The sequence below is a fragment of the Notechis scutatus genome, chromosome 1 (assembly GCF_049901735.1).
Source record: "Notechis scutatus isolate UNSWTSFEM ecotype Mainland chromosome 1, rNotScu1.2, whole genome shotgun sequence".
Classification (NCBI taxonomy): domain Eukaryota; kingdom Metazoa; phylum Chordata; class Lepidosauria; order Squamata; family Elapidae; genus Notechis; species Notechis scutatus.
In genome coordinates, this window is record NC_142009.1 from 63,608,756 (window position 1) to 63,825,998 (window position 217,243).

Sequence of the window (217,243 nt, forward strand, 5' to 3'; positions counted from 1 at the left end):
GTGCCAGGATTACCACTTCCGAGCCCTGAAAATTTGGGGGAAGGGGGTGCCTCCCGCTCCCTCCCTCCCTCTCTGAATCCGTTTCAGTCGCCGTCCACCTTCTTGCGCAGGTTGAGGAGGCAGAGCAGGCAGGTGAGGATGGCCTCGCGGGACTGCTGAGAAGTCAGGCGGGCCCTCAGGCGCCGGAGCAGCGGCAGGAGACGCTTGCGAGCCAGCAGCAACAGGCGAGTCAGAAGGGTGCGCAGAAGCAGGAGGGCGAGCAGCGGGGCGGGCATGCTGCGCTCAGGGCGCGGGCCTGGGATCTGTGGGTGTGGAGGGAGAGAGGTACAGATAGATGCGCCGAGGTCAGAAAGGAGCGGAGGTAAAAGGGGCGCATCCTGAATCAGCCCAGCATTGCGGGGGGGGGGGGGTGCGGGGGGTGCGGAGGGAGAGGAGGAGCGCTCCCCTCGCTGAAAAGTCCTCCCTTCCCTCCTTGCCCAAGCCTTAACTCTCTCTTCCACTCGCTATATTTAGCCCGGCTCTTCAGACCGGGAGTTCTTTAGCATGAGGTAATGTGGCTTGGACTCAGGGGAGAAGACGGCTTCCAAAAAACCTACAGGCTACTTCCACCATCTCCCGGGAAGATGGGGAACTTGGCTGGTCCGCTCGCTCCGGGACTGCTACCACCTACCGGAGTTCGGAGTTGTTGGAAGAGGAAAAAGAAAACGAAGCACGCAGACGACTCTGGAAGTTTTTAAGAAGAGATCGTACAAGCCTTTGGTCTGCAACGGTGTAGTAGGGGTTGGGCTAGAAGACCTCTAAGGTCCCTTCCAACTCTGTTATTCTGAAGGAAGGCCAAGGCGGGAAAGGGGTGAACAAAAGCATTTGGCACCGCGGGCGAGAGAAATGCCGGCGGCAGCAACAGCAGATGGCATTAACAGCTGCGCGGAATTCAACAGGTGAAGCGCTTCTCCACATTTGTCCCTTGCCGAAAAGCGCTTCCCCTGCAAGCATTCTCAGCTGTCCGAGAGGCCGGGAGCCAAAACGCCGGAGGCCCCCGTAGCGGGCGCAGTTTTGCATTCCAGGCGGGGGCTTCGTTAAAAAAGTACCCGAGGGAGGCACCTGCAGCCCCAGGGGAGGAAGCAAACTTTTGCAAACTCGCGAGTAGGGGGTTCAAAACCGGGGAAAGGCAGGCGGGAATTAAGGCTGTAACCCTCGCTGCAGCTCGTTGCCGGAGGACGCAAGGGCCGAGAGCAAGGCTGCATTCAAGGGGCTTTTGGAGCGGAGGCGGCTTCGCTTGCAAGCTCGCTCCTACCGCTAAGCGTGCGGGCCGTTTTATTTCTGGGAAGGGAAATTGCGGGTGGGAGGAGGGCAGGGTGGAACCTTCTGCTTAGGGCTCGGAGTTGTCCTAGCAACAGAGCGCGTCGGAGGCGATGATGCAATTGAATTCCACAAGGATTGGCTCAAAGCGCGGGGACTCGGAGAGGAAAGTTCTCTGGGCGCTATGGCAACGGACAATACGGACTTTTCATCTCTGGAAGGCACAGGAGAAACCCCAGCACTGCACGGCCAAGGGTTACAAATCCCAGTTGAGCCTCTACTGTGTATAGGATAGCGCTGCCCCAAACCCTCGTGATTCAAGAAGTGCATGGTGCGATCTCCGTTTTTCTCCCTCTTTTGGCCCTCTTGCGCTACGGAAGCCCAGAAGGCCCAGTTCTGAATGAGCTCGCCGGAGTGCTGCGTGATTAGGAAATACTTAGGGCCGAGTCTCTCAACCGGAGACTTTTAGAGGGACGCCGCACGTTTGAAACTCTTGAAGGAAACACGTAGGGTGCCTTGGAGAGGGAACGCGCTCGCGGGAGACGAAAATAAGAGATGCGCTCTTGCGCTGTTCTTCCACGCTCTGCCCTTAACGTTAAATTGTATGCGTGATTGCCCGCAAGTGTCAAACATGTATGCCCCACTGGTTTCCTAACATTAAGCCAATGAGGGAGAGAATCAGAAAAGAGCTGGAAGGGACCTTGGAGGTCTTCTAGTCCAGCCCCCTGCTCAAGCAGGGGATCCTATAGTATTTCAGACAAGGGACTGTCCAGTCTCTTCTTAAAAACCTCCAGACATGTAGGGAGCTAATCAAGTTTGTACTTATGCATTGTTTCAAAGACTGAACACAGAAACTAACAAGATCCAACTTCCTCCATACTTCTCTATGCACATTCCCGGTAATGCCCAAATTGATAGTGGAATGAAAGGGGCAAGTGGTAGCAATTACATACCTGAGTAGTAAACAGCATTGGGCTGCAACATGTGTGTGCTCCTAGCAAAACAAACAAACAAGATATCTTAGTCACATATTACACTATAAGTTCATTCAGGCATGCGGGATCTGCATTTTGCATCTGCCATCCTGTTTTGTCGCAGAATACACTACGCATGTATAAAAAAAATAAACAGATTTTTAGACTGCGTGGTAGCAGTGGGAATTATTTAAACATTCACAGGTACAAACTGTTATGTCAAACTCAGGCTGTTTCCCACACTATGGCCAATGAGCTGGATATACAGAAGAAGAGACATTTGATAACATTCCTGCTTCCCCTTGCATATCCCATGCAATATATGATGTCATATCTGTAGGCAAGCTGCCTGCCCGCACCAAGGCTTAAGCTGCCTGCAGATAGGTTCTGCTGCATTAACAACACAGAAGAATAAAATACACCAGTATTATTTTGTGCTAAGGGTGGGTTTGATTGCAGCTGTCATTTGATCTGCAGCAATTTTACTCCAGTTGCCCATAGAAGATGAGATTAGATGGACATCAATTACCAGCTCCTTAAAAGATGCTTTTCTGACATTTTTCACCCCCTTTGAAGAACAGCATTTGAATTTGGAACAGCCAGTGAAACAGTGTTGAGAAGAAAATCAAGCATACGAATGTCTTTTTATTCACTATCCAGTACTAGAATGGACCTAGGCTTATACACATATTTTCTCATAGCATGCTTCTGTTCAGAGGCAAACACCAGGCATGCCCTTTGGCATCAGGATCATAGATGTAATTATGTTGAACAAGAGTGCTCTCTTTTGGGGTCAAATTCTGCAATTTAGGTTCTGTATTTGTTTGCGTAATGAGTGACCTCGAGGGACTTGTTCACACGAAACAATAAGTCTTTTGCTCTGTCTTACTTGATTAATTAACTGTAATAATGGTGGGGGGGAATCTGTGGGACAGGATATTCCATGCAGTCTTGCTGCCAGCACAGCCACACTGTTTCACTTAGAGTGGAAGGGTTACCCTTTTTATTTGCAATCATAAAAAATCTAGAATACAAGATGAACATTTTCATAAAATATCGGCCAGTGCAGATGAATGAACTGGCCTGTTTTAGTGATGTTTTATTAATGGAATTCATTATAATTGGTGAGGTCCTTGATGCTCCCTGAGCTTGGATATTTATTTGTAGACATTTAATTACTTGTCTAGGTAATGAAGGGCACCGACTGGATGCACTGATGATATTACGTAGTTGGGTAATAAAATGTCTATAACTAAGCTCAGATAGCACCGAGGACTTCACAATTCAACTTAAAGTTACATATATTTATCACTGGAATTATAACTTGATGTGCTTGAGGGTGTGTGTGTGTGTGTACACGTGCATTGTTTTTGTGCACACACACACACAGAGAGACAATTTCTGCTAACTTGTTGGGATTATTCATTGCCAGCAGAGGCAAAAGTTTCACAAACCTTTTTCATCCATCACCAATCCAAAAACAGTCATTTTAGCTATAGGATTCAAGGTTTAAAAGTCATATTCAAGGATAAACCTTTAAAAAAACTACAACAATCTCTCAGGTTATCTCCATGTAATGTTTTGTGAACATTTTTAATGACTGTTTTCTTTAAATTAATAACTTTAATATAGACACTCTGGAATTAGAAGATATTTTTCAATAATTTAGAGTCAATAATTTAGACATCAGCATCAGTTATCTTTTTGTTTATAAAGCACATTTTTAAATTAAACATGATTAATACTATCTTTGTAATCTATAAGTGCAGTTTAAGAAGTGACTGATTATTTTATTAACCATTTAAACTCTGCAATTTGCATAGAACAATATTTCTTTAAATCATTTCATACTAGTTGCCATGTTAAGTATGTTTTCATTATTTCCTTTATATCAAAAATATTCTTTAACACAGCAGAAACAATTTTAGATGCATATTACATTAGAAATATAAAGTTAAGAGAAGGCAAATAAATGATATATCTTCACTTACCTTTCACTCAAAATCTCATTCCCTAAGGACCCGCGTATTCATATTATTTTTTTTTATCATATATGTATGTCTGGAATCACATATAAGCCTAAAATTTGTTTAAAAATTAATTGTTACAATTGGTCACAATTCTTTCTTCATGCATAGCTCTGTCTCATGACATCTCAGTAAAAAAAACCAGGCACTTAAAAAAGTCCACTGCAACCAATAGGAAATTAGTACTAAGCAAGTTAAATCCCATTGAGTTGCATGGTTTACCCTAAGTTTACCCTTCACTTAACTCTTTATACACAAGCTGACCTTAGAAACCATAGTAAAAAGCCACTTCAGTTTTCAATTAGAGCAGCCAATAAACACTACAGAGGGATGTGATTAATCTCCCCCCCCCCCATTGCTATATTCTTCATAGTTGCTTATAATAGGAAATTCAGATCCTTTGGGAGATGTCTACAAGAAATCCTTCCATAGTACTAGTCTATGACTAGTTCTCAGAAAAGTGTGTGCACCAGAGTAAATCTTACTGTCCTTCTTTAGGTTCCTCCCTTGCTCTCCTCTTCCAAAGGTGCAGAAGCGTCCTTCTCTGAACCACCATTGACAAAATCACTTGCCTGCACCATCAACAGCTACCATATGCCTTGATACTAAGGAACAATTTCTCTCCCACCAAAAAAAAAAAAAAAATCACTTCTTATCAGCTGTCCTTTTAGAACTATGCTCGCACCTGGCTTTCCCTCGCCCATAGAAAGGGGTGGGAAACAAACACATGCTTGGTGTCAATGATAGTTGACAGCCTTGACATTGTCTGTTGGGAGGGTAGTCCTAGCTCTTGGAAAGTTCAGAGGGTGTGAGGAAGATAAGGAATCCTTGCATCCATACTGCACAGTTTACATCATCTGATATGGGCAACATCTGTTGAAAAGACATATGGAAGTCCTGCTCAGGCACCCTTCTTAATAATATTCTATTACTTCTACTAATGACCATCATTTGTTTGCCCAAGAAAACAAGTACTGTGAATATATGTTGCTTTTATAAGTATAGTTGTTATTAATATAGCAAATAGTTTTGTAAAAATTACGGATCTCATAAGATAAAAGGGGAATTTCTAAAATAGAGTATACTGCAGATACCAACCACACCTAGAATACTGCATCCAGTTTGGTTACCGCACTATAAAAAAGATGTTGAGATTCTAGAAAGAATCCAGAGAAGAGCAACAAAGATGATTAGGGGGCTGGAGGCTAAAACCTGAAGAACCGTTACAGGAACTGGGCATGGCTAGTCTAGTGAAGAGAAGGACCAGGGGAGACATGATAGCAGTGTTTCAATATCTGAGGGGCTGCCACAGAGAGGAAGGGGTCAAGCTATTTTCCAAAGCACCTGAAGCCCAGTCAAGGAATAATGGATGGAAACTGATCAAGAAGAGATTCAACCTAGAAATAAGGAGAAATATTCTGACAGCGAGAACAATCAACCAATGGAACAACTTGCCTTCAAAAATTTGTGGGAGCTTCATCACTGGAAGCTTTCAAAAAGAGACTGGACTGTCATCTGTCAGAAATTGTTTAGGGCATCCTGCTTGGGCAGCAGTGCGGGGAGGTTGGACTACATCGGGGGTCGCCAACCTTTTGGACCTCAGGGACCACCAAACTCATAATTTTAGATCCCAGGGACCACTAACTGGTTCTGTGGGCATGGCCTAATTTGTGGGTGTGGCTTGATGGTCATGTGACTGGCGGTATGGCTTGTATGTAAATATTATAAATAGTTATATAAATATTGAATTTTTTATTAAAAAAAGAGCAACTTTTACCCAAAATCAGGCAAAGCAGGCAGATTGAGTTGCTCACAGAATCATTCAGTGATCTATCTATCTGCCATCGGCTAGCTCAGTCTCTCAAATTTGCTTGCCGTGAGTCTGCACTGAATTAGGACCTTCAGTCCTAAGGGAGGTTCGGCTGTGCTGAGCCGAAAATCTAAAGACTAGCTAGAAAGCAAGAAATCCAACCATTTCCTGCTTTCTAGCTAATCTAAATCTCCTGGCACAGCAGAACAGATGGTGGTTGGAAAAAGGAAAAATAGCAATTTAGCAGGCAAGCTTACCGGGTCCGGAGTGAGTGGGCGGGGAGGGTTCCCGCGGGCTATGTGGGCGGTGCAGCCTTGTGTTTCTGTGCAGCCTGGATTAATTGCTTTGTGGGGGTGCTCTGGGGGTGAGATTTCTCTGCAGCCCACAAAAATTTTCTCACGGCCCACCGGTTGGTGACCGCTGTTCTAGTCCAACCCCTTGCTACACCACTTCAGACAAATGGCTGTCTAATTTCTTCTTAAAAACTTCCAGTGTTGGAGCATTTACAACTTCTGGTGGCAAGCTGTTCCACTGATTAATTGTTCTGTCAGGAAATTTCTCCTTAGTTCTAGTTTGCTTCTCTCCTTGATTAGTTTCCATTCTCTCTCTCTGCCTTGAAGAATCATAATAAAAGACCCAGTGAACTTATGGAATAAGTCCCAAAGTGTAGAGTGGGATTTGTAGATATGGATGGATAGGAATAAATATGCCTTTGCAAATGTGTCCAATTTAAATCATAGAATAAATACCATGATGTTCTTTTCTATTTTTTAACTTTTTCATCTAGCTGGTTCACAATGCTTTAATATTTAGTATCCACTGAAACATTTTCAGGATAAAAGTCTGCAACTGTTGCTGTAGAAGAGCCCTGTAGTACAACCTTTGCTGAAGATCGGATTTATGGATAAGAAGGTTTAGAATCTAGGCAGTTTTCTTGCATCTAAATCTAAACGGTCTAGTATATAATATTGTCTGTCTGTAATCCCAGTGTCTTTCAGTGATACTTGATTCAAACAGATTTAACTTTCTTGAAGAAGAGCCCAGAATTTTGCTTTCACTGCATTGCAGATAATGAGATTAAATGAACAATATATTGCCTACAGTCGGACATTATTATGTCAGACTGTCAAGGGGATGTTTTGGTTCCCAGAACTGGGAAATAGGTCCTCTGGATGATGATTTGCAGCTTACTCACACAGGATTTCACTGGAGAATAATGAAAGAAATGGGAAAGGGTAGCAGAAGAAGATTGGAAACTCTATAGAGTTCAGTTTGTTTGGTTCTATGAGGAGAAATTTGTGCCTGAGATCAAAGATGACCCTTTCTCCATTCCTCCCTCCCCTCCCCTTTTTTTCTTTCCAGCTTCCAGACAAATCTTCAAGACATGACCTATTCTTTGCCCTTTGAAGGCTGTGGCAATGAGCTCAGCCAGAATGACCTTTCCCAGCCTCCGAAACTTTCTCACAGGGAAGCAGAAATCAGCCCAAGGGACCATCTTAGCCCCATCGTAGCAACTTTCATGCGCCAAAATCAGAAACAATCACTCAACAGCTCACTTATTAGAAGGAAAGCATGAGGGGTCAACAATGATGTAAGACTCCTGGGGCTTCCTTCCTCCTCCTCACACTCCTCCTCCCCCTTTTGCCTCATTCTTTTAAGCTGCTCAAGAACTCGCAGTTCTGTTATTTACTTTCCACATACTTACTTATATATGCTCAGGGACAGGCAGGATCCTTAGTAAAATGGTGTGACCTAAATGGGGATTCATGGCTTCTGGAACTGCAACAATACTGTAGGGATCAAGGAAGCTTCAAAAAACTGTAGAAGGGAACTCACTCCATGCAACAGCTGTGTTATTCAGCAACAGGAACATATCAGGAGCAAAAATGGCGGCGGTAATAGTCCAAATTGTTCATAGCATATCATTGACTGCTCATTCCTCCAACTTCTTCATAAATGAGATGCTGCAAAGTACTTATAGAACAGCTGGTCTTGCTGTGTGCAGGCACAATGGAGGCAGAGAAAATAAGGGATTTGGAGTTCAGATAGCCTTTCAAAAAGGCCTCACTCCATATATGACCTGAACAAGAACCACAAAGGGCAAAATTTAGGGGGGAAAAAAGGAAAAGTTAAAGGTAGAGGTGTGTTTAGCCCTAGGACAAAGACATTAAGATATTTATTGTATAGTCCTAAGAAATTCGAATAACAAGACCTTTAGTATTGAGTGTTATTTGGTTTATTTCAGCTGCTTCATTCATTGCATTTCATACCTGAAGATATTAACCCGGTCTTTAGATACAGAAATTAAGATATATTGTAAATAAATACCTTTTGTTCTCTATGTAAATATCTTTTGAACTTTTAATATAACATACACATAATTTGCATACAGTTTACTTACATGTCATTTGCACACTGTGTGCAAATTAAGGTAGTTTGAGAACGTCAATTGCTTTGCTGGCTGAGGAATTCTGGGAGTTGAAGTCCACAAGTCCCAGAATTCCTCAGCCAGCAAAGCAATTGACGTTCTCAAACTACCTTAATTTGCACACTGTGTGCAAATGACATGTAAGTAAACTGTATGCAAATTATGCAAAGTTGCCAAGGTTGGGGACCCCTGCCATAAACTGCTTTAATTATTTTAACTTGTTTCCAGCCATAACTCGTATCCTATTTTATGTCTCAGAGAGGACTTAATCTTAACACACTGACACCGCCCCCCAACCTTTTGGGCACTAGGGGCAGGTTTCATGGAGGGAGGTTTTTCTGCAGACTGGAAGAGGTGGGGTTTCGTGTGCTGCCTACATCCTGCAATGGAGCTTCACTTGTTTGTGTGGACCAGTTGCAGATATGCCATGGCCAGTCCATAGACTAGAGTTTGGGGACCCTTGTCTTAATAGATATAAATATGCTGTGTGCAAATATATACAGAATTTAAGATATACCGTAAAGTGTCTAATTGTTAAAGTTTCTGGGGACTCAGACTAAACAAATGGACCAGCTCTTTTCTCCTTGCCTACAATTTGATAATTAGTGATGATTTCAGATCAGTTTTTTAAAATTTGGAAATAGTCAATAGATTGTATTGCATGGTAAAGCATTTTTAGGAGCCGTAGATTGAATTCAAGACATGGAAAATTAAAGGATTGCACAACATTGAAAGGAATGATATTACAAAGTTTCTCCCAAGCTGACTGGAAATTGCAGAAGGTTTCCTTCTAATTTATATGGTTGGAAAGGCTTGTCACTGTGATCCATCATGTCAACCTTGACTCATGGTTATTATTAGCCAATAAACCATATTGGGATTTTTGAGAGCACATTTTTTGTTCCACAGCAGTGATGAGGAGAATTTCTTTTTTTGTGGCAAAGCTCAACAGGATCAGAAGCCTCCCACATGCGGAAATATCCTTTTTCCCACCAAGGGATTTAGCTGGATCCAATCCCAAAAGATTAGCTACTCAACAGCCAGTTATGGAAATGGCTCACATACGATACTAAGATGGAATTGTTTAATCCTTATGGTGAATTAGAATGGCTGGGTTGACAAAATATATAAGGCTACAAACTAGCTTACAGATGACAGTGGTCTTCTTCTGTACAGCTGGGTTCTGGAAAGGTGTGACAGTACTATCAGTGGCATAGAAATTGTTTTGAGAAAAGAAATAAATAGTTGTTTTCTCTCAGCACTGCCTCCGTTTCAAGCAGACCCACTTAAGAGCAACTGGTTGATTAGAGTCGCCACTAGAAGAAGTGCAGCAGGGGAGAAAGAAATGGAGAGAAGCCTATGGAATTTAGGCCGCTGCCAATACTGCACTTTCAGGCAGACCTACACGTCTTGTTCTTACCGTAAAATCTTGCTGAAGCAGCAGAAAGGGAATGCAATGAAAGTAATGAGATCAATGATTTAACTTCATGAAGCCTTGGTTAGAATCACTCAAGCAGTTTGACACAATGCAGGCAGGCCACTTCAGGTCAGGAAAATGCAGATGAAAGGCAGTTGGGAAAATCTGACCATTTCAAGGTAAACAGAATGGCCATTGTCTTTTTTCAAGCAGCTAGTCTCATCATTCCATCACTTACTACAGTACTTACTTAATAGTAAACATGGTTCTATTTAACAATCTGTACCTATTTTCATATATTTGAACAAGTGCCGAGAACTCTGCAGATCAGGTGAATTTTCAAGCAAAACATTGTGTTGTTTTTCTCTGGGAGAAGAAAGCTGCAGCAACAAGTGTGTGGCTTTTCAAGCACAAGGCCTCAAGTTTCTTAAGATAGGCTTAATTTAGGTTATTCTCAAAATTACTGATCAAGACATGGAACTTCTTTAATTATGAATGGAGAGCATATGTCAAACAAGGAGAAGGTAAGCTTAACAGAGAACACTACTCTTTGTGATTAAAGCAATGACTCTTCCTACGGTCACGTATATCTGTTTTACAACTTCTGAGGTAAACCTTTGGGAAACAGCTGAAAAACACTGGATTCAGGAAGAAACCATATTTCACCATCTGAAAGAAGGAACAGTTTGACCAGGCCTGCTGAGAGCAGCTGCACCCCAAACACCAACAATTCTGTGGTCAGGGTAGGACAGCATGGTGGCAGGCATATGACAACTGAAATCCCCTTCCTACTGAATCTGAGATAGGAGAGTTGATCTGCTGGCCATTCTTTGGGGACTATAAATAAGCCTGATTCTTGGGTCACTCTGCCAGTTCTGAGACATCAGTTGTTCAAAGCAGGTGGCACGGAACATATGCTTTCCATTTTTGCCTTTCCAAATTTCTAAAGGCTGGTTTAAGAATCTGATGTTACAGAGTAGACCAATATTTCTCAACCTGAGCCATTTTAAGATGGGTAGACTTCAACTATCTGAATTCCCCAGCCAGAATGGCTAGCTAGGGAATTCTGAGAGTTGAAGTCCACCCATCTTAAAATGGCAAAGGTTGAGAAACACTAGAATACATTTATTCTGTCCTCTATAATTACTGACTGAATGTATAAAGGCAGATAGATAACTCCATAAAGCATCCATACAAAGTCTTTTTATTGGTTCATCAGGCATCCTCAAGATAACTCATGGTTACATCGAGATTCATCTCTACGTCCAACTCTTTGCATAGCTGACTTTCTGGTGTAAAAGGATGGTAATCTTTCATCCCCAAAATGAAGGAGCAAGGGGGTGAGGCTTGCTGGGTTCCAGGCAAGAGTGCAGAAACCTCCCCCAACCCACCAAGGGTCAATTCAGTGACCAATCAGGATTACAAATGTGGCCACATGACATGGACTACATTTCCCAGGATACCTTAACTACATTTACCATGATGCATTCCCTTAAGTGGACAGCTCCCAATTCCTAATTAACTATTTCAATTCCCATTACTATATACTGGCTGGACAACACAACACTGTTCTTTTTCTTTTCTCATCTTCTCTTAATATTATTGATTCTAGTCCAGCCTTTTGCTAAGTAGCTAGTTCTCACCTATCCACTATACACAGTGCTCTATGTTATCTACTTATATTCCAAGAATCAGAGCTAATACATTACTTTGTCTACAATTACATGTCATCTGTGCCCTGAAATGGTTACAAAAATGATTCATTTAAATATATTTTGCTTTATTGATTAATTCCAGATTGAAGGGCTAGGTAACTTTATATTGTGATTCACGGAAATCTAAACTTGCTACCAAGTTAAATATTCCAGACACTAGTCAGATAACAGATATGAGTTTCTTCTGATATTCCTCTGCAAGGGATGATTTTGACTGAGTAATGGAATCAAATGAAGTAGTTCATTTGAGGAATGTAATTTTTAAAATACCCTCTTAGTCATATTGCTTATGGCCACTAATAATATTTTCAAAATGTATTATAAATAAAGTCTCTCCAAAACGTAATAACCATCAGAGAGTGTATCTACAGCCTTAATGGAAAAATAAATGGATTTATTCACCGGTATTGTTGTAAAATAAGTGTGCATTCAGTGGTTTGCTTGGGTTTTGGGGTTTTTTTTTTTTTTTGTATAATATAGTTATATCACCACCAGATTCATGTTTGTTGGGTAACATTAAAATAACACACTTTTTACAGTATCCTTCCCCTGCCATGTGCCCACCAAGCCACATCCACAGAACCAGTAGTAAAAAAAAAAAATGAATTCCACCACTGGTCTGTATCATAAGTTCTTTAACCATTGCATTACAGAAATATAATCTCTCAGGTTTCAAATGTTTCTGGTCCTAGAATAATTAATTAATTCTACCTTGCTCCAACAGCTAAATTTCCACTAGCTTTTCAGCTCTAAGGTTCTGCAATTTTCATTCTTTCTTCTCTGAGCAATCTGATTCTTACCCCTTTTTGTGGATGGTTGGAGAAAGATGTAGATTGCGACTGAACACGAGTAAGACCCATACATGGGATTACATTGTGGTGATAAGGACAAGTAAAACATTATTTGTCTACCATTAGTGCAGCATCCAGTAGCAATAGCAATAGCACTTGAGACGTACATACCAATTCACAATGCTTTCCAGCACTCTTTAAAGCCAGCATATTGTCCCCAACAATCTGGATCCTCATTTTACCAACCTCAGAAGGATGGAAGGTTGAGGCAACCTTGAGCCTGGTGAGATTTGAACTGCCAAATTGCAGTCAGCCAGCAGTCAGCAGAAGTACTGCAGTACTGCATTCTAACCACTGAGCCACCACAGCTCAATAACTGCTTAGTGTCCTGCTTAAAGTGACTCATTATCTTCTGCCATCATGGATAATATTCTTTCTGTTTGGTAAATAAAGTTACTCAGATTCACTCAGAATTGTATTTCAGTTGGATAGTTCCGCTAAAAGTCCCTAAAACAGAGTCTTATAGATTTAACTGGAATGTCTGTAACTCCTAAGTAAGTGGACAGGATCCTGCATACTGTGAGTTTAGCCTCTTGTGTGCTAGATCTAAGCCCCACATGTTTAGTCAAGGCTGCCCAGGAAGTGACCTGTTGTTGTGTTCCACTACAGTGATATGCTTTCTTCTCAAGAAGCCATCACTGAATCCAAATATTCTGGAAGTCTTCAGCCAATCCCTTGGGGAAAGTTGTCAAAAAAGTGGTTTAGCTTCAACTCCAGAGGAACTTGGAGGAGGTGGATTATCTGTATCTATTTAAATCAAGTTTTAGGCGTGTATGCAGTATGAAGATAGTCAGACTAGATAATGACCTGTGGTGGAACCAGAATGGAGTTAATACATCCACATATTTGTGTTCCTCCATTGCTCAGTGGCTTTCAATACTGTCAATTACAATGTTCTCCTCAATTCTGCAAGGTCTGGAACAGCACTTTCCTTGTGGCCAGTCTTAGAGTTAACAGGCGTGGGGTGGGTGGGATTCATGTCCTCTCACTTGTGGGGTGCTACAGGGCTTAATGCTCTTGCTCCTCTTATAGATGAGAACATCAGTTTGGGGTCAGGTATCATCAGTACACAGATGATATCCAATTGTATAATTTGAGCACAGACCTTCAGGTAATGTTGTCAATATCCCAAGCCAAAGTCTAGAAATGGTGTCAATATCTGGAGGATTTTTGATCTCTGACCTTGGAGGGGAGTTGTATTTCCTCATTCAAAACTAGTGCACAGACTCATCCCTGCTTTTGCACACATGCAACTAATGAACCAAATGTGCTCTTTTTTTGGACTAGGAAGCCCTCGGACAGCCACTTGCACCTTAATCACCTCACAAATGGAGTCTACTCAGAGGCTACAGCTGGTCTGGAATGCTCCAGCACAGTGATGGGTATGCCTCATTACATTCTACTATTCCATGAACTGCACTGGTTACTACTCAGTTGTTGGGGTTCTTTTTGGTGCAATTCAAAATTCTGTTATCACCTATGCAGCTCATCATGTTACAGGGCCTAGCCAATTGAAGGAAAGTCTCTTTCTGTTTTTTCCCCAGAGGTAAAATCAGTCAAAATGAGCATGTTCTAGATCTCATCAATTAAGTAATCCCACCTAATGGGACCCAGGAAATATTCCTTCTCTGTCATAGTGCTGTCTCCTGCAACGATATTCCCCCTTGAAATCCAGATGGCTCTACCCCATTGACATCCTGGAAACTGATTATTCTCCCAGGTTTGGGATTGGATTTTTTATTTTTTTATTTTTGTTTCTCTCCAGGTCACCTACGTTCTCTATGCTTGCTTGGTTTTTTTGTTTTTTTTTTGTGGTAAACCATCTAGAATTGTTGGAAATCAAGCCTCTGAATATGTGTTGGTGAATTAATGGACAATCAATCAATCAATCAATCAATCATTAAGCCAGCTTTTTGCATTTCACATTTTTATTTGTAAGGTATCCAATGGGCTGTAGGAAGGACAAATCATCCTAGAGGTACCCAGATGGTATCTTGAAATAGCAGAATTGCAGAATTAGATTGGACCTGCTCCATTTGTCTTGCAGTATCCCAAGTCATGGGTGACAATGCTCAAGGGGGACAACAGTGAAGTTAAGAGTGGGAAACGGAATAGTCTTGCCTTTATCATTATTGGCCAACCTCCAGGACTGGACATGTTTCAGCAGAGAGTTGCAAGAGGAAGGGATCAGCAAAATGGAAAGCCAATTTTATGATGACAGTTTTGAGAGCTGTGGATAACACTTGAAATCAATAGTGGAAAATGACCCGAGAATCTGAAGGGAGTCAGTGAAGTAGGATTTGAGGTCTCTAAACCTGAAGTGGCTCTGCATACTTTTGCCAACCTCACTTCCAGTGTTGACGTTAGTGAGCGTGAAAGTTCTTGTGGACTTTTCAAGAGGGCCACTAACATTCCTTGTTCAGTTATTTTATTCTTTCCTGCTCAAATAATTTGAGTGATGCTTGACATAAGATGGACCTGACCTATGCTAATTCAAGTTTGTGAGATGAAGAGATTGGAATGTAGGAGAAGGAGGAGCAGGTGGTGAATAGGTAAATGTACTGATGTGGACTGTGTGGCTCAATTTCCCCTTTTTTCTAAGGGAAGTTTAAAAAAACTTAAGATAGCCTGGCTCGCTACAAACTCAGGCTGCCCTTGCCATGATTTCTCACTTGGATCCACCCAGTGCAAGCTACCTACGTTCTCCCAAAGCATATGTTAGGGCTTCAGGAAATGAGGCATTCCTATGATAAAATAACAGCAGCTGGAGCATCCATGGAGATTTGCCTTGTCTGCGCTCAACCTTATCTCCTACAAAAGGCCTTTTGAGCAAGTCTGGAATTCTGGTAGGACTTGATTTGTGATAGGAGGAAAATCTTCCATCTGATGGGTGAAATGAGGGGTCCTGAGCTTTGCATGCAGTAGGCAACAGCAGCTGGCACAAGCAGGTGAGCACAGGCTGGGTGGATTCCCCTCCACCCTGTGTTTGCTCAACTGCTGACTGATTTAGAAGAATTATGCAAGCAGTTGCTTGTTGGAAGAAAAAGCAAGTGGTGGGGATGGAGCCAGGCAGCTGAACGTTTAAAGTGCTAAGGGTTCTTTGTGATTGAAGTGCCTGGGGAGCCGGCCAATGGCCAAGAGGAATGGTATGTCAAGGAGAATGTGCTTAGTGGCATTAAATGACATGGCTCTGGAATTCTGAAGCATTATTTTTATACATATATACAAAGGCCCAAATGATAAAGTATGTCTGCATATGTTGTAATTAGACTGCCTTCTCCATTAGTCATACATTTTTCTCTATTAAATGAATATACACAATATTGCATACAGTATAACCCCATTTTGTAGGTGAAACATGAATGCACGCTTTTCATTTGGCCACATTTTTAACTAAAAAGCAATTTTGAATCCCAGCAGATATGGTGGGTGCAATTAAAATGTGAGCGCTCATACTGAATTGCATCATTATTAGTTAGGATATCTCATATGGATGAATTCATTTTCCTAATTTGGGTTTCTTCAAATGCAGTATTGTTCCACAAAAACAACGTAAAAGGCCCCACCACCCACCACCATATGTCTTCAACAACTGAAAGAAGCCAGTTTTTAATGAGAAGGGATTAACCAGTCAATTCAATTCAGCACAGAAATAAACCTTGCTATATCTTCCGAGGCTCGAAACTTTTACTGAATATGCGTAGGTTTAAAGAATTGCAGGAGGAAATGACTTCAGCAACAGAGTGGTCAACGTCTGGAATACTCTGACTCTGTGGTTTCTTCCCCAAACCCCAAAAACTTTAACTGTCTACTATTGACCTCACCCCTTTCCTAAGAGGTCTGTAGGGGGTGTGCATAAGCGCACCAACGTGCCTACCGTCCCTGTCCTATTGTTTCTTTTATTTTTCTTATATGTGACCATTGCATGTATTCATAACTATGTATATACTTATACCTATTATCTTGTAAGCAATTGACAAAAATAAATAAATAAAATAAAAAATAAATAAATTTAGAAGCTTCCATACATTGTCCAGAATCCTACCAAGGCCAAAGGGTTTCCATGGCTTGAAGGTCCCTGAGATATTTTACTCTATATATAGTAAGGGCAGTACAAGGTGCACCAATAGTGGAGAACTCCAGAACTCATGTCATGGCAGTCATACAGGTCAGGCTTACATGTTCCACTAAACAATTATGGACTTGACTTTTAATGTGTGTATGAAAAACTCAGACATGATTTGTAGCCTGTGGCTCGGTCTGATGTTTTGTGACCCTAGCAAATTGTGGATTTGCTCAACAAGCCAGATAAACCAATTCCTGCTTATAACAGTGCATTGGCATGGATCCTGTTTAGGATAGCTAGGTCCAACAGAAAGCCCCAAAGGTATTTTCCAAAAGACAACTGGTCTTTTTTTTTTCTTCCCTTCCCTTCCATTTTCTTTCCTTCCTTCCTCCCTTTTTGTGTGTGTGTGAAAATGTTTTACTTCTCATCCAAGAAGCTTCTTCAGTTCTGAGAAGCAAAATGAAGAATTAAAGAAGCTTCTTGGATGAAAAGCTAAATGTTCTCAAAGAAAGTCGTCACCCCCCACCCCCAAGAAAGTCCAGTTGCTTTTTGGAAAAGCATCTTCAGGACAACCATGACCTGGATGATTGAGAATCTCCATAGATCTCAAACAGAAAGGCTATTTTTCAATTTTTAAAAATGTTCTGGAAACCTTTTTATTATTGTATCTGGTCAACCTAATCCACCTCAGCGGATTAGGTATTTCAGGCATGCTAGTTTGAATTTTATTGTAAGCAGACTTTAATTATGAATTGCTTTGTTTTTCTTGTAGATTGTCCTGGGAATTATTACAAAATAGCACGCTATTAATAAACAGCATATAGGTATGTGACAAAAATGAAATGCCAAGCAAGATACTTCCAGTAGTTTGTTCTTTAGACAGTCCCAAGGGGTTCTTTGAAATGCAGCTCTGTTTGGCAAGTTCTGAATAAGAAGTCACTTGCCAGAGTGTCACAACTCCTTTCAGCACACCATTCTTTATTGGAATATGCCTAGAATAAGTTTTACAAGTGGAGGAGAAAAAAAACTCTGTCCTCTGTCTCCTCTCCCCAACACACTAGTCCAATTTGAGATTCTGGAACTGTTGATGGCAGCCCGCCAACCCTGGCTAACTGGTGCCACAGCCTCCAGATGGCTTTGTTGACACCTCAAAAGCCCATGCATTGGGGCTGTTCAGAGACCCATACACGAGAAAAGAGGAATGGAAAAAAGATGTTGCCAAACACTGAATTACATTCGGTGAGCCACAGAAAGCTCCACCTTCTCCATTCATACAAGTTTCCTGGAAGTTTTTCATATCCAGCTGTGAGGTGCAGCTTAATCCCAAAACACAGGAAAAGCATACTGGCCTCCTACAAACCCCTACCAGGGTAATGCTTTGTGTGGTGCTAAATATACTGTCTCTAAAGACTGAACGTCAGGATCCTTTCTTACTCCCAGGGTTCTGGACTGTTGAACCGAAACAGAAGCAATATCCAGGAAAGAACAAACTGCGCTTGTTGGAGGCTTGGCACACGGTTTTTCAGTTGTAGCCACCTAGCATGATGAATGCTCATGCTAAACGAGCACAGGAAGTCCCTGAAAGCTTATTACTATTCCAAGCTGAAGGATATTAAGAGTTAGATTTTTTTCTCTATTTAAATAAATACTTGGGATAAACATTAAGAGCTGGTTTCCTGCAACAGCTGACTTTTGGACCAAATTTTAATTTCTGGATGACTCAAACTGCTGCATATATATATATATATATTTAATATTTATTTAATATTTAATATTTAATATTTAATATTTATTTATATATATATATATTTAATGCCACATAGGAGAAGCTTTTCTTTTCTCTAGATCGCTCTGGGAATTCCCCCCCCCAAAAAAAAAACACTTTCAAATTGGGAATAACCTGGATTCCAGTTGAATTGTTTAGAGAAAATCATACTGTAAACTGGCAGCTGATTTAAAATTATCAGTCAGGAGCAGTGCCATGGCAAAGCTAAAGAAGAAAAGTATTTCTAATGTTTTACAGAAATAATCCCTATGTCATTTCCACTTTCCAAAAAAGGATAATTCTAAAAAAAAAACCACGATTGGAGTAGAGCTAAAATAACACACAAAAATCAGAAAGCTCAAGGCACATCAATTTTGTATTAAATTCTTTCAGCCTTTCCATGTGATATGAATCCAAACTAAGAAGAAAAAAAGGGACTACTTGCTTGGAATACTATTTTACGTACTGCTTTATATTAGTCCAGCATAAATTTAAGATAGCTATTTGTAAATTCTTTGAGGATCTATAAATCCTCATTCTGAATTATATATTACAGCAATGACTGAGTATAATTTCCCTTAAGCCAATCCAACAAACTCTTCCCTATATTCTTAAACCAAGCCACAGTAATCTTCCAGGCATTTTAGGAACCGCAATGTTAAGAGGCAGGATTGCAATCTGTGTTAAAAGAGATACTATGCCACCTGCTGGTTTCTGGATAATATATAGAATTGGATTGGATTTTATATTTTCATCCGCTTTTGTGTTTGTGTAGTGCTATTTCAGAGCAATCAATTAAGACTACCACCTATTGCTACAGTACACTTTGACATGAGGATCAGTGTAAATTCTATAGCTTTAATAGCTCTACCTTTTCTACTCTTTCAACTTAATTACTTTGATGACATTTATGAGCTTACTTTGACATGTATTGATTAGTTCTGTTACACTTGTTGAAAGACTACAATTTCTGGTCTAAAATAAAAAAATGAAAGCAACCATGCTGATTATGGCAGGTAAAACAATTCATATCTACATTAAGGCAGAAATATTGTAATCAGTCCAATAGAAACTTATGAAATAATATTCAACCCTTGGAGTTTCCAAGAATCTTTCATCAGAACCAGGTTTTACTATCTGCAGACAATTCCCACTATTTTTAAGATTGTAAAATAACACAGCTATTGTTTGGAAACAGATGGCTTGGTAATTCCATTTACTTCCCCCCCTTTTCTGAATTTTAACCATCTTACCACATACAGCAAATACATGGTAAATACAACCTTGGAACAGCACCCTTCCATTATGTTATTTTTTTCAGTTTAACAAAAACATAAATGGTATTTTTATCCCTGGATTTTTCATAATTAGTTGTTGGAAATGTACAGTACATTTCAACATTTTTCATGGAACTGATCGGTAGATTTTTTTCCCTAAAGTAGTCTGTAAATTTTTATAGAAATATTTATGAAATCTGCTTTAACAAATGGTTCCTAATAAAACCCATTTGCTTCCAATAATTTTAACCACTATTAATAAAATTGCACGCATACATGCACAAACACAAACACCAAACTTGAACAGAATTTGATAAATTTCTATAATTTTACATATGTTGCAGTTTGGACTAAGGCAGCAAGAGAGTATATACATCCTTGCAAGAAAGCAGTAAGGTCATTGCCAGCCTCTGGACACAATCAAGGGCGTGAATGAGTTTGGACCAATATTGCACAGGGGAATATTCTATTATTACAAGAGTGATGGTGGAGGCTGTGGATGATTACAATGTCAAATGAAACAGATGAACAAAATGATGCCATTTTGCACTTCTAAAGCCCAAATCTGGTAGTCCTAGTTCTCCTGCAACAGTAAAGATTTCTGAAAACCTAACTCTTCACAAAAGAATTTACTGTTTACTGTGTGCACTTTGCAAACCTGCACTTTCTTAGTGTATATGACTTGAATACAGAAAACAGCCCCCCCTTTTTCTGGGGAACAGATTACAGAGTGGTGACCTCATCCTTTTAATCAAATGAATAATCTTCCTAGGAAAGCCCAGAAGACATAAATACTTCCCTTATTTGGTTAGTAAAGCATAAGACTTTCAATCTTCCTTTAATGTCAATAACATAGTATCCCCTCTGCAACATTTCTAAATTAAAGCATTAGGCTTTAGTAGATATTCTTATAAATAGTTGTTTTGCACTTGTTAATCAAAAATGAGGCCACAATTTTGAGATCGTATCTGTATAGTACAAACTCCCCTTTTGCACAAATTACTTAGTGATGCAAGTTGGACATTTGGAGAAAGATGAAACTGCAGGTTAAATGGGAACATTTAGCCTGACCCTATTCAATCAATGTAGGATGGACAGCATTACTTGAAAGGATATTCTATTCAATATTACTGCAGCAACTTAGTAGTAAAGAAGTGATCTACAAGTCATGTATTTCCTGTGAAGACATTTTATTCCACTCTGATACCTTCAGAATATTAAAGCTACTAGCAGAAAAAAAAGATATATTTTTAGCCAAGGACAAGTCAGAGGCATGACAGGAAACAACACTCAGAAATAACATTTTCCTTCAATTAAACCACATTGTTTGTTGTACATAGATATTGCTCTTAAAGCTTGGAGTATAAGGCATGTAGTGACCTGATCTATGTTGACAACTTCAACATTAGCCTAGCCCATTCACCAAGCTCCGTCAAAACAACATCCTTAGTTGCATATGAACAGAAAATATTCTGAAATCGAAGGCTATGTTTGCAATATGTTTATGTTCTCAATTACTATGTATAAAACATAAAATTCAAGAGACACTTTAGTTTTGCTTTAAAAATAAGTATTTTCGTTGTTAAAAATCTCCAAGTCTAGTGGAGATAAATAAAAAAAATACAGGAAAGCATACCCTTAAGCACACTTCACTATTTCTATGTTAGTTTTTAAAACTTTAAATTAATAAACCCAGAAAGACTGTTCTTACATTAGATGCAGGGGAAGGGGGGTCACTGTCTCCAGTGTGGTCATTGGTAAAGATGTTTTCCAACCATTTTCTACCTAGGATTTTGTATAAATCTAGCAGGACAGACTGCTTAGCTGAGTCTGTTCTAATGACTTGGATGAGTAGCTTTTCTAATTTAATAATGAAAGAAAACCAGAAACCTCAATATGGAGCACTTCTGTTTCTGATAATTTATGAACTGCAGGGACTCTCAATGCAGCCCTATCTCTTGGAAGAAACAGAACTTGTAAATTGAGCATTATGCCTCTGCCTCTGTTGAGTTCCTTCATGGAGTGAAAATAGTGGCTCTTCGTGACAGCGGAGTTTCTTAGTCACCTTGGCAAATGCCTGATTTCACCAACCTTTGGCACCACTTCAGAGTGTCACTGCATTACTTTAGAAAGCATTGTGTTGAAAGTTGAATCAGGGATACAATTCCCTTTGTAACTTTCCCACAGAAAAAAAGCAAAGCAGTAGATTCAAAACTGCCCAGTAAAGAGAAAGCAAGTGAGGCTTTCTTGCAAGATCAAAATCAGCCATAGCCAGTGAAGAGGGAAAGACTAACTGATCAGGAGATATAACTGAACTGCAGTCCTGCCTCTTGCTAACTTCGAAGGCTTGATAAGCTCAATAAAATCACTAAAACATGCATGCAGTGAATCAACAAACATGCATCTCAGCCCCCTCAGTCATTTTTTCCCCAGTTCCTAAAATGCTGCTGTCAAGACTTATGCTAACAGCAGGAAAAAGCCTGCTTCCTGAAGAAGCTCTGACATGTAAATCTGAGAGAACATAAATCACAGGATATTGTTGGGTCTATTGCCAAGAGGAAGAAAAAAGCAGGTTCTGGACTGGATGCGGTGGCAAAGAATGGATAGGGTTGATGGGCCATCGGATGTCTGCAGATCTGACATATGGAAGGCACTCAGGATAGTCCAGTCCCATCTGGTCGTCTTCATGAATTTCCATCACTGCATTAGCCGCACATCGTGAATGTCAGCCACTGTGGAGAAAACAAAACAACAAAGAAACTCAGAATGATACACTAGGCCATAATCTGCCCTATTTTTCAGAATTATGTAGGAATTAAGTGTCAAAGCTACTTTAATTTTCATAAGTTGTCAGAATTATTTTTTTATAGACCTCCAAATGTTTTTCCTTTTTGGATATAGAAATATCTCCTTGGATATTTCACAACTATCTTAAGAATAAAGTACTCAAAGCAAAACTTAGCTTTCTCTCAAGTCTTTCTCTCCTACAATTCAATAACAACACTGTTATCTATCAAAGCAGATCTGAACCTTGTTTTTCCCTTCCGTCTCTTTTAATTTGCTCATTTTTTCTGCCATATCCAGTTGATGTCCAAGAGACTCTAAAAATAAAAAAAAACAGTCTTAACTTCCTTACCTCACCAAGATTCATCACAGCACTCCCAGAACCTTCTGGATCCAAACTACGGAAGAATCCTGAAAAATTTGTAAAAAAAATAAATAAAGAGAAAAGCCATTTAGCTAAAGAATTTTTATTCCAGCATTATCATCAACTACTCCCCAAAGAAGCTCACACATCAAACCTTGAATAGTCAAAGGAACAGATAACTACCGTATTTATCGGCGTATAACACGCACAGGCGTATAACACGCATCTTCATTTTAAGGGGGAAATTTCAGGAAAAAAATTTAAAAAATTCTGCCTGCCTGCCTTAGTTTCTGGTTGTTTGGGAGCAGCTTCGGCTGAGAATAATAACTATTCGCCTCTTTTACTCAGCCGAAGCTGTTCCGATTCAACCATTAACGAAGGCAGGCAGGCAGGCAGAACGGAGCACTGCGGGCGGGCGGGCGGGCGGACGGGGTGGGGGTGGGGAGAGGCGACAGGAAAAGCCCCCCCCGCTTCTTTGAAGCAGTTTCTTCCTGTGCTGGTGGAGGAGCGAGAGAGCGACTGAGAGAGCTGACCCAGAGAGAAGGACAGGCTTCGGTTGCTTCCTCCCTCCCCTTCTTTCATTTGTGTCCTTGATCCCCGATCCCAGCAGCATTCACCGAAGGCTTCTTAACATTATATCGGCGTATAACACGCATACATCATTTGCCCCCTATTTTCAGGGGGAAAAAGTGCGTGTTATACGCCGATAAATACGGTATTTAAAAAATGAGATGATTTTGGTAATGACCCAATTTACCTCAGTAGCTTAATAGAGCCTCATCTGGGGAGTTAAAATGGCTGTGCTACATCAATACCTATGGAGGTTTAAATGAATTGTATAATCAGCTGATTTTAGAATTCATTTATACCTCAGTAGGAGTTTCCTTCCTTCCCTCCCTCCCTTCCATTTCACAGTTTAAGGATTTGGTGTAGCAAGGCTGTTTTTTTTTAACTGTCAAATTGTTTTTGCTTCACTGCAAACATAAAGCAGAAATTCACATATTGTGATTAGAGATGAACCTACATGAAATGAGGGTTATTAATTGCCTCTGGGGGTGGCTGCTTTATCAGCCCCTTCACTGTAAGCACTTACTGAACATAGTTTCCAGCTTGATTAGACAGCAGACAAAGTTATCAAAGTCCACACCCATTGATTCATCAGCATAGCGTGCCACTATCACTTGATGCAACTTGTTGTCCAGTTTAAAACCTAAAGATTTAGAAATGGAACATTAATCTTGACAGAGTGAAAGTCATGAGGTGTACTAAAAGAGATTCAGGAAATGATTTAAAAACTCAGGAAAGTTGAAAAACACTAGGTATAACCTCATTAGATGACATATCTTTAAAAGGAGCCTAGAATCACTCAGTTGCTGGAATTATCTATATTTATAATGCACAAGCAGGTGCTGCGAGTGAATTCCTGCTAGAGGCTTGAAGCAAATCCTACAATGTTTGGAAAAAATGTAGTGGAAATACTAACTTATTGATCTGCATGTATTTGCAGTAAGAAATCACATTACAGTTTGTTTTGTTTTACCACAAAAGCAAATAATCCTTGGAGTGAGCAAAGAGAAACTCTAGGATAAGATGTTTTCCCTAAGAATCTTTCTTAGGGAAATCATATCTTAAATGCACAATGGAGGGGAAAGGATGCGTCTATCTTGCTCCTCCAGGGAAAAGCTCTCTAATAGTGCATCATGAGTTATATTATTAAGTGAGATTTTCCTTGGAGGAACAAGATTGAGATGTAGAAAGGAGTCCCTTTCATTTAATTGAACAAGCAATTATTAAATTAGCTATAAGATGATGGGAACTTGAACTCTCAAGGCAATGTCCTCAGAATTAGAGGAGCTAAAAATTCTCTTCTAGATCAGGGGTCCCCAACCACCAGTCCGTGGACCGGTACCGTCCGCGGAACAAGTCCTACCGGGCCGCTGGTTGTTGGCGCCGCCATCTTTTTTGATGAAAAAGTGCTTCCGGTGAGCTTTTCGGTAGAAAGCTCACCGGAAGCACTTTTTCATCAAAGATGGCGGCGCTAGCGCTTGGTGAGCTTTCCGGGTAGAAAGCCATTTCTACCCGGAAAAGCTCACCGAAGCGCTGGCGCCGCCATCATTTTTGATGAAAAAGTGCTTCTGGTGAGGTCACCGGAAGCACTTTTTCATAAAAAAATGGTGGCGCCCAGCTGATGCCGGGCACGGGCGGCGCCCAGCTGATGCCGGTGCCGGGCCACGGCATAAAAAAGGTTGGGGATCACTGTTCTAGATCATGTCTAGTAAAAATTGAACTTGGAGGATCAAGCCTACAACTTTCTATTGAATCATAAGGACAACTAAGTCTGGATTTCTCTTAGCACTTCCTGAAGATAAAGAGAGGAAAGGCAAAGCCACACCCCATACTTGGAGGTATCTGAATACTCAAGGCTTTTTCATTAAAAAGTTGTACAATCAAGGACAGGAGAAGCTCCACAATGCTTATTTTATTTCTTTTGTTTCCAAACAAACTATGTAAAAAAAAAAGGGAGATTCTGGCAGGAGCAGAAATGATTGCACTATCTGGAGCTTTGCACAGTTAAGTTCAACAACATGAATAACATATTTTCATTTGTCACAGAACTGCAATTCCCATTAATGTTCTCAAATGCAAAGATGTCCAAATCAGAATGTGAAAGTAGCATTAGCATCAGTGGCCAAGCACTTTCCAAAGTTCTCATAGCCAATCTGGGAGGCTGGAAACCAACCCATATTTATGATTAGTTTTATTTTCCATGCCTGAGAAAGGGATTTCACTCTCCTTTCACCCTTCATTGATTGTATTTGCAGGAAATAATAGAACAGTTCAATAAATCCATTATTCAGCATAAATGAAATAAATGAAAATTCAAACTAAAGATTCCTACACCTACCAACTTAGCGTTTTCTAACCATCCCTTCCAGACTTACCAGTTGATTCCAAGGCCAGACGCATCTCATAAGAGCTCATAGTTCCTGATTTATCCAGGTCATGCTGGCGAAATACATTCTGCCCCACACATAAACAAAAAACCAAAAAAAGTGCTTAAGATTACTTTTCCCATACCCTCTTGTCATCTTTAAACACCATCTTCAACCAAAAGCTGTGTTGACCACACACATATGCAACGTATCTCTCTTACCAGCCAGTTCCTGATTTTGTTCCACAAAATCTGAAATTCTACAAGACCCAGACGAGCACTGCCATCTTTCTGAAGAGCAAAATAGTCAAGGAGAGAACTTCAAAAGGTAAAAAGAATGGCTTATAATCTGAAAGTCTGGGGAAATATTGGTAAATTGATGGGAAAATAGTACTCTACCTCTTTATGATGTCCAGAACATGCATACAGAACCCATAAATAATGTTGGCAGGATTCTGGGCTTTCTATGTTCATCCAATAAAACCTGCTCTTTCATACTATTTCTAAAATTGTTTATTGGTACCTTAGCATGAATTTGACTATATGTCTATAACATATGACCCAGACAACTAAGTCTAGAGTTATTTCAATAGGCTCTTCTCAAACCAAGGGAAAAATAAAACAGCAGCAAGTAGTTACAGATAATCAGAATTGGAAGGGACCTTGTAGGTCATCTAGTCCAACCTCCCGCCCAAGCGGGAAACCCCACACCATTTCTGACAAATGGCAGTCCAATCTCTTCTTGAAGGTCTCAAGTGATGGCGCTCCCACAACTTCCGAGGGCAAGCTGTTCCGTTGGTTGACTGTTCTCACTGTCAGAAAGTTTCTCCTTATTTCCAGATTAAATCTCTCCTTGTTCAGTTTCCATCCATTATTCCTTGTCTGGCCTACAGGCGCTTTAGAAAATAGCTTGACCCCTTCCTCTCTGTGGCACCTGCTCAAATATTGGAAGATTGTTATCATGTCTCCCATGGTCCTTCTCTTTACTAGAGTAGCCATGCCCAGTTCCTGTATTATTATACTTCCGTGATGGTGAACCTATGGCACGCACGCCACAGGTGGCATGCAGAGCCATTTGTGCCGGCACATGAGCTGCAGGCAAACTTACCACATTGTGCACATGCACGCCTCACAGCTGATTTTCGGCCGGTTTGAGACCTTTTTCGGGAAAACAGGGAAAACAGGAAGTGATGAAATGGGGCTAGATTTCGGCCTACAAAGCTTGTGGAAGCCTTCCTCAAGCCTTTGGGAGGACGAAAAAGGCCTCAAACCCACTGAAAATCAGCCTTGAGGTGCAGTGTAGGTAAGAGGGCGGCAGGGGTGGGGATTGCGTGCACATGTGTAGGGGACGTGGGGTGGCGCACGCATTGCGAGTGCGAGCATGCAAGCGCACGCACAATTTTTGGCACAGGAGCCCCAAAAGGTTAGCCACCATTGTTATAATTATTGGTAAGAAAAATGTGTTGCCTTGCTAAAGCTTGTTTACAAAGCTACTTGCCAATCACTGTTGTTCCTGAAGGGTCTTGAATCAACATAATGAGAAGTAGTTTCATCTCATAGCTTAATTCCATTTATTTGTTCAGAATTTTTCCCCCAGTGATCAACTCTAGGTTCCTTATGCTACATCAGTGCTCCTATGGAAGAAAAAAATCTGAACAAGATAACAGAAGTAAAGATAAGGTTATTTTCCCCCCCCCAAATAAGATCTGTAATTAATTTCCAACTAACTCTCCACCCATAACATTTGTAAAGCCTTACTACTAGTGCTAGAATGAATACTTCTGTCAAGACAATATACAAAACATGAATAAACTCTAGTACAGTATCATAAACCACCTTAACACATTTCTGGACCACTTATCAGCCAGGACAAACTCCACAGAGAGACAAAATAAGCTATACACTAGCTTAAATGGTGGCGCAGGGGTTAGAGTGCAGTACTGCAGGCTACTTCTGTTTACTGCTGGCTGCCTGCAATTTGGAAGTTCAAATCTCACCAGGCTCAAGGTTGATTCAGCCTTCCATCTTTCCAAGGTAGGTAAAATGAGGACCCAAATTGTTGGGGGAAATATGCTGACTCTGTAAAACTGCTTTGAGAGGGCTGTAAAGCACTGTAAAGCAGTATATAAGTCTAAGAGCTATTGCTATTAAATGGGTTTGGATAATTTGCAATTTAGAACAATGTAGAAGCCCAGGGGCTTAACATGGGATAAGCTATATAGAATATATTTTGCTTGTCTGTTTTATTATGACCAGAAAATCCCTCTCATTTATAGCAGAGAGGATACATCCATCAGATTGACCATGTTGCGACAAGAGTCCATGCTGAATCCATCAGTCTTCAGATCTTTGTCTAAACAAAGTAAGAAAAAGAGCCATAGTTATAAAGGAAGTTATTTCTAAGGTAGAACTTGGAATACATATATGAAAAAGAAGATGTAACAATATCACTCCCTATAATCCTGAATTGACTAAGCAGTACTTACGTCTAGCAATGACTCTATTCAAAATAGTTCTGAGTTCAAAAACACTGATTTCCATGTCCTGGAATAATGGAGAAAAGAGAATTAATTGCTTATAAAACATCAAAAGTATTAAAAGTCTCATTTTCTTCTGAAAGTAGATTACTGATAATTTCTCACACGTTGACACTACCTAGGGTAGTCTACAAAAGTATGTCAAGGGATGGCTGCAACATCACCGAAGAAGGTCATAACATTGGATACAGTCATGGGAATTCTGAGTGTGGAACTCTGCAGTCCATATAGTTTATTCCAATAACAACCGCTTTTTTAAAAAATTATATCATGATATATGAAGTTTTAATTAAATGTTTGTTTCACTTTCCCAAGCTTCTGATGATATAGACGTGCTTTCAAGTCTCATTTTATCCCCAAAATATCCTATGAGCCAAATTAGGTTCAGAGATTACTTTGAAGGTAGTTATATCAAAGAGATCTTTGATTCAAGTGTACAGATAGTCCTTGACTTACAATCACAAACTAACTCCAAAATTTTGGTTTAGACATGTTAATTGAGTTTTGCTCCATTTTATGATCTTTCTTGCCACAGATGTTAAGTGAATCATTACACATAATAAATTAAGTAATCCGGGTGTTAAGTGAATCATTGGAGGTAATAAATTAGTAATCTGGCTGTTAAGTGAATTTCTCCCTATTGATTTTGCTTGTCAGAAGGCCGCAAAAAGTGATCACATGACCTTGGGACACAGCAATGGTCATAAATACGAGTCAGTTGCCAAGAACCTGAATTTGGATCACGTGACCATGGGGATGCTGCGAAGGTTGTAACTATGAAAAACGGTCATAAGTCACTTTTTTCAGTGTCATTATAACTTTTAACGGTCACTAAAGAGGCTGTTGCAAGTTGAGGACTACCTGTATTGCTTCTTCTACTAAATTGGTTTAAATGGCAATGGCCTTAAAGCCTCCTCAATATTATGTTAGTCACAGCAACTAGCTGCTATTTTCTATACTCCTCACTCTACGCAACAACTGAAGAAGAAAGAATCCACAGGAAAGCTAAGGCACAATACTTACTTCTCCTGCAAGCTGCTGGAACATATTCCTGAAATTTTCATCTACATCATCCTCAGATATTTCTTCCTGAGGAAACAAAAAATAGGAGGGCCTGATTAAGCCATTGACATGCTACTTCTGGGCAAGGGCACATTAAATGTAATGGAGGAGGCACAAAGAATAACTTGCCTCATCTATATGCTCCTTACTTCCCAAATGCTGGCTATGGTCCCATGATTAATTCAAGTCCCTCAAATGTGAGTTTGATTAGAGAGCCAGTTTGATCTAGTGGTTAAGGTTCCAGGCTAGAAACCAGGTGCCAGTGAGTTCTAGACAGCTGGGTGGTTTGAGGCCAGTTCACATATTCAGACTCAGGTGACAAGTCAATTGGTTAATCCCTATTGAAACCACTGGAGCAACACTCAGTTATTCTAAGACAGGGATCAGGATTCCAGCAGTCACCCCCATTTAAATCATGAGTCTCGAGCCAAACTTCCAAAACTTCAAAAGGATTTATTGGGAGTTTAAAACATCCGGCACTGCCGACTCTGGGTGTAGCTGACTCTGGGACACATAATTCATTGTCACCCTTGACCCTGGTTTTCCCCCACCCTCTGGGTGAATCGTAATTCATATTCTCCAATGGGACACACCCGTAGCCAAGAGTCATCAATCATGCTCTCCAGTTAGAATTTTGCGTGGCAGAAACTTCAGTCACCTAGTTACTGTCTTTTACTATCTTTGAAAACTATGGAAAGTACTTTCGGTTTGCAAGCTGTCACACTGCTCCCCCTTTCTGTTGGCAACTCTAAAAACAGCATAGAAATATTTTATAAGTTGACAACAGGGGTGTCAAACTCACAGCCCGTGGGCCAGATGTGTCACATACTGGCCACGCCTACTCGTTTTACCAAAAGGGGAAAAAGTTGTGATACGTCACGTGACGACAATGTGTTGTCGCAAGTTTATCACCCCTGATGTAAGAAAAGCAGACCCTGACTTATGGAAAAATGTTAGGAAGAAAATAATATATCAGGAAATCCAGACAGCCAAGGGGAGGGAAGCTCCACTGACAGCAGAGCTACAGCAATTCTGAATTCCCTTTGATGCAAGGGAAATTCTGGGCTTGGATGAGACAGTGAGATCCAATCAAGCTCAATCCTTTCTTTGCTTACACCTAATGCAGAAAATCTTGCCAAACTAAAGCTATAAGTTTCTAAGCTACTAGATATAGCTCGAGAGATTCTAGGTTGTAGTTACTCTGAACCTCTCCTTCTCCCCCCTCCCTCTGTCCTTTGGGACTGTGCAGTCTCTTAATCCAGGTGTGGATTAAGGTCTGGGAAAGCTCTGCATTGCCAAAATGCTCTCTCTCTGCTCCTGCAGGTGTACATCACAGAAATTGATACTTTTAAGCTTCTTTTCCCCTCTTAGTTAAAAGGAATGAAATTAGGATAAAGGGCTTATTTGGTCAAGGTTGGGTCCACACGAGTGCCAGGGGGATTATATGGGTGCTGCAGGGGATTAAGCAAAACTTGATTACTTCTATGTTAAACAATACTTGGTTAAAACAATGTTTAGACTAAACTATTCTTGGAATCTTCTAGAAATGTATAAACTTAAACTGAGGATATGTTCTATCCTCCCAACATTAAAATCAACTTAGAACCTTCTTACGCCCATTGCCTGGATCACCTTGTTTCTGTTCTTTCTTATTTTTCCTTCTACCCAAGCCTATTTTAATTAGTAAGAGAACCTTCGGGTTTTCAGAAAGGTAAACCAAGTATGGAAACATGTGAATTGGAAGCAAGCATTACCAAGTTTTTAAAGAAACATCTGCCAATCTTACAGCTTTTAAAAACCCTCTATAGAACAGCTCTTTCTCAACCTCTGCCTGTAAAGTGGGTTGAATTTCAATGCCATGATGCAAGAAGATTACGAGAACTCAAGTCCAAGCCATTTGGCAGATAATGCACTGAAGAAGAACAATGAAAGAAAATAACGCCCCCTGGTAGTTCAACTTCACCTCATCTGGTAGATCTGCGGAGATCTCATCATCAAGCACCCTAAAAAAGAAAGAATACTTAGAGACTCCAATGCTCTTGTAAAAATGAGAAGACATGGCAAACATTCTCTTTCTACTGCCTTCTATTTAGAGATGGATGCAACTGAAGTCTGTTTATTACTTTGTGCCCAATGCCTTCTTTTTCCTCCAAGAAAACTCTTAACACCCCAGGAGATTTTTGGACCGAAGGTGCAAAGCCTAAAGGTTACTTATAGGTCTCTGGAAAAAAAACCACCCCAATATTAGAGGAAGGTCACAAAGCGTGGACTCACTCTGTGTCTGACTGTTTCTCTGTGAAGACACGCAGGATGAAGTCTGCTTCTTTGTTAGGCTCAAAGGTAGAGGGAACTATGATGTATTCACCAGGTGGCAGGCGAATGTGATTGCTCACTTCTCGCAAGTTGATAAAGGTCTCTGAACGTGCTTGAGATTGGTTCCTCAGAAAAAAGTCCTTCTTCAGATGAACGCTTTGACAGCCCTGGGCCTGGGAGAGAAGCAGTTCAGGAGTTCTATACAGCTGGTTCAACCATCAAGGTACCAACCAATGTATGCATGTGTGTATAGCCACACTCACACACAATTCAAAAGCATAAAGGAGAAGATACAAGTCAAAACAGTTTTCTTGAAATAAAAAATACACACCCAATTATTATTATTTTTACAATAGGCAGGTTTCTGTGCCCCCTTAATAACAACTGACTCTTTTAAGTTTCAGAAGATACACAGCATTGAGTATCTTAATACACTGTAACCATCAAAGTAGTTGTGGCAACTTATGATGGTTTCAAGTAAGAGGAAAGCAACCTCTTATGAGACTGAAATAGTGAGCCATTGTCCATCTTCACAAAAAGATCAAATAATGGATTGGTAGAGCTCAGGGTATACCTCTTCAGGAACCTATGGGGTGGGGGGGAGAGAGGGGAGAGAGAGAGAGGGAGAAAGATTAGGAACAAATTTCTGTAAGCTTTGCTGCAGAATAGGAAAACCAGAAAGCCATCTGGTGTTACCTCATAGACAGCAAAGCCAATGGTATGCATGTCTCCTCCAGCGTGGCGTTCTTTTCTTCGATGTTTTTGCATCAGAGCCACTAAGAAGCTGCATGCCAGTTCATTGTCGTCTGGGTCATCATCTTCTTCTAAAAGCTTGATTTTGAATTGTGGATTAATCCAGAACGTAGCTGCAAGACAAAGGGATAAGTGTAGTGAATCTCAGTACCAAACCTAGATAGCATCACTTGAAATGAGTAAGATCCAGGAAGAAGCCAAGTCAAGGAATAAAAATCAATGGAGGAAAAGAGAACTGACTTTCAGATTTCTACCCTCTCAATAGGGTCAAAATGGTCCCCCCTTTTAATCTAATTGCATGTGATGTAGGTAGGTAATCCTCAAATTATGAATATATTGGAGGCTGCCTCTCTGTCGCGGTTTCTTTGCCTTCTTGTAGTCTCAACGTGAAAAGCGTTTGCAACCTGAAGAGACTTTGGGGCAGTGATATCGCATTGCTTCAAACCTCCCATCGGCTTGCAAATGCTTTTCACACCAAGACTGGAAGCTTCTGGGGGCCATGATCTTATCCCCAAGAAGCTTCCAATCTCAGTGCGAAAAGTATTTGCAAGCCCACAAAACCTGAAGCAATGAAATTCTACTGTCCCAAAGTCTCGTCAGGTTGCAAATGCTTTTTGGGTGGATTTGGTACAGGTCTTAGTTCATCAAAAATAGAGGCCTAAAGATCTCGCATGATCTCCCACTATTTTAGGCCTCTGTTCTGCACAAATCCACTAAAGCAGACAAAGGAACCGGTGGCTCGTTAGATCATCACAAGGTAAGTGAGCCTCCACAGGACCAGTTCCTGTGGAGACCTGGTGGGTTGGGGTTGAGGAATAGGCAGGGTGAATGTTGCAGTGACTCTGCCATCATTCATAAGTGTGAATGACTACTGCGGCACTGCAACATTCATAACTTCAAGATTGTGTCGTAAGTACTTGGGGAGTTATGTTGTAACCTCAAACAGTTGCAAAGTGAACTGTCGTAACTCAAGGATGATATGTAGTCTATAGCAGGGGTCTCCAACCTTGGCAACTTTAAGCCTGGTGGACTTCAACTCCCAGATTCTGGGAGCTGAAGTCCTCCAGGTTTAAAGTTGACAAGGTAGGAGACCACTGGTCTATAGTAATCCATCAAGCATGAGGCAGAAAAGACAGGAGTAAGTAGAGAAAATCTCTATTACCTGGATGGTTTCTGCAGCCTCCAGCTGTACTGCCCCGTCGCCAGCTCCCCTCAAATAATGTAGTGTGCCATTTTTTTGTTTCCTCCACTGTCAGAGCATCTGGGGTGAGATTACAGATCTCAAGTCTATTAAACTCACGCATAAAGTCTCGAAAAGGCATCCTGAAGGAGCAGAAGACATAGTAAGAACAATATCAAAAGCAGGTATGATGGTCTCAGTGCTACTTTACAGCAGAAGAAAATAATCAGTACAACTACTCTAAAACGGTAATAATAGTCCTGCCAGATCAGGTTAAAGCCCGTCTTAGTCCCTCATTTGCTTTTTTCACACTATCCAACCAGGTGCCTCCTGGGTGCTTGCAAGCAGGAAGTAGAAACATAACTTATTTCAAAATGCAATAGGTTTTGGGAAACTTACTACAGGAAACTTGCATGCAGTGTGAAGCAGCGTTTCTTTTATCTATATATATATATAAACGGATATGTGTTTGTGTATGTGTGTGTGTGTGTGTGTGTGTGTGTGTGTATGTTCCAGCATAACTCTGGAACACCTTGAGCAATTTCAACCAAACTTGGTACACAGATGACTTACTCTCTGGAAACAAATACTGTGGGGGTAAGACACCCTTAACACCCCTCGGGGGGGGTGGTGGTGCATGTTAGATCATCACAAGGTAAGTGAGCCTCCACAGGACCAGTTCCTGTGGAGACCTGGTGTGTTGGGGTTGAGGAATAGGCAGGGTGAATGTTGCAGTGACTCTGCCATCATTTATAAGTGTGAATGACTACTGCGGCATTGCAACATGGTAACGGCCTCACAGTACTCCACAAGGGGGCTCCCTCTCAGCCCTTCAAAGAAACATCAGGCGATTGGCTAAGTGTAATAAAAAAAATGAAACACCAGTATAGACAACAAACTCCTGAGCAGAGGAATAGAAGCCTTGCGACACTGTGTGAGTCCTGAATACACGATTTTACCCAGGCAATGCCGGTTTATCAGCTAGTCTGTTTTAAATTTCCTTCCATGCAGACACCTAGTTTCACTGAAAACGATTCCTTGCTTATATTTTCCAAGCCACATGTGATTTTATACAGTTTTATCAAGTTGCCTTTATTCCAAACTAAAGAATTTCAAGCATTCTAGTCTGTCTTTGTAAAATATCCAAGTCTCCTTATTGCTTTAGCTGCTCTTACATACGTCTTCCAGCTCTATTATATCTTTTTTAAATACAGTGATCAGAATGTATTCCAAATCAGATAGAGCATTGATTTGTATACTGTTGACTGTTTCATTTTTAATTGCTTTTCTAATATACTTAGCATGGAATTCACTTTTCACAGCTGCTGCTTACTCATTCTGATCTTGGGATACTTTCCCTGCAGACAGCTCTGTTCCCATCAGTGTTTTTTTTATTTCTCCAACATGTACTTTACTTACCCTGAACTGCATTTATTATATGATTGATCATTCAACCTATTTTAAAAAGATGGTCCTGGATTTGATATTTATCACTCTGAACAGTTTAGTATCACCCACAAATTGGACCAATACATGTACAACAAGATCAGGAGCGCCTCCATCCATATGCCTGGAGATGCTCTCAACATTAAAAAGCTGATGAGGCAGGTTTACTTTTGCGTTCTGATTTTCCTTCACAAAACTCATTTGTTGTTCATTATGGTTGGTTGCAGAGTCAGCCCGATGTTTAGACTGAATCCGGCATTTTTATCTATTTCTATTTACAAATATTTGCATTTCATAATTTCCTCCAGTCTTTTTTCTTATCTTCTTTTCCTATCTTTCTTCACGTATTGCCACATCCGCTATCCAGACGTGTTTTATCTTTTTTATCAACAGTTGCAAATCTGGTATGTTAGATGCAGATGCTTGTCTGTGTGACTGCTAAAGCCTCAGAGCACTTTAATTTCTTCATTTTCTATTACTACTCACTCCTATTATTTTTTGGCACAATTATCCAATCATGAGGCAGGGAGATGAATGCCTTATTGTACTGTATATTTAAGTTGGTCTTCTTTCTCTTGCAGTTTTCTAAAATCTTCTTGTCAACTAGATCTTTTGTTCCTCTGCCTTTTGGGCAGTTTCCTTTCTGCTCAGGGGGAAAGAGCTTGTTTTCAATAATACTGTTGCTACCACATCAGTTTGAAAGCAATTTGAAAGTTATCAGTACCTAAGTAATTGGCTTGTAATTACCTAGTGCTGTCCCTTTTGTTGAATCTTACATTGTTAGGTAGGTTTCAGAGGTGGTATTCAGTAGGTTCTGACCAATTCTGGAGAACCAGTAGCGGAAATTTTGAGTGGTTCGGAGAACTGGCAAATACCACCGCTGACTGGCCCTGCCCCATATATTCTCTACCTCCTGAGTCCCAGCTGATCGGCTGGGTTTTCTTTTGCTGCCCTGCACAGGAGAATGGAGCTGGAAAGCAGGTTAGTGGGATGGGGAGGAAATGGGATTTTGCAGTAACCTCCCCCTGGAGTGGGGTGGGAAGGGAGATTTTACAGTATCCTTCCCCTGCCACACTCACCAAGCCACACCACACCCAAGCCATGCCCACAGAACCAGTAGTAAAAATTTTTAAATCCCACCACTGGTAGGTTTGCCAGATGTTAATTAAACAGAGGTTTCAACCTAAAATCATTCAGTTTTGGTTCACCTGGAGCTAACCAATTCTACATCTTCCCTGTCGTTTTCTCTACCATATCTAGTATTATTACAAGTTATTTCCTTTTAGCTTTACTGGAGCAGTCTCTTTACGGACAGATTGGTAAAAATTTCTGATTCAACTGAAATTGGAGGTTCTGCTGATAATGTGTGTTTTCAAATTTGTATCTACTGATCTTCTTGGTTATAGCTGTTATTTGCTATTTTACTGTTTCTGACACTTCCTTGTTTCTTGATCAGGTGTTCTTTGAGAGTCTTATTCTTCAACTTCTTTTCTTTCATCCATTTTGGTTTGCTTGCATCTGATCTTGGCATGTTGATTTCATTTTCCAGTCTGATCTTCCATTTTGGAGGTGTATTGATTGGTATTTTTGTCTTCTTTAATGATTTTGCATCCTAGGGGCTCAGTTGTAACTGCAGGTGTGCTGTATATCAGCTGCTTTGATTCTTGAAGTCAGTTGGTGCTTATGTTTGATATTGCACTATTGACATATTAAATATTTGTGTTATGTGCTTCTTTGGCACAAGCTTCAATGCAGGCAACCTTATTCTGTTGCTTTTATGCTGTTCTCTGTGCTCAGTTATTCTTTATTTCAAGTCTTCTTTTTTAGTTAGAGAACTTTGTTCTTTTGGAGAAGGCAGAAAACAGTTCAATAGCTATACTGGCCTGCATTAGTGGGTCTAACAAGGATATTTTAAGAAGCAATTATTTAGTCTTGACTTCTGCTGTACATGATGCCAAAGTTTTAGGAATGATTAAGATACATGCTGAGTGTACAGCACACAGATTTGGCCCCCAGATTTTGGAACTTACCAGAATTCACCATCTTCCATCTTCAGTTGTAATTCATCCTTCTCATCAGGATCTACTTCATTCCATTCAGAAGAGCTAAAATGGCAGCAAAAAGGCAATTATGCTATTTTCCCTGTACTGCTGCTCTACTTCCAATTTTAGCTGGGAACATTACTACTAAAGAACAGCAAAGGGCTAGTTTAAAGAGTTGCAAGCTCCATGATATGTTGTAGAATATATTTTGTAAGAAAAAAAAAGTCACAGTCAATTCTGGGCATTTTCATATAGAATTGGAAAAGATTCTTCCCAAAGAGTCAATGTAGTTCAAGAATCTCCTTTCTAAAAAGGTCTTTAAAATTTTCAGCCACGCATACAAATTGCTTATATCAGAGACTGAAAATAACATAATAGGACCAAGTCATTCTCATGACTTGTATGGCTGCATTAAGAGGACATTTACAAAATTTGCAGATGACACAAACCAGGCAAGCTGATTAATGCTCTAGATGGAGAAGATCTCAAAGCATCCAGGCAAGCTGAAGCAGTGAGTGAAATTAATACAATTATATTTAACTGGGGGGAAAAAAAGTAAAGTTCTACTTCTAGGTTGGAAAAATATTCATCAAGAATGAAGTTCTGGTTTGGCAATAGTACATGTGAACGGGATTTTGCTGTACTTATTGTATGTAAATTAAATGTAAGCAAGCAGTGTAGTGCAGTAAGAAAAAGGAAAGTAAAAAGGGGAGTGTGGCATTAACAGAAGCCAGATCATAGCAAGTAATTGTTCCAGTCTACATAAATCAGATCCCATTTGGGATACAGTGTCCAATTCTGGGCACCACTCTTCAAAAAGGACAGTTGGAGGGTTACCAGGAGGGTGAATGGTCTGAGAAACAAGTCCTATATGAAAACAGTTAAAGGAAATGGGTAGGTTCAGCCAACATAAACTGAAGGGAAGTATGACAGAGGTCTTCATATATGTGTGGGGTTATCACCCAGAAGAAAGAGACTCACTCATCCCAAAGGGCGGGACCATCACCAAAAGTTAAAATTTCAAGGAGTAAGACTAGCGATCAGAAAGCATTTCTTGACTACACAAGCTGTCGATCATAGTTATCAGCTGCCAAATGAAGTGGTGTGTTCTTTACTATGAACTTTCAAACATGGTCATTTGTCAAAGATGCTCTGGTCTGGTGAACCCTGCACAGAGCAGGAGTTGGACTTGATGTGTCTAAAGTACATTCTAACTCTACAGTTCTATGATTCACCTATCACTCCATGCGCCAGTCCACTCGACCTGACCCCAGGGATTCCTTATGCGAATGAGCTCTTCTTGACGGCCACGATACTCCACCTGCCAAATTTGAGACATTAGGCTATGTACATAAGTAATTAAATCCTTGAATTGATATTTGTAAATATCACAGAGAGAAACTTACCCCTTTAAATCCTGTGACCGAGTAGGCGTGACCCTTCACTAGTTTCTTAAAAGTAACTGCTTCCATGTCAAATGCACTTGTAATCTGAGAAAAAGGATATACCACATTGTGTAATAATTTAGGTGTCCTGACCCCTCCATCTAGAATCAGATGGCATGAGATTAAAGACACAGAACCAGCAGGAGTGATAAAACTTCTCAATCAGAGAGACAACAGTCTGTACAAGAAAAATATACCCCCAAGAGGAACCAAGATTCCAAAGCGATGCATTTACTTAAGTAATGGCTAACTTTAGAATAGACTTTTATAGCAGGGCATAGGGAATGGCCTTGAAGGGTGAGGAAGAATTGCTACTAGATAAGTGGGGTTTGAGCTCAGACCAAGAAAACAACTTAATGCAAAGTCTCAGACATGCTCCTCCCTAGTTCACAAAAAGATAAAATGAAGCAGGGGGTAGCAGATCCAATTATGGTCTCATTTCTTGTATATTATATTTATGTATTATCTTGTTTTTTCATGTTCGAAGTGATATTCTTTTCTTAAAGAAACAAAAGCTGAAAGCTTGGAATGAGCAATGAACAATGACTTTCAGAAAACTCTTATTTGACATTCCCAACCAAAGTTTCATGGAAAAGGAGCTTTGTAATCTAACATTTGTTCTGCCCCATTACACACAACATAGGCTCATTCAATTGTTCAACTCCGATAAATCTACACTTACTAAATCCGATATTCTGCTTACTTCTGGCCTCCTAATGGGTGTCTAAAAATCAGAAGCAAATAAAGGAAGAACTCCAAGACTTTTAAAATTCTCAAACTCAAGCATTTCATAAACCCTCTCGGAAGCCTATCTTACATCAATAGAACAGCCAAGCAGAGATCCTCTCTCAAGGGCCTTGGAAATGATTTTGGATAAATTGCGTGGTGGTTTTTTGAGATCATACATTTCTGCCACACCACCTGTGAAATCTTCAAAGCCTTCGGTTGTGCTGCCCCCTGACAGGGCTTCATAAGAGCCATTCAACCTGTGTAGCAAACAAAACTCAGAATTAGAAGGATACCTACAAACCTTGCCAGCGGTCTCCACTTATATAGAAGGTGGGAACTATAATAACAGAGAAACAAATCCAAAGTAGAGTTTGCTTGAGAAAGCAGGCATCCACCCCTACGTTAGCCATCTAATGACCTAAACACCAGCAACACTTACTTGGCATAAGCTTTTTCCAGCAGAGCACTCCAAAATTCTTGACACTCAGCTGAGTGCACAAACACAAGTTCTTCATCCTTGGTTGGTAATCTGTCATCTATTACCACATCTACCCATTCGCCAAATTGCCATATCTGAGGAATAAAAAAAAGGAAGGAATAATGAATTTATAGCCAGGCTTGGTTTGAGCAAAGTAAGAATAGTTAGGTTGGAATATAACATGCCACTTTTACTGAACTGCATTTCTTTCGTTCTGTAACACACATGTCCTGTAGCAAAATGCATGCCTTACCTGGAAGTGGAAAATACCCGCATAGTCCTCCTGGAAACTCTGTCCGTGGGGTACAACCCGATGTAAGAGTTCCTCATTGAGAGTCAGGGAACCAATGGCAGCCAATAACCAACAGTCACCTTAAGAGTAAGGAAACAGAAGTTACTTCTGTCTGAAATGTCTGGTCACTATTTCGCTTCTCTAGATTTTAAAACTCAGTATCTTCACCTTTGCAATTATAGATACTACTTAGAATATAATATTTTTCTTACTTATGATATATATAGATCATTAAACATGAGTAGATTTGTTACTGAAAACTTTAATCATCAATTTTAGTAAAATCTGTAAAAACAAACTGGAAAGACAGCTCCTATAGTCTGCTGTGATTATAAATGTGAGCTATAACCTCTTGGTTAGAAATGTGAGCATAATAAGATAAGAAAAACTAGAGGAGGACGTTGGGTGGATAATCCAATATACTGCTTTGGATCTTGTGGTATGGCCATTTGGTATATGGTGTTAAATCAGCTTTCTCTAACCCACTGCTTTCCAGATGTACTCCAGTAATAAAGTTATAGTTGATTATTCAGCATTAATTGGGTAGAAAAAGAAAGTACTGTAGGAACAAACAGTGAAAATACAGTAAGCATTATTAAAACTTGGTGAAACTCAACAAGTGGAATGCAAGAACTGATGGATGAAGCAGGGAGAATTCCTGGATGCTGCCATCCTGGAACAGATTGCATCATTTTTAGGAAAGGGTCATAAGGGAAAAATTCAACTACCTGGATAATTAATTGGAAGCCATGACTATAAGGTTTTCCAAATTCCTCACTTCCTTGCTGTTTCATTTTCCAAAAGGTTAAAGAACAAAATAAAGGAACTGGCTAAATCTGATTCCATAAGGAATAAGTGACTGAAGAGATGAAAACTTTGGGAAGAGAAAGAGAAATTGAAACATATGCAAAGTAGATTTCAAGGGAGCCAAATCCAACAGGTGTAAACGTAGCAGATGAGATCTTATGGATAGAAATATTCAGGTTGAATGGAGCAAAGAAGAATTGGAAATATCTCAAAACTAAGACACTAGAACTACAATAATACCCTGTTCCAAAAAATGGGGGAAACAGAAAATCATAGGTACCCTTTGGCTCAGCTAAGAATTAAAAGGAACATGTATTGGACATGAAAAATGAAACCTTTTGCTGATTGTGATGGAGTAATGAAACTTTACAGATTTATAGAAAATGGAGTAGGATATGGAATGAAAAGATGATTTATTATATTTTAAGAGATGTGATAATTTATTAAAGTTATCTATAGTATATTTGCTTGGAGAAAGGGGGAGGTTACCTTTCTTCTTTTCTTTTTTCTTCTTTTTCTGCACTTATTTTTTAAATCTCTTGTATTTTGAATTTTTATCTGTATAATGTAAAGTTTAATATAAATATTTTGAAAAAGGATCTGAAAGATGGATGCAGTTTCCAAGAAGACATACTAGCAAGTAGCTGGTATGTGCAGAAAGTAACCCAGAAAGGATAAAACACAGAGAGAATTCAGACTTGCAAAAAGATAAAAGAGGTAAAAAGGATTTTTGTTGCTGTGTTAGTGATAAAAATAAAGGAAGAGAAGGGCCCACGGCTTGGATAAGATAAGATAGGTGATGCTCTTCAACTCTTATTGTGCTTGAACTGTTGCCCCAAAGGGAATTATATTAAAATAGATCTCAGCAAAATAACTGACATAAGAGGGGGTAAGGATGAGGCAAGCTAAGATAAATTAAGATATGTTTCTTAGTATATGTTTGATGCAAATGGATAACTTACCACCAAAGTACAGCAATGCTATGTATTATTGAAATAAAAGAATTTTGTTTTATGCCTAATAGACTTTTTGCATAAAATGGAAAAATGCACTTATGATTTGTGGTTTTGATGATTAGAAAAAAAACTGGATAACAGAAAAGAGTGAGCTTTCTTTTGTAATCATAGAGTGAAACAATTCTTTTAACTGTACTTATAATTGCTACAAAGAAAATGGGAAGCTTCTTTTATTTTTTTCTTAATACTTCTGCACTTTTTTCTTTCAACCATCAACAGGACGGGAACAAGAAACCAACAGACTAGAACTTGGCAGTGCAAACCATAAAGGCCTTGGAAAATATATTCAGATAGTTATGTTTCTACACCTGCAAAGATCAGAATAGCTATGGTATTCCCTGTGACATTTTATGGAAGTGAAAATGAAACAGGGACTTTGAAAAGCAGGACAGGAAGAGCATTGATGCTTTTGAAATTTGGTTTTGGAGAAGACTCCTGAGAATACCTGGACAGTCAAGAAAACAAACAAATGGATTCATGGAGATTCTCAGTCATCCAGGTCATGGTTGTCCCAAAGGTGCTTTTTTCTAAGAGTCAACTGGACTCCAAGAAGCTTCTTGGATGAGAAGTGAAACGTCTTCAAAGAAAAACCAAAAAGTCCAGCTGCCTCTTGGAAAAAAGCTCCTTTGGGAAAAACAAATGGATCATCAAACAATCAGTCCACTTGAGATACAAATGGCCAGGTTCAAATTGCTTTACTTCACACACATTATGTGAAGATCTAACTCTCTGGAGAAGGCTCTAATGCTGGGAAAGGAAAGAGAAGAATAATATAATTAGCAGAAAGGTAGAAGAACAGTTACAGTACAGTTGGGGCATTGATGAAAGGCCTGAAAGATTAGTGACCAAAGATTATTATGGAGAAAATCTAGCAATGCAATCACTAAGAGTCAACACTGACTTGATGGCACATAATCAGTTTTCTTTCTCTGATCTCTGTTGTTGTGGTATCCTAGTTTATGTACTGTAATTTGAGGAATTTTCTGTTTCTGTTTTGGCAACTTTATGAATGTGTCCATCTGTCAGCCTTCAAGATCTCTTCTACATTTTTCTTCTACATCTTTTCTACTGCTACGCATCTCTCTCACTATTCTCCATCTTTCGGCTGTCATTAGTAAGGGGGGGGGGGGGAGGGGGAATTGGAGGGGAAGAAAGCTGGAGGTGTTACATTCCTATGCTGTAAATGGGAAGGAGGAGGGGAAGTATAAATTCCTGTTCTTAAGTTTCTATTTCCTTGCCTAGCTTTTTCTTTCCTTTCCGCAGCTGCGAAATTTTATCAAAATATGTCAAGGTCAATGGACAGAGGCCTCATCACCACCTGAAGATGCCCACATAATCATATTCAGAACTTTTAATTGGAAGCGTCTTTTGGACTTTGGGGGTGGGAACAATTCCATCCTTTTGTATATGTGATCTGCGCGCCAAATTCTTTAGATTCAGAATTCAACCTGTAGCTTCCACTTTGATTTTCAGTAAAAGAAAAAACTTTGCTCTAACCTATGGAGTCTGAGTATTTCTTTCTTGGATTTTGAATGGAGCACAGACTGACACCATCTAGATTTCTTGGTAATAGTATGTAAGTGCTTTGCTATTGCCTTCTTCCTGTTTGTTTTTTCAGTCCAGTAACACAATGCAGGAAAACAGTGCTAAGGCAATATTTCACTTGGCTGATATTTAAACATACAGGACGTTCTAAAACTAGAGTTCTTTTCTTTTAAATGGGCTTTTGTATGGTGATGCTTAATGAACATTTTAAAACCACAATTTCTGTTCAATTAATTTTTATCTCGCCTGAAAGAAGCACATTCACTTAGTGAAGATTTTGCAGACCTGTCCTGCTGGGCCAGGAGCTTTATCTCACAATAAACTGCAAGTAAATTGCCATTAAGGTGGGAAGAGCCTTTTTAGGATGTCTGAGAGAAATGAGAAGAGGAGTACGTGCTGGTTCCTTCTAGGCTGCAGATCAGACTACGATGTTACTGGTTGCTTGAAGGACATACCTCCTTTCTCTGTTTCTATCATAAAATGGCATGCTGAGGAGATGAAATGTTACAGCTACTGATTAGCAAATGGAAATATAAAAGCTATCAGAAGCTGCTACTTGGCCAGGAATTCCATTCCATTAAGAACTTAAGAGGAGCTATATCTCCATTCACAATTGTCAGGTTGATAGGCTGCAGTGAGTAGCAGTTGTTTTAATCAGCTCTTCTTCATTGTTCACTAATGCAAAAGTTATCTTACAGGAGCGGTTTTTCTCTATCCACATTTATAAATTACCACCGTTGTTTTAATTACTTCTTGTCATAATTTAGTGATGTAGAAGTCATCTGTTGTTCGATGGCACAAATGTTTTAGAAAAGGCAGTTACTATGAAAGGGACTGAAGAAAAGAATGTCAGGGAATAAGTTCAAAATGTATATAAGAGATTTCAGACAGACAGACTCTATTTCAGGGATCCTGTAGATCCCCCACCTGTCAACTGAACAGGACCAAAACTTTTCCATGTTGGAAGAACAATAAGAAAAAAACCACACTGAGCTAAATAATTGTAATCAAGTCAATATTGACTCTTAGTGACCACATAGTTATTCTCCAGGAAAAGTAAATAAGGAGAATATAAATTGCAATTGGGGGAGGGGGGTACAATTAAAATGAATTAAAGCTGATGTGTATCCCGCCCCTCTAAACTCACAATAACCCTGTGAGAAAGTGGCAACCTGAATGACAATAAATGTCATGGCCAAGTCAGAATTTGAAGCTTGACTTTTCCAGAGAACTGCTGCAACACCCTTAATCACCACACCATATAAACACTCAATTTTCCTATATGAAAAGGAAGGTATAAATATATCCCAACACAGCACAGTGCTATTCAGCTCATTCCACTCCCCACATTGCAATTTATATATTAAATATTACTGCAACTACACATTAAAGTAGCTAGTGGCGCCAAGAGGAAAAAGCACATGTAGGCTGTGTGTCTGAGAGGGAGAATCACCTGGGAACTCCTCATTTTTTGAAAAATTTCCCATATTGTATATGGATCTATACTCTGAAAAGTTATTCAGAAGGTTCAATCCCTGAAGCTTTTTTTCAGAGTGGCAATAATGGGGAGAACACATTTCCTTTCCCAGCTATCAAAGGAACAAAGACCTTGTCTTTTCTAGCAGAGAAAAAAAGGGTGGTATCACTGATTGAGAAGAAGGTAAACATAGCCCTGTATTGTGCCATGGTTGCCACAGTAACGCCAATGCCACGGGTCACCTTGTTGACTTACTTCCTTGACATTCTTGGGGAAAAAATATATCTGTTGAGGTAAAGGCCCTTCCAATTAGGTGACAGAACTGTAACCAGCCTATTCTGGTAGAACAGTTAGGTAATGGCTACCCTCAGGGCCATGCATTTGTTAACCCTACACCAGGGATCCCCAACCTTTTCGACGCCGCGGCCCGGTTCCGGCGTCAGCTGGCGCCGCCATCTTTTTGACGAAAAATCACTTCCGGTGGCGTCACGAAGTGATTTTCGTCAAAAAATGGCGGCGCCAGCGCTTCTGGTGAGCTTTTGGGTAGAAATGGCTTTCTACCGGAAAAGCTCACCAGCGCTGCGCCGCCATCTTTTTGACGAAAAATTGCTTTTTACCAAAAAAGATGGCGGCGCCAGCAACCAGCGGCCCGGTAAGGCTTGTTCCGCGGCCCGGTACCGGTCCGCGGACCGGCGGTTGGGGACCCCTGCCCTACACAGTAAAAAGGATGGGTGTAGGCAACAGCTCTAGGAGGTTGGGCTGGAAACATATATTAAGTGTTTGCTAATTCCCAAATTTCTATCTTTTACTCTATTATAATATATTGGTTCTTGTCACGCATATAAATATATATTTAATCATGCACAATCTCCTTCATTTTGATCCTTCTCTCCTTGCAATTATTTGCATAGAATATTATTTATTTTATTATTTATTTATCTACATAATATTGGTAACTTGCTCTGTCTCCAAACTGATGGGAGTCTGGGTGAGGCAAACCAGTATCAAAAATATGCATTAAAAACATATGTAAGTGACAAAAATTAAGATTTAGCGCATCAAATATGTCATTTGTTGGTTAATTTTTATTGGCTAGTTTCTGTGTCGAAAGGATCAAAATCCATCTTGGGAAGCAAGTATTCTATTTCCTAACTTCTAAAGCGATCCTTTCTCTATCATCCAGAATTATTTCAGGGCATGCTAGCAAGAAGAGAAGGCAGATTCCTTGGATCCAACAAGAACTTGCTGGGTTTAGATCCTTCAGCATCAGTTTTGTGAGCAATACATTTCAATTGCAGCTTAAGTTATCATGAAAGAGAGACTGAAATTTTTTCCTAACCCCCGGATGTAGTTACTCTATACTTGAATATGGAAAAACTTATTATTCTTAACTATTGCTTAGGGAAAGATAACACCAAGCTGCGGTTTATAATTCTATATCATTTTTCTAATTGTTTTTCCTACTTTTAGACATACCAGGAACCTAAATTATTTACAAGTAGCAGGAGAAGAATGGGAACCTGCAAACTCCAGGCTCATATATATCATTATGAACATTGCTTACCATAATGTCTGGAACAGATCTGATATTCTTTCTATAGTCAGCTATTCTTTTCTTAGCAAAGTATCCCTTTAAGCTGTCTTGTTTCGGAAGAGGGGAAAAGTTAACATTTTCTATCACACCTTATAAGGCAGCTTGTACAAGGGAGTGAGCTCACCAAGTGAATGAACAAGGAGAGCTAGTTTGCCTTAAAGAGTGTAAGAGGAATCTCTGTTTGTTCTTCTAAATCAACAGTTTTTACTTGTCTAATCTAAAAGCCTGAGAGATGGGAAGGAAAAGGCCTTTTCCTCTAAGGAAAAAATGAAGATGGATTTACAGGAGCCTGCAATGTTTGCAATAAATTTGTCCTTCTGCCTGAAACTAATCTTGGATATTTTTGCAACAAATGCAAAAACTGGAGCAGAGAATGGGTACAGTTCAGTTGATGAGAAAAGACAAGGAAAATCTATTAAAAAATCTATGATTGGCACACAGTTTGTCTTCGTTTGCCATGGGGTTTCTATCTTGCTATGCTCCCGGAAAGGGCATTTTGAACCTATGAGATACTTCAGAAATACATTTTTGGAAATCACATGTCACAACTCCTTCCCATCCTCTTCAATTTATCAAAAAATGACTATACTGATTCCCATTCATCCAACATGATTGGTGTGTCAAGAAATATTGACAAATGCACACAAAAAATGCTCTGGCAGATGGCATTTTTACTGTGAGGCGCTTCCAATCCCTGCTTATAATTTAATGCTGACCTAAACTGAACATTTGTTTTGGAAAAAAATATTTACAATATCGAATTTCTTTTTTCATAGACACAGAACTTTCAGATCTAATGAATCTACAAAGAGTTTAAGCAGCAAAGTGATATTGATCTACCTTGAAAAATAATATAATGTACAGAGACTCCTCATGGCACTCTCACTGTCAGAAATGAGTATTCTGATATCTCCAGTTTAATACAACTAATCCTCTTAATTTTGAACTTTACAGCTCTAAGGGCTGCTGTATTTTTAAATAAAGTATATTTGATTCAGAAGTCAGAGAAGGGTTAAGCTTCTTAATTTTTCTGCCTGGTTTGCTCTGCAGCCTACACAACTATATCCTTTTTTTTTTTTTTTTTTTTGCATAATTCCAGTCCTAATTTGTAAGGTGAAATTGGTTATTTGAAATACTAAGCTTTAAAAGCTTCCTTGGCATCTTTTGGGTTTTTAAATAGTGCAAAGTATAGAATATGCATTGCATTAAAAATGTATCGCTCTGCTTGCTAATATAATAAAGAACAGGTCTTTATTGTCCAAATCAATGCTTTCGAGATGCTTGAGAGTTTTGAATGGTTCTCCTACAGCTATAACATACATGCAAAGACTATTACTTTTATCTGAATAAATATTCTGTGACTAACCCATTTTATATCAATGTCAGATTTCTGTTATCTTTACCATTTTTTTACAGAAATTATGTTGAAAACAGAAAGAACACTGTGAAGGACCCTCCCTTTCTTAAGATGTATGAGAAGACCCTCCCCTTTCTACAGAAATAATTGGGATCAATATGATCAAAATACACATCCTTCTCCATGTTTATATCCTATGTAAATGGAGGACATTGTATTTGCTCCCAATTTTCTCAAATGATTGCTCCCTTTCTCCTTCTCCATATTACTGAAGATTCAGTACACAAGAGAAAAGGCTCTTAATTATTCCATGGAAAGATGGAAGTCACACTGTGTCTGTGAACAACCAAAAAGCCCTACCACTAAATCCATCAAATGGACTAAATCCATCAAAGATTTAGCAGCAATGAAAACAGGAAAGTTCAATTTACTGGTCTAAATTTATTTTTAAAAAGCCAAAACCTAATGACCACACAAGGTTTTAATGTGATGATAATTAATGAAACTAGTAAATCACCCCAGCATCTCTAATGCTTATGTAGCCTCTTTTTATGTAATTAACTATACAATACTCACCCAAAGCCCCCTGGCAGATATCTGTCCTTGTTGCTCCTCCAACAATAAACTGTGGGTCATCTACAATTTCCTGTCAAAATATATGTTATGAAGGAGGTTTCCTCATTTTTTTTTTCATACAAATACAAGGGAAAACATGAAGTACAATATGCATGCAATGTGGCTAAAGAAAAATTAGGTAAATGGATTTCTGAGCAAGGCTAAAGTTACACTCTATCCATTCTTCTCTAGGTTCTTTTATTGTGTTTGCTAGCCAATAATAAGTCCAATCTTCTAAGATCCACTAATTCTTTTGTACGTTTACGTTGCATGTTCTCCTTTTCTTCTATTATGATTCAGCATAATGCTTTATTTAATCAAATAGGTCTATTGTCTTTTATAACCAGTAGAACTCACGCCCACTGAGATTATGTAACCGCCTCCCTTACATGGCATTGTGGGACTTTGTGAGCTTTTTCTAAAGCTCTATAAACACTCGCTGCTTTACAGGGAGTGGTGGTGATTCTATATAAATTGATGGTTCTGTGGTCCCATAGTTGATGGACATCATCCACAGTAGATAGACACTATTAGGAGTTGCGCTGAAGTTTCTCTAAGGAGATCACTTCAAACATAACCATGTTTTCAGGTAGGTTCTCTCTTTCCCAGTTTTCTTCCCAATTTGTTTATATCAATCAGGTTATCTGGAGAGGCCTATTTTTTAGGACTCTTTATTATAACTTTATTTTTGCAACCAAACTGTTTTATAGCATGAATCCTGACTGTATTTCTCCATTCTGTATTCGTAACCAAAAACTAGAAGCCTGAAAAAACTGATGTCAGTGATAATGAGCCCAACAGATTCCCCATATATTGAAACTGATGCAATTTCATGTTTAAATATTTACAGTATTTGATTGCCGTGCAACATGCAATTTTCTATGCATATTTAAATAAAAATGAATGTGTTATGAGTTGTGTGAATGAATCTTTGCCCCACATATTTACCCTAAACTGTATTATAAGATCATTTTCATATCTTGTAATTCTTTAAGAGAATAAAATAAGCCATTTTAAGAAAAACTTCACCATGCTCCATATTTAACATTTGCTTTTGTATCTGCTCAGACAATTATATTACTCCAGTAATGCTTAAATAATCTGCATGACAAACAGGAGTGGAAAGGGGAAAGAAAGTCACAACAGAACTGAGATTTGAAATAATGAGCTTGCATCTCATAGTTTAGTCACGCTATATATGAAGTTTACAAAATAAATGTCTGTTAAATTATAGACCTGGGATATATCAATCTACAAATATGTAACAATGAAGTTTTATGGCTTAACACAATACAGTATACTAACCAGGCCATCTGTGGAATACTTAACATTGCATAGTTGTTTGAGTCAAGACTTAATACAATACATTAATCCAGTTATTGAATAGTGTTGCAATCAGTCTTGGAGTTGGCTCCTGTCCATACTTCATAAACTGCACAGATGTTTTGAAATTAGGAACAGGAAATATTAGTAATAAGGACACAGATAGACACCATAAAAATAACTAAAGTAAAGCCTTGACTTAAGAGATTTGTTAAATTTGTAACTCCTAAATGTCCTTTAAATCCAAACATATATTATTTAGTGCAGTGTATCTTTAATGCTTAATCCAAATTACTTTGCATGTAATGAATTTGTCAGTTAGTTCAAGATGATGTCCAGACAAAAATGTTGTCTATTGCATCTGAAGTCTACTCAAATGGGTCTGTTAAAATAAGGTTTTGCCAAATATATGAGAATTGGTTCAGTAAGCCTCAATGAAATCTACTATAATTGAATGCAGACCATAATATCAAATCACCCCCCTACTAAAGCTTTCTTTAGCACACAGATACTCACTGATGGACGCTTCCAGCGCACCCCTCGGGTCTTGCCAGAATTAGGGCCCAGTTCCTTGAAGCCAAGGACTGAGGGAACAGCAGGAAACAGGGGGTCTTCAAATAATGTTCCACTCTCCAAACATTGTTGCTTCAGGGTATTATAATCTTGACCAAGGTACTTCATAGAATTCTGGTGATCACCCACACCCTCAGCTCGCAGGCGGTCTCTTTCCAGCTTGGCAGCAATTCCTCCAAAAGAAAACATGGTACACTCTGCTTGACAGGGACAACTGGTGCCTCAGCAGTTCTCCTAGAACCCAAAATAAGGACATGTGATTTAGACCATAGATCAAAAATCAAACCTGCAGTTATGGGAAAGGGTATTCCTGGAGAACTGGGAAATATTAGCCTAGCTTCACTTAAGAAATCTATACAGGTCGTATGCTGCCATAAATTTAGGGTCCAAATTATCATGAACTCATTTCAGATTTTGATTTGTAACCAACAGCCCCTGCAAGGTCATCACCATTTTCTTTTCATCTAAGAATAACATCAAACCAGGGCAATTACAGTGGAAGAATGCTGTTGCTTAAGATTAAGCCATGATAAAGGCCAGAAAAGGTTTCTTCAAAATTACACATTCAATTCTGAGTAGCTTCACCTTAACCATAAAGCAGGGGTGTCAAACTCAAGGCCCAGGGGGCCAGATCCGGCCCACGGGGTGCTTAGACCTGGCCCACAGGGCTGCTCTGGAAACAGCAAAGGCCCATGGTGCATCTGCCAGTGAAAATGGAGCTTGGTTCAGAGGTGGTTCTCCCAAGCTCTGTTTTTGCTGGCAGAGGGTTGCAGGAGGCCATTGCAGCTGAAAATGGAGTTGCAAGGGCCACAGGTAGCCCTGGCAGATCGTTACAGCCGAAAACAGCTCAGGAGACCGTTTTCGCTGGCTGAGTGCTTGGGCCCCCACAGGCGCCTCTGACATGAGTGACATTGAGTAGCCACAACCACCCCGGCCCCCCAAGGTCAGACACAACCCTGAAGCGGCCCTCAGTGAAATGAGTTTGACACCCCTGTTCTAGAATAAGAGCTGTAGAGATTGTGGTTAGCTCTTGGTTTGCAATGGAAAAAAGTCTTAAAATCTTCAAGAGCAAATTGTTAGAAGATCCTTTGCTTACATTTGTTTCTGAGGAAGCTATAAACCTAAAAGGTCTCTATGTATAAATTTAAATAGTTGCAATTCCTCCTAATTATGGTTCCTCCTAATTATGGTTTATGGTTTTTAGAGGTTAAGAAGCCTGGGTTTTTTTCATCTAAAGTAATTTGTACATCCCAGCTGTCTTTCCAGATACTGCTAATTCTCAGGACCTGTCATACTAAGCCAGTGTGTTCAGGACTAATGAATGATAGGCATTGCAATCCATATCTGTTACTCATCCTGCTCTAGGGAGCAATATGTTCAAATTCTGCAAAAAGAAAACAAAAAACCCATCACATATGGTGATGATGATTTATTAAACATGTAGGCCACCTAACTTTTAATGACTTGGGATGACTCACAATAACCAAAGAAATTATAATGACAATAAAACAAAAAAAAAGATAGCAAATTCTCTCTTTCAAATATTATTTCTTCTAACACTGAAAATAATTCCCTGAAGTCTACTTATTTCAAAATAGTATCTTAAAGCTTCAGATTTTTCTGTAAAAAGTGCAACATGGTTGTTCATACTCTGCCAAAAAGTTAATATCCTGTGTTAAAAATTGTTTAATTCTGCCTGAGGTTCCTACCAGAGGTATGGCTTCTCTTCTTTCTCTAACTTTAGGCTGCACAGAAATAGAGCAATGTTCTTTTTAATATTTAAACAATATGAATTTGGCTAGGATGTCTCTAAACTGAGCTTATGGAATATTGCCACAAATGTGATTTGTGCAACAGTGTTTTGTTTTGTTTTTTTAATGAAGTCATAATTGCCTGGATTCACACAACATACTTGGCCAAACCAAGCACTGTACTCACAATACAATTTAGCCTGATATATGTAAACTCCATAAATGGTAATTACCTGTTGTATTACTGTAAGACAACAGTCCAATAGAGAGCAGTTAGCTTACTTGAAAAATCCAGATTTGAATCCTTAGAACCTTGAAATAGGAAGCCAAAGGCAATAAAGACATGCCTTTGCAATAAAGACATACAAGGGAGAGAAGTAATTATAGTCAAACAGTGTATACTAACACTACTTACTGTAGTGTTTAGTAATTTTCTACCCTTGGATCACCCTAACTTCTACCCCACCAATTCACTATATCAGACATTACATTATAATTATAACACATTAATAACATATATAATATATATTCTATGTAATATACTCAAAGTTGGTAGGGCCACCAGAAACCAGATTTTAGAGACACCAGTTGACTATTACAAATGTATTAATCTTGAATATCGTGTTTCATGTTTTGGATTGCCACTTCCATTGAACCAGAACAGTTTGCAGGTAACCTTCTGATAGAATCTTTTCATTCAATATCAGTGCTGCTCCAAAGAATAGATGCTAAATTGCTAACAAGAATATCTTGCAGGTCACAAAAAGGACAGGTGGCACGGTGGCTCAGCGGTTAAGATGTTGGGTTTGTTGGCTGGAAAGCTGGCAGCCCACGTTCGAACTCCACACAACAGGGTGAGCTCCTGTCTTCATCCCAGCTTCCAACTCAGCAGTTTGAAAGTTTGAAAGCAGTTTGAAAGCATACAAAATGTCAGTAGATAAATAGGTACCATGTTGGTGTGTAGCAGACCTGTCAAACTGACGGCCCATAGATGAATCACACGCAGGGCATGCCTACCCTGGCTCTGCAAAGGCAAAAAGCATTGCGATGCATCACGATACATCATGTGACGTGATTGAGTTTGACACCTGTGTGAAGGTAACAGAATTCTGTGATGTCATGCTGGCCATATGACTGCAGAAATGTCTTCAGACAGCACTGGCTCAATGGCCTTGAAATGGACATGAACACACTGTCCCCTATAGTCTGCAACAATTAGCAGAGCAAAATCCACAGGGACTCCAAAAAATAACCCACGCACATACAAAGTCAGATCTAATATACATATAGTTACTTTACGGCAGGGGAGTCAAACTGGATTTCTGATCAGCATTGTAGTTGTCCTCCGCAGGCCAGCCGGGGGTGGTAGGAGAGAAGACGGGACAAACAGCAGATGGGACAGACTCCCCCTGCAGCATTTTGCTGGCCAAAAGGGGACACCGGGGTGTGGGTGTGTGCATAGCCACCCCATGCCCCATTTTGGGCTTGGATGGCCTCCTGCAGCATTCTGCTGGCCAAAACGGGGCATGGGGAGGCTGAAAACAGGGCATGGCCACGCCCCATTTTCACTAGCGGAGGCACCATGGGTCGGTCCTTTGCTATTTCCAGATGTGGTTCCCACATCCCAGATCTAAGCACCCCATGGGTCATATCTGGCCCTTGAGTTTGACACCCCTGGTCTATGCTGTTGTGGAACAGCTCTGATCATCAGGATTTTTCTTCTGACATCCAAATGAAATCTACTTCCTTGTGATTTCTTGTCCAGTCTTTTGCCTTTATCTTCTACAAGACAGATCTTAAGATTAGGGAAGACAATTTCAGATTTATATTTTAAATTCTCTATAGAATCTGTACGCCTGCCCAAATCATTCTGAATGGACAATATGTGCATAAAATAAAAATGAATTAAAGCTTTATAGGGTGACATGTAATTAAAATAACACACATGAAACTATCTTCCAACATAGAACCACACATCAGTTTGTTTCTACTAATATCTTGAATTAAGGGTTAAAGGGAAAACCCAGGCTCTTAAGGCCTTCCAGAAAACCAACAAGCTCAGGATCATCTGGATCTTAGATGGGGAAGATGAAGGTCTAGGTCTAGGGAAGAATACAATTATATTTAGTTTGGAGGTTGAATCTTGTTTGGTTTTGCTCAATGTTGCAGCAACTATTTCCAACTAACTCAGACTTTCTTCTACCTATGACTCATTAGTAGGGTGGGGTAAAATGGAATCTCCTCCATTCATCAGCACTCAGGCAAGTACTTCCTGCTTTATACAGTTTCATTGTTCTATATATAAGTTGACTGCAAACAGAACGCAAAGTAGAATAATTCTGATATAAACTATATTATTCACACTTGTATTTCTTTCAAAAAAGAAAGGTCTTGCTTTAGCTACAAAATGATAGCACGGCGGATACCCACTAGATGACACTAGTTTGTCTCCTTTAATTGCAGTGTAATGATTGCTTGCTTTGTGCAGCCCTGAGGCAGCAACTGCATAAAAAAAGGTTATGATGGGTAGGATGCTTTTGCACATATCTACCTGATTTTTCCTAACTTTTTACTGAGTTATTGACTAGTAAGTGGCAGAAGTTAGACTCATCTTTCTTGGCTATCATCCAGTAATGTAGTAGTTTAGATTTGTGCAAACAACATACAGCCTCTGGATAAATGTTGAAGAACTGGAGTTTGTCAAATTGCAGAACACAGCTCTGATCATTCAAATTGACAGGAGAGGGAAAAAACAACTGCATGTTGATGGTCTATTTTTGCCAAGATATGTTCCACAAGGGAGTGGATTTTTTAAAAGGACATTTCCGTGAGGACGGGAAGTGACCAGGCCAGGTTTCTCAACACTTCCTACATTATTGGGAAGGAATTCTCTGTTGTCCAGGCCAGGGAGTAGATAGAAAGGCCAAAGGTGATAGAAAAGAATGATTCCTTTCTATCACCTTTTCAATTAATAATAATAATAACCTTTATTGTCATTGTACATATATACAACGAAATTGATTTTGCTCCTGCTGGTGCTATCCATAACAAAAATGCAATACAACATAAATAATATAGAAAATGGTCCTCATACAAGTAATTAGGGAGGAACCTGTCATATGTTTCCATGTATGCATGGAGTGATTGTAGTTGTATTTAGGAGTCTGACAGCCCATGGATAAAAGCTGTTTTTAAGCCTGTTTGTCAGGCTGGCTATACTTCTGTGCCTTCTGACCAATGGTAAAAGTGAGAAAAGACACTGACCAGGATGTGAATCGTCCCTAAGTATCTTCCTTGCTCTGCTGAAACCAATGAGACCTGCCGATGTCATCCAGTGGTGTTAGGGGGAAACCAATGGTTTCTTGTGCCGAATTTATCACCCTCTGTAATGCCTTCCTGTTTGCAGCTGTTGAACCAGTGTACCATACTGTTATACAGTATGTAAGGATACTTTCTATCATAAAGGTTGTTCCACCTGATTTTTCTGCAGGACTCTAAGGAAACAAAGTCTCTGCTGAGCCTTCCTAACCACCATGGACATGTTGTATTTCCGGATGAGGCTTTAAAAAAGGAAAGCCTCTCCACACAGGCCCCCCCCCCCCTTGATATACAGTGGGGCAAGTTCCTCTCTGTGCATTAAATTGGGGATAGGCTTGTCTATTTGTATGACCAGCCCACAAATGCAGGTACTCCTTCCTTACTGACCACTCATTCAGTGACCAAACTCACAATGGTACTGAAAATACAGAGCTACAAATAGTCCTTAAAAGTTGTGGCCATCACAACATTTCCAGTGTCTTGTGATCATGATTTAGGCACTAGGCAACCGAGATGCTTTTCCAATGATGCTTTTATATTCTGCAGTCAGGCAATTGCTATCTGTGATCTTCACAGTCAGTTTCCAATGAAGTCAGTGGGAAAGCTGGCAGGAAGTTGCAAGTTGTGGTACTACTATGTTATCACATTTAGCAAACCATGGTGATTCACTTAACAACTGCAGAAGAACTGACATCAGTCATATGATGTTTCAATGAATGACTGCATCACTTAGCAATGAATGTCTCCAGTTCTAAGTGTGATAAGTGAAGATTACCTGCAACTAACTTAAGAAGTGGCTGCAGAAGCCAGATTTCAGTCTTCCTTGCAGCTCAAATAACTGCACAACCAACACAGAGCCAAGGAGTGGATACTAAGAGATATTTCAAGAGACCTGCCAGACTAGCTCCTCTTTCACGTACCACAGGCTGGAAAGAACCTCTTCTTCCATTTTCCCAGGTAAAACACTCATGCCAGAACACCTTGGAGCAAACTCAGCCTGCCTCACAATGGATGGTCATGAAATAGATGCTCCATTGTGAGGACGTGTTTTCAGCAAACAGTGGGGGCATCTTTCTGCCATGATAATAAGCCTCTGTGGGTGAGCCCTTATTTAGTAATAATGTCTAAACAGAAAAACTGATCGTTTTTCAGAAACACCTAAAAAAAAGCAACTGTGCAGTGTGAGCAATGAGTTAGATTAACAGTTTGCACCCCCATGATATTTCCATGATCAAAATGAAAAGCCCACCTGATCCTCTAGTTCAGGGGTGTTAAACTTGCGGCCTGCGGGCTGGATGTATCACATGCTGGTTCCACCCCCACCCGGTTTAGCAAGGGGGAAGAAGTCCCGATACGTCACGTGACGCCGCCATGATGATGTGAGTTTGATACCCCTGTTCTAGTCCCACTAGACCAACAAACAAAAGTACAACTACAATTTCATACCGATGCAGAAGAAAAATGATACTTTTGTTCTTTTCATTGTCTTGTTTCTCATTTTTAAAAATAATTTGTAAACTACCCAGAGTTGCTGGAAGTCAGGTGCTGTAAAATTATTAATTGTAATAGCACCTTGTGAGGCAATACCATGACATACTTGCATGGCTTATGTGCTCCTCCGAAAAAGATGAGAGCTATGCCAGAAGTTCAACTATACTGAACAGGTCTCCTCAGAGGAACCAGACAAAGACTGCCTCTCCCATAACCAATATGGTGGGATGTAATTTGCAGAAACCTGTACCACGTATTGATATCCATATCAAGCTGACAACCTTAAGCATGCTGAAGTCAAGAAGAAGGTTAGTAGTGAACATATCATGAGAGTGAAGAAGTTCAAATTCAATGAAAAAAATACAATCAAACCAATTAACCCCATGATAATTCCAGTACAGATGTTTAAATTAAACACCTCAAAGCAAAAATGCAGAAAACCTGGTGGTAGTGTGTATACTTACATATGCCCATCTTCACACATGTAATCTTAAGGGAGAAATAAAAATATTGTAATTATCCCTAGTTAATCTTTTTACTGAAGAAGGTGTGTATGTGTGTGTGTGTGTGTGTGTGTGTGTGTGTATGTATGTATGTATATATATATATAAACAAAACTATCTGTTAGGAAAAACATTGTAATTGTGCTTAAGACACAATGACTAGCTTTGACTAAACTTTTCTTTAAATGTACCATTTTTCAAAACTTTATGCACTTCTAAGAAACAAACCTCTTTATTTCTACAATTCAAACTACAGTTAGGGGAACTTAGTCCATTGTAACTTGGCCACTTTACATAATTTATTTTCTACCTCTTTTCCAAACTAATTACTGTATATTGACTTTAAAAAATAGGATTTATAATGGCAGAATGCTGAAAAATAGACACACCAGGTTATATTGCCAACAGTAAATATAAGCATTTGATAACATATCAATCACAGATAGCTGACAAGCTTATTCTGGATCTCACAATTCAAATGTTTGTAACTCCAATGGCAAAGCAATAACTCCTTGTAATATACCAATATAATATATTGTGTAATATAATATATTATGTAATAATATAATATATTGTGTAAGATAATGTGCTAACATGGCTAGTAGCTTTCGTTATTGTCCATATCAAGAGAAGTCCTATGTGCTCCGCTAAGTGAAAGTGATGGCAAGCAGTAGGACTTGTAAGTCAGTAGTCATACAAGAGTTCATGTATAGAAAGATTTTGGGCACAGTTAGGTGGGAGAGAGCTCGATGGCTCCCATAACTCTGAAAGAAAACTGACAAGAACAAAAGGTTCCTAGAAAAGGTTGGCTGACTACCAAAATTGAGCCCAATTATGTTGCTAAGTGAGACATTTGTTAAGTGAATTTTGCCCCATTTTACGACATTTCTTGCCCTGGTTGTTAAGTGAATCTCCAGAGTTGTTAAGGTAGTATCATTGTTAAGTGAATCTGGCTTCCCCATTGACTTTGCTTGTTAGAAAGTCACAAAATGTGATCACATGGCCCCAGAACAGTGCAACCGTCATAAATATGAGTCATTTGCTAAGCATCTGAATTTTGATCACGTGACCATGGGGATGCTGCAACAGTTGTAAGTATGCAAAATGGCCATAAGTCACTTTTTGTCAGTGCTGTTGTAATTTTGAACTAGTCACTAGGCCACTAGGTCACTTGACAGCTTTAAGACTTGTGGACTTTAACTCCCAGAATTTCTCCTCCAGTCATGTTAGCTCAGGAATTCTGGGAGTTGAAGTCCACAAGTCTTAAACTTGCCAAGTTTGAAGACCCTTGCACTAGACGAACTGTTGTAAGTTGAGGACTAACTCTAGCATCACCTTTGTGAGTAAGTTTGAAAGTAAAGCAAAGATATACTTTACTGTTATGTTTACCTTTTGTTCTGTCATTCATTAGTTTTATAGGTTAACTATTGTGTGACCAGTCTGTTGGTTGGGTGTGAGCATTACATAAATATGTTGTTACAGTGAGAACACCATCCCCCCACTCCACACACGCAGAGCAAGCAGAAGGCAATCCTTTAGTTACTGGGAAAACACAGGCCTTCTATTAAGAGATATGCTTATGTTTACCAAATGTACAGATGGAAGTGAAGAAGTAACCATGATGGTTAATTCTGTTTTCTTTGGCTCAAGAAAGATACAGACGGAGAAGATGTCAGAGAAGTATAAACATTAAGCTTAGGAAGGTAATGACAAACTTAGAAAAGATGATGAAAAATAAGGAGAATTTCTATGACCACAAACAACCTGAGAAACAGTGGGGGAATTGGGATGTCCATCTTCAAACTACATATTTAGATATGTCAAGGGCATCAGGACTCTTATAACCCAACATTCATTCCTAGGTCAAATATAAGAGTGATTGCTCCTTTGAGGTGATAAACAGCAAGAAGACACATAAAGACACATTGGACCAGGAGCCTATGGACTAGAATAAAGGATTATGATAAACAGGATTATGGGATGACAGAGATTAATAGACTGTCCTTTGAAGAACTAAGAGATGTTACTAAGGATAGGAGAGCTGGCAAGTTATTCATCCATGCAGTTACAAGGAACCCAACTCAATGTTTCCTAACAAGAAGTAAGAGATGAAAAAGATTAACTGTTTTGCCTATTTTAATAGTGAGATATTATAATGGAATTTTGCCCTTGAAATTTGGGTTTTCATAAAGATTTGCATTTTTTTCCCAATGGCTTTGTCTCTGACAGAACTGCAAACTTTCTGCATCATCGTGTAATTGTTGATAAACAAGAACACCGTTTTCTTTCTCCAGGTTGGCTAAATCTTTGTGCAAATAGGTCACGGAGACATGAAACAGTCATTGCACTCTATATATCCCTATGATGGTTAACACTTGAAACTTTCTGAGCCAGCTCCAAAGTGAGCAAGAAGCTATGACATTAATGGGTGAATTTTCAATTCAATGGCACTACTGCACTATTTACATGTAAGTCCCACCAAACTCCCTCTCTTCAAATCTTTGAAATTCAAGATCCAATTCTCAAAATATCAGCATAACAGAGATTTCCTTAACCAAAATCTAAGACTGGAGACTGCTGGTCTAATAGGATAATATAATGAGAAACGCCAATTAGATTGATACAGAGAAGATGCAGATATGGACAGTATACTGTGTCCCAGATTCTCACTATTTCTCAAGTCTAGCATCCACAGACTGCCAGTTAAATCCAGAATAATAATTGCGCTTCCCTAACTGTAAAATCTGGAGCTAGCCTTTCAGCAAGTTTCATACAAATAGCTCTCCCACTAGCTTTATCCCCTTTATCACAACACTATCCCTTGAACTTGACACCATGCCAACTAGAGTCAGCTCTCTAAACATTTGCAAATGATGTGCAAACCAGACAACCATTTCCCTTTTTCCAGCAAAGTCTGGGCCATGCATTTTTGTAAAAGATTATTGCTCACAAGTCGTAGGGTCCTTTGCTTTCCTCTCATTTCTATTTCCAACTACTTTCACTTAAGAAGGAAATGGTACTTCTGAATGGCCAGCAGGGAGAAAAGATATTTTTGCAAGGTCTATTCTGCAATGTTGGGACTACAGAGAAAGGGAAACAGGGAAGATAGGCCTCTATGGATGACTTTGTAATTTGAGGACAGAAATAGTTAATTTGCTAAATAAAAGATAAGCATTTTATTATACTCAAACTTAGTATATAAGTGTTGTTTTTCACATATGTGTACATGCACAATAGTTTTTATAAATCAACTCATACAAGGTTCTTTATTTAACTCCCAGGTTCAAGGGATTTTGATAGACATTCTTCTGAGCATGTTTTGAACTTTAAAATCTATTTAAGATAAAGAGATAAATCTATTTATCAATAGAGTTCATTGGGAAGTTATATATTTTTTTATTTAAATCATGATATAAAATGAAAATAAAGGTAGTAGGGAAATAGGGAGGGGAAAAAGAAGTGCAGGATAAAGGAGAAAAAGAAAGAAAAGCAATAACTTCTAACTTTTTTTCAATGGAGTAGCATAAAAAATAAAGTTGCGGCTTCTCCATGGTCACGTGAACAAAATTTTGGCACATGGCAACAGGCATTTATGATGGTTGCACTGTTCTGGGATCATGTGATTGCTATTTGTAACTTGCTTAGCTGGCTTCTCACACGGAAAATCAACCGGGGGAAGCCAGAGTATGATTTAACGACTGCAATGATTTGCTTAACGACTATGGCAGAAAGGTCATAAAATGGGGTGCAACTCACTTAGCAACTGCCTTGGTTAGCAATGGAAATTTTAGGCTCAATTGTAGTCGCAAGCTGAGGATTACCTGTGTACTGATTATTACTTGCGTTATAGCCCTGCAATATTAACTTATCTTTATTACTTATGATAGAGATTCTATAATTCATCAGCAAACAACCGCTCAGCAAGGCAATAAACCAAACAAACTGTTTAGATAGGCAACCTACATTACCTACAACTTAAAAGTCACATTTGCGCCGAAGAGTACTGATTATTTGATTACTTAGTGTTAACATCAATGGATAAGCTGAAGTAAAACCTGGCTAGGCAGGGGTGGGATAGGGCAGGGTTAACTACTGGTTCGGGATTGACCAGCTTCCCTGCAGGCTGTGAGCCGAGTGCCTGTAAACCATCAGCAGCAGCTGCCTGCAGAGAAGCAGCCTTTGAAACAGCCCTCTTTTCTTGCTTTTCTGCCTCGTTCGGCAGCTGAAGTTGAAAAAATCAGGAAATAAAGATCAGGTAAGAGCCCAGGTGGGCAAAAACATCAGCAGACATAGAACTGGTTTTATGTTTGCTGCTCTTCAGAGCTACCGGTTCTACAGAGGTGGACAGAACCAGTAGAAACCCACCCCTGTGGCTAGGTAAAATTCATCTTCCTGAGAAATATCTATTATAGCTCATGTTCTTTGGAATCTCTTACCACTTGGGATGAGGTTGGCCCTGACCTAGTAGCCCTTTGGAAGCCTTTTAAAGACCTGGCTATTTTCGAAGAATGGCATCAGAGTTAGTTGAGCCTGCCAGCGTTTGTTAACTTACTGCTGATGAGCTTGACCTGTGGTATTCTTTTATGTCTTTTTATTATATGCCTTCCTTTTTTTGTTATTTGCATCTGGTATTTTAACTGGTGATAGCTGCCCAAAGTCACTATTGCAAGAGGAGTGGTCCTACAAATGAAATAAAATCAATTAATCAGTCAGTCAATCAATCAAATTCTTGGCCTTTCCCATCCCATTCATTTCTCCTCTAACTGAATGTCTTGGGCGCTTCTGCTCCATTCTGAGATCTTGCCATGGTCTTGGATCCCTGCCAACCTTCAGGATTAATAGCAGGTATCTTCTATAGTGCAACACAAGTTATAGCTTTCTTTACAGCCAAAATGGCCTGGTTGAGGACTCTATCTACACTAGCTAGGCATTCTGGCAATGGGTAATGCCGGCATATCTGGGAGGAATACGAATAGAGCAAGATAGCATCTTAGAAGCCTGTGGTTAATCTCAAATTCTCTTCTATTATTACCATTCTTATTGTTCCTGAGAACTAAAATACACCTGAGTATAAATTTATTGATTGCTTATTTAGCATCCTACTACTATCACTTGAATGTTGTATCTTATGCTTTATGACGATTCTACTTTATGATTATGATCATGATTTATATTACTTTGCTGTTGCGTGTACACTGAGTGCTGATGCACCGGAGAAAAATTCCTTGTGTATCCAATCACACTTGGCCAATAAAGATTTCTATATGGGGCACAGGGTAGGAAAAAAAGCAATATTATAAATGCAACAATGCAACTGCATAGCTTACTTTGAATATAGTGCTTCTGGTTTTTTGGTGTGTGTTTTTTTGACAAAGAACTTGGACTGGGAGGTAGACATTACACTATAGATTTCTGTCTGTACATAAGCCTCCATCTCATTGTCATTAATGTTATTGCTTCACTTTAAATCTGGCAGTCATCCAGAATCAAAACAGCAATTTAAATCAGGATTCACTTTGATCAGCAAACAAATGTCATTAAAGTAACCATCCAACTCTACCATCACACAGACAGACACAGGTATGGTGTGGCTCCTTTACCTTCCATTTTACACCAATCTGTTAGTTTCTTTCCAAGCTCCAGCTCAGTCTTTTCAGCAATGAAATGGGCAAGTTACACACAGCAATTTTTGGCTAATAGGGGTTTCTAAGCTAGAGTTCAGATTGATTTTGGGGGATCTAGGAACTTAAAGGGGGAAAAATTACTAGCTTTTAGCTGAAATTCAGTTTTTCCTTAAATAATATATTTAAGCAACAAGATGATCTATAGCCTAAAATGTTTATTAACTTTGATATATCTCATTATCTAATATCACTTTATCCTAGAAAAGGTTATATGGTGTTATTATTGATTTAATGAGTAAAGAAGCACACATTACTATATTATGTATTTATTTCAAAATATTTTGATAACTATATTAGAGCATAATTGGATTTTTAAAAGTACAGTCTATCACTATATATTTATTTTATGGACTTAAGTGCAGTTTTCTCAGAAGGGCTCCATTGACCATCTCATCAGAGTCTCAAAAGGATCCATGGCATTGAAGGTAAAGAACCACAGCTCTAGAAATCTTTTTAATAAATTTAAAAGAATTTCCAAAATAAGCATTTGAATAAAAACCCACCTTAAACAAACCAGGGCGAGGAGATAATACTGATAACTAAGTTAATGATACATACCATGTTTCTTCAAAAATAAGACTGGGTCTTATTTTCTTTTGGGTCCCAAAATAAGCACTAGGGCTTATTTTCAGGCGAGTGTCTTTTTTCCCTCCATGTATGGGAGGCCCATTTCTTCTGCTTGCTCACAGTGGGGTGGGAAGCCTTGCGATGTGTCAGTGCTGTCACTGCGAGGCAGGGGGGATGGAGCTGCCCCATGTGCCCTGCACTGACTTACCTCAGGGCCCCCACAGCCAGGCCACCCACACCCCAACACCTGCCTCACCTTGAGGCCATGGCACCAGCAGCCCCATCCAGCAGGACGCCATGTGGCTGCTGGCCATTTCTGCTTGCTCACGGCTACAACGGAGGAGGCCGAGCAGCACACTGGTGCTGGTGCTGCAGCCACAAGGCGAAGCAGGTGGAGCTGCCCCATGTGCCCCACACTGGCTTATCTCAGGGCCCCCACAGCCAGGCCATCCACGCCCCGACACCTGCCTTGCCTCGCGGCTGCAGCTGTAACTTTCTTCTATTGTTGCACAGCTTACAATTCAACCCCGCACAATTTCTTTCTTAGACTTTTTTAAAAGAAAAGGCCAAAATTCAGCAAAACATACTTGTGAATTGCATCCAACCATCCCACCTTATGTACTAAGAGAAGAATGAATGTTCACAGGACCAAAGGCATCTACCGATGAAAGAAATATAGCTGCAAGCAAGCAACAGACTGTACCCATCAGGAAGATTTATAGTACGCTTGTTGGGAAGTGAAGATCTGCAATCCAGACCACAATGTAACACCTGTATTGTGGGCACTTGCATACAAGCACTCTGTGCCAACTCAGAAACTGCTCTACACCATTGAGATCATACAGAGTTAGCTATTTCTGGGAGTTGAGCAGATTTATTTCTGACTCAGTTCCAGACTGTTTCAAATGAATGTTGGAAATGTAAATGTAAAGAAGGGACTTTTTATCATTTATGGTGGACGTATGATAAAGCAAAGAAATATTGGAGTGGGATTCATACCTTAATACAGAAAATGCTTAAAGTGAATATAAAGAGAAAATCAAAGACTTTTCTTTTGGTTTTAATGGAAAAAGACCTGGGGGAAAAAGGAACTTCGATGTTATATATGTTGACAGTAATAAGACTACTTTATGCACAGGAATTCTACTGTATCCACACAATGAGTGCAGGGGAAAAAGTGTCCCAATAAATCAAGAAAATTAAGAAAACAAACCGAACAGGCTTATATGCAAAAGCATTCCCCCTCCCCTCACTGGCATCCCCTGGATGAGCTAGGCTTGCACCATAGCGGCCAAGAATTTGGTGTTGCAGGCTCAGCATATACAGAAGAAGCCAACTTTGAAATGGCAACCTCAAACCATCAAGTACAAGAAGAGGAGGATTTTGAGGAGCAGCATGAAAAGATGTTTCCCTCTGAGACCTTTCAAAAGAATCCAAAACAGCATCATCTACAATCAGGTACAGGTCCCAAGCTGGCGCCTGGTTTTTGTTTTTGCACTGCCAACCCAAGTCATCACACAATCACTGCAGAGGGAAGAGCAGGCAAGGAGACACTGCCGCAGAGCTAAACTGAGCTGGCTGATTCTGAAACACATTTCATATTAGGGATATTGTTGGTTGGGACTGATATAACTTTAAAAAAAACTTTCCACCTTGGAAAACTCAAGGCAACTAATTCCTGCTTATTCCTGGTTAGGCCTTCCAGGAGCGTTACTCGCTAATTTGGCAGCCACTCAAGTCAGCTTCCAGCTACACAGACTAAGAGTCATAGATGGTAATCCCGGTGAAAAGATCTTCCACACACCTACATGAAACACCGCGAGCGCACCTTTCACGCAAGGACCGATTGAAGCTCATTACTCAGTTCACCGTACAGAACCAGAGTCTTAATTTAGGGCGGAAGGCGCGCCCGCAATCTCGGTCACCCGGCTATGAGACTGTAGGGTGACGATCCGCGGGGTGACCAACTCTGGCCAGCTGCCCCCATGGAGGCTACCAAGATTGTTCTGCGGCCAGTCCTGGAGAAAAGCGGAAGCTTTTTTCCGCTCAATCAGGGAAGGGCGCTTTGGCACAGCTGGTGTCTCAAGGCCTTGCAGCAAAGAAAGAAAGAAAGAAAGAGCTGGACTCTCTAACTGCGCCCCAATCCCACCCATTCCAGGGCTCCGAATGAAACCAAACCCTTAATCGGATTGCGTAGAAGAGCCGCTCACTGGAATCTACTTACCGCCGGCTTCCGCAAGGCCACAATTCTGCTTCTCGGAACCTCTCCCTATGCCCAGCACATCGGCTCCGAATTTAAACGCAGCAGCTGCCCTTCCAAGTTCCGGGCTACGAAGGTGGGGTTTTGCTGACTGAATGTGCGGGCGGGTCCACTGGAGTTTGGGAGGGGGGCGGGGATTTAAAGGCGCCGCCGCTGTGCCGGGTTGGGAGAGTTCAAGCTGAGTGCAGGCGCTTCTCTGCTACAGAAATTGGTGTCGGACAGTAAGAGCCGAGATGCCGCTGCTCTTCCTCCTTTTGCCACACAACCCATAAATAACAGCACAGCACAGCACAGCAATCTAGGGCTGGAAGGGATCTTGGAGGCCATCTAGTCCAACCCCTGTTCCTCGGCACCTACCGATTGATCTTGGTCCACATTCGTTCTAGGTGATAGAAGGGGGAAGGATGAAACTATGCTGCAAATTTGCCGATCAATCCGCGTTGATTTTTCCGGAGGTCTTTTTAAGTCACAGGCTTACTCCTCAAGGAACAAGGGTTTCCGCATTTCTGCCCAACTCACCGGAGTTTCTCTTTGAGGGAGACCTGTTTTTGTTTTTTTTGTTTTTTTGTCTCCAAGGGTTGGAGTCCTTAATGCTTCTAACGTGGCCGAAGGGTTTAGGTGAGATCGGTAAAGATTTGTACGTGGATGGACAATGGGCAAAGTTTGGATTTTATTCCCCCGCCCAAATCCCCCCCACCGAGGGAAAATCCTTGGCACAGCTCTTTCTTTCTTTTAAGTATAGCAAGCCTGCTTTAGCACTTGCACTACGACTGGCATACAGGTGTGTTTTCTGCTTCAGAACAGTGAGCATTCATCTTGCTGACCAACCAACCAGTCCAATATATTCCTTACAGGCAGGTGTAGCACTTTCATTCAAAGGAGGACAAATAAACAGCCAACTCCCCTCTAGCCAAATGTTTTGTTGTTTGCTTGCACAGACGTTCCGGGAAAAGAAGCATTTTCCTTTGGGTGGATCTATGGTGTAATATGAATACTGTTCAAAAGTCGTTCATTCATGCAGTGCTTAAATACTCTGCGCAGAAGCAACTTTGAAATTGAGAAGATGGCTATATCTTTAATTGGACCTTTTTGATACGGTAAAAGAAAACAAAAAGAACAAAAAAGAAACAAAAAAGAAAAGAAAAAAGGGGATAAATGTTGAGAAAAAGAAAACATAGTTATGCCTTCTGCCTTTCTATCAAATAGCTATCATCTTATATTTTCTCCTGATCCTCTTTAATCTTTTTAAATGCCCAAACCTGAAAATCATCTATTCAATCTTTTCTTCTTTCAACAAAATGTCTATATAAAGTTTCCAGTCTTTCCAAACAAAGTATTTGCCATGTTTTCCTTGACCAAACTGTTCAGCTTCATCATTTCTGCAACTTCATTTTATACTCCAGTTTTCCAGTGTGGGTCAAGGACTCTTGACCCAAAGGAAACTTGATATAGATCAGTTTCTTTCTATATAGGATACCGCTCCAGGTATACGAAGTATATGATCCAATGTGACTCTGTGCAGAATCTCAAGTTTTCTATTCTATTATTTTAGCTCTTATTGGAAAGGAAATTTTACTTGTATTCCTGGTTCCTGCTTATTAACATAAGCAAATGCAACAGTTGACTGATTTTGTTTGGACTGAAACTAGTCAAAGGATAACAAGCAAACAAGTATTTGCATGAGAGATAATGAATGCTAGGGCTGTGCCATAGATTGGGCAGTGAAAAAGAAATCTAGAAGAATGTAGAAGTGGTACATCTACTTCTGTACTAAGGCCAAGAAAACTGATAGACATATCCATAAAGTCAGCAGGTTAGCTTGATTTAAATGAGACTTTACCTTTTATCTTGCTTTTGGGATGACTACGCTTATCCCCTTGCTTTTCTATTGTTTTCACCTCATGAGAATTTGCAAATTATGTGTTATTGCTGTGGTATGTACCAAATGTCCATATGTGTATCTTCATTGGATTAAAAAAAAATCTAAAGGAAGTCTGCTTTATCAGAAATGGAAGCTGGTGCTGCAGAGATGGTTTGTCTGTGGACGGTCATTTTACATATCCAAGGGTGATGACAAGAGCTGCTTAGTTACATGCTTAGGAAAATAAACCCTGAGGAATGTAGTTGAGGGAGGCTGGACTGGAAACTCTACCTCCCTATTTGTTTAAGCTCACCCAAAGCTTAAGTCCTTAAAATATATGCAGTGCATAAATTGCAAAATTAGAAAACCAGACATGGCAGCCACTTATTTTCAGATCTATTTGCTTCAAAATCCTACTGCTTTTAATGAAGCTAGAACCCCTGGTAGTATCATATATGTTGTTTGCTGTATGAATATAGAAAAACTATAGAAGTACATGCATTAGTCTTGTTCATGATTTCATTATGGATGACTTGGCATGTATCCCTGAGACTTGGCTGGATGAAGGGTGGGAGGTTGCAGATCTGCCCAGCTGGATTTTATGTTAGTCCTTAACTCTGGATCAACAAAAAAATCATCATTACTGCACATGTGAATGTGCTGCATGAAGATATTGTTTCTTAACAGAGTTGGAAGGGACCTTGAATGCTCTGCTCAAGTAGGAAACCCTATTGCTTGAACCTTTCAGACAAATGGTTGTCCAAAGTCTTCTTAAAAACCTCAATTGTTGGGGCCAAAATACTTTTAACAGCAACAGTGGACATCTAAAAATATGATTTCCTTTGAAAATAAAGTTCACTGACAATATTTGGCTTACATACAAGTAACTGAGGACAATGAATCCTCTGCGAATGAGCAAAGGATTCAGAAACATCACAATTCCATTGTTTTATGTGAAATTGGAGAAAAGGCTTTGTAGCCACATAATCTGGCATTTAGATCTTTGGACCCTTAATAAAGAAAATAATCTTGTGTGAACTGAAAGAAGATACCTCATGAATCCTATTACCTGCTTTTGAAAATACATCCTAATGTATAAAGATGAAGCAATATTTTTCAATATGATCTACAGTAGATTCAATAAGCTTAAGGATATGTGAAAATAAATTCTATATTGGTAGTACATGGCTAGTATATAAATCTTTTTCTTTAACTAGTTTTTCCCATTTTTCTTTCTTTTTACGTTTATTTCAGCCAGCCCCCCAATGTATGAAGTTATTTTTTCATGGTGTAACAATTACTGTCTTTTTTTTTAACTGCCAGTGTTGTAGCTCTTTGCATCTCTCATTTTGTTTCTTTAAGTGTCCCATGCACATACAGAACATTGGGCTGAGCAACTTACTGACTCCAGCTATGTTATATGAATTCCATCACAGAATATTTGGGTGTTTGTTTTTTGCTGGGTTGGGGGGAGCGGAGAATATTCGGTGTTCATTAAAAGGACAGTGGAATAATAATGACATAATGAGTTGTGGTAATTAACTCATTAGCACCCCATACTTCAGCATTCATAACTAACTATTCAGCTGTTAGGTTGACGGTGGTTCGTGTCGCAGAGTCTGGGAAAGCTATTAAACCGGCTCGAGTGGATTTAAACTAAACAAAGAGTTCGTGCACACGAGTTACGCGCCTCCGCATTTGGCGGTTTCCCGGACGGCCAGCAGCCCCTCGCGAGTCCAAGGAGAAGGCGACGGGGGCCGGGGCCATCCATCCATCCAAGCGCAGCCCCGAATGAGAGGCAATTCCCGGCGCCTTTAAGAGTCTCCTCTGCGAGGGCGCAACCCTGAGGCCTTCTCGGGAATCTCGGCCCCGCTTTGAGTCAGGCTTCAGCTATGTTGACTGCGGCAGTCCGGCGGGCCGCTGCCACACCCAGAGAAACCAGGGAGGGCAACGGGGCGGGGGAAAGCCATAGAGCTCCGGAACCAGATTTGTTTATTTATTTATTTTTATTTAAATAAACAAATCTGGTTCCGGATTTTTGTGCCTTTGTTTCTTCGCCTCTGAGATACTTCAAGTAGTAAGTCATAGTGCGAAGTGCCTTTTCTCTGTCACTCTTTCAGAACTTCGCTGCATTCCAAGGGGTGACGGAATCTTCAGTTTCAGGCAAATCCCAGCTTTTCACTTAAAAAGTTTCCCGCCTCCTTAGTGTAGCCTCAGACGGCAATTGAAGAACAGCGAGGCCTCCTTTGAGCCACTCATCAAGTTCGGATTCGGCCAATAAAGAACAAACGGGCTGGAAACCTCGGCCGTGGGTGTAACAACGCTCAACCACACCAGCTTGTAACTCTCGGGCTCCCTCTGTCGGCGTGAACGAGCCTCTGGTTACCCAAAATTGCAGCATCAACTCAAGATACACTGAAAAGGACAGATTTTATGTAGTTGGGATGTAATCTAAATTCGGACCTTGGAAACACATACCAGAAAAATATCCACTCCAGGCCAGCATAAGCATCTGCAAGGGCTGTGCAGGCAAACAAGCCTATATTGTGACCCCTTTTGTATTTAGTATTGCTCTAAACTGTTGCTCAACTTCCTGAATAATCTCCAGAAGCATCTTCTGCTAAAAATATATAAGAGCAGGTAATGTCCCATCTAAATTAGGGGTATTAAGTTTGGGATAAAAAAATTTATTTTTTTATTTTATTTATTTGATTTGTCAATCGCTTACAAGATAATAGGTATAAGTATAAACATAGTTATGAATACATGAAATGGATACATATAAGAAAAATAAAGAAACAATAGGACAGGGACAGTAGGCACGTTGGTGCGCTTATGCACACCCCTGGATATCCTGATGGCCGTTGGATGGCAGCAAAGAGGTGGAGAAAACTTTAACTATTGGCACCATGAGTTGGCAGCTCGAATCTGGTACCTCTAATTCTAGCTAATGTTTTGTGTCCCCCTATGGGCTAATCATATGAAGGTAGCAAGCTCATCACCATGAATACAGGGCAACAGCTGTCTCCCTCTACTCTCTATATGTGGTATTTAAAATATACAGCTTGACACTAACCTATCTTGCTGGCAGCACTAAGCTAATTCTGATTGATCTCAAAAAATGCTAAGCAGCATTTGATCAGGTTAATACTTGCATGGGAGTCTACTAAAGGAGGAAGGGATCAAGCTATTTTCTAAAGCGCCTGTAGGCCAGACAAGGAATAATGGATGGAAACTGAACAAGGAGAGATTTAACCTGGAAATAAGGAGATACTTTCTGACAGTGAGAACAATCAACCAATGGAACAGCTTGCCCTTGGAAGTTGTGGGAGCGCCATCACTTGAGACTTTCAAGAAGAGATTGGACTGCCATTTGTCAGAAATGGTGTAGGGTCTCCTGCTTGGATGGGGGGTTGGACTAGATGACCTACAGGGTCCCTTCCAACTCTGATTATCTGTTAAGTATACTAAAGAATTCCATGTTCATGTTATCACCAGAAATGAAGTTTGATTTCGGATCTTTTTCTTACTTTATATAGAAAGTTAGCACCCTGCCCCCTCTCCTAGAGAAGAATGAAATATTTTAGGAAATATTAAAAAGAATATTTCCCCTAAAAGAGAAATAGAAATCTTAAGGGACACAGAAACTCAGCCCCAGCTCCCTGCCCCAGTATATATTTTGGTGCCATCCTATCTACAAGACAAAAGGCCTTCATCTCCAGGATGATAGGATTAGCCAGCACTCAAGATCCAAACCAGGTCAAAGCCATTAAGCCATAATAGGAATTGCCCAACACCCTTTCAGAACACAAGCCTCTTCATTACATCATCACTCAGCAAGATTCAGTCAAGCCTGGGACACAGACAGTCTACACAAGGTTAGCTGGATCCCCGCATAGCCCCCTGGGTGTCTGACAACCAATAGGATACATTTCTTGCAAGGCCCAAGAGAGGATATAAATATATCTCTCTCTCCACTCCGTGTGTTCAGCTGCACCAGGACCATGTGCTTAATGGTTCTGCTCCATTAAACCATCCTTCCAAGCTGTGCTGTCCAGCCAGTGTATGGGAATTGGATAGTTAGGTAGCAATTGTGAGCTGTCCCCTTAAGGGAATGCATCATGGTAAATGTAGTTAAGGTATCCTGGGAAATGTAGTCCATGTCACGTGACCACATCTGTAATCCTGATTGGTCACTAAATTGACCCTAGATGGGTAGGAGTTTTCCTCACTCTTGGCTGAACTCACAGACTCGTGGTAACTGTTCTACTTCTATCGCCATGAGATGAGAGAAAAAGGATAGAAGATAACCATCTTTTTACCTACAAGACAGATATGCAAAGGATTGGTCATTAAAGAAAAACTTCATCACAAATGTGAGTTATGAGGATACCTAATAAAAGTACCAATAAAAGTACTTTGTTATGGATATTTTGTGGAGTTTATCTGCATCTGTACAGAAGACAAATCTACCACTGTACAGAATACAGAATGCAAGCAGTCTCCATGGTTCCAATCTCTCTCCCCACTTGGAATTGAACCCAGATGGACATTTCTTCCAATGCTTACTTGAAGTATCAAGTCTCTAATTTTCTGGCTGAATTTTTTTGGCTGAATAGAGACAGGCAGTTCAACACTACAAAGGCTTCCATACAAAGTTACTTTATATGGATTATAACAGGCATCCTCAAGGTATAACTCACAGTTATGCTGAGATTCATCTGATGTCCAATCTTTGCATTGTTGTCTTCATAGTGTGAAAAAATAGTTATCTTCATCCCATAACAATACAGCAAAGGAAGTCTCCAGTGTGACGCTGGGGTCCAGGTAGGAATGACCAAAACTCCCCCCAACCCAACCAGAAGTCAATTCAGTGACCAATCAGGATTACAGATGTGACCATGGCATGAACTACATCTCCCATGAGGCATTAACTACATTTCCCATGAGGCATTCCCTTAAGGGGACAGCTCCCACTCCCAAACTAACTATGCTGTCTAACCAGCACATGAAGAGTCATCAACTAGTAGCTAGTGAAAGCCTAATGTTCCATGTATTTGTTCAAAAGTCATCTAAATTGATGTCTATGATCATATTTAACAGATAATTTATTCAATTCTCCAGAATCCCTAGAACTGAAAATCTCATTGTTAAAAAGATTTTTTTTAAGGTTACAATGGGAATATATAGCCTGTAATTTTCTATTAATTTACTCCTGGATCCAGGCTGATTAGTTTTAAACTTTATTTCCTATAGTGATTTATCTGCAGGTGAGTTTAACTGAATTGATTCCTCAGTAGATAATCAGGAGATGTATAGGACTGTATTATGGAGGCAATTGGTGGGGTTATTATTCAGAGGAAGGCTGCAAAATACTGGATTTCAGCATGATGATCCTTCTACTCAATGATTAAGATAAATAAAACAAAGGCGAATAACACAATTGAATTGCATGACCATATACAGGGCTTGAAGACTCCAACAAATGAATTCATTTATTTGTACTCACAATAGCATAAGAATTGTGAAAAGAGGTGAGAATGCCTTAAATGCTATAATATCCAGATATCGCTTGCTCCAACCTAGGTTCTCACCAGGGCTTCAGCAACAAAAGATGGAGGCAGCTCTCCTTGATGGCCTCTCTGCCAAGCCAGAATACATGGAGAAAAAATATTGGGACTTGGGGACAAAATGAGGGAGTGAATCTCCAGTGCCTGTCTTGTTGTAAAGAATGAAATTTTTTAAAAAACCCTTTCTTTGCATCTGAGTTTATATGGGAACATTGAAATTAGTAGTTGTCTCTAGTTGCAAGCCTGATTTATTTTTGCTCCTTAATCTTGTTTTGCGTTTACTTTAGAATAAATCTACGTACATTCTCCCACCTATGCAGTGCAGCTGTCTTTTCATCCCAAGAACCTCTTTTTCGGTGTTTTTGCTTCCAGTGAAGATGAATTCATTTCACTGCCATCTCATTCAGATCCAGTTGGCAGCGAGATTAGGAAGCAACAGACAGCAATGGTAAAGCATCAAAAGGGGTGTTGTGTTCATACAGTAGCTGGCAGACATCCAGAGCCTTTTAGGCCATAAAAGACTTGGCTCCCTTAGCCATACTTTCAAGTCAAGAGTCTATTTTGCCTGGGTTGGTTTTGTCCCAAGCTGGGATTTACATAGTTGCCAAGTAATCAGAAATCTACATTAGCTTTCAGTTGCTGTAGGAAGGGCAAATGTCTGGGGATATGGATTTTAGATGGATGCCTTTTCCCCCCTCCCAATACATCACTGACGCTGAGAATTTTGGAGGAAGCAGACAGCACCTCAAAGCCATGCTTGGAAAAACATATTCTGTATTTACTTTGTATTAGCAAATAGTTTTTCTTCCATGCCCATCACTCCCTCACGCTATGAAAAAGGCATTTTTTTTGTCAAGGATTCCCTCCCCCCTTTTCCCCCTTTGTATTTTAAATTGAAGAAAAGATATCTCAGGATGTATTGTCTAGAGCAGGGGTCACTAACCTTTTGGACCTCAGGGACCACAAAATTCATAATTTTAAATCCCGGGGCACCATAATATGAATTTTGACTGACAGTGGCTTCCTGACGTTGGTGAGAGAGAGAGAGAGAGATCTGATCTAACCTCTCTCCCTCCCCCTCTCTCTCACACACACACAACCACACAGAGGCAGGGGTGGGATTCAAATTTCTTAACAACTGGTTCTGTGGGCATGGACTAATTTGTGGGTGTGGCTTGGTCATGTAACTGGCTGGACATGGGTTGTATGTAGATATTATAAATATTGAATTTTTTAATAAAAAAAGAGCAACTTTTACCGAAAATCAGAAAAAACAAGCATGCAGATTGAGTTGCTCACAGAATCACAGATTCATTCAGAGATCTATCCTGCCATCGGCTACCTGCACTGAATAATAGAAGCTTAGTCCTAAGGAAGGTTCGGCTCTGCTTAAACACAGAGCCAAAGATCTAAAGATTAGCTAGAAAGCAAGAAATGCAACAGTTTCCTGCTTTCTAGCTAATCTAACTCTCCCGGCACAGCAGAACAGATGATGGTCGGAAAAAGGAAAAATAGCAACTTAGCAGGCAAGTTTGCCGGGTAAGGAGTGAGTGGGCGGGAAGGGTTCCCATGGGCCATGTGGGCAGCGCAGCCTTGTGTTCCTGTGTAGCCTGGATTAATTGTTCCAGGGGGGTACTTTGGGGATGATATTTCTCTGCAGACAACCAAAATTTTCTCGTGGACCACCAGTGGGCCGCAGACCACCAGTTGGTGACCACTGGTCTAGAAAGGCAAAATATAAAATGTGATTTAGTTTGAGTGCATTTCGTTTATGGGAATGATACAGGCGTTTTTTTTTTCTAGGAAATGCACTGCTAGCCATTTCTCCGCTCTCCAATTGTATGAAAATGTTTGCAAAAATCGGTCGTTTGTTGGCGGGCGTCCGCGCTTGGGCACAAGGGGGGTGGCACGGGGGCAAAGGGGGGCCCCCTGGGAACCTTTACAGCGGGTGAAAAAGGCAAGGGGGTTTGGGCTTCTTGGTGATCAGGCTTCTGGGTGTGGCTTTTTGGATGTTCTTTCCATAGGTGGGAGGCTCCCCTCCGAAAACGGATGAACCTGTTTTTTCAGGAAACTAGCTTTGAGTCGGGGGCAAAAAAATTATCTGGCTGGTTTGTTGGGGGAGCCTTAGGTTGGGATTTTTAAGGTCCGTTTGGATTTTTCCTTTGTCTGCCCTGAGAAGTGGTTTGGCTTGCTTGGTTGTTGGGTTGTGACTTTGGGTTGTCTTACTTTTCTTTTGGATTTTGGTTGGGGAAAAGGAAAAGAAAAGAGCTTCCTTGAGGAACTGGGTAATACCCCCCGGTCCGCTTGGCCGCCATCTTTTCGAAAGGCCCAGTGGCTTCGGGGCCCCGGGCCGTCAAGCCTCGGACCGGCCACCGGGCCACGAAGCGCCCTCTTTTTGTGAAAACAGCCCAGGAGGCCGGCCTTTCACAGCCCCCCCACCCCACAGCCCCCGATCTATTCAAGAGATGTTCAGCATAGCACTAGAGAGCTTGATGATGGTTGATCCACCTCATAGTGAGATTTTTCTTCTCAATCTTGAATCAGGATTATGGTGACAGTAGGGAGGGAAATGCAATTCCCAGTGTTCTGCTGACATAAAAGTGCTTCTCCCTCATTAAATTAAATGCTGTTCAGGGTCACTTTCCAGAGTGAGCTGGGCAACATATAAATAAAATAAACAATTCCCGTACAACCTAACCTCGTTGTTTGTTGTCTGCTGCTTTTCAAACAGCGGTCAATTTTGTGTCTTCCCTCCAACCCACTTTTAGGTAGCCTATGTATATATACACACAGACACAAACATCATGGAAATATGATAAGTTCCTCTTTTTTCATCCTTTTTTACACAAATATGTACAGTGTGTTGTTTATACACATCTCTACACAGACAAAGTGCCACTTAGAACAGAGCTCCCTGCAGGAGGGGAACACCAATGATCTGCACCCAATGTCCACTAGCAGAAGCCAGCCTTGCCCTGCAGCTGTATATACACAGATGTCAGATCTCTCTCCGTGTTCCCAGATGGAAGCTGTGGGGCTGATGCTTGGACTTTCCTTCTATTGCCTTTGCCTTTACAACTGGGAAACTGGCAAGTACAGAACCTCTGTAGCATGGAAGATTTGAAAGCATTTTACAAAACAAATACTATGAAAAAATGGATGACGATGGAAATGATCACAGTTACCGTAATCTCCTCTCTATTTTCCCTAAATGACAACCAATCCATTTCAAGTTATACAAAATAAAGCTGTTATCTGGAAGATTTTTTTTCTAAGCTTTTGGGAGCCACCTTACAGGGCGTACATAATACTCTCCATGGCATGACTGCAACCCTTCACACTCCCAGTTTTTCTTCTGGATAATTCAGGCATTGGGGGCACAGGGAAGGGGCAAACCATAAAGCCTCTAATGAATCCATGTTCTCATTCCACTTAAAACCACTTTGCATTGGGAAATGATGGGCTCAGCGCTTTCTGCAGCACTTAGAGCACATGCCATGTGTTAGAGCCACAAAGCAAGAGAGAAAGTGGGGGAGGGCACTGACCAGTCTACTTTCACTGTCCAGCTGAGAGACAAAGGCCCAAAAGTGAATAAACGGCACTGAGAAAGGAGCAAAAACTGAGGTTTGCGGGTCCATCATTTCAGGCAGGGCCAGTAACAAAGTCTGTTTCCTGCCTATCCTCCTTTGATGCTGCCTGTGTGTAGCCAACCATGGGGGAACCTGAAAGGTAATCTGTAGAATGACTACAGACCAGTTGCTCTAATATAAAGAGTTATGAAAACCTTTGAAAGGCTTGTGCTGTCCCACCTGAAAACCATCACGGATCCGCTGTTAGATCCCATGCAGTTTGCATACCGAGCAAATAGACCGATAGATGATGCTGTTAATATGGCTATGCACTATATCCTACAACACCTTGAATATCCAAATACCAATGCATGGGTCCTCTTTGTAGACTTCAGTTCAGCATTCAATACCATCATTCCAGAAATTCTTCTAACTAAAGTAAACCAGCTAGCAGTAACTGAACACACTTGTAAGTGGATCATAAGCTTCCTAACAGACAGGAAGCAGCCAGCGAAGCTAGGCAGAATCACATCTGATACCTGTACAATTAGCACAGGGTCCCCCCAAGGCTGTGTGTTTTCTCCACTTCTCCCTATATACCAATGACTGCATCTCAAACGATTCATCTGTTAAAATACTGAAGTTTGCAGATGATACAACAGTGATTGGTCTCATTCAAGAAAACGACGAATCCGCATACAGTCAGGAGGTTGTACAACTTGCCTTGTGGTGTAAGCGGAACAATCTGGAACTGAACACACTCAAAACCGTAGAAGTGGTGGTAGACTTTCGAAGAAACCCTCCCATACTACCACCTCTTACAATACTAGACCACACAGTATCAATAGTAGAGACCTTCAAGTTTCTAGGTTCTATCATATCACAAGACCTAAAATGGACACCTAGCATCAAAAACGTCATCAAAAAAGCACAACAAAGAATGTTCTTTCTGCGCCAACTCAGAAAGCTCAAACTGCCCAAGGATCTGCTGATACAGTTCTACCAGTGGTGGAATTCAATTTTTTTTACTACCGGTTCTGTGGGCATGGCTTGGTGGGCGTGGCAGGGGAAGGATAGTGTAAAATCTCCAGTCAGAGGTGGTATTTGCCGGTTCTCCGAACTACTCAAAATTTCCGCTACTGGTTCTCCAGAACTGGTCAGAACCTGCTGAATACCACCTCTGAGTTCTACAGAGGAATTACTGAGTCGGTCATTTGCATCTCTATAACTGTCTGATTTGGTTCTGCAACCCAACAGGACAGACACAGACTTCAGAGGATAATTAAGACTGCAGAAAAAAGCATTTACTACCAACCTGCCTTCAATTGAGGACCTGTATACTGCACGAATCAAAAAGATGGCTGTGAAAATATTTACACACCCCTCACATCCTGGACATAAACTGTTTTAACTCCTACCCTCAAAATGACACTATAGAGCACTGCACACCAGAACAACTAGACACAAGGACAGTTTTTCCCCGAACGCCATCACTCTGCTAAACAAATAATTCCCTCAACACTGTCCAACGAAGTCTGCACTACTATTACTATTAATCTTTTCATCACTCCTTATCACCCTCCCCTCCCACTTGTGACTGTGCGACTTTAACTTTGTCGCTTGCATCCTACGATTTATAGACTGTTTCCTAGTATGATTTGATTGCTTATTGTACCCTATGACTATTATTAAGTGTTGTATCTTATCATTCTTGACTCTTGATGAATGTATCTTTTATGTACACCGAGAGCATTTGTACCAAGACAAATTCCTTGTGTGTCCAATCACACTTGGCCAATAAAGAATTCTAAGCGCCTCTCCCTCCTCCCCAAAGTCAGACATAAGAGGACACAGAACATCTGGCAAGGCAGAAGGCAAGCGGAGGAGCTGGAGACTCACAGCTAATTTGGGGGCCGGAGGTTGACTGGCAGCAGGATAACCATTCTCTCTTCCATCCCCAGCATCTGCCTGTGTGGTCAATCTGGAAGACAACAGTGTGCCACGAAAAAAACAGCAAACCCAGTTCTCATTCCTCAACTATGTAGCCTGCAGATTGGATACATGTGACTGTCTTAAATGAGTTGGGTGAGAGTGTCCTCAGGTGGCAGGATTTTATGACTGCACTATGATTGTGAGTTTTTCATTTGTTGCTTGTTTTTTTTTCATTCTATATTCATTGTCCAGAGTACAAGATAGATGGCTGTATAAATTGATCTAATAAATAGAAAATTCTCTTTCCACCACTTGTCCCACCATCTATTCTGGACTATTTAGCATTTGTTCTTTCCAGTTTCTTCTTGCAGGGCTCCCATAATGAAAGAACCATTCTAGCAGGTTCATGTATCAGTATTATTCTCTGCAGGGATTGTTCAAACTTCACATGCATAGCTAACCCATCACTGCTTTTCTTTCCTGCCCTGTAAGAAGCCTCAGAAATGCACCTTCTAGATTGCACATGGAAAGAATCTTAATTTCCACATCAGTCCTGGTTGAGATTGTATATGGCATGGATGACTAAAAAACTCATTTCAAAATTAATAGATATTAACATCGAGACAAATTTATGGGTGAATCATAGCACGATTAGACTTAGTTGGATGGGGCAAAGGAAAATTTGAAGATGGACACTCCAAAGGTCAATTTTAAAAGAGAAAGGTTTTAGGCTCAAATTGGAGAGAGAATTGGATTTTTTTCCGAAGAGAATAAAGAAGAGGACACATCTCCCCAAAACAATTGAGATACAGCAAAAGCATTTATGAGAGGGGTGGCAATAAAATACATGGAAAAAAAGAGAAAAAACAACAAAAATACTAGAAGAAGAATATATGGACTTGGAGAGGAAGTTACAAGATTAACCCCATAAAAAAACAAAATCACAAATGAACTTAACAAAACATAAAATAAACTTATTAGAGAAGGAAGAACTAGCCCAACAATTGAAAATGACAAAGCAATATTTATTTGAGAACGCGAATAAACTAGGACAATGGCTGGCCTATAAATTGAAAAAAAACAAAGAGAAAAGAGATGGATTATTAAATTAAGAAATGAGCAAGGGGAGATCTGTTATAAAGAAGAAGATAAAAGAGAGATAATTCAAAAGTATTATGAGAAGTTATATAAGGAAGAAGAGTATTTATTAGAGGAAAAAATGATAAATTGCTTAAAGAAACAAAAATGATAAATTGCTTAAACAAAAATTTTGGAAGAGGAAAAAATATGTTGAATGGGAAAATAAGACTAGAAGAAGTAATTTGGGTGATAAATTAAACAAAAAAACAATGATAAAGCACTGGGACCAGATGGGCTTCCAGCGGAAATTTACAAGACTCAACAAGATATATTAAGTATTAAAATGCTCAAAATATTTAATGAAGTCTTAGACGAGGCAAAAATCCCACAATCCTGGAATGAGGTTACGATAACTGTTATCCCTAAGGAAGGAAATGATCAAACAAATATCAGAAATTGTAGACTAATTTCCCTTTTAAATGTGGATTATAATTTTTTTGTCACATAATAGCGGAAAGACTTAAAAAATTTCTAAATGAATTTATCCATATGGACCAGAATGGATTTTTCCACATAAACATCTTAAAAGTAATATAAGGACAATTTTAGATGTTATAGAATATTATGAAGAACATAGCTGTGACCAGGTGGCACTACTGTTTCTGGATGCTAAAAAGGCATTTGATAACATAAAATGGAATTTCATCTTGCAGCAAATTAAATACATGGATTTTGGACAAAAAATTCTAAATGTTATATTGGCAATATATAATAAACAAGAAGCTAGAATATTAGTGAATGGGGGAACACATATAGGTGTTTCTACATTAATTTGTCTTTTGGTTTTATTCCATGCATGTCTGCCTAATTTTGTGTCTTTGAAAGTAACTATGGTCTATTGGTTTGTCCTACCACAGAAAGGCGTGCCATCCTGCCTGGAAATTATAACCCTCTAATATTAATATTCTCCGTGGCCCTGAAGGCGAATTTTATGGGAACAAAATGAAAAAAATGACTCTGGCCACACCATTTAAAGAAAATTTATACAAATTGTTTCATCGATGGCATATGCCACCATCAAAATTGGCAAAAATGTATCCAAATCTTTCCCCTGTATGTTGGAAGTGTAATAAGGAAAACGGAATGTATTATCATTTATGGTGGAATTGCAAAGAAGCCCAAAAGTTCTGGCAGAAAATTCAGAAATGGTTAGAAGAGATATGTATGATTAAAATAGAATATAGACATGATTTTTTCTTGTTAGGAATTAATATGAGAAAATACAACAAGGATATTATATATTTAATAATTCATATAACCACAGCTGCGAGATTGGCTTATGCACAACAGTGGAAATATAAAGAAACTCCAAGTGAGATAAAAATAATTAGGAAAATGAGCAGAAATGGATAAATTGACAAAAGAATTAAAAAATGAGGAATCAGATTATTACAAAGTATGAGATAAGTTTTATGGTTGGTTAGAAAAGAGAACGGATCGAGATAACAAGAAATGATTACATGTATGTATATGTTATACATTATGTATATAGAATGTAAATATGCACTATTTTTATATGTGACTTAGCACTGTAAGACAACTATGTGGGTTAGGAGGATTGTACCATGTTTATTGTTTTTTAATGTTCTTTTCTGATTTGTTTTTGTGTTTGTCTAATAAAAAAATTATTTAAAAAAAAGAAAGAAAGACTCTTAATTTCCCAGTGGGAACAGGGAAAAGGGAAAGTGTTGCTCCTGGGTTATTTCATAAAAGTAGTCATGCTGCCAAATGCTCTGACACAACACTGTTGTATGACCCAACGTGGTTGGTATAATTTTACCAGACTTTGAGGTAAGAATCATGAAAACCATAGCAGACACCATAGAGTTAACATAATTGAAGCAACAAAATAAATCCTAACGTTTCTCATAAAACCCCCGAAAACTTCCTGCTCACGTATATGATCCAGCTATGCTCAATTTTTATCACACTGCTCCTTGCAGCCACCAGCAATTGCCCCTAGATGTTGAGAAAGCTCCAAGTTCTGTACCTTTCTGCATCAAGGAACATCAGCCGGGCTACATCACATAATATGATGGAAGCCGTTTCTCTTCCTCCGGAGTGTGCCGGCCCTTAACTCACCAGCTACTGGACAATGCACGCTAACAGAGATTAAAGTCAGGGCTAATCCCTTATCCCGCCCCACCACCTTTATATACCCTATGTGCCCTGCCCCAAATATCCTGGCACACCCCGACCAGGGCTTCATAGGGCTTCATAGCAGCGCCCACAGCCGGCCCGCCCCCGGATGACGTCGGGACTGACACCTAATATTATTGAGAAAACACTTCCTCCAATCCAGATTGTCCTTCATGAGGCTACTCCCCCTCCCCCGCCTTCAATTATGAAGGAAAGCAAAGTGTGAAGAGTTAAGACAGTAAGTTAAGGAGTGAAGCGTTAAGGAAGCTGTCTGCGTATAGGAAAATTTGGGGGATGCATACTGCCTGGAATGGGACTTTTTGTCTTCCTACCCTTGGCCACGCCTCTTTCTCCCCCAGTGTTTTTCCTCGGAGTTTGCTCCTTGGCTGACACCCCCCACCTGTCACACACGGCCCCTCCGCTCCGTTCCACACGCTTCGGTGCGGCCGATTCGCCGAAACAGGGCTCGTCCTGGGGTTTTCGCTGCCGGGGACAGTTAAGCCGCCAATCAATTGGCTAGCACCCAATGCCGGCTGCCATAAGCCACGGTGTAATCTTGGTGGTGGGGGTTTGCGGGAAAAGGCTGCAGCCGAATGGCTTTAGGAAGGCCAAATGCTTTTTAGGGGAAGGAACGGGAGGGGGTAAGTAAGTAAGGGAAGGGAAGGGAAGGGAAGGGAAGGGGGGTGACTACACCAACTTCATCCAAGGGAGGAAGGGAGAGAGACAGACAGACAGAGAGAAGAGGGGGAGAGATAAGAAAGAGAAGGAAAGGAAGGGAAGGGAAAGAAAAAGGAAGGAAGGAAGGAAGGAAGGAAGGAAGGAAGGAAAAAGAAGAAGGAAGGAAGAAAGAAGGAAGAAAGAAAAAGGAAAGAAAGAAAGAAAGAAAGAAAGAAAGAAAGAAAGAAAGAAAGAAAGAAAGAAAAGAGAGGAACCACAAACCCTGGCACTAGACACAGCTTCAGAGGATGCTTTGAAACAGCACAGCAATCCAGGGCTGGGAGGGACCTTAGTCCAACCCCCAGCTCCAGCATGAGATCTTATATCATCTTGGTTATTTTGGTGCCTCTAACACAGAGAAGAAATTCCCAGAAAAGGGAAAGAGTTTACTAGGCAAGGCTGCCATGAAGAGGAAGGCAGATAGTCCTTGACTTACGACAACAATCGAACCCAACATTTTGGTTGCTAAGCAAGAGCTTTCACCCACTTTACGACCGGTCTTGCCACTGTTGTTAAGAGAGTAGTTGCAGCTCTTAAGTGAGTCACACATCACTAAGTGAATCTCGCTTCCCTGAATCTTCATTGCTAAGAGAGACATCTGTTCAGTGAGCGTTTACCCACTTTATGACCTGTCTTGCCACCGTTGTTAAATGAGTAGTTGCAGCTCTTCAGTGAGTCACGTGGTCGTTAAGTGAATCTGGCTTCCCAGTGAACTTTGTTGGTCGGGTCGCAAAGGGGGACTCTGCCGTGACTCTGGGACACTGAGACCGCCATAATATGCCATCAGCCAAGGCTGGCCATCAAATTGGAAAACAGAACAGGTAGTCCTCAACTTATGACAGTATCATATAGTGACTGTTCAAAGTTGCAATGCCACAGTTGACCATTTTTTACACTATGACCATTGCAGTATCCCAATGGTCACGTGACTTAGTTGAATGCGTAGCATCTGACTCGCATTTATGGCGGTTTGCAGCATCCTGGGGACACGTGATGTGATGTCCCTTTTGCAACCATGTCGCAAGCAAAGTCACTGGGGGAGCCAGCTTTGCTTAACCATTGTCTGACTGACTTAAACAAAGATCCACTTAACAGCAGTGGCAAGACCGGTCATAAAGTAGGTCCAAGCTCACTGAACAGCTGTCTCTCTTAGCAACGGAGATTTGGGGAAGCCAGATTCACTTAGTGACTGTGTGACTGTTCTGACCCAAACCCTTTTCCAATAAAACAAACACGAACCAAAGGGAACAGAAACCTTTTAATGATTCTTACGAATCCCTGGTTAAAAGGCTGCTGTAAACTAATTAACTTTGATAAGCATGAGCCTCGCCAAAACTGAGTCTGCCAAGAATAAGAGATAAGGTTACCTAGAGATATTGTACAATACAAGAGTCTTCAAATACCAACTTAAGATACTGTAATGTCCACGAGGCTGAGTTTCAAAACGTCTTTGCTTCCTGCAAAGAACGTCCGATTCTCAGCTGGCTTTTATCTTCTTGAAGGAGGGGCCATTACCTTGCAGCCTTACACCTGAGTCGCTCATGCTGTTGCAGCTGCTCTTTCCTGCGAGCAACCCTGCGTGCATGCACACTTGGCACAGGCCCCTCAGGAACCTCCTCATCGCTGCTGCCAGCCCCCACAATCTCTGAAGGCAGCAGTCCACTCCGTAATGGTCCTGGCCCCTCATCTGAGTCCTCGCTCTCCTCAGCCATCCACACCTGCTGCTGGCTAACCACAACAGTGACTCATTTAACAGCTGCAACTACTCGCTTAACGGTGGCAAGACCGGTTGTAAAGTGGGTGAAAGCTCACTGAACAGCTGTCTCTCTTAGCAATGGAGATTTGGGGAAGCCTGATTCACTTAGCGACCATTCAAGTTACAATGGCACTGGAAAAAGAGACTTATGACTGTTTTTCACACTTAATGACCATTGCAGCATCCCCATGGCCAGGTGATCCAAATTTGGACGCTTGGCAACTGACTCTCACTTATGGCGATCTCAGTGTCCCAGAGTCACGCGGTCCCCCTTTGCAACCTGACCAACAAAGTCCACCAGCTTTCCTGCAACAGCTGACTTTTGGATCAAATTTTAATTTCTGGATGACTCAGACTGCTTCATATAGATAGACAGACAGACAGACAGACAGACAGAGAGAGAGAGAGAGATTGATAGATTAGATAGATTAGATAGATAGATATACACACACACACACATACTGTGTGTGTGTGTGTATGTGTGTGTATATATATATATATATATATATTTTCTTAAGTTTTCGCGGGTACTTACATGTATGGCCTTCAGCTTTGTTCGGGTATTTTCCCACGTCATAGTAGTGGTGCTTTTAAAGTTGTAGCAACGTTTCAGCAGAATCTCATCTGCCATCATCAGGCTTCTGTATTGTGTCCGTCTGTGAGTCAGACTTTTACAGTGGTTTCAGATTTAAATTTGGGGCAGCCTATTGCTGTGCCAGAATGGTTTTTTCTTCATCCTGATTGGTTGGGAGTCTTGGTCTGTGTTTATTGGTCTCGGAGTTTGCTGTGTTCTGCTTGATTGGTGTCTCTAATATCTTCTGTCTGTTTTTTGGCTCTTTTTGTATCTTGATTGGCTGGCAGCATTGTGTTACTTTATTGGAGGCCTTTAGTGCAGCTTGGCTTCGGGTAAATGGACGGCTATCATTAGTTAGGAAGCTGGGTTTCATCTGGGTGCCTGGTTGGGATGTGTTTGAGCTGGAGGTATCAGGGGGGATCTGTTTGTGCCCAGGTGTTTGCCTGGCTTGTGGTGTGGAGATTTTTTTGTTTGTGAGTGCAGGCTTCCAAATGAAGATCTGCTTGTAAGTTTTGACGTGGTTTCACTATTCACTCAAGTCCCGATAAAAGAGACCCTTGAAATCATCAAAAATAAATACCAACCAGCTAAACACCTCATGGAACTAACAGAACACTGCTTAACCAACACATATTTCATATACAAAGGACAAAGATACAAACAAATAGAAGGAGCTCCCATGGGATCACCACTGTCACCTGTCATTGCAAACCTGTTCATGGAAGAATTCGAATCCAGAGCCCTGGCCAATGCCATCCTCAAACCCAAACTATGGTTAAGATACATCGATGACACATTCGTGGTTTGGCCCCATGGACAAGAAAACCTAAACAATTTCCTAACACACCTAAACAGCGCACACCCCAAAATCAAGTTCACCATGGAAACAGAAACAAACAAACAACTACCATTCCTAGATGTACTAATCTACAAAAAAACAGATGGCACACTAGGACACACCATATACCAGAAGAAAACACACACCAACCGCTACCTCAACGCCCAATCCCACCACCACCCAGCACAGATAAACTCCGTGGCTAAAACACTAATTACTAGAACCAAACGCCTGGCAGACAAGACACACATTAAGATTGAACTATGCACCCTGACTAAAATATTGACAGCCAACGGCTTCCACAAAAGCAAAATCACCAACTTGATCCACAAAAACACACTGAGACATAATAGAGACCCAGAAGATGAACAGACCCATGGAACAGCTGTCCTGCCCTACATAAGAGGCACTACAGACAAAAATTAGTAAGATATTATACAAACACTACATCAAGACTGCCTTCAAAACAGACAGAAAAATAGCAGCCATCCTCAGAAACCCTTGGCGCTAGGGATTCGAACCTCCAAACTGCCGACCTTTCTGATCGACAAACTCAGTGTCTTTGTAAGCTCACCCAAAGCTTAAGTCCTTAAAATATATTCAGTACATAAATTGCTAAAGACTATAAAGACTATAGAAAAACCATAGAAGTACATGCCTTAGTCTTGTTCATGATTTCATTATGGATGAGTTGACAGACTTGGCATGTATCCCTGAGATTTGGCTGGATGAAGGGTGGGACGGTTGCAGATTTGCCCAGCTGGACTTCATGTTCTGCATTAGTTCTTAACTCTGGATCAACAAACAAATAATCACACTGCACATGCGAATATGCTGTATGATCTGGCTTTATTTTAGCAGATGGTCCATCACCTCATGAATCATATTATCTACTTTTGTAAATACTTTATATCCTAATGTATGAAGATGAAGTGATATTTTTCAATATGATCTAGATTTAATAAGCTTAAGGATATGTGAAAATCAATTCTATATTGACATTACATGGCTAGTATATAAATCTTTTTCTTAAACTAGTTTTTTCCATTTTTTCTTCTTCTTAAGTTTATTTAGGTCACCACAAAAGTATGAAGTTATCTTCTCATGGAATAACAATTACTGCCTTTTTTTTTTTACTGCTAGTGTTGTAGCTGTTTGCATCTTACAGTTTTTGTTTAAGTGTCCTATTGTGTAGTGGGCTTCAGTAGGCAAGAACCAGACCAGCATAGCTGCAACAGCATTTATTGACTCAAACTGGAACTGAGGATCTGCAGGAAAAGGCCTGTGATTTATACTCTAGGCCCACAGAGCCTTAACCATCATAGAACTAGAAAAAGCCTGCCCAAATATAAATGTTCTCAATGAAGATTTTGAATTGTTTGAAATGAGCGGCTGGTTCTTCAATTCCTACTTCTTCCTCTTCACCATCTGGAGGACAATGCTCAATACAGACGATGCTACGACAAGAAAAAGAACAGAAAAAGGTGACACTGCAGATGATAAATGTGAGGAATTCAAAACATACAAGCAAGAACAGAGAATATTGAAAAGAGAACAGAGAAAACTGATGAAAAGGTGGAGAATATTCAACAAATGATGAAGTATGATGAGATATTCCAAAAAATTGAAGAAGATAAACAAAGAGATAAGAAGATTGGAGATATTGATGGCAGATTAACTGTGGTTGAACAAGACTTCAATGGAATAATAGACAATAAATTGGACTATAAAACACAGAAAACAACAAAGCAAAGCAGAAAGACTCTCCCTAGATCCTTTTTCAAAATGATAGATGAAATAAATTTAAAAGGTGCATGGAGAGAAAGAAACACAGTGGGTTAAGGAATGGATAACATTAAGAAATACTAGATTGCTGACATTAGAAGGACAAGATTTGTTGTTGGGGTGGCATGCCTTCCTATGGTACAAGGGAAATAAAACACAGCGATACTTCAGAAGACATTATATATGGGAGGCTCTGTGGTTAAATTGGGAGAAGACTAAAAGGCAATGTTATTTGAAAATTCCAGTCTGGCTATCGACTATTGAAGCATTTTCTTATCCTATAATATATAAAAAGGAACAAACAGTTAGATATGGTGAAATATTGAATGAAAAGGGTGAACTTAAATCTATACAAAAATTAGAGGAACAAGGTATAAAGATGAATTGGTTTTCATATGCGCAAATACATTCTAGATATAAAGATTCTAAAACAGAAGGTTTCTATGATAAATTGACTGACTTAGATAAGATCTTGACAGGTACTGATGAAAAGGTGATTCAAAAATTGTATGGATATTTATTAGAAATTAAGCTAGAAGAAGAACAAGTCAAAGAAACAATGATTGCTTGGGGGGGAAATTTTGGATATGGGATTGATTTAGAGAAATGGCAAAAATTGTGGTTGCAAAATTATAAAGTGACAATGTCAACAGCATATAAAGAAAATTTGTATAAGATGTTTTACAGGTGGCATCTACCCCCAACAAGAATAGCACGAATGTTCAAGAACAAATCTGAAAAATGTTCAAAATGTCATCAGATACCTGGCTCATATTACCATATGTGGTGGACATGCGTGGATGCTAAAAGATATTGGACTAAAATCCACACATGGTTGGAAAAAAATGACAAAAAACACATAGACTTGAAACCAGAGATATTTTTATTGGGAATTTTACCCAAAATATTCAGTAAGGAATTGAAATATTTGATTGTAACTGTATTAACAGCGGCTAGGATTGTATTTGCTAAAAACTGATAAAATGAGAAAATACTAATGCAGGAGGAAGTTATTAAGAAAATAATGGAATGTGCTGAAATGAGTAGATTGACATTTGAAATCAGAGAACAAGAAGATAAACAATTTTATAAGATTTGGGATTTATTTTATCAATGGATAGACAATAAAACATGGTAATGAAATATGTAGATTTTTAGAATATAAAGAATAAAGATGTATTATTTTTATCATAATCATAATATAAATATAGGATAAATTTGGGATGATAATATGAATTGCCACAAAATAAATCAATTAAAATATGGATTATCTTGCAAAACATGAATGAATAATAGTATAGTCAAATGATTGATCAAAAATGATATTAATGTATTTGGGAATAGTTGATAGATAATATGAGAACATATACAAGTAATTGTTAGTGATGACTATGAAGTGGATGCACAAAACAATTTGTAAATGAACCGACACACTGTATGTACATATCTGGAAGATGGCTTGATGTTTTTATATTGTGTTTGTCTATGTCTAAAAAATAATAAAACTTTTTTTTAAAAAAAGAATTAAATCATGTATGAGCAGATGGTTCTTTAGGTTTGTTCTTTGCAACATGGCCTGGTACCCACCACACCTTGCTGGTATTTGCTATCCCCTTCTCTGGAAGTGAACGGGACAGGAGCCAAATGTAGAGAATCTGTGGGTTACTTTTCAGCTTTGGGTTGGTGGGTTTTTTCCATTTACACATAAAGGCAGTTCCACAGAAATGGCACTCTAGGTGAAGAATCTGTCAAGCCAGCAAAAAACAGTCAAGTGTTCATTTCTTCAGAAAGATAACACGAAATAGCCACCACACTTTGCTGATGTTTGCTATCCCCTTCTCTGGAACTGAACTCAACCAGGGTCAAACATAGACAATCTGTGAGCTGCTTTTTAGCACATTTTTCAAGTCCAAAGTATATTTTGATGTCCCAGCTGAACAGTTGGAGCATGTTGAGCATTGATTTAAGTCCAGTGGGGCTTTTCAAATACATTTTAAAGTCATCCGTGTATATTTCAGCATTTTTGCTAGATCACTTAGCTCTACACTTTCGAGTTGTTGCACAGGAAGATCTTCATCCTGTATGTTGGTTTCTTCCACTGGCTGGTCAGTTTGTTCAGGTGTTGGAGCAGTTTTCTCAGCTTTTCTCAGCTTTCTCATCATTACTTGTTGTTTTCTTTTTAGCCAGTATTTCTAGATGTTGCATTTCCACATTTATGAAAACTTTATTATGGATGATGGAGTTGTTCAGATCAGGTACATTTCCGGGTGTTTTTCCTTCCACATTTGCATCATTCATTTTTGAAGTCCCCTGGCTGTTAGTTCTGCCTGGTAGTAATAATTCTGCCTGATAGTAATAGTTGTCCAAGTTTTGTGCTTCTGTTCCAGTCGCTTTGCAGTTGCACCCCCTGGTTCCCTAGCAGTAACAACTGAGCCCTGTAGTCCCTTTTACGGCAGATATCCAGGATCCATAGCATCTGAAGTGGTCCTTGTTGACATGGACGATGACTGATCTGATGTGGAATTTTGTCGATTTCGTCTCATCATTAGTAATGGTAGGTGCTTGGGTTGGTTCATGGTGGCTAAGCCACTATGGATCCCAAGATGGCAATCCCATAACCATAGGAACCGCACTGGATAGTTGTCAAGCCACGGCAGCCTAAGTGCCTGTTTAGTAGCGGAAAGGCAGGATGAAGCAGCCTAACTGCATAATAATAACAACATCATCTGGTTTTTCTGCCTGTGGATTCGTGAGTCACAGAGGCAATTGAACTGCTATAAACCGAATTCATGCAAATTTGGGTTGAGTGCATAGAAATGCAATGTCCTGCACATTAGAAACAAGGGACATATCAGTTTCTCTGTTGAGTGAGTCGCATTTGGAATTTCAGAATGAAGTCTGAAGAATTGCACATCCCTGGTTTAGAAGGCACAGAGTAATATTTATTGAAGATGAGTTAAGAAACTGGTCTTTGGTCCATCAGCGACATGGAACAGTTTGATAATAGAGCTGCAGAAAGGCAGAAATAATTTCGTAGGCATGTTGTTTATTTTTTATTACTTTATAAATAGCTGAAAGTGGCAAATGTATCTAATACTCCCTCCTGTTTTCCCAACAACAACATCCATGTTCGGTGGGTTGGGCTGAGAGAGAATGATTGATGCAAATTTGTCCAGTCAGCTCTTATGCCTAAGGCGAGACTAAAACTCACCATCTCCCGATGATTAGCCCAAAGTCACGTGCAGCTGCTTTCATGTCTAAGGCGGGACTACAGCCAACCTGTCAATTGACCCAAAGTCACCCACCTGTTGATTGACCCAAAGTCACGCAGCTGGTTTTCATGCCTAAGGCAGGACTAGAACTCACAGTCTCTTGGTTTCTAGGCCAGCACCTAAACTACAACACAACACTGGCTCTCTCTATTACCTGAGTGGCCATTTTGTTGACTTGTTGAAAAATTCTGTCTACTCATAATACTGAAGAAGGGAGTTGGGCTTGATTACCCAAATAACCCCTTAAAAATAGAACAACAGAGTTGGAAGGGCCCTTGGAGGTCTGCTGGGAAACCCTATACCACTTCAGACAAATGGTTGTCCAATCTCTTCTTAAAAACTTCTAGCAGTAGAATTAAATTATGTACGAGCAGATGGTTCTTTAGGTTTGCTCTTTGCAACATGGCCTGATACCCACCACACCTTGCTGGTTTTTGCTATCCCCTTCTCTGGAACTGAACGGGACGGGGGCCAAACGTAGAGAATCTGTGGGTTACTTTTCAGCTTTGGGTTGTGGGTTCTTCCATTTACACACGGAGGCAGTTCCACAGAAATGGCACTCTAGGTGAAGAATCTGTCAAACCAGCAAAAAACAGTCAAGTGTTCATTTCTTCAGAAAGATAACACGAAATAGCCACCACACTTTGCTGATGTTTGCTATCCCCTTCTCTGGAACTGAACAGGACAGTGGGGTGGCTGTATGTAGATTTTCCATAAATAAATTGGCCAGATGTATAAACCATATCACTGTTGTTTTTTCTGAAAGCGAAGTGCTGGAGGAATCCTAGGAGCTCTGATTGTGCCTTACATAAGCGACTAACTGTGGCAGGAGGTTGCAGTGTGTGTGTTCACTGCCAACCTGTTCATTTGTACACAGTATCAAATTCAACATTAGAACTGTGATGGTGAACTGATGGCATGTGTGCCAGAGGTGGGAAGCAGAGCCCTCTCTGTGCGCATGTGAGCCATTGCCCCAGCTCAGCTCTGCTGCGCACCTGACACTGGCCAGCTGCAAGGGTCACACACGCATGTGTGGGGGCAGGATGTACGTGTAGGTGTCACGTGTGAATGTGCGGCGGGGGTTTGTGCACACATGCCCCCATGTGTTCTTTAGGTATGGGGGTATGAGCATACATGAAGCAAGGCGCATCCATGCACACGTATTGCATTCTGGAGGTGCACATACACATGCTGCTTTGGGCATTTGGTGCCGAAAAAGTTAGCCATCACTGGAATGGAATAAGCAAGAGTTGGAAGGGACCTTGGAGGTTTTCTAGTCCACCCCCCTGCTCAGGCAGGAGAACCTACCTGTGATGGTGAACTGATGGCAGTGAGTCCTGTGTGGGCATGCAAGCCGTCGCTCCAGCTCAGCTGTGTCACACATGTGAAAGTGCCTCCCGCAGCCACCTGGTGGGTCTCTGCCATGCATGCGCCGGAGGTGGAGCGCATGCATGGGGATGTATGCATGGGGGACGCGCGATCATTGCATTTTGGGCCATCACTGATCTACAAGTTTAGCTGGATCCCCACATAGCCCCCTGGGAGTCTGACAACCAATAGGATACATTTCTTGCAAGGCCCAAGAGAGGATGTAAATATATGTATCTCTCCACTCCATGTGTTCAGCAGCACCAGGACCATGTGCTGCTCCATTAAACCATCCTTCCAAGCAGTCTCCATGGTTCCAGTCTTTCTCCCCACTTGGAATTGAACCCAGATGGACATTTCTTCCAACACTTACTTGAAGAGTCATCAACTAGCAGCTAGTGAAAGCCTAATGTTCCATGTATTTGTTCAAAAGTCATCTAAATTGATGTCTATGATCATATTTAACAGATAATTTATTCAATTCTCCAGAATCCCTAGAACTGAAAATCTCATTGTTAAAAAGATTTTTTTTAAAGTTACAATGGGAATATATAGCCTGTCATTCTCTATTAATTTACTCCTGGATCCAGGCTGATTAGTTTTAAACTTTATTTCCTATAGTGATTTATCTGCAAGTGAGTTTAACTGAATTGATACCTGTAGTTAATCAGGAGATGTATAGGACTGTATTATGGTGGGGTTATTATTCAGAGGAAGGCTGCAAAATGCTAGATTTCACCATGATGATCCTTCTACTCAATGTTTAAGATAAAACAAAGGCGAATAACACAATTGAATTGCATGCCATGAACAGGGCTTGAAGACTCTAACAAATGGATTCATTTATTTGTACTCACAAGAGCATAAGGATTGTGAAAAGAGGTGAAAATGCCTTAAATGCTATAATATCCAGATATCATTTGCTTCAACCTAGGTTCTCACCAGGGCTTCAGCAACAAAAGATGGAGGCAGCTCTCCTTGATGGCCTCTCTGCCAAGCCAGAATACATGAAGAAAAAATATTGGGACTTGGGGACAAAATGAGGGAGTGAATCTCCAGTGCCTGTCTTGTTGTAAAGAATGAAATTTTTAAAAAACCCTTTCTTTGCATCTGAGTTTATGTGGGAACGTTGAAATTAGTAGTTGTCTCTAGTTGCAAGCCTGATTTATTTTTGCTCCTTAATCTTGTTTTGCGTTTACTTTAGGATAAATCTACGTACATTCTCCCACCTATGCAGTGCAGCTGTCTTTTCATCCCAAGAACCTCTTTTTCGGTGTTTTTGCTTCCAGTGAAGATGAATTCATTTCACTGCCATCTCATTCAGATCCAGTTGGCAGCGAGATTAGGAAGCAACAGACAGCAATAGTAAAAGAGTGTTGTGTTCATACAGTAGCTGGCAGATATCCAGAGCTTTTTAAAAGACTTGGCTCCCTTAGCCATACTTTCAAGTCAACAGCCTATTTTGCCTGGGTTGGTTTTGTCCCAAGCTGGGATTTACATAGTTGTCAAGTAATAAGAGATCTACATTACCTTTCAGTTGCTGTAGGAAGGGCAAATGTCTGGGGATATGGACTTTAGACGGATGCCTTTTTTTCCCTCCCAATACATCACTGATGCTGGGAATTTTGGAGGAAGCAGACAGAACCTCAAAGCCATGCTTGGAAAAACATATTCTGTATTTACTTTGTATTAGCAAACAGTTTTTCTTCCACGCCTATCACTCCCTCACGCTATGAAAAGGAAGAATTTTTTTGTCAAGGATTTCACACACCCCCTTTTCCCTTTGTATTTTAAACTGGAGAAAAAATATCTCAGGATGTATTGTCTAGAGAGGCAAAATATAAAATGTGATTCAGTTTGAGTGCATTTCATTTATGAGAATGATACAGGCATTCTGTTTTTCTAGGAAATGCACTGCTAGCCATTTCTCCTCTCTCTAATTGTATGAAAATGTTTGCAAAAAATCATTCAAGAAATGTTCAGCACAGCACTAGAGAGTTTGATGATGGTAAATCCACCTCATAGTGAGATTTTTCTTCTCAATCTTGAATCAGGATTATGGTGACAGTAGGGAGGGAAATGCAATTCCCAGTGTTCTGCTGACATAAAAGTGCTTCTCCCTCATTAAATTAAATGCTGTTCAGGGTCACTTTCCAGAGTGAGATGGGTGACATATAAATAATATAAACAATCCCCGTACAACCTAACCTTGTTTGTTCCCTGCTGCTTTTCAAACAGCGGTCAACCTTGTGTCTTCCCTCCAACCCACTTTTAGGTAGCCTATGTATATATACACACAGACACAAACATATGGAAATATGATAAGTTCCTCTTTTTTTTTCATCCTTTTTTACACAAATATGTACAGGGTATTTATACACATCTCTACACAGACAAAGTGCCACTTAGAACAGAGCTCCCTGCAGGAGGGGGACACCAATGATCTGCACCCAATGTCCACTAGCAGAAGCCAGCCTTGCCCTGCAGCTGTATATACACAGATGTCAGATCTCTCTCCGTGTTCCCAGATGGAAGCTGTGGGGCTGATGCAGATACAGCCTTGGTGACTGGGCTTTTAGGAATATGGTGCCAAGGGACCAGGACAGGAAACTCTGGCATGGAACACATACTATTTCTAGACAGCATTGAAGAAACATCCGGGAACAAATGCTTAAAATAAAATCCCATGTGCAACTTTCTGAAGCAGAGTGGCTGTTGCACAACGTGGCCATGACAGCAGGGGAAGAAGGAGAGTTCCTCATGCTCTTCTACCCCTCCCTACCAACATCTAGGAAAGCTCCAGGTAAGAAACCCCACCACCAGCTGTGGCCCAGCTTCCAAGGAGTGAAAGAGGTTCCTCAAACTTTCATCTCTCCCCCTATAAGGGAAATGGGAACTCCAGCCCTTTCTCCGACTCAAAGGGCTTCTTAGCTGGATTCTTGACCATAGCTTACACAGTTTTGATTATGCCTAATCTCAGTACTTGTCCTTGAGTACCCTGATTTACCAAGTGGCAAATTTCCATGCTCTTGTTCCCCGCCTGGCTATCTCACCTCCCTAAAAAGCTTCAAGCCCCTCTGGCTGAAAGATCAAAGTGAATTAATTCACACCCACCTCCACTGAAAAGATGGATAAGGCCTCTGCCTCTAGGTAACATTGGTAGCATTCCTCAAGTACTGATTCTGGCAGGCAAAGGGCAGAATTGTGCAGAGGACAGAAGGCAAAACATTAAGACGGCTTAGCATCAAAGTACGTCCTTCTGTCTAGGTTTCATTCAGCTCAAGAGAGTTGGTTTACCTTAGCCAATATATGCCAGGCAGTCCAGAGGAGAAAGGGGCAAACAAAAAGGCTTCTTGGCCTCCCCATAAAATTCATCTGAAAAAACAGGGTCTCTATGGGCAAATTCTGATCTCCCTTTGCCTCATCTCTAGTATAACTAGATTTATTCAGAAATGCCACTTTTGAAGGAAAAGGTCCAGTAGCTGAATTCCCCCCTGGGAAGCAGGTCAAGAGATGGCAACCCTGGAGTCGTAAGGCGCTCCTTAAGAGTTCCATGCAAGGCTGTGGGATCAGTCCAGCAGCTGAGCTGCCTCTCATGGAATACACAGGCAACCTTATGCAAGGGTGCGAGGTGCAAATGGATGAGCTGGGAAAACCTTACAATCTCGGGGATTCGGTAGAAACCTTTTTCCGGTTACAAATTTAGAAAACCAACCCTTCTCTTTCTCTCCCTTCTGGGAAATAAGGCCCAAAGAGCAGGGTTTTAGTCAATTTTGAAGGTAAAACAAATGTGCAAAGTTGCTGCGGAACCCAAATCAGTGTGCCTTGCTCCACATTCAGTGTGGAAGCGGTGGGAAGAGATACTTGGAGGGGCTGCTTATCTCCTGCCCCCTTTCTCACCCTGAATCAGGCACTTTCCCCTGGGAGCTACAGGGGTTACTAGCAGTTGTTCATTGATACCTGCTGTTAAGACAGCATTCTCCAATTGGATAGTGTTCATGGCAGCAGATGGCCTCTTCCATCCAATCCCTCTTGATCTTGATAGCTTATTTACAGCCAGCCTTGGAGAAAACAAGTGACCAAGACCAAGGTTATCATAGGGTTGCATCTTGGCCATCTGAGATAAGATGCTTGCTGGTGCACAAGCAAGAAGGAAATTTATACACAATTAAAAACAGCTCCACTTGGCTGGAACCATTGGTTCCTGCCAGGTTCAAAGCCACCCATAATCTTAGCTTAGAAATTCAGTACCTTGACTAAAGCTCAGTCCTCATTGGAACCTAATTCATTATTAGTGTCTGAGACTCTAGAGTTCTAGAGAAGGGTAACAGTCCAGGGCAGGATGGGCTCTCTGCCAAAATAGATTCTTGCCATTAGAATCTTCTGATGTCCTTGCTTCAGTTCCTCTCCTTGACACCGTGAAGTAGCAAAGTCATTCCTTTGACTCCATCTTGGACTTGTAGGGCTTCCGAAAGTGGGAACGGCAGGTAGCTTATCAGAGACTTTCTGCTCCTACTCTCGGTGGGGCATGAGGAGGAGGAGGAGGAGGAGGAGGAGAGGGAGAGGGAGAAGGAGAGGGAGAGGGAGAAGGAGAAATGATAGGAAAGACAGAGAATGAAAGTCAAATGGTTTTGCCCCACCCTGGAATGAGCAATAATGCAACAGCCAAGTGAATGGGAGGTGGTGATAGTTGGTGCTGAGCATGTGCTGCTCTTGGCTTCCCCTTGCTTGGACTTTCCTTCCATTGCCCACTCACACATACATATACATACAGTGCACAGCAGCCGTGTCAACTCCCAGGACTCCCCTGCCCCTTCATGCTTTCCCACAATCCCTAATGATGGACTTCATTTTCTATCAGGCTGTCCTCACACGATTGGAAATCTGTGTCATTAATGCCATTGGGGTTGATGAGATCCTCGTCCTGGGACCCCTGTTCTTCGGACTCAGCCGTGTCACCGTCTGGTGGAGAATCCTGTAGCACCTGGGCAATGTATTTCTGTGGAGTGGACAGAAAGGGGAAGAGGGAAGGACCCATTAGCTTTCTGCCTGTATGGGAAACCTGGAGGCAAACTATGATGGCTGCGCCATGCAGATGGAAGCTGGAGAGCAATCATGCTGGCATCAAAAAGAAGCCCACATCATGTTTTTGATTCATCATGGGGTGAGGCGGGGGGGGAGGAAGGACTAGGTGACACCAGAGCTTATAAATCCTAGACAATGTTTGCAATTGTGCCTGAGACGTCACACTTGACTTCTCATTAAGGATGACCTCACTTTTCTTTAAAGATGACCCTAACTCGAGGCTGTGGAATCTGTGGCTCTCCAGGTACGGTTGAACTACATTGCCCAATAACTACACACCCAGCCCCCCCCCCCTCACCCCAGCACTGCAAAATATAAAGGATGCTGGGAGCTGTAGTTTAATTAACATCTGGAGAGTCACACATCCTCTTCTGAGACATCCAATAGTGAGAAATAGCTACATGAGAACCCCGCTGCTTGCTCCCAAGTTTTCCTACCTTGTGCTTCTGTATCAGGGCCTTTTGCTTTTGGTTCCCCTCCCCCTTTTTTTTCTTAGCAAATCAATGAAATACCACCAAAAGAGGAAGTATTTCCTTTGCTTCTACTTAGTCAGAACCTTTGTGAAGGAACCTTCATCAAAAGCAGGAACATCTCCATACGTTGATATTGCGGCAGCCATTCAAACCTTGCTTCATTTGCAATGGTTTGATCTGCTTCTGCAACGTATCCCAGTTCCTTATCAGTGGCTCTGATTCTCAATAGGAAATAGCAGAGAGAGAGAGAAGTACCCTTGTCCTGTGGCAGTAATAAGTCTAACAGGACACTTTTCAAGTCAAAGGATGACATAAGCCGATTTACCTTCGCTTTTAGAACTGGGAAACTGAAGACGGAAGCTCTGTACGTTTACTAGAGCACACTTGGGGTTCTGGATCAGCATGGAAGATTTGAAAGGATTTTACAAAACAAATACTATGAAAAAATGGGTGACGATGGAAATGATCACAGTTAGTAATTTCCTCTCTATTTTCTCTATGTTTAGTAAACGACAACCAATCCATGTTAAGTTAAATAAAGCTTAAAGTAAAGATTTTTTTTCTAAGCTTTTGGCAGCCACCTTACAGGGCGTAGGTAATACTCTCCATGGCATGACTGCAACCCTTCACACTCCCAGTTTTTCTTCTGGATAATTCAGGCATCGGGGACACTGGGAAGGAGCAAACCATAAAGCCTCTAATGAATCCATGTCCTCATTCTACTTAAAACCACTTTGCATTGGGAAATGATGGCCTCAGCTCTTTCTGCAGCACTTAGAGCACATGCCAATGTGTTAGAGCCACAAAGCAAGAGAGAAAGGGGGGCACTGACCGGTCTACGTTCACTGTCCAGCTGAGAGACAAAGTCCCAAAAGTGAACAAACGGCACTGGGAAGGGGGCAAAAACTGAGGTTTGCGGGTCCATCATTTCAGACAGAGCCAGTAACAAAGTCTGTTTCCTGCCCATGCTCCTTTGATGCTGCCTGTGTGTAGCCAACCAGGGGGGAACCTGAAAGGTAATCTGTGAGCGCCTCTCCCTCCTCCCCAAAGTCAGACATAAGAGGACACAGAACATCTGGTGAGGTAGAAGGCAAGCGGAGGAGCTGGAGACTCACAGCTGATTTGGGGGCCGGAGGTTGACTGGCCGCAGGCCGCCCATTCTCTCTTCCATCCACAGCATCTGCCTCTGTGTGGTCAATCTGGAAGACAACAGTATGTCACGAAACAATAGCAAACTATTTCCCATCCCTCAAGTCTCTAGTCTGCAGATTGGATACATGTGACTGTCTTAAATGAGTTGGGTGAGAGTGTCCTCAGGTGGCAGGATTTTATGACTGCACCATGATTGTGACTGTGTTTTTCAGTTGTTGTTTTTTTTTTCATTCTATATTCATTGTCCAGAGTGTAAGATGGATGGCTGTATAAATTGATATAACAAATAGAAATTTCTCTTTCTATCACTTCTCCCGCCATCTATTCTGGACTATTTAGCATTTGTTCTTTTTTCTTGCAGGGCTCCCATCATGAAAGAACCATCTAGCAGGTTCATGTGCCAGTATTATTCTCTGCAGGGATGGTTCAACCTTCACATGCATAGCTAACCCATCACTGCTTTTCTTTCCTGCCCTGTAAGAAGCCTCAGAACTTCTAGACTGCACATGGAAAGACTCTTAACTTCCCAGTGGGAACAGCCAGTCTTTCTCTTCTTCTAGCAAGTGCAAATAGCAGGGACAGGATGTCTAGTATTTTTCCGACTGGGCATAAAGATGGCAAAAACAGAAAACTGCAAGATTACAGACTCCACCCCTCTGCTTCAGTGAAAATACAAGGTAGAGAGTACACAAGAAATACGACTCTCCTTTATTTAGGACACTTATATCTTAAACAAATAACTCTGGGAGACTAACAAAACAGACCATAAAAACAGACATGCAATTAAAAAAATTAATAAAAACTGCACACAAAAGTCGAGCCATTTCACACCTCTTCCTTGGTCCCAAATCCCTCCCCTGAATATATTTTAAAGTGTTACCTTATAATTGTGAGCACTGAGGTATTTGAAATGTCCAAAGCAGACGTGACAAAGGCAGATCACAATAGTGATGACAAGAACCACGAAAGTAAACATGGACGTGAGAGCCAAGAATCCTATGGAAACCAGATAACAACAGTCAAACTAGCCAACATGAATCTGATTTACCCCGATAGTTACTCTACTTCAATGCTCTCTCACAACAGGTATGGCCTAAAGGTTAGGGGAATCTGCTGTTCTCTGCCAGAGAAAGTACAGTTCGTTTCATCTAGGCCAGGGGTGTCCAACCTTGGCAACTTTAAGCCTGGAGGACTTCAACTCCCAGAATTCCCCAGCCAAGCTTAAAGTTGCCAAGGTTGGACACCCCTGATCTAGGCATTCCTGTTTCTCTTGATCATAGACTCCTACTGCTCAATAAGCAATAGAATCTCTCCCCCTTCCCCAAATTGTCTTTTGCGATCCACAAAATCTAATAGCAACTCTATAGCAAACCTTCAGAGGGCTCCATTAACAATGCAGGAGCTATGGGGCTATCACAAAGATGAAGGGGACAAACTATTTACCAAAGCACCAGAAGGCAAGTCAGCAAACAATGGATGGAAATTAATCAAGCAGAGAAGCAACCTAGAATTATGGAGAAATTTCATAATAGCGAGAACAATCCACCAATGGAATGGCTTGCCTTCAGATGTTGGGATTGCTCCTTCATTGGAGGCTTTCAAGAAGAGACTGGACAGCCACATGTCTGAAATGGTATAGAATCTCCTGCTTGTGCAGGAAGTTGGACTGGATGACCTCCAAGGTCCTGCCCAATCCTATTGTTCTATGTTGCCCTTTAATATTATCAGAAGTGATACTGCATGGGCAAAAAGCAATCCCAAATAAATGCAGCATTTCAAGAGAAACGGATGAAGGGATATCAGCAACTGAAGCTTCTGTGTTTGCTTCTTCTGCTTCTATTTTACAAAGGTTCAAACACTAGATTCTATAATAGAGGAAGAACTTCAGGACATGGCTGAAGACACTCTGAGCAACATCTGTGTCTAATAACATCTGAAAGTAACATGGGACACAGACATAGAAAATATGTGGAAAATAAAAATAATTGTCTCTCAAATGGTAAATATGGTATCTTATGGATCCCTAACTGGGGAAGATTTGCCCTAATCTAATTGCCATGTTGGCTTGATAGATGATAAATCAATTGGACCTATGATTTGCTCTAGCATGCTGCAATGATGTTTGAGTTCAGATTCTTCCTCCTGTTATCCTTTCTTTATATGTCCTAAAGTTTCTTTATATGTCCTAATTCCCAAATGTACTACTGCCTTTCTCAGCCCAGTCATTTCTGACTCTCTAAAGGATATCTGTGTTACAACTTGTAGACCAAGCTGACTGTTGCAAGTTGACCGAATACATTTAGAAGGCACCAGGTGACAGAAGGTACTAGAATAATGGAATCCGTTTGCTCCTTCAATTGCTCTTTGTGAAGATCAGAAGGTGGCTCTATTTACACTGCTAGTATAGCTGCTCACCATGTTGCTTGTACTATATAGGTTAGAAACGATGGTGGACATAAAAACCTAAACCCCACAAGCCCCTGTAAATTTATCTCACCTGTGCGCACAGTAGAGAAGAAAAGGAGCCAAAAGAGGCATAGGATAGGTGCTGCCACCACCTGATTCACAGCTCCTGAATGAATCTTCTTATCCAGTTTGGCTGGTAGGTAAGCGTAATAGAGGTTGTATCTGTCTACCAAGTGCTTCAGTAACATATACATCAGACCTAAGCGAAGAGAGAAAATAATGTATTAGCTAGATTCTTAATCAAGTAAGGGTTGGGAAGCATCCCTTTCTTTAGAAGGTACATCAATCAGAAGAAATCAATGCATTTTCTTTATTTTATTTACACTCCAATTAAAACCAACTTGAAACAGATTACAATTGCATAAATACAACAATTAGATTAAAAACATCCAACTCCTCTCCCGAACCACACGCTATTATGATGCCAATCCTCAGGCTGACATTTTACAACTCCATCCCCAGAGGTCCTGCTGAAGTCTCAGATCATAACAGTCTTGCAATCCCAAAGGTGCTTTTTTCAAGAGGCAACTGGACTTTCTGGTTTTTCTTTGAAGACATTTTGCTTCTTATCCGAGAAGCTTCTTCGGCTCTTGAAAAAGGTTCTTGGATAAGAAGCGAAATGTCATCAAAGAAAAACAGGAAGTCCAATTGCCTCTTGAAAAAGCACCTTTGGGACAACCATGACCTGGATGACAACCTCCATAGGCAAATAGTCCTGCAGGTCACAAGGATGGATGGGGTTATCCACCCTGTTTTCTTGGTACCCTCTGCTTGGTGCTCCAGGCAAGGGGCCTACCATTAAGAAGCCTCGTCCCTGGGATCAAGTCCCACAGCAATCTCTCCCTACTGGTTCTTACTGGATGGGCAAACTCTACTCAGAAAAGCCAGTTGAGAAGGTAACCCAGATCCAAAGTCTCATTAATGATCCATGATGAAGATGAATGTAGCTATATATATACCTACTTATCAATATGCTACTAGCTACAAGAAAGCTAAGGAGATGTGTTAATACCTACCAAAGGGAACAATGATGGGGCATGTGATGCTATAAGTCATAACCACAGTGAAGACACACATCATCCAGGCATAAGCAGCCCCAAACTGGAATTCATAAGCTTGATGCTAAAAAAGAAAATAGAATTCCTATCAGCACATGAAAAAAACAAACCAGTGAGAATTTCCTGTTGCTTGTTTTTGGTGATAGTCACTTTACACTTACCCCAGCCTTTGGGTACATAACAGGGATTGCTCTTCCCTTGCCCAACTGACTTACCCTTTTGACATTCCTGCGTTCAGCAGCTGAGCGGGCAAGACAAAGCCGAATCATGTACATAAGCAAGCCAGGGATCCGCAGCAAATCCATGGCGTTTCCGATGAATGCAGAAGCTATTACATAGTTCACAAAGAAGGCCCCATTGTCAGGTAAGAAAACGCATCTGGGAAAACAGAGGCAAAAGCAACTTGGCAATCTGAGCACAGAGGATGCCCAAATAGGATGATGGTTAGCAATCTTGAATGCAGAGGTTAATATACTGTCACACCAGGTGTTAGCACTTAACTGACATTGGCTGACTTGGAAAAAGCTAAATTACATCACGGAGGTCAGCGAGAAATGTATGAGTGCAGACCAGCCTGTGAAACTGAAAAAAAATCATCCTCAATAACAAAGGGAATAACAAACCACTCATGGAAGCTTCTTGGCAAATTAAAAACCTTGCTATGTTATTTTATTGCTGTCCATTACATAATTCACTACTACAATGCTATTACATCTGAAGCTCCTGGAAATATGTATGTTGTCATGTGTTTGAATACAGTAATTTTGTTTTGTTCTTTAATATTTTTGGAAACACCTATGTCTACAGAGCCATCTTGACTTCCCATAGATGCTTTATACTCAGAATACATCCTTCAACAATTTAAGGAAAAATAGTTACTGGGAGGATGAAAAAAGTAAGAGTTGCATGTGATAGTTTAAAAAAAAGGAAAGTGAGGTTTGTAATCAGATATTAGGGCGATGTGCCTGCCCTGATATGTTCCATCTAGGATGAAGTTGATTAGGTATTATCTCCATGATGGTGACTCTTAATAAAAAATGCTACATAAGATGCATTCTGTAAAAATAGAGAAGTTACTACCTCCAGAAGAGGGAACTGAGGAAGTCACTTAACATCTCATAAAACGTATGGTATTCTATAACAATGGTTCCTCCCTGTCCTGGAAGATGCTTCTTGAGGAAAGCAGGATGTGAAAAGAGCAAATTCCTATTATTATTGTACTGTAGTGTATTCTTAAAACATTTTAAGACTTACTCAAATCTTACAGCAGCTTCAGCCAGGAACTTTTTATCAAAGAGCCAGCGGAAAAACACATCCAGACTAGGAAGAGAAATATAGAAAGAAAGATGTAATTATCAAGATGTAATTATCAAGTAATTATCACTATATGGATCAAAGCAGAAAATTAACTTCATAGGAATGCTAAATTATTACAATTATTATTAAAACTGGCTATAACAAAAGTTGCAAGTCTAATTATGCTGTTCCTCCTCCTCTTTATTATAGTTCAGTGAATTAGGAAAGCATCTAAGAAAACTAGTCAAAGCTCTGGCATCTCGCAGAGGACTATCTTGTCTGGAACTAAAAACTACCTAATCACTGTATTTCTTCCTTACGAGGCTTCAAGTTGTTGGCCTCCACTCCAGTATAAAAATTATATCCACATTTAATGGATGCTACTGTGAGACTGCAGGAAATCTGCTACTGTTCCTTTATGAAAATTAGCAGCTATTTTGACTGCTTTTCATTTAGCAGCCTGCCTTTCCTGATAATCCAAAATATTGTCAACTTTGGAAAAAGTAGTTCCTCCTGATGTTTGGTAAGTTATACAGCCTCAGATGATTTGAAAGCAACTTTGACACTTAACATTTGGAATAATGGACTGGAAATCAGCATATAAAGAATTGGAATGAATTCATCACAGGCAGCACAGGAAACTTTAATCACAGGAGAGGAATTATCTCTAGAAGCTGAGAGATATCAACCATATTTGTAATAGTATGTGAGGAAGAAGTTGAGAAATGGGACAAAAAATTATGCCTAGGGAATAATTAGTTAATCAAATAATAGAGCTACAACTCTGAGCTGCAAAATAGGCAGAGAAACAGGCTTAGAAGGGACCTGCCAAAACTTCTCAGGCTTGAGTAAAGCTTGAGATATGTACTTTCAGATTAGCAAGATTCTCTTAATGTAGATTTAAGGTAAAGTAACAGTAGCTCATCTGATTATTTTTTATTTTTTGTCTATCTGGGAAGACTGACATTATTAGCTGACTTGAACTAGTGATCACTGCAACACATTGTGGAATTGTATTGCTATATAGAACATTATAAAGTATCTTCTACTACTTTTTTAGCAATAGTAATAGCATTTATATACTGCTTCATAGTACTTTACAGGTCTCTCAAAGTGGTTTATATAGCATATTGCCCCAACCATCTGGGTCCTCGTTTTATCAACCTTAGAAGGATGGATGGCTGAGTCAACTTTGAGCCGGTGAGGACTGAACTGCTGTCAATCGGCAGAATTAGCTTGCAATACTGCATTCTAACCACTGTGCCACCATGCTTTTTTTTTTTTAGTTCTACCTCTTCAGTTCAATGTGGGTGACTTGATTTTTTTAAATTGTTTGAACAACAGCAGTATAAGTAAAATTGAGTATACTGTATGCCAGTGGTCCCCAACCACCGGGCCCCGGACCGGTACCGGTCCGTGGATCATTTTTTACCGGGCCGCAAAGAAGTGGGCGCCGCCATCTTGTTTCGACGGCACTTGAGAAAGTGCTTCCGGGTGAGCTTGTCAGTCGTCGGTTGGAAAGCGGTGTTTGGGTGCTGAAGGAATCCTCGTGCCTTAGTTTCGTCGAGGGGGGGGGGGCGGCTTCGAACGAAGAGCCGTCCCGATGGCGGTGGAGTCTCGTGTTAGGAGCAGATTAAGAAAGAGCCCGAAAAGCCCATTGACAAAGGTACAAAGGAGGAGTTGAAGGTGGCAGGGAGAAGCGGGGGACGGCTGGCTGGCCGGTCGCTTGGCTCGCCTTGCCTTGGTCGTGTGTGCTGATGCCGGTACCGGGCCGTGGGATAAAAAAGGTTGGGGGCCACTGCTCTATGCTATTCAGTATCCTAGTAATTACCTGCTGAGGCCCAGTGAGGGCAGCAACAAGACCATGAAGATGAGGAAAGTGTAACACTTGTGCATGGTTGTCCTGTTCTCTCCAGACCTAGTGGCACAAAGAATATTAGTAGATTTATAATGCATATGGTTACTTCCAGTAGCTTTTGAGAAAGAAAAGCCATATGATAGTGCAATGCACAATACAAATACAGAGCGCCACTGAAACAGTGGCCCATGATAAATATACATTATAATGATGCTAAGCAACAGAGCAAGATTTTTAAAAAGCAAATCCTAAAGAAAAGATATTTCTAGAAGACTAATAATATTGATATAGAGCTGAATTCCAAGTTATCTTAAAAGTGATATGAAGAGATGAGTATACTCATACACAAAATACTTTTTTTGTGAACCAAACATCTTATTATTGAATGTATTTACTTCATATCTTAAAACTCTCCATTTTGAGTTTGCAGGTATAGACTGAACACAGCATTGCAACAAACCATGTTTCAACATGTACAGCAGATCAATTGTATTTTTTTTTATTTTTCAAAATATTCCCAGAAGGAATGCTTATTACAAGATCACCTTGTTATTTTTCCCAATAGTAAAACTGAAGAAAAGTTGACAGCCTCTCTTAAATTTATTTTCAGAGGTTATACCCAATGTATAAGTCCATAGAAATAATTTTAAATTTAAAAAACAACCCAGAGTATGATATTGTGGTTGCGAGGAAGAAAAATAATAAGCAAGAATTAAATTCTAATAACTTCAATTTTATTTTCCATCTTACCTAGTCCAGTGGGCTTCAAAGAATGCTGAATAATACACAATTGTAGGAAGCAAAGCAGAGAAGCACCACAGTAACAGAGTAGGGAAGAACTGGGTGATGATAGGGTTCTGGTAAGAAAGATAAAACAATAATTCATCTATTCCAAGCAACTTGTAGAAAAACACGGAACATTACATTTCTAGATGGAATTTCCCTACAGTGTAATTCACAGTCCTAGTTTAAAAGGACAAATCAGAGGATAAAGAATAGCTTTGCAGGTCGTAGCTTGCTCCCCTCTCACAATATGCAAGCAGAAATCCTGAGCCATAAAATATCTAAGAACCCCAACTTTGGGTGACAAATTTATACCACATATGAAGAGATTTCTGCATGCACATTGAAACCATATTCTATTTCTTACACACAAGGTTTTCACATTTGGTGATGGAATATATCATGGAGTATATCTTGTACTTGCCTTCTAAAATCAGGTGTGTGGACGCAGAACTGGTCCCAACAGTGCTTATTTTCCCAAATTACAATGGGAGGATAGAATGCACTTATTTGTACAAATCACAGTCCCTATATTTTGCCTATTGGCAAAATATGGGGGCATCTCCTATTTTAGGATCCTACTCTAAGCATGAACTATGCTTACTTGTATAAATTACACTTCAGAGTTATAGAACCAAACAGATGAAGATCTAAATTCAGACACATGATTCTTTTTTTCATAAAAAGGAGAAAATCAATACATCAGTTCTGCAATCCAGTAAAATGTGTGGATCTTTTACAGTTTTGGATTTTAATGGCCATAAATGCAAAGTACATTCAGTCTAGAGGACCTAGCAGAATTCCACTTTAAATTATTTGAACTCCAACAAATGAATGACAACTGAAATGCTCTTAATGCAGCACATTAGTGCTTAAAGCATATATGTACATTGATATCATTATATATATATATGTGCTGTCTAGCCAGTATATAGTTAATGGAGGTAGGATAGTTAGTTAGGAATTGGGAGCTGTCCCCTTAAGGGAATGCATCATGGTAAATGTAGTTAAGGTATCCTGAGAAATGTAGTCCATGTCATGTGGCCACATCTGTAATTCTGTAATCCTGATTGGTCACTGAATTGACCCTTGGTGGGTTGGGAGCATGCTGGTGCCTCACCCTTTGTTCTATCATTATCAGGATGAGAGATTACCATCTTTTTACACCATAAAGTGCAGCTATGCAGAGAACTGGACATTGAGATGAATCTCAACGTAACTGTGAGTTATCTTGAGGATGCCTGATGAACCAATAAAAAGACTTTGTATGGATGCTTTGTGGAGTTATCTATCTGCCTTTATACATTCAGTCAGTAATTACAGAGGGAAGAACAATATTGCTAAACCAGTTTGAGCCTATTTCTCATTGATATTCAAAAATGAAAAAAACCAAACTGAGTTCAGCAACAATTTAAAAACCACTAGTAGAACTCTAACATATCAGCCAAGAATGACTCCTGCAGTCCTTTAACTCTGATTATCACTGCTAACAATATAGACTCCCTTACATATCCTTGCCATTTCACTGGTTGCGATTACAGAGTGACTTCTGGCAGGCTCTTCCTCTGTTTTCCTTTCAAAAGCCAGGTGCTGAAAGATCAGGTTCAAACCTACAGAAAGAGGTGCGTGTGTGTGTGTGTGTGTGTGTGTGTGTGTGTGTGTGTCCGTGTCCCCGTCCCTGAACTATGCTGAAATATCTATGCTGCTTTTGCTCTAAACTTAGCAGGACAAGGGAAGATCTTCATTAGAAGCCTCCTCCTATGGTCAAGATCTTACGTTCAGGTATTCAACCGGCTTAGTGACATTGAACTTGTCCATTGTGGTGATGATAATGGCAGGCGTGGTGAGAAAGAACAGCAAGATGAAGAGCACCACGTTGATGATCAGGCAGCGGAACCACCAGAAGAAGCCACGTATCGAGAGATGCTCCCTGGAGGAGAGACAACACGAAGAAACTCTTTTAAGCGTGGAAGAATCCAGTGCCAATTATGGGAGGTGGGACTGCATTTTAGGATGATATCCTGGCCACCCTATCTATTGCTGAACTCCACTTTAAAAAGTTAAGCCTGTTCATGGACAATATTACCAATGGCCTGAGCCCCTTCTAAAGTTCCAGGGGAAGGATCCCTCTTATTGGCACTCTCAACCCGCCTACAAGAAGCACAAAGACGTATTGAGTCCCCCTTTGTGGGCCAACTTACCAGTAGATGTTTTGAGGGTCAGGTGCATAGGAGACTGCCCAATTGGAGATGTGGAGAGACTCGCTGCATGAAGACGACTTGGGCTCCCCACGACACTTGCAGCCCTGGCACTTGCAAGCATTGAAGTCTTTAAGGATTCTGGAAGAAAGTGGAGAGGAAACAGATAAGGAAGCGATCAGAGGCCTTTATACGTTTCTGTGATGTGACGATAACTATTTAAAATATTTTATTAGAAATTAGAACAAAAAATAAAAAAATAACATGATTTAAGAGAGAACTTCAGAAAATCATGAAGTTTGGAGGTGTTGTGTAAAAAAAAACACCACCACCTCCCTTACTTTTTCTCCTTTCCACTCAGATGTAAGTCAATGAAATAAGCTGGCAACAGTTTTAAAGACTGTTGTAAACTGAATTGTAGAATTTGGAGCCGTCCTGAAATTGCAATAATGTCCAATTGTGCTTGGACTAATTAATGCACATGATCTACTGCAGAATGAAGTAACACTGGTGCTTTTATTTTATTTTATTTTAATTTTAAAATAAACTTTATTAAAGATTAAAAAGAAAAATATATACAGTGTATAAGATACGTTTCGTTGCAAATGAAACCAATATACAAATACAAATATTGACATAAACCATATATATTTCTTATCAGCTAAGATGGTGTGATCGTTTATTGAAAATAATTTTATTAATATTCATTTTCTATTTTTGGTATATGCTCTTAGTTTAACCACTTCATTCCTTATCTTTTAATTTCCTGGTTTTTCTTCTTCATCCAATTATACAATTTTTCCCAAGCTGTAGTATATTTTGAGTGTCTTATCCCTAAACACTGATGCTTTGAAGGGTGGGGGATTTGATATTTGTACTGAAGATGGGTTTTCTGCTAAGTGTTAGACAAGTTCTCTGATGCTTGTCATTATTTATTTATTTACTATATTTATATGGCTTACACAGATGTGACTCCATGTGAGGTATAAACATAGCTACATAACAATCTGGGGGAAAAAATCAAACATAAATGAATGTATAAAAAAACCCAAGATTGTGGGCTTGCCATTTGTCCTCACTGCTGACCATCTCTTTATTTGTGAGTATCTCAGGGACCAAGATATTGGGATCTTAGCTTGGCTAGTTTGATGGTTTCCCACCTTCTTCTTTTCTGCAAGTGAAAAGTTTCTCCAGCCTGACCTCCACGCACTTACATAGCTGTTATGGCCTCATTATGGAAAGTCACAAAGGCCATGCCCAGTGGTTTCTCATTGACGTTTTCCTTTTCCTTCTTATAGTCCTCTTTCAGCTTCTCCTCCAGTCTGGTGTAGTACTCAATGGCTTCCACCTACATAAGTATCCACAAAGCAATAGCCTTAGTCCCAAAGTAGGTATCCTACATCATTAGCCCAACACATAACAATATTGCATTTCCTCAGTGATCTGCCCAAGAAATGAGAATTATTGATCACCTTAATATTTCACAGCCCATTAAATGCAAACCATTTAAGAAGTATGTTAGAGGGCAAATAACTGTCCATTAGCTTAGGTTTGTTGTGGGAATAAAAATGGCATAATTAGATTCTGATCCATTTTGATAAGGACTATTTTGATTAAGATAGATACAAACTCTCTGTCATCAATGATAATACACCGAATAATCAGCAACTGAAATTGATACGCATTTATCTCCAGAAGGTTCTCAGTAATGGCATAAAACAAGAAGAAGTTCTGGTAACTGATCTCAAATTATTTTCCCTGCGTGCACAAGCAATAAATGTCAGGCAGTGACATCAGTTCAGGGCAAAGAGCTTCTCTGGATTTTCTTTTTTAATGCTATTCCCTAACACCATCCCGCCATCTCCTGCTGTTAACCAGCCCTTCTTTGCACCTCTTCACAGCATTTGATAGCACAACAGCATAGATGGCCGCAGGGCTTTGGGTTGATCATTGAGGGGGTGTTCTCCTTGGTCTGCAGATTGGTAAAGTAGATTTTTCCACGTTCTGCCTTTTTCCTGAAACAAAAGATTATGAGAAAAGCGGACATTCAGAACAGGGAGCGGTGATCATTGCAAGTCAAAGTAAGCCTATGCATAGGCTAAGTGTGGTGAGACAGCAATATTTCATTGGCATTTATCTGCATGTACTTCTGCTGCAGTAAAATGATCCCACTAGTCTCTGGGTTGCCAATACAAATTTCTGCACTTTAGTGTCTTTTCTTAATATACAGCCTTCAGTGGGGAAACAGAAAGCTTTTACCAATCTGCATTTACAGCAAGTGAATGCCATAGGGCAAACCAGCCAATTTTCTGGCATACCAGCTCAAGAAGGATTTTGTGTGTGCTGGGAACTGATATTGGACAATCTAATTCATTACATTTTTAAATGTTAACTTTACCCAACTATTATGGAGCAATACCTGGGCACTTCTAAAACTAAATAAACATATGAACTGGGAAAGGAAAACAACGGTAACTATTTCAATGAATTAAATGACATTTAACAGAGGAAGGAGTGGTTTATGCCATAGAGGGCTCCTAGTTGAGAAAATGTTTGGACTAGATTAGGATAGACTGCTGTGGTGACTCAAAAAACATGAGTATCTATATATGGTGGGAGGCCTGGCATTTTCTTATTTTAAGATTAGGTTTAATCTTTTTTATAGTACTGTGCTCGTTTTAAGGTGTAGTCAGTGATTTGACTTACAGTTAAATTTTATTTTATTTGGGTACTGAGTTTTCATTGATTACATATAACTTTATTTTTGATATAGTTTCCAACTAATTCATAAATGAATACATTCCACTTTGTTACTGGATCTCTAATAATGACTGGGAAACCAATTAACCCTTTATAGACCATGAGATTACTGTTATTCTGCTTTTCAGGGGTAGCTGAAAAGCTTCATTATAACTAGAAAGATAAGCACAATGTTTTTCCAGAGAATATATCAAATGCATTCTTCCACTTTGGTTGCATCCAATATCTCAACAGTTTCTGAATTTGGGTTCATCACTCATAGAACGTTCTAAATATCACTTGATTTTGATTAAGAGTTCTTGGTGGCACAGTGGAGGGTGGCACAGTGGCTAGAATGCAGTATTGCAGGCTAATTCAGCTCACTGCCAGCAGTTCGAGTCTCACCAGCTCAAGGTTGACTCAGCCTTCCAGTCTTTAGAGGTCAGTAGAATGAGGACCCAGATTGTTGGGGCAATATGCTGACTCTGTAAACCGCTTAAAGAGGGCTGTAAAGCAGCATGAAGCAGTATATAAGTCTAAGTACTATTGCTAAATGCTATGTCATTGTCAGCCTTTTGTGATAAAACAGATATGAATGCCAATATCATGAATATTAAAACTATTTTTATTATGAGGTTACAGTAACAGAATCTTGCAACTCTGAATGTGCCTTTCCCTCCTTGCCTTTACCAAAGAGGTTAAATCTGAGACATTATATTCCTACTTTGGACTGAGATTTCTTTTATCTGACCATTGGCTTTTTCCTCCTGTTATTCAGAATTAACCTCACCGTCTATTAGAGCTAGTGATGCTATTCTACTGGTTCGGCCCGGTTGATCAGCCAAGACCAAACCGGTTCTCTCCAATGCTCTGCTGTTGGGCCCACTTGCCCTCCCAGGCTTCCATACTGACCTTTATTCCCTGCTTTTGAAGCGCAACTGCTTTGCGTGGCACAGCAGATTGCCACACATCAGCTGTTGAAGCTACAGGGATTGCAGAAGGTGAATAGGAAAGCCTCTGCACATGCGCAAAGTGCATGTTTGGCACATGCGCGCGCAAAGCACACCCACCAAGCCATGCCCACCGAACTGGTGGTAAACCTCTTTGAAACCCACCACTGATTAGAGCCATGTACTGGAATGAACTGGTTCCAGTTTATTCCTGATTGAATATAGGCTCCAACTTTGCCCTATTTGCTGCCCAATACTCACCCAACTGTATTTTGCTCTTTATTTCCTAATGCTGTCTACCAGAACCAACACCTTTATCTCCCCACTGAATACAAGATTCATTATTAAGAATACTAAAAATGGATGAGGCTTTTTACTGCAGATGTCACCTTGGACAATAGTAGCAAAGACTTCCACAATATGGCACTCTCCAGATACATTAAAATTGAAACTCTCAGAATGCTCCTCCATTGAATTTAATTGCTCCCAACAGTGGTAAGGCAATGTAATTGCCCCCAAGACACACACACACACTCCTTTTTGTTCCACTTCCAGAACCTCTTCTAACTACAACATTGTTGTATGACTTAACATGGGTGGCATAATTTTACATCACTTTGAGGTAAGAATCATTAAAACCATAGCAGACACCATAGAGTTAACATAATTGAAGGAACAAAATAAATCCTAACGTTTCTCATAAAACCCCAGAAAACTTCCTGCTCACATATGCGATTCAGCTATGCTCAATTTTTTTTATCAAACTGCTCCTTGCAGCCACCAGCAATTGCCCCTAGGTGTTGAGAAAGCTCCAAGTTCTGTACCTTTCTGCATCAAGGAACATCAGCCGGGCTACATCATAGCATGGCCGTGCTTCCAGCACTGTGCAATTTGCATAGGCCTCCCTGCAAAAAAAAGAAAAAGAAAAGATGCCCAGAGAGGCTTATTAGATTCCTGAAGAATGAGCAAAATTTCAAGGATTCCTACGGAAGATCGTAGTTGTGCTTCTGATCCTGAAAAGGAACAACACCCTTTGCTTTTGCTCTTGAAATGTTTTCTTTCTGATGTGGAAAAGAAAAAGAAACAGAGGAAATGGAACAGAAGATTAACCATATCCTTCATTTCTATTACACGGAATAGAAATCACTTCTATCTAAACCAGCTCTTTATTGTATTAATGAGGCATCTGCCACCTTCTTAATGTTATTAAGCCACAATATCCCCATCCTGTTTTCCTGGTCAGGAAGCCTGAGAGGTAGAATCCAAAAACCTGAAGGTCACAGGTTTCTTATTCCTGTTGGTTGAATGGGTTACAACTGTACGCTAAAAAGATACCAGAGCCTTTTCTCCTTGACAGGATGGCGAATGAGAGACTTACTCAAAATGCTTTTTGATCTTTTCAGGTTCTGCATATTTTGAGATGCCATTTATGAAGAGAGTCCGTTTCACCTGGAACAGATATAAAATAACAAATAAACAAAATAATATTTCTTCCCAAAGAAGCTGAACTCCTGGAAACTTAATGAACATCTTTATGGAATGTTCGTCAAGGAACTGTGAGTCCCACATCCTCCTCATTGGGGGACAGATATTAGTCAAGTGACAATGGCTCCTGATAAGAGACATTCATTAAAAGTTTCACCTGGAAGAACCTTCAAGAAACTGCCTTTAAGGAGAAGCTAAAGTATATCTGATACTTTGTCTCCACCTCCACATCAAGCCTTTGAGGAGGAGAAACCCCAAAGAGAACTAACATTGACCTGGCCTATTCCCAACTCCTGTTATTTTACAGTGGAATGAATGGTAGGGGGTTGACAATTGGTCCAGGGCTCACATAGACTTACCAAGTCATCCTCCTTGTAACGCATCTTTGAAGTGTGGCGACGCATGCTGTACACGGTTAACAGCAAATACAAGAAGGCAAAAGATGTGTGCAGCCATAAGAGGTTATTCCTGCATTAAGATTAAAGAAGAGAATGGAGTTTAACCACTGCTAGGGGATGGCTCATTTGGCGAAGGACCAACTCACATGACTTCTGGAGAGGTTTTTCCTAAAAGAACATGAATAATATTTCCTTGTTCTACACAGAATATCTTGAAACACTTCAATGATCATACTCACCCAGAATTCAGGTTAGCAATAGTTGTTCTGCCAAAACTGTAGGGGTTATTTTCTGGACAGTAAAAAAAAAAAAAAAGGTGAAAGGGAGGGTGGAGAGAGAGAGGAATGTACTAGGTTATTGACTTAATTTAAAAAAAAATAGTTTGCTTTTATCTTAGAGGCTCCAAATGATTTGTAATAAATAATTCATTATAATGTAAAACATCTGATATCTACTTTAAGGTATCAGAAGACTTTAAAAAGTCTACAGATTCTTCAGCTATGAGAAAGCTGTGTTCTATGTGCCAGCTGCAACTTCCCAATTTCTCTCCGGAGTCCAGAGTATCATAAACTGTTTCAGTATTAAAAGCATTTCCTAATATTATTGAGAAAACATTTCCTCTAATCCAGATTGTCCTTCATGAGGATGCTTTTTTTTCCAATTAAGGAGGAAAGCAAAATATTAAGAGTTAAGAAACTAAGTTAAGTAGTTAAGCATTAAGTAGCTGTATGTGTACAGGAAAATTTGAGGGATGCATACTGCCATAGCATGTCCTCAATCCAATCTAAGCATCCCTTGTAAAGTAAGGACAGAAAGACAAAATATCTTCTTTTCTGACTTCCAAATTCAGCAAGGTGGTTCCAGAAAGCAAAGTATTTACACAGTTTGGTTGCAGTGTCACTGAAATGATATGTAAGAATGACATTGAGGGAAGAGATGGTACCTAAGAAACTATCCAATAATGATCAGGCCCCAGTGGCTTAATGGTCAGAGGAAGAAATTTAGAAATGACCACCCAAAAGGATCAAACAGTTAAGAATGGCACCAGAAACTTTCAGACTTTCCAGATTCAGTTAAGGTGGCCTTACAATAACATTGAATTAGTTGTCTAGTCATGTTTACTGTTTGGTTTATCCGGGAAAGTTATTTCCATATTGTGTAACGGTTGCCTAATGTGAGATCCTTAAAATTCATGTAAGTCAGTGGTTATGTTTTGTTTCCAACTTGCTGAGCTGAATCTTTAGAACCATTCCTACTCTGCAGCTTAGGAGGAACAAATGCTTGGAAGAGGCCATCCATGTCACACCATCACATTTTCCTTCTTATCTCTTAGCTTAAGAGATAATATTTACAAGTACCGTAACAAATTCAATGCAGAGTGTTCTTGTTTAGCCAGCCCCTTTTCCAGGTCAATTGTCATTCTCTGCCCACTCAGCATGCTTAGCTCTCCTTGGCCCTAAATATTGTTTCTACAGCTGCAAATCTTGATGTTCTTCCAAGCTTGCTGATGCATGGATGGTTGTTGCTCAGGCTAGATAAAACCTAGATGAGATTTCAGAGGGAAATCTGTCTCCTTGCATTTCTGAATCACTTCTGTTCATTTGGCCCACACAGCCAATAGTAGAAACTTAGGTCCCAGAGCTGAGTGAGATCTTCCCCCAGCAGAGTTCAGACAAAATGCCCTCCACTTACCAAGAAGATCTCCTGAGAAATTCACTGGCAAGACAATTCCCACAGATAGGACACCTATGGCAACTAGCAGCCCAATGATATGCCGCTGGAAGGAGAGGTAATGGATTGCATCTGCCCCACACTTATCCCTGATTTCATCATCCCTGAAAAAGAAAAGAAATTGGGTAAGATTTGGAATAACTTGGGGACTCTTGGGACTAGTCAAGATGCTCCTCCAAAATGTCAGCCCAATAAAGCTTCTGCTAGAAGTAGTAGGCATATGCTCTTTGAGTTTGTCCTTTCTGAAGTAGATAATTAAACATCTGGCAAGCAGTGAGCTATCTACTCTCAGTAGACTGGAAGCAAGGAAGATGGCTCTTCAGACAGACTGTCTCTCAGGAGACTGGCAAATATGAAACGATGGCAATTGCTATGAAAATAGAGGAGGTAGAGTAGATCGGACCAGGATGTAGAATATCATGCTCACTGCCCTCCCTTTCCCTTCATTAAAACACCTTTCCTTTCTTCAAAAATTGTAAAGTGGTACACAGTAAAAATATAGAATAGCAGGATAACAGAATTGGAAGGGACCTAGGGGGTCTTGTAGTCCAAACCATTGTTCAAGCAAGAAACCCTATACATTTCAGCCAAATGTTTGTCCAATCCCTTTTTAAAGTCTTCCAGTGTTGGAGCACCCACAAGTTCTAGAGGCAAGTCATTCTACTGATTAATTGTTCTGTCAGGAAATTTCTTCTTAGTTCTAGGTTGCTTCTCTCCTTAAGTTAGTTTCCATCCATTGCTTCTTGTCCTGCTTTCGGGTGCTCTTGAGAATAGGTTAACCCCCTCTTCTTTCTGACAGCCCCTCGGATAGTGGAACAGTGCTATCACATCTCTCCTAGTTCTTCTTTTCACTAGACTAGACAAATCCAATTCCTGCAACTGTTCTTTGTATGTTTTATCCTCCAGTCCCCATATCATCATACGGGAAGAGTTAAAATCAAAAAATTACGCAGCTGGAACTGGAAATAAGGTGCATCGTTCCTATTTCTCAGAACTGCAACCTAACTGCTTAAAGTTAATTAAAAGATGACATGCTTGGAGGAATTCTTATTTTCACTGTTATATCACACAAATTTCAGAGCCCTGAAATCTCAAACTGGTTCTAGAACTCTCAAATGAAAACCGAGGAATCCTTTAATAGAGGATCCAAAATGTGCTTTTTCAAAAGGCAAGTGGCCTTTGTTTTTATTTGAAGATGTTTAACTTTTCATGCAAGAAGCTTCTTCAGCTCTGACTGGATGGTGGGGAATGGAAGGATTTACATACCTTGCAGACAGCTGGTCATTATATTCCTTGACCAGCTGTCTGCAAGGTATATAAATCCTTCCCCATCATCCAGGTCAGAGCTAAAGAAGCTTCTTGGATGAGAAGTGAAACGTCTTCTACGAAAAATAAGGAAACCCAGTTGCCTTTTGAAAGCACCTTTGGGACAACTGTGACTTGGATGACTGAGAATCTCCATAGACTTCAATAGAGGAGAAATTGACTAATTGGCTACTGTTGCTTTCTATATATTAAAAGGAGGTATAAGCCCACCCACTTTGTTCTTTTAAAAAGAAACAACACATTATCAGACATCCATGAGCCACTGAATCTGAAGTGCTCTTGACTGCAAAATAACTTTGAAGAAATGTGTATAGTTTCTGAACATAAGATCTTTGTTAAGATCTTTGCAATATTATTGTAAAGGTATTCCTCGAGTAATGACTGTAACAGAGCCTGCTCATTAAACTAGCAAGTTGTAAGGGTTATTAAGCCCACGTGAATGCCTCACTTAATGACTCCCTTCCCTGCTCTTCCCAATGTGGTCATTAAGTGATTGCAGGCCATTAAGTGGAGCACAGGGTGCTTTAGCTATTGGGGATTCTAGAAGATCTTGTGCAGGCTCAGATCCACCTGTCCTGGGCTTCCCAAGATCTTCCCCACCCCGAGATATCCCATGACCCATTCCCCATTTATTTAAGTAATAAACAAATATGTGTAAGGCTATGCTTTCAATCATACTGACAGCATAAAAATTGTAAGAGCAATAGCAATTAATATTGGTGGCAATTTATTCACTAGAATGGAGCAAGATCTGCATGGAAAATGGGATAAACTTACTTTATCCTGAAGATTGCTGTCAACCAGGAGCAAAAACCCTAAGGAGATGCAAAACAAGACCATGTTATGTAGAGTTCTTTTTCCCACTTTCAAAACATCTGCTAGCATATACTAGTCAATCATAAGAAACCAAAGTGCCTAGTTCTGATTCTACTAACTTCTCCATACCACACACACACCCATTGAGAATGGGAGATAGAAGATAGAAGAATGGACTGGAACAGTTCTGGGACATAGTACACTACACCTGGAAAGAATAATCAAGTAACAATAAAAATAATTATAAATTATAAAACAAGCTAGTTTTGTGTGTGTGTGTGTTATTTGTCCAGATTTAGAAACAGAACTGCCTTAGACTTTTCAGAAATCAGGATGGTTTTCTGGAGAATAAATAACAGAAAGTTCTTACTGCATAGATGCACTTTTTTTGCTACTAGTATTGAACTCCAGTGATTAGCATTGACAGATGAAAAACAAAATGGAGGTGCTGGAGAGAAAAAAGAGGGATTGCTCAACCAGCTCTGGGTTCATTTTAGGTTAGCTAAACTACAATTTCAAAAACAACTGAAAGAAACAACTCTTTAATAAGGCAAATGGGACATTTTCAACAAGCAAACCATTTCTATGAGCTAACAAGCAAGTCAATGGCATTTGCCTCTTCTCTATCACCTCTCTTCTCTCAATAGTGGTATCAGACGGTTGTAGAGTTTTGCGGCCCAAGGGAGTCATCTTTTAGATAGTAATGGATTGGATCCATATGTAAATGTGGTAATTAGAACACTCTACTTTTATCAACAACCAGTACTGGACTGAACTCAGTATGCAAGTAATACGTTTGTTCTGGTTGCATTGTGGCTCCCTTCTCCCATTCTGGGAAGTGGGACCTTTGATGTCTCTTCTGAAATCCTGCCCTGAAAGTATTACTGTGTTCAACAAACAGATATGCTACTTTGGATCAGGAGCATCCTAATTAAGTTACTGTGCCTGATACTAGTGGTAGAACAAGTAGGATGAAAAAGCATTTTAGAGAAAGAAATGTCCCGATAGAGAAAGGGGTACAAAGAGATTCTTGTATATTGGCTATATTTGCAAATTTATAATAATCCTTTACTTTCTTATAATGCTCTTTCCTGGAGGATGTGATTTGGTTTATACCAGTGGTATGCAAAATGTTCCCAAGTTCAAAACATTCCAAGCTCAACATGTTCCATTTTAAGCTTGAAATAGCTGTCCTGACCTCATCGGAAGTGCTCCTACGATGTTTTAACTATTTTACAAGCATTTTGAAGCTAGGAATGCTTCTAGCCTAATTGGAACATTTCTGATAAGATTGGAACAACTCTATTTAAAGTTGAGGTGGATGTTGCATAGCCCTAGTTTATATGACCCCCTGCTATTACCTATGCATTCCAAATTGTTTAGTTGTGTCTTTTTGATTTACTTCCTTTAACACATGTTTGCGTGGGGATGTGTATTCCTTGTTAGATGCAATTCCACTTTCTGAATCACAGCTGTTCCTTTTAAATCTGGGAAAGATGTTGCTTCAAGGTTCTAATTGAAAGAACAAAACCTTTTATTTGTTTCCACTCACATTGTCTCTTTGGTCGAAATCCACTGAGCTGGAGACAGAAGTGAGGCGTTCATAGCGATCGTGGCTATCAGAGTGTAGAGCAGACGCAACACTGAAATGATAACAGAAAAGCCTATTAAGTGAAGCTTACAGAAGCTTGAAAGAGGAGAACCCAAAGGTCAGAACAGTTAATGCAAGGCAGTTTGGCCCAGGCAAGATGAAGAGAAAACTTCCAGAGAAGGCAGAAAGCAAAAGAGAAAAGCCATTAGTAAAGATTGCCCTTCCTTTCCTTTCCCTCAGATCCAATGCATATACATCAGTGATAGAGCTAACTCTATTAGATAGGTACACTTGGTGTTTAAACATGGGTATTTCCAATTCCTTACTGAAGGTGCTTCATATACAAGACTGGGCATCCGAATAAGAGCACAATGTACCCCCTGACCAATCAACATTTGGTAAGAATTCTACAGCTACGGTTGAATCTCAAAATTTGCATAATTTATTCTGTTTCGATTTGTCATGGAGTGGGTCAAAGACAAGTGCAGGCAATCCATCCCCATTCTCTGTGGCTGGAAGTTCGTGAAGTCCCCCCCCACTGAGATTCCAGCAGGCACAGCCCATTTTGTGGCTGAGCACATCTAAGCAGAGGGACATGTGTTCACCGAAATGTCTTCTAGATGCTAAAGAGCTGTACCAAGCACCACATTTTACAGCCATTACTTTCGCACAATTGCAATGTACAAATGACCCCGTTCATAAGCTAACAAATCCCCACAGAAATTAATGGTGTGGCAGCTGTCCAATCTCCATGCTTGTAACACAAACAATAAATAACAACCCATCAATTGCAGGATAATGGCTACTTTGCAGGGAAATGGCAGCTGATGAAGTAGCGCCTTGTGGCTTAATCATCTGCTTTACATTTTTGCTGTGAAAGTCAGAGGAAGTACAATTTAAAGCACTTTTATAGCTTTAAAGAGGTAATTGCAATAAATAAGCATGAAACACTGGAAATAATCTTCCAGTGTGCAGTCTATGAGAAAGAGGAGGACTTCCATTCTCCCATTTTCTGTGCTACCACAAGTTTGGGTCAGTGATGCCATAAGAACATGAGTACCATCTCCTGTATCTATCATGTGAATGGATAGAAAAGATCCAGGTGTCCATCACTACCTCCACAGCTAAAATATGGGAGCAATGAAATACAGAAGAGGATGGAAAAAAAGGTTACGCCTACCCCAAAAGATGAATGAAGAAAGAGCTAAGAAAGTTTGTGTACTCCTTGTTGTGAACCAGCAGCCAGGAAGCTTCCTATGAAATTATTAGCAGACAATACAAATATAGACATAGGCACAGACATAGCCACCAAGAAATGAAGAAATCCCACACCCCACAAATACAAAAGACACATTTATTCTAAGGAATTTAATATAACAGGCCAGTAAAGAATGTCAGATTAATAATAAGAATGAAAAAAATGAAAGTGTTAGTGCAGTATGATGTGCAAGTGAACAAAAACTGGAATGGAAAACTTTTTGGATCTGGTGAGCCTGAATATCATTGGCAATCATTTGTACAATTATACAACCTATTGTATAAAATGCATACAATCAGAAAATTGGAATAAAAAATCTAGTCTGTGTGATACATCTTTTGGATGCTATACTAATTAAGTTTGTAATTCATGTATTGCATATACTAAATAAGTTATATATAATGTTCAATATGTTATTAAAAGTGATTTCTACCATTTTAACAATACATCAAACTGATTAGCCCCTTCTATCTTCACTAAATAAAAGTTATAAGAATCGGAAAGATATTTTTTTCTGCTTTTTTTTTTTTTTTTTTTAAAAAAAGCTCAAATACACCAAACCCCCAAATCCATATTCAAATACACTTTGGTGCACCAAGTATCACATTTTTTATGAAGAAATTATAGAAGGGACCAAAGTGATTTCAGAATACCTGAAACGACTTCTACAAAAACTCAGCATTCTTAGACAGAAGATCCTGGATACAGCTTTTACTGAGGGCATGAAGCAGGTGTCAGGTACCCGACTCCTTGACCCAGGGCTGTCCAACTCCCGGTCTACGGGCCAGATATATCACATGCTGGCCATGCCCGCACCCAGTTTAGCAAAGGGGGAAAAAGTCTGGTCATGTGATGCTGCTGTGACAACGTGAGTGTCAACTAAAAAGATACTCCTTTGGTCTTTTTTAGCTGCCAGAAAAAGGGAGCGGTGGGGTGTGCGTGGAAAAAGTGCATTCCTTAAGAGCCTAGTTAATCACCTTGGCAACCCAAAGTTGTTGGAACACAAGAAAATTACTGGAGAGCACGATTGATGACTCTTGGGGATGGATGTGTCTCACTGGAGAATGCACATCCAGGGGGTAGGGGGAAGACCAGGGTCAAGGGGGAAATGATGTATTTTAGTATCGGCTGCATCCAGCTAACATCAACATGGCCATTTCTAATAAATCAATTTTCTTTTCTCTGAGATGCGGCCAGAGACTTATGATTTGAATGGGGGTGGACTTGTTGGAGTCCTGACAGTGAGTTAGACACCCCTGCCTTGACCATTGGCCATGTTGACAGGAACTACTGGGAATTGTAGTTCAAGATATACAAAAACCAGCAGGTTGAAGGGTCTTTGGTACTCCCTGAGCTTGCTTGTTTTCTTGCAGACATTTCATTACCCAAACTAGATATCATCATCAGTGCTAGTAAGGAATGTTGCCCACAGTTTATATTCTCGTGGCTTGCCTGTCAATGTTGGTGATGAGTTGTTATTTTATTTTTTCGCTACTCTTCCTGGACATTCTGATCAGCAGAGACCATAATGGCAAACTAGAAATGCAAGTCTACAGAAAAACCATCCATACCAAAGCAACAACCCAACCACCCACAAGAGAACCTGCCTAAGGACCTTATTTAGACACGCCTAAGCACACTGCAACAACCCGGAACAGCAGAAGAAGGAAATAGAACATCTATACAACATATTCCAACAAAATGGATATCCATGCAACTTTATCAAAATGTCCCTGACCACTCAACCCAATAGAGCACAACCAACACAAACCCTAAAAAGAATTACACTGCCTTACATCAAAAATATCTCAGAAGCCACCAACAGATTACTACAACCACATGGAATCCACATAGCACACAAGCCAACTTAAAGCCCTTCGAAACATCCTAAGCAGAGGAAAAAGATCCAATAACCCCAGAAGAAAAAACAGGAGTCATCTATTCTACAACATACAATGTAAGGACTGCAAGTATCACTATGTAGGACAAACGGGCAGAAAACTAGCAGGATGCATCCACAAACACCAACTAGGAGTCAGAAGACATGATGAAAATTCTTTAATTTTGCAACATAGAGACAGATTTAACCATAGTTTCAATTGGGAAAATGTGACCATCGTAGATCAAGTCAAGTCCAAAAACACCAGGGAATAGAAGCCTGGCATTCTGACATATCAGCCATGAATAGGCACATAGACACTAACAATATTTAGAGACTATGCAAAAGAGACTATCACCCTGCCCAAAAAGGAACAAAAAGACCCAGGCACCACTCTACCTGTAATCAACACCCATCAGATCAGCAGAGATTAACTCAAAAATTAACATGAGAACAACAATCAAGTAAACAATACCCCAATCAAGAAACTGCCAAAAGAAGCCAACATCAAACAGTCCAATCAAAGAATCTCTAAGACCGCCCCCACCAACACTGACTAGAATATAAACTGCTAGCAAACAGCACTCCTTACTAGCACTGATGATGTTACCTAGTTTGGGTAATGAAACATCTGCAAGCTTAGCTACAAATACCCTTAGTTACAAATACTCTCCTTTATTAGAATTAGCAGGTTGCTAATATGTTATTTTTTATGTTCCAATTTCTCAGTTGTAAGTCCTGTCTACCCATGCAGCTGTCAAGACATGTTTGGAATCAGTCTAAGCCAGTGGTTCCCAAAGTGGGCAGTACCGCCCCCTGGGGGGTGGTGGAATGCCTTGGGGGGGTGCTAAGAAGCAAGGGGACTGGCAGGGGGTGCTAAGTGATGGCAGGGGGGTGCTCCAGGCGCTGGCCTCGCAGGCTCACCCTATTGACTGTTGCACCGCTCTGTAGCTGGTGCCTCGAATATGGCAGCGATGGCACATTATGTGCCGCTGCGTTTGACGCGCCGGCTCCACAGGCTCACCCCATTGAGCCCCTTGCTGTGCTGCAATAGTTAATGGGGTGAGCCTGCGGTGCCAGCGCCTCGAATGCCCCCCTGCTGCCTCTTAGTGTCCCCAAGGGGCCAGCAGAGGGGCGCTAAGAGGTGGCAGGGGGCCATTCGAGGCACCAGCCCCACAGGTTCACCCCATTGACTGTTACACTACTCTGGAGCAGGTGCCTCAAATGCAGCAGCACATTGGGAAAAGCCGCCACCACCGCATTTGAGCCACTGGCTCCGGAGCGGTGCAACAGTCAATGGGGTGAGCCTGTGGTGCCGGCGCTTGAATGCCCCCTGCTGCCTCTTAGCGTCCCCGAGGGGGCTGGCAGAGGGGCACTAAGAGGTGGCAGGGGCACCAGAGTGGTGCAAGGGGCTCAATGGAGTGAGCCTGCGGAGCCGGCGCGTCGAATGCAGCGGCAGTACATTGGGAAAGTAGCTCTACTTTCCCAAAGTGCCACCACTGTCGCATTTTGTCTTCTGTCTGTCCATCCATCCATCCACCCACCCACCCATCCATCCATCCACCACCACCACACCCACCCACCCATCCATCCATCCATCCATCCATCCATCCAAAAGGTCTGTCTGCTTGCCTGCCTGCCTACTTTCCTGTCTGTCTTTCTGTCCACCTACCTACCTACCTACCTACCTACCTACCTACCTATATAGATCTATCTACCTACCTATCTATCCATCCATCCATCCAAAAGGTCTGTCTGTCTTCCTGTCTGCTTGCCTGCCTGCCTACCTACCTACCTACCTATTTACCAATATATCTACCTATCTATCTATCGAAAGTAGAGCAAACCTCTTTGGCTTCTATTAAAGGTTTTGTGGATGAAACATGGTCAAGACTATCAGGAAGCTCTCACATTTTGTTGAGGCTTTAAACAGGATCCATTGGACCAGATCTCCACCCTAAAAATTACTTTTCCCAATGTATTACACTAAAGAAGGCAAAACCAAAATGTACATTACAAGGAAAACACACACACACACACTCCCTTCTAACCCTGCTGGAGCAGGTTATTGGACTAGAATAGATATCTCATTATCTTTCTCCTCCCTCCCTCCCTCCTTTATTTATTTTTCTTTCTGTCCCTTCCTTCCATCCCCTCCCTTTCTTTGTCTGTCCCTTTTTCTTTCTTTCCCTTTTCTCTTTCTTTTCTTCCTTCTCTTTTTCTCTTCTCTCTCTCTCTTTCCCTCTCTCAGGCTCACGCCATTGACTTGGTGCACCGCTCTGCTCGGATTTGCTTAGGCAGGTCCCTCCAGTGCAGTGGGCTCAATGGGGTGGACCTGTGGGGTCGGCACCTAGAATGCGGCAGTGCCGGCACGTTTGAAAAGTAGAGCAAAGCCAGAGGTTGGTAATTTTTGCTACAAAGAATCACAAAAGCTTCTGGGTTGTGCACAAGAAGGGACACACATGTCAATGCAATTCAGCAACATAAAATAAAGAAATACAAATAAAAACCAACAAGAATCAGCAAAGCATCTCTGATTAGATTCTATTCACTACTAGAATCTAATCAGAGATGCTTTGCCAATTCTAGTCCAATGTGTGTGTATGTGTGCGCATGGCTGTCAAAAACTCCAAAAACAGGTCAAGTAGCTCTGGGGAGGCCAGTCATAAATTAAAACACTTGCTAAACAACCGGCCATTAAGTAAGGACCACTTGAATTTGGTTTGCCAGTCACATGACCAGCAAGCCACACCCACCTAGTCACATGACCAGAAAGCCACACCCTCAAATTAGGCCATGCCCACCAAAATTTGAATCATGGGTGGGGGGCACCGAGGATGAGTTTGTAGGACCAAGGGGGTGGTGGACTGAAAAAGTTTGGGAACCATTGGTCTAAGCAGTTCAGCCTTGCTCATACTTTGAGTCTTAAGGAGGAAATACTTGGGATTTCCTTGGGATTTTCAGTGTAGGAACGGTCTGCTAGGTTGACGCTTGAGAGTTTTGTAATGAGGGTCTTAAAGATACAATGCACTAATCAAACTACACAATATTTGATTTAAATCTTTTCTGTAATAGCCCATGGATCTTCATGGAGGAAAGCTGGAGCTTTTATTACATGACCTTTCAGGAATCTGGAAAGGCGATAGTCATTGGACAATTGCAAACAGTTGCTAACACCTGCTCTAGGTTGATCCAAACTGGAAAACCAAATATTTAATTAAATACTAATCAGGATGAATATGATCCTATTTTCCCCCTTTGTTAACCAGGGAATGTTTGTCAGTATAGTTTTGAATTGCCTGGTATGTTCATTTGCATAGTCATAAAATTTGATCTTGGTTGATCCTGAAAAGCCAAAGTGGAGTAGGATCTATGTAATACTTGGTAACTGCCAACTGCAGATTGAGAAGCTTAAAAAACCTAGACCAATGGCAAAACGTGTCTGTATTATTGTCTTGAACTCAGCATGGATGTGTCCATGGCTATGTTGGAGTTGACTTGACTTGAAGAAGTAGCATTTGTACACTTGTGCATTAAAAACAAACAAACTGGCCACAAGGGAGAGCCAGAGGATAGTATGTTACCTGGCAAATTTCAGTAGTGTAAGAGATGGCAGTGGCTGATGTAACAAGAGGTAAGATGAGTGTGGATCCCACAGATCTGTCAAACTCCTAAACCTCTCTAAGAATGAATGGGTCCTTTTGAGTATTCACCTGTCCCTCTCTTCATTGCTGCTGAAGACTAAGACAAAGCATCACTTGGCTCCAAGCAAGCAAGCAAGCAAGCAAGCAAACCCTACACTAACAACTGAAAAAAGATTATTCAATTCCTTTATTAAGATTATTTACTGCATCTTAGTCTTAAGGCTCTGTAATTCTGCATATTATAAGCTGTTCAGAATGCTTCCTGTTTCAAGATTTTTCTACTTCCTTGGCTAAAGTTCTATCAGATTCACAGACAAAACTAAACAAATGGATGAATGCTTTTTTGTAACACATTTCCTGGAAGTTTCATTACTATTTGGTCTGTGGATGGCCTTGGTGTCATTAGACCTTTATTTTGTTGTGTTATGTACATAGATTCTATCTTTCCATTTCTGAAAAAAAAAAGTGATATTAAAGAAAATCTCTGAACTTACTGGATCTTGAATTCATCAACAAATACAAGTATTGTCAACCTGGAGCAAAAGCCCCTTTCTCCCAGTCCTCTTAAACTACCTTACTTGCTCTTAATACCACAAAAACTTGGGAGGAAAGGAACAGCCATGGAATTAGGGGCAGCCGCTTCTACCGAGTTGCCTTCTCTTTTCAGATCAAGAGAGAAACTGGCAACCAGGGTAGTGAAAAACATCCTCTAATACAGGGGTGTCAAACTCATATTGTCAGTGTCATCACATGATGTATCGGGATTTCCCCCCCTTTGCTAAACCAGACATGGGCATGGCCAGCGCATGACGCATCCGTCCATGGGGCGGGAGCTTGACAGCTCTGCTCTAATAGATATAGAAATCAGCATGCAAGATCGTTTGAAGGAATTTGGGAATTCCACACCCCACCCTATTCCAAGAGAATAATTTTGCTCATCATAGGTCTCCTTCCTCCCTCCCTCCTAGTCTTCAACAATTTATTTAGTGTCTGTTTGCAGTTACAACAGCACTGAAAAAAATGATTGATGACCATTTTCCACATTTATGATCGCTGTAGTATCCCTGTGGTCACATGATCAAAATTCATGATCAAAATTTGTACAGTTGCCATGTCCTGGGGTCATAATTTTGTGATCACCTTTTGCAACCTTCTGACAAGCAAAGCCAACGGGAAAAGTCAAATGCACTTATAAACCATGTTACTAACTTAGCAACTGCAATGATTCGTTTAACAACTGCAGCAAGAAAGGTTGTAAAATGGGGCAAAACTCACTGAACAACTGTCTAGCTTAGCAGTAGACATTTTGGGTTCAATTGCAGTCATTATACATACTATAGATCCATACAGACATCTACACACACACGCGCACACATACAAGATTTGGTGAGTGATTTGTGTGTGTGTTTCCTTATCCCATCAACAACTCTGAATGCAGAGTTCAGTGGAATCATAGCAAAACCAAAAGCAATACTATTAGGTGGGGCTTTTTAGTATCGAGTTGTATTTAAAATATATTGCAAAGACTCACATTTTAAAACACAATCAGAACTATGCTGATTGAGATCAAAGACCCAGATAGTCCTATATTTTATTGTAGCGGCCAAGCACAGCAAAATAATTCATGCTTTCCCTAAAGTCTTACTGGAGGTAATCTAAAGGCATCATGGCACATACTATAGCCATTAATAGCTTTATCTTCCCTGAATTTATCTAATGCCCATTTAAAATAATCTAAGGAAGCTGCTGTCTCTGCTTCTTGAACTGCATAATTTAAACACGAGTTCTGTGAAATTAGAGACTATTTTCTTCTGAACTCTCTTATAAGTGGTGCAAGGACAGAGAATGTTTACAAGTAAAACATAAATAATCCAGATAATCCATTAGTATTCTGTGAACTATTCTGAAAAGCAGATTTTGAAAAGACAATAAACAAGTAATAAGACCTTCTCCATCACAGTTTATCCTGCCAAGATTAACTAAAATGCTTCCTATATCTGTCTACTCTCTAAATTTCTAAATTAGTAACAATGTTTAACTTGTTTAAATTGTTACAGCTACAACATAGCTATCTATGATAATCTTCTACATTATTCCTCTCCCCCAGTTCTCGTTTACATCATTAGCACCTCAATCTGATGCTTGCTGGATGTTGGGGACTACAACTCCCATCCTAATCCACACTCAGGTCAATCTATGATGTGTAACTTCTGGTATGCACCAGGTCAGGAAAGGCTCATGAAATACAAAGGGCATGGGAGATTTAAGTGTGCAGTGTTCAATGTAGACGCCAACATTTAAAAAAAAACAAAAACAAGCCCTTGTTTCCCAAAGCAAAAGAAGAAAATGGTAAAAGCAGTGGCAGAAAAGAGAATTAAACACGCTGAAAAACCCACAACATACTATTCCCTTTCCTCTTGCTCCTGTTGCCAGCGTCGCTTCCTGAGAACAGAAGAAAAATAATTAAAATTAAAAGAGAGAGTGAGAGTGAGAGTGTTACCAACAGGCTACCGTCTTAATAAGGAGTCAAGATTCTCCTCTCCTCTGGCTGATATTTCACAATCCTAGGAAAGAAACATTTCACCAAATCTGATCAGGAAAAAAAAGAAATAAATTTTGGTCACTCACTGTGCCACAAAGAGAGATGTTTCTGGACTGTGACTGATTTTCTGAACAATTCTCAGCTTTTTCTTGAAATCAGTTCTGCCCTTCCTATCAAATCTGACTTGCATTTGCTTCCCCAAATTTCAAATATCAAATAACTGTTGTTGCACAAACATATCAAGCCAAAGAAATAAGAAGAAAAAAGATTCTGTAGAAAGACAGCACATAATCCCAAGATGCATTTAAGAGCTGCAAATGAAAATTATAAATGTAGAAACAGACTAGTTGATATCTCTGAGTCTCCCCTTCAGAAAAACTGTCATCCCAGGAGAAAAGAAAGTTTATATACACACAACAGTGCTTCTTTATTTTCATTTGCTGGGATTGGCATTTTTTTTCTTTTTTAAAGCTCTCTTTCAAATTCTCTCTTTCACCATAACATCCCTGTTATGCACATGTACATATATTTCACACCATTCCAGGGTAGACATTGCAGGATAAAAGACACAAACCAATGGTTAACAAATACCAATGAATCAATCTGTGATCAGGTGAAACTGATTTCAATTAATTTCAAAGGATTTCAATACAATCATCTCAAAACGCCTGGGAAAATGATAGGTTCTGTTATTTGAGGATATGAGGCAGACAAGTAAACTATCTGTTGCAGATGATATCACAGCTGATCAGATGATTTAATTTCAGCAAGCATCTCTGCTTCCCACTGCAGACTTGTATCAACATACATAAAGGTCAATGACACTAATAGTTATTTCTCTATCCTTCATTTCAGTGAAGTTATAATTAAAGATGCATTGTTTGATCCAAACCTTTGTGCTATTAGCTTCTGACTCAAGATACCCCATGCTTTCAATCAGGCATTATTGCCAGCTTTTATTTTGGCAGATATAATGTCTGTACCAATAAAGGCACCATATGTTGTCCTAGAATTTACTGGAAAATAAATATCCATAAAAGCAAATATTTGCCTTCCACATCAAACTATTTTTCAGACTAAGAATGATGTTATCCTAGCATTGCGTAGTTGTTTACATTTTTTTTCTATATTGTACATATAATCTGCAAGCAACTTCTCTCCCCCTCTCTGGAACTGTGAATAACAAGGACTTTGAATGACAAACTGCACTGACATTGAAGTTTCATTTGGTAGAAAAACATATGGAGAAGGACTTTATCAGTACTTAAGCCCAAATATAAGCCTGTTCCTGTTTTGCATCTTGATTGTTGATCACTGTGTTGAGTTACTAAGACTTATAGGTTTCTCTTATTAAATTAGATTTAAGAATTATTTTTAATAATACCTCCCCCACCTTATGAAGATGAAGCAAAGCATTCAGTACAGTATTTTTTTCAACCTTAATTTTACTGGTGGAAAAACAGAAGAATAAAGAGAATAAAGGGAATGCAATGACATATGATACAATGCAGTACAATCCAAAACAAAAACAGTTCTAGGATAAATATGATAGAACAGGATGCTTTTCTTGCAAATCTGTTTTAGGGAGGCAAAATCAAGGACGGTAGGCCATTGTTCAAGGTAGTAGATATATAAATGAAGATTGAAAAATTTAAAAAGAATCCTAGAGTACGGCAATGGCAAAGCACATCTGAACTGCTCCCAAGAACCCTAAGTGGACATGTCCATTTGGTTGACAAAGGCCAAGTTCAACTCCAAGAGGTTTCTGACTAAAATTGAATACAGTGAACATGAGTCCCTTTATGTTTAATATTTCCCAGTTTCCCATTTAAAATTACAATCCAGCAGTTTCTACCAGAAAGGCCATTCAAAACTTTGGAGAAAGTACAGGCTATGTCTCTTCAGTTTGGTCTTTATGAGGGCCGATCAGGCCGGACTTCCTACTACACCATGGCTGTATATTTTTACAACAGCCATAGCTTGAAGTACCAACTGGGATCCAGAGAATTGAGCAGAGGTGTCTTAGGAGATGCTAACCTCCAGGGCATGCTCCCCCCACCCATTTTTAAATTATGAAGCATTTTTCCAACATTTGATTTAAAACAAAAACATCAAGCTGTTTGCATATGCAAATCTTTGGAGTACCTAAAGTTTGAGCAGCAAAGTCTTGAACTGCTGGTTAGCAAGAATATCTACTTCAGAAATTCCTCCTAAATTCAGCCCAGCTGTTTTTTGATCCAAGAAGATGTTCCTTCACTTCCTAATTTTTTTTAAAAAAAGTTATACTTGCCTGTCAGCATCAGTTACCAATGCCAGACGTCCATAATCCCAGGCTACTTTGCGCAAAATGGAAAAAACAAACAGCAGTGCCTGTAGAAAGGCAAATACAGAAATATAAGGCAAACATGTGATTGTTTGGCAGTGTTTCCTATTCAGCCTCTTAACACTTTCAATGTATATGAGACAGCCAAGGTTCTTTTTTAAAACCATTTTTTCAGAGTGCTTTAGAACAAAGTAAGATCTGACGAGGTAAGCACAAAGGATTACCTATATCTTACTGGAGGCTTCTCCCAAACCCCTTCTGCTCCTCCATCTACCTAGGGTTTTGGATTAGTTATTTCTGCTGCCATCAATAAACTTCAGGTGGCAGAGCTGGAAACAGCCTGAACCAGGTACTTTCTCAAAGATGGAGCACTGCCAGTTAGGATTATCTAGGCTGGCAAAATCAGGAAATCAATCATAACTGGAAACCTTTATCAGAATGCAGCAGCATGGGTGCTGGGTGGCACATTCTAGATGTACCACTGAGCATCTATACCACTACATTCTGATAAAGACGTCTAGTTCAGTCATCATTCCCATCACCGGTTTTGAAAACAGCTACAAAGTTTGCCAATTCAAAGGACTGAGTTGAGTAGAAAGCCTTACATCAGGGGTCCCCAAACCCCAGTCCATTGACCAGCAGCATGCCAGAAACCAGTCCGTGCAAACAAGCAAAGGCCCATCCATGGGATGCAGGCAGCACAGGAAACCATACCCCCTCTGGTCTGTGGAAAAACCTCTCTCCATGGAATCAGTCCCTGGTGCCCAAAAAGGTTGGGGGCCTCTGCCTGACATGACTTAGGCCCACATTACCCGCAGGTTCCCACCTGTTGCATAGCCAATCCCACATTCTTAGATCCAGTGGTGGTATTCAAATAAAGTTGCTACTGGTTCGGTGGGCGTGGCTTGGTGGGCGTGCTTTGCGCATGTGCACACACTTTGCGTGCATGTGTGCGCCAAACATGCACTTTGCGCAGGCACAGAGGCCTTTGTGCAGACGCAGCGGCATTCTAACTCGCCTCCTGCAAGCCTGCACGATGCCGGTCGCTGCAGCAGCTGCCGCTCGGCGCTATTCTGTGCTGCGCAAAGCAGCTGCGCTTTGAATTCTGGCCATAAAAGTGAGTGTGGGAGCCCAGGCGGGTGGGTGGGCCAAACACAGAGCAGCGGGGAGAACTGGTTCGGTGTCCGCTGCTCATCACCACTACTGGCCCTCCAGAACCGGTCGAATACCACCACTGCTTAGATCCTTCTGCAGGTCCTGTTACAAATACATTTAACGCCAACAAAATCTGCCTTTTTCCATGATAGATCCTAAAGGATGGAATAAATTGCTATTGGGAAATGAGGCAGAATTACTTAAATGGATGGAATATATGTCAATAAATTACTTGCATTGGTATCTTAGAGCCTTGAGAGCTTCTAGCAATCCTGACAATACGCTCTCACATCCCACATGAGTGGCTGTCCCTCTGTTGTCCCACAAAAGACCTTTGTCTGCTTACCCAGGCAAAGCAGCCTTGCACCACAGGTGCCAAACTGCAGTCGAGTAACAAAATGAGCAGGCAAAAGATGCTAGATTTTAAAAAAAAAAAAAGCTTTTTTTAACCCCGCATGTTGCCTGTGTGCAAGGCCTCGCAGAGTTTGTGTGCTCTGAACTGCCCGTGCATGGGATGAGCACCTTTGCACCAAGCTAGAGGACAACAGCTCTTACCAGAAAGCACATGAAATCGAGGGCGAGGACAGTGGGCACCCCTCCGAAGGGCAATCCCTGTAGCACAGTACTGCGGATGCGCGCGCTGTAGCAGTAATCCTTGGTGCTGCTGTTGTTGCAGCTGGGAGACCTGCAGGTGGTCCCTGCAGAGCCCAGGGTGATGATCATAAAGGGAAGCATCTCTATTGCTTCATTGTTTTACCTGCAGAAGAAGGAAAAGAACTTGGTTAGGAGCAAATGGGGGAAATGCCCAGTTTAACTGGCAGATTATTTGGACTAGAGCAGGGGTCTCCAAACGTGGCAACTTCAAGACTTGTGGACTTCAACTCCCAGAGTTCCTCAGCCAGCTTTTCTGGCTGAGGAACTCTGGGAGTTGAAGTCCACAAGTCTTGAAGTTGCCAAGGTTGGAGACCCCTGGACTAGAGAACAGCCAAGCAAGACATTGAACGACTAGTTTCCTTTTGACAACTACCCTACAGGAATCATCGCTTGACTTTGCTTAACTGTCCAAGACTGAAAACAAGACAGCAGGATATTCTTTTTGATGAGATACACTGCATATATAACCCTACACAATTTTCATATGTTTAGAAACACCTGAGACCATGTAAAAAATCTGTCTATGTACTATTTTTTGAATTAAAAAAAATTAAGAATAAGAACTAATGCAAAGTAAAATAAAGCAGAGAAAAAGAAAGAAATAACAAAAAAGCTAAAAATGCAATAAGAAAAAAAGTAAAATAAAATAGAAAAATAAAGTAGAAAGGTAGAAAGAAGTAGAAAAGACGTAGGTTCTGATATCCTTCACATAAGTTGATAAGTGCAATTATACTTCTCTAAAGTTACATCATTGTCTTCTTTCTATAATCTATACTCTTGAATCATCAAAAGCATAAATCACAAGTTAATTTTTTTTTCCATTTTTATGCAAAAAGGTCGTAAGAGATTTCTGGGCACCATTGAAAACTTCAGATATTGTCTTTTCTCTAATCAAAGAAATCAGTTTGTCCATCTCAACAAATTCTGTCAACTTCACCGGCCATTCTTCCATGGTGGGCAATGCTGAATCTTTCCATCTTTGTCTCTCTTGCAGCAGCCATATATATCTTCCATCCAGAGGTGGTATTCAGCAAGTTCTGACCAGTTCTGGAGAACCGGTAGCGGAAATTTTGAGTAGTTCAGAGAACCGGCAAATACCACTTCTGATTGGCCCTGCCACCATCTATTTTCTGCCTCCCGAGTCCCAGCTGATTTGCTGGGTCTTCTTTTGTTGCCCTGCACTGGAGAACGGAGCTGGAAAGCAGGTTAATGGGGTGGAGAGGGAATGGGATTTGCAGTAACGTTGCCCCAGGAGTGGGGAGGAAATGGAGATTTTACAGTATCCTTCCCCTGCCATGCCCACTAAGTCACACCCACAGAACCTGTAGTAAATTTTTTTGAATCCCACCACTGCTTCCATGGCTTTTTTTTTCCTGTTTGTCCTTCAATTTTAAAAGAAACAAGTTCTTCTTTTATATCCTTTTTTTTATTATTCCTGCACACTCTTCTTCCATTTTGTTTTAAAAAGCATTCAAACTATTGGCAACAGTTGTAGTTAACTTATTATTATTTCTTCAAACAATTTCTGCAATACATATGGTGAAATACTTGTATCTGTAATTTGTTCTCTCCTTCTTTTTCCCAATTTTTCTGCTTTTCTTGATGTTGCCATTATGATAAAGTGAACATACTGTATATGAAGTACTAGGGAGAAAGTAAAATGGTTTCTCCCTTTTTTGTTTTGCTTTTCTCTGCCTTTAATATTTAATTCCAATCAGCTCTCAGCAGTTAAAGTCACACAGTCTGGCTCAAATTACCCCTATCTTCTTATTTTGTACCAATTATCTACTTTGTTTAATAGTAAATAATCAGCATTGCCAAGAAGGTCCAGTCTGTCTAATTAATTTTAATGTTTTCAAAGGCACTTTTGCTAGGAAAAAAGTTATTCTTTTGTTTTCTAAAATTACTATTCCCTTTCTCCACTTAAAATTTCCTTGAATCCAGATTTTATTCAGCTTTTTCCTGTTAAATTAAACTCTTTTAAGACAGTGGGGTTTTTTTAGTTTTCTTAATTCTAAAAAAAGAAGGCAACTCACTGAGTGTCTTTGTTCTTCCTGCTGTTGGAATATCACTCTTAGGTTGTAAATTAATTTTATCCAAAATTGTTTATGAGAGTGAGGTTTTTGCTGGTCATATGTCTATAAAAAGTGCACAGCAGATACGGATACATTGATATTTCCTCAGCTCCCAAGCCACTCAACTCACAATCAACCACAAAAAATTCAATTCCTGTAGTCTCTTTGCAAGGGGCAGATTATCCAGAGTGCAAGTGGGAGATTCCCCAATCTCCCATTTTTCCAGATTTTTTTTTTTTTTTGTCAGCCAGAACTTCTGCTGGCTGCCAATTTCATTACTATGCTATCCAAGCACATGTAGCCATTCACAGAGTCATATAATCTGCCACAGGTCCCCACCCAGAAGCCAATGAATTTCTGCCTATGTTTTGATAGGGGTGGTGAAGTTTCATCTCATTTATTTGTACTATACTGAAACATCTCCTTCTAATCCTGGACATTTCATGTACTTCAAGGATTCACTGAAATTTCATCAGATCATACAGGAGCTTTTAATGCCAGCAAGTGTTAACATTCATTCTGTCCAACTGATCATAAGTGTATGGTCACAGCCTATCGTTCTGCAGATATGTATGGATTGGCATAGAAAACTTACTAAAGCCAATCCAACTAAGAAAGAAAAGGAAATAGGAAATGGGCTTCTAAGTAGGATGCTAAAATATAATCAGTGTTATGGTTTTTCACAATATGGCACAGAACATAGACACAAAGACTGAATCAGTTTTTTCCTCATAGAACTGTTTTATTGTACAAAACAAAACTCATAATTTATTCCACCCTTTGCATTAACGTAAATGTAGTACTATTTATTCTATTATCAGGGTTATTATCAGACCGTTCTCATCCTGGACATTCATATTTCGATCTGTTACCATCAGGGAGGCATTATAGGTGTCTTAAAATGAGGACTAATAGATTGAGAAACAGCTTCTTTTCCAAGGTAGTAATTGTCTTGAATCAAACAGTGCATTTGTGATTTAGTCCTATTATTATCATTATAATTATTTTAATTTTTAAAACTCTGTAGTGTGATTGTGATGTGGTGTTGGGGCACTGTGCTGGAGTAGCTTTCAAATTTCATTGTATTCGTGGAATGCAATGACAATAAAGGTATTCCATTCTATTATTTAATCCATACATTTCTACGTTCTTTTCTATTCCTATGTTACCACAAAGTTTTCTTATCTTAACTACTTCTTTAAATCTCCCTTTCTCTCCCGGGTCTTCAGCTCTTGCAGTCAGTCTCAGTCCATTTGCATCTGAAAATCCTTTTCACCTCTTTATAGACTTGCCAATGGGCTTTTCTCTCCCTCAGCATTCACAGTTTGTGGAGCTGGTCAGTAGAGCTCTGTACTGGGGTGGTTGCAAGCAGTGGGCTTGTTTTGGTTTTAGGCTTGTTTGGGGTTTTCAGACTCTAAGTGGGCTTTTCTTGCCCACAATCTCTCAGTTCTGCCTCTCAGTGTCTTACAGCTCAGAGAAGTTGCTATCTAAAGGAATGGATGTCTGATCTTGGCAACTTTAAGACTCGTAGACTTCCAGCTCCCAGAATTCCCCAGCCAGCCATTCTGGGAGTTGAAGCCCACAAGACTTGAAGCTGCTAAGATTGGACACTCTGATCTAAAGACTACTGCTGAGGTGCTAATCTTTTCCATATGTCTTCTGTCTTCCTGGCTTGACTCTTTTCCTGGACACACCCATGCAGGTACTTGTTTTCAGTTTTTTTAAAAAAAATTAATTAAATAAAATAAACTCTCCAATTAAGGGGAAGGTGGGGCTGCTTTAATTCTCCTTCCCAGATAGCACTAAAGCTTGGATCCCAGGAAAAAAATTGCTCACTTGACATGGTGAGTTCGCTCTTCCACAGTCAATGTCGCTGATCCTGCTCTAGATTAAATCTGTAAAACCCATTTCCTCAAGCCCTGGGCTGACTTGGCATAGCGAATTGAGTCTAATGCTAAAAGCTGAAGTCTGATTCTTTCAGGTTTGCTTTATAACTCAAAAAACACAAAACACCACCCCAGCAGTGAACATTGGCAACTGAATACGCTTCATTATAAACCTGCAGTGTCACATCACTGGAGTCTCCCCCACCCGTTTTCTCTAATTAATTCCTACTGGCTTGAAGGAGGCTGGCTCACATGGATGGAGGCTGGCAGAAGCATGGTAAACAAAGGACCATGCAGGATATTGATTGACAGGCAGTGCACATAGAGGGAATCACCATCTGGCTGGGACTCAGCTTACTTAATAAGAGGCACAAAAGATCTGGGAAGAGAGCCACCTTATGCATTAAATTCAAAGATGGGATGCAGATCTAGGAAAGGGAGAGGCTCTGCTGTAGCTCCAGATGGACAAAAAGACGGAAAAAAAATCAAGACAGCGAGTCTGAGATCTGAGAGTGCAAGTAGGAATCAATACTGTGAAGGATCCTTTGAGGAAAAAACAGTAAGACAAAAGCCTGCAGAAACGGATAACCCTGGATAAACTATGAATCACCTTTTGGAATAAAAAGAGTTATTCCCTTTTACAACCGAAAGGGTTTATAGTGAAAAGATAGTGGGCTTATTTTCCGGTTGGGTCTTATTTTGCGGGAAACAGGGTATGTATATATTAGGTATGTTTGCTGCCTTGAGTTATTTATAAAAATAATAAAGGTGAGATTAAAAGCAAATAAGTAAAAATATAGTTTTCATAAGTCCCATAACATAAAACTCAAGAGAGTCAGTTTGATGCAAAAGTTAAGGCATCAAGTGAGAAGCTGAGAGACCATGAATTCTAGTGTCACCTAAGGCATAAACCCATCTATCTGGGTGACCATAAGCCAGGTGTACCATCTGCCTATAACAGGGCTATCAAACTCCCGGGCTGCGGGCCGGATGCATCATGTGCTGGCCACACCCAGTTTAGCAAAGAGGGGAAAAGTCCCAATAAGTCACGTGACGCTACTGTGATGACGTGAGTTTGAAACCTCTAGCTTATAACTAAATTGCCCTAAATTGGGAAAGGTGTGACCAAGGTTGTTTATGTCATTTTATTAAATTAATTTATATACAGAATATGTAATGAAAAATGCTAGAATAAATAGGAAATGGGGAAAAATCTATAACAAATATCATACACTAATGACACCATTTTGATGGCTAGAAACAAGGAAAACGTACATAATTATTGAACTCAAACCTAATCTGCTGCTCAGTATTAAAGAAAACTAAGATTACACTGATAGGCCGTACCAATCCAGAGAAAATTGGTGGAGAAGAAGTTGAAGTAGTTACAAACTTCATATTCCTAGGTTCAGCAATTCATGGCAGTGATTGTAGTGATGAAATAAGCACCAGCTACTTGGGAGAAAACTATGACATGTGGCCAAAATATTAAAGTGCAGAAATATCATACTGACATTGTACTTGCTGTCAAAGCCATGGTATTCCTAGTTAAAACATATGGCTGTGAAAGGTAGCCCATGAAAAAGGATGACGAAATTAAAAATAGACACATTTGAATGTTGGTCCTGGATAAAGCTATTGACATTACCTTGGACCACCAGAAGAACAGTCAACTGAATTCTGGATGAAATAAAATTAGATTCCTTATTAAAACCATTAATTATGAAGTTTACGATATTTCAGAATCTAATGGAGAGGAAGAAGTCACCAGAGAAGTCCCTGATGCTGGGAAAATTTGAATGCATTCAAAAGAGGCTAATGGAGGGCAAGGTAGTTAGATACTCTCACTAATAATGCAAGCATAAGCTTACAAGAACTCTAAAGCAATTAATGACAGAAATTCTGGCAAATGGATATCTGCTGGATCATGGAGAGTTGGTAGCTATAGAACAACACTAACTGTAAATGCAGTGCTTTTTAATAAATTAATAATAAATAAACTAAAATAATTGATGTTATATAATGTATAACAATATAATCAATAGAGTTCTATGGATGCTATTGCTACAGCATGCAAACCATAAGAAATACATTAATATGGAATGATAAAAAACAGCCACTATCCTTATTTGCACTAGCTTATAAATTGAACAATTTGAATATTTTCTTTATTTGTCAATTTCATATACAAGAAGCAAGGAGAGAAGTGCTAACTATACAATTATTGACATATATGAAAAAAATTAAGTTTCTTCCAAAGTCTCTTAATATATCCTTTAATAATTCTGACCTTAAAAATCAGACAATCTAGCAAAGCATATCCTGGGCTTTGCTTAGCCAGTTTTGAATAGAGAGATCTTTTCCAGTGAAATATTACTCCTGCCATAGCAACCAAAGTCAACCTTTGCGTCACAAATGACTCTGCAATTATTTAACACCGTCTACTGATTCCAATCAGTATAGATTGTGCTATAACTTTAGTAATCTCAGGAAATACTGAGATCAAAAAATGTGTCCCACAGTGCAAGATAATCAGCTACTCAAACACGTATCTCCTGCAACTAGCAAAGTCTCTGTGCATGGGACAGGCTGTGTAGCAAAGGCACTCTCACTGACTAGATCTGTTTCTGCCACTCTTTAGCTCCTCCCTGGGGCAGTCCAAAAGTCATAGCATCAACAGGGTCTCATTTAGTCCTCATCTGACCCTCTCAATCAAAGCCCAAGCAGACTGACTCACCCACAAGTATTCGCATAGGCATTACACTTCTGACATTAGAGAATAACCAACTATTTTTATCCTCTTCTACTCCAAGATCAACAAAGGGGTTTCTGTGTTTTTATTATAATTATTTTAACCAAATAACCTCCACGTGAGGGGTGATTAGGCTTAGTGAGCTTCAAAGGCTGAGGTTGGACTCTTCCTGAAGGAGCAATATCCAATCCACCAAGTACAAAACCTCCACACTTTTTAAATATTTCCTATCGTTCATATGGCATTTTCACCCTCTTTCTGATTTCATTGGCAAACAACTTTTTGGTCTATTTGTTGAACCAAGAAAGAGGGTAAAGTGACTTCAGACCCTGCTCAGTCCTTCCTGGGTTTTGCAACTCTCTTTAAACAATTTTTCACCCCTGCCTTCCCCTGTAAAATGTGAGAAGTGACTCCCGGAGAGAAAGGGGAGGGGGAAGAAACTAACTCTTCCACTTTTGAGGGACAGTACAGGTCTACGGTTGTTTGCTTTCAACTATTTGATTTTGATTTGCTGAGCAGAATGTCTCTCTTTCCTCAAAAGTTGACCTTTAGATGCAGTTAAAAGACATTTTCTTTTCAGTGCAATGTTTTTATACTGGGAAAGGACTTTTTTTCCCTAATCTTTCAATCAGGTGGCCTGTATCCTTATGTGACAGCGAGTTGGGTGGCATATAAATTTAATAAATATAAATAACAAATAAAATCCTCTTCTGTGGAATGTGGTTGTATGAGTGTTACTGTTGGAAGTTAAAACCCACTCCTCTCCTAGAAAAATGAAATATCCTAGGAAATATTAAAAAGGCAGAATATTTCCCCTAAAAAGAGTAAAGTAGAAACTCAGAGAGGCAGAAACTCACCCCCGCTTCCTTGCTAATGGGCCATTAGGGCCTAGGCCAGCCAGAGTATTCTACATAATAAAGCCCTCTACCCATCTCACCACCTGGCCTGGGAAGATTGTATCAGCCAACACACAGGTGAAGCCATGTGGTCCAGACAAAGCCTACAAAGTTAGCGAAGACTTCCGCCCCGGGAGTCTGACAGCCAGTGGGATACATTTTTTGCACAGGAACAGGAAACACTAAGGTGGGTACCCAAAGAGGTTATATAAGGGTCTCTCCCTTCTTGATCGTTTCCTCCACCTTGAAGCATGTGATCATCCTTCCTTCTTTGGAGCTCCAAGCCATGTGGTCTTGTCCACCATTAAACCATCTTTCCAACAGCCTCCATGTTTCCAGTGTCTTTTTCCCCACTTGGAACTGAACCCAGAAGGATATTTTCTTCCAACATTACTACTGAGAATTTCCTATGATTTATTAAGGTTTTAGTAGCTTTGAATAGTAGAGCTTTGCTCTCCCCCTAAATCTTTTATCTCCTTCTCACAAATTCACTGGCAGCTACACATGTCCTCAATATAAAATTCCATGCAAGATACCATTTTATCAAACTGGTGAAAAGCAGCCAAACTATTTTATACATGATTCCCTTTGCCTTTTTAAAATAGTTGCCTGTGCTCACCAGCAAGAGGGCACCAGCTTTGGAACAGTGAAGAACAGCAAAGCTATTTCTCCATTTTGCAGATGCCAATAAGACACTTCATGAATTTAATGGAAGGGGATGAGCTAGACAGATGAGCTAGACAGTTGGAAGCATTGCACAAAAACTTAGAAATGTGATTTTGCAGAACTGACAGCTTAAAATGTAGTTTGCACAACAGAGGTGAGACCAGAAAAGACTGAGCAGGAAAAGGGGAGAATGAATGCTAGCAACTGAATATTTTTCTCTGGGAGAGATCAGGCCTGTGATAATGATAGTCAGTGTGAAAAGAATGTGTTTTCCTCGTGTTCTCTCAGAAATTTGATTCTTCAAAAAAAAAAAAGTTTTTCTAATAACATATCATTAAGTTCTGACAGACTTTACAAGATTGTTCCCCAAGCTGTTATTCTTACTTAATTCCTTTTAAAAAATGTGTCCCTCTTTATTTTGCCCAGCGATTCTTTTATAGTCAGAAAAATGATACAATATTTTTTCACAACAGCACTATACCTTCCTTATTCAGGAAGGATAACCTCTTTTTTCTATCAAAACTTTCCCTACTTTCATTCATTTTCAGATAGTTAAAACAGGTTCTCAAAAGGATAAGTAATTGTTCATTGTATACACTACAAGAGCAAGGTAGGAGAATTTTAGGATAAAACTTAGGACATAATGCCATTACTGAAGGTATGTTTAGGCCAATGAGTCCTTGATCAGAGTAGAATTGATTTTTATGTTCTCTCTGGACATATTCAGTGATGGGAAGTTCTCCACAACTTGAGGTAACTGATTCCATGAAGGATTTATATATAATATAAAATACTGTATAAATACATAGCAATTTCTAATATTTAAAATATGTAGCACAACATGATAAAATTGAGATAAAAAGACTTCAATGCCTTAACTATGTAACATAATGTATATAGTCCTTTTCCCTAGGGAAAAGAGGACACATTAGAGACCTCAAATCTGTCTTTTAGTTTTGTGAGATCTCCTAATAAAGAACCATTTAGTAACAGGAGTAATTTTCTTTCCAGTTTTCAGCAAGAAAACGTGTTATATTGTCAGTACGTATCAGCCAGAAAATGAGAAAAATAGGCTGAAAATGCCAAAGTTATCCCAATAGAACTCTAAAAGTTTTCTACTTTATTTCTGAAAAGCAAAGCTGGCATGGATATACAGTCCAACTTTCCAGAAAATCAATAAAAAGTAATCTGGCATTGTTTTATTTTGAGATCAATTGGTGGTTATCTGCATTTTAAATAGATGAGGAGGAGGAAGAGGTGAAAGTGCTGTTTTGGGATTTAAAATCTTCCTGTCCAGGATTCGTAGAAACAAGTATATCCTATTTTACAGCAACCACTTTGGCTTCTGAATTTATTAAAATTATTAGCTACCCATCTTACCACAAGGTAACTCTGAGCAGCTTACAATATTAAAAAATAAAATTATACAAAGCCTATTGACATAAATATAATACTACAAAAATCCAGATAATCAGCCTGTATTCAGATGATGTTTCGTCTAAAGCTCCAAATAGCTTGTGCCCAGTGTACCTGAAGGACTTATCTTTTCCCCTATCGCCATAGAAATCCTTTATAATCTGCTAAAGAAGCTTTCCTTGGCATCTTGGCAATGTCCAAAGCCTTACTTGCTGGGTTTAGATAAACAACCTCACCGCATCTCCGCTGCAGTATGGAACACTTACTTTGGAGTATCATTTGGTTCAACGGCCACTTGTCCTATCAAGATACCTGACCGAGCAGCAAGATGGAATACCCATATATTCAACCTTGATAAGTTACTTATTATATCCTGCTGACTCTTTTATTCATTTTACTATGGTATTGTTTGTAAATATTTGATGCCTGGCTTTGCAGTGTTTGTACATTTCAAACCTTCCAATAGTACTAATGCAGTAGATCATAAATGCACCAAATGAATTAAATACCGGCTCCTGCAAACAAATTTCACCTGGTACTTTTCAAAGAATGAAAGTGAAACAATAATGTCTTGCTTGAGCAGACATACAGGTAATCCTTGACTTACATCCACAATTTGAGCCCAAAATTTCTGGGCTATTTTACAACATTCCTCGAGACATTTTGTTAAGTGAATCACTGTAGCTGTTAAGTTAGTAATACGACTGTTAGGTGAATCTGACTTCTCTACGACAACATGATCCTGGGACACAGCAACCATAATAAATATGAACCAGTTGCCAAGCACTCAAATTTTGGATCATGTGACCATGGGGACCAATGGTTTGAAAAACAGGCATAAGTCACTTTTTTCAGCGCTGTTGCAATTTTGAACTGTCACTAAATGAATGGTTGTAAGTCAAAGATTACTGGTACTTGTAGACTGTTTTGGGAGGGGAAGCTCTGGGAGATTTATGCTGAATTGTTTGAATTGTCCACATAAGGCATTGAGACCAGGCAGGTTCTACAATGGAGCATACAGGTGAAACTCGAAAAATTAGAATTAGAAGTGCAAAAGTTTATTTATTTCAGTAATGCAACTTAAAAGGTGAAACTAATATATGAGATAGACTCATTACATGCAAAGCAAGATTGATTTGCCAGACACTCTCACCTTGCCTGAACTTCAGGAATTAATTCTAGCCATACTTCAAGTTCTGCTTATACCTTTGCATTGTGAGTTTCCCTCCCGATCTTGGCCTTGCCTTGTAAACACTTACAGATGAAACTCAAAAAATTAGAATATTATGCAAAAGTTCATTTATTTCAGTAATGCAACTTAAAAGGTGAAACTAATATATGAGATAGACTCATTACATGCAAAACAAGATAGTTCAAGCTGTGATGTGTCATAATTAAGATGATTATGGCTTACAGCTCATGAAAACCCCAAATCCACAATCTCAGAAAATTAGAATATTGTGAAAAGGTTCAATATTCTAGGCTCAAAGTGTTCCACTCTAATCAGCTAATTAAGCCATAACACCTGCAAAGGTTTCCTGAGCCTTTAAATGGTCTCTCAGTCTGGTTCAGTAGGACTCACAATCATGGGAAAGACTGCTGACCTGACAGTTGTGCAGAAAACCATCATTGACACCCTCCATAAGGAGGGAAAGCTTCAAAAGGTAATTGCAAAAGAAGTTGGATGTTCCCAAAGTGCTGTATCAAAGCACATTAATAGAAAGTTATGTGGAAGGGAAAAGTGTGGAAGAAAAAGGTGCACAAGCAGCAGGGATGACCGCAGCCTGGTGGAAAACACCATTCAAAAGTGTTGGGGACTTTCACAAGGAGTGGACTGAGGCTGGAGTCAGTGCATCAAGAGCCACCACACACAGACGGATCCTGGACATGGGCTTCAAATGTCGTATTCCTCTTGTCAAGCCGCTCCTGAACAACAAACAACATCAGAAGCGTCTTACCTGGGCTAAAGAAAAACAGAACTGGTCTGTTGCTCAGTGGTCCAAAGTCCTCTTTTCTGATGAAAGCAACTTTTGCATCTCATTTGGAAACCAAGGACCCAGAGTCTGGAGGAAGAATGGAGAGGCACACACCGCAAGATGCTTGAAGTCCAGTGTGAAGTTTCCATAGTCTGTGTTGATTTGGGGAGCCATGTCATCTGCTGGTGTTGGTCCACTGTGCTTCATTAAGTCCAGGGTCAACGCAGCCATCTAACAGGAGATTTTGGAGCACTTCATGCTTCCTTCTACAGACAAGCTTTATGGTGATGCTGACTTCATTTTCCAGCAGGACTTGGCACCTGCCCACACTGCCAAAAGCACCAAAACCTGGTTCAATGACCATGGGATTACTGTGCTTGATTGGCCAGCAAACTCGCCTGACCTAAACCCCATAGAGAATCTATGGGGCATTGCCAAGAGAAAGATGAGAGACATGAGACTGAACAATGCAGAAGAGCTGAAGGCTGCTATTGAAGCATCCTGGTCTTCCATAACACCTCAGCAGTGCCACAGGCTGATAGCTTCCATGCCACGCCGCATTGAGGCAGTAATTGCTGCAAAAGGGGCCCAAACCAAGTACTGAGTACATATGCATGCTTATAGTTTTCAGAGGTCCGATATTGTTCTATGTACAATCCTTGTTTTATTGATTGCATGTAATATTCTAATTTTCTGAGATTGTGCATTTGAGGTTTTCATGAGCCATAATCATCTCAATTATGACAAATCACGGCTTGAACTATCTTGCTTTGCATGTAATAAGTCTATCTCATATATTAATTTCACCTTTTAAGCATTACTGAAATAAATGAACTTTTGCACGATATTGTAATTTTTCGAGTTTCACCTGTATAAGGCTGGGAAGGCTGGTTAACTGGGAAAGCTGAACTATTATTGTGGCAGATCAGCACAGCACAAATATATGTCAACATAGCAACCCAACCATTCAGTTTAAACTGAAAAATGATTGCATCCGCTTTACTTTATTCACATTTCGTTAGAAATCTCACAGTTCACTTCCTAGTAACCATATACAGATTTGCAATTTTGTAAGGCATCTGAAGGCTAAATCCTCACATTTGGATAATTGATTTCCATATTTTACGTCAAAAGTATGGGCTGAACTAAGAAATGCTAGTTTCCTCTGGCCAAATGCTTCAAGAATAAGGTTAGAAAGGGCTAACTCGGTAGTTGATCTTCCACTCATCAATTAAACCTGATGTGGAAAATGGCAAATTCTATGCACTTGCCAAAGTCAACCTACACTTCAGATCAAAAAAAGGCAATGACGGAGAAGTAATAATAAGTGCTGCATTCAGCCTCTGCACCAAGGCATTTTTTAAAAAAATTATCTAAAGCTGCCACAATCTTTGCTATAATGAAATATCTGCAGTCTGAAAAGAGAAAGAGAAAAAAGGTTTCATTTATCCCATTCCTCCTTTTTCTGCCTTGTATGTACTGCCTTGGAAAACTACTTAGTGCAGTTTTAATTCCTAGCTGATTCCTTATTAGATCAGGTTTTGAAATCACTGCTAGGGACAATAAACGCAGCTCAGATTTTCATGTTTTAATGGTAGATGAATCAAGAACTGCAGAATTTTATGCGGCTTCTAAAATAATTGATGTAGTTGGATTATAAATAATTAATGGCACCATATTTTCATAATATTTTCAGCATAGTTCCCTCTATGGATTAAATACTTTCCAATTATTTATTCCCTGAAATATTTTTCAGATAACTTTAGAAATTTGTGAATTATTGGAACTTCTTCATTCATTTTGATACAGAATCCCTTTTTAAAATGCATTTGTTCCAATAAAAAATGTCTGCTGCATTGCCAGATTCTGCCACTTTTAAAATTTATTTTGTTCAGGTAATTTATTAGCTTTTACTTTTCCATGAACCAATATTTCTTAAGCTTCTAAATTATGTGCAATTGAAAATGGGATGTGTTAATATGCAGTACAGAATTACATTTTTCTGTAGAAGTTCCTGAAATAATTTCTTTTGAGGCTCCATTTTCATAACTGTTTATTTCAAATAAATCACTATTATGTATCATACTCAAAAGCAATGGTTTTTTTTTTGAAAAATTGATTATTGCCATTATTGATTATTGTCATGTATTCCCCAATGATAATGCGATAGCCACAATTTTTTGCATATGTGAGTATCTGGCTGCATCTCTGTTCAACCTTTCATATTAGTCTCTAGAATCATATAGTTGTTGCAAACCTGTTTTGTGTTGCAAAAAAACAGTGAAATAATGAAATACATTGGAGTAAATATGTTAACTGCATTTCATTAATTTATTTTGAATGAAATGTAACTTCAATTTAATCAAGGTAATTTTTGTTCTTTAACGTGGCCTCCAGCTCACCTGTATTTATCTGTATTTGACTCCAGCTGTCAAATACAGATAAAGCTGAAAAAAGTGTCTAATAAATTGTGGGATTACATTTATGAGCATGACGTGGTTCAGCTTATGTCCAAGAAAACAATGCAAGAATGGACTTAAATTGAATGAATTTCAGCAACTGAATAAGTATCTATATTCTTGGTGAAAGTTGGCTGCTTGACAATGTAACAGTCTGGATACATTAAGTATAACTATCATAACATACCTGTGCACTTTACTGATGTGCTTTAATTATGTTAATAACTAACAGGAGATCTGATCAAAGGTGACATTTTGTGGAGAATAAGATGAATTGATGCAGGTGAGCAACCACTCCAAGTTGCAATGGCAAAAACAGCAGCAGACAAATCTATTAACAACTGAAGATGAAACTACTTACAAGAAGCTCTACTATCTGGTAGAGAATTATATTTCATACGACTAAATTGTGTGAAAAGAAATACCTGCTACTATTTGTGATCTTAAAGAATTCTTACTTGTAAATGATAGGAAACCAAACTCTGATATAGGTATCTGTGACTAAAATTTACTCTTTAATGCTCTATTTCTTTATGAGAATATTATTAAAGAGGAAGTCTATCACACAGCTGTTCCTGGAACAGTAGCAGTTGGCCTCAAGGTCCCTTGAATGTCAGGGCAATGAGCTGAAAAAAAATCACAAACCTTTTCCTTTCTTGTCCCTGGACTACAGTACCATCCTCAATCATTAACTACTTAATACAGTTATTTCCTATACCCTGACACTGTGTAGCAACAGCATTATTCCTAAAATAGAAGGTCGATTAACTTGAGGAGGAAAAGATGACAAGAAATACATGCTGATAAGTTGCAGGGTTCCTCAGTGGATGCAAGATTTCACGTCAAAAGATCTGTACAAGCAAGCCACATTCTGATAGGGCAATAAAGAAACAAGTTCTACATCAACATGCAACAATTGATGTGATGCAGGGCATCCTGTAGACATTTTAACCTGTGAGTGAGATGGAGAGACAGATAACAGATAAACAGAGTTGGAAGGGACCTTGTAGGTCATCTAGTCCAACCCCCCTGCCCAAGCTTGAGACCCTACACCATTTCTGACAAATGGCAGTCCAATCTCTTCTTGAAAGTCTCAAATGATGGCGCTCCCACAACTTCCAAGGGCAACCTGTTCCATTGGTTGATTGTTCTCACTGTCAGAAAGTTTCTCCCTATTTCCAGGTTAAATCTCTCCTTGTTCAGTTTCCATCCATTATTCTTTGTCTGGCCTATAGCGCTTTAGAAAATAGTTTGACCCCTTCCTCTCTGTGGCAGCCCCTCAAATATTGGAAGACTGCTATCATGTCTCCCCTGGTCCTTCTCTTTACTAGACTAGCCAAGCCCAGTTCCTGTAACCGTTCTTCGTATGTTTTAGTCTCCAGTCCCCTTATCATCCTGGTTGCTCTTCTCTGTACTTTTTCTAGAGTCTCAACATCTTTTTTATAATGTGGTGAACAAAACTGGATGCAGTACTCTAGGTGTGGTCTTACTAAGGCTTTAGAGAGTGGTATTAGTACCTCCCTTGATCATGATTGTATCCCTCTGTTAATACAACTTAGGACTGCATTAGCTTTTTTGGCTGCTGCTGCACACTGCTGGCTCATATTTAGCTGGTTGTCCACTAAGAGTCCAAGATCCCTTTCCCAGTTACTGCTATTGAGCCTGGTTTCACCCAATCTATATGTGTACTTTTGGTTTCTCTTGTCTAAGTGTAGGACTTTACTTTTCTCTACATTGAATTTCATTTTGTTAGATATGGCCCAGTGTTCTAGTCTGTCAAGATCCAACTGGATCTTGAGCCTATCTTCTTGGGTGTTAGCTATTCCTGCCAGCTTAGTATCATCTGCAAATTTGGTAAGTTCCCCTTCTATTCCCTCATCTAAGTTGTTAATGAAGATATTGAAGAGTACTGGGCCTAAGATGGAATTTTGTGGCACCCCATTGCTTACTTCCCTCCATGTAGACTTAGACAGGGCGTTGGTACTTACCTGATACGCCTGTTTTCCGTGAGCTGTGAAGAGCATCCAGTAGTGGGAGGGCAATTTTAGATCTAAAGCACCTCAACTGCTCTCTGGTGCACTGGAAATTTAAGATGACCACGTTACAATCTATCCTACTGGGCATCAGGAAGGGCGATGTTTTAACATCTATAGACCTAACAGAGGCATACTTGCACATTCCGATTGGGCCTTCCCACAGTAAATTTCTTAGATTTTGCTATAATAATATGCATTTTGAATATGCGGCTCTTCCTTTCGGGCTAGTATCAGCTCCCAGGACATTCATTAAGGTCTTGGCAGCTCTGGCCGGACACCTCCCAGGTAGACCCATCCGGTTACAGTGTTACCTTGATGACATTTTAATTCTGTCATCATCGGTTAGTCAGTCTGAACTAGACAGCCGTTTTACGATACAGGCTCTTCAACATCATGGGTCCTCTATAAATTGGGCCAAGAGTCACTTAACCCCATCAACTCACCTAATTCACCTAGGAGCCATCATAGATACCATAGAAAGGAGAGTCTTCCTTTCTCCCGAAAGGCAGGAGAGCATTAGGCTTCTAGCTCAGGAGATCAGGACCCTTAAATGGGTACCCCTGATCCAGTTATCTAAACTATTAGGGAAACTCATCTCCTGTATTTTTACTGTTCCCTGGGCCCACTCGCATTCCAGAACTCTACAATGGTACCTGCTGCCCTTCCAAAGGTCAGGAAGAGACACTTCCAACTCACGGGTACTAGTGCCACTGAAGGTCCTCAGATCCCTTTGCTGGTAAACTGCACCTGTTATCAACAAAGGTTGCCTATTCATTATTAACTATTCAGTTACTGCTATTGAGCCTGGTTTCACCCAATCTATATGTGTACTTTTGGTTACTCTAAGTGTAGGACTTTACTTTTCTCTACATTGAATTTCACTTTGTTAGATATGGCCCAGTGTTCTAGTCTGTCAAGATCCATCTGGATCTTGAACCTATCTTCTTGGGTGTTAGCACTTCCTGCCAGCTTAGGATCATCTGCAAATTTGGTAAGTTCCCCTTCTATTCACTCATCTAAGTCGTTAATGAAGATATTGAAGAGTACTGGGCCTAAGATGGAACCTTGTGGCACCCCACTGCTTACTTCCCTCCTTATAGACTTAAACCCATTAAGGACTACTCGTTGAGTATGGTTTGTCAGCCAGTTGCAAGTGGTGTTGCTATCTATTCCACCTTTTTCTAGCTTACTAAGAAGTAGGTTGTGGTCTACTTTGTTGAATGCCTTGCTGAAATCTAAATATATTATGTCCACAGTATTTTGCTGGTCTACCAATTTAGTCACTTAGTTGAAGAATGAAATAAGATTGATTTGGCATGATCTGTTCTTAACAAACCCGTGCTGACTGCTAGTTATTACTTTACTTTTTCTAGATGTTGGCAGATCTGTTTTTTTTTATTATTTTTCCAGTATCTTATTGATGTTAGGCTGATTGGTCTATAGTTTCCTGGGTCTGGTGTTTTTTTCCCTTTTTTGAAGATGGGAACCACATCTGCTCTTTTCCAGTCCTCTGGGAGTTCCCTGAGACATGTTAGATATGTGATTAGCAGAATGTCACAGCTAAAAATGCTACATAATTGAGGACTCATCAGTCTGGGGAAAACCCAGAAGTCCATGTGATGAAATACAGCCCTACTTTTCTAGTCTACCGTGCCTATAGGGAGGATTAATATATTTAAAGAGTACAAGGCATGTACTCCAAAATATCCATATGAAATGCTTAATTTGGCAATAAAATACCTTTTAAATTTAGTATTTAGTAGGATGTATATAATTGTTTTCACCATTATAATCCTGCTAAGAAGTATCCTTCACTTCAACAGTTATTTAACTTCAAGCTAAAATTCTAACCAAACCAGATTTGACGCAATATTCACATAAAAGTATTTCTAACAAAGATCCCAAAAGTTTCTTTCTCTCTACTCGTCTGTTGTTTATACTCATAGACAGAAAGGACAGAAATGGAATAAGCATACTGAATAAAACAAATACATTCAGGAAGTCAATTGTAGAGATAAAAATGCTAATTTCACTAGTGGTTAGGAACCAATTAATAAATTATACACAAAAGAATGTGGAAAGCCCCAACATGTGAGTAAGCCCAAATGTGTTTTGGCCCGTCTTCTTTTAGAGACCAAATCCATTCCCCACTTTTTTTTTAAAAAAAAAGACCATCCCAAAGATGCTCTGGGACCAGACATTTCAGACATTACTATGTATATATTCACTTATGGAAAGCTCAATGCTCCTTCATAAGGGGAAACTAGAAATGTACTTCTCCAGTCACATCCAGTAGCATGTCCAGTAGCATCTACTGTAAAACCAAACCTTTCTATAATAGCACCCTGCTTCTTACTGGGCGCCAAAACAAAGCAACTGGAACTCATTGGGTCTGTGTAATAGTGGATCCCACAGTGTGGTGGGTTATGGCTAAGTGCTTAGATTAGCATATAAAATGTTATGACTCAAGGCATGGCATCTCCTGATACGCCAAATATTCTGGTCTTTAATCTTGGAGAAACTTTGCATCTGGGATATAATTTTCAAAATATTGAAGAGTCCTAGATCTTCATGTTATTGCTTCAGTGAGACAATTGGCCTGAGCTGCCAATGAAGAAGGCAAATGCAGCATGCTTGTTTCAAGTTAAAAAGAGGTGTTCCAAATTTAAAATGGACCATTCTAACATTTTCCTATTTAGAACTCAAGACTTTTTCATACTGGTCTTAGTAACTCCAAATCTCAAATATTATGTACACCCTTACAAATATACTTGCTCAGCTTCCTGATCCTCCTTTGTTATTCTTTTAGCTGTGTTGATATTCAATGTTTATTAATTGTGCATGTTGTCTTTATTTGGCATGACTCAGAGCTGAGTACATAATGCTTCCACTCCTACTTTTCCCACTTCAACAACCCTGTTAGGTAGATTATCCTGAGAGTGACTGGCCCAAAGCTTCTGGTTGAATTCTTGGTCTCCCAATTCCTACTCCAGGAGTTTAGCTATCACATGAACTTCCCTAGCTACTTTCTTGCATTTGATGTATTTAAATGCACTTTTTAAATTATGGATCCTAATGAGCATTTGTTTTCCAAGATCCATTTCTGCATGCCATACTGACTCACTGCATATATTTTGTTCTCTTTATTTGGGCATTGCTTCCATTTTTAAAGAGTCTTCCTGTTTTTTCTCCCTAATTACCTCATTGTCTGTTCTTGGTTAGCGATAAGCTCTGGGTCAAGCTACAAAGGCTGAATGTAAAGTTATGTCTCCGCTTGCTGTTGTAAATCAACAACCAATGGTAATGTTGATGTGCTTGAAGCTCTGACATGTTCTTTAACATCTGTTCTTTCACTTCAGTTGGCAGGAAGTTTTTGTGAGAAAATATTGTATTGTAGTTGTTTGTGAAACAGAAGCCTGCAATAAGTACTCTTCAGTGTCCTTTAAGTAATTGAATTTTTGATTGCTGATAGAGTCCCTCCAGTTGAAATTCACTGCTGAATGCAGATTATTTATGGTGATGACTGTGTTGACATGAGTCACTGGACCAAAACATGTAAAAATGGTGAACCAGAAACAGCTGATTTGTGTGATGAAGACTGATGGATGATCTGTGACAGCAAATGGGTTTCAAATGGGAAAGGTTGATGAACTGATTAAGGGCAATTGAAGGATCACTCAAAGGGAAACTGCTGTTAAGTTTTGCAATTTCACAAGAACATGTGAGTCATGTTACTTATGTTTTTCAAAATCGGACGATTTGTGCAAGACAGGCTCTTTGCATGCTGATAATAGAGACGAAATCTTGAGGGTTCAAATTTGCCACTTGCGGGGGAGGCCTACAGTTTTTTTGAGGGGGGGGGGATGTAGATGGCATTGTTCATATGGATCTCTCCACAATTTTCTGGAGGAATTTGACTTTCCTTTTCAAATTCCTTCAAAAACAACCAACCCCTCCCCTAAACCCTGAAAGCGAGGTATTTGTCAAAAGCGAGTGCTTTTGCATTCTTTAGCAATTTTTTTCAATTTACAAAATATCTTTGGTAGCACAGTGGTTGTTACCCTACAGGTCTCATTAGGTTCTTTCCTCATTTACATCTCCAATTACATTCTGGATAACGTTTAGGATTGATTAAGGCTATGCCCAGGGGTGGGATTCAACCGGTGTTACCAGTTTGGTGACTACGTTTTGCTGCGTACGCATGTAATAAACCTTGAGCTGTACCGCCCAGAGAGCTGAAAAGTGCTGCGCGCAAGTGCACAGTGTTTGAAAAGCCTCTTTTTTACTGCTTTTTCAACCTCAGCTGTGCCGCACAAAGCAGCTGAGGTTGAAAAAGCAGGAAATAAAGGACAGGTAAGAGCCCAGGCGGGCGGGTGGGCCAAACAGCAGCAAACACAGAACCGGTTCAGTGTCTGCTGCTCTTCAGAGCTACTGGTTCTATAGAGCCGGGCAGAACCAGTAGCAATCCCACCCCTGGCTATGTCCCCATGTATATTAATTTTCTGAAAAAGTAATGTTCATAATAAAAAATAAAATGATAAAATAAAAACGATGGTACTGCTTCACTAGAGGTTTTAAAGGAATCATTAGACAGCCATTTGTCTGAAATGATATATGGTTGAGTTAGAAGGGAATAGAAAACCTCCAAGGTCCCCTCCAATTCTGTTACTCTGTTATTTAAAACCAATTAGAAATTCTAGGAGGAAAAACCAATACTGTGGCCTTGCAATTATTTTCTCACAAGTGTACAGTACAGTTAGTTCTCGATTTACAACAGTTCATCTACTGACCGTTCGAAGTTACAACAGCATTGGAAAAAGTGACTTTATGACCATTTTTCACATTTACAACCATTACAGCATCTCCATGGTCACATGATCAAAATTAAGACGCTTGGCAATTGACTCATATTTATGACGGTTGCGGTGTCCTGGGGTCATGTGATCCAAGGGTGGGATGCTACCAGTTCTGCCCGGCTTTATAGAACCAGTGGTTCTGTGTCTGCTGCTGTTTGGCCCACCCGGGCTCTTACCTGTCCTTTATTTCCTGCTTTTTTAACCTCAGCTGCTTTGCGCGGCACAGCTGAGGTTGAAAAAGCAGGGAAAAAGAGGCTTTTCAAACACTGCACATCTGTGCACAGTGCTTTTCAGCTCTCTGGGTGGCACAGCTTAAGTGCGTGTCTGGCATGCATAGTGTGTGTCTGGCGCGCATGTGCGTGAAGCAAAACATCACTGAACCGGTAGTAACACTGGTTGAATCCCACCCCTGATGTGATCCCCTTTTGCGACCTTCTGACATGCAAATTCAATGGGGAAGCCAGATTCACTTAACAACTGTGTAACTAATTTAACAAGTGCAGCGATTCACTTAATAAAAGGGGCAAAATTCAGTTAACGACTGTCTAACTTAATAACAGAAATTTGAAGCCTCCGTTGTGGTTGTAAGTCGAGGACTACCTGCATTCTTTTTAGTTGTATGGAAATGGAGCAGCCTGAAGAAACACCAAAATTAAACCTCTGGCCTTAGGGATAGCAATAAAAAATGTAATTAAAAGGAAACAGCAAACTCTTAACTCCCAAGAGTTTGCTGTTCTTAGATTTATTGTGCGGGGTTGCGGGGTGGGGGTGGAATAAACTTGGGCCCCAAATTTGAAGATTGTTCAGTGGTGGAACTGAAGCTACATCTTGGGTGAAAAGGCCACCCAATCACAGAGGCAGCATCAAACAGGGCCAGCATTACTAACAAAGGCATGCAAGACCCACTGCAATTAATGCAGTGTCTACAACATATTTTCTTTTTTTCAAAAACCTATTTAGAGAACACCTGGCTGAATTGTTACACAGCTACAGCACCATGAAATTATCTACCACCTTTAATAAATAAACGTAACTTGCAAAATAGCACAGCAATTGAAACTCCCTAAATTAGTATTCTAAAGCTGTTGTGTTCTGGATATTAACGTATCCTTCCAGGTGGGTCAGGAGGAAGGAGCCTCTTCTGGAGATCTGGAATGGCTATCGAAAAGTCAAGATTCCCATCTCTACCTGAAGCCTCTTGAGGGTGGGAATTCACAACATGACTTTATAAAGCAAACCAATAGGAAGATGATTGCAAAGATATTTGGGACCAGAACCGTGAGGTGCTTTATGCATTTTTAATTACAGTATGTCTGAAATTTATACAGCACTAGCAAAAGAGGCTTCTTTTTATAATAATTGTATTAAAAATTACAATTAGAATGATAAAAACTAATACAAACTAAAAGATCAAAGAAAAAAATACTGCTAGCAGCTGAAGAAAATAGAAAGAAAAATAATATAATGAAAAAAAAAAGAAAAGAAATATACAAAGAATTAACTTTCCCCCATCATCACAAGTATGAATAATTTTAGTATCAGTGTTGTCTGATAAAACTCGTTCCATAACATCTTTTAAATGCAAACTATCCACAGAAGCAGACAGTTTTAAAATTAGCTTCTGGGTCTAAAATATTATTCAATATGAACAATGTTATAATATTTTGATCCATTCTGTATTGTAAGCCAAATTTAATGCTCTTCACCTTTAATCATAATCATTAGTTCCTTCTGATTCCCCCTTCCCTTCAAAGTTTCATCCTATCATATTTTTAAAGAGAGAATTCAAAACAAAAACATTTTCTTATAATTAAGTCCAAAATCTTATTTAAAATCTATCTGAACTCTTAATCCATTCATAACTTTCCAAAATTAAAGTTCCAATTATTCTTTTGCTATTTATTCCAAGATAGTCCTTAAACTTGAGTTTAAAACTTATTTTGCTAAGGATTGAATAAATTCTGTTGGTCCTATAAATCTTGTTGATCCAAAGTTTCCAAACAACTAAAAAGCAGTTAACAATCAAGTTCCAAAAGCAATTACAAAAAGGAAGTTTGCAAACCTTGGGTCCTTTTAAAGATGCCAGCCATGGTTTCAGCAAGATGTTTATTCCTTCCCTCATCACCTGGAGACCCTATGAGAATCAACTGAATAGAATAGAATAGAATAGAATTCTTTATTGGCCAAGTGTGATTGGACACACAAGGAATTTGTCTTGGTGCAAATGCTCTCAGTGTACATAAAAGAAAATATACATTCATCAAGAATCATGAGGTACAACACTTAATGATAGTCATAGGGTACAATAAGCAATCAAATCATACTAGAAAACAGTCAATATAAATCGTAAGGATACACACGACAAAGTTACAGTCATACAGTCACAAGTGGGAGGGGATGGTGGTAGTGACAAAATGTTGGGCTGTTCTAACTTGGACCGCCAATGGTACTGTATCCTAGCACTTCCAATTTCTTTTATTCTGGAAATAAAAAGCAGCAATCAGAGCTAATTTTGAACCATTGGTAAGGATACTTACCAAGTTGTGCAAGAAACACCAGATGGCACAGGGACATAGAAACTGCAGGCCCACCCAATCTGGGACTGAGCTATATTAAGACTGACCACACTCTGAGAAAACACAGACATTCAAATCAAAGGAAAGAATTTATTATATTCTTCCCCTGCCATCAGTCTCTTGCTGAGATGCTGTCAAGTCACGTAGGTTTTTTTCCAGTCTATTACTGTCACTTAAATCTCCCCAGATTCCTATGAACAAACAGGAAGTATGGAATTTCACACTTGGCAGATAACCCTCTTTTACAGCAGAACCCCAGCACACACAAGAATAAATGTTCAAACTTTTAGGGTTTTTCTCTCTTCATCAATGAGAGGGCAAAATAATCTAGTTCTTAGAACTGAAAATCAGAGCCTGCTTCAAAGAATTGACATGAAACCATCTTTTATTGGGGCGTATGGATATGTTCTTTTTGTGGGTTACATTCTTCCAGAAGGCTGGCTGAACAATATAACTCAACAAATGTAAATTGATGGCTCTGCATCAAACTGGAAATGTTGAGTGGTGTATGGTAAGACTCTAGTGTAATCATGTACAATTATCCATCTGTCTGTCCGTCCGTCCGTCCGTCCATCTATCCATCCACCCATCTTGGTTATGGGGTTAGAAACAATGGTATCTTATTTGTCTTATGTCATAGAGTCATGTCATAAAGTTACAAGTCATAAAGATAATAGAGATGATGAACTTCTAAAAGAACACCATCAAGATTCAGGAGGATCTTGATAAACTAGAGTGGGTAGAAAACAGCAAAATGAAGCATGCACAGGCCTACATTTGAATAAGAAAGATCAACGGCCTTTTAGAATAGGAGGAAAGCAACAAAATATAAAATGTTTAGGTGATTTATTGAATTAGAATCAGGGATGGGATTCTACCAGTTTGGACCAGTTCGGGCGAACCAAATGTAAAGTTTTCATCTGGTTCGCCGAACCAGTATTTCAACCGACTCACCCTGCCCCACCCCTCCCAGGAGTCTCCACATGATAGGACCCTCCAAGTGCAAGGTCCACGTGGAGGACCTGGGAGGGGGAAAATGGGCCTTCCAGAAGTCCAGAAACGGGCCTGTTTCCAGCTTCCAGTGGGCCTCCAGAGCCCAGGGAAGGCCGTTTCTCCTCCCAGAGGCTTGGGAGAGGCCTCCAGACCCTTGGGAGGGCGAAAAATGGCCCTCCTGGAAGTACCAGAAGTCTGGAAATGGGCCTGTTTCTGGCTTCCGGTGGGCCTCCAGAGCCAGGGGAGGCTATTTTTGCCCTCCCAGATGCCCAGGGGAAACCTCCGGACCCTTGGGAAGGCAAAAAATGGCCCTCCCAGAAGTTCCAGTAGGCCACGGCCACCATGGCCATGCCCACCCAGCAACCGGTTGAACCAGTTGCTGGGATTTTTGAATCCCATCCCTAATTAGAAAATTATAAGAAAATTATATAGCTGCAGGGGGGAAAAAAGCCAAATAAAATCCTTGATTGTACTAATGTCAGGATCAAGATCCAGAGAGATCACCATTTCTTTTCATGCTCATGCTTTCTTGAATGGAATATTCCAGTAAAAGTAAAATCTATTTTTGTGTGAAAACTTTTAGCTTTGTGTTATGTTCACAGGACTGAAGCAGATCTGAAGTGATTTGAACATCTGTTATTGCTATTAATATTCTGCTGTTTCAACATTTTAAGACAATTTCATTTAAATATATATTTTACTTCTGTTCTGTTTACACTTTCATTTGTCTGCTTTTTTTGTTATTGTAAGCCACCTAGTGTAGCCCTGTAGAGAGATAGATGGCAAATAAATTTAACAAATAAATAAATATTAATTAGTTTGTTTTATAGTTGCAAAATTTGTGAAAATATATTTTTTCAAGATATTGGAGATCTTACAAAGAATTAAACAGATTACAAACAAATAATCTTATGGCAATTTGCCAGAGAAAGTAGAGTTGGAGAGGTACAACAAGTACAGCAGGTTGAATATAAAAAGATTCTTGAAGTCTAATAATCTTTTTTATATGGCTCACAGTCTGTAGCTTCTTATTATTAGAAGAAGTAAGAATATGCTACTGATTTCTCCTGAAGGCATCCACAGTTTTGCAATGTATCTAATACTCCATTGCTCTCCCATATTCTTCAGGATCACACATATTAGCTGGGTTCACAACTTTGAACATTTGAAAAGGAAAGGCACGTTTAGCATGAAAATGATGTTTCTCCTGGTGTACTTTTATTCAAAACATCAGTAAAGAATTTCTGCAGAAAAGGTTTTGGGTGATATGGGAAAAGGCATATCATAATTACATGCAGCAGTTTGTAAATGCAATCTGATAAGGAAAGAAGTCCAATGTATTTGGAAGAATACAATTGTACAACATAGATTAAAAAAAAAAGACTCTAGTGATGAGGACAGAAGAAAAGATAATCTGGATCTGCTGTGCCCATTAACCAATGAGTTATGATTCTGTCTTCTGGGCCACTACGAAGAAGGCTGTTTGATGCTGCAATATTAAAATTATGCATTGATGAAAGAATGGGAGGAGGGGGAAGAGAAACAAATTCCATCAAGCTAGTGAAAATCTCCTAGATAGAACAATATTGGTTCCATCCTGGCAACAGAACAAGCATACTCCACAGTTCCCAAAACTTTCACAACCTGTCCTAAACTGGTATTTTCACAATGTAGGATAAGAATAAAATTATATTATCAAAACTCAAAAAGCTCAAATCAGGTCAGATTTACACATTTTACCAATTGTCATTTTTAAGCTGTTAAAATATGTTGGGTATTTACAGGACAGGACCAAAAACATAATTGTTTTTCTACTACCTGTAGAAGATAAGTCTTTTCCAGCTTTGAATAACATTTCCTCTTTAGACCTTTTGAATTTTATAGTACCTTTAACCCTTCCTATACTTTGATCTATTCTTCTTGTCTTGTCCAACAACTTGTAAGATAAAGGGAACCGCCAACCCTACTATAGGGGGAAGATTTATCCAGCATATTAATAATTACATAAATTACTCATTAAACCAGTAGTATGTATTTGGATGAAGACAGGAAATATTATATTAGCTATTATACAATCAAATAATAGATTTGTGCGTATGCATTGCTTGCCACGATTACTTATTATTAAAGTGATATATCCTGATACTAGATTGAAGTGACCTCTGTGACTGAACTGGAATTTACTAGTCTCACAAAGCATTTCTATAAGTTATGAAGCAAAATGTTTTCTGAGAAATTCTTTAGAAGCCCAGTAGGGATGAGACCCTTTTCAACCAGCCCCCCGCCCCCATGAAAAATAAAAGACAATTTAAACATATGCATCAACATAAAGACTTCTTGTCAATAGTTATTTATATCATATCAATCATGTTGCCCACTATATACAGAGTTCTGGATCTATATTACTTCATTTAAATTGTTTGTCATGGTGATTTCTACATAGCTGCGTGCCAGAAATCCAACACTCAACTGTTTGTACACTTAAGGACTGCTAAGATAAATAAGATTCCTAAAATCAGGCCTATCCTCATTTTATGTGCCTTTAATCTTTGGCAGAGATGAAACAAAGAGGAATCCTTAGAAAACGGATATCCTTTTGATTAGGATGTAGAAGTGGGAAGATGAAGCCTAGGTCACAAATTAACAATCCTTGAAAAAATAAATGCATTTGCCTTGCAGTCATGTCTAAAGACATCAAAAGAACAGGCCTCACTTGGTTTATTTATATTATTCCCTGACCAGCAAGTAAAACAGGACAGGGGTGGAAAATCTTTTTATAGACAGGAATCCTACTCTTTTATGTTTCTTGTTATTGATGTGTGTGTGTGTGTGTGTGTGTGTGTGTGTGTGTTTTAGGTGGAAGGGGGGGTTCTCTAAGGGCTATAGGAGGATTGATGAGGACATCACTGAAGAGGGTAGAGTGAAGATTTGGGGGCTTTGGGGAATGTATGATACTTGAGTATAACTAGAAGTTCTCTGAAATTAGGAGAAGCTTTATCAGAGGTCTCCAAACTTGGCAACTTTAAGACTTCTGGACTTCAACTCCCAGAATTCCTCAGCCAGCTATGTTTAAACTCTTAAAGTTGCCAAGTTTGGGGACCCCGCTATATATCCTATATGTAGCAATAAAATATTCTTGAGTGCAAATCAGAATCTTTATGCAATTGGAAACTTAAAAAGACAACCAAATAAAGGCAATCGCTTACATATCAACTTGTTCGTGTAAAATTGGTTCAAAGATTTGCACCTATACACAGACACAGAGACAAAGAGGGGTGTTGGGGAGGACAGCTGAAGACAGGGATGTAGACCACCACCTGAGCTTCCTATGCTGCCTGAGCTAAACTTCTTCTGGGAAGTTGGCATAAGTCCATTTGCTCACCTAGATCAGAAATAAATCTTTCACCTATTACCAGAGATTGAATTTCAGGTCGCTTCTAGGCAAAGTATGTATTCAAATTATCAGCAGTATACAACAGCCAGGAGAGATCATGATGAATAAAATTAATTATTTTTTTTACTGGCTGATTGATTTTAGGACTTCAGGCAGGCAGCACATCTTCATTAGGACATTTTAAATATTGTCACAGAGAAAATGAAGACAAACTAGTTCAAAATAGCTCTTTGTCTGGCATGCAATTTATTGAAGCCAATATTCTGAAGATGATTACTAACAGATTATTCAGGATAAATCCAAATCATCATCAGTGAGTAATAAACAAACCATGAGTCACAAATGTACAACTGTTGCAGCAAGAGCCACATTTGTACTGTTAGGAGAAACCATATACTGTATCTATCTCACATGCAGGAAGCAATTATATTCTATTAATAACCTTTCTTACAATTTTGCACATACTGAAGAAATACACAAATGTCACCCAAAAATACTGAATTAAAATAAAAGGCTACGTTAAGAATATTCCCATTTATTTATTTAATCAGTCAATTAATTAATCAAATTTGTAAAGTTTCAACCAAAAGCAACTCTGGGCAGCTAACATCAAATAAAAGCCATAAATATATAAAAAAAATATAGAAACCTACTTTAAGAAATAAATAGTATAAAAAACAAGTGTAAAAACCACTAGTCAAAGAGAGGATAAAAATGGCCACCTCAACAAGGGACCTGCCTAAACAAACCTCCAGTCCCCTGGGAGCCCCAGTCCTGATGGCATAATCTGGTCTTGAGGGCCTTCTGGAATGTCAGAAGGGAGGGAGTTAAATCTAATTTTGGAGGGAAGAATATTCCATAAGATGAGTAGTGAAGCAGAGAAGGTACATATTGTGAGACTCACCAAATCTAGATCCCTAGCTGATGGTACTGCAGCATGTCTTTGCTACCAGATAAATGGGACAGCTGCAATAACCAGGGAGAGGCAGTCCCTCAGAAAGCCTGCTTCCACGCCACAAAAGCTTTAAAAGTTAAAATCAGCACCTTGAACTGGATATAGAAGCAAACTGGCAATCAATGCAGTGTGTAGAGCACAGGTGTAATATATGCCCTGTTGTAGAAGCACACAGAACTGCTCATGCCACCGCAGTCTGTACAGATGAAGCTTCTGGACACTCTTCAAGGACAACCCCAGATAGAGCACACTGCAGTCGTCCAGTCTGGAGATGATTAGTGATGATGCAACTGGTGCACAAGATGGAGCTGTGCAAAGGCCCTCCTAGCCACAACGGTCACCTACTCATCAAAGAGCTCTGACTCTAAGAAGTCTAAGAGACCCAGATTGCACACTGAACCTCTTCCTCTGGGACAGGGCAACTCTATCCAGCATGAAAGATAGCATAGTTCTGGAACCAATGACTCCCCACATCTAAAACCACTCAGTCTTGCTAGAGTTCAGCTATAAAGCCTGTTGTTCCCCAATCAGACCTTTATAACCTGCAGACACCAAGATAAGATGTTCACTCTTAATTTGCCAGAGATAAATGGGTTTCACTGTTGTTCTATGAAGAGACCTCCACAGGCACAGGGAGAAAAATGATGCTCTAACAAAACAAAACAAAACAAAAAAGATTCCATAGATACAACATAAAATAAGATAGGAACATATCTTAGCACATGATTTGAAAAGAGTATTAGTAGATAGCTGATGGAAATGTTAATAAAGCGAAGATAGGGTGCAAAAAATCCCCCAATAAAATCAAATTCTGTTTTGGGTATTAAAAATGAAAGCCATCAGTATAAAAGGAGTTCTATTTGTGTCTATAATATAACCCAATTAGAAATAATGTATAAATTCTGATCCCAAGCCATCTCAAAAAAGGAAAAATTCAAAATACACAAAAGGATACATCAAATTAATATTATTCTGAAGCAACTCCTCCCAAAAAAAAATTGATCAATACTTCTGCTTTTTAACCTCAGGTTAAATATGGAAGCGAAAAAGCAGTGGAATATAAAATGGGGAAGTTAGGTGCTCTGTGGGTTTGAATGTTTTCTTGCAAATGTTACCTAGTTGAGTAATGAAACAAACAAGTTCAGAGAGCGTCAATAACCTCATTGATCTAGTAAGCTAGAAAAAAGTGGAATAGATAGCACCACCACTAGATGGACTCGCAACTGGCTGGTAAACCGTACTCAACAGGTAGTCCTTAATGGGTCTAAGTCTACATGGAGGGAAGTAAGCAGTTGGGTGCCACAAGGTTCCATCTTAGGCCCAGTACTCTTCAATATCTTCATTAACGACTTAGATGAAGGAATAGAAGGGGAACTTACCAAATCTGCAGATGATACTAAGTTGGCAGGAATAGCTAACACCCAAGAAGATAGGCTCAAGATCCAGATGGATCTTGACAGACTAGAACACTGGGCCATATCTAACAAAATGAAATTCAATGTAGAGAAAAGTAAAGTCCTATACTTAGGCAAGAAAAACGAAAAGTACACATATAGATTGGGTGAAACCAGGCTCAATAGCAGTAACTGTGAGAGGGATCTTGGAGTCTTAGTGGACAACCAGCTAAATATGAGCCAGCAGTGTGCAGCAGCAGCCAAAAAAGCTAATGCAATCCTAAACTGTATTAACAGAGGGATACAATCAAGATCAAGGGAAGTACTAATACCACTCTATACTAGATGACCTACAAGGTTCCTTCCAACTCTGATTATCTGATTATCTGATGATCTGATCTGATCAATGCTGAACTACATATATTTTATTCTACTGGCACATAAAATTATGTGCAAATTTTGATTGGCTATGGTGGGAGGAGAGCAGTCATCACCACAATGCAGTATTTTGGTTCCATTCAGGAGAGTGGCTCTTATATTGGATGCTAAAGAAATGACAAATTACTGTAGATCTAAGCCCCTGAAACACCACAACTAATCCACATGATGGATTAACATTGGAATAACATTCCATCCCATACATCTCTCTTAGGAGGAAGGTGGGAAAATAACTGTGATAACCTTTAGAATAGAAAAACAGAGTTGGAGGGGACCTTGGAGGTCTTCTAGTCCAACCCCCTGCTTAGGCAGGAAACCCTACAGCATTTCAGACAAATGGTTATCCAATCTCTTCTTAAAAATTTCCAGTGTTAGAGCATTTACAACTTCTGGAGGCAAGTTGTTCCACTGATTAATTGTTCTAATTGTCACGAAATTTCTCCTTAGTTCTAAGGTGCTTCTCTTCTTGATTAAGTTTCCACCCATTGCTTAAATTAGGAATCACCCTTTATAAGCAATACCTGATATATAGTGCCTAGAATCATTTGCTGAGATAGCAGCTATAGAAATACATTTTTAAAAAAACGTACTTCAAAGGATTCTGAAAGAGTTCAAAGGCCTGGAAACCCTGCTTGAATTCTAATACCCCATAAGATTATATGTTTAAGCAAAATGGCTAAGAATCCCAAGAAAATGATGTGAGGTGGGGTTTCAAAAGTGGCTATTTATATTTCCATATAAAAAGGAAACAGATGTTTGGGCTTTCCATTGAAAATAAGAGGGAAGTCCTTTCTTCTGAAAGCACAAAGAAGCAAGTTTAAACTAAAGTTGTGTTAGGTCCATTAATAATTGCCACACATAAAGAAGGCAATATAAAACAACCATGCATTGTTGAAAAAGCTAAGGGAGCACGGATTCCATAAGCCAGGGGTTGCCAACCTTTTGGTCTTCAGGGACCACCAAACTCATAATTTTAGATCCCAGGGACCACTAACTGGTTCTGTGGGCATGGTCTTATTTGTGGGTGTGACTTGGTGGTCATGTGACTGGCTGGGTATGGCTTGTATGTAAATATTATATTTATATAAATATTGAATTTGTTTTTAAAAAAGAGCAACTTTTACCCAAAATCAGGCAAAGCAGGCAGGCAGATTGAGTTGCTCACAGAATCACAGATTCATTCAGAAATCTATCTATCTGCCATTGGCTAGCTCAGTCTGTCACATAAAATTTGCTTGCAAGCAAACTCATAAAATTAACTCACAACACACCATGCATGTAAATATTGAATTTTTTATATAAAAAAAGCAACTTTTATCCAAAATCAGGCAAAGCAGGCAGGTTGAGTTGCTCACAGAATCATTCAGTGATCTATCTATTTGCCATCGACTAGCTCAGTCTCTCAAATTTGCTTGCCGTGAGTCTGCACTGAATTTGCTTGCAAGCAAACCTTCAGTCCTAAGGAAGGTTCGGCTGTGCCTAGCGAGAAAGCAAGAAATCCAACCATTTCCTGCTTCCTAGCTAATCTAAATCTCCTGGCACAGGTTGGAAAAAGGAAAAATAGCAATTTAGCAGACAAGTTTGCCGGGTAAGGAGTAAGTGGGCGGGGAGGGTTCCCGCGGGCCATGTGGGCTGAGCAGCCTTGTGTTTCTGCGTAGCCTGGATTAATTGCTCTGGGGATGAGATTTCTCTGCGGTCCACCAAAATTTTCTCACGGCCCACTGGTTGGCGACTGCTATAGCCACAGAAAGACAGAATTAGAAGAAATGTTAATCATACTTCTTAATTATCAGTAGAAGTGGGTTACAGGTCAAGTTGTCCAAGGTGAAAGAGTCCTGTTTGTTTAGCTATACATTAATGTGCCTGGAACATATAATTAAGATGACTCAGCCCCAGCTAACTGTAGCTGATACAGCTTTCCAATTAGTCATAAGGCCTTTCAGTGATAGTGACTATCACTAGAGACACTGATCAAAAGTGTAGTCATTTAAACAAATCTCCCAAGAACAGGATCTTCTCTTCTCTTTGCTGGTCTTGCTTAAGTGGATGTCAGTTAACTGTTGGACTGATAAAGCATAGTCTTTAAGGAACCACTTGGGGCCCAAAGAAGAAAAGAATCTAGTGAAGATGCACTTTGTCCCAAAGATTTTTGATGCTGCTGCTTGAGACAAGAGGCAGAGTCAACACTGGGACTCCTCTCACACGGATGGCAGTAAAGTGGTAGCAGTTTTCAGAATGCAATTGCTGGTCCAAAGGCAAATGGCCGGCAGTAAAATATCCACTATGTTTAGAACAGTGTTTTTCAGCCTTGGCAATTTTAAGATGCATGGACTTCAACTCCCAGAATTCCTCACTCAGCAAGGGGAACATGAATCCACAACCAATGCCTTGTAACTATGGGGGAGGTTGGAGGTGTTAGGAAAGCTTGGGGGGGGGGAATTAATAGTACTGTAGTTGCAAGGTCCAGTGGTGTTTTGCCTGTTCTTTAATGAGATAGGCTGATAAAAGTGACTGAAGAATTCTCATCAGTTCCTCAGTCCTTAATTTTACCCAAGTAACCTATATCTTCTGCATAATCAGTGCCCCATGAATAAAATTTAGCATGCTGTAGCTTTGAACTGCAGTATACAGTATTTAGGAGAATTCTGTGCATATAGTAACCTAAAAGACCATCAATAAAAGGATTCAGCTGGAAAGGGAAGAAAATTGTTCAGAGGAAAATCAAAACTTTAAAATGAATTAGAATATTTTGTTCTGTAATTGGGATAATGAATAGGAAGAGTAGGAACCCTTCATAGAGCTACCGTTAAAAAAAATTTCAGTCACTTTCAATATTTTGTAACCTGTTGAGAGTTATTTTATCAGATTTACCTCTTGATAATGGATGCATCAGTAATGGTACACAGGTGAAACTCGAAAAATTAGAATATCGTGCCAAAGTTCATTTATTTCAGTAATGCAACTTAAAAGATGAAACTAATATATGAGATAGACTCATTACATGCAAAGCAAGATAGTTCAAGCCATGATTTGTCATAATTGTGATCTGAGATTGTGGATTTGGGGTTTTCATGAGCTGTAAGCCATAATCATCTCAATTATGACAAATCACGGCTTGAACTATCTTGCTTTGCACGTAATGAGTCTATCTCACATATTAGGTTCACCTTTTAAGTTGCATTACTGAAATAAATGAACTTTTGCACAATATTCTAATTTTTCGAGTTTCACCTGTAGTATCTAATCTTCCATCAGCCTTGGAAAAGTTAATTTCTCAATGCTTCCTTCTCTGGCATCCTACAACTTTGAGCCATGGAACTGAAACTCCCATTATCTCCCACAACCAGATTTGGGAACGATGACATTGTTAGCACATTTAAGACATGCAAAACTGTTAATGACCTCAAGCCAGTGCTTTAAAAAAGGATCACTAGAAGGGACCATGTTATTAAAAATGGCAAAGGGAAAGAATTTCAGGATCTGGAGTTGTCATTCAAAATAAGCACAAAGACTAGGCTCATATGATCACATGTTAGGACATACAGTCTTATACAAATACTTAGCTCTGATAAGAAATGGATAATGCTGAGAAATGTAGAAGGAATGTAGAGGATCACCAGCAATAAGATGGAAAGACATGATTGCAGTGCTGATAGGAGCTTCATTTGAATAACTAAAGGGCTAAAATTGGGATTTCCTGGAGAAATGGTCCCTAAATACCAACTTGATGGCACATAATCAAAAATAGGAGGAACAGAATGTCCCAAAATTGTTTGGACTACACTGTCCTTTCCAGTGGAATTCAAAGAGGGCAATATACCAACTGGACCCACATAACTCACTGAAGTGCATTCATTCAACCTGTATATGCCTGAGAAAACAATATTCTGATTGGCCATCACAGAAATAAATGTAAAAAATGTGATAGGAAAAATAAAGCCAACTTGTAAACACAGGAAAATTGATTTGTTCTTAACATTTATTATTTATAAAGTAACAGTCAAATACTTTATTGATTCAGGTCAGAAATATCTCAGCAGGATTGTTGCCCAATAGGAATGTTGTGCAGCAGGAATAATAGGCTAGATTCTAAGCAATAAAACTTTTAAGAATATTCTATTTAAGTTCTGTCACTGGCATGCCATCAAATAATGCACATTTACCTCAACCTCATGAACTATTTCTGGTGTAGCCTTTACAACAAGACATCTGCATTTATGACTGAAATACAAACATAGGACTAGAGAAGAAAAATAAGGGGTCCCTCATTTAATATGTTAATTTTTATCCCGTTTTATTGCCTGGGTTTTTCCCCATTTTTATTTATTATTTCAATGGCTTACAAAGAAATAGGTTACAACAGATATTACAAAGACCAATAAACGTTTAAATGACAATTGCTTAAAATGGAGAGCTAGTGGGTACTTGCCAGTAATTTGGAAAATTACACAATTTTCATTGAATGAATATACATCACTAATTGGAGACCAAAAAGAAACAAATGAATTGTAGAACCATTTTGAACATACGAACTACTTCTACTTCAGTTAGCACCAAGGAATTTCTACAACCAAAAGTTTTAGAGCTTGGTAATATATCCCTTGGTTCCTCAATTCATTAGATTTTTTTCATTACTGAGCCTTTATTTGTTTCATTGAATTTTTAGGGCTACTTAAAAGAGTCTGGGTGGCTTACAAAATCCAATACAAAGTTAAAACAATTTAAAACACAAAGTAATATAGCTAGAACTAGAACAGCCACTAAAACATACCATACTAGCTATCTACCCATCAACACATTAACTTGTTTTGTTTGGAGCATTCATGAAATTTAAATATGTCCTGATTTTATCCATGAGTAGTTCTTTTTGGCACTCCCAGGGTGCCCTCAGAAATAAAGCAAGCAACAATTAATTTACTGGTAAGTTATTGGACAGCCATTATTGCATGGAGAGCAAAAAAGACTAGGGCTAAATTGGCTAGGCCTAAAGAAAATAAAAAGAGAGAAATTCATTAAAAACCAGGGAAAAAAATAGAAGCATATATAGTATTTGAAGTCTCACATATATTTGGAAGAACTGATATAATTCGCAAGGAATTTGAAGTTTTTTGACATTTTATATAAAATGTTGTAATTACAGTAGTCCTTGACTTACAACAGTTCATTTAGTGTCTCTTCAAGAATAGAATGGCACAGAAAAAAAAGTGACTTATGACCTTTGTGGCATCCCCATGGTCACATGATCAAAATCCAGATACTTGGCAACTGAGTCATATTTATGACAACTGCCGTTTCCTGGAGTCATGTGATCACCTTTTGCAACCTTGACAAGCAAAGTCAGTGGGGAAGCCAGATTCACATAACAACTAGATTAGTAAGTTAACAACTATGATGATTCACAACTGTGGCAAGAAGTGGGGCAAAATTCATTTAACAAATGTCTCACTTAGCAACAGAAATGTTGGCCTTAATTGTGGTCATAAATCAAGGATTACCTATATACAGGGATTATACCCTGGATTGTTAATATATACATAGGAGATCTCTCTCTCTGCAGAATAAGACAAAAGCTTAAAATAAATCACTTTAACTTCATTTTAACTTTACTACAAACTTAAAATAAATCACATCTCTATCTGTTTTTCAGTCTATCAAAAACACAGAGTTTGAATCCTAGATCTCTTTTTGCAACCCTTCATGTTAATGGATGTTTTGTCGTACTTTTCCCAGAAGAAATGCAGAAGAGACTTGCAGGGCATGAGCATAATTGCCTGGTTGGAGCCTCTTTCCTTCCTCTCTTGCCAGTTTCAGCCCTTAATGCAACCAGTTTTATAGTTTCATTTCTCTTCCCTATCCCCATCACTTCTATTTTGCATAAGGAGCTTAGAAGGTGTAGCAGCTTATTAATTTAAATAATTATTTAGTACATGGAAACACAAATAATATTGAATTAGAGCCCACTTGATCCAGTAAAACAGATTAAAAGGACAAATGAGTTAGAGAAAACCAAGGTTATAAACTGTGGGAAGACCCTATTTGAATGCAAAAGGATCCTTGATGCAGAAACTATTTCTATGTGTGCAACTGACCAGGCAGGGTACAGGATGGAATAAGGCAGGGGTGGGATGCTACCAGTTCAGCCTGGTTCTATAGAACCCATAGCTGCGAAGAGCAGCTGACACCGAACCGGTTCGGTGTTTGGCCCTCTCGCCTGCCCAGGCTCTAGGCTGTCCTTTATTCCCCGCTTTTCCATCCTCCGCTGCTTTGCACAGCACAGCTGAGGTTGAAAAAGCAGGAAACAAGAGGATTTTCAAATGTTGCGCACCTGAGTGCAGTGCTTGTCAGCTGTCCAGGCAGCACAGCTGATGATTTCTTGCAAACGCCACACACGTGATTGTCCCCAGTTTGGAGAACCAGCAAATCGCTCCACTGGCTGGTCCCGCCCCTCCCTGCCCATTCACTCCTCACCTGGCATGTGAGCCATCCAACTTGCCTGTTTTGGTAAGTTGCTATTTTTCCTTTTTTTCCCAACCATCAGCTGTTCTGCTCTGCCAAGAGATTTAGATTAGCTAGAAAGCAGGAAATCCTTGGATTTCTTGCTTTCTAGCTAATCTAAAAGCAGAGCCGAACTTTCCTTAGGACTGAAGCTTTTCAGTGCGGACTCAGGTAGCCGATTGCAGATAGATTGATTTCTGAATGAATCTGTGATTCTGTGAGCAACTCGATCTTTCTGCCTGCTTTGCCTGATTTTGGGTAAAAGTTGCTCTTTTTTTTAAATAAAAAATTCAATATTTACATACATGGTGTGTTGTGAGTTAATTTTGTGAGTTTGCTTGCAAGCAAATTTTATGTGACAGACTCAGATAGCCAATTGCAGATAGATCTCTAAGTGAATCTGTGATTTTGTGAGCAACTCAATCTGCGTGCCTGCTTTGCCTGATTTTGGGTAAAAGTTACTTTATAAAAAAAATCAATATTTACATAAATATTTATAATATTTACATACAAGCCATGCCCACCCAGTCACATGACCACCAAGCCATGCTGCCAGCAAGCCACACCCACCCAGTCACATGACCACCAAGCCACACCCACATCCACAGAACAGGTTAAGAAATTTGAATCCCACCCCTGGAATAAGGTTGCATCTCTGGAATTTGTTAGAGCTTGAGTTGCTACATCCAGTTATAATAAATCCTGTTAAGACAGGATTATTAGCAATTGACAATAATTCTTTTTCACGCAAATTCAGAATTTCATTATTTTTTTTTGAAGTTATGAACCATGATATGATTTTGCATTTCGTTTTCTGGAATAAGTACCATTTAACTCAACGGGGCATAATAAAATCCTCTGGGCCTGGTAAGCTCAGGAGACAAGAACTGTTTGGATTTCTGGAAATAACTTTATTGCTAGAAAGGCATTGTAAAGAGGCATGAAAGCCTACCGAAGCTACTCTCCCACACAACTTATATGTAGTGTAAAGTGGAGTTACTCTAAATCTCTTAAGCTTCTGAGGTTCTTCTGTCTTTTCTGAAACAGCCCAGTTTCCTCTCTTAAATATCTTGCTGCCTCCTCTGGATTCTCAAGGAGAGTTAGGCACTCAGCCCATACAGACCTATACCTGAAATGACACATGCAGAATTTCATCTTGTTATTTCATCACAGGGCTAATACCTTTAAACATTAAAAAAAATCTTATCTCAATATACCACACCTAGACTGAAGAAACATTTAACCAACCATAAATTAAAATAAACAGGATAACTAATGAGAATTGTTAACATGGAACAAGATGGACAATGTCAATTGCCAGAATTTTCTCAATGGTAGCATTTTACAGTGTGACATGTTACGTACAATAATTGTCAAAGAACTCAAGCAAACTGTTTTCTTACCTGAATCTTTAGAGAAAAATCTAAATGAACTTTATGCTTTCTTGCTCAGAAGAGAGCTTTGCAGTATCTTTAATTGTTAATTGCACATAGCGCAAGCAAGAAAAATAAAAGTGGGGAATGGGCATTGGTATAATTACCTGAGAACGCCCTTTCTATCTACGCTGCAAGAGAGTCCAAGATGGGTATGACTCCTCCCTCACCATGACTTATAGTGCAAATGGCATACATTACGGCGAGCTCTCTGGATATACATCAAATGTACTGTGTTCTTTAGGAAGTCCGAAGCTATGTTCGTCTCTTTCCAGCCCTCATCTTTGGGGAGTAAGACTTCCTCATCTACCATTAGTACATGGATTAGAACTTATATTTCTAAAGCCTACCAGTCTTTGTCCCTGCCGGTACCCAGGAACATAGCGTACTCCAGGAACATAGGGTACTAGGAGTGCGGCTACTTCTGCTGCCTGGAACACTCAAGTGTTGCTTGAAGAAATCTGCAAGGCAGCTACCTGGGCGTCCCAGTCACCATTTATACATCATTATTGACTGGACTCTTTTGCCTCTGCTGAGGCAGTGTTTGGGCGACGGGTCTTACAGAAGATTGTCCCACAGTCGGAGTGAGGGGACCAGACAAGGGCCCTCCTGCAGTCTTTGGTATGTCCCATCCTGGACTCTCATCACAGCATGGATGAGAATGGGTGTTGGTATAATTACCGGAGAACACCCTTTCTATCTACGCTGCAAGAGAATCCAGCCCCTTTGGCGTCTGGTCCTGGTGTGTGGGGGGGTGATTTCATTGTCATATTTTCTCTTCCAGATGCACATTATGTCTGTCACACAATCTTTACCTAAAAGCTGGGGAACCAGCTAGGGGTTGGTTTATGTAGTGGCAGACTCAGCTCGATGACATCAGAGGGAGGAGTCATACCTATCCTGGACTTTCATCTCAGCATGGATGAGAATTTAAAATCTCAGAAGCACTTCTACTTCATGATATGCATTTGGGCTTTCCTTGCAAAACTGTTCCTCTTTCTGTTGTTATATAACCCAGTATCTTAGCAGGTCATTTGACCATCCCAATCAAAGATCTCATTAATACCCTCTTTAAATTTCCCTAAACATAAGGGACTCTTCATCAAACACTTATTTAAACAGATCACAAGGGAGAATGCACAGCCATAGGGTCATCACCCTATATCACCAGTAGCCATTTAAAAAACAGTTCTGGTACATGATTTATTTCTCTGCTTATGTGGAAGCCCCAGTAGTATCCTAATTAGACATTCATCAAAAGCCAGAGAACCCAAACTAGTAGACCAGACCAAACCATTCTTGCTCTGCAATACCCAGCAAAATCCAGTAGTCATCACAGTTCTGAAATAGCATACATGGATTTGCTCTAGAGAAAAACCAGCTTCAGATCCTATGCATATCATAAGAGACAACCTACATCAATGTTTCTCAATCTTGGCAACTTTGAATTGTGTGGACTTAAAAAGAATTCCTCAGCCAGCATGAGGGACATTGAAGACATGAAGTTGGATTAGGATTGGGAGGACAAGTATAGGTCTCTTCTCAGACATGGAAACAAAATTAGGTGATTTTGGGGGGGGCAAGGATAGAATTTGTTGTTCCACTTCTGCCACACTGATTCCTAGGAAATCCATTTTGTGTTCCTAATCTTAATTTTATGTCATTTTCTGAGGTCTTTGAGTTTAAGGAGACCATTCCTACAAGTGCTGTTTAAACTGCAATTGCTGCACATATAATTTAAAAAAAAGGATCCACTGGATGCCTTTTTTCATTTAAAAATGAGGTTGCTCACTTATTTGTAAAGCAAACAGAAAAAGAAATGAATGAGTAACATTCTCTTCAGAAGTGAAAATAAGAGAAATAAAAATGAATTGATTCCAAGTGTAAAATTAATCCAGGACTCATTTGTTTGAGCTGAAACCCTTGAACAGTCTCACAAGGCCATAAAGAGGTTACTGGGAAGGGAAAAAGTATGTGGAGTGCAGAACTTGTCAATATCTAATTAAGAACACATATTTCAAGTGATGCATGAGAAAACAATGCAATTGTGGAATGACCTTGTTTCAACTTATAGGCAAAATCAAAGAGTTTGTATGCTTAGTTTATATGAATGATGGTCTAGATCAGGGGTCCCAACCCCCCGCCCCGGGGGCCGCAGCCCCCCCGGAAAAAACCCCCCCCGCCCGGTGAGCACCCAACGCCCCCCCAAACAAAAAAAAGTCATTTGTGCGGGCAAAAAAAACCCCACGCAACACCACAAAAAAAAAAAAAAAAAACCAACCACCCCAAAAAGCGACCCGGAAATCTAGATGACTACTTTGACAATCTCTGGTTTCAGATGAAATTGTTTTACCTACAATCTCTGTCCTTCTGAGTTGAATTGTTCCATCTATGAGATCAAATATTCCACTACCATCTTTGATCAAACAGATTTTGTAAGTTTTATATGATATTTAAACACATACATACACAATTCATTTCTACATGAATATGAGAATAGTGGCAACTCCAGTAGTATAGTCATGATGGCTATACATTATATTCCTTCTCAGTTCTAGTGTTTGCTTGAAAAATGAAACAAGGAAGTACTATTAAGTCCGGTCTATAGGTTCTCACTGTTATCTAATTGGTGGAAGGAGGGAATAAAACATTGTCCTAGATAAGCTTTTCACCTAATATGGTCTACTCTAGAGTTTGTTAAATTCCTATACCAAGTATTAGAAATGATAGAAATGATTGGAAATGTCCACCTTGATCTCATTTGCAAATCAGAGACTTTGGATAAATCTTTCTCTTCTTCTTTATCTATGGTATGAGTTGAAATAACACTTCCTCTTGAAAATATGCCAAGTTTGTTACTGGGAGCATAGAGCTGGGTTGATGAAATCCACAGTGAAAAAGTTTGCAACCTCATCCCAGGTCTGGGGTCTCACTGCCATGCTACCAAACATTAGTTTCTGACTACAAAGCAATGTTCAGGGGACAAAATCAATATTTGCATATCTCAGTCAAAGGTTGCTTGTTAAAACAGCTCGACAGCCTTCCTTCTTAAGAGTTGGATTCTCCTTTAACCATATGAAAGTACAATGAATACTAGAAGTATCCCCCTCCCCTAATACCTATTGATTGCACCAAACTGAACCATGGTGAGGAATGCTTACTTACACATCTTTATGGATTATGCTCAACATGCAGAGTAGCTTACTTTGTCAGTACTATCTGTAGCATACTGTTTAACAGTCTATGAAAGATTTATTTTGTTTCTTTTCTGTTTATCTTTATTGGCTTTCTCCTTTTTCTTCAACAGAACAAGGCTGATGGAGCAAGCTCATGGCTCTGGAAGAACCTTCAGTTTAAGGTTCAATAAATTCCCCAAAACATTGAGATATAGTTACTAATGTTGAAGGTTCTTATTTTAGAATATTTAGTGCCTGGCTGTTCCATCCTCAGGATCAGGTCTTATAATTATCTCTCCTGAATGAAGAAGGTAAATTGTTGCCCGAAATGCTGAGCTAAAGACCAAGGATACTACGGTATTCCACACCAGAAAGGCTGCAAAAATCATGTTGGAATAGTTTGATAAGGGACAATCATCACATACTTCAGAGAAGTTTTGATTTTCTGCTGAGATAGATTGCTCATAGTTCAATATCTGCCCTTGTCCCTTTGAAGTGCTGAGTTAAACCACATTATGTCTTAGTGCAACATGTGAATCAGATTAATTGAACAAAAGTAGCATGCTAACAAAAGAAAGCCAACCTCCAGCACACTCTTTATTACCAACAGTGCCTCCAGGGCCCAGATGAGCTCTATTACTCTTTTAAAGAAATACAAATGTTTCTTTTGGACATGCCTAAAAGCAGGAAGATTTTGGGCAAAAATGCATATGTGGTTAGAAAAAATGTTAAGACAGCATATAGATTTTAAGACGAAACTATTTTTGTTAGGTATAATACCAGAAGAATATGATAAAGAGAATGTATGTTTGATATTACATGTTTTAATAGTGGCAAGAATTGTATTTGCACATTTGAAAAGCAAGGAAACACCTACAGAAGAAGATGTAATTAAAAAAAATTGGACTGTGCAGAAATTGATAGATTAATGCTATAAAAGATAAAAGAAAAAGAAGTCACAGAATACTTTCAAACTCTGGACTTATTTTATCAATGGTTGGACAACAGAGGTAGAAATTAGGAGCTTCACATGTAAACAAACCGACCCAGACAGAACACTGTTCTTTAAGCACTGTTCTGTATGTCAAGAGAAAACCAATATATATAAAAGAAATACAAATATTGGACAAATGAGAAAAAGAGACTTGTGCTTTATGTCTATAAAGATTCTTAATCATCCAGGTCATATAATTATTCCAAGGGTGCTTTTCAACAGGTGACTGAACTTTTCTTGGTTTTTCTTTGAAATTGTTTCACTTCTCATCCAAGAAGCTTCTTCAGTTCTGATCTTCAGTTGCCTTTTGAAAAGCACCTTAGGGACATGTCTTGTGCTTTGTTTGCAAGTATGCCCAGCTGTCTGGGCAAAGAATAAAAATAAGAAAATGTAGCACTGCAAAGAGAGAATGGCAGGCAGACTTCCAGGAAAATCGATATTTGGTACTTGGTTATGTTGCCATGTTGTCCATTTTATAAATGAGTGTCTGGGATTATTTCATATGTTTCCACACAATGATCCACCCTAAAATTAAAAGAATGTTAATATCTAGAATAATACATATATAGAAACATTTTGGAATGCCTGATATTTCAACCTCAGAGTTTATATTCACTACACAACATGTTTTGTAAGGATTAGGTCAAATGATTTTGTCCATGATGAATCTTCTTGTATCAAATAGAAGAATTTCCTGCTATTGTGAAAAATTAAGAGCTCAAATTGATGGAACTTTTATGGGGAAAAAAAACTATGAAAATTTACTATTTCCATTTACTGAGCACTGCATTATCTTTATCAGTTCCTCTATAAGTGAGATGATCAAGTTTCTGCTTTATACTCTGTGTCATGTGTTGATTATTTCAGTAGCTTTTTGTTGGGTCACCTGAGATCTCATTCCATCTCCTGATTACTGTGCAGAATGCTGTCATTCACATTATTCTGCACTTTTTATTTTGTCCCTACCTATTTTTATCACCAATCATTACACTGATTGGGAGCTCAAAAAACATGTAGGCACATGTTGCGCGAGGCCACCCTCTCTCTCTGCCTCTTGGACTTTGTATATACTGTAAAAAGGAATTGTTTGAAATTTGTCGGGCTTTTTTTTTTTCTTCCCTCCTCCCCCCCCCCCACTTTCCCAAGCTCGAGGTTCTCGCGTAGCTTCGTCAGAGTCCCTGGAGGAGGAGGGGGGGCAGCAGGAAGAAGAGGAGGCTGCTTATCCCCCGGCCCCAAGTCTCGTTTGACGGTTTACTTTTTGTGATTTATAAGATTGCCCAACTCATACAATCAAAACCAAACCAACACCTAAATAATAATATAAAATCAATATAACAACCCCAGTAACACCTATAACTTGAGATGAAGCATACCAAATATTCAGAGTACATAATAAAGCAGGCAAAACAAATAGCAGGCCTGGCAATAGGTAAGATCAACACAATTGAAGAAAGAGACAGAAGGGCTAATTCTGGTTGCAAGACCAAGTCTTAAGAACAAACGCATACAAAGTCAGAACTGAGAGGACAGCAAGAGAAAGTAAATGCCGCCTCTCCCAAAAAGCTGAAAAAACAGACCGCACAGATTGACGACTAGAAACAATGGCATGACAAAGTAACAAGAATGGTGCATTGGAATATCTGCAAAAAATACCATTTGTCTGTGAGCAAGAACTGGTGGGATCACAAAATAGACAAAACAATTGAAAATGAAGTGTTCTGGGACTTTAGAATTCAAACAGAAAAGCATAATAACATCTGTCAATAAAAAAGACAAAAGAAGCCTGGATAATGGACATGGCAGTACCTGGAGGCAGCCAAATAGAAGAGAAAGAACAGGAGAAAATAATAAAATACCAAGAGCCGCAAATAGAAGTAGAACAAAATGTGGGAAAAGAAAGCAAAGATAATACCAATAGCAATAGGCGCCTTGGGGTGCAATTCCAAAACATTTAGAGTACCACTTGAAGACTACCGGCATTGACAAAATCACCATCAGTCAATTGCAAAAGGCAGCTTTATTTGGAACAGCTTACATCGCCCCTTCATATGATGAAATAGCAGCACCTGCCTATTCCGGATCTTTGGGAAGGACTTGATAGGATAAAAATGCCAAAGCCAGTCTAAATATCTGGCTGATCCAACCATAATAATAATTTTTAAAACTTGCATGCTTCCTCATTAAACTTTTCTTAAAATATTTAAAGTGAGTGTGAAGATTTCTATTTTTTGCTACCATCTCCAGTTTAGCAACATTTTTCAGATATGAAACCCTACCCAGTATAATAAATCTGACAATTTAAGAATATTTCAATATTTGTAAATTTATTAACACTTCCTTTAATAACCCCAATCTTTACATGGCTTTTTCTAATAACTATTAAATTTAAAGTATTTAGTATGTATGTTATGCTATAACCCCCAAACATTCTTCCTGGGCTACCACCAACTTGCAAGCGCACTTAATTGTTTTGCATTTCAGTAGCTATTCCGTTACCTGCAGCAAACTTCTATGCATTTTTATATAAAAATAAACGAATGTGGTCATTTTACTGGTCACTATTGATTCAGTGAGATTTATAATGAAATTCAATATCCAAATACCAATAATGGATGATGATGACTTTTCCCCTTCATTGTGAATACTATTCATGCATTTTTATCATTTGCTTCTGGTTTGAGACATTTACAAACCCAGAACAGAATTTGTCCTTTAATGATTTCTCTTTGATAAAGACACGCTTATTCCTGGGGTGGGAGTAGGGTAACAAAGAGATGATAGCAGGCCCTCACAACTGTGGTACAAGCTGGTTTTTCTTCTTCTTAGTTTTGCTAGGAAACTGACAACAATATAGTCAGTAAATCAACTTCTCTTTTGGATTTGGCTCTCTCATCTCCATATACAGTGATCGGCTTTACTTCTTTTTATCTATTCTCTTTCACTTAAATCCATGTTTTTCTAACTAGTCAACTTTAAGATATATTTTCTTTAACTCCCAGATTCTGGCAATTGAAGCCCACATGTCTTAAGGTTGACAAATGTGAAAACATAAACTTAAACGTCCAATATAATTTCCTTTACTTCGTAGGAGTGTCACTGTGTGAGATGTTTACAAGGATACCATCACACCAGGTAATAAATATGTTTCTTCTCATGGAATGGGAAGAAACAAAAGTTACTTGATACGGAAGCTGCACCTTGTAACTGATGCTTTTCAATGATCAATTTCAAGCATGTGAAGGGTACTAAACACTTCCGATTAAACTGTGGCTTAATACCGATAGCGTTCTCCAGTAGAGAATGATAAAGACTTTCCCATGAATTTGTGAACAAAAGGCGACTGTCAGGCCCAGAGAACAGCCTTAGGCGGATTCATCCTGAATCTTATAAAGGAGCCTTCCCTGAGTGAAGCTTCTACATTTACAGCATGAAGAACCAGGAGCAAATTCCACAGGAATAATTCTTTTTCCAATTTAAGAGAACCTTAGTTCCCATAGCCTACTGCTGTTGTAATATTGAGTGGTTCCTTGGTTTATCTGCAAATCCAGCTCCAACCACATAGAGATAAATCAGGCCAAACTATAATCCTGAGCCCTTTCAACCTGACAACAATAAAAGAAAATAAGCAACAAATTGCAAAGCTGAAAATGAGTCATTTTTTATGCCGATTTTGGGGGGAAAGATGTACGAGTGTTCAAGGAGTTACAGGTTAGATTAGCTCACAGACACCATCCTCTTCCCCTAATGCATCTCAAGAACTTCACAGAGACCAACAGACTAAAGACCTAAGAAATGCCAACCCAGAAATGCAACCCCTGGTGATCCTACCATCTTTGAAAAACACCCAGAGGCAAAGAGACATGACTGGAATGCTTGCAGGCTGGTATGTTTGCTGCCACGTTTCACAAATGAAAAAAAGAGCAAATTTGAAGGTGGAATTCTATGCTTTCTCACATTAAAATTTGCTTAGTAAAATGCTAATGCAAATCTAGACAAAGGATGGAGAAAATTCCAAGACTGTGGCCGTCTTTATGATTCCTTATTAAAATTGGAAGGCAGTGAGATGCTGTGGGGCATTCCGAGTAGGAACACAGATAGACGTGAGGTTAGGTTAGCTCAAGCCTTTAAAACAATGCTTATCAACAAGGTAGAACAATTCCAAATTAGGGAAAGAGGGCTGTGGACACATTACTCAGAACCCTTCTAGCTACTCTCCTCACCAGGAAATATACTCCCCAATGGCAGGAGCATTACTGAAATAGCCTGTCTTAGCCTTTTCCCGCCACAGGTAAGATTGTTCAGGCATTGGGTACCAGGCTAGAGATCTTGTCACATAGATGGGGAGTGTGAGTAAAGTTGTAGTGTTGCTCATAAATGGGAGCAAGTAGCCTGGCAACCTCCGCCAAGTGTGTGAGTTTAGCCAATGGCACAGGCGGCACTGATACAGAAGGAGAGTTGAAAAGATGTCAGGCTGGGGTTCCTTCTTTAATCTCCATATCCTAGAATCTAAAGGATCCTAGAAAGAATCAGATGATGCATTTCCCTAGATCTTTACTATCTTTTAATATATATAATTCACTGTTTGATAGCAAATGATATATACATTTAAATTCATAGAAGCTAGAATCATTGCTATCCCACTAAAAAGAGACCAGGGTAGGAGAGTTAAATGTACAATACACTGGCAAAAATTGGACCCAGTACAGTTAAAATTATATTATACATAAATAGTGAGAGATTTCACATATAAAATTAAGTCATTATTTAATTGTGCTTTATCAAATAACTCACAAAGTTCATGTTAACATGCTAAAGCTATCAATCACTTGGTTTATGGATCAAAATACATTAAGTCAAAACCAAAAAGGTACATTATACCTTAGTGAAACATGGGAATCAGATTAGTGTTTCCAAATTACATCATAAAGTTATTATATAATATTAAAGATCATTTTAAATCAAGAATGTGGATAGCATCAGCCTCCTGAATCTTGGATAGATTAGCTACACCTGTATTTTTCTTACAACAAAAAAAATGTAATTTTTGTGTAAACATTCATAGAAAGTTCAAATATTACAAATGTAAAAATCTAGCCTATAGCTAACCTGTATTCTGAGGAATATCTAATAATTAACAGATTTCCCCATAATATAAAGAGCAGTATTTTAAATTTCTGATTCAAATCTTATTAGTAAGAAATCATCAGATGTGGCTTTGCTATTATGTTATCTTCTGCCTTAAACGTCCAAATCAATACCCTCAGGCTTAGCTTAACAAAAGATATGAATTATAATTTTTGTATGTACCCATTTTATAGTAATATATTGTTCAAGTTCCTTAGAAGAAAGAAAAAACTTTTGGTCCAAAAAGCAAATTTACTAACATTTTACCAACATCACCTCCCATCTCTTAGCAGCTATAGTATAAAATCCTAAAGAGATGCACTTGGGGGAAAAACACCATTGAGCTCATTGGAAATTATGTCTAAACAGATATGTGTATCATTACTCTGAATATCCTTCAAATAACTAAAAAATAATTGTGTATTTCTCTACACTGAATATTAGGTATGACTTACGGGAAGGAACTGGTAACAAAATGTTATACTATATCTAACAAATATGCTTGTTTCATAGTAGCAAAGTTTCTTTTTTCTTTTTAGCTACTGTGAAGATCTTTAATTCTTTATTATTTTATTGTTGGCTTATAGGTAGTTCCCTTCTTTAGACTGGAAGCAGTTCATCCATTGAATAACAAGCTAGCAATTCTAATCAACAGTATTTACTTGAAGAAAGGTTATAAAGTTACAACGCAAGAAATCCAACCAGTACCTTATTTTCACACACACAATTTTATGGCAGGACAGCTCTTGCCAATATTCTACATTTTTTGGAAGGCAGGTTCTTGTCTGTATATCTTCACTTTTTTTTGGTAACTTCTAGTCTTTTTATCAGCATAATAAATAAATCTCACATCTTTTCATTGTTAACTAATGTGATTTTTATTGCTATATATTGTGCCATGTTTGCAGGTTTGACAGCTACTGGATATAAATAAATAGAAGCAATAAATTTACAATTATTTCCTCTCTTAAACAAAATTAGCACAATTGTATCTTAATATATAATAGCAATTACTAGCAAATTGATTTCTCAATTATGGGGCATTTAAGAGTTCCTGGGGATGAAATCCTTTCTCATCTAACATCAGCAATGAATTAACATTTTAAAAAGTACAGGCTGCTCAACTAATAAATCTTTGCACTTGCTAGCTTTGGGTCCATGGGGCTCTGGGATCTAGTCATCTTTGACTCTGGATGGGGCGGTACTGCCCCAGAAAGACCCAGTCCGCAACTTGGACTTGCAATTCCTGCTCAAGGAATAGGTGGCAGTCATGGCTAGGAGACCCTTTGCACAACTTTGTCCTGTGCTCCAGTTGAGGCCTTTCCTGGATCAGGATTTCCTGCGCTCAGTCGTTCAGTTCCTAGTCATCCTGTGGATGGACTACTGAAATGTGCTCTACATGGGGCTGCCCTTGAAGAGCATTCAGAAGCTCCAGTTGGTGTGGGCAGTTTTGGGGAGGGGGCAAGAATGGGCACTGTATCACTACTGCTTTGGGAACTGCATTGCTTACCAGTCTGCTTCCAGGTGCAACTCAAGGTGTTGGTGGTCACCTTGAAAGCCTTTCATGACACGGGTCCAGGTTACTTGAGGGACACATAAATTGAACTTATGGCTGATGTATTCTCTAAAAGCAATTACAAACATTGAACCAGCAAACTGATTTGGATAACTTTTTTTCTAACTGGATATACAAATGAGTGCTGTTAAGGTGTTGGAAGACTTCATTTTTGGCTAGAAGATGAACAGAAACTTAAGTATGGGATTCTTTTTGGAGGAGTTAAAAATTAAGAGTCTTAAAAACTCAGGGATGAAACACAAGGTTGATTTATTTGATAGGGGCTAAAAGAAACAATTACATCTGGATTGCTTTTACTGGACTTTTTTTGCTGACAAAGAACAACTGACAAAGCATTGGGATTTTGTTTTTTTCTTAAATAAGCTATGGGATGAAGAGACTGTATTTACAGATGATAAGCCGTATTAAAATTGCCTTTACTTGCTGGGATCAAGGAGGAAATTGGCTGCTTTTCCCCCCTTTTCCCTTTTTCACACTTTTTTGTATTTTACTATCTGTATTTTTCTAGCTTGTGCTTGACTCTTTTCATTAGTAATTTTCAGTAAAACCATCAGGGGGAAAACCCTTATCTTTGTTTCCACTCTCACTTGACAGATGTTAAGAACTGAATACACTTCACTGAAGTTGTAATGGATAAAGAACAAGCTATTCAGAGATCATATCCATTCCTATGCTGGGTAACAACAATAAGCAGAGCTCAAATAGGAAGAAAAAAACAACCTAGATTCAAATCCAAGGGTTATTGCGTCTTGGATTCATTTTCTGTCTCTTTAGCTACAATATAACTGCATTTCAGCATTCCGCAGCAGGTGGCAATATTTGGCTCAGTTTATCTGAATTTAGAATTTAGTTCTTGATGGGAGACACTCCAGGGAGTTCCATGTCTGAAAGCTAGTTTAGGAAGATAAAGGAAAAAAATCCCAGAAGGCCATGGCAAATCATTTCTATACTGCTGCCAAGAAAACAGCAGGGATGTGCCCACAAGGCTCCCAGAAGCCAAGCCTGACTCAAAGGAATCTTTTCATGCCATACCGTCAACGGTTGAAACTCACATCTGGAGACCTGAAAGCTTCAGTGAGAAGAAAAAGAAAAACATTGGGAGCGGTAGCATTAAAATTCCATGAACAACTTGGGCGGCTTTGGGAAGGTCAATATTTCCTGGCTTAACTTCACCACTTTAATGAGAATTCAATGCCTTCCTTCACATTTAAGGGTTACATTTGCAACAGGAGGATGTGCTTTCTTGTAATGGCAAGTAATGGATACCAATCTTTCACCAATTTCTCAAAAGGCTCGCGTAACTTTTATGTATTTAGAAGCCAGTCATTAGTTAAAATGACATCAAAGACAAATAGCATAGGCCCAGGTCCTTCCTAAGGGCTGTCCCATACCAAATACTTGCTAAGCATTTTGTTTTAGAGCAAAATCTCTCTTCTAGCCGGTTGACTGCTACGCTCAACATACAGTCTGCCTCGCCAATTTTATATAAGTCAGTTAGTGGTTTATCATCAGGTGTTGACACACTGAAATCCTGGCACACCCACATTAGTAGACCCTGACTAAGTTTAAGACAATAACTAGAACAAATGGAAACAACGGAGTTTTGGAAACCACGGCAAAATAAATAAATAAATCCCCAATATGATCAGGAATGGAATCTCTCTGTATCTTCCTCTCCACTTGCAGCTTGCTTTTCTATTCAACAAAATATAATCAGAGCAAAAGCAGTCTGAAGATGATACTCAATGGAAGTGGTTACTGGAGTGGAGGGAGGAAAGAATAAATGAATTGTAGGGACAAGGAAATACCAGGCAAAACAAACCAGTAGAAAAGCTGATTAAAAAAAAAAAACTTAAGCAGATCTAATCCAAATTAAAATATCTTTACATACACTTACAATTTAGTTTTAGGATTGGTATATAGACTTTAGATCTTGCAAGAAGGGGAACAGTATTACATTGTTGCAACATTTGGATAAGGTTTTACACCATATCATTCCTCAAGGCTTCCCTATAATGTGTTGGATTTTAACTTCCACACAGGTAGTCCTTGATTTACAACTGTTTGCATAGTGACTGTTCAAAGTTACAAGGGCACTGGAAAAAAGTGACTTATGATCATTTCTCACGCTTGTGATTGTTGCAACACCCCCATGGTCACGTGATTTACATTCAGATGCTAGGCAACTAACTCACATTTATGACGGTTACAGCATTCCGAGGTCATGTGATCCCCCTTTTGTGACCTTCTGACAAGCAACATCAATGGGGAAACCAGATTCACTTAACAACCGTGTTACTAATTTATTAACTGCAGTAATTCATTTAACAAATGTGGCAAGAGAAATTGTAAAATGGGGCAGGACTCACTGACCAAATTTCTCACTTAGCAACAGAAGTTTTGGGCTTCATTGTAGTCGTATGTTTGAAGACCTAATTCCCAGCCAGCAGCCCAGACAGAATGGAGATTGTGGGAGCAGAAATTCAGGGCAGTCATCAGATATTAAGGGAGGGAGGGCTTTTTTTGTCCCTCATAGGTAGGAAAATATGTTTTGACTGACAGCAACAAGTCAATCACTCTTCCTCCAAGAGAATATATATCCCTGGAAAAGACAGAAAGCTTCTGTTGTGGTGTAAAGGGGGAGGTGCAGATGGTGTCTAGGAACTGATCTGATTTTCTCCCTGCCTGCTGCTTATGTGGCCTAATTCTCTGAAGCACCTGGTGCGTTCCCCCCCCCCCAAACTGCAGCAAAATCTTCCCAAACAAAAGCCGCATGAAAAGGCAACTTGCTCCCTCATAGGCTCGCTTCTACTTTCCTTCCAGGCTCTATCGCATGCCCAAGGATGTGGGGGGAGTGACTGCAGCCTCGCGGACCAACACCATCACACCATCCAGAGTGGAAACAGCAACAAAGAAGCAACCCAGCCTTTCTTTCTCTTCTCCGTGCCATCTTGATCTAGATTACCCGTGCCTTATTTCCGCACGCAGCACCAACAGATCCATGCAGGCTCACCTCGGGATCGGGAGAAAATAAAATAAAATAAAAGGCCACGACCCTCCGCTGACAACACCACCAAAAAAAATAAAAACAAAAAACAACAACAAAAAACCACCCACCTCATCTTGCCCTCCTCCTTTCCCCACCCCCCCATTGACATTGGGAAAGAAATCCCAGAAACCCGGAACGAAATACAGCAACTGGCCAAGGTGGGTTTTTAAGGGCGGGAGGAAGCGAGGAAGGAGAAACTGCGTCCGATCCAGCGGGCGAAAGGGTGGGGGGGAGGGGAGGGGAAGCGAGTCCCACCAAAACGGGAGCAACGCAGCGGGGAGAACGAGGTAGCCGTCGATCCTGCCTGCCGCAGGGCTCCGCAAAGGGACTGAAAGCAGACGCGTAGAGGGCGAGAGGCACTGCCAGCTCCGCGTCCCCGGCTCGCCACCACCACCACCACTGCATATTGCGAGTGCCTGCGCCAGATCGGCCGGAATCCCGAGCAGCAAAGCCGCCGCCGCCGCCGCCGCTTCCATTGTTCTAGGCTTGGGCAAGGCAGAGGAGGGAGGGAACTGGCAAGCCCAGGCGCAGATCTCTCCCGTGTAAACAGATTCCGAGTTGGGGAAAAGGGAGTCCTCGAGAAAGCACGGGAAAGCCATTTCTTTCCCCCCGCCCACAAGGATTCCTCGGGGGCGACTCAGCTTCCCTTGTGGAAACAGGATTTTGGAGTTGTTATCGCTGCGGGCGGGCGGGTGGATGGGGGTGAGGACAGGGGAAGGGAAGCGCTGTTGCAATGGAACTCGGAGTAACAACCAGGTGGCTTACCTGGCGTCCAAGGTAGAGTCCCCCCACTTCGCCCCGCAGGCTCCGCTTCCCTCCGCTCCTCCAGCGCACTCAGCTCTCCTTAGCGACGTTCCCCTCTTTCCTAAATGAAGACGCCTTTCGCCTCCTTGGATTGGCTCGCGCCTCCCTGCTCCAGCTTCCAGGCTAAAAGAATAAGGAGGGAGGGAGGGAGAGCGAGAGCGAGAGCGAAGGAGGCGTGGCCTTTTGCCCGGTGCCGGCGAAAGAGTCTCGCCTTCTACTACGCATGTGCGGCCTTTCCTCCCCTTCTCCTGGAAAGGCTGTTTTGCGCCTGCGTGCTCGGGAGAACCTCTGGCCCGGAGACCGAGTGAGTGATGGGGGTTGGGAAAGGAAGGGGGGGGGTCGTTTCGGGTGGGGAGCGGCTCCCTCTTTTCCACGCGGCTTCGAGCTGGAGGGCCGGCATAGTTTAAGATGAGGACGGGGGCTTCGTGCTAGTGATGGGGAAAAAAAGAAGTTAGGCCGTGCAGCGCGGTCGTATATAATATACATACATGTGGAGGAAAACTCTCCTTTTGGAAAACTTGGAGAGAAGTTAGTGTTAGAAATGGAAGGCAGGTAAGAAAAGAGTCTAGGAGATGTTTTGCTCATGGAGATTAAAAAGCCTACAGTGGAGGCTAAAATATTCTGTCAGGAGAAAACAGGAGAGATTAGAAATATGTACAGTTTGGAAAACAAGGGGAAGGGAGGATACAAAACCTTTAAATATATTAAATATATTCACTTATCTGAAATAGTATGGGTTGTCCTGATTGAGCAGGAGCCTAGACTAGAAGACCTCCTAGGCAGGGGTGGGATTTTACCGGTTCTGTCCACTTCTGTAGAACCGGTTGCTCTGAAGAGCAGCAAACAGAGAGCGTACATAGAACCGGTTCTATGTTTGCTGCTGTTTTGACCCACCTGCCCGCCTGGGCTCTTACCTGACCTTTATTTCCTGCTTTTTCAACTGCAGCTGCTTTGTGCGACACAGCTGCGGTTGGAAAAGTGGGAAAAAAGTGCTTTTTCAACCGCTGCGCACCCACGCGCAGTGCTGCTCAGCTGTCCAGGCAGCTAGCTGACGACGATATACACGCGCGCGCAAAACGTAAAATCTCAGAACCGGTAGTTACACCGGTCAGATCCGACCTCTGCCTCCAAGGTCCCTTCCAGCTTATTCTACTCTACTCTGATTGAGCAGTGGGTTGGACTAGAAGACCTCCAAAGTCCCTTCCAGCTCTATTCTGATTGATATTAAGGATGTGAATAAGATTCTAGAAGGCAATATGTTCAATATTAAGCAAAAATCAAGAACATGAGGGGCATAACCTCCAACTGACAGGAGGGATGCACAAAAGTAGTGCTAGAAAGTATTGACAGAGTAGTGGAAGCTTGGAACTAACTTCCAGCTGAGCTAGTGGGTCAGTAAGTGACATGAAACAGCTTGGGATAAGCTCACATCTATGACAAACATTAATAAAAGAAACACTTGGGAAAGGTAATTAGTTAAAAATGCCAAAACCAGTCTGAACATTTGGCTCACTGTGATAAACCATCATAATGAAAAATAAAAGAAAGAGATCAATACTTAAAAAATAATAAATTAAAAAGAAAAAAAACTCAAGATTCCGTGCTTCTATGTAACTCTTAGAGTTGCTCACTTGATGTCTCCTCTGAGAAAATGGGTAACAAAGTCTAACTAGTATTATACATTCTCAGACTATTCTTTGGTGATGTTGAAATAAGGAAACAAAATCAGTACAGCTAGGAACAAGTAAAGATTGCTTTGTTCATGAGATGGGTTGATATAAGGGCAATGTAAGGTGGCCAAGGAGGAAATGGAGGTTGTGGAGAAATGCAGGCGGGCAGGGCCTTTAAGTGACATGCTTAAGGGAGTTATGAGGACTCTAGCCAATGTGCTGATAGAATAGGTAAGCATTGATTGACTCAGTGACAGAAGCCTTGTGAGCTACATGACAGTGGACATTTTGTTCCCAAATCTCCCCTCACCTCTGCAGAATCCTTCAAACATTGCTGAGATCCAGAGGTATTGTTGTTATGTCAATTCTAAGTTAAAAATAATATTTGGTCCTGGGCTGCCTGGATATAAAGCTGAGATTGCGGCTTGGCAGAAGCCCTCTGTGCTTCTAGAGGAGAGATTAAAATGAGCCAGAGCCTTGAAAAGTTGTCTGAAAGATAATTTCTCACTCTGCAATTTGAGGAAGCAATTGGGTTGCATGTTGTTGTTGTTGTTGCGGAACAAATTGATAGCTTGGATTAATTTTCGGTTAATGTTTCCTAAGGGTTATCCAAGGGAACTGCAAGCCGAGGCCCCTTCCTTTGACCTGGAAACAATCTCTTGCCACATTACTGTGCTCTCTGCTGTGCATGTGAATGCCGGTTCAGCATTTGCGGGGTACAATCCTAGATTTATCAATACAAAATGCATGTTTCTGTCTGAAGCTTCCATTGTTTGTGTGATAGTTGAGGCAGTTGTGATTTTTATGTCATCATATGCCACAGGACTTGTATAGCACATCAGATCAGAAGGGAGAAGAGGGCATTATGTAGTACTTACATAGCTGCCACTGGGTAAGATGGGGAAGGGGCTGCTCTGGCCGCCACCACCTCACTCTGCCAGCATCGGTCTCTGCAGGCCAGGCGGTCAAGGATACTGTTGGGACTTTATCCTCCCACCCCCATCACTGGCTCACTTAGTGGTACTGGTGCATTGCTCAGCTTCCTGCTTTGATGTGGCAGTGAGCAAGGAGAAGAAGCTTCGTTCTCTACCACCACACCACCTTGCTTCATCCTGCATCCCACACTGCCACGCTTAGTGGCTGCGGCACTGGTGCATCGCTCAGCCTCCTGCTCTGTTGCAGCAGCGAGTAAGCTGGCGATCTTCATGGGTTGTTGGAGCTGCCACCGCTGCCATGAGGCCAGGCAATTGATGGCCTGGTTGCAGGGCCCTCTGATAAGCTGGTGCCGGGTATGCATAGTAGCTTCGCACCCCTTGCCTCACTTCATCCTCCACCCCCCCTCACCGCCTCGCTTAGAGGCCACGGCACCAAGTGCATCACTTTGTCCTTTACCCCTCCCATGCCTCCTGCTCCATTGCAGCCATGAAAAAAATAAGACCTCCCTGAAAATAAGCCCTGATGCTTATTTTGGCAACCACAAAAATATAAGACTGGGTCTTATTTTCGGGGAAACATGGGTAGTATTCTGGAGAAGGATTTAGAAGAGTGAAAATCAACTTTTCTTTCCTAGGTTTTGCTGGAAAAAGATTCTCAGTGGAGAACACAACCTGATTTATTGATTAGGGCTGTTTCAAAAGCATTTGTTTAAATTCGGTCAATAAGCTTTTTGGTTAGTTAAAAATGTTCCCCTAAATAAGCAGGTAGCAGATTAGAACTATGAAAGCACTTAGTGAATCTAGATGGGACTGGTGCCTTCTTAGAAGAGATTGTCTACGGTGTCCTTGGAGACAATATGCTCTAATATATGTGCACAACTTTAATAAGCAAATGTGGACTATTCAGGAAGATTTAATAACAAGTGCGTATGTTATTTCTTCAATAAGCGGTCATTTTCTTTGGAAACATGACCTGAGGTTATACAGATAATCCTAGACTTACAATTCATTTAGTGACTTTGGAAGTTACAACGTCACTAAAAAAGTGACATGACCATTTTTTCACACTTATGACTGATGCTACATCGCCATGGTCATGTGATCAAAATTCAGACCCTTGGAAACTGACTCATATTTATGATGGTTGCAGGCTCCCGGGATCATGTGATGAGTTTTTGTGACCTTCTGACAAGTAAAGTCAGTTGGGAAGCCAGATTCACTTTAACAAGTTAATAACTGCAAGTGATTCACAACAACTATGGCAAGCAATGTCTTAATGAATGTCTCATTTAGCAACAGAAATTTTGAGCTCAGTTGTGGTCCTAAGTTGAGAACTGTCCATATTCACACTTGCACCAAATCTCATGTCAAGGAATCCTCTTTGGATGGTGGACCTTGTACTTTATCATTGGTCTGTGTGTGTCCAGATACACACTCTTATACAAATATATTTGTATGATTTGAATTGTGTATAAATAATTAATAGTTCCTTCTCTTTTCCCTCACATAATGAAAACAGTAGAAGAGAAGATAAAAACAAAAAAAACCCTAAGTCTTATCTCGCCACACACTTTATATGTTAGAAAATTAAATTCAAAGTTACTGCCATCTCAACATCCTCATCTCTGAAGTGGCCTAGATATTAACCTGTCTTGATACAACTTTGTAACTCTTTTCTCCCAATACTTTCAAACAGATTTTTTTTTTGGTGGCATTTATCACTGTTAACAATACATCTGATATTAATTAGATCTTCAGTCTTTTAATTCAATCAGTGAATTAAAGTTAGTTCTGTTTCCATTTACAATATATTTAAGAGGGCATATGGGTAGGCTGTTAGAAACTTAATGGAGAGGCAATTGAGTTTTAAGATACATTATTTTCAGTTTAATTACACATTACTTGGATATATAAAAATAACTTATTGCTTTGCTATAATAATATTACTTTAATGCACAATATTATTTGCTGATCAATTTTCAAAGCTAAATTCTTGTGCACTCTTATATTCTCAAAAAAGCATGCATAAGACTTTAGCAGTTAAAAACAGTTGTTACATTGGCCAGAACACAACGTGTGCATTTTTCAAAACATCTAAGCTACATCCTTTGCATTGTGGAATGTTATGAATGATTGAGAAACAGGAAGGATCTGTCTTTCCCAATATCTTTAGTATATTAAAAATGGTTTGTTCTATGATTCTCAAGAAACAACCGGAAGCACACAAAGAACAAACTGAAGCAGTGTATCTAATATTTGTGATGAGATCTGCCACATGTCCACTTAATATACTTAAGTTTAAGGTCCAACAGTTATTAAAACTTATATTTAAAAAACTGATATGGGGGGCAATCACGTTTCTTTGCCCATGAAATCCTAAGGAAGATTTGAAAGTTAAAGAACATTTTTTGAAATTGGTCTAATTAGCTCCAATAATCCAGGAAATTTGATATACTTCTTCCATTCAGACTTCATGGCCATTTTTTGACTCCCTTCCTTCCTTGTGCTTACATTCAACTTGAATTTTTGGCAGCTTAATTAGGACAAGCTCTAATTATTACCTCCCTAATATATAGGGATGCTGATGAGTTGGATTTGTTTTATTATTATTATTATTTTAGGGAAACTTAAATGGGAAAGGCTATTTTTGAAACTTGTAATGTATAAAACTTCCAAAATGAGCCACTCTGCCTCTAAATTTCATCCAAAACTGCTAAGAAATTAAAACAACAAAATGACAATTTATAATTTTTTAAAGGAAGCAAAATGTAAAGGTAGCTAGCGTGAAGCCTCCTGATCAGTGGTGGTATTCTACCGGTTCGGCCCAGTTCTGGCGTACCGGTAGCACTGAAGATCAGCTGGCAGAAAATCTGTTCGCTCTGAGTCTCTCCGACGCTCTGCAGTTGGGCCCATCTGCCCGCCCCTGCTCTTAGGTCCTTTTTAACCTCTCAGCTGTTTGGTGTGGCAGAGTAGATTGCTGTGCTAAACAGCTGAGAGGTGTAGTAGCTTAGTTTTTACTGTTTTAACACGTGCGCAAAGCATGCGTTTGACGCGCACATCCCTGCAGCCACGCCCTCAGAATCGTTGGTGGGAACTTTTGAATCCCACCATAGTTCCTGATACTGTGTATCTGAAACAAATTCAGTAGCGATTGCACTGCAGTAACAGCTGTGGTGGAACAGTGCAGTATTGCAGGCTAACTCGCTGCCCCACTCCAGGAATTCGATCCTGACAGACTCAAGATTGACTCAGCCTTCCATCCTTCCGAGGTCGGCAAAATGAGGATCCAGATTGTTGGGGGCAATAGGCTAGCTCTAAACTGTTGAGAGAAGGCTGTAAAGCACTGTGAAGCGATATATAAATCTAAGTGTTATTGCTATTTCAATAGACATAGATTTGGAACTGGGAACCAAGATTTTGATGGGGGTTGGGGTGAACACTGAGATTATATTTTAAATGTCCACACTAGCTCCTTTCCAGAACTTAATGTCAGTGCTTACATAGGAAATTGCTCAACGTAGATGGATTTTGTATATTAAATTTCTCTTGCATTGTGAGAGAAATAATATGAAAAGAGTCAGATCTTCCTCCAAACAGCTTGGACTGGAAATAGTTTATCCAACAAACAATACAATCCAAAATCTCTGATTAAACAGTCTTTTATGGGGAAGGTCACGATGACAACATAATCATTCCCATGAGTATTCCACCTTCAAATGAAACACCTCTATGTAGGCAATTATGGTAGCAACATCATTTATTGTCTTCCACTCTTTCTTTGTAGAGGATTGAACAGGTGAGCCCAGTTCCATCTGTTCATTGTTTAGGTAACTATTAGTCATCCTATCTATCAGAAAGAATTCTCCTGAAGACAACAGTGTGGGATAGAGAGGATCTATGAAATATTCTGGGTTAAGGTGTTCTTTAGGTGACTTGACACATGGTGTTGCAGTGCTTGTTAAACGTTTTCCTTCAGTATCCAAAACTCCTTTTCATAAAGTCCTTATTCAAATGTCCCCATTAATATTGGGACATTCTGGGACATTATTTGTGTGTCATAACTCTCCCCAAACCCCCACTTGTACCCAAGTTCGGGTAATTCACTCAAGTTTGGGAAGCAGTGTCATATATCAGTCCACATTCTCATGGGCTTTTGACAATCCTGGTGCAAGGTTTCAGAAGCTCCTCCAGTTGAGAAAATCAAGGTGCTTCAAATTTTTGTTAGATGTTTGAGAGGAAGCGTGAAATATTCTGGTGCCAGAGCAGTTAAAAAGGTAAGGTAATTTGTATGTTATTTTTTATGTCAAGATAAGCATATTTTCAGAAAGATCTCAGCAGGAGAGTAAACTAATACAAATTAGTCTTTCTGTCAATGTGTTTATGCTGTACTTAATAGAATAATATTGTGACACTGGCTTCTGTCACCCCAGAACCAAAGGATTTCCAGTGTTTTTGTTATTTTCAATTACCTGGACATAATTGGGGGGAAAGGTTTTTCTTGAGCAACTGACTTACAAAGATAATATGAATGTGGAAGTGAGGAGACCTTGCAGAAAGGATTAACAGATGGAGAAGGTTTTGTCTATATTTGTTGATTTGTTGTCTTTGCTAATCATGTGATTTTGCTCCCAAACTGGCCAACAATCTAGCTGTGACAGTCCTGTTTTAAATGATTTATGGGTTTTGCAGGTAAGGAAAGGATTGATCCCTCCATCTTCCCTGTCTTATTTTCCCAAATTTGCCTTAAAAGATGAACATACATTTGAAAGTCCTTAGTAGTTTTCCAAATATCTATCTGCATACTTAAATAAATTAGTTCTTTCCATTCTTTATGCAGTTTAGTTTGAATTCAAAGTGGATTTGTTCTCAAATAATTCCTAGCAGTTAAGGAGAATGAGATAAAACAAAAATTCTTGATTCAGAGTGTTCAGATGATTTCCTTTTATGCTGATGTAAATGGTTGATTATAAGAGGTTAAGGAACTGCAATTACAGCTTAATGTTACAAAATAATTGTGTGTTTGATGTTTCTAGTCATGAAGAACTACGCCACCAGTAATGAGAATAATCTTGTGTCAAAACTCACTTTTCAACATATCAGTTTTATACTCAGAATACAAATTTGTTCTTGGCGTAGCAGTTATTTTTGATCAGTGGGTTTGATTAAAGAAATGAAATGTCAAGGCCTGCCTGAAAAAATGGTTTATTATGAGATAAATAACAAAGAATTGCAGATATCCCTTTTCTTGCCTATCTTATGTTCTTTCTGTAATCTTTAGAAGAGACTCTGTGTAACAGCCAGTCATAAATTACCAGTTTGAAAAAAACTTTACATTTGGAGAAGTACAGAAGAAATTACAATCAAGGAGTATGTCCCCTTCCAAATGTCCTTGATCCATTTCCTCAACATGCTAAACCTTAAAACCAGGTTAACCCAACAGAATCACTATGCCCGCACAATATGCTATGCCTCAATAGGTAAATCATATTATAATTTAATGTTGCATGTCATGCTTAGATGGCGGGTGATTTCCTGCAACATTTCATCTTAGTTAGCAGCATGTGGTGCAAATCACATGTTAAGGAATGAAAAAACAAAAGAACTATTTATATTTTAAAAAGGAAGCACTAACTCCTAATTGTGGGCAGGGATACTTTTTGTTTATATCATTTCATTGAAAGTGGTTCTTAAAGTATCCAGGGTCTTTTTTTAAACATGACATAGGACAAAAAATCTAAAATGAATCAGGATTAAATTTTAATTCTAATTTCTGAGATTATGTTAAATTCCAGATAATGGATCTTTGCTAAGTATTTTAAAGTTATTTTACAACAATTTAAAGCATTTTAACCATCTCTTAAAAACAATTACATATTTTTTGAAATTGTTCGATTTTAAAATAAAGACATAAAAACTAACAAGAACCAGTAAGATAAAAATAAGATAAAAATTAAGATGAAAATAGACAAAAAGAAAAAGTAAAGACTGAAAAAAAGCCAAAGTTGAAAGTGCAGAAAAGTACAGGTAGTCCTCAACTTACAACAGTTAATTTAGTGACCATTCAAAGTTACAACAGCACTGGAAAAAATGACTTACAACCATTTCTCACACTTATGACTTTCCCATGGTCTCATGATCAAAAATCAGATGCTGGGCAGCTGGTTCATATTTATGACTCGATGTGTTCCAAGGTCATGCGATCCCCTTTTGCAGCCTTCTGACAAGCAAAGTCAATGGTGAAGCCAGATTCACTTTACAACCATTTTACTAATTTAACAAATGCAATGATTCGCTTAAAAATTGTGGCCTGGAAAGTCGTAAAATGGGACAAACTCACTTAACAAATCTTTCACTTAACAACACAAATTTTGGGCTCAATTGTGGTCATAACTCAGGGACTACCTGTGCTATTATTTCTATGATAGGACTCGGGTAGAGAGGTGTTTCCCACCACACAGAATTTGAGATATCTGAAATGCTTTAGAAACTTCCTGCCAGTTAGAAGAATTAAATCATTGGAACAATTTGCCTCCAGAAGTTGTGGATGCTCCCAACACTAGAAGTTTTTAAGAAAAGAGACTGGACAACCATTAGTCTGAAATGGTATATGGTTTCTTGTATGAGCATGGTGTTGGACTAGAACAGTGGGGGTTAACCTTTTCGACACAGAGTTCTGAAATGGGAGCGTGCGTGCTGAAAAGGCACCGAGTCCCAAAACACGCATGCGTGCCAGAAACTAGAAAAGCAGCTCCCGGTGCACGCATGCATGCTGGCCACCTGGTCTTCCTGTTTCTAATGCGCATGCACACATAAAGACCAGCTGCTTGGTGCATGCATGCGCACAGGGGAGCTGCTCCTCTGGTTTCCGGTGCTCCTGCGTGCGCGAAGACCAGCTGACAGAATCCGGAAGAGCAACAGGTGACAGCGTGCATAGGTTCACCATCACGGGACTAGAAGACCCCCCAAGGTACCTTCCAACTCTGTTATTGTTATTCTAATCATATCCATATATTATAATTTCATATTTTTTTGTTTTAGGCAGAAAGTCCAGAAAGGGCTTCCAATTCTCTGATTAAAGCAGCTGGTTTTGCCATCAGCCAACTCCAACAACTTTCACCGTCCATTCTTCCATTGCAGGTAATGTCAAATCTTTCCATCTTTGTGCATTAAAACATTTTTCTGAAGAAACAAGGTACAGTACCATGAGTTTTTCCCCCCAACTGTTTATCCATCAGTCCCCAAAGAAGTATCTCTGATTTCTATTTTATATTGGTCTTTAAAATCTTCTGCATTGATGAATCCATTTTAAAGCTTTTTTACAGTTCCACCAAGTATGATAAAAATGTCCCCTCTTGTTGTTCACATTTCCAACTTTCATTTAAAGTACCTTTACACATTTTAGACAATTTTTCCAGTGACAAATATCACTGGTATATTTTTCATAAAAAATATCTTCACAATTATGATATGTGTATTACAGCCCTTTTATCAATATATTCTCCCATTGTTCCATCTTTATATTACATTCAGAGTTTTTACCCCTTTAATCCCTTTTATCATAAGGGATGGGAAAAAAGAAGAAAAACTGATTTAATTGTTATTAGGAAAATAAACACTCAGAAGCAAAACATATGGTATGTGTATATAAACACAGAGATGCAAAAGGGGAAGCAAAACAGAAGAAAAATTATTCTAATATAGACATAATTTCACTGTAATAATTCAGTGTTTTTAAAAACAAATTATACATGATCTATACAGAGAGCTATTTTTACTCAGTCTTGCATCTTTACTATACAAGGCTTGTCTGGTCTACTTTGTATCATTTTGTCATGAAGCTTTTATTCCAGAATTCTAGCTGTAAAAGACTTAATAACTCAACAGAAAAAAGTAAAGAAGATACCCCCCGTATTATTGGAATGTAGATAGTAATTTCCCCCTGTGTATTATTAGAAGGCAGATTGTCCATTTATTTGATTTACATCATTTTTAAGGTAAATGTTTCACCAGTGTGGAATTGTGAGATTAAAACCTGCAATCAATCAAATCAATAAATAAATAAGCAAGCAAGCAAACAAGCAAATAAATGCTTATGATCTTGATTGCTAAGAACACTTTCCTTCCAAATGGGTTATTTAGAGCCAGAAGATCTTGCTCTATGCATCTGAAAGATGTTTGCAGTTCTGTGGTTTCTTTGGAATCTACCACACACTCAAAAATTTACACGCACATATGTATACATACATAAATTTAGTCTTTAATGAAATCAGTATTTTTGGAGTGGCTTAAAAACTGGACAGAGAATCTTGGGGACTTCCGGTTTGTCGGCTTCGCGAGCGGCAGGGATTCGCGAAGCTGCGCGATCCCTGCTGCGCTAGCCGCTTTTGGTGCTCTGATCCGGATGGGTCCGGAGCTAGGCTGCCCTGCAGGGGCAGCTGAAGATAGGGGGGATCCGGAGAGGGGCTTGGGGGTGTTGCAGACCCCCGCCCCGGCCGGCAGAACCCCCTTTTCCCAAGACGGTGCAGCGGCGGTCCGCAATGGCCGCCACAAAGAAGCTGGCAGCCGGGTAAGAATGCGCAGGAGGAAGTGGAGAAAGTTTTTGAAAAGAGAAAGTTTTTCTTGGTTCCCAGGACTCTAAGACATATTTAACAAAATTCCTGAAAATTATGACTTTCTGAATGATACCTTCTAGAAGAGAAAAAAAGCGGCAGTTTGGTGGTGCTGAAAGGAAAGTTTACTCTCCTTCCCTACGGAATTAATAAGCTGATATTAAGAAACCTATTTTTTTTAGGTAAAAACCGGATTTAAGTGATGAGTGGGAAGGGAGAGGACTAAAAAAAAAATATTCGTATGCTAAGACTTTGTTGGAGGAGATGCCTTAAGGATTTGAAGGCTGAAATATATTGCAATAAGACTTTAAGAAACAGATTTGGACTTTCTTTTTTTCTGATTGATACTACCCCAGGAGGAGAAAGTGAGAACTCTGCCTTGGTTTGGACTGATTGATAACTTTGGGACTGTTTTATTTTTTTTGGAATATTCTGGTTGTTGTAAGAAGAAAGAAGGGGAAAAGAAAAGAAAAGATTTATAATGGCTTTTTCTGTTGAGGAACTGAGAAAAGAATATGAGCAAGCAAAAAAAATGGTAAAGATGGTTTGAAAGAAGCCTTCCTTTTTTTAGAAATGGCGCTTATTAACTATCAACAAACATTACAACAGATAAAGACAGCAGAAGAAGAAGAAGGAGAGGAAGCCATTTTTAATGAATCTCAGAATTCGACGAAGAAAGAAGGAAGAGGGAAAGGAAGAGAAATAAAGGACTTAAGATTTAAAAAAACACTTAAGAAAGGGAAAAATAAGGTGCAAAATCAATATAATGATAGAAAACAAAAGGGAAAAGGAACATGACAGAGAAGGGAAGCCAGTAAGGCAGAGGCTAGAAGAAGGTGCGGGGTAGAAAGGTTTGTTGGGAGAAGAAAGGAAGGGAAAAGGTGGAGAAAAGCTACAAAGTTTTGAAACTAGATGGGAAAAAAGGAATCTTTTTTAGGGATAAAGGGTAAAGTATAATTTCTTCAAAAAAGATTTTGCAAGGTACATAAGATGATATTGTAGCATTGTATTAGAAATAGAAAACTTAAATGGTTTAAGAGTTGATAAGAGATTAAAATGTTGAAATGTTTAATAATGATTGGTTTTAAAATTTAATAATATGAGGGTAGGCTTAGAATATTGAGTTTTAATTAAAGAGTTTAATAAGATTATGGTATTGATGTTATTATAAAATTTTTATTATAGTATTTGTTTTTTGGAAAAGGCAATGGGAATGTTATAAGATGCAATATTTAGATCTATTGTTTAACTATGTATTTAATTATTTTGGATGTACTATTTAGATAGAACGTACCAAGCAGAATCGGATTGGGTATTGGGTGTTATTTTAAATGTTAATTTGATTAATTTAGTGGGGAGATAGAAAGGCATCATACTCTGATTAGTGATTTCAGGAGAAACTCTTTTTTTTTTTTTATAAGGAACGAGACAAAGGGACAATAAAGAATGGACAAAAGATACAAATATAATGACTCAAATTAAGATGATTAATTAAGATAGAATTAAGAAGAGTGAAATGTGTGGAGAAGTTAATATAGAAGATTCAGAATGGTAAATAAAATAAGTAATGACATGTAAGATGAGCATGAATATGACTGAAGTCCATGAAGAGAGAGATACCTGGGGCTAAGTTACTTTCCAAAAAGATTTTTTTTTATGTTTTGTGTGTTGTGTGTATATGTTTTTTTTTTGGGAGAATTAATAAAACCTTGCAGAAATATAGAATGAGAATAATGGTAACTAAGTCAGAAAGAAATAGATGAGATAATAATAATGAAATTGAATAAGAGTAAAGAGAAGTAAAGAGAAATTGGATAAGAGGTTTTTGTATATTTATATGGAAATGGTTTAAAACAGAATTATAGTGTATAAAATAAGGTTTTATCTGACTTGTTAAATTTATAATGGAAAAAGGTTTAAGCATGTAATGGTTAATGATGATTTGTGTGTTTTTGAAAAATCAATAAAACTTGTTTTTTTTAAAAAAAAAAACTGGACAGAGAATCTTTCTGTTAGGTATTGTACATTGTATTGGGAAGCTAGGAAAAGAATAAAGGTTCTATAAAGAATAAAAAATAAGCCTGGGATAAAAAATAAATAGTTTGGTAGTAATGCGTATATAGCTTAGTTATTAAATTGGTCAAAATAAACTTAGTACGGCATGTTCACAGGACTTACATTAAAGGAGCTAATCAGAATGAGGGTAGTTGTGATTTTTATTCAAAAGTTTTTTTAATCTATTTATACTCCTGTAAAATAGATTTGTATTCCAGAAGTATCATTGGGTGATTTTTATTTGGGGATTTTTTTTTAAATTAAGCTTCTTCCAAATTGCTGATTAGAAATTCCATATCACTACTCCATTGCAAATAAAGAAATTAAACGTACCCTTAATTTTGATACCAAATAAGCTTTTAAAATTCTGCAGCTCAAACTTCTTTAAAAATGCTCACGTGCTAGCCTCTCTCTGAAAAAGTAGTAAATAACAAAGGGATGGATATCTGTGTCAGCTTTTTGAATTTTTAAAAATCTTGTTTCTTTTTTAAAGCTTTAAAACCAGCAGTTCAGGACCCACTGGAGACCATTAGGATAGAAAATGCTGTGCTAAATGACTATGCTCTGTACTCATGTCCTCCACAATTAGCAGCTAACAACCAGCAATTGTAAAAGCAGAAGGTTATTTTGACAATGAGGATCTGTGCCCTTGAAGAAAGCAGCCCTGGTGTGTGTTTTTTGTTCCCCAAGTACAGTACCATTGTGTTATGAATAACTGCCTCGCATTAATTCTGTTGTATTTATTTCTTTTGGAGGAACAGTATGGGGGCTGTGGCTTAACAATACAATGCAAGCAGTGGTGGGATTCAAATTTTTTTACTACCAGTGACTTGATGGGCATGGCAAGGGAAGGATACTGTAAAATCTCCATTCCCTCCCCACTCCTGGGGAAAGGTTACTGCAAAATAAGCATAACTGTATAAGTATAATAAATATAAGTTTTACTAATCTGGATACCTGCATAACTGGATAGAAGCATTCCTGTCAAACAGGCAACAAATGGTCAAAATTGGGAGCGCCCTATCAAATCCTGTACCTGTCAACAGTGGTGTCCCCCAAGGCAGAGTTCTAGGACCAACTCTTCATACTCTATATTAATGATTATATTAAGAGCAACTGCGTTCTGTTCGCTGACAATGTAAAGCTATTCAACACCACTGACAATGCTGCTACCCTTCAAAAAGACCTCGACTATGTGTCAGAATGGTCAAACAAATGGCAACATCAAATCTCAACAAATAAATGCTCTATCTTACATGTTGGCAAAAAAATCAAAAAATAAAATACAAGCTGAATTGTAAAGACATTGTTGATGACAAAAACTTTTTGGACCTTTCAAGGACCTTGGAGTACTCATCTCAAATGATCTAAGTGCTAGAGCCCACTGTAACTACATAGTCAAAAAGGCATTAAGAGTTGTTAACCTAATCCTGCATAGCCTTTTCTCCGATAATATCATTCTACTAACTAGAGCATATAAAACATTTGCTAGACCAATACTTGAATACAGCTCATCAGTCTGGAACCCGCATTACATATCTGATCTTTTTTTAAAAAAAATTTTTATTGGCTTTTAAAAACAAACATAAACAAACAAAACATAAAAACATCAAGCTATCTTCCATATGTGTACATACAGTGTGCCGGTTGGTTTACGAATTATTTTTGTGCTTCCATTTCGTAGTCTTCAATTACAATTACATTGCATATAGTCTCATATTTTCAATCAAAAATTAAATACCTTAGTATCATTATTAATCAATCATTTGACTATACTTTTATTCATTCATGTTTTACAAGATAATCATAATTTACTTAGTTTATTTTATAACAGTTCATATTATCATCCCAAATCTATCCTAAAATCATTTGGTAGATATAATAAGAAAGAAGTACATCTTTATATATTTATTATTTTCTAAAAGTCTACATATTTCATTACTGTATTTCATTGTCTAACCGTTGATAGAAAAGATCCCAAATTTTATAAAATTGTTTATCCTCTTGTTTTCTAATTTCAAATGTCAATCTACTCATTTCAGCACATTCCAATATTTTCTTAATGATTTCCTCCTGTGATGATATTTTCTCATTTTTCCAGTTTTTAGCAAATACAATCCTAGCCGCTGTTAATACATTTACAATCAGGTATTTCAAGTCTTTACTATATATTTCAGGTAAAATTCCCAATAAAAATATCTCTGGTTTCAAGTCTATATGTTTTTTTTGTCATTTTTTCCAACCACATGTGGATTTTTAGTCCAGTATTTTTTAGCATCTGCACAAGTCCACCACATATGGTAATATGAGCCAGGTGTCTGATGACATTTCCAACATTTTTTGGATTTATTCTTGAACATTCTTGCTATTCTTGTTGGGGAAAATGCCACCTGTAAAACATCTTATACAAATTTTCTTTATATGCTGTTGGCATTTTATAATTTTGAGACCAAAATTTTTGCCATTTCTCTAAATCAATCCCATATCCAAAATTCTTCCCCCAAGCAATCATAGTTTCTTTAACTTCTTCTTCTAATTTAATTTCTAATAAATATCCATACAGTTTTTTAATCACCTTTTCATCAGTACCTGTCAAAATCTAAATCAGTCAATTTATCATAGAAACCTTCCATTTTAGAATCTTTATCATACCTTGAATGTATTTGCGCATATGAAAACCAATTCATCTTTATACCTTGTTTCTCTAGCTTTTGTATAGATTTGAGTTCACCCTTTTCATTCAATATTTCACCATATCTAACTGTTTGTTCCTTTTTGTATATTATAGGATAAGAAAATGCTTCAATAGTCGATAACCAGACTGGAATCTTCAAATAACATTGTCTTTTAATCTTCTCCCAGTTTAATCACAGAGACTCCCGTATATGATGTCTTCTAAAATACCCCTGTATTTTAGTTCCTTTATACCATAAAAAAGCATGCCACCCCAACAACAAATCATGTCCTTCTAATGTCAACAATCTAGTATTTCTTAGTGTTATCCATTCCTTAACCCACATCAGATTTGTAGCTTGATAGTACAACTCCCAATTATCTGATCTTAATACAACTGAGAAAGTCCAGAAATATTTTACGAGAAGAATCCTCCACTCCTCTACTCGTAGCAGAATACCGTATGCCACCAGACTTGAAATTTTAGACCTAGACAACCTAGAACTATACCACCTTCGGTTCGATCTAAGTATAGTATATAAAATTATATATTGCAATGTCCAACTTATCAATGAATACTTCAGCTTCAACCAAAACAATACAAGAGCACTAAATAGATAGAAACTAAAGATAAACTGCACCAAACTTGATTGCAGGAAATACGACTTCAGCAACAGAGTAGTCAATGTCTGGAGTAGTCTTCCTGACTCTGGTTTCTTCCCCAAACCCCAAAATCTTCAACATTAGACTGTCTACTATTGACCTCACCCCTTTCCTAAGAGGTCTGTAGGGGGCGTGCATAAGCGCACCAAACCGTGCCTACCGTCCCTGTCCTATTGTTTCTTTTTTTTTTCTTATTCGTATCCATTTCATATATTTATAACCATGTTTATACTTATACCTGTTATCTAATAATTGTTTGACAAAATAAACAAACAAATAAATAAATAAAATCTCATTCCCTCCGTACCCCACTAACCTGCTTTCCAGCTCTGTTCTCCTATGCAGGGTAACAAAAGAAGGGACTCAGCAGGCAGAAAATAGATGGGGGTGGGGCCAGTGAGAGGTGGTATTTGCCGGTTCTCCAAACTACTCAAAATTTCCATTACTGGTTCTCCAGAACTGGTCAGAACCTGTTGAATACCACCTCTGAATGCAAGCATCAGATCTTTCAAGGGACAGCAGAATGAAAAATTCTGCTTTCCCCTAGGAGTTGGCTCTATTCATATAAATACAAATTAAACTTTTTTGTTTGTTGTTCTTTTTTTTTTTTACCCAGGCTTCTAATTGGAATCCCGATGGTTCCTTTGTATCGGTACCTGGGATTGGCTCTTCCCCAGTTAAGCAGGGCAACAAATATACGTACTTTCAGGTATTTATTTCATTATATTTATACCGTGTCTTTTCTCCAAAAGTATCCATGACAATTTATATTGTCGTTTTATTCTTGTCATTATCCTGTGAAACAGATTGGATTGAGAAAAAGGTGATTGTGGTTAGGAGGAGACTGGAAGGTGTCCCCTTTTACAGACTCTTCTCCAGGGATTTAACCCTGTACAGGTAGTCCTTGACTTAAAACAATTCATTTAGTGGCTGTCTAAAGTTACAACGGCACTGAAAAAAGTGAGTAATTATTGTTTTTTAGACTTACAACTTTTGCAGCATCCCCGTGGTCACATGATCAAAATTCAGGTGCTTGGCAACTGGCATGTATTTATGCAGTGTCCCGAGGTCATGTGATCAACTTTTGCGGCCTTCTGACAAGCAAAGTTAATGAAGAAGCCAGATTCAAAACCGTGTTACTAACTTAACAACTGCAGAGATTCACTTAACAACTGTGGCAAGAAAAAACGTAAAATGGGACAAAATTTCCTTAACAGCTACTGATATCTTGCTTAGCTACAGACATTTTGGGCTCAATAGGGTTCATAAGTCGAGGACAACCTGTATCCAGGAGCTTGCTTAAAGCAGAAGCTTTCAGGCTGACTTCTTAACTGCCCATCTTCCTCACAGAACACCCTTGCTTTTTGAAGGTACTTGAATCTCTTTAATCAATGATCTGATGCATACAGTCAGCTTTATGTTCCAAAAGACTCATTAGATTTGGATAGGTAGAGGTATGTGCCCTTCCCCCTTTATCATTATATTCCTGCTCTACAACTGTGCGGGAAATATTTCTGCAAAATACTTGATGTTCAAGAGGGAACAAAGACCCTTGACATTTGTGATTCATCCATTGTGTAATGAATAATTGGTTGAGCCAGGGAAACCCTGAGAGAAAGGCTGGCTGTTCCTCAATTTTTGGAGTGATCCTTGAAAACTAAAGCCCTGAAGCCACCTACTTACCAGTGAGCATTTTGAAAGATGCAGTTCATAGCAAACATATTTTTAGAACCAATAAGTCTCCTAGAGTATTCTTCTGAGTGAAAATATAAAAAAGATTTGGTTCTGTTTTGTGTGGCTGCATATTGCTACTTCGTCTATTTGCCATCTCCGTATTCAGAGCCAGATCCAGAACACCAGAACGTTCCATGCTGCTTGTGGTCTCGCATCACCCTAACTTACCTTTTGTTTGATTTTTGGCTTGGTGGGAACTGTGAATTCAAGAGTTACAGTTTGTCAAACAAGTTGTATAACCTTAGTATGAATCTGGCTACTAGGGGTTGCTCAACAAACTGTGACCAAAACAGGTTATACAGTATACCATTATGAGATGAGAAACTCAGCATTGACCCATTGAGCTGAACCTGGCTTCCCCAGATTGCGATTTCTAGACTATCTAGCCATCATGGTGCTTGGCTGAAAAAAGTTTAATGCGGATAGAAATTGAGACTTCCAGGGAATCTTGCTGTAATAGGGAGAAGACACATCAGGGGTGTCAAACTCACGGCCCACAGGCCAGATCCGTCACACACTGGCCATGCCCATCCCCGTTTTAGCGAAGGGGAACAAAGTCGTGATATATCATGTGATGCCGTGAGTTTGACACCCTTGAGCCACACCATCCCAGAGAAATGACTCAGCTGCTTTGAGGAATTGCTGATTGGGGCTTCATTGATGCTCCTGTCTGTTTGGAAATAGCTGCTGCCCTTTGAATCCAAAGAGCTGCCCTTCATACCCAGAGCTACATTAAAGATTCCTCGTATAGCAATCACTTCAAGAGAAAAACAGAATGAATATACTTAAAACAGCAAGTAATTACTCTAAAGTTTATTGGGATTGAAGTGTGTGTCTTGCATAGCTAGAGTTCTAGTGACTTAACTTTATGAAGGAAGTGGACCCTACATAAATTGATTTTAAAAACCAGACCCTTGTTCTGTTAAAACTCAAAAAATACGTGCAACACTTTTTAAATTATGGGTACAAGTATTTTTTAAAACGAGTCAATAAGTCTCACAGTTTGCCTTTTCTCATTATAAAAGTACAAAGCTGTATTGACTATATGGTAAGTGTATTGCCTATTTAGAAGTTAAGTCCCATTGCTTTTAAGTGGGGGTACTGCATGCTAAGTGTTGGTAGGATTACAACTTGATTCTGTTGGCCAGATACCCTTTATGTAACTCTCTAATGCTAGCAAAAGGGGATGGAGGTGGGGTAGCAGAATATAAGACAGAACATAAGCCTGCCAGATAAATATTTAATCAGTGTTAGGTTTCTGTGTGAGAATCAAGCTTCATAATGGAATGGATGCTTTCTTTCTCCATCTCTCATTCTCCATAAATAGGTGAAGGTAGTCCTTGATTTTGCAAGCACAATTGAGCCCAACATTTCTGTTGCTAAATGAAACATTTGTTAAGGGAATTTTGCTCCTTTTTACAATCCTTTCTTGCCACCGTTGTAAAGTGAATCACTGCAGTTATTAAATTAGTAAGTGTTGCTAAGTGAATCTGGCTTCCCCATTGACTTTGCTTATCAGAAGATCGCAAAAGGGGATCATGTGACCCTGGGACGCAGCAAGTGTCATAAATATGAGTCAGTTGCCAAGCATCTGAATTTTGATCACGTGATCATGGGGACGCTAGAACGGTTGTAAGTGTGAAAAATGGTCCTAAGTCACTTTTTTTCACTGCTGTTGTAACTTTGAATGGTCACTAAATGAACTGTTGTAATTTGAGGATTGCCAGTATATGCACTGTTAAAATGGCAGTATGTTTCTTTAATCTTTTTATATGTTTCAGTCCTCTTTTGTCTATATTGCTGGTTTTAACTTTCTGGCACAATATTGTTTTTATTGTGAAGGAGATTACCATAATTTTAGTTTAGTTTAGTTTATTGTCGTTGCACCTCGTACAACGAAATCAAACACCATCCTCAGTGCACATCATGACCATGGCCAGGACAAATAAAGACAAACACACATCCTTCACCCTCCACACATTGAACCAAAAACCCCTGACACCACACAATACTGCAGTATACAGCAGAATTCAAAAGAGCTACTGCCCTGGCGTAGAAGCTGTTTTTCAGCCTATTTGTCCTTGTTAATGCAAGTTTCCCAACTTTTTGCCCTCCAAATATAACTCCCAGATTCCCCCAAACATATGGCCAGCATTTGGAGTGTGCAAGGTTGGAGAGAAAAGAGAAGCCTGTACTTGAAATGGATCCTGAAGTGACCTTGGCTTACTTAACGTCCCCGGGAGATCTATTGAGACTTCTCTCTCTTCTTTTATCAGCCTCAGCAATGTGTGCAGTTATATCCAGAAATTGACTCGTGTGCGAGTGGTTGATAACAGCGCCTTGGGGAACACACCGTATCACCGGCCTCCAAAATGTATCCACGTCTACACCAAAAACGGAGTGGGCAAAGTGGGTGATCGAATTCTTCTGGCTATTAAAGGGGAAAAGAAAAAGGCGTTAATTGTCGGGTGCAAGTTTCCCGGGCCTTGCATGACTCCTCGGTTTGATTCTAACAACGTGGTGCTCATCGAAGATAATGGGAATCCAGTTGGGACACGGATCAAAACACCTATACCTTCTCTGCTGAGGAAAAAAAAAGAATTCTCCAAAGTGTTGGCCATTGCCACAGACTTTGTGTGACTTCCCTGGGAGGGCATCGCATGACAAAGAAGGGGATGTTGTGGGAGTGTCCCCTGAGTTGCATTTCTCTTTTCATTCCCAGAATTGAGGAAGAAGTATTTGAAAAAAAGTAGGAAGAGGATGGCAGGGAGTGCTAAGACATCTTTGGGGGAAATACACTTTCCATTATTTTGGGTAACAATTGCTCTTCTGAACTAATTTAATTAAAGGCAGAGTGTTAAATAACTGTTTTGTATGATTTATGGTTTTGAAAGAGGTGGAAAAGGAGAAAGCAAAGGCTGGGAGTGTCAAAGATTTGACCATCGTCTGTTCTTTTCTATAGATCTCCAGTTATTTTTGTGAGTTATTTCTTCCCCAGTTTTATTCTTAAAACATCCTGTGCATTGTTCAGATTCCAGCCAGCAATAACTTTAAAAGTAAATTCCAGCATGGTTTTATGCAATGGATAAAGGCAAATAAAAAGGAAATGGCAAATAAAGAATGTCATAAATAACATTACTATTCCCGCTTCTCTCCCTTTTTCACTTTCTTAAACAATACCTTACTTTATTCTTACAACGAGGTTCCCCACTCTGTTATTTTTATTCTGTCACGTTTTCATTTTTTCTTTCGCATTTTGATAATTTATCTTTCCTCATTGTTTACAGATGCTTTCTGCACACTGAATTAAACCCAGTAGTTTGGGATTTCACTAACCAATGTGAAGGACACAGGTCACCCTGTTAATCAATAGGTTAAACATCATTCAGAGTTGATAATAATGTAGGTTTAATTTATGTGTAAGTTCTATATCTTATCTGCGAGCAAGTATCCTCCTCCCATTTCCTCACAACTTTTGTGTGAGGTAGGTTGGCCAAAAGTCAGGGAGTGACTCAAAGTCTCCCAGTGAATTGCTATGGCTGAGGGAGTCCTGAAGTTGGTTCTCCTAGAGCACGGGTGTCAAATTCACGGCGTCACTCACGTGACATTTTGCGACACTTTACCCATTCATTGAGCTGGAGTGGGTGTGGCCTGCCTGTGACGCATTCAGCCTGCGAGCCCCCAATTTAACACCCCTGTCCTAGAGTCTAGTGCAGCACCTACATCATACTCTCATTTAATTTAAATAAATAGTGTTAGAAAGAAAGAGTATGTGCATTGCATGCTTGCTTCCCCCAAACTAATGCTCTACAGATATATTGTGCTCACACCCTGTGCTGGTTCTGGATGATGAAAATTGCAATCCACTGGAGGCATGGATTGCAGAATGCTTCTGAAATGGTTTTTCAGAATTAAATCCTGATACCATGCCCATCTTTCCAGCCTTCATAAATTATGAGCCCTTAGGATATTCAGGTTACTCATGTACCATCGGGTGGTTTCCAATTGCTCAGTCCTTTGTTGTTTTTTTCTTTTTATCTGCAATCTATGCCATATAAATCCTGATTTTGTATTGGTAGCTGAATAAATTAGGGGCACCAAATATAAATTATGCAAATCTCATGAGTGGAATTGTGGCCTTTATGTTATTGATGAATAGCTTTTGACCTTCTGAGAGTTACTGCTATGCAAAGCCTTTTATCACTGGCATTCTGTTTTACTTTGACGCAGAAAATAAAGTCTAACCAGAATAATCGTGGCAAAACTCTGGATTTCCACAACATGGAAGTATAAATCTTTGGTTGTATCCCCACAGGGATAGGTAGTTCCTCCAAAGGATTTTAGATGTAAGGACTGATATGGTAGAAAAAAAATGTAAGATTGTAGAAAAATTGTAGGAGATTCAATATTTAGTATTTTAAAAGCAGAGTTAGCATGTAAAGAACAAGAGTGAAAATCCTTAGTTGGTTTATTCCAGGGGTGGCTGAGGAATTCTGGGAGTTGAAGTCCACAAGTCTTAAAGTTGCCAAGGTTGCACACTCCTGGTTTATTCTGTGGGGAGCATGGAAGATTTTTTTTCTTCTCATTGTGCCATCTTGTGGTGATTCATGTCTATGTGCTTCTGGCTTGATTTCAAGAATTTTGTTTGTTGAGAAAAACTTTCAGCATTGAATATATGTAAAATGCTTTTGTTCTCTTCTGTTAACAAGGCACTTAAACAAGCAGTTGTGTTAAAGGAACGAAGACAAAAACCACTGAATTCCCTCTTTTTTATCTTTATTTAAAAATTTTATTTATAAAATTATATAAAATCTATATACTGTATATAAAAACGTGAAATACTATTCACGCATCGTCACAAAATCTCCAGAACCGTAAAGCCTACAAACTTGAAATTTGGTTATGTTCCTCTTGGCTTCTAGGTGCTCACTAAGGAAGGATTTTTCAAAATGACCATCAGAACATTAGTATTTCATATATTTTTATTAACATGCTCTGATGCTGAGGAGTTCTACTCCCCCTGAAAAGAAATCTCTTCCAAATGCAAAACACAAGCAGAGGAGAGGAGTTTCAGTTTCAGGGCAGCAACCAGCTTTAGTACAGAACAGTTGAGCTAAGCCATGGCCAGGCTCCTTGCTGTCTCCTTGCTCACACAGCAAATACTGTTTCACTTTCCAAACAAGCCCTCAACTCTCTCACACTGACTGGATGCTAGCCAGATGAATACCGATGGATGCTGGCAGGCAGAGGCACAATCCCCCCACCTTATTTTCCTCCCCAAAAACTAATCCCAATCACATAGTTTCATAGCAAAGCACGGGTATAAAGCTAGTTTATTTAGAAAATTTATTAGCCACTGATTTTACCATCTGATAACCGGGTGACTTACAATCATAAAAATATATCTATACATGTACAGTTAAAACAAAAATAATTAAAATCAAGATTAAAACCTAAGGACACATGGGAAGGCGCAGGAAGAGTGAGGGGATGTGGGATCTTTTGTTACTTGATCAACCACTTCCACTGCTGTTTTCCCCATTGGTCCCCAAGCCAGCTAGCAGAGCCAGGTCTTTAGGCCTTGATGAAAAGAGAGGAGGGTTGGGGCCAATTTCACATCAATGCAGCAAGATGTTCTGGAGGGCAGGAACAACAGCAGAGAATGCCCTCATCCTGGATCCCACCAGCTGGAATAATGCTAACAGGACATGCAGCATGTCTCCCCTGCTGGCGTGAGTGGGGTAGGCCAATCCCAGTGAGACGGTCCTGAACCCATGCCATGAATGGCTTTACAGGTGATTGCCAACACCTTGAATTGTATCTGGAAGCAGACTGGTGACCAATGCAGCTTGCTGAGCAATGGTGTTACTGGGGCCATTTTAGGGCCCCCAAAACTGCCCACACCACCACACTCTGCACCAGTTGGTGATCAAATAAGTACTATTGCGGATGACCCCTTTATTTGCTCCAGTAAAGTGGTCTCTTCAAGTTGGTTGCAAAGACTGACATGGTTCTCTGGAATTAATATACATCTTACACACATCTTAATTCATATTGTAAAGAAATAAAGAGCAGACCCTGGGCAAGGCATGAATGAAGAAGGATTTATGAAAGATATTGCACAGTCCAGAGACTGAAGGAAGCGTGAGAAAGAATTCATCATAACTCCTTGGAGGTACAAAGCTAAACTTGGACGGGCTTTTAAAATATGTTATTACACCCCACAACAATAGCATTCCTGGAATTCCTGCGGTGTCTGTTTTTTGACCAGCTCTTTTGATCTTGAAACACCATGTATGTTTGTTGTTACTCTTAGTAGTACTCTTACCAGTTACAAGCTGTATGTATTGCATAAAAAGTTTGAACAACTGTTGAAATCATACTACAGGATGACTTAAAGAAAAACTAGGGCATGTGCTATAAACTGCAATACAATAGCAGTGGAGAAGTCTGCCTATTTCTCTCCCCCCGCTCCCCCTGGCTTAATTGTTGAAGTTTTAGTAACTACTGGATATCCTGATTCTTCTCAATGAATTCTATAATTCTGATTTAGGATGCAGCCTTCATATTCAAGCTTTGGCTAGTTCCTTTTCTGCTGATTTAGAGCAGAATTTAATCTATGCTAGCACAAATACTTGTGTACCTCTAAACTGAACCTTTTTTAGTTGCATCCATCAAAAGTTTCTGAATTCAGCTGCCCTTTAAAAAGGCCCATGGCACCAGTAACCCCAGATGAAGGTGGGAGTTGCTCACCCTGTAGCTTGAAAGTCAATTCTACTGAATTTGGCAACACTTCTTGAAAAGATAGGCGTAGGATTTTGCCGTTTGACTTATTTTTTTGAACAAGTTCCAATTTAATTTAGGGACAGCACAACATTTTGTGTCTAGGAACGCATTAAGGCTACTGCTGTAAAGGTCAATGACTTTGTTACCAAGGACTCCTGATGAAGGACTCCCTGAAGGTTTCTTGACAATATTGAGCACGTGGCTTGTCATTACCTTGTTTGGGGATTATGTTCTTAGTTTCTGTGAGTCCAGCCAACATTCCCAGAACATTTCTCATCATTTGACTAGAGATGAACTTGCTTAGCTTCTGAGATCGGCCATGGATGACTCACTGGCTCCACTTGCTTGGACATACCATCATGTGCATCTGTGCTTATTCATAAGGGATTTGACTTTTTGTTCCCTTCCTGTTTTAAAAGGTACGTAAAAATAATAATACAGACTTGTCATAAAATAGCATGGTTACATATGATTTTTCCATTTTTCTGAATGTTAGGTCTTTGAAAACACTTTCCCGTCAATAAACTCTATTCAAGTCAATAAACTTTACTTCAGAGGAAACAGATCTGGATTGCATTGTGATTCTCTGTGTTATGAACATGGAACTCCACATAATGTACAGAATAAGGAACCACAGATTCCTATGGTAGGAAAATTCATGGAATGAAGTTCAACCCATCGAGGCGGTCTTTGGCTTACAGCCATTTGTTCAATAACAGTTTGAAGTTACGATGGCACTGAAAAAAAAAATGACTTATGAGCCGTCCTTGAAGTTATGACCATTGCATCATCATCCCCGTAATCGTAATTCAGGCACGTGGCAAGTAGCTGGCAGTTTCGATGGTTGCACCATTCTACATGATTTGTGTCCTTTCCAGCTGCTTAATTCCCATGGGGAGAATGGTCATAAAATGGGGAGCAGCAATGTGATGCCTCACTTAATAACCGTGCTGCTTAATGATGAATGTTCTTTTCCCACTTGTGGTTGAGGATTACCTGTACCAGTGGTGGGATTCAATTTTTTTTTTTACTACCAGTTCTGTGGGTGTGGCTTGGTGGACGTGACTAGGTGGGCATGGCCATATGACTGGGTGGGTGTGGCCTTTTTTTTTGCAGCCCCCCCCCATTTTGGGGACCTTCTGAGCCTCAGAGGAGCCTCTAGGAGGACATTTTTGCTCCCAGAAAGCTCCTCTGGGGGCTCAGGAAGGCAAAAATGGAGGGGGGGGGGGGCTGAGCCCCTCCCTCCATTTTTTTACCTTCCTGGGCCTCAGCAAGGAGAATCTCGGCGCAGCTGATCGTATGAACAGCTGATTGTTGGAAGGGAAAAAAAGAAATACCTTAAGGGCCAAGCGTCAGGTGAGCGGGGTGAGTGAGCATCGGGCAGGTGGGGCAAGCAAGCCAGAGGTGACCGGGCAACAGGGTCGGGGGCACGGCCAGCCAGAACTTATTACTGGTTTGGCGACCCATGCCAAATCCTTGCTACCGGTTTGCCTGGTCCAGTGCGTACCAGCTGAATACCACCACTGATCTGTACTCACTGAGATAAATTTCACAGATTGTTTATTATCTTTTGCAATCGGTATACAGCAGAGGTGGTATTCAGCAGGTTCTGACCAGTTCTAGAGAACCGGTAGCAGAAATTTTGAGTAGTTCAGAGAACCGGCAAATACCACCTCAGACTGGCCCACCCCCATCTATTCTCTGCCTCTTAAGTCCCAGCTGATTGGCTGGGTCTTCTTTTGTTCCCTGCACAGGAGAACAGAGCTGGAAAGCAGGTTAGTGGGGTGGGGAGGGAATGGGGATTTTGCAGTAACCTTCCCCTGCCACACCCACCGTGCCTACCAAGCCATGCCACACCCAACAAGCCATGCCCACAGAACCAGTAGTAAAAATTTTTGAATCCCACCACTGGTATGCATAGTCCTCAACTTACAGCAGTTCATTTAGTGACTGTTCAAAGTTACAACATACTGAAAAATGTGACATGACTTTTTTTTCCACAGTATGACCTCTGCAGTATCCTCATGACCATGGGATCAAAATTCAGAGGCTTGGCAACTGGCTCATATTTAAGACCATTGCTGTGTCCCAGGGTCCCGTGTTAATAATTTAACAAGTGTAGTGATTCACTTAACAAATGTGGCAAGAAAAGTCATAAAATGGGGCAAAAGTCACTTAACAAATTTCTCAGCAACATAAATGTTGGGCTCAATTGTGGTAATAAGTTGGGGACTACCTGTATATATTGAGTGTGTCAGTACACAGCATCTTCTTGTAGGTGAGATGTAGTTCACAGTACTGTATAATGGCTTGCAAGACAATCTTTTCTGTATCATAAAGATTCCAACCTGCATAAAATTGCAATAATTTTGCAAATTTGAAATGCAGTAAATAATAAAAAGTTAATTCACAAATGAAATAATATATAAGTTGTGTGTCTATGAAACTAAGACAAAGGGGAAAGATGTAACATATTTGAATAGTGACATGATCTTGCGCAGTGGAACTGATATCCTTAGGGAAATGAAGGTGCAATTTTATTTTGAAGGAAAGAGGTAATTTGTATCAGAAAGTTCTAATATGTTCTGAAAGTAGAAATCCATAGCTTGAAGATAGCGACTTGTTACAGTCCAATGAATGATGATAATCACAGTGACCATATTTTCTTGGGGGGGAAAATAAAGGGCAAGGCTAAAAAAGAGGAAAATCTGAAAGAATTTCATAATGATAAAAAAAAACAGCTCTTTAAGGTTTATATCTTTACAAAGGAAAATGTAAGAGCAAATCCAAGAAAGTAAGTAACTAATCCAAGGGACAGCTTTCTGAAATAAAAGACTGTCCTTTATGGTTATTTTAGCTGTATATTGCCCAAAGTCTCTCTGTGAGTGAGAAGGATAGTATCTGAATTTGACAAATAAATAAAAAAGATGTGCTGTATATGGCCACTGTGACGATAATGGAAGAACCAGGTTTCATTTTGAGGAAAATTGTGACATATGGAATGAATGTGGAGAAAATGGTGGTTTTATCAGTTACATGAGTGGGTGAGTGGCACAAGACAGAAGATTACAGAAAAAAGTAATTGAGCCCTTTGGCGACCCAGGAATGAATGTGAAGGTGACCAGCAAGCATCTGTTAGGAATTTTTTTTGTTTATCTGTAATGCATAAGTGTATTCATAAGTCTCTGTGTGTTTGCGGGGAAAGGGATGAATCTAAAAACATGATTGATTTGACTGCTAAGATTGAGAGAATTAATAAAGGATATAAGAGAGATGAGAACAAGCCTTTATTTTGGAGTGTCAAGAAGTTGTCTCAATACAGAATCCTGGCCTAAAACCTGGCTGAAATGGGACTAAATAATTCATTTATTTCAGGGTTCTGATGAGCTTTAGATTGAGCACCTTTTCAATAACTTTCCTCAGAAAATGAAGGCAGGATGAAAACTGTTGGGTCCAAGAATGGCCTCTTGTGGGGGCACACTGCCTCCATCAAAGAAGTCAACATTACTTCATGGATCCAACCATGGATCACCTCCTACCACTCTCACAACACACTGAGAGAATGTATGAAGTTTAAACTGCAAACAAATGTAGACAGAAGAATGGATGTTCTGAGACTAAAGAGAAAAAAAGAATCTGTGGTTGGATAGAGACAATGCGTTCTTCTCCCAATTTATATCTTGCAAATAACAGATTCTTGACTGAAAATAATATTTCGAAACATACTGAACTTTGACTTTTCCAGAAATACATTTTTTCCCAGTACAGAAATCCATGGTTGTTACTTAAAATCTTATTTAATCCTTTGAAAAACCAATATCTCTGTTTCTAACAGAAGAAAATTTGGGCTTAAGAGACAGTTCAGTTTACTGAGTTGTTATGTTATGATTTTTTTTGGAGCTGAACACCTCCTGCAGCTACCACCATATTAAATACTGAATTCTTGTACCAGGGAAATTGGACAAGACAATGAGTGTATTTTAATCTCAGTTCAGGGAGATATTTTGTCTGTAATATTGTGAATAAACCTCTATCCTAGGAGCTTAAGAAAGCATGCCAAACAGCTCACCAAATATTTTCCTATTTTGAGGCCACCTACAGTTTTCATCAGTGTTTGAAAGAGAGAAGAATATCCACTAAGAAGAATAGAAAAATGCACATTTCCATCACTGCAGTGGTTTTTTTTTTTTTTAAATCTGGCTAAGTATGGAAGACCAATCTGTTTCCCACCAAGAGTAAAAGGTTCTTGTGTGATCTTTCTCTCTAAAAAGAAATAATTTGACCTTGGAACAAAAGAAAGAGAATTGATTATATTTTTAGTCTAATTCTGACATTAGATCTGGTGCCAGTTTCCTAGTATTCTCTTTTATGCTTCTCCTAGTATTATGTCCTGTTTGCCATTGGTATCTTAGCTGATCTCAAAAAGTTAAGGGCCAGCTTGAAAATAGAAGAAAATATTGGAAGAAGGAAATAACAAAATATTTTTTTATTTTATTGGCTCAAGCATAAAAAAAAGATTAAGATACACAAACTAGGATTTTTTTTAAAAACCATGCATATAGAATGCAACCACATTATGAAGGGAAGGATACTTTTTCAATAACAGATTGAACATTGAAGACATGGAATCAGATAAATCAATCTTTGCATTATTTCTCAGATTCTTTATATAGTGTCTAAGAATGTTTTTTAAAAAGTGTTAAGGTCCATTGACTGAAAATGTAATTTTTTCCCCACCCAAGTTCTCACAAAATAATAAAATGCTTACCCACCATTTTTAAATGAGAGCCATCCCAATTTCTCCTTAGAACCATGAGCAAACTAAAATTTTCCAAATATATCTTGCTGTCTTTAAAACAAGAACAGTAATTGATCTGAAATTGGCTAAAATTAGAAGCAAGAGTTTGGCAAGTTTCAAAGATATTGAATAATAATAGTTTTCTCGTTGTACCCATAATGTTTATATCAGTGGTGGGATTCAATTTTTTTTACTACCGGTTCTGTGGGGATGGCTTGGTGGGCATGGCAAGGGAAGGATACTGTAAAATTTCCAGTCAGAGGCGGTATTTGCCGGTTCTCCAAACTACTCAAAATTTCTGCTACCAGTTCTCCAGAACTGGTCAGAACCTGCTGAATACCACCTCTGGTTTATATTCAAAATTATTTTCATTCCATTTAAACACAAGAATCAAAATTAAAGATTAATAATATAGCTGAAAATCTGGAAAGTAAAAACCACTATCCTCATATGTTTAATGAAAATCAGAGGAAGAGTGTGTCCCTATCATACAGGGTTGTTTTTAGTAGTTTATCAATATGTTTAAACTCTCTCAACAGAATTAACATAATAAATTATACAGAAGTAAATAACATGGAAATACTCAATTTACTAAACACCTGAATTTTGATCACATGACCAGGAGGATGCTGCAAAGGTCATAACTGAAACAT

At 39.6% G+C, this 217,243-nt stretch overlaps 3 protein-coding genes and 1 long non-coding RNA gene across 7 annotated transcripts; 2 read left to right on the forward strand and 2 right to left on the reverse strand.

Moving 5' to 3' along the window:
• Positions 1-20,802: 20,802 nt before the first annotated feature.
• Positions 20,803-65,991, reverse strand: CAPN11 (calpain 11). The gene is made up of 22 exons (XM_026681205.2): positions 65,832-65,991; positions 50,237-50,527; positions 48,359-48,428; positions 39,948-40,066; positions 39,656-39,789; positions 39,305-39,473; positions 38,449-38,532; positions 38,278-38,363; positions 37,031-37,105; positions 33,537-33,697; positions 32,318-32,487; positions 32,196-32,207; positions 31,583-31,794; positions 31,272-31,311; positions 29,270-29,335; positions 28,196-28,253; positions 27,998-28,062; positions 25,932-26,000; positions 25,720-25,798; positions 23,871-23,987; positions 22,766-22,824; positions 20,803-22,361 (listed from the first exon to the last, which is right to left on the reverse strand). Exons 2-22 carry the CDS (start codon positions 50,480-50,482, stop codon positions 22,335-22,337), a joined length of 2,118 nt encoding a protein of 705 aa, XP_026536990.1. The 5' UTR covers positions 50,483-50,527; positions 65,832-65,991; the 3' UTR covers positions 20,803-22,334.
• A 7,593-nt stretch (positions 65,992-73,584) lies between these two features.
• Positions 73,585-99,374, forward strand: LOC148132825 (uncharacterized). The gene is made up of 3 exons (XR_015749659.1): positions 73,585-73,746; positions 78,125-78,952; positions 99,264-99,374. It is a non-coding gene; the product is annotated as an uncharacterized LOC148132825 (long non-coding RNA).
• TMEM63B (transmembrane protein 63B) lies at positions 94,698-186,819 on the reverse strand. Of its 4 annotated transcripts, XM_026681159.2 has the most exons (25): positions 186,629-186,819; positions 133,150-133,351; positions 131,407-131,486; positions 128,978-129,016; positions 119,755-119,845; positions 118,164-118,201; positions 116,022-116,164; positions 114,569-114,620; positions 114,291-114,399; positions 113,825-113,895; positions 113,271-113,351; positions 110,649-110,772; positions 109,972-110,105; positions 108,761-108,898; positions 108,336-108,489; positions 106,527-106,633; positions 105,750-105,836; positions 103,877-103,942; positions 102,838-103,000; positions 102,581-102,686; positions 101,596-101,763; positions 99,979-100,094; positions 99,062-99,145; positions 97,261-97,387; positions 94,698-96,900 (listed from the first exon to the last, which is right to left on the reverse strand). In XM_026681159.2, coding segments are annotated over exons 2-25 (2,460 nt in total). In that variant the 5' UTR covers positions 133,330-133,351; positions 186,629-186,819; the 3' UTR covers positions 94,698-96,898. The 4 variants fall into 4 exon arrangements, with proteins under 4 accessions (XP_026536944.1, XP_087821999.1, XP_026536935.1 ...); XM_087965873.1 differs by lacking the exon at positions 128,978-129,016; XM_026681150.2 differs by having other exon boundaries at positions 94,698-97,387.
• A 45-nt stretch (positions 186,820-186,864) lies between these two features.
• On the forward strand, positions 186,865-208,144 carry MRPL14 (mitochondrial ribosomal protein L14). The gene is made up of 4 exons (XM_087965874.1): positions 186,865-186,971; positions 196,311-196,409; positions 203,889-203,981; positions 207,283-208,144. The coding sequence occupies exons 3-4, from the start codon at positions 203,908-203,910 to the stop codon at positions 207,644-207,646; spliced, it is 438 nt and encodes a 145-aa protein (XP_087822000.1). The 5' UTR covers positions 186,865-186,971; positions 196,311-196,409; positions 203,889-203,907; the 3' UTR covers positions 207,647-208,144.
• Positions 208,145-217,243: the final 9,099 nt, after the last annotated feature.

What these genes read in the sequence shown, in the direction of transcription:
- CAPN11 (XM_026681205.2), bottom strand. Translation starts at nt 50,482, where the DNA reads ATGTTTTCTTTTGGAGGAATTGCTGCCAAGCTGGAAAGAGACCGCCTG. An exon ending in ACTGGCGCATGGAGTGATAG is followed by an intron (nt 37,106 to 38,277) that starts GTGAATCATAGA and finishes CTGCCATTTTAG; the next exon opens with CTCTTCTGAATGGAATGAAG. An exon ending in ACATGGTCAATCTGATGGAT is followed by an intron (nt 26,001 to 27,997) that starts GTATCCTCTCTG and finishes TTTGCTCTTCAG; the next exon opens with AAAGATGGCAGTGCTCGTCT.
- TMEM63B (XM_026681150.2), bottom strand. Translation starts at nt 133,329, where the DNA reads ATGCTTCCCTTTATGATCATCACCCTGGGCTCTGCAGGGACCACCTGC. An exon ending in GAAGCTGCTGTAAGATTTGA is followed by an intron (nt 103,001 to 103,876) that starts GTAAGTCTTAAA and finishes CTGTTTTCCCAG; the next exon opens with ATGCGTTTTCTTACCTGACA. An exon ending in CCCCATCATTGTTCCCTTTG is followed by an intron (nt 101,764 to 102,580) that starts GTAGGTATTAAC and finishes CTCTTCGCTTAG; the next exon opens with GTCTGATGTATATGTTACTG.
- MRPL14 (XM_087965874.1), top strand. Translation starts at nt 203,908, where the DNA reads ATGGTTCCTTTGTATCGGTACCTGGGATTGGCTCTTCCCCAGTTAAGC. An exon ending in ACAAATATACGTACTTTCAG is followed by an intron (nt 203,982 to 207,282) that starts GTATTTATTTCA and finishes TTCTTTTATCAG; the next exon opens with CCTCAGCAATGTGTGCAGTT.